General features: G+C 40.0%; 35 protein-coding genes and 10 long non-coding RNA genes across 111 annotated transcripts in view; 26 read left to right on the forward strand and 19 right to left on the reverse strand.

Moving 5' to 3' along the window:
- The first annotated feature begins 1,285 nt into the window (after nt 1–1,285).
- On the forward strand, nt 1,286–16,719 carry LOC135345050 (mucin-like protein). 2 transcript variants are annotated; one of them, XM_064542385.1, is made up of 21 exons: nt 1,286–1,445; nt 6,461–7,792; nt 7,906–8,063; nt 8,803–9,174; nt 9,341–9,849; nt 10,452–10,690; nt 11,029–11,237; nt 11,329–11,704; nt 11,773–12,036; nt 12,093–12,449; nt 12,508–12,663; nt 12,719–12,835; nt 14,673–14,792; nt 14,852–14,968; nt 15,084–15,203; nt 15,328–15,474; nt 15,536–15,636; nt 15,690–15,799; nt 15,921–16,068; nt 16,123–16,283; nt 16,405–16,719. In XM_064542385.1, the coding sequence occupies exons 1-21, from the start codon at nt 1,313–1,315 to the stop codon at nt 16,511–16,513; spliced, it is 5,355 nt and encodes a 1,784-aa protein (XP_064398455.1). In that variant the 5' UTR covers nt 1,286–1,312; the 3' UTR covers nt 16,514–16,719. The 2 variants fall into 2 exon arrangements, with proteins under 2 accessions (XP_064398455.1, XP_064398456.1); XM_064542386.1 differs by having other exon boundaries at nt 11,041–11,237.
- A 3,687-nt stretch (nt 16,720–20,406) lies between these two features.
- Nucleotides 20,407–22,525, reverse strand: LOC135345053 (von Willebrand factor-like). Its single transcript, XM_064542391.1, has 5 exons — nt 22,353–22,525; nt 21,760–21,939; nt 21,568–21,637; nt 21,460–21,515; nt 20,407–20,624 (listed from the first exon to the last, which is right to left on the reverse strand). Exons 1-5 carry the CDS (start codon nt 22,438–22,440, stop codon nt 20,614–20,616), a joined length of 405 nt encoding a protein of 134 aa, XP_064398461.1. The 5' UTR covers nt 22,441–22,525; the 3' UTR covers nt 20,407–20,613.
- Nucleotides 22,526–25,073: 2,548 nt separating this feature from the next.
- On the reverse strand, nt 25,074–25,639 carry LOC135345055 (uncharacterized). Its single transcript, XR_010397623.1, has 3 exons — nt 25,541–25,639; nt 25,364–25,473; nt 25,074–25,231 (listed from the first exon to the last, which is right to left on the reverse strand). It is a non-coding gene; the product is annotated as an uncharacterized LOC135345055 (long non-coding RNA).
- A 723-nt stretch (nt 25,640–26,362) lies between these two features.
- Nucleotides 26,363–31,753, forward strand: LOC135345051 (sushi domain-containing protein 2-like). 2 transcript variants are annotated; one of them, XM_064542387.1, is made up of 14 exons: nt 26,363–26,804; nt 26,971–27,084; nt 27,266–27,366; nt 27,427–27,681; nt 27,730–28,411; nt 28,477–28,721; nt 28,937–29,494; nt 29,547–29,804; nt 29,884–29,979; nt 30,034–30,150; nt 30,311–30,442; nt 30,497–30,610; nt 30,896–31,057; nt 31,508–31,753. In XM_064542387.1, the coding sequence occupies exons 1-14, from the start codon at nt 26,728–26,730 to the stop codon at nt 31,621–31,623; spliced, it is 3,027 nt and encodes a 1,008-aa protein (XP_064398457.1). In that variant the 5' UTR covers nt 26,363–26,727; the 3' UTR covers nt 31,624–31,753. The 2 variants fall into 2 exon arrangements, with proteins under 2 accessions (XP_064398457.1, XP_064398459.1); XM_064542389.1 differs by lacking the exons at nt 30,311–30,442; nt 30,497–30,610.
- Nucleotides 31,754–32,093: 340 nt separating this feature from the next.
- LOC135345054 (uncharacterized) lies at nt 32,094–32,845 on the reverse strand. Its single transcript, XR_010397622.1, has 3 exons — nt 32,776–32,845; nt 32,529–32,724; nt 32,094–32,313 (listed from the first exon to the last, which is right to left on the reverse strand). It is a non-coding gene; the product is annotated as an uncharacterized LOC135345054 (long non-coding RNA).
- Nucleotides 32,846–32,918: 73 nt separating this feature from the next.
- On the reverse strand, nt 32,919–33,707 carry LOC135345052 (salivary glue protein Sgs-3-like). The gene is made up of 2 exons (XM_064542390.1): nt 33,212–33,707; nt 32,919–33,127 (listed from the first exon to the last, which is right to left on the reverse strand). Exons 1-2 carry the CDS (start codon nt 33,705–33,707, stop codon nt 32,934–32,936), a joined length of 690 nt encoding a protein of 229 aa, XP_064398460.1. The 3' UTR covers nt 32,919–32,933.
- An 18,227-nt stretch (nt 33,708–51,934) lies between these two features.
- LOC135345056 (uncharacterized) lies at nt 51,935–54,424 on the reverse strand. Its single transcript, XR_010397624.1, has 4 exons — nt 54,246–54,424; nt 52,707–52,821; nt 52,145–52,259; nt 51,935–52,087 (listed from the first exon to the last, which is right to left on the reverse strand). It is a non-coding gene; the product is annotated as an uncharacterized LOC135345056 (long non-coding RNA).
- A 2,137-nt stretch (nt 54,425–56,561) lies between these two features.
- On the forward strand, nt 56,562–58,339 carry LOC135345057 (uncharacterized). Its single transcript, XM_064542392.1, has one exon. The coding sequence runs from the start codon at nt 56,758–56,760 to the stop codon at nt 57,919–57,921; it is 1,164 nt and encodes a 387-aa protein (XP_064398462.1). The 5' UTR covers nt 56,562–56,757; the 3' UTR covers nt 57,922–58,339.
- A 2,657-nt stretch (nt 58,340–60,996) lies between these two features.
- Nucleotides 60,997–71,160, reverse strand: LOC135345058 (sushi domain-containing protein 2-like). 6 transcript variants are annotated; one of them, XM_064542396.1, is made up of 17 exons: nt 70,925–71,160; nt 70,773–70,879; nt 70,544–70,690; nt 66,318–66,427; nt 66,061–66,174; nt 65,847–65,947; nt 65,520–65,771; nt 64,784–65,459; nt 64,458–64,702; nt 63,814–64,374; nt 63,501–63,758; nt 63,137–63,232; nt 62,833–62,949; nt 62,639–62,770; nt 62,323–62,436; nt 62,058–62,222; nt 60,997–61,193 (listed from the first exon to the last, which is right to left on the reverse strand). In XM_064542396.1, the coding sequence occupies exons 4-17, from the start codon at nt 66,389–66,391 to the stop codon at nt 61,078–61,080; spliced, it is 3,021 nt and encodes a 1,006-aa protein (XP_064398466.1). In that variant the 5' UTR covers nt 66,392–66,427; nt 70,544–70,690; nt 70,773–70,879; nt 70,925–71,160; the 3' UTR covers nt 60,997–61,077. The 6 variants fall into 6 exon arrangements, with proteins under 6 accessions (XP_064398466.1, XP_064398468.1, XP_064398463.1 ...); XM_064542398.1 differs by having other exon boundaries at nt 66,318–66,380; nt 70,777–71,160; XM_064542393.1 differs by having other exon boundaries at nt 70,777–71,160.
- Nucleotides 71,161–73,785: 2,625 nt separating this feature from the next.
- LOC135345174 (uncharacterized) lies at nt 73,786–75,229 on the reverse strand. The gene is made up of 3 exons (XR_010397644.1): nt 74,990–75,229; nt 74,786–74,890; nt 73,786–74,684 (listed from the first exon to the last, which is right to left on the reverse strand). It is a non-coding gene; the product is annotated as an uncharacterized LOC135345174 (long non-coding RNA).
- A 1,408-nt stretch (nt 75,230–76,637) lies between these two features.
- LOC135345180 (uncharacterized) lies at nt 76,638–101,997 on the forward strand. 10 transcript variants are annotated; one of them, XR_010397647.1, is made up of 11 exons: nt 76,638–76,699; nt 76,803–78,128; nt 78,450–78,555; nt 78,957–79,110; nt 79,505–79,935; nt 80,320–80,403; nt 82,954–83,035; nt 83,242–83,696; nt 83,913–84,005; nt 84,436–84,600; nt 85,076–85,320. XR_010397647.1 is itself a non-coding variant. In XM_064542544.1 (5 exons), exons 1-5 carry the CDS (start codon nt 79,780–79,782, stop codon nt 101,886–101,888), a joined length of 513 nt encoding a protein of 170 aa, XP_064398614.1. In that variant the 5' UTR covers nt 79,718–79,779; the 3' UTR covers nt 101,889–101,997. The 10 variants fall into 10 exon arrangements, 1 of the variants encoding a protein (XP_064398614.1); XR_010397649.1 differs by having other exon boundaries at nt 84,439–84,600; XR_010397648.1 differs by having other exon boundaries at nt 83,242–83,676.
- Nucleotides 83,770–85,191, reverse strand: LOC135345177 (uncharacterized). 3 transcript variants are annotated; one of them, XM_064542540.1, is made up of 6 exons: nt 85,058–85,191; nt 84,932–85,011; nt 84,394–84,877; nt 84,258–84,326; nt 84,042–84,192; nt 83,773–83,993 (listed from the first exon to the last, which is right to left on the reverse strand). In XM_064542540.1, exons 2-6 carry the CDS (start codon nt 84,994–84,996, stop codon nt 83,794–83,796), a joined length of 969 nt encoding a protein of 322 aa, XP_064398610.1. In that variant the 5' UTR covers nt 84,997–85,011; nt 85,058–85,191; the 3' UTR covers nt 83,773–83,793. The 3 variants fall into 3 exon arrangements, with proteins under 3 accessions (XP_064398609.1, XP_064398610.1, XP_064398611.1); XM_064542541.1 differs by lacking the exon at nt 84,932–85,011 and having other exon boundaries at nt 83,775–83,993; nt 85,058–85,180; XM_064542539.1 differs by lacking the exon at nt 85,058–85,191 and having other exon boundaries at nt 83,770–83,993; nt 84,394–85,011.
- Nucleotides 85,198–86,448, reverse strand: LOC135345176 (uncharacterized). Of its 2 annotated transcripts, none has more exons than XM_064542537.1 (2): nt 85,477–86,444; nt 85,198–85,428 (listed from the first exon to the last, which is right to left on the reverse strand). In XM_064542537.1, the coding sequence occupies exons 1-2, from the start codon at nt 86,371–86,373 to the stop codon at nt 85,198–85,200; spliced, it is 1,128 nt and encodes a 375-aa protein (XP_064398607.1). In that variant the 5' UTR covers nt 86,374–86,444. The 2 variants fall into 2 exon arrangements, with proteins under 2 accessions (XP_064398607.1, XP_064398608.1); XM_064542538.1 differs by having other exon boundaries at nt 85,291–85,418; nt 85,477–86,448.
- On the forward strand, nt 86,995–97,435 carry LOC135345175 (piggyBac transposable element-derived protein 3-like). 2 transcript variants are annotated; one of them, XR_010397645.1, is made up of 3 exons: nt 86,995–87,587; nt 90,115–92,953; nt 95,481–97,435. XR_010397645.1 is itself a non-coding variant. In XM_064542536.1 (2 exons), the coding sequence occupies exons 1-2, from the start codon at nt 92,815–92,817 to the stop codon at nt 96,629–96,631; spliced, it is 1,290 nt and encodes a 429-aa protein (XP_064398606.1). In that variant the 5' UTR covers nt 92,365–92,814; the 3' UTR covers nt 96,632–97,435. The 2 variants fall into 2 exon arrangements, 1 of the variants encoding a protein (XP_064398606.1); XM_064542536.1 differs by lacking the exon at nt 86,995–87,587 and having other exon boundaries at nt 92,365–92,953.
- Nucleotides 98,197–100,066, forward strand: LOC135345179 (uncharacterized). Its single transcript, XM_064542542.1, has 2 exons — nt 98,197–98,422; nt 98,467–100,066. Exons 1-2 carry the CDS (start codon nt 98,265–98,267, stop codon nt 99,389–99,391), a joined length of 1,083 nt encoding a protein of 360 aa, XP_064398612.1. The 5' UTR covers nt 98,197–98,264; the 3' UTR covers nt 99,392–100,066.
- LOC135345182 (uncharacterized) lies at nt 99,674–101,515 on the reverse strand. Of its 3 annotated transcripts, XR_010397657.1 has the most exons (5): nt 101,317–101,514; nt 100,725–100,781; nt 100,310–100,529; nt 100,167–100,258; nt 99,674–100,091 (listed from the first exon to the last, which is right to left on the reverse strand). It is a non-coding gene; the product is annotated as an uncharacterized LOC135345182 (long non-coding RNA). The 3 variants fall into 3 exon arrangements; XR_010397656.1 differs by having other exon boundaries at nt 100,310–100,781; nt 101,317–101,515; XR_010397655.1 differs by lacking the exon at nt 101,317–101,514 and having other exon boundaries at nt 100,310–101,208.
- Nucleotides 101,998–102,144: 147 nt separating the features above from the next.
- LOC135345183 (uncharacterized) lies at nt 102,145–103,096 on the forward strand. Its single transcript, XR_010397658.1, has 3 exons — nt 102,145–102,351; nt 102,693–102,748; nt 102,805–103,096. It is a non-coding gene; the product is annotated as an uncharacterized LOC135345183 (long non-coding RNA).
- A 599-nt stretch (nt 103,097–103,695) lies between these two features.
- On the forward strand, nt 103,696–106,503 carry LOC135345181 (uncharacterized). Of its 2 annotated transcripts, none has more exons than XM_064542546.1 (5): nt 103,696–103,862; nt 104,489–104,581; nt 104,647–104,731; nt 105,000–105,139; nt 106,271–106,503. In XM_064542546.1, the coding sequence occupies exons 1-5, from the start codon at nt 103,737–103,739 to the stop codon at nt 106,316–106,318; spliced, it is 492 nt and encodes a 163-aa protein (XP_064398616.1). In that variant the 5' UTR covers nt 103,696–103,736; the 3' UTR covers nt 106,319–106,503. The 2 variants fall into 2 exon arrangements, with proteins under 2 accessions (XP_064398616.1, XP_064398615.1); XM_064542545.1 differs by having other exon boundaries at nt 105,000–105,138; nt 106,267–106,503.
- A 222-nt stretch (nt 106,504–106,725) lies between these two features.
- LOC135345185 (uncharacterized) lies at nt 106,726–109,687 on the reverse strand. Its single transcript, XM_064542547.1, has 2 exons — nt 109,316–109,687; nt 106,726–108,483 (listed from the first exon to the last, which is right to left on the reverse strand). Exons 1-2 carry the CDS (start codon nt 109,629–109,631, stop codon nt 107,399–107,401), a joined length of 1,401 nt encoding a protein of 466 aa, XP_064398617.1. The 5' UTR covers nt 109,632–109,687; the 3' UTR covers nt 106,726–107,398.
- A 69-nt stretch (nt 109,688–109,756) lies between these two features.
- LOC135344840 (uncharacterized) lies at nt 109,757–112,076 on the forward strand. The gene is made up of 3 exons (XM_064542125.1): nt 109,757–110,368; nt 110,960–111,001; nt 111,932–112,076. The coding sequence occupies exons 1-3, from the start codon at nt 109,798–109,800 to the stop codon at nt 111,976–111,978; spliced, it is 660 nt and encodes a 219-aa protein (XP_064398195.1). The 5' UTR covers nt 109,757–109,797; the 3' UTR covers nt 111,979–112,076.
- Nucleotides 112,077–113,084: 1,008 nt separating this feature from the next.
- LOC135344973 (uncharacterized) lies at nt 113,085–114,058 on the reverse strand. The gene is made up of 2 exons (XR_010397599.1): nt 113,921–114,058; nt 113,085–113,376 (listed from the first exon to the last, which is right to left on the reverse strand). It is a non-coding gene; the product is annotated as an uncharacterized LOC135344973 (long non-coding RNA).
- A 33-nt stretch (nt 114,059–114,091) lies between these two features.
- On the forward strand, nt 114,092–119,128 carry LOC135344965 (uncharacterized). Of its 3 annotated transcripts, none has more exons than XM_064542263.1 (7): nt 114,092–114,257; nt 114,408–114,509; nt 114,802–115,370; nt 116,321–116,356; nt 116,496–116,534; nt 116,934–116,978; nt 117,255–119,128. In XM_064542263.1, exons 2-7 carry the CDS (start codon nt 114,409–114,411, stop codon nt 118,184–118,186), a joined length of 1,722 nt encoding a protein of 573 aa, XP_064398333.1. In that variant the 5' UTR covers nt 114,092–114,257; nt 114,408; the 3' UTR covers nt 118,187–119,128. The 3 variants fall into 3 exon arrangements, with proteins under 3 accessions (XP_064398333.1, XP_064398334.1, XP_064398335.1); XM_064542264.1 differs by having other exon boundaries at nt 116,324–116,356; XM_064542265.1 differs by having other exon boundaries at nt 116,496–116,559; nt 117,255–117,470.
- LOC135344971 (uncharacterized) lies at nt 118,608–120,195 on the forward strand. Its single transcript, XM_064542280.1, has 3 exons — nt 118,608–119,132; nt 119,253–119,479; nt 119,817–120,195. The coding sequence occupies exons 1-3, from the start codon at nt 118,743–118,745 to the stop codon at nt 119,929–119,931; spliced, it is 732 nt and encodes a 243-aa protein (XP_064398350.1). The 5' UTR covers nt 118,608–118,742; the 3' UTR covers nt 119,932–120,195.
- A 379-nt stretch (nt 120,196–120,574) lies between these two features.
- On the forward strand, nt 120,575–131,879 carry LOC135344963 (uncharacterized). 8 transcript variants are annotated; one of them, XR_010397593.1, is made up of 13 exons: nt 120,575–120,761; nt 120,822–121,170; nt 122,350–122,540; nt 122,623–122,725; nt 122,837–123,390; nt 124,292–124,351; nt 125,061–125,105; nt 126,196–126,237; nt 127,010–127,042; nt 127,170–127,235; nt 129,137–130,589; nt 131,244–131,488; nt 131,664–131,879. XR_010397593.1 is itself a non-coding variant. In XM_064542261.1 (12 exons), the coding sequence occupies exons 2-11, from the start codon at nt 120,824–120,826 to the stop codon at nt 127,347–127,349; spliced, it is 1,500 nt and encodes a 499-aa protein (XP_064398331.1). In that variant the 5' UTR covers nt 120,575–120,761; nt 120,822–120,823; the 3' UTR covers nt 127,350–127,365; nt 129,137–129,277. The 8 variants fall into 8 exon arrangements, 2 of the variants coding, with proteins under 2 accessions (XP_064398331.1, XP_064398332.1); XR_010397592.1 differs by having other exon boundaries at nt 120,576–120,761; nt 122,834–123,390; XR_010397596.1 differs by lacking the exon at nt 127,170–127,235 and having other exon boundaries at nt 122,834–123,390.
- Nucleotides 131,880–132,472: 593 nt separating this feature from the next.
- LOC135344972 (uncharacterized) lies at nt 132,473–134,051 on the forward strand. Its single transcript, XM_064542281.1, has 3 exons — nt 132,473–132,837; nt 133,152–133,507; nt 133,797–134,051. The coding sequence occupies exons 1-3, from the start codon at nt 132,652–132,654 to the stop codon at nt 133,942–133,944; spliced, it is 690 nt and encodes a 229-aa protein (XP_064398351.1). The 5' UTR covers nt 132,473–132,651; the 3' UTR covers nt 133,945–134,051.
- Nucleotides 133,945–136,912, reverse strand: LOC135344967 (uncharacterized). Its single transcript, XM_064542269.1, has 4 exons — nt 136,561–136,912; nt 136,154–136,252; nt 135,568–135,618; nt 133,945–135,026 (listed from the first exon to the last, which is right to left on the reverse strand). The coding sequence occupies exons 1-4, from the start codon at nt 136,796–136,798 to the stop codon at nt 134,065–134,067; spliced, it is 1,350 nt and encodes a 449-aa protein (XP_064398339.1). The 5' UTR covers nt 136,799–136,912; the 3' UTR covers nt 133,945–134,064.
- A 150-nt stretch (nt 136,913–137,062) lies between these two features.
- Nucleotides 137,063–150,819, forward strand: LOC135344961 (uncharacterized). Its single transcript, XM_064542255.1, has 13 exons — nt 137,063–137,080; nt 137,666–137,719; nt 137,789–137,881; nt 140,903–140,947; nt 141,010–141,090; nt 141,209–141,961; nt 142,837–143,220; nt 143,324–143,644; nt 143,755–144,210; nt 144,865–145,185; nt 145,323–145,778; nt 146,313–146,639; nt 149,753–150,819. Exons 2-13 carry the CDS (start codon nt 137,671–137,673, stop codon nt 150,730–150,732), a joined length of 4,266 nt encoding a protein of 1,421 aa, XP_064398325.1. The 5' UTR covers nt 137,063–137,080; nt 137,666–137,670; the 3' UTR covers nt 150,733–150,819.
- Nucleotides 150,820–154,313: 3,494 nt separating this feature from the next.
- On the reverse strand, nt 154,314–157,862 carry LOC135344966 (uncharacterized). Of its 2 annotated transcripts, XM_064542267.1 has the most exons (4): nt 157,589–157,862; nt 157,314–157,409; nt 155,989–156,021; nt 154,314–155,358 (listed from the first exon to the last, which is right to left on the reverse strand). In XM_064542267.1, the coding sequence occupies exons 1-4, from the start codon at nt 157,860–157,862 to the stop codon at nt 154,382–154,384; spliced, it is 1,380 nt and encodes a 459-aa protein (XP_064398337.1). In that variant the 3' UTR covers nt 154,314–154,381. The 2 variants fall into 2 exon arrangements, with proteins under 2 accessions (XP_064398337.1, XP_064398338.1); XM_064542268.1 differs by lacking the exon at nt 154,314–155,358 and having other exon boundaries at nt 155,990–156,152.
- A 552-nt stretch (nt 157,863–158,414) lies between these two features.
- On the forward strand, nt 158,415–160,048 carry LOC135344970 (uncharacterized). Its single transcript, XM_064542279.1, has 6 exons — nt 158,415–158,555; nt 158,644–158,833; nt 158,890–159,066; nt 159,120–159,405; nt 159,460–159,582; nt 159,633–160,048. Exons 2-6 carry the CDS (start codon nt 158,777–158,779, stop codon nt 159,845–159,847), a joined length of 858 nt encoding a protein of 285 aa, XP_064398349.1. The 5' UTR covers nt 158,415–158,555; nt 158,644–158,776; the 3' UTR covers nt 159,848–160,048.
- Nucleotides 160,049–160,473: 425 nt separating this feature from the next.
- On the forward strand, nt 160,474–167,126 carry LOC135344962 (uncharacterized). Of its 5 annotated transcripts, none has more exons than XM_064542259.1 (11): nt 160,474–161,045; nt 161,175–161,294; nt 162,064–162,180; nt 162,369–162,491; nt 162,752–162,874; nt 162,968–163,057; nt 163,368–164,105; nt 164,242–164,366; nt 165,026–165,386; nt 165,558–165,896; nt 166,031–167,126. In XM_064542259.1, exons 3-11 carry the CDS (start codon nt 162,129–162,131, stop codon nt 167,029–167,031), a joined length of 2,952 nt encoding a protein of 983 aa, XP_064398329.1. In that variant the 5' UTR covers nt 160,474–161,045; nt 161,175–161,294; nt 162,064–162,128; the 3' UTR covers nt 167,032–167,126. The 5 variants fall into 5 exon arrangements, with proteins under 5 accessions (XP_064398329.1, XP_064398328.1, XP_064398327.1 ...); XM_064542258.1 differs by having other exon boundaries at nt 161,193–161,294; XM_064542257.1 differs by having other exon boundaries at nt 160,475–161,045; nt 162,004–162,180.
- Nucleotides 167,110–168,242, forward strand: LOC135344969 (uncharacterized). The gene has a single exon (XM_064542278.1). The coding sequence runs from the start codon at nt 167,190–167,192 to the stop codon at nt 168,120–168,122; it is 933 nt and encodes a 310-aa protein (XP_064398348.1). The 5' UTR covers nt 167,110–167,189; the 3' UTR covers nt 168,123–168,242.
- Nucleotides 168,230–174,187, forward strand: LOC135344968 (transcription factor Adf-1-like). 7 transcript variants are annotated; one of them, XM_064542273.1, is made up of 6 exons: nt 168,230–168,412; nt 168,535–168,716; nt 172,157–172,234; nt 172,642–172,707; nt 172,812–173,003; nt 173,924–174,187. In XM_064542273.1, the coding sequence occupies exons 1-6, from the start codon at nt 168,287–168,289 to the stop codon at nt 174,063–174,065; spliced, it is 786 nt and encodes a 261-aa protein (XP_064398343.1). In that variant the 5' UTR covers nt 168,230–168,286; the 3' UTR covers nt 174,066–174,187. The 7 variants fall into 7 exon arrangements, with proteins under 7 accessions (XP_064398343.1, XP_064398346.1, XP_064398347.1 ...); XM_064542276.1 differs by lacking the exon at nt 172,642–172,707 and having other exon boundaries at nt 168,234–168,412; XM_064542270.1 differs by lacking the exons at nt 168,230–168,412; nt 168,535–168,716 and adding an exon at nt 168,775–171,201.
- Nucleotides 174,188–174,626: 439 nt separating this feature from the next.
- LOC135344974 (ubiquitin carboxyl-terminal hydrolase 15-like) lies at nt 174,627–183,908 on the forward strand. Of its 6 annotated transcripts, XM_064542285.1 has the most exons (23): nt 175,039–175,218; nt 175,290–175,597; nt 175,672–175,733; nt 176,165–176,295; nt 176,521–176,638; nt 176,697–176,827; nt 176,915–177,060; nt 177,190–177,300; nt 177,420–177,590; nt 177,663–177,824; nt 177,876–178,103; nt 179,460–179,624; nt 180,792–180,877; nt 181,341–181,466; nt 181,560–181,609; nt 181,656–181,763; nt 181,880–181,950; nt 182,168–182,268; nt 182,342–182,446; nt 183,244–183,383; nt 183,464–183,552; nt 183,624–183,712; nt 183,768–183,908. In XM_064542285.1, exons 1-22 carry the CDS (start codon nt 175,179–175,181, stop codon nt 183,684–183,686), a joined length of 2,712 nt encoding a protein of 903 aa, XP_064398355.1. In that variant the 5' UTR covers nt 175,039–175,178; the 3' UTR covers nt 183,687–183,712; nt 183,768–183,908. The 6 variants fall into 6 exon arrangements, 4 of the variants coding, with proteins under 4 accessions (XP_064398352.1, XP_064398354.1, XP_064398355.1 ...); XM_064542282.1 differs by having other exon boundaries at nt 174,628–175,597; XM_064542284.1 differs by having other exon boundaries at nt 174,628–175,597; nt 181,659–181,763.
- Nucleotides 183,909–186,721: 2,813 nt separating this feature from the next.
- LOC135345489 (phosphatidylinositol 3-kinase regulatory subunit beta-like) lies at nt 186,722–187,159 on the reverse strand. The gene has a single exon (XM_064542906.1). The coding sequence runs from the start codon at nt 187,157–187,159 to the stop codon at nt 186,722–186,724; it is 438 nt and encodes a 145-aa protein (XP_064398976.1).
- A 4,427-nt stretch (nt 187,160–191,586) lies between these two features.
- Nucleotides 191,587–219,495, reverse strand: LOC135344975 (serine/threonine-protein kinase B-raf-like). The gene is made up of 22 exons (XM_064542287.1): nt 219,305–219,495; nt 214,592–214,687; nt 213,815–213,954; nt 213,365–213,548; nt 212,691–212,849; nt 212,446–212,508; nt 212,154–212,221; nt 211,827–211,919; nt 211,395–211,562; nt 210,818–210,979; nt 199,123–199,197; nt 198,762–198,885; nt 198,387–198,547; nt 197,423–197,687; nt 197,165–197,276; nt 196,535–196,619; nt 195,240–195,416; nt 194,232–194,278; nt 193,828–193,949; nt 193,066–193,197; nt 192,679–192,813; nt 191,587–192,071 (listed from the first exon to the last, which is right to left on the reverse strand). Exons 1-22 carry the CDS (start codon nt 219,344–219,346, stop codon nt 191,880–191,882), a joined length of 2,802 nt encoding a protein of 933 aa, XP_064398357.1. The 5' UTR covers nt 219,347–219,495; the 3' UTR covers nt 191,587–191,879.
- LOC135344977 (uncharacterized) lies at nt 204,757–205,786 on the forward strand. The gene is made up of 2 exons (XR_010397602.1): nt 204,757–205,042; nt 205,220–205,786. It is a non-coding gene; the product is annotated as an uncharacterized LOC135344977 (long non-coding RNA).
- LOC135344978 (uncharacterized) lies at nt 205,854–210,737 on the forward strand. Its single transcript, XR_010397603.1, has 2 exons — nt 205,854–209,187; nt 210,225–210,737. It is a non-coding gene; the product is annotated as an uncharacterized LOC135344978 (long non-coding RNA).
- A 12-nt stretch (nt 219,496–219,507) lies between the features above and the next one.
- Nucleotides 219,508–224,612, forward strand: LOC135344976 (uncharacterized). 2 transcript variants are annotated; one of them, XM_064542288.1, is made up of 7 exons: nt 219,508–219,683; nt 219,963–220,111; nt 221,141–221,218; nt 221,871–222,172; nt 222,372–222,516; nt 223,467–223,666; nt 224,286–224,612. In XM_064542288.1, exons 1-7 carry the CDS (start codon nt 219,656–219,658, stop codon nt 224,458–224,460), a joined length of 1,077 nt encoding a protein of 358 aa, XP_064398358.1. In that variant the 5' UTR covers nt 219,508–219,655; the 3' UTR covers nt 224,461–224,612. The 2 variants fall into 2 exon arrangements, with proteins under 2 accessions (XP_064398358.1, XP_064398359.1); XM_064542289.1 differs by having other exon boundaries at nt 219,516–219,777.
- Nucleotides 224,613–228,628: 4,016 nt separating this feature from the next.
- LOC135345223 (receptor-type tyrosine-protein phosphatase alpha-like) lies at nt 228,629–233,746 on the forward strand. Its single transcript, XM_064542612.1, has 19 exons — nt 228,629–228,756; nt 228,809–229,168; nt 229,220–229,438; nt 229,493–229,946; nt 229,992–230,101; nt 230,178–230,335; nt 230,391–230,481; nt 230,558–230,631; nt 230,719–230,755; nt 231,110–231,324; nt 231,429–231,586; nt 231,652–231,787; nt 232,083–232,326; nt 232,424–232,488; nt 232,552–232,686; nt 232,801–232,926; nt 233,029–233,180; nt 233,349–233,484; nt 233,545–233,746. Exons 1-19 carry the CDS (start codon nt 228,699–228,701, stop codon nt 233,599–233,601), a joined length of 2,985 nt encoding a protein of 994 aa, XP_064398682.1. The 5' UTR covers nt 228,629–228,698; the 3' UTR covers nt 233,602–233,746.
- Nucleotides 233,747–235,215: 1,469 nt separating this feature from the next.
- On the reverse strand, nt 235,216–239,861 carry LOC135345289 (uncharacterized). Of its 12 annotated transcripts, none has more exons than XM_064542722.1 (8): nt 239,415–239,861; nt 237,994–238,059; nt 237,408–237,533; nt 237,310–237,354; nt 237,169–237,252; nt 237,050–237,106; nt 236,765–236,848; nt 235,216–235,530 (listed from the first exon to the last, which is right to left on the reverse strand). In XM_064542722.1, coding segments are annotated over exons 1-8 (510 nt in total). In that variant the 5' UTR covers nt 239,461–239,861; the 3' UTR covers nt 235,216–235,528. The 12 variants fall into 12 exon arrangements, 11 of the variants coding, with proteins under 11 accessions (XP_064398792.1, XP_064398787.1, XP_064398791.1 ...); XM_064542721.1 differs by lacking the exon at nt 235,216–235,530 and adding an exon at nt 235,539–236,581; XM_064542717.1 differs by having other exon boundaries at nt 235,245–235,530; nt 236,765–237,106; nt 239,415–239,848.
- Nucleotides 239,862–239,935: 74 nt separating this feature from the next.
- On the forward strand, nt 239,936–252,387 carry LOC135345249 (digestive cysteine proteinase 1-like). The gene is made up of 10 exons (XM_064542656.1): nt 239,936–240,391; nt 240,798–240,970; nt 243,039–243,149; nt 246,823–246,946; nt 248,548–248,761; nt 248,844–249,028; nt 249,107–249,198; nt 249,761–249,934; nt 251,082–251,271; nt 252,071–252,387. Exons 1-10 carry the CDS (start codon nt 240,211–240,213, stop codon nt 252,268–252,270), a joined length of 1,644 nt encoding a protein of 547 aa, XP_064398726.1. The 5' UTR covers nt 239,936–240,210; the 3' UTR covers nt 252,271–252,387.
- Nucleotides 252,388–255,614: 3,227 nt separating this feature from the next.
- LOC135344702 (uncharacterized) lies at nt 255,615–262,025 on the forward strand. Its single transcript, XM_064541938.1, has 4 exons — nt 255,615–255,783; nt 259,178–259,450; nt 259,757–259,822; nt 259,880–262,025. Exons 1-4 carry the CDS (start codon nt 255,738–255,740, stop codon nt 261,913–261,915), a joined length of 2,421 nt encoding a protein of 806 aa, XP_064398008.1. The 5' UTR covers nt 255,615–255,737; the 3' UTR covers nt 261,916–262,025.
- Nucleotides 262,026–265,815: 3,790 nt separating this feature from the next.
- LOC135345276 (uncharacterized) lies at nt 265,816–270,979 on the reverse strand. Of its 2 annotated transcripts, XM_064542697.1 has the most exons (9): nt 270,058–270,979; nt 269,812–269,971; nt 269,543–269,668; nt 269,103–269,488; nt 268,937–269,020; nt 267,812–268,457; nt 267,432–267,609; nt 266,966–267,206; nt 265,816–266,069 (listed from the first exon to the last, which is right to left on the reverse strand). In XM_064542697.1, coding segments are annotated over exons 6-9 (978 nt in total). In that variant the 5' UTR covers nt 268,370–268,457; nt 268,937–269,020; nt 269,103–269,488; nt 269,543–269,668; nt 269,812–269,971; nt 270,058–270,979; the 3' UTR covers nt 265,816–266,068. The 2 variants fall into 2 exon arrangements, with proteins under 2 accessions (XP_064398767.1, XP_064398766.1); XM_064542696.1 differs by lacking the exons at nt 265,816–266,069; nt 266,966–267,206; nt 267,432–267,609 and having other exon boundaries at nt 268,045–268,457; nt 270,058–270,330.
- Nucleotides 266,938–276,606, forward strand: LOC135345316 (uncharacterized). Of its 3 annotated transcripts, none has more exons than XR_010397684.1 (4): nt 266,938–266,993; nt 267,444–267,628; nt 270,450–270,487; nt 276,583–276,606. It is a non-coding gene; the product is annotated as an uncharacterized LOC135345316 (long non-coding RNA). The 3 variants fall into 3 exon arrangements; XR_010397683.1 differs by lacking the exon at nt 276,583–276,606 and adding an exon at nt 275,203–275,226; XR_010397682.1 differs by lacking the exon at nt 276,583–276,606 and adding an exon at nt 273,417–273,556.
- Nucleotides 272,374–277,546, reverse strand: part of LOC135345274 (uncharacterized) — a 5,334-nt gene continuing 161 nt past the window's right edge. Inside the window, exons 1-8 of one of the 4 annotated variants that reach the window (XM_064542693.1) lie at nt 277,530–277,546; nt 277,184–277,487; nt 274,559–274,624; nt 274,021–274,118; nt 273,924–273,968; nt 273,777–273,866; nt 273,368–273,709; nt 272,374–272,531 (exon numbers count right to left, since the gene is read on the reverse strand). The exon at nt 277,530–277,546 is cut by the window's right edge and continues 161 nt beyond it. In XM_064542693.1, coding sequence (XP_064398763.1) covers nt 273,381–273,709; nt 273,777–273,866; nt 273,924–273,968; nt 274,021–274,118; nt 274,559–274,624; nt 277,184–277,487; nt 277,530–277,546 — 949 coding nt within the window. In that variant the 3' untranslated portion in view covers nt 272,374–272,531; nt 273,368–273,380. Of the gene's footprint in view, nt 272,532–273,367; nt 273,710–273,776; nt 273,867–273,923; nt 273,969–274,017; nt 274,119–274,558; nt 274,625–277,183; nt 277,488–277,529 lie in introns of all 4 variants that reach the window. The other 3 variants (XM_064542692.1, XM_064542694.1, XM_064542695.1) reach the window with 3 other exon arrangements.

Below are 277,546 nucleotides of genomic sequence, written 5' to 3' on the forward strand. Positions count from 1 at the left end.
CAATACAGTCTTCTATGGTCTTCACAGTCTATGCATGCAGTGCCAGTTACTGAATGCAGCTCTCCTCACACACACACATTTCATGCATGTACAGTAGTACCACTGGTCTCACAGCCATCACACTGCACCATGTCATTCTATGACCTCATGCAGCACAAAGCACATGGGTGCCAACTGTCCCGAATTGGTCAGGACTGTCCAAGATTACCCTTGTCCCGAAAGGAAACTGCTATTCACCTCAGATATCCCAGATTTTAAGGTTGCTGCTTCTGAGCTGGGTTACTAAGCTCCAAAAGGCTTATCAAGCCTGAAACTACTGCATGCTATAATCTTCAAACAATGAACAAAAACAGCTTTACACAAGAAACTTAGTTTATATAGCAAGGGCATATGAGAGAAGCGCCCTTGTACTATGATACAGTCTAATAAGTGGGCGGGGCTCACTTGCTTGCATTCTTATTACATACATGTACTGTGATTCCACTATAGATACAACAGTTTCTCTCTTCTTCTATATCTATGATTCCACATTACTTGAGAGCTGAGCCAGTGATGCTATTGGAGCATCCCCACAACAATTTACATCTTCTATGTAGGAAAACATGGAGGAAGACATGTATTGTTGTCTTTGCACTGAAAATTGTGTGCTTTATACTTTATAATTATTGTGAATTCACAAAATTTTGCCTCCTTAGAGCAGACGCTTGGGGATAATGCCGCCATGTTTTGTCTTGAAATTTGGCTGAGAAAGTAAGCACAAAAAAGTTGCAAATATGGCGATAGCTATGGCACAACATCGATTGTCTTACAGGCAGATCCAACAATGCAGAGCTGCATCAAAGCATTTAACTCTTATAGGTATAAGCATGAGTAACTTGAAAGGTAAATCTTCCTTCACTTAGAATTCCATGATAGAATAACAGAACAACAACAAACAATTTTGCTAATTTGATACAGAGTCTTTGCATGCATGCAGTCTCTTTGATGCTTTTTAACTAATAGAGCTAACCTTACCATAATTCTTTGACTTCGTTCTATCATAGATAAAGATTTCTGTTCGTTTATCTATGGTTCTATCGTGCAGAAAAGAGGGGGGCCTAATCTCACAGTGGGAGGCCTAGAATTTTAACAGATTGGACCCCCTGGGGGGCCAAAAATTTTAAAATTCTAGGCCCGGGGGGGGCCTAAACATGGGGGGGCCCAAAATTTTATGACACCGGTAATCTCCATTAGGACATGGTGGGTGCGTGGCTGACCCCTGGGAATTACCCGCTATATAGATGCTATAAAGCAAGGCAGTTGAAGTCAGTCAATGAGAGTATATATGAAATCAAGAGTCAAGATGGTTGCTCAAGATCAGAGTCATTGGAACATGATGGCATTTTTGTTTCAAATAATCTTGATCTTTCATCAACTTGGAGATGCTTGTGCACAGGACAGTATTTGTGAGTAGAGTAAAAATTATGATAATTATTGCTGCATAATTAAGTCTTATAATAATATTAACAAGCTTAATGTTATAATTAATGTTGCAAGCTCCACTGTGCTAATGCCTCTCGGCATGTTTCATAGATGCCAAATTCCCCAGACAAATTTAGGGACAAAAAACATGGGGGCATTAGCCCTCGAGTGATTGCATGGCCATCAATGGAGTCAAATTTTAGGAAATTCAATATAATATTATTTTGAGCACATATATATATGACTATGATTTTCAGTGCAAAGATATAATAATTATTATTGTGTTTAGACCTTGACAAATTGCAGACAAATTTTGCTTTTTATTTTGCCTATTATTCTATTCTCAAAAAGTCGGCCTATTATTCCAGTTTAGTGTATATACCCATTTTTCCAGTTTAAAGCATCAATGAAAATTAAGACAATTTATTTGTAGTTGTATTGTAGCACTACCTGAGGTAGCATTACAGAAAGTGAAGTATAATCCTCTAGTGCTGAGTTTTGCAAAAGAGAAAAAGAATTATGCAAAAGAGAAAATACTCCTCCAAGCCTGCCTATAGCCACTAGTGCTTAAAGCACAGTAATAGATGTCTAGCTACATTATAAGATGTGAAATTAGGTCTACCATGACTCTGAGGGTACTAATTTATAGTGCCCTATATTATTTTCGTTGCTAGAAGTCTCCCTATAAAATAATTAGTATTCCAACAATTATGCTAGCATAATTTAATTGCTAAGCCTTAATTGGTTGTTTTGAGGAATGCTGCTCATGCAGCTTTCAATGTGGCTTTCAATAATAATATGTCATTATTAATTGCACAACAAGTGAGTGCCAATTATTGGTCAGGCGAGCCTGACCACCTACTATACACGCCTGCATGGAGCTGACTTTAATACTAAGCTCTAATAAAGCTTACTATAGCTAGCCTAGAAACGCTTGGAACTATAAATTAAATGCTAAAACATGCAATAGACAGAAACAGCTGTACACCAGTGGCGTAGGCAGAGGAGGGCTGACGGGGCTAGAGCCCCCCCCCCCCCCTTTTTGTGCTCATCAACTCCAACTCAGCTTGAATTACCTTGATCTGCCAATCTATTCTGCACTGTACAGCTACTAGAATGATGTCATTCAATGGAAATGTGGGCAGGGCCATGTACTGCGCATGCTTACTGCTGATGAAAAGTGATGACCTAGGTAAAATTCCAAGCTATTCAGCGCCTGCTTTGGTCCTGCTCAACAGATTTGAGCCCTGCCCTTCCCAAAATCCTGGCTACGCCACTGTACACAAGTTATAGCTATAGCTCAATCAGTTCCATAAATGGGCGGCCTAGAGGTTGATATCTGTATATACTTTAAAAAAACATGCAGGTGCTATAGTTAATACACATGGCTGCAGTAAGTGTATGTTAGTTCAATCCAATGTCATCAACCAAGAAAGTAAGCCGTTTCGCCTCCCAACACTGCCTAACTAAGCAAAATCTCACTCCTACGCCTCTGAGCTCAGGAGCAGCAACCTTGAAAATCCGGGATGTCTGAGGTGAATATCAGTTTTCTTTCGGGACAAGGGACAGGGTGCTATAAATCTGGGACAGTCCCAGCCAACTCGGGACAGTTGGCACCTATGATGTGTGAGGTCATTAGTTAGATAAACGAAAGAAAGGGATACGCACTGCACCAAAGACTTCCGTTGGATGAGGCTACATTAAATTCTCGTTAACTGGTCACTCTTGGGACAGTGCAGTTTGGCCGAAATAGCGAGGTGGCTGAAAACCAGGGCAGCCAGAACTGACCATGCAGTATAACGGAATAGCGAGTAGCGCATTTCAGGCAGCAGTAAACATCAATTAAGCTAACAATCTATTCCACACGAAACGACCGGTGACCGTTCTTCAGAGAGCCGGATTAGCAAAAGTCTGCTGTAGTTGCGTTTAATGAGCAAAAGGGGTGTGCATGTGCATTTGGATCTAGAAAAAGATTTATAGCTTACAGCATTAAGTCAAGTTTGTGGCCAGACAGTTCTAGCAGGTAGCATGCGGAGGGTGCTCAAGCATCCCCTGACCATACAGTGGTGGATCCATACACATAAGTGAGTGGGAGGCTTAAGCAGCTAGTTTTATAGCAAGTTTACATTCACTTACCACGTACGGTAAGCTTTGTTTGTGCATTTAGTTACTAACGCATGCATGCTGACTGTCTCAAGTGATGACCTTTTTTTTAGGTAAATGCGGAATTCTTGTCCCTGCCTTGCCACTGGAACCCCTTATAAGAATCCTAGATCTGCCACTGATACGAATCTTTTATGCTCCAAAGGGGATGTCAGTACTCATTATACAAGCCATAAGATATGTTTAAATGCCATCTCTTCAATCACGCAAGATACAGTTTCGTTCTATCAGTAGTGTCAGGAGTGTAGTGTATGTGTGCATAATTGTCTTGAATTTCTTCTATAGAGGCCTAAAGAGAACAAGAGACTAAGCAGATGTATTGGGAGCAGTACGCATTCTTGGAGGGTGTGACGTCACACTGCATGCGTTTACCATTATCACGTGAGGCGTTGCCTATCCGTTTATCTCTAATAATTGTACCATGGATATCTATAGGGTGTTGGACTTGTATACCCATGTATGCATGCAAGGGCAATTCTATTGCCAAGGGAATACATATACAGCTGCACAAGGGTAAAATCCAATACACACATGGTATACAGGTTGGCTAGGGATATTCCGTGGGGTGCTCCCTTGAGTATACACAATCGCTCCGTACGTGTAAAGTACTACATTTACAAATCAGTATAGCAACACTCTTTGAGTCAACACTCTTTGATCTCTATACCATGCACGTATTATACGTATTGTGTGCCATATATGGGTATGCATTATTCATTGAGATTTGGTTTCATATAATTATATGGTGTATATCCACACCTCTACACCATAGCACGATGTATATATACTGTTTGAAAGTACAACAGAGACCAACAGCACCAGTAACTCTGATCGAAGAAAGCTACATATCTCTTTTTAGTGTGAACCTGCATGCGGACCTCACTCTAAAAGAGAAATGTAGCTTTCGTCGGAGTTACTAATGTTGCGGGTCTCTACAATTATGGTACTTACCTTTAGTGTATATGTGTATAACACAGTGCCTCTACTGTACCATTTCTCATTTAGTGTGAGGTCAGCAGGTTCACACTATATAGAGTAGTGTAGTTTTACAGTTTGCTACTGATGCTGTTGGTCTCTTTCAAAGGGTGTGATAATGGTGGTGTAAATATATATTACAGTGCCAGAATATGCGGAACACCTATAGGACTCTTTTAGTGTGAGGTTCACACAATGATGTCGCAATCAAACACAAGAATAGGTATAAACATCCAGAAAAAAAATAGTGTAGCAGTGCCTTGTGGAGATGTTGTATAAAATCATGGCAGAATGATCCCCTCTACATTCCTTTCTCTCTGAAAGAATGAACAGATGGGTACATACAGTCATTGGTATCTTTGATTCATTTCCAGTCATCATGCACACACAATTCACAGCTTGTGCTAAGTAAAACCCGACTGGCACAGTGGTCTCCTTAATGAAAGCACCGCGGGTGCTGATGCCTCGGTGGAGGTGCCAAAGCTACATAACATAAAGCTACTAATAGTTAGCTTTTATACACACATTGATTATAATTATCATGATGAACATTTTTAATTTTGCTGCATGCAGAATCCAGAATCACAGGGAAACACAAAGAGTGGGAATGATCAATGATGATTGTTATTAAAAACGATCGATGCCAAAAGTTTAAGTCTAAAATTAATGGCGGCTGCAAGTCAGCAGAGCCTTGCAGCTCTCTTCTCACTCTTGCAGCTACCAATAGCTAGCGTTCTAGTGCAGAGCTAACTACTAAGTAGAGTTCCATTCCTTTTGCATCAGCACCTATACCTGCTTGTTTTTCTATCTTGCCACTGTACATGCGTACTATCAATAGATACCAGACCGTACTTTTTCATTCGTTTATATGCCTTGCCTGGGACCGAGGCTAAGATCTATACCGTAAATTTGATGGGTGTTTTAATTTGGTGATATGGCAGATTTTATAAAGATTGCCAAATATATAAAACCGTCAAATCACATTGTTGTAGTAGCCACGCCTGAGACGCCAAACTAAAAAAACGCCAACTCGGTTTAAATGGCTCATTCGCCTAATAAAATACCCGCCAACATTTCTGGTTGTATACACGGTATGATGATAGGAAGTTTAGTGCTGTTATGACATTGTGCCTGAGAGGAGGTTATACAGCTAGGTCTCATTAGATATCATTAGGTCGCTAATGAAGGTATCGTACAATTAAGGGTCTGAATTGCATTTTTCGCACATGATATCAGTATTTGCTCACGTATGACAGCCATGTGGCTCTATATGTTATAAGTTATTACAAGAAGTAAACAGTCTCCTGCGCATGACCTTCACTACTCGCGCTGCGCATTCGTTTGTTTGGAACCCTCTTCCTCTTTTCTGCATGGATCCGCCACTGAGTGCATTGAGAGATACCTGCACAGTGCTATAGCATAGTGCATGAACGGAATGTAACCCAATATTGCTCCCAATTTGTTGCATGTTGCTTCTGTGAGCAGGCTAAGCCTCAGCTGTATAAGTATGGGAGCTGTGACTTGCATAATTATACTTGCATAGAATTATACACTCTGTATCAGGGCCAGAGGAAGCCGACCTTTCAGCATGATATACTAGCTACTTACACTTACGGTCTTCTGACGTCAATGGTTGCCAATGGATGTAGTTACTAATACAAGTGATACCTTACAGATCGAGGGCTAGAAGCCGGATTTATTATTTGCATTTGCATTGCGACAGTGGAATACACTAGCTGTCTGGCTGTTGTATACAGCAGAAAAAAACAGATCAGCTTATGCTTTTAGTGCATGCGCTCACTAAAGCATAATTACAACCGGTTATACTATTAACTGTTCTGTGCAATATTGTCCTACACAGCTACATCAAATGGCAGGGATTTCTACATCGGTTACATGCGCAATTTTGCTGGTACAAGTTTCACAACTCTCAGGCTATGGATTGGTACCACTTCTACAGAGAATGTTGAGTATGTAATCGAGTCACGAGGTGAAATAATTCAACAACAAGGAACAGTAAACAGTACCTCACCTACTACGGTTGCAATTGATGCCAATTTCCAGGTTACTGATAGCAATTTTGAAAATCGAGAAAAAGGACTCCATATCTATATCACGATTGACACGGGATCGATTTATGTCATTGCGGACAATTCTGTCTCCCCACACAATCAAGGGGTCTTTCTGGCATATCCTTGCTTGACATTCAATGAAGATGAATATGAGTACTATGTAATCTCTACCGAAGTAGTTAGTACTCCCCAAAGTCAACTCTTACTTGTTGGGTGTGAAAATGATACAAAGATATCGATTATACCGTCTCAACCCATCACTCTTCCACGAGATTTACAGTCATCAAACACATCGGATTCAATTTCATTAGAGGCAGAAGATGTTCACAATGGTACTATTCATCAATTGCAAACAGTTCTGATCTCCAGTAACGGAGATTTAACTGGAACAAGAATTGTGTCAAGTAAACCACTGTCCGTTATTGCTGGGCATCAATGTGGAAACGTGCCTTCAAACACTACTGGTTGTGAACCGTTTGCAGTTCAGGTTCCCCCTTCTTTTACCTGGGGAAATAAGTTTCTTTTAGCAAGTTTTGGTGGTAGAGATGCTGATACTGTTTTCAAGTTTGTGTCTACCGTGCCAACAAACGTTGTTATCGCATGTGAGCAGACTTTGAGACTTACAAATATTACCGAATTTCAATTTGCAGTTTCAGCGAGCATGTATTGTTCTCTACATTCTTCAGAACCAATTCTTTTGGTTCAATTGGCAACATCAGGCAGCGGTGATGGTAGGGGCGACCCAGCTATAGCTCTTGTCTCACCAGTAGATCAATACGTTCACAACATTTCGTTTCTGGCACCCCCGGCAAACACTTTCTCTGGAGTATACATTAGTGTCACAGTTTCAACTGAATACTACAGTTCTGATAGTATCTTTTACGATGGTGAAGTTCTTGATTGTACTTGGAAGGAGATATATGGTGACAATAGCATGGTCACTGGATATGGGTGCAACTACACCATTACTAACCTTCGCACTGATTTACCTTCACAGCATGTAGTTTCACATTTGGAACCTAACGGTCTTATTTCTGTATTAGTGTATGCCTTCAGCACATCCAATATAGGCGTGGCCTATCTGACTGGCCAAGAAATAACAGCTGGATTCATAGGTGAAGGTGAGTTAATTGTATATAGCTGTATGTTTATTTAAGTGTATACATCCTATAGTACATGCTCAAAGACTGATTTCAATACAGCATTGCAATCACATGCGTGTACACAACTGCAGGTAATGACGGCAACATAGGTGATTTTGTAGAATTTTTTGATATCACTGAGTTTCCGGGAGTTGCTGAGTTAGACCGTGATGTGTTGGATGGTGCATCAGAAGCAATCATAATCCCAAACGGTTTATGGTTTGGACAAGATATTGTGACGGAAGCGTTTGTAAGTCCTATATAGCTGCATGTCGACCACTACCTCAGCATCCTATCAATATATCCTTATATATTTATGTAGTATGCCCATGATTTGATTTATATAATGTTGCCAGACAAGTAGCAAGCTGTATGTAGCAGCTTCCACCAAATGAATTCAATGAAATTCCACTTACTCCCACGAGGGGACTAGTTTGGAATGCAATTTGAAAGTTGCTAGTATATATATAAGCACCAAAAAAAAGCATGAAACGTGCCTTAATTGTCACAAGTAAGCGGAAGAGAGCTATATGTCAATCCCTCACAACGTCATGAATATAATTACCAAAGTGTGGTCCAATTAATTTTTAAGTGAAATCCATATTCGTTGCAGTCAATTACCTTCTATGGTAAACATGACACCCTCTATGCATGCCTGGTGTATAAACGGATTGATGTACAGATCAATCTCACTTGCTTGTTTTCCACGCTTTTGGTGCGGTGCTTCTCCCGGCCAATCTGCATGCAAATGTTTAGATTTATATCCCTATAAGTGTATGCACTCTAAATTGAGTTGGACTTGGAGTGTACAATACCTACAGATTTTCAAGCACTTATATAATGCTCCTATAATTATACTACAAGAGAATACACTGAGTCTATAATTATGATTAGGACCTTCAAACACAATGGCATTATAGGATTTATTGTTGGATCACCTTATGACCTGTTTTTGAAGCTCGATTAATAAAGGTATTGTTTTTGTATAGGTAAATGAAAATGGAGTCATTTCATTTGATAAACCATGGGGATTCTCCTATCCTGATCGATTTCCCACGGACTATTACTGGACACAACTTGGAAAAGCGATTGCACCATTTTGGAGTGACAATGACATTCGAAAAGAAGGCCATGTTAGGTATGCCACCTACTGCAACATTACAGACACAACTGGGTGTAGCTATCATGCTGAAGGTCAAGCTATCTTGGATGAAGTAAATCTGTTCATTCAAGCAAATCGTGGAGCAGATGCCGATTTCTTTGCTGGAGATTGGATGCTAATTGCACAGTGGGACCATGTCCATCCCTATCCGCATGGTTCAGATAATACGCAGGGTATTCGAGAAGAAGTCTTGAGCAAAGTATGTCAATTTAATAGTATCATTGGTGAGAGTTGTATCGATTGGTCGATGTATATATGTACCCCAGCCCATGGTTTTAAGAGTATATGTGTGCCTAGTGACCCTATACACACTTTATAGCAACAAAATTATGGTCAGTGTACGCTTATGTTTTTTTTTGCTATAGACCAATACCTACCAAGCAATCGTTGTGAGTGACACTATTCATACGTCGATGATTTTTACCTACATCTGTGGAGACTTGCAATGGAGTGCGTTTGGATCAAGTAGAAATGCTGCTGTTGTTGGTTATAATTCTGCTGGAAACATATATTTTAATCATCCATTATCAGGCTATACATCCATTGGAGAATCACTGTCATGTGCAATAAGGCTCGGCAAGAGAAGAAAGAGGCAGAGTGTAAGAGGGAGCTCTATTTTAGAAGATGTACAAACTGCTATTGCAGAATGCAGCAATATGTTGGGATTCGATGCTCATACTGATGTAGATAATTATGTATCAATGCTGGAGCCCTGTCCTTGCATTAAAAGCCAGGCTGATCTGGACACGGCACGATTTAGACCTCAAAGTGACAGTGTAAATTGCTATGTTTCGATGAAACCTCTTTCTACAACTCCCGATGTACTGACATCCATGAGAAGTATGATTGTTCAACAATGCTGCTACAATGATAAGTAAGTGGAAACTACCCTCCTGCACTCTGATAAAGCAGGTCCTCTTTTATAATACCATAGATTATGAAAATGGAGTCCGACAAGGTCACTCATTACCACTTCACATTTGATCACACGCAACATAGAGTTTCTAGGAACGTTCCTAACTGTTCCCCTTGTGTTTTATAACTATAAGCAGTGAAACTGTAGCTAGTTGTGAGTTGTTTCTAAATAACCCTCGAAGTACAAGCGTAAGCCGGAGAAGTTATGAAGAAATGTTGTGACCTTTGATGCTTTCAAAACGCATGAAGTGTAACAGTGCTAAAAAAAGTATTTTCCTCATATCGTGTTAGGTTCAAAGGCCAGGCATGCAGTATGCCAGTATAGACCTTTTGGACCTCCTCTGATGCTCTACATTAGCTCTTCCGTAACACTTTTTGACTGATTCAGAAAATGCCACGAGGCAGTACACAGTCCCAGTGTATCGCACAAGATTAATAATGCCATGCGCAGCATTATTGCCAATAATAGTTTAATTGCGTCATTTTCCAAATTTATCCGCTACACGGTATTGTATAATATACATCAGATGTGGTAATTATTTTTCTTTTTGCAATTGGCAGTGGAGCACTGATCACTATGGAAAGTGTTGATGCTGGATCGCTACTTTTTCAACATCCCTTACGAGAACCAACTAAATACAACAAAATAAGGAACCAGCTGAATAACGATGTGACTTTTGGCGATAAGACATTTAAAATGACTTGCTGCACTGGTTATGTACAAGGGAAAGATTTCTGTATGAAATTCTTTCAAAGAAGACCTAACAACAATTGCAGTGGATATAGACCACCTGTTGTAGGTAAATTTACATATTTGGTTATTTTGTCCTTAGAGAAATATCGATATCAGGAGCACATGAGGAGATGGAGTGTCTTACTAAGCGGATTCTGTATCGTCCTGCTATGTACAAACGTTGTTAAACCGCTAATTAAGTGCTGCTATCATTATTCATTGTATATTCACGTTATCAGCCGCACATGTACAGAACAATTACACATTACAAACAAGGAAAGACGACATTGAGTCTGTAATACTATGCATAGTAAAACGCTCCAGACCTGTGCTCCTGCATAACTAATGTCATGATTGCCAGTGCCTAATGTTCACTATAATTATTGAGGATGCATCATACTATAGTGATGTACGTAGGTGCTGGCTGGGGAGATCCACACTTCACTACATTTGATGGGTTAAAGTTTGACTTTCAAGGAATCGGAGACTTTACAGTGTTCAAAACGTTGTCTCCTTCAATTACTGTTCAAGGGAGAATGGAGAGAATCATCGATAATCATAGAGCTACGTGGCATACTGGCCTTGCCTTTGGAGACACTGATAAATCATTTGAAGTAAGACTATAATTATTCCTGCCAATTTATATGGTTGCATTGTCATGTATGCTTCGATTATGTTGTGAGTTAATTAATGTGTCATAATCAGGTGACTGGCACAAACAATGGGCCAACAGGATGGAGAATTGTGGAGTCCAATAATGAAATCACCGACCAACTTCCCCCGGTCAGTAGATGGCCAGATGATGACACTACTTTAGTACAGTTACGGAGAGATAGAAACAACAAACTTACTGCAGATTTTTTCAGAAGTGGAATATCACTAATTATTAATTTGCACTGGTACAAAAACTGTAATTTCTTTAGCTACAAACTTAAAGTCCCCACTTCATACATGCGTCAAGTACGAGGATTGCTTGGGAATTTTGATGGTAGTCTTAGTATTGATCGTGAGCTATTTACAAGAGAGAACCAGCCTGTACCCTACACATCGGATCAAGGAGTTTATTCCGCTATGACCTCATGTAAGCAAAATAATGTATAGAGATCTCTATAATTGTGCATTGAATAACTTAATTGTATTACAATGCAGGGATGGTGACAGAGTCACTTTTATTTCGTAATGCTTATGTACCTGTACCTAATGATGATGACCATGGTACAAGAAAGAGGCGTCAAGCACCAAATGCATATACTCCAACATTTTTTGATAACTTGAATTTTAATGACACACAAAGAACGCTTTGTGAAAACAATCGACAGTGTCTGTACGATTTGTTTATTACTGAAGACAATGATGTCGCACAGACTACATTGGACACAGAAAAAGAAACTAATATGACTATTGCAACTTTAAGTAAGATCAATATAAACAATGTGCACTGTTTATAACTTTCCCATGCATCTGTGCAGATAATTTTCCACCAAACATTTCAGCTGAAGCTACTTTAAGGGTCAACCTAGGGGAACAGTCTGTTCTCGCTCTAAGTTTGGTTGATTCGGATGATAATTTTACATTGAATATCCAAGATGGCCTACCTGACAGCCCCATATTGGAGAAGATCTCAGATGGGGAGTATTTCTTTATGTGGACTTTGCAACAAGTTACCAACAAGACTCTTGTGTTCATTGCTAACGATACGAGAGGTGCTGCCTCACTTTTCATTCCAACTGTGGAAATCTGTGCCTGTGTCAATGAAGGAGTTTGCACACTGGATGGTTTACTCACCAGCAATACCACTGTTGTGATGAACTGCTTGTGTAGTGAAGGTGAGTGTCACTCACAAGCTGGTTTAATTACTCCTCTATTATAAATATTCTGTAACAGCGTATGACGGGAGGTTCTGTCAGGAAGATCGCAATGGCTGTTCGGAGATCCAGTGTTTTGAGGGGGTGGAGTGCATGGACATTCCTGCTCCTGGGGTGGGGGCGGTGTGTGGAGATTGTCCCCTGGGTTACACAGGAGACTCACTCAAGTGTTACGGTATATAATGATAGTCAGTATAGTTTAGACTATAGCTAATGCTTACAATTTTCAGATATTGACGAGTGTTTCCTTGATGCTAATCTATGTGAACAAGTATGCACAAATACTGATGGAGGATTTGTGTGCTCTTGTGTGGAAGGCTATCAGCTTATGGCAAACCAGTGCGAAGGTATATATAACGTTTACGGTATAGAGCTACACCTAAAAACAATAAACAGCATTTCTGTTAATTGTTTGCAACTCACCTAACCAAGAGTAAGTGTGTGCCAAGTATGGGTTCGAGGATAACGTGGTGCACAAGGCGATCAAAGCTGAGTGAATTTTTACTAGAGCCCATCCAAGTGCACCAGCATTAAGACACATGATCTTGGCTCATAATTATGTGACGGGCTCTGACATTTGGAGCAGATGCATGTTAGTATTATTAAATATAATGGGCTGCAAGCGCAAATAAAATGTCTTGACTTGTAGGTAACTATAGCTACAGTTTTTTTACTACGTACCCGTTTGCAAAATCTTCTTTCCACCAAGTGCTTCGTCTAAACAGTCACTATAATATAATTATGACCTAATTGAGCAATATTTGAAGGTTTCTCAATCTATATACACATACATACTATATAATATACATTTCACAGCTTCGAGTTTCCAATGCCCATAACTTGGGAAGGTATATGTGCACGCAAAGCATGTTATATTGCATAGGCAATGCTTCGCTCTATCATCTGGTACATGCATGCATAGATCGCGAAAATCTTAGCTTTATAGTCAAATGTAATGCTTTCCCAGAGTCTGTCCATGGTCTTACTTGAAAGGGCTTAGATCAAATTCAAATCTGCCATAATTTATGTTTTATCACTTAGTAATACATCAATCATTATGCGTCGGTGCGCATGCGCAAGCGAGGTATACGGTATAGTGTGTTTGTGTGTGTGTGTGTGTGTGTGTGTGTGTGTGTGTGTGTGTGTGTGTGTGTGTGTGTGTGTGTGTGTGTGTGTGTGTGTGTGTGTGTGTGTGTGTGTGTGTGTGTGTGTGTGTGTGTGTGTGTGTGTGTGTGTGTGTGTGTGTGTGTGTGTGTGTGCGTGCGTGCGTGCGTGCGTGCGTGCGTGCGTGCGTGCGTGCGTGCGTGCGTGTGTGTGTAGCAAAACTTGTTCACCGAGTGTTGCTACTCTACTTAGTAGAGTACCACCTCTATCACCGGACACTTACTATTATCGGACACTGTCCGAACGCTGTCCAGACTTTAGCAAAATGAATGAAGTAGAGCTACTGTATTGAACATCTATCTATTGCCTGATATTTTTGCGTGAACACACCCACAAGGGGTTCTGCACATGCGTGTAATGTTACATTGAAGATTATGTCCGGTAATTAGTAGGTGTGGTTTTACATAGCCTAAACAACTTTGACCGGACACGATAATTGAGTGTCCGGTAGACTTGCTTCTACTTGACGCTGCTCCAAAACGAAAGAGAGACAAGCAATTCTACATTGCTTTCTATGCTAAGCAAGTACATAGATCCTATCTCATAGCCGTTTGCTTTGTGAAAGCTTATGCAACAGGAGCGGTTTACCTTCAAAGTTTTCATGTCCGGTTATTGAGGAAGCACTCTAGTTAGCTCTGCACTAGAACACTAGCTATTGGTAGCTGCAAGAGTGAGAAGAGAGCTGCAATTAGGCTCTGCTGACATGATGCAACCATTAATTGTAGACTTGAACTTTTGGCATCAATCGTACAATCATGGTCGATCATTACCCACTCTTTGAGTTTCCCTGTGATTGCAGCAAAATTAATTAATGCAAATGTGTTTATCATGATATTAGCTTTCCACCGAGGCATCAGCACCCGCGGTACTTTCATTCAATTTGTTTATTGTAGCATACTTTCGTACGGATTAAATACTTTCATGACATGTGACTACTCTTGGCTAAGCTGATTGACTAGATATAATAAACAACGTGCCTATACTCTCCTATTGTTCATTTACCATCATGCCTTTATACAGATATTAATGAGTGCCATACTATTAACGATTGTCAGCAGCTGTGTCTTAACACTGAGGGCTCGTACACCTGCAGCTGTAATGAAGGGTTTAACCTGTCAACCGATGGTAGAAATTGTACAGGTATATACCGATATATATTTTTGATATCACAAAGCCAAGCACACTGTTCCTGATCACAGCTGATTTTCCCTGTAATGGATCTTGTTCATTTGCGTGTGCTGTCATTGATGGACTAGAACAGTGCTATTGTCAAAATGGATTCCAACTGGACATCGTTAATGAAACCCTATGTATTGGTTAGTTCAACTAACACTTGAAAGATGCTGCATAATGCTGCTGTATATGTGTATAAACTGGCATTTACAACAAACAATACAGTCTTGTAACTATAAATATGCAATTTATGAACAGATCAAAATGAATGCCAGGAGAGCAATCCTTGCGAGCATGAGTGCACCAACAACAAGGGCTCGTTCAGCTGCTCCTGTAGCACTGGCTATCAGCTCCTCAGTGATGGCAAAAGATGTGAAGGTATACAATCTTAATATTGCGTGGGTGAAGCATCGTTTGCATGGTTGTCAGCCATGTAACCAAATGTTCTAGCAGCAAGGCTTTTGCGCATAAAAAATTATATCCGATGTGTTATTTTTGGCAGATATCGATGAATGCTTTCAAGCTGCTTTTATTTCAACTGACCTCTGTGAAAATGACCCAAACTCTCAATGTATAAATACCGAAGGATCTTTTGAGTGTACTTGTGCAGCTGGTTACAACAACCTAACAATAAATGGTTCCTGTCAACGTGAGTGACCACGAAAAAACTAAACCATGTGATAAATACTGCCTGTTGTATTTATATATAGGGGTGAGGAATGAGCCACCACCCAAAGTTGATGTGATTATTGATGAAACCAGCATTGAAAACAGTGTGAATTTCACCTCCTCAACATTGACACCTGACACAGTAAGCTGGCTCAGAATTATTACACTCATAAACTATTCAATACATCATTGCAGTTCACGCCAGATCGTCAGCAACTATTTAGAGAAACAACTGCAATTGCTGTCAATAACTATTGCACCTCAGTATCCTGCAAGTTGATACTTCCATCAGGAGAAATACAAAAGTAAACACTTTGTCTAGATGCCAGGAAAACTTAATAATTAAAAGTATACGCCACATGTGCTGTCACCCCAATGACAGTGACGGCATGACTCGTTCTATAAATTTTTCTATTTCCATTTCAGAGTCACCCAACTCGTTATCTTTTCAGCAAATGTTGCCATTCCGACTTCCCTCATCAAGAAAAAAGACGGAGAGAATATGATGTTTGTTGTGTTTGTTCAAGTTGACGAAGCTTATCTCTCAAAAGATAATTTAGAGTACGCAATAATGGTAAGTTACAGTAAGAAACAATTCTGTCACCACAATCTGTTAAAACGTGTGTAGAATGCTGCAGAACTCTACAAAATGAACGGATTCCTTCCCACTTTTGAGCTTACTCCTTCTACTCCAACTGTGTGGAGTGGTTCAGCACTGATCGGAGTGATAGTGGGAGTTATAGCAGTACCTATTGTTTTGGTGATACTAATTCTCCTAGCTGTTTTGTGGTAAGTTAAACATTCACAATGTATACGTAAGATTCAATGTAAGCTAGACGATGTCTATTCTAGAAAATGCTTTGATGCCACTATACCTGACTGTGTATACCTTAATCTTCCTTGCTTACAGTAAAAAATGCTGCTTCAATAAAAGTAAAATAAATCCGAGTCATCAGATTGAGTTGAGCACTGTTGTTGACAATCCTTTCCAAGATAAAGTCGATAAAGATCATCATTAATATTGTATGAACAGATAATTAGCTCGCCGCAGTATATATTATTATTATTGGTTTTTTATAGACACCCTAGCTATTAGCATATAAAAGTATGTACTTTATTATTATACAGGTTCCTTTAGTCAATGTACACGATAAAAATTATAGTAGATGTTCTGTGTATATAGTATCAACATCTTGTTCTTTTTCTGTTTGACTAAAATGATAAAGTGATCATGCGTTGCCGCCTATAGGGCAATCCAGTTAATATAGGCCCTGATAAATTATCCTCTTCTATTCTCATATTAAACTCCATGTATTAGAATGTACATGCATGCATGTAGACATAAACTTGTACGTAACCATGATGTGTATGATGTTTTGTACCATGATGTGCTCTGACACTAAGGAATATCCATTGAAACTCTCTGGATACTCCAGGGTACAAATCCCATGTGGCTTCTAGGGTGTACATTTATGTACCCTAGGGTACACAGCCTAAAGCCCTCCCTCCACCCTTAAAGGACCCTCTCTTTTAAAGAACACTACCCTGACAACAATTGTGGAAAGCACAAAAATGTGTACACCCACTTGAATCACATTGTGAAGATCTTAAAGCTACCCAACCCCATTGTAAATGTGCTTTGTCAAGTGCAAGCACACGCACACAAACCGTACACAGTGCATATAATCTTTACAACAATGGGTACGAATCGTCGCCCACCCTCTGGGTTGTTTTTCATGACTGACACTTGTAGCTTAGTAATATTTCATGTTTATAGTTGCAAAATAATGAGAGAAAAAACACTTGAAAACGACATGTACACAATTAATATTTATTAGCACGTTCACACCTAATCTATTTTACTACATCGATGTCCAATAATAGCATGTTCATGGCAGATCCTGATGGTACAGTTGGGGCAAGCCATTGCTGTGTGCTTTTGCTCCTTGCTAGGTATCCTGTCTTGCACACATATTTGACATCTACCTCTGCTCAGTCCCACTCTGCTGACACTCACATGGATGTCCTGCGAAGGAGGATTACCAAGGTTGAGACCAGACACACCTCTAGCACATGTACGTGACATACTCAAAGACTACCAATCACTTCCAAACGAAACCCTTTCAACACTTATAGGCTTTTCACCTACCCTCACACAATTGTGCTTGTACAGAATATACGCATTATTAACAGTAATATCCGCAAAATGAAACAAGATCCTGAACCAATACCGGCGACACTTTCTATCATATCCATACGTCTTCCTCATACGCCCTGTATTGTCAACCCCTCCCATGTACAAGTTATAGGCAGGGAGACAAGGGGGAACACTCTGTGCGCATAGAGTACCATCTGGCTGCAATCTGAACACAGCGTCTGGCATTGTCTCAGGAAATACATTAGTAGCAAAACACACCACCTTACGGTCATTGAACACAAAGTAACAGATGTCATCCACAGTCTTAGATACATATTCACCTTTATGAGGTACCACACCCTTTAGATCTGAGGGGAAACCAGCGGCTGACTTTTTTATTGTACCCACTACGAATACGTCATGCTTACGTAAGTATACAATCAACGGACCAGATGTATAAAAGTTGTCCATGTAGACCACATTTTTTTTTTCTTTATAAAATTTAATGCAGAGCAAAGGTGCTTACCAAATAGCAACTGAAAGCTAATATTAAGGTAGCCCTAACAAAAAACAGCAAAAGGCAAAACAAAAAACAACAAAAAAACGAAAACAAAAAAAAACAAACAAAAAACAAAAGTAACTAAAAGGTGCAGGCAGTGACAAGGACAGTGACATACAAATTAATTAACAGACACAAAACTGTAAGTAAGGGCAAGCAGGCAATTAGTTATAAGTAAGTAATTAATTGAAACATCCCGCACATGAGCCTTAAAACTAAGTAAACTACTTGCAGAGACAGCACTGCTTGGTAGGGAATTCCAGAGTGGAACCACATTTACAAAGAATGATGATTGATAAGACAGTGTTTTGGCAAAGGGGATAAGTAGAGGTTGGTCATGATGGTAATGCCGAGGGTTCGGTTTCGGATTGAGTGTGAACCTTGACGAGTGGAGAATTGATTCCCCCCTGATGATCCTGCGGCACAGAGTTACACATGATTCATTGTATGAAAAGGCTCAACTAATTGCTTCACTACCCTCATCAGAAGTCCCTTCTCTGACACCTTTTCCCCGGAAGAACCGGTGAGCCTACCATTATACACATCAAACGTACATAGATACCCACAACAAGAACAAGAGCAGCACCACACCTTGAAACCTAGCTTTACAGGCTTTGTGGGCATATGAATTTTACCCCCTTTTCTACCCTTGTACATTTCATCTACGGAAAGCTCTTGGCTAGGATGATATTTGGCCAAGTAGTTTGTACTGAGGGTTTCCAAAACTGTATGTATCTTGCTTGTTATCTTTCTGCTATCAACTATGCACGTATTGTCGTCACAATGGAGATAGCGCCGCAAAACTCAGCTCCACCCTATACACTGCAGTAAAACTGAGGGTTGAGTGTTTGGTGGGGTTGCAACAACCCAACCAACTGTTCTTGTAGCTATATTAAATTAAGTATAGTGAGACTGGAATACCTGGAAGTCAGTCTATAGGCCAGGATATTGTCATTTAGTGTTGCCATATAGACTATGTAGACAAGCAGGCAGAGTAGCATTTAATATTGCCAGAGGAAGCAGACCTTTCAGCATGATATAGCTAACACACCTATACTTGTGTGCGTGCTTAGCTAAATAAACATTCCTCTGATGCACAGTTGCTATCTGCATGCATGACGTCAATGCAATGGTTGTCAATGGGTGTATAGTTAATTAAGGAAGTGACACAAATTACATATTTCATGTGCCCGTGATAACTTATACAAAGTGGTACCTTGTAGGGCTACAAGGGAAATATAATTTTTCGGGTCCCAATTCAATCAGACTACAAGCGCTCATGCAGCCAATCCGGTGGAAGCTACTTTTACGGCACTACATTATTTTTGTAATTTGTATACATGAACGATGCATACACCCATGCATGCATGACTTGAGATTCATGGATTGCAAAATAGCTCCTTAATTTATTTCAGACTTGTGCGTTGCGTAGCAAATACTTTACTTTAGTAGTTGCATGCATGCATGGGTGCATGACGGGTCTGCATTAGAACGTTATATTGGTACTGTCTAGTGCTATACATATTAAAGTGTGACACCTTCAAAAAATCAGCCATTATAGCTATATAATTATATGCCTCGGTGCGCATTGCGCAAGCGAGGTATACGTCTATCTGTGTGTCTGCATGTGTAGACTGCTACAGCTGCTTATAGGATCGAGGAAGTGCAACTAAGAGTTTCTATAGGCTTATATATATATATAGTCATGTTTCTTGTATTTTAATTCGTGGATTTGCAAAATAATGCTTTGTTCGAGTTATGCCTAGTTTTGTTTACTTGGAATGTTATTATATTAGTAACTCAATCTATCGGCATTCCCACCTCCAGGTATACTAATCTTAATGGATGATGGTTTGATTCCCCCTTCCCCCTACTGCTTCACGATATCCACGTCACACTCCCGACCCTCCACAACCACACACACCCATTAAAGTCCAGGACGGATTTCTCATCCGCATGAGGGGAGGAGCTGTGTAATGAAGGTACTATTAACTCACCCAAGAATTAGTTAAGATGCTCATGCAGCTGCCAGAACATTCTATATAGAGCAAGATTAATTTTCTGGTTGAATTTTAGAGACTATAACAATGTTGTTGTGTTTTGTAAAACCATGCTTGTTGTAATACAAAACGGTGCACATCGACCTTGATTACCGTACCAGCTGTGGAAAAACTTATGCAAAACTCCGGCCCTGTATAATAATTATTATAATGACATGAAAACTCAAATGCTTTTGTTGTTGAAGCTACAAGGACAAAAATTATATAATCAGTAACAGAGGAGCTATAATTTTATAAGAGCTAACATGCACGGCTGGTCTCTATAAATTATGAGTAATAATCTGTCTATTAATATCTACAGTCCATGACCATTTGTGTCATTTCCAGTCAAAATCAGTCCTTCTCCAAGGTCTTGCTGCAACGTCAACCTATAGCTATAGTGCAGACATAATAAATATCATTGGCTTGACCATGGAAGTTGTATAATAATATAGTCAATGTGGTCAATGTGTGTAGTAACCTCGCACCAGGCTGACCAAGTTTCTCTCGAATGCACACATGCAGTACTTGGTCAACCTTAGGCTAGCGTAATTATTGTTCATTGGCCTGTAGCGTGACGAGGACATAGTCAAGCAATGCCAGAAAGGAACAAAAGCATTTAAATGAATCGTAAACTGCTTCTGATTGGGTTGCGTACAAGGAAATATACATACATAAATTATCCTATAATTATTCACATTTGTGTATAGATCATGGGAACAAAACATGTTATTAAAAGCAGAAACGGCTGTGTACATATTAATATGCCAATGTTTATCAGTCTCGCTTGTCATACAATTAAATTTAGGAAGCAAGTCAATTCCTTTCATATCATGCATATATAGTGCAAACATTTTTGAGGGGCTTAATTTTCGCTGTTTTCGTGGGTTAATAGCAATCCTACACAAAAATTATTATAATCTGCAATGATAAAAGACGTGGCCTTGGAATGTTACGAAATGCTTTTAGAGGCCATTCCACGAAACTTAAAATTTCGCGCTATACAGATATTACTTAGACACAGACACTCCCCAGTTAGTCAAGCTTACAACCTATATAACATACATGCAATTGCATGCGCATGAATGTACAATTGCTCATTGTGGAAACCATTACTAATAGTTATCACATGAATATACTCGTATATACTTTGTATAGCTGCTGCCATCTCATTCGGAGTAACTGTATAAATATTTGCTTGTTTAAATCATTAACATGCACTCAACGTACTGTTACTCCAGCAGGCCCTCTTGGTACAAATTGCCCTGCCACTGTTACCACACGTGCTGCAGGTATTAAAGTAGTGAGCTACAATATATTGTCTCTCACACACTATACCAGGAATTGCATCGGTCTTTGAAATAGTCTCCAACATTGTAAGTCACCCCATTTACGACGCATACATCTCCTTTATGGAAGATTAAATGGAATGCATGGTCATAGATGCAACAGAAGAATTAAGAGTGCTGTAAGTACATGAGCGCTAAATTTAGCAAACCGTAATGTAAAGTAATTGTAATATTTACTTACGTGGGCACTGATTTCGTGGAACACATTTATTCTTGTTCTTATCAATAACCTGTCCTGCAGGACACTCACATCTTTGTGTGCATTGATGTGTACAGAAACGGAAACGGAAGGGGGTGGTGCAGTAAGCAGTACAGGCCGACGCGCAAAACTTGAATATCTGGCCTTGGACGGGGCACACCACTGCATTAAAGGGCGGGGTGTAAATTACAGATCAGAGTTTTCGATAAGATAGCTGTAACTATATACACTTACGACACATACATACTCTGAAAAATTATTGCATAAAAATGTATGTGAAATTGTATGAACAATGTGTGGCCTCGTATGAAAGAAACTCAAAAATTGCAGAAAAATTAGCAGTATAAATAGTATGATAGCATTTCGATAGAGAGACACCTGCAATGGAGTCGAAAACAAATAGGGTTCGCATATGGCAGCCACGTGAGCAGGCTCATGCATGCAGTTATAAACAGCCAGACATGCAGACAAACAAACATCGACTACAGTAGGCAAGTATAGTCTCGCGGCCATGCACCTATGTGCCTCGGGTTATGAGCAACGTGCTATTATTGCATGCATGGGAAATAATTCACCTGTATTTTGGTGAGATTGAAAAATAGATCCAGCAGACGCTATGGTTCCCATAGCAACGACGGTGAACAGTAGAATTAAGTTCTTCATCTTTGTTGACAGTTTTATTTAAAATGTCTTGTATTGCTATATTAAAGATTCTGGAACTATGAGGTGCCGTTTGTGTCAAAACTATGTAAATGGAGACATTATATATATTACTAAGTGTATTACAAGTGAACTACACTTTCATGTAAGTGTATTACAAGGGAACTACACTTTCATGTAAGTGTATTACAAGTGAACTACACTTTCATGTAAGTGTATTACAAGGAAACTACACTTTCATGTAAGTGTATTACAAGTGAACTACACTTTCATGTAAGTGTATTACAAGGGAACCACACTTTCATGTAAGTGTATTACATCACGTCATTGAAGAGCCCGTGAAGTGCATTTGATTATGCATGCATGCAATAGCTATAGCTATATAGCTAGCTGTATATTAATACTATATCAGGTGCTCCTGCTAGTGTCTTGCATGCCATGGTTCCTAGCTGATGGTTTCTGCATCCCATGCATGGTTCCTGTATACTATATGGGTTCCTGCATGCATGCCATGGGTGCATGATATGGTTCTTGCATATAAACCCGAGGCTCGTGCTCAGTTATCCTACTTTTGTAGTGATTATAACTGACGAGGATAATGCAGACAACTGGAGTTTACACTGTTCTACTAGCAACATGCTTCTTAGCATTGTGTGCCGCTCTCAATACAAACGAAGCAAACAAGTATCGCCCCATCTACAAATTCGATGGTTCAGCTTCAAGCTATTGTTATCCTGATACCGCCACCAGCGGCAACGATGGCCGATGTATAACTTCTCTGAATCAACGATCCCCCGTGTACACTCAGCAGAAAACCTGCGGATCTTACACAGTCTTTACTTACTATCTCTGGTATGGAAAACAGAAAGGCTGCATTGCGTTGTTTGACAAAGGCCATGGAAATGACTGGGAGCGTGTGTCTGTGTTTGTCCAAGGTGGTCAAGTCAAGAAAGTTGTTTATCATCAACACAGTGGACACTACACTCGTAAGCGTGGGAAATTTGAGAGAGAAGGAGAGCGGCCAATTGTCTACATTGGCAAAGTTGCGCATGGTTCATATCACCACAAATGTGATGGGAAATGTTCTTTTGTTGAATTCTTTAAGTATGGATGCCTCGGCACTGTCAACTATTGTCAGGGTGGCTGTGGCTATTGGGACGACTTCAGACACCCCGGACCAACGCTCAGAGATGTCCAAGTCGTGGATCTTCAACCTGGAACAACTATCAGTGGAATAAGTCGTCCAGCTCGCGATGTCTGCTCTGTATCTGATTGTAAGGGTTCGGGCTCTCGTATCCTGACCACATCAGGCTGTTGGCAGAACAGCCCTTAGCTAATTGAGAGCTTAATAAAGGAGTTCATGCTGTGACTGAATTGTATATAGATAAAGCTATATAATTATAGATGATCAAACATTGAAAGCCTAACTTGTAGAATTTACACTCATGATTGTGTAGATGCTTGCACCCTGACAGCAGATGCTTGCTTGAAATATTAATGCTCTGTTGACTGAATTTACATGTGTGGACTGCATGTGCTTTGCATTCTGCCGCCTAGACTATGCAGAGCTTGACAAATTATGCTAGCATAATTTTTTGTAATAGGAAGGCTTCTAGGAGCTAGCTGTATATTATAGGGCACTTAGCTATAGTATAATTTTGCAGCATAAAATGTTTCTCAAATTAGGAGATCGACATCACTAAGTGCATGGTGGAAAGATCATCAGAATGAGCTACCAGGGGCTGAGGCATGTTGATGTTGCTGGCAACCTAGTCTATAGGGGCCATGCATGGCAGACCTAATATCTCGGGGGCAAAAAATCAAGTATATAGAAGTAGGATTTTCTCCCTTTGCCCCCTGAGAAACCATAATGTTATGGTTTGTTGTGTATACATAAGTTTAATTAACTAAAGTAAACATAAAACTTATCGTTACAAACTCGTAAATCAGTATGCTAGCTATCACCCCATGAACGAAGTTGACCAGTCGAAACAAATGTAACTGACACATGAGGACACATAATTATTATATACAAACTTGTAAATCAGTAACACCCCATGGACCTCTTGCATCTGCATGAGGAATGTTTCTGGACCCGTACAGCAATGCACTTGTTGGTCCTGGTTTCTGGCAGTATTCCTCAGTGTAATTGGAAGCTGTCTCTGTATTGTGTGTGAATAGCTTTGATACTCTACTATTTCTGAAAATTAAAATTAATGATAATTTTTATTGACTTTATCTTGGAAAGGATTGTAAACGACAGTGCTCAACTCAATTTGATGACTCTGACTTTTTTGAAGCAACATTTTTTACTGTATAAGCAAGGAAGATTGAGGTACACAGGTAAAGTGGTATATCCAGAAAAGACAGTGTCTTATACATCGATTGATCTTATACATACATTGTGTATAAAGTTTACCTTACCACACAACAGCTAGAATAATGAGTGTCACCAAAACAATAGTTACTGCTATAACTCCCACTATCACTCCGGTAAGTGCTGCACCACTCCGCACGGTTGGAGTAGAAGGAGTAAGCTCAAAAGTGGGAAGGAATCTGTTTATTTCGTAGACTTCTGCAGCATTCTATACACAAGTTTTAACAGACTCTGGTGACAAAATTACACTGTTAACTTAGATTAGTTACCATTATTGCGTGCTCCAAATTATCTTTTGAGAGATAAGCTTCATCAACTTGAACATACACAACAAACATCACATTTTCTCCATCTTTTTTCTTGATGAGGAAAGTCGGAATGGCAACATTTGCTGAAAAGATAACAAGTTGGGTGACTCTGGAATGGAAAAATTTATTATAGAACGAGTCTTTATGCTGTCACAATACATGTGGCATATATGCATCTATATAGTCAAAGCGTATACTTCGTTAAGTTTTCCTGGCATCTATAGACAAAGTGTTTATATACATTTGGATCTCTCCTGATGGAAGTATCAACTTGCAGGATACTGAGGTGCAATAGGTATTGACAGCAATTGCAGTTGTTTCTCTAAATAGTTGCTGACGATCTGGCCTGAACTGCAATGATGTATTGAACAGATTTATCGATAATAATTACAAGTGTAATAATTCTGAGCCAGCTTACTGTGTCAGGTGTCAATGTTGAAGAGGTGAAATCCACACTGTTTTCAATGCTGGTTTCATCAATAATCACATCAACTATGGGTGGTGGCTCATTCCTCACTCCTATATATATATAACAAGCAGTATTATTCGCATGGTTTAGTCTTTTCTTGATAATTACAGTCACTCACGTTGACAGGAACCATTTGTTAGGTTGCTGTAACCAGCTGCACAAGTACACTCAAAAGATCCTTTGGTATTTATACATTGAGAATTTGGGTCATTTTCACAGAGGTCAATCGAAATAAAAGCAGCTTGAAAACATTCATCGATATCTGCCAAAAATAACACATTGGATATAATTTTTAATGCGCAAAAGCCTTGCTGCTAGAACGTTTGGTTAAAGTTAATATGGCTGTATTACTGTTTTGGAGTGCTTTTGTAATTGCTACCATGTAGTGTAATTGTTATCGCTAAGATACATGTCCTTATCTCCCTGCATGTAGCTGCTATACTTTATTCATTCGCCTTCGTTCCGCTAGATTTAGATCTACTCATTTACACACCGGCTACTATTTTCTCCTTAATAAAGACGCAACAGGCAACTGACTATACTATCTCAATGAAGAATCCTGATTAAGACTATAATAATAATTATGGGCCGCCCTGAGTCATTAACATGTGCCAAAATACTAATATGCAAAACTTAATGAAACGATCTTTACCAAAAATTAACATTGCCGCCTACCTACAGTGTGTAATCAAGGGCGTATAATCTAGAGAGTAGAAATTATTGAGTATTTACATAAATAATTTAGACTTCAGTGTAGGTGCTTCAATATAATTGTTCCCCATGGCAACCTAAGGCGGTAGGTGTGTGATTGCTTTTACCCTTAGCATTGTAAAACACCAACCGATGTCCGCTAAGGTCTGGAGCTCTGTCACAACATCAGTGGATAGTTTATCTAACTTATTATGCATGCATGGTTTAACATAGTTTACATAAGTACACACGCTGTATCGTACTCTATTTTAGGGTGCTTTTTGGTTAGCGATGGAACTCGAGCAGCTAAGGTCTAATTGTCAATTACATTCCGTGGTAGATCTATTGTCATAATTATTATGTCGTGAATATAATTATGGCTTGCAGGCTATATGAAACAATGCAAGTAAAATTTTACTATTGTCTATAGCTATCAAGATTGTAAGATGAATTTCACCTCCATCCTTTGGCCTTTGCTCTTTTTTATTTGGATATCTGTTTCATTGTCTTCATCTCAAAGCGGGTAAGTCTGCGTAGCATATAGAATTAACAGAAGGCAGCACCCTCCATTTTAATATAGTCATCATGCATGCTGTAACTTAATTATCTTGCATGCACAACTCAGGTCAGATTGTCACAATGGATTTATGCATTGCTATTCAACTCAAACATTTATTTTGTTTTCGCAGTGTATGCTACACAATAACTTCTCAACAAAGGACGGTTGTTGCCTACAACACCAGGAGTCAGAAACATCATTATCAATGTGGCTCATGGCTACGTCGTCGCCGCCGCTGTGAAAGGTAAACAGATGTTGTGTTAATAGTTAAGCAAGATGGCCTCAACTGTGCTTTTGGTTCCGAGTTTAGTAGCAGAGATTGCTTATTAGTTTTCATGTGAGCTTAAGTAAAACTAATTTTTGTGTCATGCATTCAATTTGATGTACTGTAACATTTATATGCATCCTTTATATCTATCATGCAGTTACAGTACAGTCCAATTCAGTTTTGAGAGGCTCCAAACGTTTTACATGCAAAACAGTGTATGCTGTCGTGGTTTCACTGAAGTCCGAGGCAGATGTACACGTAGGTTCTTTTTACTACTACGTTGCATGCAACATATAATACACTTATTACTGAATACAGGGCCAATTATGCTGACTCCGAATTATGGTCACTTGTTTGGAGGGACTCCTGTTCTGGTCTCTGGTCCATACTTTACTACCACTGACAACATTACCTGCCAGTTTGGAGATGTTACCATGGCAGCTATGTATATCAATGAAGGAGAAGTTTTGTGCGTATCTCCGAGGCTTGAGAAAATTGGGGAAACACCGTTTATTGTGTACGTGGTTGCCAGTGATGGAGTCACCTCTCGGTTTGATTCCACCTTTAACACAAGTAAGTTTCCAATTTCCTCATACCAGTGACTCACTTTAAATTCTTTAGTCTCTCCCGATCGTGCTCATGTGGTGGACATTAGCTCTCCAACTGTTATGCTCCAGCCCATCAGTGCTGCCACCATAACATGGACTCCCGAGGACATCACCCCGAGCCATCTACCAGCAACCACAAATGTGAATATCGATATTACATTATACAAACAGGAGTACACACAGATTGAGAGAGAGTGGAAAGTTAACTGGGAAAGTGCTACTGTTTTGGCATTGAGTGTACCAGTTGAAGATCGTGAAGCTCAAGTATTCATTCCACCGCTGGCTCTGAACTGCAGACTACCATTACATGATAACACACGATATGTGGACGTTGGACTATGCCCTGTGATCGTGAAGGTATCAATTAGTGATAACAGCAACGTTAATAGTGATTCAATCTCACTCCCCGATTCTATTGGTACTTGGTCAGGAATGATGTACATGGAGTCAAGTTTTCCAGAACCTAATTTACGTGCCATATGTGATCGCTGGGGTGATTATGAAATGGATTCCAGTGTAACTGGTCCGAATTTACTTCAACAAGTAATTCCCTGTCCACCAACAGAGGCAGCTGCTAGAAACGATCGTGCTTTTGAAGAAGAAAAAATAACTTCTCTTTACAGAGCAACCAGTTACTCGCAAAAAACAATGGTATTCTTTCATCCTGGTGTTACATCTTGCTATCGACAATTTACGTAAGTAATTGGATGACTAATGCTTATAATTATAGGCCAAACTTGTTTGCCATGATTCTGTACAGACCAAACTCTGACGGTGTTGGACAGCAGTGCTGCTACAGACCAAGTGGTAGCCTACTCAGAGGGGAACCTTCAGGAGGAAGTATTGACATTATGTCTCCGAAAATTGACTACAACAGACATCTCTCCGATGACATCATCCCCTTCATTTATTGCTGCAAGGGCCAGAATGAGCGAACGAATTGCAACGAGTACTATCAATGGAGGCCTTCAGGCCTGGAGGCTCAGTATCGATTGCCAGTGCCAGGTACTTGATAATTATAATTATGGTCTATTATATACAGGGTTATGGGTTGATGTGACATTAGTGCATACTTTACCACAAACATATCATGTAGAGTGTATTACAGAAGGGAAGTGAAAGATGCCACAAATTGCTAATATCAAATACATGCAGGAAATAAAAGATACCACAGGTTTTTACTATTCAGAAATGCAAGAATTGTGCTCTTTTTTATGCAGCTTGTATCTATGGGGATCCACACATAATCACCTTGGATGGCCTCAAATACACATTTAATGGCAAGGGAGAGTTCACGATGATTGAGACAAGTGACAACTCCTTCACACTTCAAGGAAGAATGGACACTATTCTTAACTCTGACGGCACCCCCACTCCAGGAACTGTGTTCACTGCTCTTGTGGCAAGAGAAGAAAACCATAATACCACCGTGCAATTTAATCTCCAGGAGAATGTGATACGAATTCGAGTGAATCATAGGGTAGTTAATTTGGCTGGTATTTCAGAATTGATCAAGGACAATGTGACTGTCACAGAAAATGGGAACAGTACAATTAGTGCGTTTTTCAAAGGAGGAGCCAAGATGGAGATTAAGGTTGAGAATGGAATCATCTCAGTCATGTTGATCACTCTGCCAAGCTATCTGAAAGGGGAGACCCGAGGACTGATGGGCACTTTCAATGAAGATACGAGTGATGACTTGGTTCCAAAATCTGAAGAAAAGGCGATTCCTTCTAATTCTTCGCTAGAAAACATTCATTACATGTTTGGAATGACATGTGAGTACAGTTCAGGTACATGCAATTTCATCGTTTTATTCCTTTTTTCCAGGGATACTAAAGTCAGTAAATGAGAGCCTCTTCACTTACAATGCCCAAGAAAATTTCGCACATTTCTATGATCCAAATTTCAACCCAGTATTTGAAACCGCCTTCAAGAACGCAGATCTTGAAGACAAGGCGAGAGAAGTTTGTGGAAATGATGAGTACTGTCTCTTTGACATAGCGGCTACTAACAATGTGGAGATAGGAAAAGCCACAATGCGAGGAGTGGAGAGCTTTGACAATATTGTAGTAATGTCTGCTCCAGGTACATGGTTTTCTTGTCATTGAATTTGATCAAGTAGTATAAATTTCCCTTACTGTATTTATAATTAATATACCTTCAGTTGAGTGTGATCCTCCCTGTGTGAATGGAGCTTGCGTTCAGAATAACAATTGCAGTTGCAGTGAAGGATATGACGGAGACACATGTGATATTGCAGGTATCATAATGTGTTAATGGTTGCTCACAAATTAGTAGGTCTGGTACGTTGCAGTGATGTCAAGGTGCGATACAAATATCTGCCAAAACAATGGAAGTTGTGTGAAGCATGTACTAACAGTGACATGTGACTGTCCAGAAGGATTTATTGGATCCTTCTGCCAAGATAAAGGTGACCATGTTAAAATGTTTTTTCCCTTGTGTAAATATTATTGTAGTATGCATAATTATGGTTGTTTGAGTCCCCACTAGATCTACAGCGATTGACTGTATACACTATGGTGGTAACTGTACATGTGATTATCAGCTGAACCTGATTACTATTTCTGCAGAGCCACCATTCCATATTACGTTGGTGAATGGCAGTCCCAGAGTTAGTGATCAAACTCTTTATGCTGATTTTGTAGCAAGTATGCCCATTAAGTCTGCTGAGTGTCTTCTCATTGGTGGAAGAAAAATTGATTGTAAGATTTGGATAATTATTATGATTCCTCTTACATTTACTTGAAATGCTTCAGGTACCAATGGAAATGTGCAATACAACAACGTTCCTACTGGTTCCTTTGTTCTTCTTATTCAAGTTATATCGATGTCTGGGGAGCGAACCACAGTTAGAAGGACTGTGCATGTTGGTAAGCGCTTGCTTCGTGCTGTCTCAGCATGCATGTACAATATTTTGTTTGCTCTATAATAGTAACACTTGAATAAAATTGATGTAGACTGCTAGTATAGTAATTGTACGTATTAACAGAGGCCATTTGCTGATTTGATCTTTAGTTTTGTGAACTTAGTGTCTGAGTGCTGTCTTTCACGCTTCTATCAAGAATATCAGCGAATTAACTTCGATTGGCTGGCGCCAAATACTCATTTTGGCTTCCTATATATCATGCAGAATTATGTTAAAACTGTACATGCAGGAGAGAGTGGCGATGAACAGTTCTGTGCTGTCCACTTGATCAACGAGGGAGTGACTGTTGACCAAAGGTCTGCCTCTATCTTCTTTAGAGGAACCGAGGCGGTGAAATCCTACCTCTGTAGACTGAGTGATCCAGACATTACTAATTCTGACTTTACAACATGTGAGACATCAATAGAATGCTTGGATTATACATGCATGCACTGTTCTAAATGAACGTATATTCTGCATGATTGATCCACATGCACAAAGCTCAATGACAGATCTACCAGCTATATATTATGTGTAGCTATTAACACCATGCAGTACCAAAGCCACAGGAAAGCTTTGTGGTTTTCCTGTTGCAAGGCACACATACACTTATATATACCGTAAATATTCGTGGTTGAGCAATATTTAGTCACTTCGTGGATAATATTTTCGTAGTTGCTGCTTGCACTGCAGATAAAGGGCAGTATTAGGCAAGGTCGCTTCTTTCGTAGGTGTAAAATATTCGTAGTCTGATCTCCAACCACAAAAACCGCGAATATTTTATCCCCTGGAAATTAACAGCTACATGGCACACTCAGGCACTTTGACTCTAATATTCATTCGACTTTTTTGTTTTATTCAGGTCGAAGTCCGATTCGTTATCAAGACTTGAAAGTTGGTGAATATCGGTTTCAAGTGCTTCCTATTGGCTGTGGCACTCGACGAAAGAAACTCTCTCTGAAGTTTGAAGTTTACTAGAGATAATGTATACACAACCACAATTCATGCATACATAATACATTGAGACCGATACTTTTACTATCCTTTTATGTATTTATGATCGATCTTTAATTATTGTGCATGCACTGGTTCAAAATATTGTGCCTCACTATTATATTAAATGCAAACTAGTAAATTATTCTAGCTTGCACTAGAACTTACCAGAGAAAATCGAGAAAGAGTGTTGATGAAGAGTTTATAATTAGTGCTGCTGGATGTTACATTTTAATGGAAGAGTTGCCTCTGTCCTATTATATGCTGTGATATTACCTATAATTATACATAGATTAATGGTTCAGAAATAGCTCTATAGATTTGACTGACTGTGACAACCTTTGACCTTTGTGTAACTGTTGCAACAAAATTCGAATACCCAAATATCAATACTTAAACATAATTATAATTTGACTTGCCATAGACGTTCCTATAATTATAGAGACAACGGCTACTAATTGAGACAACTTTTGATAATTGAAATGATGGCATAGAAAAGGCCACAGGGGGAATTAAATCAATAGAGTTTTTAGCAGTATAAATGATTTACAGTACTATACATTAGTTTGTGCGACAGTTCATTTTTGTTTATAATTAGTTTAATTCTTTGCTCAGTTAGGCACAGGGGTGCTCGTAACACTTAAACGTTTCACTGGTCCTCTCCCGAGCACGCACCTAAAGCACACAAATAACCATAATTATTACATACACCATGGACAGCACAGGCTATACAACGCATCCCCATGCCCACTTTTGCTCCTCATAGGTTGCTGAATAGATAGATATCTATATCTGCATGTACAGGAGGCTAATGTTGTTTACTATTGATTATTTTGCTCAACTTGTATCTAAATCTAAAACTCTATAACGCCAGTTCAGAATTTAGTTACCTTGAGATAGACCTGTCCATCAGCTCGTCTCGTGCACACTGCCCATTTTCTGAAACACCTGGCCTCAAGCTCAATCTCAACACGAGAGCATGTTTTACAGCTTCTTGGCAGAGGGCGATACTCATCGTCATAGTAACAGGTGTGGCAGTAGGTTACACGGCACTTTGCATCACACCTGACACCCTCAGGTTCTCGCCTAATGGATTTAGACAACAATTAAAGGTATTGAGCATACATGTGAACTCACAAGGTACAAAGTGCTGTTCTGGTAGGCTTGGCTGAGCAATACTCAACAGTGCAATATGGTGGACAACCTGCATGAAGGTGATGATACGTACTTATCGTTAAACAGCCAGTTACTGTGGATACGTTACAATACATGCACACATGACTCTTTAAAACAAGTTAGTACACTATCTTAATCAACCCACCGTTAGGGTTGCATTGTTGGGTGCATTCCTGCAGAGTCTTATAGTTGTTGCCGTTTCCACCACAGCCACCGTAAGTGAACATCTCACACTTTCCAGTCTTTGTATTAAAGAAGTAGCGAGGGAGGAAAGCAAAGCATGGACCAGCGTCAGCGTCCATATCACAGTTAACTGCACCATAGATAGACAATATACGAATTACAATTACTAGTATGAATGTAGCTACAATTTATCAACACAGCAATACAATTATACCTTCTGGTGTTGGTTCCTCAGTAGTGGGTTTTGCTGTGGTTGGTTCCTCGGTGGTGGGCTCTTCAGTGGTTGGCTCCTCAGTAGTGGGTTCTGCTGTGGTTGGTTTCTCGGTGGTGGGCTCTTCAGTGGTTGGTTCCTCAGTAGTGGGTTCTGCTGTGGTTGGTTCCTCGGTAGTGGGCTCTTCAGTGGTTGGTTCCTCAGTGGTTGGTTCTGCCGTGGTTGGTTCCTCCGTGGTGGGCTTCTCGGTGGTTGGTTCCTCGGTAGTTGGTTCTTCGGTGGTTGGTTCCTCGGTGGTGGGCTCCTCAGTGGTGGGTTCCTCGGTGGTGGGTTCCTCGGTGGTTGGTTCCTCAGTGGTTGGTTCTTCGGTGGTTGGTTTTTCGGTGGTGGGCTCCGCAGTGGTGGGCTCCTCGGTGGTTGGTTCATCGGTGGTTGGTTCTTCAGTGGTGGGTTCCTCGGTGGTGGGGATTTGTGTTGTTGGTGGGGGTACAGTAGTCATTGTAGTTGGAAGTTGGGTTGTCGGGGGTGTTGTTGGAAGAGGAGCAAGAAAACCAGCATCTCTTAACTGTGATTCAGCTCTCTGTATGAGGTTTAGCCACAATCATGTATAATTTTAAATTTGCATACCAGTAATGCTGACTGAAGTTGTTCTTTTGAAAGAAACCCATCACCCATTTGAACATAGAATGTAAATACAAGCTGTCCTTCATCATCTTCAAAGATGAGTGAGGAAGGAAGAGCTACGTTTGTAGCGTCTATTTTGAGATCGCTCAACCTGCACGATTGAAATGTATGCCATTATGCAGGCTTATCAAAAGAACAGGTTACTCTATAAACTTACTGCAACTTTTTATCTTCATCGACTATAATTTCACAGACAAATTCAGAGCAATAGTTTGTCACAGCTTCTGCTAATAGTTGCCTAAACCTCTGTCGGCGTTCTGGTGTGAACTATATATTGTGCATATGCGTGAGTGCATAGAAACATATAGAAACAATAAATGCGAGCTAACAAATTAATCCATTCATACAGTTTCAGGTGTTAGAACTGGAGCTGTATAGTTGACACTGTTGTCTTCACTGGAAGCAGGCCTGATAACAGGAGGGGGCGGTGGTGGGGGCTCATTCTCGATTACTATGGAAAATAGATCAGTATAATTAATTATTGTCCAACAATCCGTATTATTCGGACTCGGTTATACTGAAAATGCATGATTTTTTATGTATACTATACAGTATAGCAATCTACATGCTTACTTTCACAATCTCCATCGTCATTTATAACATAGCCAGGTACACAGACACAGTTGAATGAACCCTGAGTGTTCACACATTGTGAGTTGCTGATATTGATGCATAAATCCCGTAGAGCAACAGCCGCTTCGAAACACTCGTTAATATCTGTGATAGAGATAATTTAATTTATTATAGGTTATCAATTCATTGTCACACATAAGGACCTTCACAAGATGTTCTATCTTCTTGTAGCTCATATCCAGTATTACATGAACAAGTGAATGATCCCTCATTATTAATGCATACTTGTTCGCACGGATCATTTTGGCACTCATCTCGATCTATATCACATCGATGGACATAAGAAAATTAGAGCAAAAATGTGCCAAAATTTTCTCACCAAGACACTGAGTTTCTCCTGACAGTTCAAATCCACTTTGACAGTAGCATTGTTCTTGCCCATCAATGACCGCACAACCAAACGAACAAGTTTCGTCACAGGGTACATCAGCTAGATAAAATATACTTATACACGCACTACTAAGGAAGGGACAGCTCTCTAATATGCAATCTAAGTACTTTTAACCATGCATAATTATGCATATAAGGCTTTCATTTATAGTTGTTGTATACCATAACTATACCTATGCAATTCCTTCCATCACTGTTAAGAGTGAACCCATCATTGCAGCTACAAGTATATGAGGCTTCAGTGTTATGACACTTTTGCTGACAGTCACTCACTCCCATACATTCATTGATATCTGTACAGAAAAATTATACCAGTATATTCAATTATATAAGCATGCAGTATACATACATACCTTCACATTGGTTTGTTCCCTCCACCAGTTGAAATCCACCATCACATGTGCAAAAATAACTTCCATCTGTGTTCACACATACTTGCCCACAGAGATCATCGTTCAATTCACACTCATCAATATCTAGAGAAAATGTTTCAGTGAATAGTAACAGTAACAAAATTCAAATGTATACCGTAACACTTGAGTGAGTCTCCAGTGTAGCCTGGCGGACATGCCCCACACACCGCCCCCACTCCAGGAGCAGGAACGTCCATACACTCCACCCCCTCAAAACACTGGATCTCTGAGCACCCATTGCGATCCTCCTCACAAAGAAATCCATCAAAAGCTATAAAAGAGACATGCTATAGTCCTCACAAGAACATCACAAAAATTATATAATAGTGTTAAGGGCCAATTATTTTTACCTTCAATACACTGACAGTTCAACAAAATTGTAGCATTGTTAGTTAGTATCCCAGCACGAGTGCACATTCCTCCATTGACGCAAGCACATATTTCAACAGTCGGTACGAATATTGATGCAGCACCTCTGCTGTCATTTGCTATGAATACAAGTGGCTCATACATCACTTGTTGAAGTGTCCATCGGAATATGAACTTTCCCTCGAACTCTTCGTCTAGCATTGAGCCGTCAGGTAAACCGCCTAATACACTCAGTGTGTACTCATCACCGGGGTCAGTAACAATCAGAATAAGCACTGCTTCTTCTGTCAAACTCACCCGCAATGTAGAAGCGGCAGTAACATTTGGTGGAAAGTTATCTATCAAGTCATAATCATTATCATTTTTTTCATATTATTGTTTCGAACTTACTCAGCACAGCTCTTGTTTCATTCGTTTCTTTTTGTTGGTTGAGTGTTGCAAGTGCCACATCCATTTCCCCAGTTTGTACTAAATCGTAAAGACATTCTTTATTGTCCTCGCATAATGTTCTTTGCATTTCTGTGAAGTTTAATTGCTCGAAATATACAGGAATGTAGTCATCTTCAGTCTGACGTTTACGGCGGAATTTTCCAGAAAAGAGAGTAAGTGCATCTGGAACTCTCCCTATAGGAAGTGAACCACTAATAAACTGCTTGTGGCAATCATTACCATGTAAAATTAACAAGCGGGTTATAATTATGTTTGCTTACATGATAACAATGGAGCTGATAGCTGTTGATCAGTGAAAGAATTGGATATCTGTATTAGGTCATCAACACTTTCTCTTATATTAGGAACAGCATATATTCTTTGAAAAAAATCATTACCACTATTTCCATCCAAATTTCCCATTAATCCACGTGTTTTCAGCTTGTATATTTTTGGAACTTTCACTTCGTAGTCCATGTAGTAGGTACCTCCGATATTGTTCACTGCTGCCCAGAAGTTCACTCCACTTTTAAAATGAGACACATACAAAATATTGTTGTGCCTAGTGAATATAATTTGACCTTTAAACAATTCATTCGGCACCCAATTTTGAAGTTCCCCTGTGATTTCTCTTAAAATAGGGTGAGTCTGATATAGTCTGAATTCATTCAATGGCATTCTTCCGAACTAAGTGGACAATTAGTTGGTTAGTATAACCGTTGATAAAAAATTATAAGAACTTACTTGAAATGCTAAATCTTTATCACCAAATGCAAGAGCCATATGTACAGTGTTTCCGGGCCATCTTGCTACATTATCCAATCTTCCCTGAAGGCTAAAAATTGGATCTCCTGTTGTAACAGTTACCATTTCATCCAATGGTATGACTTCCAACAAAATAAAGTCTCCTTGTCCTTGAAAATCGAAATATCGTCGATCCAAGGTGATATAGTGAGGATCTCCTGAACCGCTAGCTATACATGGATATTTTTACATGAGATCATTGCTGATATGATATATAACCTATCGAATCGACATAGCTACATACCTAAACCCATGCTTGAGTAGTCTTGACAGTCATTAGGAAGTCTTCTTTGAAAAAACTTATCACAATACAAACCAAACTTATTCTCAGCAAGGCAGCATTTGTCCCTAAAAGATTTGTCCCTCTCTAGGTACTTTTCTGTATCATAATGGGGGTGATGAAGAAGAAATGTCCCAGTGTACCCTTCACTTGTAGAAGTACTCAGAGCTCTGTACAAACACAATACATCAGTTATACAGATACTATTTAAGTTCACAATGCAAACTATTTAAACATAGCTATATAATTATCATTTCAGCTCACCCAGTGTTCAGATCAAAACAACACTGCTGTGTAAGGGAAAGTGTATCAATAAAAATAAAGACTTCTATTGGTACAGTTGAAACAAAGCAATGAGTCAAATTCTTCTGCCGCTGAAATCTGCCACTATCACCTAAGACTTGAGACAATGAGCAAGGGCATGTGTAGGACTCTTTGAGCATGGATGACAACCTTTCAAAACCACCCATAAGATGAACCGCAATCGTAGTTAAATCATCCCTATCAACTGCTTTCAAGCATGTATACACTGAGTCGTTCAGGACTTTATCCACAGGAAGCTCCATATTAATGTTTGTTGGATCAGCTTGTCGTTTACGCTTCCTTCCCAGCTGTCTTGTACATGAGACACCACGACCTACACCCGGAAATCCCGATAAGGGATGATTTTGAAAGAACAAGCCATTTGCATTAAAGCCAACAACAGCTGCTTTATTTTGTCCGACAGCACTCCATTGTATGTCATCACACATATAAGAAAAAACAACGTAGGTTTGTAGCACATCTGTTACAACAACAGCTTGATAATTATTTACCTGAAAATTGTTACAGAAATTACACTTAATTGTGAGCAAAATTCCTCCTTACCTTGTCCAAATCATCCTGCGGTATACCAGGCGGAGGGTTATTATCACCATGAGGACTCGGATGTACATTTTCCCAATGAGCAATCAACATCCACTTACCAAAAAATCTGTTGACATCGGGGCCTTTACCTGCATTGATATAAGTATTCACCAAGCCTAGTGCAGTTGCCCCTTCTTCTGAATCGGTGCAAAGATCTTCGTTCAGTGTAAAATCACAGTAAGTGGCATATCGTACATTTCCTTCCCTTCGAATATCGTTATCACTCCAGAAGGGTGCCACAGCAAGTGTATCTCTTGTGTAAAAGAATTTAGTTGGAAATCTATCTGGATACGAGTACTTCCATGGCTCATTGAAAGAAATGACTCCATTTTCATTCACCTAAATAAGAACATAATTTTATAATTATTATTTCTAAAATTAACTCACAAATGCAGAAGTAGCAATCTGACTTCCGAAAAGTAGTCCATCTGGAATCTGTATTCTTTCTGAGCTTGAATCGGGCACAGAACGCTCAAGCTGTTGCGAGTTTGGAAATGTTGTCAAATCAAAAAGTGTCAAAAAAGGAATTTCTTCAATAACCACCGGACCACCTCCACCTACAAATAATTTATAATTATAATAATGACATAATTCATTTTAACTAACCATCTCCAGCAGTAATGTCGAGTCCAGCAAGATAAGCATATCCAAGAGACTGTCGAGCATTGAATCCATAAACGAGCACCGAAATCTGCCCATCTTCATTATCATGAGTAACAGTGTGTTGAGTTGGTGAGGTTCCACTGCTAATGGCTTTAGAGCAACCATATCCAACAACTTCTTCATCTCTATTGTAAATATCCTTCCATTCACAGTCAAGCATTTCACCGTCAAGAAGTATCTGCCTAGTGTTAAAATGTTCTTCTGAAACTGTAACACTGATATAGTTTAAGGGAAAATCTGTAGATGACAAAGTGAGAAAAGATAACTCTTTTACATATTGACTAATTGGAGAAATCATTGCAACGGCGGGGTCTCCTTTATTGTCAATACTTCCACCCGTCGAGAACTGTGCAATTAAAACAGGTTCAGTCGATTCCAAGAAGCAAAATTTATCGGTGCTTATTTCAATGAATGTTTTTTCTTCGCTCTGAAATTTGTCTCCATCTTCAACACCACAGATATGGACCACATCAGTGTTCACAGCACTAATCACTCTGAAAATTTGTGGTCCAGTACGGCCAGTGAACGGAGCTAATAAGAACCTAGTTCCCCAATAAGCAAGAGGGGGCACATGAATAGCTAGAGGTTCACATCCAGATTCAGAAATTGGTACATTGGCACATTCGTGTCCGCTGATAACTGTGAGAGGTTTGTTTGATACAATTTTCGTTCTTGTGAGGTCGTTAGAGCTCCTAATTAAGAGGGTTTGATACCTATTAAGAGAGAAATCTTGGCTGGTCATTCCAGCATCAATAGTAACAGTTGTAGTTGTTGCCATTTGAGGGTCTTGGGGTATCATTATCGATTTAGTAGGCTCGATCGAGATCGTTGTATCATCTTCACAACCCACCAACAAGAATTGGCTGTTGAGAAGATTCGTGGCATCAGTGGAAACGACATAGTACTCATAGTTTCCCCCTGGAACAGTAATGCAAGGATAGGCCAGGAATACTCCAAAATTGAAAGGAGAGACGAAATTCTCAGCAACAACATAGATTTCTTCGTCTCCAGTTGCTTGAATGTTCACTCCTTTGTCTCTGTTACTAAATGTACCATCCGTTACTTGTAGATTCAGTCGGCGGGGGTTTGAAGGCACTTCAATAGTAACTGGATTCTGAGAAGTAACAGTTCCTCTTTGAATCATTTCTGTGCTTGTTTGGACGACATAATTAGCACTGTCAGCTGTTGTGCCAATCACTAGTCTCAGTGATACGAAAGGACTGCCACCAACATTGCGCATAAAACCAATATAGAAATCTCGACCATACGAAGTAGCTATATGTACAAAAAAAGAGTATCATAATTGTGAGTATACACTACACATGCAGGATGGCAATTAATTATTATTAAGGCTCCCACATGAAAAGAATCGTAATGAACGGCTTTTTCACCGACTTATAGCGTAGAAATATCCCAAGATGGGCCTGGTGAATACAAATGCATTCATATATCTGTCACAGCATGATTGTTGCTAGGCCTTGGTTAATTTTGCTAGATGGTTTACTTTTATATGACGTCATTTACTATCATACAATTATTTTATAGCGTTTTTAATCCATCTCTTCCTCTACTATACCTTAATTATTTTCACAGGTAGATTTGTCTGGTGTTTAGCTCATTTTGTTGGTATTAAATTCTGCTAAATTCTGTTCAAGGTGTGTGCATTTCTAATTACTCGCAAGTGCTTTTAATTATTCATTTATTCATTTTCCAATTATCTGCGAGTATATATTTGCGATTTTACTCTCATTCGCAGAAATGGCAGAAATTAATACTCGCGAAATTATGTCACCTTAAGGTTATCTATGAACACAGACACACACACTGCAGTGGTGGATCCAGGAAAAAATGAAGATGGGGTTCCAAACTAACAAGCGCGGGGTGATAATTTTTTGGGGTTAAGCCCACTTCCGGTCACTTGTTGTGCAATAAGACTAGCCCATTCTCAGCCAGGGGAAGTCCCATAATAGACTTGCATAGAGCTAGCTAGCTACATGTAGCTGCCACGAACAGTCAACTAGCTAACCATTAACTTTGAACACTCCTTTGGCAGTTGATACATATCAAAACAACAGCTGGTACAATCATTGAATCAAATTACAATAGCTACAAAAACTGATAAATAGCCAGCTGGTAGCTGTATAGTAAAGCCACAATAGCTAGACTGAAAGGGGGGATCCGTGGCACACTGGGATCTCCCCCTGGATCCGGCGCCACTGCACTGTACTGTGCTATTCTCATGAAGCAACCGCCGCATGCATCTTAAAGAAAGAGCACTTTAGAAATCAACTTTTTTGGCTAGGACAGAATTCTGTCCTGACTAATCTGATCAAGTATTGCCCATTTAATATCACTTCTTTTCCGGTTGTTTCGCAGTTCATTTTAGTGGAACTACATGCAGGCAGCTGATTTATGAGATACAGTAGAAACTGGATTATTAGCGCTTACTTGACTAGAAGCATATCAGCGCATGCTCAACTGCAGGCTTTTTATACTCGAATTGAAGCGCTTTTCAATTATGCGAAGGTTATTAGTGAAATTTTAGAGCTGTTTATCTATGAGCTTAGTTAGCTTGTACAGTGGATGAGGTCCTTTTATTCCAAGTTCCTGGTCAATATGAATGTTTTTAATGATGTAAATGAACTGTAACATAATCGTATGATATAGATCTAGTTAGGGTTGCCTGCTTGCTCACTTTCTAACCAGCTTGCGAGTCAGCTCTCAGTTACAGAGACATCCGGTTGCTGGGTGGGGCTCAAAATGACTGCATTATAGGCGCATTCTCGAATATAAGCGTATAGAGCTCTGATATTGACCCTAAAAGTGCATGCGCTAATAATCTATTTTCTATACGGTAGCACGTTGCATGGTACACGCGGCCTTTATTCGAGGTACATATTCACAGCTGAAGTGATCCCAGAGGAGGTACGACATCTTATACATGCAGCCCCACATTCCTTATTATATCAGGGGCGTAGGGAGGGGGAGGGCTTTGGGGGCTGGAGCCCCCCCTTTCTCTGCAAAAACTACACTAAGAGCCCCACCTTCTCTGATGAGTCTTCAGCCTGGGAATTACTGGTATAGATTAGTGGCAGACAAACAGCATGTCCAAGAGCTAGCTATACTATACTAGTAACTTTGATTCTTTAGTGCAACTAAGCTAGCTAGCTACGGCTAGCTAGCTAGCTTTAGCAGTATTATTAATTGAAGCAAGGTGTGGCTATTTCTTGCACATGCGCAATGAGTCATTAATTAGGGGGTGTGGCTCCTGGTCACCGGAATTTTCGGCGCTCCGCGCCAAGTAGTTTCTGGCGCGAACAGCTCAGCCCCCCCTTCCTCAAATTCCTGCCTACGCCCCTGTTATATCCAGGTCAAAGTTCAATAACACATCAAACGAAGTGATACTCAAAGCAACTCCAGGCAGTGCTTGTGTTTGGCAGGTAATACGCAATTGAGTTTTGCATGACCTAGAGATAATAAGGAATGTGCGTCTAAAACACTTCCTTTGACTCGCGGATGTCGTACCTCCTCTGAAGTGATTACGTATCAGGAAAAATGGAAAAGAGGGTCCCTAATTAAGTAGAAAGCTAAAAATCTAAAATTACAATTGTGGAGTTGTTGCTTATCTTAGCATCTTAGCTCCAGAACATACCCAGGAGCCATATATTAATCCAATACTCTACAGGCTTCTTTACGAAAATACTATAGTCCATAGTCATCAGTGCATGCACCATGCACAACTTTAAAATTCTGTTCTCAGCATGCCTCTAGTGTACTTTTCTCCTGTACGTTACTTGCTGCTTAGCCAGCTCCATGCTCATACCTATACTATACATACTGTATTTAGGCCAGGAAAACTAGTTTCTCATCAGCCCCCTCATCACTTTTAGCCTTCCCCCAAAAGTTTATTATTCATTCTTTTGGGGTATGGTCTAAATTAATAAACCACACCCATTGTATATCAGGGAGTGGTCTATAATTAATGAGTTACACCCAGTCACATGGAAAGATTATTACCAAGGGCATGTAAAAGAAGAGAGGGCATGCAACTCCAAATGAGCGGAGTTCAAACGTGGGCAGATGAATGTGCATGCATGACTGTGCATGAAATGCTAAAAATATAAATTTCTATTTTTAGCACTTCATGCAAATGCACACATTCCTCTGCCCACGTTTGAACTCTGCTAGCTACGTGTACTGATAGTGGAGTTGCATGCCCTCTCTTCTTTTATACGCCCTTGTTATTTACAGTATATAGAAACCAAAAAATTCAATTACTGATGATGTAATGTTTGTTTTTGTGTGAAATATTGCACTGTCAGCATAATGAATAATGAATAATGATCTCATGGCCTCATCAAGTTTCAAAAACCATGTGCTGAAAAACTACTAATCTACTTTCAAAAACCACGTGATGAAAAACTACTAATCTACTTTGCCTGGCCTATATTCATTGTATAACATGCACTCCTCTATTTTCTTCATGTCAACAGCCTAGGGTTAGCACTTAAGTACTCTATATATACAGTATAATTATACACATGCAGCAGCAGCTAGATATAGCACCAGTGGTTTAGAGAGACTTTATCACGGTAGAGTTTGAGTTTGTGCTGGTGAAAAGGACTTTTGATGCAATCTGAATGCAGTACATAGGTGCCAACCTCCGAAGAAAATTTTCAGGGACAAAAAATTAAATATTAGCAGTTGCTTTCTGCGCATGCTCAGTATGATCATCCTGGAGAGCCCCACCCACAAAAACTGCAAAACAGAGCAGCAGCCCCACCCCTCTTTTCTAACCAATGTTTTGATGCAGTGATAGACAGCATAGTGCAAGAAACTGAATTCTGTTCATGATTTAAGCTTTTAAGCCATAGCTCAATTTCTGGACGGGACACAGGACAGAGCCTCCAAATCCGGGACTGTCTCAGGAGTTTTCCGGGACAGTTGGCACCTATATGTAACTTTAATGTAAAATTCACACTCTAATTGAGAGAAAGCATGCATACTCGTTTGCATACATGAACAAAAGGAAAACAGAATCAACTGGTTTATAATTATTAAAAACCTAGTGTGATGCAGCTGGACGGGTCACGGAAATAGTGAGTGGCCGTGTTTCAGGGCAAGTTTTGTGCAGTAAACATCTATAGCTAGCAATCCGTGCCTCACCAAATGGCCTGTAGGTAAGACCTGCAGCAATGTTTCAGTAAGCTTATAAAGGTAAAGGATTATCTCTTCAATATTCGATATCAAGGTGGCCGTACTTCAGAGAGCTGAATAGTGAGAGTCTATTGTATCGGGTTTCAAATGCGATGTTATTTCGATAGCAAATTGCGAATTCGCATAAATCGCAATCACAATTATAATTATAGTGAGCGTTCACATACATGCAATTTCCCATATATATTTTGCATGCAATTCGCAATGGTTCAAAACGTAATCCGCCTTGTACAGTGTCATTTGCAATCGATTAACCTTGCATTCTAAATCGCAGAGCATGCGTGTGACTCTAATATTCTATTAGACATCCGCATTACTAAATAGATGTATAATAGTAATATACTCGCAACAAGCATCTTAATTCTTTAGCCAACCGAAATCTAGCCACTATATAGACTAATTATAGATCTATTATAGGCTATAGCTAGTTAACTTACATACTGCTGGCTGTGCACCAACATCCTGCAGAGTAGCAAGCCTTGCAAGACAAGACACCACAACAACCCAAAAGGGCACCAGCTGACAGCCTCCTGATCGACCTATGCTCCCCATCTGATCTCTTCAGGCAGATGTCGAGGAATATAGAATCTAAGGTTAATACGCAGAATATTATAATCTGCTGAGAGCCCAATGTGCGCGTGCGCATGCTAGATTTCAGAATAATTTTCACCCTCTGAATCCAATGAAAATACATGATAAGCAATAAGCTATACATCTATACTTTGTGTGTCAAACATGACTTTTCACCTGCATGTAGAGATCAAATCTAGTTGCTGAATAAGCTTTCTTGAACTTCAACTCTAATCATAGATGCATGATTAACTAAGTATGCATCAGTCTGGTGAAAAGCACTTTTTTTTCAATTGGGCAATTGCCAGGATAATCAGTGTATAGTGATGGGTGTAATTTATATATGCAGTAGAACTGTGGGCTGTATTTTTATACCTGTATGAGTCATGTAACTCTAGTTGAGCTTGGGCCGGAGTTATAAGCATAATCGTAACATGAGGATAATGAGCATGCATGCATGCTGGGTAATGTGCTGACCTGAAAAAATGAATAGCAAATTTACAATAATTATAGATAGACATGTATTATTACCACAGTGTGGTTAAACAGCAGCTCTCCACTTACCCATTTCTGTTACATATTATTATAAACTAACTGACTACAGGATTGAAGCAGAATTCCATCGAGCCACTTAGACAAAACTGTCATTCTTCAGCATGCATGTATTTGTGATCAAGGTCAAGTTTTTCAGCAGCTTCAGTTTGTTCCTAGAAACAGTAAGCTGTTAACATTTACATTATCTTTACATACTTTGTTTTTAGTGAATCCGATCCAAGTGCATGGTGGCTGCACATGCATATATATACCCACACATAATTATAGGCCTAAACCTAAACCATGCAGTTACCCTAACACAGCATATCAAACCCAACTTTACAACATTCATCCCGAAATATTTATCTCAAAGTTTCATCGGCTGTGTGGGGATAACCAGGGAAACCTTAAGAAATCTGCATGTGCATGCACATACATGCATGCATGCATGAATTATGTTAACCTTCTTCATTACATAATTGTATACATGCAATCATGCAAGCCATATACACAATGAGGTTATAAAGATCCACAATTAAGAGGTCACACAATTAAGAGGTCACCTTTCGGCAGCCACAAAGTTAACATTACTTGCTAATTTTTGTAAATTAAGACATGTTTCTAGAGTATATACAGTGGAACCCCTCTATAACGGACACCTTTGCATGGGGAACAATGTTTTGGCCTTTATACAGAGGTGGCCTTTTGTACACAAACTGTTCATTTGGGGCCTGGGTGCCTGGCCGTTATTCGGAGGTGGTTGTTAACAGAGGTTCCACTGTACTTCCACTGTATAATAACAGAACACCATCATGCTGAAAATTATATAATGTTGTGCATAACATAATTATGCATGCATTTTAATTTGTTGTAGCAACATTGCCGGGCCTTTTGAATCTGCTAGGTTTTGACAAGGATTCAAGGTCTCAGCCAATTCAGATGTATGGAGTGTTTGCAATTGGAGTTGTAGGAAAATTTCTACTTGGAGCAGAAATTCTAGTAGTCTGTGGGAGTTAAATGTAGAACGTTTCACATCTATATATAGCTATATATATCTGATTGGTCAACAAACATATAGCTCTCTCCATGATTGATCCTGTCCTACTCAAAGACCTTGCGATGTATACTGAGCCAAATTGTCAACTGATATAAGATATATACAAGTCATTACCACAGTTGTGACTGCTTCACTGCTGGACTCATATGAAGCAAAATTCTATCGAACCGCTTTGTTGGACAACAACTGTTGTCTTTCAAGGGCAAGCGTCCAAGTTTTTTAGCAGCTTCAGTTTGACTTAACTGTCAACATTGATCTTCATACTTTGTTTAATTTTTTGATCCAATTAAGTCTGCAGATGGCTGGCATGCATATATACCCAACACATGAACAAGTTACCCTTTATTTACACTTCACAACATTCGTCCCAAAAAGATTTATCTCGAAGTTTACAGATGAAAGAGCAATTTTATTAAAGGTGACTGACCTTATCTGGGGAAACCTGAAGAAATCTGTGTGCACATGCTGGCATGCAGGAATTATGTAATAGGTAACCTTCTTGAATACACTGCACAACCACACACATGATGAGGTAAATTAACTATATATACATTGTGTATACGCGGAATTAAGAGGTTACCTTAATTTCTGGCCAGCCATGCACAAGATTTCTTACCCTAAACTGAAGAATTTGGCAGATATTATATTTGGCGAATGAACCATTTGAATCGACTTGATTTAGCGTCTCAGACGTGGTTATACCAAGGGTGTATAAAAGAAGAGAGGGCATGCATGAAACAGCAAAAGAGAAGTATTTTTAGCATTTCATGCACATTCGTGCACATTTATCCGCCACGTTTGAATTCTGCTAGCTACGTGTACTAGATATAGTGAGTTGCATGCCCTCTCTTCTTTTACCAGAAACGACGTTGTGTCCACCAGAAAATTTTGATGAAATGCACATTAAAACACCCACCTATATATGTAAAGACATGATGTTTCTTGATCTATGGAAACTAGAAAAGTGTTGTACAATACGTAGTATGACTATGATGAGCATGGAAGCTGGCTATACAGCAATTAATTAACAGGAGTAATGAAATAAACGGTAGACTATAATTATAGAGACATGCTGAAAACTAATGCATGAGACATGCATGTGCACTGTGGACTTAGGATCATGCACAGCAAAGAAGAAGCCTGCACATAATATAGAATTTTATTATGTAGCTACACAGTGGATTGCAGTGCACCAGAAAATAAAAAGCAAAACCATGCACAATAAATTATTATAGTTTTCCAGATATGAATTTACCATCATATCTAAGCTTCTAAGCTTCTAAGTATATTGAGCGAAATTTTCGAGGCACTTACAATTATTTCCGTGGAATGCCTCTAAAAGCATTTCATTGCACAATGTTCGTAGAATGACTGCTTACCAGAAGGTACGCCTTTAATCTTTACACCAAATAACTCTAATTAAAGGTGGACTTTATTTTCGTGTAGGATTGCTAACCCACGAAATCAGCGAAAATTAAGCCCCTCGAAAATTTCGCGCTATACGGTAGCTTGCACTTTTATTACTGAACTGACTTTTTTTTAGCAGAATCTCATTGAATCTCTGCTTTCCGAACGTATGTAGGTATAACTATGAGCAAACCCACCAAAATTGAATCTTTACATGCAGGCTGGGGAATTTAAACCTTAGTCATACATAGTCTCACTCATGCATGAGATACCTACATACGGGAGTTGATACTTACGATATAGTATCTTGAAAAGCCTATACTAAGTAGTCTATATGTTACATCAGGAGTGTATTCATACACTCCTGATTACATGGCTATGAGACAAGCTGTTTAGTGGCCCGGAAGTAGATTGTGGTCAAGGGCCTTTAGGCCCGAGATCATTTCTACAAGTGCCAATAAACTGCTTGTGGCACGAATTGCCATGTAATAACTATAATTGGTCGCCTTGAATACCATTTGCTGCATATATAGAAACCATGCAGCATAGAAACCACTTGCTGCCTATAGATACGAAAAAAAATTTTGGTAGTTTCGTTCTGTTTTTGGTGGCTGGAATATATTACAGGAACTGCATCGAAACCCAGCATATGCTGTCTAGTACATTCTACCACAGGAACCACAAATGTCTCATTCAATGTGTTACACGTTGTTTTGTTTGATGAGGAGGGGGCATGCCAGGTTCAATGGGTGTCTGCTAAAATAGTGGTTTCAGTTTTTGGCCATATGCTTTCTAGTACCTGTAATAACTTTACCCTAATTATTACAACAACAAAGGAGCATGCTATCAACTTGTCAATATTGATCAATGTTGATATTGGATTGTGTGGTAGATTAGAAAGTGTCATGAATGCGATTATCGAAAATGGACTGGCTCTGGAAGCACTATTGACTTTGTACTTTTTATTTTCTGGTGATCTTAACTGCTTACCTACTGTATTCGTTTGTAAAGGGCCAAATTGAAGTTTATACCAGCTACAGCTTAGGCCACAAGGCAGCAGCAAGGCATATTAATCGGCTGGTTAGTGTACGCCTTGGGATTTTTACAGTCATGTAATGCGCATTATATTATATTGTGCGTAAGACACGCATTTATTGCTTTGGCTTTCTTTTAAAAAATCAATGCTGCTTGTTCCTTTGTCAAAGGCCACCTCTGTATAAAGGCCAAAATATTGTTCCCCAAAGGTGTTCGTTATAGAGGGGTTCCACTGACTGTATATATACACAATAATTATAACTATTGTCAGATATTATTTTGTTAACTGTATTAACAGCTCATTCTTTAGGATGCACTTTACCTCTATAGCTATATATACATGATGTAATCACCAGAATAATTATTTTGTTTCTATATTACTGCTGAACTAAAATGTGCAATTCATTAGTAACTTGTTTACTATTGTCTTAAAATCCGCCTGTAACCAGCTCATTAGTGATTACTTACATTATTAGGAGTGTAGGGGCTTATTTCTGAAAAAATAACTTATGGAAGGCGTTAAAATGGCACGAAAGGTTGTCCAAACGAATGTTAGGCCACGCCCACTCCTAAACTATGTAAGAACTCGTTCTCTGTACCATTTGCGCAAAATTTGTGAGCGTAACTTTTTTGTTCATCCACTTATAATGCTATATTATTATATATGAAGTAATGTCTGTACGTGTACAGTGATTGAGTAGAATCCATTTATGGGAAAAACCCCAAAAAGTGGCTTGTGGTCACTGCATTGACATTTCAAAATTCCCGAGTGTAGAATGGTTTGCAATTGAATGTAAGGCATGCATAACAATTTGGTGTTGTAAAATTGAGCAGGGGAGTTGAATCTTTTTGAAGCAAAGTCATTGTTCAAATCAATAATTAGTGAAGGTAATTAAGTGTAAAATGTAGGCCCACCACCTCTTAGTTGACCTGCATAGTAGAATAGTGGCTTTAGTGATTACTGAGTTATTATGTCTAATTGTAAAACAACATTTTGGAAGTTTATGCTGAATTGCACTATAGTATAATTCATCGTTCGTGCGCAGAAGGGGTAGAGTGATTGGTGTGTGTGTATGGACACAAAAATGAGCGAACTAGATAGACAATTTAATTTGTGGACTGCTTTTAACTGCTAATGAGACAGTGTTTAAACTTGTAGGCGATCTTCGTATACCAACCTAGCCTCGATTCCAGGCCGCTTGAACAAGCGGCCTGGAATCGAGGCTAATACCAAGGGTTCTAACTATAGTCAGTCGTATGCTAGCCTCGATTTAATTGTTATGCTCAGGTGCAAAGGTTACGACTAACCTGTTGTAATGGGGCAGGTTTGTACATAGTTCCAGGCCGCATTTATTGGCCTGGGATCGAGGCTAGTCGCATGCATGCCGCCCTTTCACGCCCTTCTTACCAACATTACGTTTACGCTACCTAATTCAAAAGTGGCAGAGAAAACATGTTTCAGAGTGCTTTGCTAGCCTTGTTCAAATGACCACACCCCTAGTGTAGAGAGGTCTTTTAACCGGAAGTAAAACCAATTTTCGAGGTGCGAGGTCAATTCACTTTCTTCTCGACAAAAAGCCATCACAAAAACTTTACTGCATTTATTGTACTTGCCATTATACCATCTATACCTCACAAAGCAAGTATATAGTGTTATATACACACATAATCATTTCAGGTTCAGGTTCAGTTCAGCTAATTATACGTCATGCATGCATGCGTATACATTTCAGTAAATGTTGAACTTGGTGGACAACTTATTCCCTTGTGGATTGCACCCAACAGGGAGAACTTGGACACGATAGTCACCAGTTTCCAAGTTCTGATAACGTACAGGACTACGACCTATACAGGGTGAAATATGCATGTTGTTTATTGACAAAACGACTGTGTATTTAAATCTGCATACAACTTTGTTTGATATACTCACATGGACTGGGATTAGCAATATCGGAGCTATCTAGACCACTCAGTTTTCAGAGGTACTAGACGAATTTGGAATGGAGGTTCTGTCAGGATTCTATGTAATGTTACCAATGTCTGTGGTTTTTTAACATTTGCAACTCTTAAGTTTTAATTGTCAGGCAAATTCCTGTTTGCATGGCGCTGAAATTGTAGCTTTCTGGCCGGGAGCATAGATAGAGTAGTCTATCATGGAGGGAGTTAGATAACCATCACTTATTGTATGATTACTCTACGATTGTAACATCTCACAGTGAGTATATCTATCTATAATTATAAGCCGGTCATTGCATTGTGTTCATTGCATGTGTACCTTTTTATTCGCATTTCGTGAAGGTCAACGTACATAACAAGAGAGTAACCATGGTAATAATGATGTTTACAATACATACTGGGCACCAACGCATGAACCTTGCAGGGACCCTCTCAGTATAAACTTTTACACAGGATATCAAAACCCACTTCACAACATTCATCCAGAAAAGATTTATTATAATTACATGCATGTAATCTATGTGTGCAGATGAAAGAAAAGGTATATACCAGAATAACCACTATCTGCATGCATGGGGAAACCTGAAGAAATCTGAATGTGCATGCATGCATGCATGCTATAGACATTGTACAAGGCGCTCATGATGAGGTTGATTATAAAGAATGCATGATAAAGAGGTCAGCCACAAAATTGTGATTGCATGCAATAATTATGTTGTACATGCATTAACATAATTATTATACCCTTTTGTACTGCATGTATAGCAACATTTGCTGTGTCAAGTTGATCTTTACATTGTAGGAATGCAGGCACACAGCATTGAAATCTGCTTCTTTGTTCAACATAATTATAATTATCGCTCAGGATCATGGAAAGCCTGCATGCTCTCTTGTATAGAAGGGCATGCATGCAGGGGTCGAGCTTTGCTGCCAAGCTGATGAAATGTTTGTCCCAACAAGGAGAACATTGTCAAAGTTTAAATTTATGCCACGCAGTTTTCCAGAGGAATGTTCTCCAGTCTGTTGTTCAAGTTAATTACATGTATTCATTGTTTCATTAATTGTTTTGTCTGTCAAAGTGGATAGAAAAATTTCAATTATATGATTCAAATGTTATCAAGAAAGCCATATTTTCCAGAAGCAAGAGACAGCACTGCATGGTACCCACTTACAAAAAACATCATGCATGCATGTGTCTCTCGCATTTATAATCACTTTCAAAATTTTCCAATGTTGTCTGAATCTGCTTAGTTTTTTGAACAAAAAACAAGTATTCAACATCTCAGATACATGGAGTGTTTGCAATGAGGTATAAAGGCATGCTGGCGCTGAAATTCTAGAGTTAGATAACCATCATGATTATTTATACGATTGTAGAATATCTCACAAGAATTATCAATCAATCAATCAATCAGAATTGATTCTTGTCAATAAGTGAATGATTGGTCAACAAACATTTCCATATTGGTGTGAGGATGATTGATCTTGTCCTTTTCCTCTGCACTGCATGCCGGTAATTTACACCCAAAGACCTGAAAAAAGGATGCTGAGCCAAACTGACAATACGATATATACATGCAAGTCATCACCACAGTATGTGGCTGCTTGACTGCTGGATATGAAGCAGAATTCCATCGAGCCACTTTGTTGGACAAATACTGTCATCTTTCAAGGGCAAGGGTCCAGCAGCTTCAGTTTAATTGACTATAGAAACAAGAAGCTGTGACTGTCAACAATTAATTTTCACACTTGATCAAGTCTGATGGCTGGCATGCATGCATGCCCAACACATGACAAGTTACCCTTTATTCACACTTCACATGCAACATTCGTCCCAAAAAGATTTAGATCACTGGAAGTTTACATTGATGTGCAGATAAAAGAGCAAATTTAAAGCCAATTGCAATATCTGGGGAAACCTGAATAAATCTGTGTGCACATGCTGGCATGCATGAATTATGTAATAGGTAACCTTCTTGAATACACTGTACAACCCACACATGATGAGGTTGATAACTATATATACATTGCAGAATCCATGATTAAGAGGTAATCACCTGCCGGTAATTTACACCCAAAGACCTGAAAAAAAGGATGCTAAGCCAAACTGACAATACAAGATAAAAGATATATATACATGCAAGTCATTACCACAGTATGTGGCTGCTTGACTGCTGGATATGAAGCAGAATTCCATCGAGCCACTTTGTTGGACAAATACTGTCATCTTTCAAGGGCAAGGGTCCAGCAGCTTCAGTTTAATTGCCTATAGAAACAAGAAGCTGTGACTGTCAACAATTAATTTTCACACTTGATCAAGTCTGATGGGTGGCATGCATGCATGCCCAACACATGACAAGTTACCCTTTATTTACACTTCACATGCAACATTCGTCCCAAAAAGATTTAGATCACTCGAAGTTTACATTGATGTGCAGATGAAACAGCAAATTTAAAGCCTGGGAAACCTGAATAAATCTGTGTGTACATGCTGGCATGCATGAATTATGTAATAGGTAACCTTCTTGAATACACTGTACAACCCACACATGATAAGGTTGCTAACATTGTGTGTATACAGAATCCATGATTAAGAGGTCATCACCTTTCTGGCCAGCCACAAAATTGTCTTACAGACAGCTATATTTATACCCTAAAACTGAAGAATTTGGCGGGTATTATAATATTTATTTGGCGAATGAACCATTTGAACTGACTTGGTGTCTCAGATGTGGTTACTTCAGAAATGACGTTGTGTCCACCGGTAAAACGCCAAATTAAAATACCCACCAAATTTTGCAATTATAAGATTAATTATAGACATGCATGTTTCTATCAACTATGATCTATAGAAACTAGAGTATAAATTATAATTACGCATTATAGTATGACTACATGTATAATAATTACGATGAGCATGGAAGCTGTGGATTGAGGTGCACTTGCAACAGAAAATTTCCAAACACAGCAACCACAATTAGATTTCCAGATATGAATTTCATTTACCCTTCATAGCTTGCACTTTTATTACTGAAATACTTTTTCAAGTTTAGCAGAATCTCATTCAATTTGTTGTACATGCAGTCAGTCGAAATACATTTAAATACATGTACATAGACATGCATGCATAGACTAATATACATACTGATAGGCTTATCATCATTAAGTATCCACTCCCGTAGGTACGCATATCTATGAGTGAGACTATTATGACTGAGCCTCTTCTTGGGCTTAGGGTTACTGATGAGTTTGTTCCTACCTATATAATTATATATACAGTGCATGCAGCCTAGAGAGTAAATACCACAATAGGGTGAGTAGTTGTACTTAAATGCATCCCAAGATTGGAAATTTCTGCTGAATGGATACCATTGTATAGGTGAATGAATAAGCTACAACATTATTCAAAAATATTTCCCCGTTGTAGTGGTTATAGGTGAAAATAGGGGTGATCGTAAAAAATGTGTGTAACATCAAATATCTCCGGAATTAAAGCATTTCTGGACACATTAATTTGTTTGTATCAAAAGATAGAAAATGTATTATGTGCTAGACCTTTAGCCGACACATTTGCTTGAGTTCCATCGCTATTAAGCGAAAAAAACTCGATATTGAGTTTGCGTATACATAATAATATTATGTAAACGTTACGAAACCATGCATTTGTCAAGCAAGTTTAGGCCAACTTACACTTAAAGGTCAAACTGTGTTTTTTTGTGTTTTGGAACTTTCACATACAGCGTGCTAGGTCATCAGTTTTCCTCATAATTATCAGCATGCGCATTTGTCACTCACAATATTGACAACCATTACCATTAAATCTTCACAGAATTTTTAAGAATGAGGACCATTACCTACTCAGCTACAAAAGTGGTCAATAGTAGAACCATAGATGGTAGAACACACCTAGCCAAGATTAAGTGTTTTAATCTGTGCCGAGGATGGCCTCGAGGTTAACGTGGTGCTCGAGGCGCAGCCGAGTGCATTACGTAACCGAGAGGCCATCCGAGTGCACCAGATTAAAACACGTGACTTGGCTAGGTGTGTTCGTGCTGTCACGTGAGCTCTAGCATCGTGGCAGCCAGATCTAGTTACATTTTAAATCAGTTGCTGGTGGCTAGCTAGCTAGCTAGCTAGACGTATAGCAAGTTTTAGTAGGTTTGTAGATCCAGTAACTGATGCAAAGGAGAAGGAGATACGATCTAAAGCTATCTGGACTGACTGGGCATGTTCTTGACTTATTTCTCCTGCTGACCAACAGTTCCGATCCCACTACTGGATATGCCTCCAGCTGATCTGGCTTACTGGATGGGAAACTTTGTGCGCAAACTATATGGCAATGAGTATCTGGTTTGCTCTTTTGGAAAGCTATGATATTCGAAGCACCTTTGATGAAACGATTATATGGATCTGGCTTAGGTACAGGTATGTACATCTTCGAAGCAAGTTGAGCCTATTTCTTCAGACGAAAAAACGATGCTATGATCAAGTCAGCAATTTGGTACACATGAAACAAGTCGAAACAATAACATTCAACTTTCTAATACTTTTCAGCTTTGCTTGTGTACATATTCAATCTGCTTGTATTATTATTATAATTATGATGACATTCAGATTCAATCTGCTTGTATTATGGTTGTTTGATAAAAAGTGTGCATTAACAAACCAACTACTTAATTAAGTGTGGATTAAGTTATTTAATCCATGGTCACCTGACTGCTTTCAGATAAGCTGATTGGCTGGAGATCATGTGATCAGCACTAATACATTTTGACTGACAACAAATTCAGTGGCGGATCCAGGAAAAATGAAAGGGGGGTTCCAAACTAACGAGCGCGCAGCGCGAGTAGTGAAATCCCGTACTGAGCCAGGGGAAGTCCCATAATAGACTTGTGTAGAGCTGTAACGCCGTATATGGTCCCCCGCCATAGAATGTCCCCCGGACCATCTACGGCAGCGATATTTGGTCCCCCCTTGCAATAAACAGTCCCCCCTGGAAACTAGCCAATGAGAGCATGCTGTAGCCCGCGCTATAGGCTATAGCTAGCCTGCTTGCATGCACATCATTCAAATGATATTGATCAAGATGGAAGAAGAGACTGAGATTAAACTAATAGAGAAGGCTTACATCAAGCTAACTCAAGGAACTTATCCTGAGGGTTCTACAAAGAATGAGAAGAGAGTGATCAGAAGGAAAGCAACTACACTGGATGTTGTTGATGGGGTTTTGCACTATAGAAGAATGGATGGAGGAAGAGTAAGGATAAATTACTGAATAACAAGCTAGCTGTTGTAATTGTGCAAAGAGGTGCATGGAAAATCGAGTTCCTCTTTCTTGGTCAACTCCTGTCAAGAGATTCTTACCACCTCTTCCATGCAGGTGCGGGTTGTCATGGATAAGAAGGAAAGGGAGCAGATTTTGCTCTCATGTCATGCAACACCAACATCTGGTCACTTGGGAACAAAAAAGACACTTGCCCGAGTCACTGAGAGGTTCATGTGGCCTGGTGTGACTAAAGAGGTTTATACTATGGTAGGTGCATAATTTATTATCTCGTAGATACTTATACGTACACGTAGGTACGTGACAGAGTTAAGTGGCAATCGTGTACTGGAACCTTTATCTGCCTGAACTTTGTTGATTAAAAGTATTATCTGTGTATATACATATATATGTAGATCGAGACCTGCGATGCCTGTCAGAGGACGGGTAGGAAGATCAGCACTGCAGCGCCAGAGCTCCACCCAGTTCCTGTGGTTTCACCTTGGCACCACCTCGGAATTGATTTTATTGGCCCTCTTATTTGCTCAACTCAAGGCAGTCGCTACATACTTACGATTTGTGACTACTTCACAAAGTTTGTACTCGCTATTCCGATGGAAAACAAGCTTGCTTCTGGTGTTGCTGCTTCTCTCTACAAAGTATTGAATTTCTTATTAAAGTTTATTAAATTATAAGTGCGTGCATGCATGCAGGTTTTCATGATGTTTAGAATACCAAGAGTCATCACTTCCGATCAGGGTGGAGAATTCCACAATGATCTAGATGATCGACTAATGGAAATGTTGGGTATTCAACATCGGCTTTCTACTCCTTACCACCCGCAGGTATAATTATGATATAATTTTATACATAGACATTGTTTACTAATCGCTGCAGGCAAATGGACTTGTTGAGCGGTTCAACCAAACAATCCAAACCATGCTCGTTAAGTTTGTCGATACGAAGAAGGACAGTTGGCAGGACTATCTTGAGTCGTGTGTATATGCCTACAACACATCGAAGCATGAATCCACCAAGCATTCTCCTTTTGAGGTTATGTTCTCCCGTAAGGGTGTGTTACCGGTGGACATGATTAATGTTCCAAACTGCTCTGACGAATTGCAGCTTTCTTACAGTGAAGATATATCTTTTTTTCAGTCTGAGCATGCTGAACATCGAAGGATACAACTGGAAGCAGTAAAAAAGAACATTCTCAAAGCTCAAGCCAAGCAAAAGGAACAATATGACAGAAAGCATCACAAGCCCGAAGTTTTCCAAGTAGGCTCTATTGTCTTGAAGAAAGATTTTCTAAAAAAAAAGCGAGTCCATGGCAAGTTGGATCCTAAATGGGTTGGTCCTTACAAAATAATCAGATCGATTGGCAGAGGACTGTATGGATTAGAACTTGTCGAAGACCCAACGAAGGTTGTGAGTCGAGTGAATGGTGTCCACCTCAAGCCATACCACATTCCTGAGAATCAAGCTCTAGATTCAAGCTCCCCTAAGACCATCTCAAACAACGAGACACCACTAGACCTCACCGCACCCTTGTCAAGTCAGTCTCTTGCTAGCGCTGTGAGCAATGAATTAAACACAACAAGTGTCCATGTTTCTGGAGTTACTTCAAGTACCCCAGTTAGAGAAGGAGGTTTTTTTGTTGACTTTAGCCTTGACGTGTCAGCAATTACAAACTCACCTCCTCCTGCTATTGCCAACTCCCCCACTTCTGCTACTGAAAACTCAACCATCCCCTCAGCTGCAAACTCTACGGCAAATTACATACCCAATCCTGCAATTGGCAACTCACCCCCTCCTGCTATTGCCAACTCCCCCACTTCTGCTACTGAAAACTCAACAATCCTCCCTCATGATACTGCAACCTCACCCCCTCCTGCTATTGCCAACTCACTCACTTCTGCTAACTCACCTACCCCTGCCATTTATTGTTTGTGCCGACAGAGATGTGCTACAAAACGTTGTCCATGCAAGGGAAACAGAATTCCATGTGGGTTGAATTGCCACCCAGGAAGAAGTTGCGCGAACAATGTCCGGATAAACACTGGAAATCCTCTATACTTATCGATCTTACTTGCAACAATGTAGATGATGGCGCTCAACTTGTGGAGTATTGGGCGACAATTGGTGATGTAAGAATGACCAGTGGGGACAAGGCAGATCTCGGCCCTCGATCTCACAGCTGGCTTAATGACAGACACATGACAGCTGCTCAGATTCTTCTCAAATGTGCTCATTCTGATGTCGCTGGTCTACAGGCACCAACACTACAGTGTACACGCACCTCTTTGAGGTCCATCAAGAGAGACAGTTCGTCCAAATCCTTAACTTATCAAAAAGTCACTGGATAACTATTTCTACTTTGAATTGCCAACCTGGCACCGTCCATGTCTACGACAGTATGCAGCTTGGATTGAACTCTTCGTTGAAACGCATAGTTGCTGACCTTATGTTCTACAAAGGAAAGAAAATTACTATTAAATATATGCATATTCAACAACAGAAGGGGGCCAGCGATTGTGGGCTGTTTGCTATTGCCACAGCAACAGCACTCTGTAACGGAATTGAGCCAAACAAACTGCAATTCGATCAAAAGCTCATGAGACAACATCTAAAGAGAGCTATTGAGCAACAAAACATTGGACAATTTTGTGGCTGGCCAGAAAGGTGATGACCTCTTAATCATGGATTCTGCAATGTATATATAGTTATCAACCTCATCATGTGTGGGTTGTACAGTGTATTCAAGAAGATTATCTATTACATAATTCATGCATGCCAGCATGTGCACACAGATTTATTCAGGTTTCCCCAGATATTGCAATTGGCTTTAAATTTGCTCTTTTATCTGCACATCAATGTAAACTTCGAGTGATCTAAATCTTTTTGGGACGAATGTTGCATGTGAAGTGTAAATAAAGGGTAACTTGTCATGTGTTGGGCATGCATGCCAGCCATCAGACTTGGATCAAAAATTAAGTGTGAAGATTAATTGTTGACAGCTTCTTGTTTCTATAGGCAATTAAACTGAAGCTGCTGGACCCTTGCCCTTGAAAGATGATAGTATTTGTCCAACAAAGTGGCTCGATGGAATTCTGCTTCATATCCAGCAGTCAAGCAGCCACATACTGTGGTAATGACTTGCATGTATATATCTTTTATCTTGTATTGTCAGTTTGGCTTAGCATCCTTTTTTTCAGGTATTTGGGTGTAAATTACCGGCATGCAGTGCACAGGAAAAGGACAAGATCAATCATCCTCACAATAATATGGAGATGTTTGTTGACCAATCATTCATTTATTGACAAGAATCAATTCTGAATGATTGATTGATTGATAATTCTTGTGAGATATTCTACAATCGTATAAATAATCATGATGGTTATCTAACTCTAGAATTTCAGCGCCAGCATGCCTTTATACCTCATTGCAAACACTTCATGTATCTGAGATGTTGAATACTTGTTTTGTTCAAAAAACCAAACAGATTCAGACAACATTGGAAAGTTTTGAAAGTGATTATAAATGCGAGAGACACATGCATGCATGATGTTTTTTGTAAGTGGGTACCATGCAGTGCTGTCTCTTGCTTCTGGAAAATATGGCTTTCTTGATAACATTTGAATCATATAATTGAATATACATTAATTTTTCTATCCACTTTGACAGCACTTCTTCTGTGAAGGAGGCGCGTCAAGAACTTAAGAAATCAACAAATTTGCTGGGTTTTAAAATCGGCGTAAAATGAAGTTGTGCATGCTTGTATCGTTTAACATACCCATTATATTGTGTTGTAGCAACATTGCTGTGTCAAGTATCCTTGATGTAACTATATACATGTAGGGGTTACTGTCTCTTTTCTCAATCGGCATATCGCTCAGAATAATGGAAAGTCTGCTCTCTTGTACAAGGACGGGGATCAAGCTTTGCCGCCAATGATGACATACTATGATGTTTGTCCTAACAAGGAGGAGTTGAATGTTTTCAACTTAACATTTATATTATAGCACAGTTCTCCAGCAAATTTACTCATTTCCATGCATGCAGTCTGTCATAGTGTACATATTAAAATTGCTGGACACCTGGTTGCTAGGTGCTGAATAAAAGTATGCAGTGATCTGATTAAACTGTTTATACTCGCAACCATTCAAGGGCAGTGATCTGATTCAGTAAAACACTGGCTGACAACTGGTTGCTATTATAGCAGCTGAATAAAAGTATGCAGTGCATGATCTGATAAAACATGATTATAATGTTAATTGTTTAACTGTTTTATAACCATTTATTGTCATAGACTCATAAGGCTATCTTGCAACTATTCAAGGGCGTAGATTATAATCATCGCATGGATTCTAAGTAAGTTGTCAGAACACACTATAACTTATAGATATAATTATACTCCAATAAGTATCCAACACTCGCCCCCCTATAGCTTCGATCCCAGCCGAACTTCTTCTGTGAAGGAGGCTACCCACCCTCCAATTGCTTCTCCATTCTCTATAATGGAGAATTGGAGAATGGAGATTTCTATTAAATATGGGAGAGTGCATGCATGCATGGAGGAGATCTCCCCCACTTTCTCCCATGCTTCGCTTCCCTACTCTCCCCCATGCACCCATGTGCATTCTCCCCCATATCAAAAGCTGTATATACCAACCCCTATCTGCATGCCAATCCAATAATGAATACAATCTACTGGTTATACTAAAGAACCACGTAATTCAGTGCTTATACATGATTGCTAAAAAAAATCTACATGCATGTATTATGATAATACAGTGGAACCTCTGTTAACAACCAACAACCACCTCCAAATAAAGGCCAGTTGCTATATAACGGCCAGGCACACAGGTCCCAAATGAACATCAGTTTGTGTACAAAACAACCTCTCAACAAAGGCCACCTCGGTATACAAAGGCCAAAACATTGTTCCCCAAAGGTGTCCTAAACAATGTCAGTAATTTTTATACGAGAGATGGAACCAGTGTGCTACATGCAACCTGTAGTGGTTTCACTTTAATTCATGCAAGAAAATATCTAGCAATAATAATTAATGTCTGCATATAATTATATGCATATAATTTTATAATCAGAATCTACTCAGTTGCTGCATAATTTATACTGCAGAACTCTATAATTGACAAAATCAATATTATCAATGGCTCACCTTCTATAAGTTTAATAGTTCAGTTTAGTTCAACTTATATATAGATACATGCATAATTATGCAAAACTAGTATACTGTCAGTAAATGTTGAACTTAGTGGACAACTTCTTCCCTTGCGAATCACACCCAACAGGGAGAACTTGGACACGATATTCACCAATCTCCAAATCCTGATAACGCACAGGACTGCGACCTACAAGGTAAATATACGTAAATTGGGAGAGGAGGCTAGGGCTAAAAGGCTGCATGTTATAATAGAGTAACTGGATTTTTTTAACTACATGAACATAATTATGCGAAGCGTGCAATCTACGTTTCTGCATCACGGGCATGCATTCACAGTTTTATATGGAGGGTCATTTTTATGAAAAAATGGGTATACATTTGAAACGTGAGTAGAGAAAGAAAAACATTAATTTTTTAGAGAACACAGAAAAGAAGTACCGTATATTATTCGATATAAAGCGACCCTCCAAATATGCGACACCCTCGATCTTTTCCAATTTTCTGACCTCTAAAAATAGCGACTGCAACGTTCATAATTATTTTTTATGTCGCGTCCTAAGTAGAGGTCAAACCACAGCCTCGATTTCAGGCCGCAAGAAACAATGTAATTTAAGCGGCCTATAATCGAGGATAGTAGAGTAACCTCCAATTAGATGCGACCCTCTAAATATTCGACACCAGGACTTCAACATAATTTTTCAACCTCCAAAAGAAACGACCTCTGGCTTCGTAATTATTTAAAAGTGTCGCTTTAAATCGAATAAGTACGGTAGGACAATGTGTATATATAAGGGAAAGTGCATGCATTCAGTAAACCATCTAGGAAACACGTTGTTTTACTGAACGCTTTTCCCATGTACTAAATGCATTTCTCGGCTAAATAATTATGTTTTTTAGACACATAGATTTTGTGCAAACTAAACCCTATACACGCGTTTCCTGTTCGTGTTCTCAGGTACTTTTTCTACTTCCGTTTTAATGAACGTGGCCCTACATAATAAATTGCATTATATATACACAAGACGAAAACTTGCAAAATTATGTAACTCACATGAACTGGGATTAGCATTATCAGAGCTATCCAGACTACTCAGTTTGCAGAGGTAAGAGTCTACAGCTTCGGTTCCTTTAAAGAAGATAGACGCAGTCCTTCCATCAACGATTACCCCCTCATTTATCAGGTGGACAGCACAAAACTGTTCATCACCACTCTCTCCTGAATATAATTATATAGATACAGTTAAAATAACTAAGGGGGCAAAGGCATGACCTACACGTTGGTTTAACTTAAAAAGCCAGGAAAAATTACTGCTCACCAATGTGAATAGTTCTTCTAACAGTAAATTTTTCTCCTAATTCTGATGTAGCGTGAATGAGAAATATGTGAGATCCAGCTGGAATGTTATCATATTGCACATGCCCCTCGGTACCTAGTAGATGTGTGCATATATATACTTACACTGTAAAAAATGATTGAAAAAAAGTGCGGTGGACACACTAAAACCGTCGCATATAGCACGCTTTTTTGAAAAAGTGTGCTATATGCGACGGTTTTAGTGTGCTCACCGCACTTTTTTTTTTACAGTGTATGATTGTATATATGCATGCATGCATGATGCCGCAACCACTTACAATCAGTTCCTCTTCCTCCTATCAAAAAGCACTCAGCAGATAAAAGTGGCATGGTAGGCTCGAAATCAACGATTACCCTCCCTTCACTCACCCTTGGACTGCTATTTATTAGACGAATTTGGAATGGAGGTTCTGTCAGAAAAACAAAATTAATTAACATATCAAAATAGATGCATGCATATATAGGTACCAACCTTTCTCTTCACAGTAATCTCCAATATATCCGTTGGGACAATTGCAAGTATATGTGAGGACATGCTTTACACACACTCCATTGTTTTCACAGATGTTGGTGTCACAAGCTGAGACAACTGAAAAGAATGCATGAGAATTAAAAGCTGAAAGGATTAATTTAGCAAAGGGTATTGCACTGAGTGGGCCGCGCAAAAAACAACAACAGCTTAGCTCAAATCAAATTTAACGTATATCATGAACAAGAAGCAAACTCAAAAAAGTGGTAATGGCGTGGTGTGTGACAGCAATATAATACCCACTAACCAGAAACATCACAAGTGTCTCCCTCATATCCTTCATTGCAGCTGCAATTGTTGTTCTGAACACAAGCTCCGTTCACACAGGGAGGGTCACACACAACTGAAAACAATATTTGTGAACTGAAGGCAGAGCACGCAAAATTGAAGGACACAACTATATGGTTGTGGAGTACATGTACAAGAAGCTGACACCTGTTGTTGTTTTATAATAGCCACAACCCAAAACACAATTATCTTATCAAGATATACCAGCTTATAATTACCCATGCATGCATAGGCCATAATAGGTTAGCACACGATCATCAGACATTATAGGTATTCAATAACCATGCAGATATTAATTTTAGTGCCACACATGTAAAACCCACTAGGAACAGCCATCTCAACCATCTCATCAAAGCTCTCCACTCCACGCATTGTGGCCATTCCTATCTTCACATTGTTAGTAGTGGCTATGTCAAAGAGACAGTACTCATCATTTCCACAAACTTCTCTCGCCTTGTCTTCAAGATCCGCATTCTTGAAGGTGGTTTCAAAAACAGGGTTGAAATTTGGATCATAGGAAAGTATGAAGCTCTCTCCTGCATTATAAGTGAAGAGGCTCTCACTTGCTGACTTCAGTATCCCTGGAAAATTTAAGGAATGAATAGTTATTGCATATTGTACCTGAACTATACTCACATGTCATTCCAAACATGTAATGAATGTCTTCTAGTGAAGAGTTCGATGGAATTGCTTTTTCTTCAGATTTTGGAACCAAGTCATCACTCGTATCTTCATTGAAAGTGCCCATCAGTCCTCGGGTCTTCCCTTTCAGAGAGTTTGGCAGAGTGATCAACATGACTGAGATGATTCCATTCTCAACCTTAATCTCCATCTTGGCTCCCAGCTTAAAAACAGCACTAAATGATTTAGCTGCATTGCTGGCAACAGTCACATTTTCCTTAATGATCTCAGAATTAACATCATCAAAATTGATGATTCTATGATTGACATGAACTTGAGCACCATTACCCTGGAGATTAAATTGCACAGTTGTGTTAGTGCTTTCTTCTCTTGCCACAAGAGCAGTGAACACAGTTCCTAAAGTGGGAGTGCCGTCAGAGTTAAGAATAGTCTCCATTCTTCCTTGAAGTGTGAAGGAGTTGTCACTTGTCTCAATCATCGTGAACTCTCCCTTGCCATTAAATGTGTACTTGAGGCCATCAAGGGTGATGATGTGTGGATCCCCGAAGATGCAAGCTATACATACAAATGTATGCATGGGGAAAAAACAGGATACATTATCACGATCTTGTTATTCTCTCATAATTATGCATGATTACCTGGTAGGGGTAAACGATATTGAATCTCTTGGCCTGAAGGCCTCCATTTGTAGTACTCATTACATTTAGTCGAACCAGTCTCGCCTTTGCAGCAATAAATGTACGGTAGAACGTCATCGGATAAATGTCTGTTGTAATTAAACTTCGGGGACATGGTGTCGACACTTCCTCCTGATGTCTCTCCTTTCATGAGGTTACCAATAGGTCCATAACAGCATTGCTGTCCAACACCATCAAAATTAGGCCTAAACATTAGGTAATTAGTTTGTTAATAGAATCTATAGGTGTATATTAAATTATACTTATCATGAATTTGAGTTACTTACGTAAATTGTCGATAGCAAGACGTTACACCAGAATGGAAAAAAACCATTGCTTTTTGAGAGTAGCTAGTTGCTCTGAATAATGATGTCATTCTCTCCTCCTCAAACGATCTATCATTTCTAGCTAATGCTTGAGTTGGTGGACAGGGAATAACTCTTTGAAGCAAGCTTTGACCAGTCACACCAGAATCCATTTCGTAACCACTCCATCTTGTGCACACATCACGAAAATTATCGAATGAAAAACTCGATTTCATAAACATTACCCCAGACCACAAACCAACAGAATTTGGCAAAGAAAGTTCTCCTTCATTATCGCTAACTGATACCTTTATTATCACAGGGCATAATCCAACGTCTACAGATCGTGTGTTATCATGTAATGGCAGTCTGCAGTTCAGAGCCAGCGGTGGAATGAATACTTGAACTTCACGATCTTCAACTGGTACACTCAAAGCCAAAACAGTAGCACTTTCCCAGTTAACTTTCCACTCTCCTTCATTTTGTGTGTACTCCTGTTTGTATGATGTAATATCGATATTCACATTTGTGGTTGCTGGTAGGTAGCTGGGGGTGACGTCCTCGGGAGTCCATGTTATGGTGGCAGACTTGACGGGCTCGAGCATAAGAGTTGGAGACTCTGAGTTAATGTCCACCACATGAGCACGATCGGGAGAGACTGAAAGAATTTGAAGTGAGTCACTGGACAGGTATGAGGATATTTGAAATTGAAACTTACTTGTGTTAAAGGTGGAATCATATCGGGTTACTCCATCAGTGGCAACCACATACACAATTAACGGTGTCTCTCCGATTTTCTCAAGCATTGGGGATACACACAAAATACTGCCTTCGTTGATATACATGGCTGTCAAGGTAACATCTCCAAACTGGCAGGTGACGGTATCAGTAGGAGAGAAGTACGGACCTGATACAAGAACAGGAGTCCCTCCAAAAAGGTGACCGTAACTTGGCCTGATGGCCAGCGGAACTGAAATGAATTATTCAATGAACATTATAATTTTTATGATCATAATTATTGCTATACAAATATAATTATACTTACGTGTACACCTTCCTCGAACTTCAGTGTAACCAGGGCAGCAAAATTGCCTCCTCATGTACACAGTGTAGAATGCTTGGGAACTGTAAACTTCATTTCTATACCTGGATATTATCAATGTATGTGTTATACGGAGCATCAATGGACGCTACCATAATCAAGAGTACAACTCTACACAGTAATGACTGTGTATTGTTTGAACATTCATAGCACTCACCTGTTGCAGGAGTGCCAACCCCACCCCCACCAGCTACAGTCATAGGTCTCCTTGTGAGTTCTACTGTGGTAGATCGTATAGTACCTCACAGCGGACGTTTGCTCATAGCAAACACTGCACAATTCACGGAAAATAATTATTAGGGCAGTATTATAGGCTCACAATCTTACAGTAAATGCCATGCAGATGTTGATTCAATTATATCTCCTTCTTAGCTATATATAGTGGTTGCTGGCAAAACTATTGAATTGCCTTACCCTCTTTGAGCTGCAGTACGAGGTAGCATCAACCATGTCCCAATCAAACAGATTAGAAGGTACCTGGGATTCATTTTAGCCAAGTCACTCACAGCATGCAGTTACACAGTCTGTAGAAAAGTTTGCAAAACATGGCACCACCATATGCAAGTCACATTTTTGTGGTAAAGTATAAATCTTCCTCAGTTTTTGTGGTATAATGTTAATTGTGCTATCTGGATTAGTCTCAGGTTAACTAAGTTAATTGGCCTGCATGGGACCGAGAGGTTAGACTACGATGATCGAGTGCATGCATGTAAATTCTCCATGAATACCCTATATATAGAGTCTACCTCAAGCCTCTTATTGGCTTTTCATTCCAATTTCTACAGCGTCATGCTATAGTTGCCTAGGCCTATATGCCAAAAATCATTCATCAGCCTATTATTTAACTTAAGGACACCTATTTCTGATATATTGCACCTGTGCTACTAAAGTGGAACTTCTGAATAACGGACAAGTTGGTCCAGGAGGTTTTGTCCGTTATTCAGAGGTGTCCCTTTATTGGGAGGTTTTACCATATAAGGTTATGTCACCCCAAACGTGTTTCATAAGGTATGTAGAGACAATAATGACTTCAAGTGCATAAAATGAATTAGGTTTACAAGCCATGGTCTTTGGGAACAGATTATAACACACATTTGTACGTAGAATTATAGAGGATGCCATTCTTGCAGATCGATAATAAACTATATATCTTTCGTCCGTTATACATACGTATATATATATTGTGCAAGGCGACTTGCCTGTTGTGCGGAGTTTAGAGGTGTCCACCATTTAGGGTACTACTATATACAGAGCTACCACTGCAGAGCCATATAGGGGTTGGCTATTTAGAGACTTGGCCTTTACCAGGAAGGAGTCATAGCTATACCAGCAACTTATAGCTCCACGGCTAATGAATAAGCAATTATAAACAATCATGCAATTATATAATTATACAAAATTAAAAAGCGCTTTCTTCCATTGCTGAGCTGCATGGTTTATTCCTCAGAGTACAGAAATAATTGGCGGTTGTATATTATATCGTCTCACAACCAATTGTCGCACCCAGCAGAGCCTATATAGTCGTGTGAGCGAGCATGACGTTGCTGTGAAATGAATCAAATGATTTGTGCAACATGCACTCTGGTTGTGAGACGATAATTGTATATTATAGTTTCATCATTCTATTGAGGAAGGAACCAGCAATGGAAGAAAGCACTTTTAATTTTTGTATAATTATATAGGCCTATATACAGAAAAATGATCGTGTTTATCAGCAGGATGATATGTATACAACGTGCATGGAGTCTGTAAGCGGGCCTTAGCCCACTAATAACTCAGGGCCTTATTTGTAACACTCCAGGGTGAGGCCTCTAGCTTAGTCTCGTGAGCAAGACTTTGATTGAGAACACGATAATTTTCCTGTATATATAGGCCTATACAAAAATTAACCATTGCAAGTTATAACCCTCGTTTCCTTCCTCACTATAATGCTGAAACTAAACCCTTGCATGGCGGTTGTATATTATAATTTTTTTTATCATCTCACAACCAGAGTGCATGTTGCACAGCAACGTCGTAACGTCGTGCTGCTGTGAAATAATTAGTGCAACAATCATCTTATTGTTCAAGGTATTATTATATTATGTGTGAATGTCATATGCCTTCACTGACAGAATTACTGCATTAGGCTCTGATAAATAATTATGCTCAGAATAATTTTAGCATAATAGGTGTCTAAAGGAATAATAGGCATCAATGTCCATTTTGGTAAAGATCATTACATTAAGTTTTGCATAATAACGTTGTCACGGCAAATTAATGCTCATGGATCCAGCAGTCAGTAAGATAACACTGAATCATGATTATTAACCCGAGGTGCGTGGGCGGCCACGGGTTATAGTAGTCGTCTATGGAACGCCGTTTGCGACAAAATTCAGGCAGAATCTGATAGGCGTGTGCATCCAATATAAAATCGATTTTTGAAGATCGATTTTTAATAATCGATTTTTTACAGTTGATTTTCGATTTACACGTGAACGATTTTTGACAATCGATCTGATAATCAATTTTTGAAATTCGATTTTTGATAATCGATTTTTGATAAGGCCAATGTTAATCAATGTCTTGTTTCTGGTTACCTCCCTCCTCAAATTTCACTGCCTCATCAAAAAACTTATTATTATGACATCACTCCATTATTTTCATTAGCCACACCTACTTGTGGGTGTGTCACATGATAAATAGCATAGATTGCAGCATAGATTAGGTAAGATTTTGCTTTTTCATATTTGTGGTTTTATTGTATATCCAGTGTGGTTATTTTAATTAACAGGAAATGGGGTTTTACAGGAAGTGATGTCACAATAATGAATAATGATAACCTCCCTCCCTCACTAGTGGTAAGGTGATTTCCAAACCAGAAAACAAGACATTGACGAACACTGGCCTAATCGATTATTGAAATTCGATTTTTGATAATCGATTTTAGAACTGCTCTGAAGGTGGGCTGGGGGGGCCCCTGTCTAAAGCTGTATCACGTGATACTATCCTTAGAGAAATTTTGCATTGAAGAAGCCACTATTCATGACTTCTATTCTATCTGGAATCACCAAACTCTTTCTCAGCTCTTTCTTTAAGCACACACAAGATGGCCAAATAAAACAGTGCTGGCGAGAAAGCATACAAAAATGGGTGCACGAAGAAACTAAATAAGATAGCACCAACTGAACAGTTCTAAAATTAATGATGTGACTTATGGCCCTCCTTTTTAATGGTTCCAAAAAACAATAATGTTTCGCTTTTGCGTTATAGTCTATCATGTGAGATAGCTAACCAAGCCAAGCTTTGATTCCAGGCCGCGGAGAAGGAGTTTGTGCATGTTCTGAGTTTCAAGGGCGGCCTAACTGAAGCCTTGAATCCATTTTAATCGGCCTGGATTCGAGGCTAGTATCAATCAATTGCGATTTTTGTAATCGATTTTTAAAAATTGATTATCAAAAATCGAATTTCAAAAATCGATTATCAAAAATCGATTATCAAAAATCGAATTTCAAAAATCGATTATCAAAAATCGAATTTCAAAAATTGATTATCAGATCGATTGTCAAAGATCGTTTACGTGTAAATCGAAAATCAACTGTAAAAAATCGATTATTAAAAATCGATCTTCAAAAATCGATTTTATATTGGATGCACACGCCTATCAGATTCTGCCGGAATTTTGTCGCAAACGGCGTTCCATAGTCGTCTGGTTTGTTTGTGACAGGTGAATCTACTCACCTGGATACCACAGTACTGCGTTTACAGCATGGATAGCCTTCACACAACAAGTTATTAGTTTTAATAGTGGCAGAATTTGATGTTAAACCTTCGTTGTCAAATAAAAACGAGCAAAAGCTAAGAAGCTTGTGACTGCCTCTGCTTACCTGGATGCTCTAGCGCTGCGTTTTACAGCATGGGTAGCCTCCACACAACAAGTTAGTACTTCTAATAGTGGCAGCTTTCGGTGTTAAAGCTTTATTGTCTAATAAAAGCGAGCAAAATGTAGCTTGAACAGAACTTGGCACCATGTGTTACTTATAACTGAAGTGATTCTGTACCAGGAACAATGGAACAGGGTCACTAAAGTAGAAAGCTGTATATACCATGAACAATGGAACAGGGTCACTAAAGTAGAAAGCTTGAATTATAGCTCCTGCTGCTTTAGCATGGGATCCTACTCCATGCAGGACCTGGAGCCATACTTCTCTGAGACTCCAGGCTTCTTTGCTGTGATCCTAATCCACAGTGCATATAATTATCTATAGTACCACTACCTGTTCTCAAATGTTTCAGCATGCCTCAAGTCTGGTTTAGTTTTATTGCTCCTGAGTTGCTGGCAAGTCATACATGATAACAACATCATGCACTGCATTATATCACTCTTCTCTGGTTTCTTTCTAATCATGTCACCAGCCGAGGGTTTGCACTTTAGTGCTCTAGTATTAATTATGTCGTGTGTCAGTTTTGTGCTTGTGTTTATGTCTATAATTAATTTATAATTATGTTTTTATTTTGTCTATAGTAAAATCGGATTTTTATGAGAACAATCGGATTTTTTATGAGAATAATAGGCACATTTTTCAAGAATTAATAATGGGTGGGAAAAAAGTATAATTTATCAGGGCCTACATGACTGCATGCATAATCAGATCACACACTTTTCCTTTATGAGAATGGGTCTGCCTCAGGTCATTCTATCAGATCAAGGACGTGTATTCAACAATGATTTACACGTACACTAGTCTCTGTTCTCTCCTGGGGATCCAGTGTCGTCTTACAACGCTTTACCACCCTCAGGTGATGCACTACAGTGGAATTATCTATAATTTTACTTTCTAAACAAACGGCTTGGACGAGCGTTTCAATCAGACGCTGCAAATAATTCACCTACTTGCGATTCTGGATCAATTGCAGACTCTGCTCACTCTCCTCCTGAGGACACTGCTCACATGACCTCCGCTCACCTGGAATCCCTTTTTGAGGACTCCACTCACCTGGAACCCACTCTTTAGGACTCTGCTCACATGACTTCCGCTCACCTGGAATCCCCTTTGAGGACTCCGCTCACCTGGAACCCCCCTCTTGAGGATTCCGCTCACATAACTTCCACTCACCTGGAATCCCCTTTGAGGACTCCGCTCACCTGGAACCCCCCTCTTTAGGACTCTGCTCACATAACTTCCACTCACCTGGAATCCCCTTTTGAGGACTCCGCTCACCTGGAACCCCCTCTTGAGGACTCTGCTCACATAACTTCCACTCACCTGGACCCCTTTTGAGGACTCCGCTTACCTGGAATTCTCTCTTGAGGACTTTGCTCACCTGGAATCTGCTTATTTGGACTTTGCTCAATTACACCCTCCATGATAATCGAGGACTCCCCTGACTTTGCTCAACTGGACACCACTTGTGTGAACTCTCATCATGACGAAAGACGACCCAGATCTCGAAACTACAACAGTTCTGCATGAAATCAAGAAGAAGCATATTCTCTCTCTGGCAACTCATCAGATGACTTCTCGTCTGTCCTCTCGTGTCCCACTCCTGAAATCAATTAAGATCCCCCCCGTGTCGCACGCTTGAATCGATTGAGACCCCTCCCCTGAAATCGAGTGAGACCCCTCGTGTCGCACCCTTGAAATCGATTAAGACCCCTCATGTCGTCATACCCCTGAAATCAATTAAAACTTCTCGTGTTACACCCTCCTTCAAGCCGACCCCTCAGAACATAAGTAACTCAGAGGATGCATGTTTAATCGTAGGCAGGCCAAAATACCTCAAGCGGTCATTGAGCAATCAAGGAAGAACGTCATTGAAGTGGACACTTGTACACCAAAAGCCTGTATTAGATACCTGAGCTTCGTCTAAAACTGTCTATGTATGACAGGGAAGTTCTACTATGGATGGTTAATTGACAGACAATCTCGGTACAACGGCTTGAGCTTTTCCAGCAGTAATTCCTGCATAGCCTGCAGAAGGGTGTTGTCTTTTTATACGAGGTTGAAGTGGGGATTTCGTACTGGTCGTAAACAATCACCATGGCCATTGGATCGGCACTCTTAAATTCATCCAGTGATTAACGTGTATGACAATACACATTGTATGTACAACATGTAGGTCTGTAAATATGGGAGTCAAAGCTCAGATTGCATACGGAGGCCAAAGAAATCACTCATAAACGTAAACATTCAGGCAGGAGGATGTGACTGTGGCTTGTTTGCTATAGCCAATGCAACAGCTCTTGCTTTTGGCCACTCACCTGGAAGCTTCCAGTACAATCAATATAAAATGAGGCAGTATGCTTTCAAAAGCAACGAACTACCAATTAATTGTTGTGCTCCAGATTCAATTGTGTCAATTGATACATACCCCCGCACTGTCTATGCAGAATGCCAGAGATGGCAACTATGGAAAACTGGGTGGAATGCAGCCAATGCAAAGAATGGTATCATTACGACACCTGCATGTGTAAACGTTCGTGCTGCTGCTCTCACAAAATCAGCTGTTTGGCACTGTATGCAGTGTCTTGAACTAAGGAAACCGTCCATAATCTATGAACACAGTCACGCGTCTAATACTAATCTTTGTGCATCCATAATTCTATTCCCGGATAGAACTTCGGTACATTATACCTAGTAACTGTGCTGTAAAAAGTCAATCGTTAAGGTACTTCCAACTACTTCGGCATTTCTTAACGTCATTATGAAATTAAGGGGGTCTTGGGCTGTGACGTTAGTATTGACCACAAGTTTAGGCATAGAACAGTGACTATTTAGATGGGTGTGGTCCGTCATCAGGCCACGTCCCTACTTGTGACATTTAGAGGGGGGAGGTTCAAAATTAAAATGCACAAGTCTAGTTTGGAAGTTCCCCTTAATCTGACATGCATTTATGATGAACTGAGTCTTAAAATGTGGTCTCAATTAAGGTTCACATGCAGCTCTATACACACTGATAGCTATAGCCTCGAGACCAGTCCGTTCGTTGTCTGAAAGAATGAACGGCCTGGTCTCGAGGTTAGACAAGCTTCCCGCGCATGAACATGATATTTTGTGACTGCCTGTGCGTATCTATATTCTATATGATGTGGAGAGGATTGAGTCAGAACCCTAGGTTGCCCTACTTAAGCTCCTGGTCCAGAGACGTCATTTTATACAGTAACTACATGTAATTGGTAGTAGTGCAACAACAAATTGTCTAGCCGGACTGACTTTTCAGGGGGGGGGACCGACATGTAAAAACCGCTGGTTAAAAATCCATTTCACTGCATTGCCTCTCGATTTACTAAACCAATCTCCCAAACCGGCCTTCCACTATATACTAAACCGGTCTCATGCTTTACTACTAAATCGTTGTCCAGATAAATATCCCAGCGCTGCATGTTACTGGATGTTACTGCAGCCTAGCTTGTATGACTTTAATTTGGGTATGCTGAATGACAGATTGCCAGTGATTGTCTCCACTCTAGTTGTTGCTGGTGCTCGACTTTAAGTCTGCAATGAACTCATAAACACCATTAATTTTCGGCTCGATATCATGTGGGTGGGGACACTAATCTGGACAACGATTACGTAACTCAACTAGGACACCGATATGTATACAGTGAAGTGGATTTTAAACATGTACACAGTTTACACAATCATGGTGTTTTGATACAAACAGCACCCCATAATAATTATTATGTATAAATCATATAGTAGTGCACAATTATAACTGCATGGGGGCCATGCATTAATAAAAAAATTATGCACAACACAATACATGCTGTGTAAAAAGTTAGAAAATGAACATAGCCTCTAAGAGAGCTTTAAGTGTAACTGCGATGCTTAAAACAGTACTTCTTCTTCTTCCAAGCACACAATACAGATTAAAATTGAAAGTACAACAACAATAGATAATGTAGCTGTTGCTATAAACACTGGAGTGTGTGAGTTATGAAATACAGTCACATCCATGTCAGTGAATTGAGGAGTGTCAACAGCTGGGGCAGCATACACAAGAAAGCAGCCTTGAGTTCCATTGGAATCCAGTGAACAGTTTTTCCAGTCTCTCTCCTCGCTGATCATACACATCTGGTCTGCTCGAGGGTGATAGTCGTTAAGATCATAGAATTGATATAAAAGCTCGTACGAGTGTTGAATCTCAACTTTTGTCGTTGAAAGAAGGATGATGAAGAAGTACTTGGATTCTTGGAAAATGTATTCTAGTGTGAAATTCGCATCACTATTCACAGGAAATGTGTACTTTTCTCTGTTCAAGCAGTCTTGGATATTACCTTGGTGATCTTTGTAATGTTGGTAGGAGTTTCTGTTATCAAGGATACAAAACGTTATTTGTTCATTGCCTTCAGGTTTTTTTCGGCTATTTGTTAAGTGCAGCGTGAAGTTCAGATTTAATTTAGCTCCTCGAGTCAGGTATTGGTCGATTATGACATTGACTGGAGCTAAGGCAGGGTCCACTAGAATGAAAGACGATTCGAAACGTTTTCGTTTTTTGTTGCTAGGCAATGGATCACATGCCTTCTCACCATCCACGTAAATAATGGTTACAGGATACGCAGGTTTTGATATTCCAATTGTAATAGCACTATACCAGTTTAGATAGTATAGGCATCAGGGAGTATACCTTTCGAATAAAGGTCAAGCACTACAGTATTATTATTCAACACGCTTTGTTGGGAAACTATTGTTGGGAAAACCAATAGATTAAAACAGCTGAGTATTATCGACATCACAACAATAAGAAAAAGGCAAGGCAAGAAGCAGCTTACTGAACGCCACATATTTGCCCAATTGCAATCTGTAGAGGTAATCATTCATGTATAATAGTGGCACTATAATTATAATTATAATTATACCATGCAGCAGCAAATCATGAATTATAAGTTATTTAACTCTTACTTGATTTACTGCTGGACATAGCTATTGCCCTCTCTTGTACTGAAGTTTGAATGTCCTCCTGACCAGTTACCATTGCAGCTTGCATTGTTCCATACAACCCATGCACTGCATGCATGTCGAATATTAATAAAATTACAAGCGCTATATATATATTAATTATATATAGCTAATAGTGCATGTATATGCCAGCTATCATTGGCTTACCAGAGTTTTCTTGTTGAGGATTTTCATACCCAGTGTCATCGTAAGAGCCTGTGAACGGTTTATAAGACATCCTCGGTCAGTCAGTTTCCCTATAATTATGTCAGCTGACATTCAATATAACGAAATAGTAGCAATGACAATTGCATAAGCAATATAACATGCATGCTTCAGAAATCGTGATTTAGACGATATTTTTACATAGAGCTACATTGCAACTTGTCATTTTCATATCAGACGGATCTTTTTCTTGCCATATTTAATCCTTAGAATGCGGTAGATCTAGTCTATATACTCAATGACATCATTTTCATGCAAGTAGAGACCTATAGACTCGACTATAATAATTATAGCAACACCTTAGGCTCAGTTGTTGCCTTAATTAATTAATTCATTATTGACTGCATCCTAGATCTAGACTAGCTATAGATTTAGCTATAGATTTAGCTAGACTCCATAGATCTAGTCTAGATCTAGATCTATGTGCTTGGGATTTCTATACTCACACTTCACTTCGTTTAGATCTAGATCTAGATCTAAATGAAAGGTAGTCTCTATATTCGTTTTACTAATCTAGATTCTAGATCAAACTAGCTATATGGAATGAGTAGATTTACTGAGTTCCTATAGATTTATACCTTAGTGGTGTTTTCTTGTTGGACTGGGATTAGGGATCGCGGGACTCAAGTCTATGCCGGAATCTATAATAATATTGTAGCAAAATGTGGATTCTATATATGGAAACACACCCACAGCTAACTTCGTTATTTTATGCCTAATTTGGCTAGATATATATCTATGGACTAGATTCGCTCTTTAGTTATGCTCAACTGGTTTGTCGATGAAGAAGTCACTGAACGAGCAGTGATATAGGTGGTGACCTTATATTGAAGAATATGAAGTGGAATGTTGCCCAGAGAAAATACTCAGAAAGTGCTTGGATGACAATGTTTGCATTGCTCAAATCAAAAAATACTTCACTTTTGACGGCTGGAGTTTACTTCAAAATAGCATAGATACTTTGCTTGTTCATGGGAATTGGACTTGCTCAATATGCTGCATTGATTTATCTACAAGTGAAAGCATTGGCTGTGATAGTTGTCTTGGATGGTTTCACTTGAAGTGTGTTGGATTAAAGAACGCTCCTAAAAGCAAGCACTGGTTTTGTAGATCCTGTCATATTTAATTTTTATGTGTATTGATTATTAACTCATCTATTATAGCGCATGCGCATAAATTATTCGCAATGGTCAGAGGTGAAAGTTCACCAAGCCGTAAGAATAGCAAGAATATATCCTATTGACTATAGAAATAATAATTTGTGAGGTGAGTTGGAGTGATACTAGAATGACAGTGCTACATATATATATATACTAGATGTATCTAGATCTATATAGGCCTACATATCTAGATTATATGTAGTCTAGCTGTACTAGATAGTTAGCTAATGATCAGTTTTAATGTTTTGTTTGTTTTGTCGACCACCAAGTTTTCTGCATGAAAGTGAAAGTATGTTTAGAGATCTATTCTACACATTGAATTAGTTTGTATATAATGTATCACGCTTCCATATTTGTGTAGATCTAGGAATACAACTGTTGCATTTGACGATGTGTGTAACATGCTATTTCATGACAGGAAGTGTCTGCCTGATACAAGGAGCTACCCCAATGTGGCAAACACAGAAAAAATCACTAAGTGAACATCAGGATAGTAAGTTGCTAAGTAACGTTTCATATTTTATGGGTGTAACTTATATCTCCTGCATGTTCTCGTATTCATATTCATAACCATAATTTAATTCATGTATGTATAGGGGGACATCAAGAATTGTGCCGAAAATGTTCGTTAGGAGTAACCATTTTTCTCCTGGCATCTGTTGCAGTGGGTTGCATCATTTTTTCAGTGTTGCTGGCATTTCAGCATGAGATCTCTTCTGGTCCACAGCTTAGTCATCGTGGTGATACGGTTTTTCTCCAGAGTATAAGTCGATTCTATCATTCTTCCATTACCACCTCCACATGTGACCAAAGAGGTGACTCTCCTCACATTGATAGAATCTTTATCGTTCCTGAAAATAATCTCACCATGCACCACACAAATCACTCTTTAAACTCTGCTCAGATCGATCAACAATTCTCATCCGCTGTAAGTGGTCTCATAGACAACTTGTATCTGCTAGAAGGAAGTGATCTTAGCTACAAAATATGCGTAGGAAGTATAGACAGTGGTAGTCTACAAGGTGATCTATTCGTGTTCACCAATGACTTCAATTTCATTGAATACAAAGAATCTCCCGAACTTGGTGAACAATTATCGATTATTTCAAAAAGTTTCGAAATTGGAAGGGACAACAGTACCAACTGTGTTCAATTGGTATTCAAAGCACCTAAATCTTCGTACTATTTTGTGGCTACAAGGACACCTGCTTCAATATTCTACACTTTCCAATACACACTGCACATTAACTATTATGATCACAGCGACTATCAAGTAGCATGCTCCATCTATGAGGAAGAGCCTTGTGAGATTACACTACCAGGATCTATATTTTCAACTGAAAAATATGTTCTTCTTGCATATGTAAGACCGAATGTCGAGCTATCATCTTCCACAAATCATCTGTGTGTTACTGCTAACCGCTCGGACAGTGTCTACCTTATCATTGGTATGGCTACATCAATTGCAGCATTGGCACTGCTTGGAACTGTTGTGATAATTATTGTGGTGGTAGTTGGCATAAGGCGTAGGAATAGAAGAGGATACGCTATCATACAAAGCTCTCCACCGTCCTACAACTCTCACTATGGAAAATTGTATGGCTGAATACGGCACGTATATAAAACTTTTATAGAACAAATTTATTCATTGATTTTGTGTATGGATACTAGATTGAAACTGCGGCTAAGGTTTCAGTATGCCCTTGTTATACATGTTATTGTAAGTGCACGATGGCAAAGGTCAAGGTTGTGGCATAATATGGATTCTATTCCATTCCATTGGATGCAAAATGGCCTCCCCTGCTCATGAGTTAGCTGACTTTACAAGCCCGAGAGTGCTCATCACTGTCAGAGGATGGCCTGAGCAAGTGTGCCCAGTGACCAATGAGCATCTGAGCACACTCCTCACTGCATTGCAGCAGGTAGGATGCTATAGCTAGTATATCAGTAGAATATTTGACCTCATTTTTATGACCTCCCTTGTACATGTACAATTTTTATATCATAGATAGAACAGTATGCTTCTTATCCCAATTAGTTGCTTAATTGGCAATAAAAAATTGCTCGTAATTTATATGGCAAATTAACATTCCTTGTGATTCCGGCTGTATACTGTAGATTCTTTGTTTCACTTTGACCATAAATGGCCATAATTAATGATTGCTACGCCCAGTTACCATAGCAGTGGGAGTTTATATAATATTATATTTCCTGTTTACCCAATGTCGTTATTTTCCCTTAAGAGTTTGCCCAACAACGTTGTCACTCTACAAGCAAGTGTTAGCAACAGCACTAAATCTGCCACTGAGAATTACTTCTGTGTGTCTGCACCATGTCTGGCTAACACAAGTACGTTCCACCGACAAACTTCAGATTTAACTTCACCACTGTATAATAACCAATTCGACCGTATATAGCGGGTAATTTGGTAAATTTGGCAAATCAAAGTGAGGGTCGCTAAAAAAACGCCAAAAGTTTTAGCTTGCAGTATCATTATATTGCATGTGATAAATATTGACATATGCAGCATGCTCGTTAAATTAAACATTTCCAATAGTAGTTCAATTGGCTAGCTCTTTTGGGCTCGCTAAATTTACCCGCTATATAATTATGGTAATAGGCAATAGGCTATTAATTTGTGCAAACAATTGAAGGTGTTTTTATTACTATGTCAGCTCCCGAAAATACCCCAGCTATCATTAATCTTATCACAACCATCAATGTATTCATGACACTGTTATTGCAAACAGACAAGAGTGACATTGGTGTGAGGCGCCCCTCCATTGTAATGGATGTGACCGTGTGGGCCGAGGTGAACAATAGCAATAGACCACTGTTCATACAGAGCATCAAGAATGCTTGGACTACGTTCCTTAATAGCGAGTCTGAAACAATGGATTTTCTGTAAGTTGTGCAGCATGGTATGCATGACGTCCTTGAAATTAGTATAGTTATGCATGTACGTATCTGTATATATAATGGGTCAAATTGATACATGCATGTGTACGTATTAGATCTGTATACTTATATTCATGCATGGGAACAATATCAAAGCGCTGTTGCTGAGGGATTTTCCATGTTTATTGTTAGTGAATAATTAAAACCACACACGTATGCATGTGTGTATCTCAATGATATCACTAATTTAACTCTTTGTATATAATTATATATAATAATTATTATGGTAAACTGTGGACGTAACGATATAATTATTGGCCAAAAAATTAATTAACTAGCCAGTTTTGTTAAACGTGTGCAAATGTAACAAGTTGTCTCATCACCACACCCACACCCATAGCATTCAAGTACAGCAAGCTGCGATAGTTCGAGACAGTACACAAAGTCATACCAATCCAACTGTTTCCTTGCCAACCACAATGAACAGTTATATAGTTAATCGATCGAAGTCAACCGAGGTGTAATAAATAGATCTATATATAAAATTATTTATGTACATTATTTTTGCTTCCTTTTATGAAAATCAATGATTATCAGTATTGAATCTAACTTCCTGTGTTTATACAGTGATATTTTTATTGTCAGGCTTTAGACTTTGGCAATAGTTCAAGGATCATGGCTTCCAAACCACCCGGTTCACCTCCCAAACTGACGGACGGAAACCTGCTCAATAGTGGAAAGAATGAGTTGCTTATAAAGGTCAGCTACTCTGAGGAGTTTGGAACAGTGGCTGCCTGTAAACTGGACGAGTTTCTATTGGCAGTGCAAAGTGTGAGGCACCAATTAATAATTCTACTGGAGATGTCCATAGAGCATGTTCAGTTGATCAGCTGTCTCATGCTAGATGTAATTTTATGTAGAAAGCTACCTTGTACTATCACTTTCTTGTTTTCATGTAATTATAGATCTACATGTAACTCAGATTATTATAGCAAGGCCGTTTATATGACCGAATTCTTTGTTGTAAAAAGATTGAGGTAGATTGACGTTTATTGTTGACTGCTTAGTCCTTGTTCTGGGACAATTTTACAGCGGCATACCTTCTATACACGGCTTGACACATTTATAGAGCTGTTTAATGGAAAATAGCACTCACTCACCTAGATGCACAGCAATGCAGCTCTATAGTTATTGCGTATCTTTTACAACAATCAGATTCAAGAACTCTGGGATGTTCGTTGCACTGTGGGGTCTCGGATTCTGGAAAAGCCACAGTCAGAGGGTACAGACAGTGTGCAGGTGAGTTGTGACTAATTGAATTTACAAAACTGTGCATAAAGTTGTAATTTTTGTATGGGAAAACAGAAAAAACGAGTGTTGCAAGCGTGCGCTTGCTAATGCATCTCGCCATGTTTTTGCTTTCGCTCAAAAGTATTAGAGTGTTATAGAAGATTTGCAATGTGATTTGACGAAATAAGTGTTAGCAATGGAATGAACGGATCAATAACGGTACTCGCCTCCAACTTTTAATTGCTTCCGGAAGCGGGGGCGTATCCTCATTGCATGCTCTATTAACCGTAGTAGCTAATTGATCTTAGACCTTGATAAAATTGTTTTTTAATATCATAAAACACTGTATTTTATTAGGGTGTACATGGTATAGGCGACCTATAGGAGTGACTTGCGGGTGTTTGGATTGGCTGACACATCAACAAACCCTGCCACTGCATGGCGTTGTCCAGCTCTTGCCTATATGAATCCAGGCACATTGATACATTCTGACTGTCGGGCTGCTTACAATAGCCCGAGTGTAGCATTGTTTGTAATAATAATAATAATAATATTTGCTTCCCATGGCACAGTCAACTACAGCATTGAGTTTGTGAACAGCATCACAGGTGCAAAACATTGAGAGCTACTGGAATAGAATTAAGATCAAGCTCAAGATGAATGCGGGGGGGGGGGGGGGAGAGCGACTGTTAACTCCTCTATCGAAGCAAGCTGCCTTGGGTAATGGTTGACATCGCCACACAGTATCCGGTCTAAGCAGAATCAACCAAATCATCTATTCATCCATCCATCAAGTATTATTCACTCGATCATTGTTTTCATCCATCCAGTGTCATCACAGTATATAGCTATAGTATCACTTTCTCATCCAGTATCATAACTGCTTCAGTTGTGTTCATCCAGTTTTCTTATCATCAGTATTATCAGTTTTCTTCAGCCAGTAATTGTATCTTTCCATGCTTCGCTTCAGCCAGTATCATTTCTTCCTGGTCCTACTGTCAAACAAAATAATAAGCGCAGGTCAAAGGTCATTTAGCTACTACGGTTAGTAGAGCATGCAATGAGGCTACGCCCCCGCTTCCGGAAGCAATTAAAAGTTGGAGGCGAGTACCGTTATTGATCCTCTATGGTTACCAGACTTGTGTACATGCATCTATTGTTATCTATTCTATGGTATCATAGCGCTTTAGTGCAAGGCTAACTCATAATTATGTTGAATAGAAAGTTTGCGTGAACAGATGATGCTATGAAAGATTCTGAAGAGACTGAAACAGCCTTCAATGTGAGTCAAACTAGCCATAACTCGAGAAAGAAGCTTTAGTTTGCTAATCCACGAATCAAATCCAAGAGAACGTGGCTAGAAGCCAATAGAAACTGTTAGTTTTCGTCACATTGCAACCGTTGATCAGTTACAACTGGAACACACACACACACATGCAGTCAGCTTTACCTTTACCGTATCCCTCGTACGGCTACGCCTTGAGGCATAATTAATCTGGTACCGTATATAGAAGGTAATTTTCGTCGGATAAAAGGTTTGTGCTCTACGCAAATTTTCTCTATGAAAAGCTCTCTACACAAATTTTCTCCATGAAAAGCTTTAAGCGTGGTTTACCGGAACGCAAGTAATGCAGTGCACGTGATGAAATCACAATCAGCAAACAAATTAAGAAAATCACCACTCTGAAACTATTCTTTACCCGACAAACGCCACATAATAATTATAATGATGTCAACTCAAAATTGAAGCATTCCGGCACTCGCAATTAATGTTTCTAGCAGTATAATCTAGTACAGTAGCTAGCAAATAATTGTTTCAATAGTGTACGTCTCTTAGAGATTTTCATAGAAACTTACTATGTTAAATTGATGGTGACCAGCATTAATTCGAGCACTGCGTCATAATTATGACCATTACATTCAGTCTATGGAAACTACAGTAGACTCTCATTAATCCGATCACCCTTGGGACAGTGCAGCTTGGCTGGGCTGGAATAGCATTTCAGAAAATAGCCGCGGCTAAAAAACGACCTTACCTCGAACCTAATGACTAATTTTGCGGTTTTGTCTCGAGGATAATGAATCATTATGCTCTCTATTCCAATTTTATCTGCTAAACCACACCTAAAAAATGTCATCCGGTCTAATAAACGTACAAATTACATTAAAAACCTTGGGGAAGCCGGTACTGGCCAGTATACAGAATAGCGAGTGGCTGCATTTCAGGGTGAGTTTTGTGCTGTAAACATCTAGCTAGCAATCTGTGCCAAGCCAAATGACTGGGTGAGGTGGCCATACTTCAGAGAGCCAGGATAGCGAGAGTCTGCTGTACTACTGCGTATGTATAGTGCGAAATTTTCGAGGCACTTAGATTTCGTGGAAGTATACTTCTTCTTTGGCGGTATGTCAATGCACCGCCGTTGGCTATATTCGTGGAACAAGTTTCGTGAAGGATTGCTTACCCTTGAAAACAGTAAATTTCTGCCTATAAAATTATATTATGATATCAACTCAGCAGCAAGTGAATGATGTTCATGTGATCTTATTAATTTGTTGCAGGCTGAGAGCAGTACTGGTACTGCAGTGGCCAACGACCTTGAGGTAACCAGGTACTACTGCAAGACTGCACTCTCTTATAATGGTATGGACCTCATTCAAGTTTTTTAGTTTCGTTGTAAACACTTTCTCGTTACAGTGACAGTTATTTATCGAAATGCATTGCCAGCAATGACTGGACACCAATTAAAATATGTCAGTAAATCAGTTAGTAATTTTCTGTATATTACGGTATGATTTTATATGTGTTCTTATGAGACCAAAGGCTATGCTTCCCTTTTTCCCTTGTAGGGAGCTACTTTCAGTTGATTTGCCGATACAAAGAAGAAGAAATACACCTTAGCTAACCTTGGAATCCCACAAGAAGCTAGCCAGCCAGCTTGTATAAGTTCCCTAACTGCTTTTGTTGATCAATGTTTCAGCGCTTGTCTCGTGTATTGTATTGTAAAATTTGATTATTTTGTATTTTTGTGTTTGATTTGCGGCATTCTTACACATATATTTTCATTTTTGCCGATTGCCAGCAAAAATATACGGCCTACTCTGCTGCTTAAAGCGGCTGCTGCTCGATATAAAGTGGACTAAGCGGTTCCAAAATGTGTCCAGTTTTGTCAAAAAATCCACAATTATCAATGACGTATCGCATTATCTACACATACCCAAGAGCTGCGTAGAGCCACTAATTTGGGGAATTCCCCATTAATCGCAATGTACCAGCAATGTAAAGTGAGTGTATATGGCTGCAAGTAAGTATAGGCTAGCAGTCATTTACTTGAAGATAGTAAATGTGTACAATCTATCAGGATATATAGTATACTATATTATTATGTTGGGTAGAATTAATCATGATTCAGAGTCAAGTCGTGGCTGTTTGTTCATGTCTACTAAATCTAATGGAGTTTTTCGTATGTACTTTCGTTTCTTTCGCTTAAATTGTGATGTCTCGTCTATTCTCGCTTCAGCTTTCAGAACCTCCCCCACTGGGTCATGCAGATTACTGGAGAAGTAGTGTCTCTTGGCGTCATCATTATTTTTCTCCACCCCTAGAGAAAAAGGTGATTAAAATGTTATCTCTTTACACTCGAACTCACCTTGTCCACTAAACATCTTGACATTTCCGTATTTTGAAATAAAGTAAGGGAAGTGAAAGACCAGTGTGTGCATATAGGGCGTAATATTCTTTTCCTGAAACCCTTGACACTTGTGCTTCAAGCTCAAGAAAAGCCTTATCCAGTCTTTCGCCTATCATGATAGATTATAGTAAATTAGATACAATGGTTCTCCCTACTAGTAAACTAACACTATACCTTTTGCTCAACCACTTCACTGGGAGGTGGAGTCCAGCTAGAAACCATCTTATACAAAGAGAGAAATTCCTATAGAGCCAGACCATATAAATAATTATGTTTGTAAAATGCGAAGGGAAATTTAATTAGTACTCACTGTCCAAAGTTGGGCCATTTTAGCTTGAATTTCTTCCTTCAGTAGGTCAGCAAACCTCACTGGGAGACGTTCCAGAAACTTCTTGGTGTCGTTCCCCTGCAGTGATGTCCATTCGTAATGTCCAGAAGCTTTGCCATCTGGACCCCTTGCTTCCCATACCCTGAACGTGATACCACAGTCTTTAACGATCGTCTGTAGTGTTTGTAGGTGAGTGAGTATATGTGCGTTTCCTTGTCTGTCTTGTTTAGCAGATGCCACTATCTCTAGAATGAGATTTCTTGTTAAAACGTCAGCTATACGTAGGAGTAGGTGTAGCTCATCGGGTATTATATGGTCTGGCTCTATGTTCAGTAGTGGTGTTGTAATTGATCCTAGTCGTACACTTGCTGGTTTACTGCTGGGAAGTGCGCCTTTTGCTTGTAGGGAACTCAATGTTCTTGCATTTGTTACGGTGTAGTCAGCCCTATCCTTTGACATATCCCACCTATAGCGGCAAATGGGGAAGCTAGGTTTAAGCATATAATAATTATAGATATACCTTTCATCCTTCTTGATGGTACACCAGACACAAGCGTACATAGAGGTTGCTTTGTTGAGGCCCATACTCAGTAAAAGAAACTAATAATGCAATTTTTATAGTCAGTAATTAACTATACATTCTCACCTTGTAATCACTACCCAGGAAAAACTCAAGGCGGTACTCTGTTTCATCAACAGTGAGTAGTGGGTGTGAAATGATGTCGTTCAACTCCTTCAATACCTCAGATAGTCCTGAACTAATTGTTTCATACGACTCTTCGGCTTTTAGGCCAGCAAAAGTATGATTGCCTGTATGAATGTCAATATAAAAATATTTTCACCACTTTCTCGTTTAATATTTTTATTGTTAAGCTTACCCATGCCTGATAAAACATTGTCTTGAATTTCTGGAAATGCAAATGAGAGAAGTATGATATTGGATGATCTTGTGAATCTGGCTCCGTCACCACTGAGTTTTACTTTTACTGGTTGGGTGATAGCTTTCCCTGAATGAACCTAAAATAATAATCCATAATAATAATGTATAATTTCTTCTTTACTTACGATCTTAGCTAGCTCTTCCTGGATTGCAGCTTTCGGTGGTCTATAAGCACCAGGATAAGGACCTTCGAGATGTCGGATGTCGAGAGAGTTGTTAATTGAGAGGCGAGCATCCTTGATTCGGTACAGTGGTGGTAAATCAGATGCGACGCTCAATTCATGATAAGCTTCGTCACTCACAGCAAACCTGTCAAGTACATAAAGAGCTTGCTGTACCCTCGCAGAATCGTTTGGTGAAAGAGCTGGCGTTTGATGTTGTGGCTTGTGAGATGGGCTAGATAAAAAATTGAATTTGATGGGAGATCCTGTCTGTTTGCGTAGCTCTAAAGATTCTGGCTGAAGACCGAATGATTCACAAAACCAAAGCGCTTGCTCTGCAGAGCTCTTACAGTGTGCTAGCTTTCGTTTTACCTGTCGTGGTGATACCTCGTGAACTTTTTTGCCTTTGTTGATGTGTGCTGTGGTAGGTCTACTTGTTTCGGGGATTGTTGTTGGCTGTGGAGATTCAGTGGATAGTTGCTGCTCAATTTCAGAATACGATTCTGCTTCTCCATCAAGCACGAAGAGGTTGTATTCTCCAGCAAGTACGGCATACCTCCTTCTTCCTTTTAGCCCCCGTATCCTTCTTGCTACCTTGCTAGCTTGTTCTGCAAGCCTTTTCTCCAGACGATCGCTTTGTGCTAGTTTAACTATTGTTACCATGCTATTAACTAAGCTAATGAATGTCTCTTCTGCCTTCTTGTTCATGTACCAATGATGCAGCAACTCGATAGGAATAGAGAGAGAGAAGTTTGGCTGTACTTGTGGTTCTGTGTGGCTGAAGTCAGAGTACTTCTTTGCTGAATTTGAGATGGTGATGGACAGGCTCTCTGCTCTTCTGGACTGCTTGTTTACTGCCATAGCTAGGAGGCCCGGGATAATGGAACAAAAGGTCCCTTGAGCTGTTATGTAACAAAATTAATTAGCCATGTCAATATGAGTGGGCGGGTGAATAGGCTGCGGTGTTATCTCTTTCCTTGGCAATCTGTTGTAGAAATTACAACAATGGGTAAGGAATCGTTATGATGAATTAGATGAAGTTGTATGTGAGCTCCTCCCTGACAAACAAACTGTAGTCTAGGTAACCGCCTTATCAGTCAAGTAGGCTAAAAATCTGTGTCCTTTGATGTAAGCTTTGATGTCTCTTTGTGCATATGTAGTTATAAAAAAAAAAAAAAAAAAAAAAGAAACCTTTGACTAGCTAGGAAGAGTAGCAGCAGTAGGCAGCAGTAGTAGTAGCAGTGCAAGCAGGACTAGACTAGATTAAAAAGTTGGTGGAAAGAATAACTGACCGTTTGGACGTCACCTGGCTGCCAGACTTTCATCTGGACTCTTCCCCCTGAGTAGCTGGCCTTTCTCTAAGCCACAAAACTGAGCAAGAAGCTGAAGAAGCAGCTAGACAGAGACATGTACCTAGCCTTGAGAATTGGGAGGCGTGGCTCAACTAGTTAGCCCAGCCCAGAGGAATTGTTACCGTGGGTACTGAACAACCGTAGAAGTAGGGCTACCCCTGGCTTTACTGAATTAACTAGCTGTGTCTGCTGTCTAGTTGGACCAGATTTAGCTAGATAATGGGGTAGAGAATAGTTGAGCGGTGCTGTGTGTAGCTTGAACTGTACTGGCTGGCAAGAATCTAGTAAGCACCCTATGCACTGATAACTCGTCAGAATGGAGGGTATGTTCTAGGGATCTGGACAGCTGTACATCCAAAGGAGCCAGGGAGTGCCAATCATCTTCTCCCAGTCTCTGACACGCTAAACAAAAGGAGCTAGAACTGGGAGTCCCAGCTAGAATTGCTAGCCGGATCTAGACTAATAGAATGACTTGGAGGCGTGGTGAGGCCGGATCCACACTAATTGATCGACCTAAAGACGCTCCTGTTCCAGATTTCACGAATGGCAAGGAAAGGGTTATTTTTCAAAACTTTTGAATCCAAATGGAGCTGATTGGACTCCTTGACACTGTCAGCGAGCTTGAGCACACTGTCAGAGAGCTTGAGGAGGACCAGGAAGTCTGTTATGACCATGACGAGCCCAGTGATGACGATTTTGAGACAGATCTGGAGAGTGATTCAGGTTTGTGTCATTGCACCATTAAATAGTGGTTGGGGAGGCAGCATTGTGATGCCCTAACGATATGTGGCCTCTTTTTGGCGGAGGCGTCATGTGCATGCCTTTTGTGGCTCCTCCTACATTGTGTGAGCCTCTTTTTGGCGTCGCCTTGACTGCAGTACTGTACTGTACCCTAACCCCCAGTTGTTAATGATATTCATAGCACCACACGCGTGCATTACGCCCACATATTGATATTCATGGTTGTTGTGGTTTGTTGGGCTCCTCCCACGAGCCTTTGATGTGGACGAGCCTTTTCCTCTGCTGTACTGTACCTATGTGCCCTAACCCCCCCCCCCCAGTAGTTAATGATATTCATAGCACCACTAGCGTGTGGTACGCCCACGTAATGACATTCATGGTTGTTGTGGTTTGTTAGGCTCCTCCCACGAGCCTTTGATGTGGACGAGCCTTTTCCTCTGCTGTACTGTACCTATGTGCCCTAACCCCCCCCCCAGTAGTTAATGATATTCATAGCACCACTAGCGTGTGGTACGCCCACGTAATGACATTCATGGTTGTTGTGGTTTGTTGGGCTCCTCCCACGAGCCTTTGATGGGGACGAGCCTTTTCCTCTGCTGTACTGTACCTATGTGCCCTAACCCCCCCCCCCCCAGTAGTTAATGATATTCATAGCACCACTAGCGTGTGGTACGCCCACGTAATGACATTCATGGTTGTTGTGGTTTGTTGGGCTCCTCCCACGAGCCTTTGATGGGGACGAGCCTTTTCCTCTGCTGTACTGTACCTATGTGCCCTAACCCCCTCCCCCCAGTAGTTAATGATATTCATAGCACCACTAGCGTGCGGTACGCCCACGTAATGACATTCATGGTTGTTGTGGTTTGTTGGGCTCCTCCCACGAGCCTTTGATGGGGACGAGCCTTTTCCTCTGCTGTACTGTACCTATGTGCCCTAACCCCCCCCCCCCAGTAGTTAATGATATTCATAGCACCACTAGCGTGTGGTACGCCCACGTAATGACATTCATGGTTGTTGTGGTTTGTTGGGCTCCTCCCACGAGCCTTTGATGGGGACGAGCCTTTTCCTCTGCTGTACTGTACCTATGTGCCCTAACCCCCTCCCCCCCAGTAGTTAATGATATTCATAGCACCACTAGCGTGCGGTACGCCCACGTAATGACATTCATGGTTGTTGTGGTTTGTTGGGCTCCTCCCACGAGCCTTTGATGGGGACGAGCCTTTTCCTCTGCTGTACTGTACCTATGTGCCCTAACCCCCCCCAGTAGTTAATGATATTCATAGCACCACTAGCGTGCGGTACGCCCACGTAATGACATTCATGGTTGTTGTGGTTTGTTGGGCTCCTCCCACGAGCCTTTGATGTGGACGAGCCTTTTCCTCTGCTGTACTGTACCTATGTGCCCTAACCCCCCCCCCCCCCCCCAGTAGTTAATGATATTCATAGCACCACTAGCGTGTGGTACGCCCACATAATGACATTCATGGTTGTTGTGGTTTGTTGGGCTCCTCCCACGAGCCTTTGATGGGGACGAGCCTTTTCCTCTGCTGTACTGTACCTATGTGCCCTAACCCCCCCCCCCCCCCCAGTAGTTAATGATATTCATAGCACCACTAGCGTGTGGTACGCCCACATAATGACATTCATGGTTGTTGTGGTTTGTTGGGCTCCTCCCACGAGCCTTTGATGGGGACGAGCCTTTTCCTCTGCTGTACTGTACCTATGTGCCCTAACCCCCCCCCCCCCCCAGTAGTTAATGATATTCATAGCACCACTAGCGTGTGGTACGCCCACGTAATGACATTCATGGTTGTTGTGGTTTGTTGGGCTCCTCCCACGAGCCTTTGATGTGGACGAGCCTTTTCCTCTGCTGTACTGTACCTATGTGCCCTAACCCCCCCCCCAGTAGTTAATGATATTCATAGCACCACTAGCGTGCGGTACGCCCACATAATGACATTCATGGTTGTTGTGGTTTGTTGGGCTCCTCCCACGAGCCTTTGATGTGGACGAGCCTTTTCCTCTGCTGTACTGTACCTATGTGCCCTAAACCCCCCCCCCCCAGTAGTTAATGATATTCATAGCACCACTAGCGTGCGGTACGCCCACATAATGACATTCATGGTTGTTGTGGTTTGTTGGGATCCTCCCACGAGCCTTTGATGGGGACGAGCCTTTTCCTCTGCTGTACTGTACCTATGCGCCCTAACCCCCCCCCCCCCCAGTAGTTAATGATATTCATAGCACCACTAGCGTGTGGTACGCCCACTAATGACATTCATGGTTGTTGTGGTTTGTTGGGCTCCTCCCACGAGCCTTTGATGTGGACGAGCCTTTTCCTCTGCTGTACTGTACCTATGCGCCCTAACCCCCCCCAGTAGTTAATGATATTCATAGCAACACTAGCGTGTGGTACGCCCACATAATGACATTCATAGCCTGTCCCCCACCTGCACTGGCGAGCACTCTTGTGGTACTCTAATGATATTCATGCTTTGTTTCCGTGCAGATGCTGCAGTGGAGGATGATGACGAAATGGTCGATGGCATGGCTCCGACTCCCAAACGGAGGAAGCTGGCGAGGGACAATGGACTCCAAAAAGCTAAGTCCACAGGAAGATACCCCGTCTTTGGCGGTGTGGTCGGTCCTGTCGATCAACTTGATCCGTCTGTAACTCCATGCCTAGATTTTGTTAAGTTACTTTGGCCCGATAGTTTGTGTGAGTACATAGCCGAACAGACCAACCTGTACGCTAGGCAGTGTGGTGCTAAGGGTTGGTCAGCTACAAACAGTGCCGAATTGTGGGTGTTTTTGGGGATTGTACTAGAGATGGGCATTCATAGGCTCCCTGAAATTACGGACTACTGGTCCAAGGATCCCCTTTTAGGTGTACAATGTGTGAGCAATGTAATGTCGCTCAAAAGGTTCCAAAGTTTATGGCGGTATCTGCACTGTGAGGACAATACGTCCATCACTGATGCACGTAAGGTAACTAGCAAGCTAAAAACTGTTTTAGAGACTCTTAAAGCCAACTACTTCATGAGGTATAATCCCAGTCAGGAGCTTTCCGTTGATGAGATGATGATAAAGTACAAGGGTCGTAAAAGCGGGAAAATTCATATGCCCAAGAAGCCTGTTAAACTGGGGTTCAAGGTATGGTGCTGCTCATGTTCATGCTGTGGGTATCTCTGTGTGTTTGATGTATACAGTGGTAAGCTCACCGATTCCTCTGGGAAAAAGATAGCTGTGAAAGGGCTTGTGAAAAATGTAGTCCATCGTTTACTCACTCCTTTTTATGGTCATCAGCATGTTGTGTACATGGACAACTTTTACACGTCCGGTCCATTGATAGAAGAGTTGGCTAAGCAAAATGTGTTTACTGTCGGCACAATTTTGAAGAATGCTGCTGGTTTCCCAGCAAGTCTTAAGGATGTGGTACTCGACAAAGGTGACTATACGTCCATGACTGTTGGTGATATTTCTTACTCTATGTTTAACGACCGTAGAGTTGTGTCCTTTGCAACAAATGTGTTCCCTGACCATATGCCCCACACTGTAATGCGAATGCACAAAGACGGTACCCTACGCTCTCAGAGTGTCCCCCCTGTCTCCCTGCATATAACATGTACATGGGAGGAGTTGACAATACAGGGCGTATGAGGAAAACCTATGGGTACGATAGAAAGTGTCGGCGGTATTGGTTCAGGATTTTCTTTCAATTCCTTGACGTTAGTGTGAATAATGCATACATTCTATACAGGCACAACTGTGTCAGGGTGGGTTCAAAGGCCATGCCTTTGAAAGGGTTTCGATTGGAACTAATTCATAGTCTATTGGGTGTGCCACGTACTCGTAGCAGTGCCTCAGGTCTGGCCAGTCTAAATATCGTTTTCCCCCCATCACAGGGCGCACGTGTGAGTGCAAATAGTGTCGGAGTGTCTCGTGGGCGCTGTCAAGTGTGTGTTCGGGAGAAGATCCCTAGCAGAGAGCAGCAACACACTGCAATGGCATGTCCCCACTGTCGCATAAGAATATGCAAAGGACACTCTGTTATCGGACACACATGTGCTAGCTAATGTGCTGTGTGACTGATTTTTGTTAGATGGTACTCTCCTGGTCTAAATTGGCCTTGGAGAGGGGAGGAAAGGGGTATTATTTCAATGATTAATAAAATTGTGATAAAGAATTCAGTTGTATATGATAGGCCCTAACCCACTCTGTTGTAAATTCTGTTGTAATTATCTCTTTCCTTGGCAATCTGTTGTAGAAATTACAACAATGGGTAAGGAATCGTTATGATGAATTAGATGAAGTTGTATGTGAGCTCCTCCCTGACAAACAAACTGTAGTCTAGGTAACCGCCTTATCAGTCAAGTAGGCTAAAAATCTGTGTCCTTTGATGTAAGCTTTGATGTCTCTTTGTGCATATGTAGTTATAAAAAAAAAAAAAAAAAAAAAAGAAACCTTTGACTAGCTAGGAAGAGTAGCAGCAGTAGGCAGCAGTAGTAGTAGCAGTGCAAGCAGGACTAGACTAGATTAAAAAGTTGGTGGAAAGAATAACTGACCGTTTGGACGTCACCTGGCTGCCAGACTTTCATCTGGACTCTTCCCCCTGAGTAGCTGGCCTTTCTCTAAGCCACAAAACTGAGCAAGAAGCTGAAGAAGCAGCTAGACAGAGACATGTACCTAGCCTTGAGAATTGGGAGGCGTGGCTCAACTAGTTAGCCCAGCCCAGAGGAATTGTTACCGTGGGTACTGAACAACCGTAGAAGTAGGGCTACCCCTGGCTTTACTGAATTAACTAGCTGTGTCTGCTGTCTAGTTGGACCAGATTTAGCTAGATAATGGGGTAGAGAATAGTTGAGCGGTGCTGTGTGTAGCTTGAACTGTACTGGCTGGCAAGAATCTAGTAAGCACCCTATGCACTGATAACTCGTCAGAATGGAGGGTATGTTCTAGGGATCTGGACAGCTGTACATCCAAAGGAGCCAGGGAGTGCCAATCATCTTCTCCCAGTCTCTGACACGCTAAACAAAAGGAGCTAGAACTGGGAGTCCCAGCTAGAATTGCTAGCCGGATCTAGACTAATAGAATGACTTGGAGGCGTGGTGAGGCCGGATCCACACTAATTGATCGACCTAAAGACGCTCCTGTTCCAGATTTCACGAATGGCAAGGAAAGGGTTATTTTTCAAAACTTTTGAATCCAAATGGAGCTGATTGGACTCCTTGACACTGTCAGCGAGCTTGAGCACACTGTCAGAGAGCTTGAGGAGGACCAGGAAGTCTGTTATGACCATGACGAGCCCAGTGATGACGATTTTGAGACAGATCTGGAGAGTGATTCAGGTTTGTGTCATTGCACCATTAAATAGTGGTTGGGGAGGCAGCATTGTGATGCCCTAACGATATGTGGCCTCTTTTTGGCGGAGGCGTCATGTGCATGCCTTTTGTGGCTCCTCCTACATTGTGTGAGCCTCTTTTTGGCGTCGCCTTGACTGCAGTACTGTACTGTACCCTAACCCCCAGTTGTTAATGATATTCATAGCACCACACGCGTGCATTACGCCCACATATTGATATTCATGGTTGTTGTGGTTTGTTGGGCTCCTCCCACGAGCCTTTGATGTGGACGAGCCTTTTCCTCTGCTGTACTGTACCTATGTGCCCTAACCCCCCCCCCCCAGTAGTTAATGATATTCATAGCACCACTAGCGTGTGGTACGCCCACGTAATGACATTCATGGTTGTTGTGGTTTGTTAGGCTCCTCCCACGAGCCTTTGATGTGGACGAGCCTTTTCCTCTGCTGTACTGTACCTATGTGCCCTAACCCCCCCCCCAGTAGTTAATGATATTCATAGCACCACTAGCGTGTGGTACGCCCACGTAATGACATTCATGGTTGTTGTGGTTTGTTGGGCTCCTCCCACGAGCCTTTGATGGGGACGAGCCTTTTCCTCTGCTGTACTGTACCTATGTGCCCTAACCCCCCCCCCCCCAGTAGTTAATGATATTCATAGCACCACTAGCGTGTGGTACGCCCACGTAATGACATTCATGGTTGTTGTGGTTTGTTGGGCTCCTCCCACGAGCCTTTGATGGGGACGAGCCTTTTCCTCTGCTGTACTGTACCTATGTGCCCTAACCCCCTCCCCCCAGTAGTTAATGATATTCATAGCACCACTAGCGTGCGGTACGCCCACGTAATGACATTCATGGTTGTTGTGGTTTGTTGGGCTCCTCCCACGAGCCTTTGATGGGGACGAGCCTTTTCCTCTGCTGTACTGTACCTATGTGCCCTAACCCCCCCCCCCCAGTAGTTAATGATATTCATAGCACCACTAGCGTGTGGTACGCCCACGTAATGACATTCATGGTTGTTGTGGTTTGTTGGGCTCCTCCCACGAGCCTTTGATGGGGACGAGCCTTTTCCTCTGCTGTACTGTACCTATGTGCCCTAACCCCCTCCCCCCCAGTAGTTAATGATATTCATAGCACCACTAGCGTGCGGTACGCCCACGTAATGACATTCATGGTTGTTGTGGTTTGTTGGGCTCCTCCCACGAGCCTTTGATGGGGACGAGCCTTTTCCTCTGCTGTACTGTACCTATGTGCCCTAACCCCCCCCAGTAGTTAATGATATTCATAGCACCACTAGCGTGCGGTACGCCCACGTAATGACATTCATGGTTGTTGTGGTTTGTTGGGCTCCTCCCACGAGCCTTTGATGTGGACGAGCCTTTTCCTCTGCTGTACTGTACCTATGTGCCCTAACCCCCCCCCCCCCCCCCAGTAGTTAATGATATTCATAGCACCACTAGCGTGTGGTACGCCCACATAATGACATTCATGGTTGTTGTGGTTTGTTGGGCTCCTCCCACGAGCCTTTGATGGGGACGAGCCTTTTCCTCTGCTGTACTGTACCTATGTGCCCTAACCCCCCCCCCCCCCCCAGTAGTTAATGATATTCATAGCACCACTAGCGTGTGGTACGCCCACATAATGACATTCATGGTTGTTGTGGTTTGTTGGGCTCCTCCCACGAGCCTTTGATGGGGACGAGCCTTTTCCTCTGCTGTACTGTACCTATGTGCCCTAACCCCCCCCCCCCCCCAGTAGTTAATGATATTCATAGCACCACTAGCGTGTGGTACGCCCACGTAATGACATTCATGGTTGTTGTGGTTTGTTGGGCTCCTCCCACGAGCCTTTGATGTGGACGAGCCTTTTCCTCTGCTGTACTGTACCTATGTGCCCTAACCCCCCCCCCAGTAGTTAATGATATTCATAGCACCACTAGCGTGCGGTACGCCCACATAATGACATTCATGGTTGTTGTGGTTTGTTGGGCTCCTCCCACGAGCCTTTGATGTGGACGAGCCTTTTCCTCTGCTGTACTGTACCTATGTGCCCTAAACCCCCCCCCCCCAGTAGTTAATGATATTCATAGCACCACTAGCGTGCGGTACGCCCACATAATGACATTCATGGTTGTTGTGGTTTGTTGGGATCCTCCCACGAGCCTTTGATGGGGACGAGCCTTTTCCTCTGCTGTACTGTACCTATGCGCCCTAACCCCCCCCCCCCCCAGTAGTTAATGATATTCATAGCACCACTAGCGTGTGGTACGCCCACTAATGACATTCATGGTTGTTGTGGTTTGTTGGGCTCCTCCCACGAGCCTTTGATGTGGACGAGCCTTTTCCTCTGCTGTACTGTACCTATGCGCCCTAACCCCCCCCAGTAGTTAATGATATTCATAGCAACACTAGCGTGTGGTACGCCCACATAATGACATTCATAGCCTGTCCCCCACCTGCACTGGCGAGCACTCTTGTGGTACTCTAATGATATTCATGCTTTGTTTCCGTGCAGATGCTGCAGTGGAGGATGATGACGAAATGGTCGATGGCATGGCTCCGACTCCCAAACGGAGGAAGCTGGCGAGGGACAATGGACTCCAAAAAGCTAAGTCCACAGGAAGATACCCCGTCTTTGGCGGTGTGGTCGGTCCTGTCGATCAACTTGATCCGTCTGTAACTCCATGCCTAGATTTTGTTAAGTTACTTTGGCCCGATAGTTTGTGTGAGTACATAGCCGAACAGACCAACCTGTACGCTAGGCAGTGTGGTGCTAAGGGTTGGTCAGCTACAAACAGTGCCGAATTGTGGGTGTTTTTGGGGATTGTACTAGAGATGGGCATTCATAGGCTCCCTGAAATTACGGACTACTGGTCCAAGGATCCCCTTTTAGGTGTACAATGTGTGAGCAATGTAATGTCGCTCAAAAGGTTCCAAAGTTTATGGCGGTATCTGCACTGTGAGGACAATACGTCCATCACTGATGCACGTAAGGTAACTAGCAAGCTAAAAACTGTTTTAGAGACTCTTAAAGCCAACTACTTCATGAGGTATAATCCCAGTCAGGAGCTTTCCGTTGATGAGATGATGATAAAGTACAAGGGTCGTAAAAGCGGGAAAATTCATATGCCCAAGAAGCCTGTTAAACTGGGGTTCAAGGTATGGTGCTGCTCATGTTCATGCTGTGGGTATCTCTGTGTGTTTGATGTATACAGTGGTAAGCTCACCGATTCCTCTGGGAAAAAGATAGCTGTGAAAGGGCTTGTGAAAAATGTAGTCCATCGTTTACTCACTCCTTTTTATGGTCATCAGCATGTTGTGTACATGGACAACTTTTACACGTCCGGTCCATTGATAGAAGAGTTGGCTAAGCAAAATGTGTTTACTGTCGGCACAATTTTGAAGAATGCTGCTGGTTTCCCAGCAAGTCTTAAGGATGTGGTACTCGACAAAGGTGACTATACGTCCATGACTGTTGGTGATATTTCTTACTCTATGTTTAACGACCGTAGAGTTGTGTCCTTTGCAACAAATGTGTTCCCTGACCATATGCCCCACACTGTAATGCGAATGCACAAAGACGGTACCCTACGCTCTCAGAGTGTCCCCCCTGTCTCCCTGCATATAACATGTACATGGGAGGAGTTGACAATACAGGGCGTATGAGGAAAACCTATGGGTACGATAGAAAGTGTCGGCGGTATTGGTTCAGGATTTTCTTTCAATTCCTTGACGTTAGTGTGAATAATGCATACATTCTATACAGGCACAACTGTGTCAGGGTGGGTTCAAAGGCCATGCCTTTGAAAGGGTTTCGATTGGAACTAATTCATAGTCTATTGGGTGTGCCACGTACTCGTAGCAGTGCCTCAGGTCTGGCCAGTCTAAATATCGTTTTCCCCCCATCACAGGGCGCACGTGTGAGTGCAAATAGTGTCGGAGTGTCTCGTGGGCGCTGTCAAGTGTGTGTTCGGGAGAAGATCCCTAGCAGAGAGCAGCAACACACTGCAATGGCATGTCCCCACTGTCGCATAAGAATATGCAAAGGACACTCTGTTATCGGACACACATGTGCTAGCTAATGTGCTGTGTGACTGATTTTTGTTAGATGGTACTCTCCTGGTCTAAATTGGCCTTGGAGAGGGGAGGAAAGGGGTATTATTTCAATGATTAATAAAATTGTGATAAAGAATTCAGTTGTATATGAGAGGCCCTAACCCACTCTGTTGTAAATTCTGTTGTAATTATCTCTTTCCTTGGCAATCTGTTGTAGAAATTACAACAATGGGTAAGGAATCGTTATGATGAATTAGATGAAGTTGTATGTGAGCTCCTCCCTGACAAACAAACTGTAGTCTAGGTAACCGCCTTATCAGTCAAGTAGGCTAAAAATCTGTGTCCTTTGATGTAAGCTTTGATGTCTCTTTGTGCATATGTAGTTATAAAAAAAAAAAAAAAAAAAAAAGAAACCTTTGACTAGCTAGGAAGAGTAGCAGCAGTAGGCAGCAGTAGTAGTAGCAGTGCAAGCAGGACTAGACTAGATTAAAAAGTTGGTGGAAAGAATAACTGACCGTTTGGACGTCACCTGGCTGCCAGACTTTCATCTGGACTCTTCCCCCTGAGTAGCTGGCCTTTCTCTAAGCCACAAAACTGAGCAAGAAGCTGAAGAAGCAGCTAGACAGAGACATGTACCTAGCCTTGAGAATTGGGAGGCGTGGCTCAACTAGTTAGCCCAGCCCAGAGGAATTGTTACCGTGGGTACTGAACAACCGTAGAAGTAGGGCTACCCCTGGCTTTACTGAATTAACTAGCTGTGTCTGCTGTCTAGTTGGACCAGATTTAGCTAGATAATGGGGTAGAGAATAGTTGAGCGGTGCTGTGTGTAGCTTGAACTGTACTGGCTGGCAAGAATCTAGTAAGCACCCTATGCACTGATAACTCGTCAGAATGGAGGGTATGTTCTAGGGATCTGGACAGCTGTACATCCAAAGGAGCCAGGGAGTGCCAATCATCTTCTCCCAGTCTCTGACACGCTAAACAAAAGGAGCTAGAACTGGGAGTCCCAGCTAGAATTGCTAGCCGGATCTAGACTAATAGAATGACTTGGAGGCGTGGTGAGGCCGGATCCACACTAATTGATCGACCTAAAGACGCTCCTGTTCCAGATTTCACGAATGGCAAGGAAAGGGTTATCACCCACTAAATTAACCACAGTACTCATTCAATAGCATGATAACACTTCTCAGATGCATTATGGCGGGTATTTTGCGACCTCTGGTTCTCTTAGACTTATTACAAAATGGCTGACCAGACATTCTCAAGATCCAAGCTCAAGAGGCTCAATCGAAAAGCTAGAGTTGACAAAATTGGCAAGCAGCTGTGTATGGAGAAGAAGAGCCTTGAATGTGCCGAGAAAAATGTTCAGAATTGGAAGAAGAAGGCAATAGATTATAAACTGTAAGTTGCTGATTAACAGCCAGTAAATAATATTGTTCATACAGGGAACTCAACGTGTATCGAGCTAAGCAATTACGGACAGGAACTCTGGGAACATCCTGCAGTCACCAACGACCACTAAAGTTACTAACAGCAGCCATGAAGACGAGTGCAATCAGTCTACCCAAGGCAACTCCAAGAATGTGTACGAATGCTGATATTATGCGAGGAGTTACTGTAGTTCCAGAGATAAGTGAGAAATGTTTAGCAGATGGGGGTGGTGATGTTCATATAGGAAATGGTCGGTTTGGAACATGCTCTCGTATGATTTTTAAAGAGTGTTTTGACGTCTGTGTCAAAACATTTACTTCCGACTCCTCAATCGAATCGATTAGGCATGAAGCCAGTATATTACTTACATTAAATTCCAGCCCTTATATACCACACTGTTTTGGTATTTGTTCCACCAGGAGAGCTTTAGTAATGTCTAATGTAAGCGTGAAGCAGCAACAAGTTTCATTATATTCTGCCTTGTATTCGACTAACGAAATTAAATTAAGCCCTAAGACATGGATGCAAATACTGATCCAAATTTGTGATGGTCTATCATACATGCACAAGCTGAGTATTCTTCACAATGATCTTAAAGTAGACAACGTAGTATTAGGGACTACTTTGTTAGAATGTATCCGGCCATGTATTGTGGATTTTGGAAAGGCATGTAAAGAAAAGCATGCTAAGAAGTACTGCCTGACCGAGGAACAGAAAGTTATTTACATAAAAGAACACACTCAAGTAGCTCCAGACCTCCGCGATGGGCTTGTTTTACAGAGCACACAGAGCGATATATACTCATTAGGTAGAATAATGAAGAAGATGAACTCCATTGTAATTAAGTCAACTGAACTTGCCCATGTAATTAAGGAATGTCTTTCTTATCATGCTCATGACCGTCCTAGCTTAGAAACCATTTCTCTTAATGTTGAATGACTATGTGACTAATTATGTCTTACATTCATTCGTTCATGTTTAAATCTGGTGCTAGCTTTAACTATGACATAGTCTATGTATAATTGTAGGCAAATCCGTGCTCTCTAATGGAAGGCTGACAAGGTTAGCTGTAAGTCGGGATGCGTGTTGACCCAGCCATTTGTTTGAGAGTCATTAAAAGCATTATGGTAGAGAATTGGCCTGAAGCAGTTAGTTATGAGTCACATAGTGCGTATTGGCTGCTCAGGTTGGGCCATGCATGCATTAACAATTAACAATTAACAATGATCAACAACGTTTTTTCACCAGATTTACACATACAATTTCAGATAGTAGTCTAGGTGACTCTAACATTTCACCATTGCTATTTCTATATGTTTTCGGTCCATACTTAATTCTAGGACATACTACAATAGGAAAATCTACTGTGCAGCCATTGCCATATCTATCATACAAAATATACCAACTACCTATAAAATATTCATCGTTAAAATCAGTTTGTTGAAGTTGGAGCTTTCCGCGGGTCATTTGGGTTCCTCGATCTTTAAATAGGTAACGAAATACATCTAGCCGGAAATCTATAGTTAAATTACAGGATTTTACAGTACCTAAATTTAAACTACATTGAATGGACAGAACAAATCTTCTTGTTGCGTCGCTTATAAGCTCGGTATGTGGTGCTTGTGGTGTATTGTATGATCTGAAAGGGGGGAAATGTGCAGATATAATTATAGTAATACACAGTGCACTGCCATGCCATACTTAATAATCTTACTGGATAGTAGAGATAGTCACATCTTCCTTAGCGACCCATGAAGACTGTTCCAATGAGTAACCAGCCCACTTTACCAAATACTCCGTTTTCCCCTAGAAATAGAATCAATCGTATAGGGCTATATATCATAAAATGTTACGTACCTTAGTTAGTCGATGATGAATTATCCTCTCAACAAGGAAGACCCCTTCTGGCAGACTGTCATCAGACTTACAGCTCAGAGTGGTTCTCACATCTCGTGCTTCCCGCATGCTAGATAAGTCCATGTCAGCCGAGCTTATATTATGGAGGTAGGAATAGTATCCTTTCTCAGGTCGTTGCCTCTTTGACGAGTCCATAACAGGTCGATCTGCATGAACAGGTCTGCTGGAAGATTAATAATTAGTGACCATAAAGATTTTATCTCTATTCATTTGACACACTTTACTACCATTGATTGCATGCTATTACTGTCATGTGAATCAGTAAATTACTATACAAAAAAGAACAGAGAAAGAATTGAGATGGGAAATTGCTGCCACTTCCACCCGTACCCGTACTACATCGACTCCGACTTACGAGAGATCAGGCACCACAGGAACTCCTTTCCTATTGGGTCGCTAGTAAAGATGGGAACTGAGGGAAAACAATTTTATTTTACAACAGCAGATGATACTGGAACACATTATTTTCCGATGGGGTCTCAGAAAAAGGCCCAGAACTATTTAAAGAAAGTTGTGAGGCTCAGCCAAACATACGATGTCCAGGTGTCAGAAGTTTTAAATCCAGACTACACGTTGCTAGGATTTAGAGCCAAAAAAACAAAAGAAGAAAGCACAAAAGAAGCGGACAACAAAGAGCCAAGAAAGAAAGTTAAATTTAATTTAGTAAAAGTGTTGTAACTAGAACAGGACTGAGAAGAATATGACTGAGAACTGACTACTATACTGTACTGTTCTATATAATTATTTACTGTGGTAGATCTCTCTAGTCACTGTTACAGGCCGGTAAAAGTAATAACAAAATACTGAGCTGGCAGTACTGCATGCTCAGTATTTTGTTATTACTTGTACCGGCCTGTAACAGTGACTAGAGAGATCTGCCACAGGATAGAATCTACCACAGAAGTCTACATGAGCTCAACCAACAGGTAAACAATAATATTACTCACCAGCACCAGTGCAGTGAACGTAGCTAGTTCAGCGAAGATCTTGCGCACGCACTACAATAGTCTATAGTAGCATTTATTTCCGCAGTAGTTAAAATGATTGAGTAATATTTGAATTTTCATATAAATAGAACAAATATTTAGACAGGATGCTAGAACAATAGTGTCCAAAATACAATGGCAATTGCTGGCAATGGAGTATTTACTCAGCCTACTATGCTTATGTAGAAATTCACGAAGGGGCAAGCTGTACTAACAAACTGTTACCCTCGGTTCTGCTGGAGTTGTTCTTCACCTACGATCCTCGGCATGCACGAGATATCATCGCTCAAAAGCTGAAAAATATATTAGGGACAACCATTTCGGGTGCCAAGTGAGTTCTGGTTCACTAATGGTATGAGCTGTGCATAATTATATTATTTAGCCAGTAATTTTCGATTGCTCAATGCCAGTAAACATAGTTAGTCTGATGTACGAGTTAATTTGTTATACTGACTGGCAACAATTAATCAAAATATTCGTTCTGCAGTGCAACACAGGTAAAGATTGTGAGCTTCCTGCTAACTAAAGACTGAGTCCGAGTCCGTCCTGCCCAGTGAGACTATATACTTTGAATTTGTTAGATCACTTTTTGTGTAGCTTTTATTTTTATACACTTGACACCAATAATTTTATTTCACTGAATGTACTGGTAAAGGGTCGTTCGAGAATAACAAGCACATCTGCACACACTTTGTAGTGAAGTTCATTCCAAACTCTTTACCTACTTGTAGTCTCTGGAATCAACCACACCTTCTAGACATGTATAAACAAAACAAAGGACTGCAGTTTATACCATAGATAGAAGAGGGAGGGATTGGAAACGAACGACAATTTCAATGATATCCGTTGAAACACTCCTTGTCTTGTTACGTAATCACGTTCTGGCGGGATTGTAACAAAGATTTTCTCTGACTCAGTTCTTGCAGACGTTGTTAGAGTCTAACTTAGACTTCTGGGTTAGGCCAGATGTCCGTGGCTTAACTGTATTCATACCTGGTAAGTTAGAAACTTACTTCAGTAGAGTTGAAGCAGAATAATAGGCCAGTTTTGTAGGGTAAGGTGATAGTCAAAATTATGTCTCCCTCTAGCACATATGTAAAGCTGATTTGCAGTTTGTACCTGTGTCAAACTGTATACTTGGGTCCTAGTGCTTTGCGTAAGTATTACTTTTTGAATGATACAAGTGAAACTTTTGTACTATATCAATAAATAAAGTATTTCAGGAGTGTTTTTTGTCTCCTTTTTTCATCTCTAAAAAGGGCTAGTTGAATATATTCTGCTAATATACTGTTAGAGGAGTATTTGAAGTTTTGCATTGTCTTTGTTTGCACTTACAGAAATGCCGTGAAAATTTTGAATCGTCATTCACAAAAGAATGAATTTAGGATTACTGGTAAGCATGCTATACTGATTATTGCCCACACTATACTTTTATAACAATACCTGCAGTGAGGTCATTTGTGGAGATGGTTAGATATCTGTTCACAATACCTGGAGTCATCAGCAACAGGTTGTGCCAGGACCCCGTTAAATTGGCCAACAAAGACAGAGGGGTAAATCCAACGAGAACCCGAATGTTAGTGAATTTGCTAAGAACACAGGCTCTTCGGGTGATCAACAGCACATGTGCAACAATTAGAGGCAACTGCTGAAAGACAATAGAAGACGACCATTGCAGCTAGGTGATGAGAATAACCCCTTCCCAAAAGAAGGCAGCATAATGTATAGAGAAATCAATTGTTCACATGTTAATTCAATCACATTCACATGTTCAATTCTTAACTGATAAATAATTGTTCAATTCTATAAATTTAACTGTGCATGATAATTAAATGATGCTGCAGAGTGTCACGACTTCAATTCTGAGTAGAATTTCAGCCCGAACCATCACACTATGTTCAGAACCCTCCAACGAAATTAACTATCAACGCAGAAGCTGTGTTGAGGGCAACTGCTTCCTCTGGTGATGAAGCTTTGAATCTATGTACTCTCTGTCAAAACAGTCATAAAAGCTTCCTTAAACCTACCTGCATTTACATGAAAAGGAAAGAAAGTAAATGGAAAGTAATTAATTATTATTTATTATTAACAAACAGTTCAACATCACTTACTCTGAAATGGAGCCGGAGCACTACTTTCCATTGTACAGTGCAAATGTAGACCTGAGCTAGAAAGCCATTCTTGAGAACTAGAAAGCCATATACTCGAAATCAGCTGGCTGGAACACAATTTTTATTTTGAGGAAGTATAAGTAGTGATCACTTCCCTCTTTGATCTATGCTTCCGGCAGACAAGGAGTGTTCGGCACACGTGATTCGTTTCCAATCCCTCCCTTTTCTATCTATGTTTATACTGAAAGCAGTGCCGCAGGTTGCTGTAAGATGTCAGGCCAGGATAGTTTGCAAGCTAATACTAACAGTAACCTCATGATCAAGGTATGCTTTCCTGAGGAGATGGGACCAGTCAAACCAGATGACCTGGATGTCTTTCTCAGGGCAGTGCAGGAGGTATCTGATCTGAATGAGGCCGGGTATAGACTGCAGTCTAGCATCTAGTTATCTTATATCTAGTGTACTATGTATTATTTAGCCTTTGCATGTATTATAGCCTTTGCTTGCAGATATTTCATAGCTAGATCTTAATACAATGTATATGTTAGCATCTATACCAGTGCATGCGTATTGAGGTGTTCGATGGTATATCTGTGCCTCCCGGCCTGAGGCTGCAACAAATTGCATTAATTAAAAATTGTGGTAAATATTTATAGTTGTAATCATTGGGTCTGGGTAAGCCTATTATTATGATACACATGCATGGGACTGGTGCCATATTTTGGAGCCTGTGTCTACTTTAGTTGGTGCTTTTAGCTAGCTGTATATATATCTCTATCTCTTTACACTTGGTATGCGTATATGCAACTATTTGTGTTTCCAACAAAGCTGCCCCTAGGCCTTTGTTGCATTAGACTAACCACATCCTTCAGCTAGTGCATGGTATCTGCATGTACATCAACATTGGCATTCTACTATAAGTCCCAGGCCATATTCTTATACTGAGAACCTTATTAGTTCACATTTTTCAAGTCTCTAATGGTACGACAAGCTTTATTACAATGTCATGCATGTCACTGCAGATCAAGATATTGAATTGTATTCAGTGCACGTTGGGAGCTAGAGTTCTTGGTGCACCTACTACAGGACAAGTAGATCAACCAGATAGTGCAGTGGTGAGTATAATATATCGAAACTAGCCTGTCCTAATGGACACTCTCTCTCACATGCACATGGACAGTCCCCCTCCTCTAACTCATCAGCTGTTTCTGTGAGTGCTGCTTTTGATCCACCCGGATACTACTGCAGAACTGCCGCTCCTTATCGTAAGTATAGTCAACATTAATATAGGTACTTCTGAGGTAGTAGAATTTGGCCACAGTTGACCCTCTTTGAGTTTTGCTTTGGGGCTTTTTCACTTATACGTATATACTATACAAGCCGGCAGTGGCGTAGGAAGGGGGGGCTTCAGGGGCCAGAGCCCCCTCCCCCCATTGATAAATTGCTTCCTATACGCCACTGAGTCAAGTCAGTATCTTTTCTAGCTGCAATGTTATTACAACACTCTCACAATTACTTTCTCACTGCATACAGACAGTACTGAAGGCAAAGACTCACTAAAACCCACAGTTATTGTTGAACTATTCTTTTCCTATGAAGTGAAACTACCCGATAAAGAGGTAACAGTGAGGGAAGTTACACAGACGCTGAAGAATACACTGCTACGTGGAAAGTAAGTTGTGCAATTCTCTATAATTATGCCTGCATGCTCGATCTGTTACACCCCAATACTACGTATAATATAGCACACCATGCAGTAACGTATATAATGTACTTCTGTACCATCAATAATAATAATTATTACTACAATTACATGTCATTGTGAAAGGATCGTGATCATTCACTAGCTGATGTCATAATTATAATTACGTACAAGTTACAAGTATACAGCTATAGACTCTCGCTATTCCGGCTCTCTGAAGTACGGCCACCTCGATACACCGGCCATTTAGTTTGTCACAGATTGCTAGCTAGATGTTTACAGCACAAAACTCACCCTGAAATGCGGCCACTCGCTATTCCGTATACTGGCCAGTTACTGACTGCCCCAAACTAGGTTTCAATGTACGTTTATTACAGACGGATATGACGTTTTGAGTGTGGTTTGGCAGATAAAATTGGTTCATTATCCATTCATTATCCTCGAGACAGAACCGCAAAATTAGTTATTAGATTCGAGGTAAGGTCGTTTTTTAGCCGCGGCTATATATTTTCTGAAATACAGCCACCTATACCGGCTATAAAACGATCTTACCTTGAATCTATTGACTAGTCTGTCTCAACGATAATTAAATAGAGAGCAGAATGATTCATAATGAATCATTCTGCTCTCTATTTAAGTGTAATACAATTTTATCTGCCAAACGACACACAAAACGCCATATCCGGCCATAATAAATTACATTGAAACCTAGTTTGCAAATTCGTTGACGTTGTAGCCACGCCTGACACGACAAATTAAAACGGCCAATTCGTTAAAAATAATAATGGCCTATACATGCATGTATATATTAGCCAAACAAAATAATACTCGCCAAATTTCCCGTTATACGTATATGCTATAGTCGTTATTAGCCTTGTAAATACCAGCATGTATACGGCATGCATGTGCAGCTCCACTGGTTAGGTGTCAGGCAAAATAGATCTTAATTATTTGCTCATGCAGGGGCTGAGTCTCCGTCAATTTATTGATACGTTAATTGATTCACCTTGAAACTAGTCCTGTATGAGTCTGCATTTTTACCCCTAAAAAACTAACTGTTTCTGAGACGTTACAAGATTTGTATTTCACATTCTGCAGGGCTGATGTGCAGGTCAATGCTGTCAGCTTTCTCATGTTTAAAAATAACTGAAGCTATGTGTCTACCATGCAATTCAAACAGCATAGTCGATTCTAGCTTGCTTTTATGTTGTACGTTGCTTTTAATAGCACAACAACTTTAACATAGCTTCAATTGTTTTATAGAATTTGTAGTTCTGTTTCCACCCGTCAATTCCGTATGTATAGTTTTAGTTATATAGATTGCGTATCATGTGAGGGAATCTATATATATACGTACAAGTCAGTTAGCCTCAATTAGTAGCTCAATTTAATTGCGAGGTTGGTCCAACTATTGTGGACTTAGCTATAGATCTAGCTACAAGCACATGGTTGAATTCATGGTCATCAAATGAAAACATTTGCAAGACATGCCCAAAATTAATGTCGATCATATAATTATAACAACCTGATTGCTATAGACTACAAAATATGCACCCATAACATAAATTAATTGTAGATCGGAGTAGACTCATAAATATACAAAATAAATAATGTAATCCAACAAACATAATCATAATTCAGTCCCAACGATGAGTGCATGTACAAAATAATAGTCATAATTATAAAACATATTGATAAGTGAGGGCAGAAACATTTGGTTACCGTATTAGTAGAATATTTTGCTGGTGAAAAACCTTTGCGAATGAGCCAAATCAGCAGAAAATTTGACTCTTTGCGATCTAACTATTGCATTCTGGCAAGAATCGTGTGTAATAATTTAGGTTTTGCGGATTTTATTGTTGCGAATTGATCAATCATCGCAAAGTTCGTATGTTTTATGCTCGCAAAACATTCTAGTAATACGGTAAAAAGTAACACTGAAACCAAAAAAATTATGTGTTATGCAGACATAAACATACAACACACTCACAAAGACTATACAAAAGTTAAACAGTTATGGTGATCAATTGCAACATACATAAAAAAAAAGATATGAGAATGAAAATGGTACAGCGATGAGAGCTCTAGTAAGGGTAAATCGTAAAAGCTCTATGAGTGGAGCATAATTACACAGAATTAATTACAAGAGTAAAACATAAAACGTGTGGAAGTGATCACTCAGTTTAAATTTACAGACGTGAGAAACACTAAACAAACACACATAAAACACTCACTGAGACTTTGACAACTTCCATAAACACAAAACGGATATTACTGTCAACGCAACACTAACAATCACGATAACAGTCGCAGGTATCCCAATCGTAACACCTGCATGAGCAACACTCATAGCAGCACCTGATGTTACTTGGAGACCAGAGAAACCATGTGTGCCTTCCGACGGAGGTACAGCCTGGGCCAACACACACGGGAAGCCACCTGTGTTCAACATAGGCAGGTGACAGGGGGGGTCAGAAATAGTTCGTAGAGTGCAATTGACCCTCGTGAGATTAACTGTATCATATCGATATCGGTCCCCACGAACAAATACATCGAGATACGATATCAAATCGTAGGAGCCAAGCCCTATAGAGTAGTAGGCGTCTGCTTTAAAGTTGAAATCGAAAACACTTGCCAATGTAGGTGTATCTGTACTGACCATTGTACTGTTGCAGTACACAGCATACTGAATGTGCTTCTTCCAGTGCTCCTCATCAGTTATGAAGTCTTGAAAATGTGTTTGGTTATCAAAAATACATACAATCACTTCACTACTCCTACCAAGAGGTGTCGACGCATTAATGGAAACAGATACATTTGAGTTTTGAGAAAAATACTGTTTCTCGTAGACACCAAACGACCGAGTGACGTTTGTGTAGCCATACCGCGAATCACTGACAGTTTCCCGATGCTTACGGACATCTTCACATTTTCCAGTATATAATCGAAGTTCCTGCACGGTAGAGTCATCTTGAGTCGAGCTAAATTCTTGTGCAAATAAATCCGAGTGACAAGAAGTGCCAATGTTGGGAACAAACAGGATACTATCGTTACTGAAGATATCCAGGCTAGTTGAGTAGTCCCTACATGGAGCTATGACAACAGGAACAGCAACACAGACAATAATGATCAAGAGTCCAACAAGAGTGCACAAAGAACATGTCGTACACAATTGGGGATGTGATTTGAGCCGATTTTGGAGTCTCTGAAACACAGACAGCTGTGGCACCGGACGTTGAAGCAATCTAGTATGTTCAGAAGGTTGGCAGAAAGGCACACCATTATTCTCCTCAGTGCACTGACCATGTGGATTACCTGCAAAGAGAATATTGAAATACAAATACTACAGGCCACTCATTACGACAAGGTACCAGTTAGGGATCTGTGTTAGTAGTTAAGTACACAAAATACATAAAGGTATTAAGTGACATACTATTACTAAGTTTGTATGATTATAGCACTCCTATTCCAATTACTTAGCAGAAGCCTTCTGCTATCAGATCGTAATTATTATATCATCAAAAAAAAGATTGCACAATCATGGCAAGGGCGTATAAAGAGAAGAGGGCATGTAACTACAATCTATCGTATTATAAATGGACGGGGCGTATTAGTAAAAATAGACAAGAATTTATTGCACGTGCATGCACTTCATACTCTAGACTAGCCTTTTTTTTAACTCTATTCCCTAGTGGGCGGTTGGCTAAACTATGGCATATCCTGCTGACTTATCGATAATATGACACATACATTATACATTGTGAGTTGCATGCCCTCTTCTCTTTATACGCCCTTGGTCATGGTATCTAAGAACATGTATACACACATGTAATAACTACAATAATCGTATGATGTACTATTAGTGACTGGAGAGTGTACAACAATTAATCCCGTATCACATCCGGTCCAGTAATTGCATGTTGTCATTGACAATTACCTGTTAAGTAATTGCATGCTGTCAATGACAACGTATTGTTTTTGAATAACGACCGCGGCTAAAGAAAACTGCAGAGAACTTCATCATACACGATCAGAAATCAATAGTCTGGTTACTCGTGCAATAAGAGTGCACCCTTAACTTTTTAGAGGGATATCTAGTATCACAATCCCATGGTACAAAAAGATACACTGAAGTATTTTCACTTACCCTCTGCCCCGGCCCCACTACGAGGCTCTGAGTTAGAATCCCGTTGTCCTGCACTCAGAAAATCTGGATGAGATGGCTGAGCTGTAGCTTGTGGTGTAGCCTCATTGATATGTAAAGTTGCTGGTGCTACCAATTGGGACTTCGTACAATCTGTTGTAGACAACTGCACACTTGCAGCCACTGATGCTGTTAGGTGAGGGGACTCTTCCTCAGATTCCAAGTAGGGAGAGTCATCAGTGGATGAATAGGATCTACCAGAAGGTGTATGTGTTAGTGATTTGAGCTCCTTTGGATCTTTTCCGTTCCTGGCAGCCATGACATGAGCAGCTTGAATATAATACCTCTTTAACAAAAAGTTGTTAATTATTAATTTTATTGCTGATTGGACACAATTTGGTAGGGACTTTCCCAGGGAAACCCTTGACCTCTGATATAGGCGTGGTGCCGCGTGCATGCACAAACTAGCTAGCTAGCTAGCCACAATGGCCAGCGATCTAGATCTAAATGGAATTCTCAACAAGATAGACCAGAATGCCTCTACTGATCAACTAGAGAAGCTGAAACTACTGGCAGCAGCTGTGGTCTCATTCAAGATCATTGAAGACCCATCGAAGATTACTGGTGATATCTATAGGGCTGTGTTCGATGTGTTTGTAGAGGAACCTAACGCAGTTACAGTGTTCAAGAGGCTACTAACAGGAGCTGGCTATGCTAGGAGACTTATTGAAGAACTAACACAATTCACTGTTGCATCCCAGCCGTCCCCAGACCTAGAAAAGCTTTATTTCTACGAACTTCTTGTCAAAGTTTCAGATCAAGTCGGAAATGGCGAGTACTTTCGGTATCTGAGGAACCGCATACCACGGAAATTGCTCGACATAAACCGTGATCGAATTTCAACTTGTGTACGATTGTTTCAAATCTTAGAGCAGAAGAGAATATTAGACCCATTAAAGGCGACAAGCTCTCTCACACAATTGGAGGGATGGCTCAAGGACATCAATAGAGATGATGTCGCTGAGATTGTGAGGAAGAGGATCGATGAAATTAGAGGTGAATGTTAATTTTAATGTTGTGCATTTTGAGGCCACATGTACTTATAAAACCTATATAGATCTACATGTATAATTATACCGTATAGCAGGTTATTTTCGTATGGTGAAAATTTTCGTATTTTGTATTGTAGGGTCGTTTCTAGTACTTGAAGCAGGGGGTGCTCGAAATTCCTAAAAAAGAAAGTCAACTGTTTTTTTGAGACCCTGTCGGTGTGTAACTGGCCAATGCTGATTGCGCGTACTCAATAGGGCGTGGTCATGACTAGTAACATTTGCGTAAGAGAATTCAAGACAACTGCTCAGTTAGCTAGACCAGTACTTATAGCTAGATTACTCTCATGGTTGTCTGGAAGGCCAGGGGGTGCTCAAGCCTCCAAAGCCCCTCGTTAGGCAGGCCACTGGTAGAGCATCATACGAAAATGAATTATATTCTGCCGCGATACGTTCAATGTCACTATCCTGAGCTGTACGAATATTTAAAATACGAAATTGGGCAGTTTATACAAAAATGTGCACCAATAAAACTTACCTGCTATACGATATGCATTATTACGTGTAATTCTAATCACGCATAAATTGTTCTCTGCAGAAAGGGAGCAACCGCAACAGGGTGGAATTCAACCTCTTAATGGTAAGTTCTACACTGCATGATGCATCGATCGGTGAATTATCGGTGGATTATATCCTGATTCCGCTGCGGTAGCTAATCTCAAAATCTTGAGGCTGGATACTCGGGACTGAGGAAGTGAAATCATTCTGTAGCTAAGCCTAAAGCATTACTGTATACTGTGTACATTTTTGCAATGTCGGCAGTGCGTGAGACAAAACTAAAGCACCGCGGGTGCTGATGCCTCGGTGGTGGCACCAAACATGAAGCAAAAAGTGGGAAATGATCGACTATAATCGTTGATGTCAAACGTTCAAAGTCTATGGCTGCATGAAACAGCTAAGCCCAGCTTTGCAGCTCTTCTGTCACTCTTGCAGCTACCAAATAGCTAGTACAGAGCTAGCTGCTAAGTAGAGTATAGAAACACTCTATGGACAAGTTTTGCTACGCACTGTTCTGAAAAGGCTACAATGGCATTCCAAGTAAGCAATCCTACCTATAATATAATAACTCGAGAACGAAACGCATTATTTTGCAAATCCACAAATTTCGATCCAAGAAAACGTAGCTAGAAGCCTATAGAAACTCTTACTTGCACTTCATTGATCCTTGAACAGCTGTAACACTCCACACACACACACACACACACACACACACACACACACACACACACACAACACACTACCGTATACCTCGCTTGCGCATGCGCACACCAAGGCATAAAAACTCATCATGAACAATTAAATATGCGGTTTGATCTTACTCAATAAAAAACACCCTTGTGATATTTTCTTATAGTCTTCAGCTAACATCATGCGATGGCAAAAGTGGTTAACAAACCATACACTAATAAGTGAAGCTGCTGCGAGCATAATTTACGTAGATTTATACGAAGATAGCAGTCTAAATGAAATCCTCAATCCTTACCTCTGTCTTTTTCCTTTTTTTTATCAGATGGAGATAGAGTCATACAACCAGTACAAGAAACAGAGACCATATAGGGCTATTTTGGTGTTATTGTGTGTTTTATGTTCATTAGTTATTGTTTAATATCTTACATATATTAATTGTCATACATTTTTTATTTTAGTCGATTCTCTGCCGTCCAAAGAGATAGTTCATTATACCCGACCCGTAGGTGTAATTGCAGATAACTCCATAGACGAAAATTAATGTATGGTGCTTCTGTGTCTCACAATGGTAAATAGTACACCAACATTCATGCAGCTATAGATCTACCACATATGATATTCATCGACTCAGAGCTAGGTCACCACGCCTATAATTATAGCCTAAGTGCTTGCATAGATCTATAAATTACATGGATATGAAACGCCTCCGTAAACAGACGTTTGGGCTGGGATGATGATAGCCTCGACCCCCGGCCGATCCGTCTCCAATTGAACGCTAGGTCGCCTACTAGGCCTGGTATTGATTGTATTTGGGCGTGATCTGGGCGTGGTTTTTTAATACATAAAACAAATTGACTCGTGGTACAACAAAAAATGAATCCTCCAACAGTGGTCTTCAACAACAGCCTCTGGGGCAGTATACAGCAGGAAATACTTCCCAGAAGACACTTCTTTGGCAGTGGTAACCAAATCTTTGTCGATTCCTTTATTGCTACTGAGGATGGCAGCAGAAACACCTCTATTGTTTAGACTCTTGATCTGGTCAATCATGAGTCTCATGATGAGAGATACAAGGGGAGAGACAATTAACAAGAACAACACTTTTGTCAACAGGAGGAGCCTTGGTCCTACCAGAGATACAAAAGAAACATGACACGGAGCTAAATTACTGTAACTTTTACGGGAGTAAAATGCCTCTACGTACACCTTTAGTATTACAGAAAAAAAGCAGGAAACAAAATGTAAAGAATCACTGCTTTTGTTTCCTGTTCCTGCCACGCCCAGATACAATCAATACCAGGCCGTATTTTTCAACTTCGTTCTATTAAAAAAAAATCGGCCTGGGACCGAGGCTAGGATGATGATTGCCTCGGATGTAACGGTCTAGTATACGAATTTTTCCAAATAAAAATGGCTACTGAAAGTGTGTCTCTAGTTGTTCCAGCTCTGAGAGCGTCTCAGACGACTTTTGAAAATTTCTGACAGAGAATGATGATGATGGAGGCTTTACAATAACAAGGATACACTTTACATGTGCATTCTGGGATTTAATATAGCACAAAATATTATTATTATTTAATTAATAACAAAAACTATGTGTCTAGATAGATTGGAAATGAATGAATCATGATAATGCTTGGCTATAATAGCTGATGTGGAGTAGAGGCTTTGACATAGACATGTGGACGTCACATTCTTGTGTCATTCTTTCGCCAGTCAATGAATGGTTCCTTCTTCTCGCGAGGCATTGTCTGAGGTGTAGTCTGGCTGCAAAAAATAAGCAAACAGTCAAGTATGACATTGTAACTACTATAATAATGAATAATAATTATGTAGCTATATTTCATAATCGAAAAATAATAAATAATCAACAACAATTCATTGAGAGCGTGAATTTTTAGTACATTTGAACTTGCTTTTTAGCCAAACTAAGACATGTGCATCAATAAAACTTAGTGGACCCGGTGAACATGCCCTTACTCTACGAAATAAAACTTAGTACAGACATTCAACAAATGTGGTTCAAGAAATCAACTGACACAAAGAAGGACACTTGAAAACACCTTCAACTGTTTGTAACCAGATAGTTAAAAGCATACACAAGGTCAAAAGTAAGTGGACCCAGTACCTATACCTACTGGCTAACTACTACACAAAAAATAAACACAGTAATTCTTTTCAAACAGCAGATCAACTAACACAAAGTTATTAAAAGAGTGAATATAGCCATTTTCAGCTCCACAAATCAGCTACAACGCTCTAACTGGAACAATCATAACTAAAACTTAGAACAATCATAACTAAAACTTACTTTACAGACCTAGTTAAAGCCAATCATAGTGGTATCACTTCAGCTTTCAATCGTAGACTCTTGTGACAACAGATTCTTTGCTTGCCAGTAGCTCTTCATTTTCTGGTACATGTACATGTAGCTGTGAGACAATCCTCCTCCCAGCAAAACTCCGGATACTATCTGGAATCACTGTAATCTAGAGGCGTTTCATATCCATGTAATTTATAGTATATATCTATGGTGCTTGTCTTCTAACTTTAGTGCAAAAAGCCACGGCACCCACTAGTACAGTACAGTCGAGTCAGTCTCTGGGTACGGGTGAAAAGCTGGCTACATCAGGCTGGGAGTGACTCAGGTTAGCTACCCGCGTATACCCTCATGGTGTTTGATTTTAGTATTATTAAATTGTCTTCAAAGTTGTAAATATAGTCTAGCTTATAGCTACACCATGTACAGCTTTAGTTAAGTTGCTGATCATCATGCCTTTTTTCCTTGAAATACACAGAATGTCTATAAATAAAATCCTCTCAACAACAGATGAGGTCCGAACATTTGACAACACATCTATATCTGATATCGTCAACACTAGCACTGCATCCAATGGCAGGTATTTAATAGGATGACTCTATAATTTATACCGGGACGGTCTCATACTCGCACATTAGTGTGTATTGGGGGTTTCGGATCAGTGCTTTTTGTATGCTTAGACCACTGATTGGGTTTCGTATCAGCGGTGTAAGTGTTACGTATAGTTCAGTGACCTTTCTAGTAAGCATACTAACTGAGTTTTCTGATGTAATAGTTTGTTTGGATCTCTGCCAAGAAGTGCATTACCCGTGAGAACCCATTAATATCTGTATTATCGATCAGATTCTATACGTATTGCTCTCTTGCTACAGAATTGCTGAGCAACCCAAGGAAAGGATACAAGTAGTCGGAAACATCAGTCAGTTCTCAAGCGCTCAGGAGAAAGAAAATTTGAGATTTATTGTTGGAGGTATACTCCTACATCTAGAGGAAGAAACCCCTGAGGAGATTTTCAATCTCTTACTTGACAAGTACGAGACTTCTACACCGTCTGAAGAAGAACCGACAATTTCAACTGAACTTTTTCGCGAGGCATTAGAGTGTGCCATATCTAATTGTACTAGTGATAGTGCGAGTGAGACTGCGTCCCGTCTTAAAAGTCTCGAGCCATTCTGTGTCTCGGGAAGTTTTGAAAATAAAGAAAACATAACAGCACAATTCTGTTTTCGAAAGCAACTCCTTAAAATAGGATGTCAAATAACTACTGATGATGAACTTAAGAAGATTGTTGACAAGTTTGAGGAAAAGGAGTTGGGTAAAAATAAAGATGATGTCAAAACTCCAATGGAATTGTTCAGATGCCTACTGCGTAAGGGAGTCATTTCACCGGATGATCCTTCATCAATTGTTTCTTTTGAGCAGAAGCTAGGAATTTTTAAAGGTATAATGCATACTTGTATGAAATGTATTTTTGTGTTTACTGTTACAGCAGTATAAGGTCGTGCATGTACGTGACAGTAATAACCTATGTGCCTTCGGTCAACCTGCATGAATTGAATAGCGTATTATGTGTGCAAGTCATGTGTGTATGATTTGGACACACATAATTTTATATTGTTTGTTATTGTTGGCTTTTGTAAAGGTCACCTCAGTAGCATTACTATAAATGAAGTTGTACTTTTGCAAGTACATGTAGTTGCTGAATTAAGCGCTCCCAGATTATAATTGATTATCTGTTATTATCATACAGTGGAACCTCCATAAAATGGACACCATTAGGGAACAGCCTTTTGGTCATTATAGAAAGGTGGTCTTATTTGAGAGGTTTGATTGCCATCCGCATGCAAGCAGGCCGGATGTGCCCACACTGCATGGTCGGGGTGGTCGGTATAATACTAACCACCTCCATAATGTTTGCTGATTCAGGGTGTGATCTGGGAGGTTATTTTCAATAGCTAAAGCTGATATTGGGGACTAGAAAGTTGCTCGTTGACGGAGTAGAGAGCTGCGTGGCTGTTCCTAAGAGGTTGCTTTACAAAATTATTGTATAGTTTCAATCCTGACCCGAGTTTCTTGGCCGTTTTATAGTGGGTAGTTGCTCTTTGAAGGTGGTCATTAGTAGCTAGAGGTTCCACTGTAAATTATTTTCTGTTCTCAGTAGTTGTGTTGACCAAGCGACCTACTGAACAATATAGATTTATACGTATTACTAATTGTGTACGTAAATGGTCACCATTACCGTACAATGCTCCAGAGTAATTGTGTATGTGTATAGCACATACATAGATTTGAGTGCTGTAATATTCTATGTATACGTCGTATCTAATAACATTGATTTCGTTTCTCCTAATTAGTACATAAAATCATGTATACTTTTCTACTGACATGCAGCAGCAGGTGTTACAACTTCGGCAAAAAGCTTCCAAGGTAACAATATCCACATAGATACCATGCATGTACAATCATACTGTATAGTACGAACACCTGCATAGTACGAACACCTGCACAGTTTTTATTTTGGGATTGTCATTGTATTATGCTGTATGCTGTGTTTTGTATTGTGCAGCTCTAAGCAGCGAAGGACATGCAGTTGATGGAGGGTGTGGTGAGTCTCACGCAAGGCTTTATGGGTAACTCGTAATATAATTTATGGTGGGCTATGCCAGGGACAAAGAATCATGAAATTAAGGAGTCCTAACGGAGTGTTATGGTTCTGTAATAATTATAGGCTGGGGATGCCTATTGTTTGGAGTGTATAATTCAATAGATTTAGTCCCCCATACATTATAGAGATTTCGTTTGTGTTCATGGAGCTCCCAATGAGCTGCTAGTTTCTTTTTGTGCTCCTAGTAAACATTATGATCGAGTTATTCGTGAAATCCATTTTCTTTGGTAAGTATTCGTGAAATCCATTTTCTTTGGTAAGGAGAGTTATTTGTTGTTGGTATATAGATTTATGGATACATGGATGAGTAATTATTGAATTAACTTCTTTTTTTCACAGGTATGCATACACAGAAAGGATCGTACAGCTTCAAAAGTATTTCGTGTAAGTTATTACTATAGTCATACATAGGCGTGCATTATTAAGCAAGGGCGCCTATAATCCCACATGAGGAAGGATATGTGCGCTTATAAGTTGAAGAGCGCCTAATAAGAAAACTTTTAGTGTATGTCATTTAGAAAACGAGTGAAAGCAGAACTTGTGCTCAATGGCTGTGTATATGAGTGTCTAAATTCAAGCAAATTTTAAAATATTTTAGCGTATACCTTGTCACAAAATTTATGTTTTAGGTTATTATGCTTTCATCTTTTCCACTTACAGGTCTATTCGTTATTGTATTCTACGTGTTTGTAGCCGTGGCCCTGGTCGGATTCAGCCTCTACTGCGTCTGGCTCAGTAGCACCCAATCCCACACACAAGACGTGCTGTTCTACAGAAACAACACTATACTTGTAGCAAGAGAACCACTGAGTAGCGCTTTCACTGAAAGAGTGAACTTCACTCTAAATTCAAATCATCAGTCTGACCTTCAAGTTTGCTACTACGACTGTACGAATATCTCGCCGCAAACACGCTCCGTCTCAGTCAATGTGTCGAGAAGTAGCAGCCATGACCAAAAAAAGCCAAGCAGTAGCCAACGGAGATTGGTGATGTTTTCAAATAGTGTTGAAGTTACATTTGCTAGTGTCTTCATGCTAGGTGGTTCAAGTGTTGTCTTTTCGGTAACTGGCTTGAACCAACAGATAGAACTCTATATCCTGACTACCTTTGAACAGTGTAAATCCTTTTTGAGAGGATTTGACAACTCAAGCTTTGAACGTTTCGAATTAAACGCATCCAATGACTACAGAGTGAATTTTGTGGTCCCACAAAGTCCACACAATAATTATTGTGGTGCTTGGGTGATCCCACCAGAAATAATGAATGCAACATTTCAGTACATGATCAAAGGATTTCGAAATATTTATAATCTTGAGAGCTCTGTCAGCTCGAATGTAACATGTGTGTCACCTTTCACATCACCCTCCTATAATTTATATATCCCCATATCGTACACCTTGAGACGCATGTGTGTGTTTTTAGCACAAATGGACCACAATAGTTTTACTACTGGAACAATACAGACTTTTCCTACTCTTAAAAATCCTCTGTTTGGAGTTCCTATGAGTATTGGTAGTTTTTTATTTTTTATATTACCAATAATTATTTGTTTTGTGATCAAATGGGCTTACAAACAGTGCAATACTTCGTAATTTTTTTGTTTTTTATGCTTGTCTTTATAATTTGTTTGTCAATCAGCACTTTTATTTTGATATAATTATAGAATGATGTTCTTGGAGGTGTACTGTACGCAAATTGATACATTAATTATTGGTTTCATAACAAACTTGTCAGTTTGCATGGCCGGCAGGCTATACGTAGTTAGATCAACATTATAATTTAGTTACCGATCCCGAAGAAGTCTTCAATTTTCATATCATGCATGAAGAGCCCATGCATGTGCCTTACCACGATGTAGAACAATGTATGTGTTTACTTAGCATTATGCACATGCAATAATATTGTTATTGCCACTGGGGAGTGTTGAGTCATACATGTACTACAATGCATGGTAATCTACCTGGGATTTCCCCTAACCTGGGTTTACAACTGCATGTTACATAGTCCCTGGGAATTTTTCCATATCTTATCACTTAAAACAGCTCCAAGTCTTGCACCTATATAAGTTTCCCTAGTCAGGCTAGCTAGTGCAGTATAAGAAAATCAAGTTCTTGATGATCTGAAATAACAGTGTCTCTACTTCTAACAATGCTTTCTTCATTCGAAGTGATTTACTCGTTCCTTCAAACTGGTTTCCTTGCTTTTGCTGTGTATCTTTCAGCAATCATTCTTAAAACATTGCTGCCAGGAAAATCTCTGCTTTGGTTTTGGTTCAATCATACACAGTCTGAGTGTCATGATGCAGATGAATGTATTGATGGTGGAGGAATTGATGGCACTGATGATGCCGGGGATCCTGACAAGATCGTATCCATTGTGCTTCAAGTCCCTCGTATTTTGCCAACCACTTCCCCCACGACATCAATAAGTAGTGTGATCGACAGCTTACTGGAGCCCATTGATGAAGTTGTCGATAACATGCTGTTTACTTCAAGCAAGTTTATTTCTCTTAATAATAGTGTTCAAGAATGTGTCGAGGTGAGTTCCTCTATTATATGCATGCATGTTTATAGTGCACAATACTTAGTGTAATGCATGTGTTAGTGCTTGTATATACACTTCATTTTACTATATATACCGTATAAATTCTGTTGGTAGGAAGTGATGGAGAGAAACAACGAATATAATTGGAACTCTATTGTGGATGTGCAAGACTGTTATTATTCCAGTGGCATCATTCAGGACACACTCAAACCAGTCGTAACTATTAAAGATATCTACTACACTGGGTCTCCACGTCTGGAAAACGATGAGGCTATTTTTAAAGAACTTTTTTGTGCATTGACTGAGACTCTTTGTTCCAAAGTTTGGAATGGGAAAATCCAGTAAGTTATAATAATTATAAGTGCATGCATGTAGAAACTTGCAAGCATAGATTGATAATTAATAGTGTGGCTATAAGAGTGCAATAGCACATCCGGTCTAGTAATTGCACATCGTCATTGACAGCATGCAATTACCTGTCAAGTAATTGCACGCTGTCAATGACAACGTATTGTTTTCGAATAATGACCGCGGTCGAAAATATTAATAAAACTGCAGAGAACTTAATCATGCATTCACTATTAGCTAATAGCTTCAAGTTGGTTTGCTTTATAGATCTTACATTAATAATTATACATGCATGCACCCCTCAACATTTATTGACTTTTTTCACTACAGTGTGACTAGTACAAAGAACAAACAAAGCCCTCGGCTTTCGACTAGATTTTCTTACGCGTCCACTTTTCAAAAGCCTCATCTCAGGAAGGTGGATACCATAACACTACGTAACTAATGCTGCCAGCTGATACAGACTTTATAATTATAAATTATATACCATGCATGCATGTATATATTATATATATACTATTATTTTGTAATGTCACAGCTAGTGCAAGCAGATTAATAGCGCTGTTTGATCTTTGTACGTATTATTATAGCTATACTGCATTTTACACACTGTATATGTGACATGTATATCTCAGTGACAATGTTTTTTGGCTTCTGGAAAAATTCTGCGGTAACAATTTGATGAATTTATCAGTGTCCATCATGCAAATCCTCACTCTGGTATAGATCTATGACATAGACTATGTATATATAATGGACTGAACTGCTCTGTTTCGAAACCCATCATTCTGCCACTCAGATAGAATCAGGTCGAGATGGCTTTGTAGCTCGTGGACTAGCATTTATACCTCGGACGTATTCCATACGGACGAGGTATGCATGACGACTGAATACTTGAAGCCACTGGTGTAGGCCGTGTGAATAAGTTGGTGTCACCTCACTGTACAAGGAGAGAACCATACACTAAGCTATGGGGGAATTGATCTCAGTGAGAAGATTATTCACAGTGACTCAGCAGACTTGAGTAGCCCCACCCCTCTTTTCGTGTGGTCACCAGATGATGGGCGTCGCCCTACAGCTAGCTAGCGTGATGATTATGATAGAGTATAGTACCATAGTGAGACCTAGACCTTAGTACCTGAGTGATGAGACTAGCTAGCCGGCTCTCGATCATTGGCACCTGTACCCTGGATCTACTACTATCTCTGCTACCCGATACCCAGCGCTAGATCTCTCTGGACTCGGGATCGAGCTTTATCAGTATTAAAAGCAACGGTAATGAAGATTTGTGACCTAGATTTTGTCCACTAGCTATACCATTATATCTTTGCACAGATATGTCATTCACTCTGAATGGTGTGTATACTAAAACGTACGAAGCTCGGAACAAATGGCGAAACATCCTTCTGGCTCTGAAAGTGGACCATGCTACCATTGACAGCATTGGTGCGAAATGGCGAGACAATCCTGACGACTGCTATCGTGAAGGACTGGGCGTGTGGCTGAGAGGTGAGGAGAAAAGCTGGAAAGATGTGGTGGAGGCTTTGTCCAGCCATACCGTTGGTTACAGTGGCATTGCCCGGGCCTTAGAGGAAAGCTACGTACACCAAGAGGAGAAGAGGGGTGGGACAGGAGATCAAACAACAGCATCAAATGTTGTCCAACATGACTCACCCCATGACAGGTGAGACCTTGTTTAACTTTTGTGGTAAATTGTTAGGGAAGTTTATAACCACACCAAGTGGCAATTTAGTTTCAAGCTCTATATATAATATGCCGCCCGCATTCAAATTTGCAACTACTTCCCTGATTTGAGGATACCATATAGCAGGTATATTTCGAGGGTATAAATTTTCGCGGATGTGCCTTTAGAAAGTTTTTTGCAGATTTAATTTTCGTGGAATAGCGCCTTTTTTGCAGCATGCATGCATGAAATATTCAATTCGCGGTTATAAATGTTCACGGTTCATGCCTAATCTGCGAAAACCACGAACATTTATACCCTCGAAATATACCCTCTATACGGTAATCATTGCATACGTAGTAACATAAAATGTCATTTGCGTGCCGGCAAGATGTCATGTTAAAGTTGTTAGTGTGAGCATAGATTGAAGAGAAAGGGATTGGCAACGAAGTGCACTTCCGGTACCATCCGTGTTTCACCTTGAGGCTTACTTCTAACGTGGGAGCCTAAACATGATAAGAATTGTTTTTGTCGTCTGTAAAAAAGTCTACGAGCAGTTCTGCTGCTAAACATCAACTTCACCTCATTTGTGTGGCCATTTGGGACATAGCACACTACTTAGTAACACAACCTTAGCTCTATCATAGGTGCTATAGGAATTACACAAGCATGAAAAAGCCTCTGACAGAGGCTCTGTGTACCTCTAGCTACTTCACGAAAATCAAAAAATTATGTTTTATTTATTTCTGTGATACCTACCATCAGGGGGCATGTGTTTAAGTGCTGGAGGGCTTTGAGAAGTAGGCATTAGACACAATAAGTTTCCCGGGTTTTCGCGGGAGTTTTAGGGCGAAATACGGATGGTTTCAGGCCCATCTGTGTACATTCAATGTAAAAGCATCACGTGAACTGCTTCCGTTGCCAATTCCTTTCTCTTCAATCTATGGTGTGAGCTTGTTTTGAAGCCACACAAGCTAATTTTATGATAAATTATGACATCATAATATCCTATATATCCTCCCCCGTATCTATATCTGCAAGGAAGGGAAGCTGAAACTAATTTACCTAGGAGCTTTGAGTGGCCTAAGCTCAATTCACCAAAAGTATACAAGTGCATGGTGAAGTAACGACCAATGTAGTATAACTGGATTGTCACTGTGTTCTCTGCTCGTATCACAGCTCTACACCTGTATCCAGTTCTACAAGTGAGGAAAGTGGAATGGATGTAGGTCAAACCACACCCAATCCTTTACTAACAGCCACTGAGGCCGTTGAGGAGAGTGGAGGTCAAGCCAAAGTTATTGCAGCTTTAGCGACCGCGGATGGAGATCAACTTTATTGCCAAATCCCGAAGCAACAATTCCAACCAGGTGTGTAGCACATTTTTACCTCAAGGTGTTTATATAGTGCTTATTTATTGCATTTTTCTGCACCACATACATAATTATATAGTGTCTACTGTTAGTGCCACTGACGCCACCCAGAGTAGTCATGACGAGAGTGGTAACGAAAATCAGGACGAACCTTTAGCTTCAGCACGTCCAAGACGTCCAAGGTATGTGTGTAATCAGTAACTGTAATGTACGTTGGTTACCTACATTACAGCTTTTTAGTGTACATGCACGGTACTGGTATTGCTGTCACAATTTCCAACCCCTTGCAGCAGTGCTTTTGACAAACAGGTTAACTCGGACATTGAAGGTGTCGTGACAAGAATAAGTCCACTGATTAGTGATGTAAACACAGAGAGGTTGCAATTAGTTGCTGAAAGTATTCTGGATGAAATTCTCGATGGCAAGAACGCTCTTGAGATTTATCTAAAAATTTCGAATAAGTATGAGTCTCGTGGACAAGCAAGTTTTGCAGCAACTCTCTTTCGGGAAGCCCTTATATATGCAACCAATACGAAAGAAGTGAAAACCCGTTTCAGTCACCTCAACGACCTTTGTGACCCTGAATGCCTAACGAAACAGATTGCGTTACTAGAGATGTTGAAATCACGGCAAAGTCTTTTGGAGTTTGGGGACAATGAATTAGGTGGAATGCAACTAAACGCTTTCGTTGAAGAGTTTAAAGACACTGAATTGGGTACGTCAAGAGACAACATTACAACACCGACAAAATTGTTCAAGTGCTTGCTTCGTAAGAACGTGCTACCATCACAGTCACCTTCAGAATGGATTACAATATTGAAGACAAAGCTGTCTAATGCAAAAACAGGTATAATACTGAATGTGTCGATATTGTTTGGGATACAATCACATTCATACTACTAAATTAATATTATGTGGCTGAGAAGATGTGTATATATACACCTGGGATTTGCTAATCACATGCCCCAACTTGGTATTGTATCATACTAACCTACGACACGTGTATCTCGATTAGTAAAATTGAGGTATTTGGTCACATGCAACAATGGCTTTACTGTTGCATTTTACACATTACTAGGCCTATAATTGAGGTATACTCGTAACTCTCGGTCTGTCTGTTTATGCTCTATGCATACTACGATTATATGCTCTTAACTCGTAAATACTACATTATGTGGAGCTGCATGTATAGTCTAACTATACACATTGTTACAGATTTGTTGTCACACCCAGAATATTACCAATTACAATTGTCAAGACACAATGGAAGCAATAATGATTATTATACATGCTATGCTGTACGTGGTCCTTATAGATTGTTGGGAATGAAAGATCACTGTACATATATAGCATACATTGTATAAGATGACATATTCGTGGCTTGGTTCAAAGCATGTGATTCACCAATAATTGTGTTGTGGTATAGATCAATAACAACAACAGATGTCCACCCATCCATTATTATGCCTCAGTGCATTTGCGCAAGCGAGGTATACGGTAGTGTGTTTGTGTGTGCATGTGTGTCCTGCTCAAGGATTAATGAAGTGAAACTGAGAGTTTCTATAGGCTTCTAGGCACATTCACTGACACATCAGCATGCATGCACCCGCGGTGCTTCCATATACTTATACAGAAATCACATTAGATCTACATGTACTATATATACGTACATCAGTACTACTACATCACTTCACCTATATATAGTCAGCTTGTCTCTATAATAACTTGTTTTTTTTCTCCTAATACAGAAACCTCTCCTACAGAAACCTCTCCTACACAGGGTCTTGGGATAGAAGAGCACTATGCTGGTAAATCACCATTATCAATTGTCTGTAATATATCATGTACACGCAGAACCTCGATTATACGGCCCTCGATTATCCGGCTTGACAATCGCGTGTCCCTATATACCTGGACACAGGCATTTTATCTTCTGCGCATCCACATAGACTAAATTTGCCCTGCTGTTTATCAATTATGTGGGTGGATCAAGGTGTGGTTTATCTATTCGATTGCATGTCCGGTATATTCACTTATCCGGCCTCTCTGAAACCAAAGTGTCCGGATAATCGAGGTTCTATACTTTACCATATATAGCGGGTATATTTCTAGGGTATAAACTTTTGCAGAAAGACTGTTAGAAAGTTTAATTTCCGTGCAAAGGCTCCTTTGATTGATGAAAATTCTAGTTAAGTGTGACCTGCGCATGCTGCAGGCGTGCCTGTATGACATCAGAAGTGTTATCTGAGCCGGCTATATATTTGCTTTGTTACCTTTTTTATTGCCCTGGGAACTAGGCTATAGGTATATCAGCCGTATGCACAATGTCATAGAGATGTACATAGCAGCTAGCTTATTGTAAAGGAGCACGAGTCCCCAAAAAAATAGCCGGTTCATGGCATACATGAATATATATATATACATACAGACAAAATTGCAGCGTTGAGCAGTACTACGCTCTCCCCAATTACCAATTATATGATTGAACGTTATTCATCTCAAATTTTTTTTTAATAGGAGATGGCGCTGGAGCAAAAGTCATGAACCCACTCAAATGTGAAGGTAAAATTTATACCTCAGATATGCACCGTCACTGTTTGGATTCCAAGTGTTGTTATGTTTACGTACCTTCATTGTATGGCATACGATTTGTTTTAAAAGTATGCACCACAAATTGAGCGATAAGCTAAAGAAGTGGCGCTAAACTTTGTGTTTGTGTAGCGACAAGCTAAAAGAGTGGCGCTAAACTTTGTGTTTGTGTAGCGACAAGCTAAAAGAGTAGCGCTAAACTTTGTGTTTGTGTAGCGACAAGCTAAAAGAGTAGCGCTAAACTTTGTGTTTGTGTAGCGACAAGCTAAAAGAGTAGCGCTAAACTTCGTGTGCTACTAGACTTTGTTTGTGTGGCGATAAACGTGGTGCTTGTTTGGTGGGCTAAATTTAGTGGTGCTAATTGTGTGATAGCATGTATAAGCTAAAACAGGGCGCTAATTTTGTGCAATTTGATTTGTGATAAGCTAAAAATAGTGGCGCTGTTGTTTTTTTGTTCTGGGGGTGGCATGACGAAAGGAGGTTTAGGTTTGAAGCCTCTTTGGCTAAATCTTAGAATACTTCTAGACAATTCAGCAACACACTGTTACAGTATCAAAAAAGCATTGAAAGTTGTGCTTGATCTATATGTGCCTCTGCCTAGAGATCAGCATTTCTTCTAGTAGTTGTCCAATTAAGTTCAGTTAGGCAACATCTTAAACTTAATTACAGAAAGTCTGTATGTCTATAGTTGAGGAACATATCCTCAGTGTTAAAGTGTCAAGGCACTCTGATATTACAGATAATGATATTACAGATGAAACGTGACTGACCAACCACTTCAATTATTTTCTTATTGGGCGTGGCCAGACCTACACCTAACCTCCTTTTGTCATGCCACGCCCAGACAAAATTATATCGACCAGCTTCAGTGTCGCTATACAAACACAAAGTTTAGCACCACAAAGTTAGTGCCACTCTTTTAGCTTGTCACCCACACAAGCACAAAGTTTAGCGCCACTCTTTTAGATTATCGCCCATTTTTGTGGTGCATACTTTTGTATGCCATAACCTTGTCAGTAGTACACATGCATAATTATACCCATGCATCTTTGTTATAATGTAGATGTTGATAGTACGTCACAAGACAAATTACTGAGTGATGAAGGTGAGTAACATATACCAATCTTTAATTACCACATTGTGTAGAAATTCAATTATAGAGTGGTGTTTAGGCGAGATTCATTTTATTTTGTAGTACTTGCACTATATAGTTTGTACCTTAATTGATCTAGAGGGAGAGACAGTGAAGGAGCAGCTTTTATGAAAAATGTGGAAAATTGGATTGGTGTATCTTTGGCTAAATCTTAGAAGTCTACTTCCATAATAATTAGACAATTTAGCAAACACATTGTATCAAAAAGGCATTGAAAGTTGTGCTTGATCTATGTGCCTCTGCCTAGAGATCAGCATTTTAAACATAAATTTAATAATACAGAAATTCTTTGTCTATAGTTGAGGAACATATCCTCAGTGTTAAAAGTGTCAAGGCACTCTGATATTACAGACCGACCAACAACTTTATTCACTACTAGTTGGGCGTGGCCAGACCTACACCTAGCTAACCTCTTTTTGTCATGCCACGCCCAGACAAAATTATCTAAAAAAGATGCACATGGCTCATATCACAAAATTACATTTAGCGCCGCTGTTTTAAGCTGCTTGTCACTACACAAACACTAAGTTTGGCGCCCCTCTTTTAGCTTATTGCCACACAAACACAAAGTTTAGCGCTACTCTTTTAGATTATCGCCACACAAACACTAAGTTTAGCGCCGCTTTTTAGCTTATCGCCCATTTTTGTGGTACATACTTTTGTATGCCATAACCTTGTCAGTAGTATACACATGCATAGTTATTATACCCATGCATCTTTGTAGGTCCGTCACAAGACAAATTACCGAGTCATGAAGGTGAGTAACATACCAATCTTTAATTAACACATTGTGTAGAAATTCAATTATAGAGTGGTGTTTAGACGATTCTTAATTAGTAGTAGTACTTGCACTGTAATTATAGTTTGTACCTTAATTGATCTAGAGGGAGAGACAGTGAAGGAGCAGCTTTTACCAAAAACGTGGAAAATTGGATTGGCAGTAGTAATAGGTGTGTTTATATTAATAAGGACAAGCAAAGTGAGTTATTTGGTTCTCAACCTTTTCAGCAAAATTTGATGTAAGGGGAAGCAACTTTTTTATCAAGAAAGGTCACAAAGTTTAAGTCAGGCATATCAAAGGTCAATTTTTAAGCCATTAAATTTTGTTTTGACGATCTTTACAGCCTATCGCAATAAAAAGGAGATATAGTGGTGTAAAGAAAGTGGGAACCAAGTAATTTACTTTGTCTGGCCTAATACTTTGCACTTGCAGCTATATAAGGAACGAGTGGTGCAAGCTGCGCTATGCTAATGCCTCTCGCCATGTTTTGCTTTCGCTCTAGAGTGATATAGAAGAGGTAACTAGTTATGCCTCGAGGCGTAGCCGCACGAGGAATACGGTAAAGCTGACTGTGTGTGTGTGTGTGTCTGTCTGTCTGCGTGTCTGTTCCAGCTGTAACTGCTCAACGGTTGCAATGCAACAAAAACTAACAACTTCTATAGGCTTTTAGCCATGTTCACTGGGATTTTGATTCGTGGATTAGCTAACTAAAGCTTTTTTCTCTAGTTTGACTCACATTGAAGGCTATTGCAGTCTCTTCAGAATCTTTCATAGCATCATCCGTTCGCACAAACTTTCTATTCAACATAATAATGAGTTAACCTTGCACTAAAGCGCTAGCTTTTTGTTAGCTACAAGAGTCAGAAAAGATCTGTTAAGCATCTACCTATAGTAGTCACTTGTGAACTTGATCTCTTTGCAGACACACCCTTTAATAATTATTCCTGGATGTAATGCGCATGCGTGCTCACCCTGGCAATTAAGTGACTCTGATGAGGTTTCCACAAGGTTGAACGAACTTACTTATTTTTCTTGAGGTCCTGATATACCAGTAAGCCACAATGATATACCATATAGAATAGATAGCATGTACACAAGTCTGGTAACAATAGATACATGTACACAAGTATTTTCTCTGCTTGTTTAGATATACTGTGCTCTGTGCCTATGACAAAGGTTTGCTCCCACTATTTGGCTACAGACCATTATTTTGCGTTGTTTCAGTATCGTTGAAGATTATTCATCAAGCCATCAGATATAGGCTTCTGCCATTCAGCTCCTCTCCTATAATATGACTGTCTGTAATTCAATTCTGTCAACAATTGCAATCAACAATAATAACATATAATTATACCTCTTCACCTCTTCTAATGAGTGAAAGCAAAACAACAGCGAGAGGCATTAGCACAGCGCAGCTTGCAACACTCGTTTACTTTGCAGTGGCATAGGCAGAGAGGGGCTGATAAAGCTGGAGCCTCCCCCCCCCCTTTTAGGCTCCAGAAACTCCAACTCATTGGATCTGTCATCTAATCCTAGTAGATGGAAAAACTGTTTACCTTAGTAAAATATCTTTTTTACGCTTTATTTGTCCTGCTCACGCAATAACGTTTTATGGTAACAAGAACCCCAGTTGAGCACTGCCCACCAAAAATCCTGGCTACCCCATTGCAATGTTAATGTAATGTTTAGTAGGATATACCACACCTACAAAAGGATATGCACTCATTTATCCTTCGCTACCGTGGTTACTTCGAGGCGTAGGTATGTAACCACGATACCAGGTCACCCCTTCCATCTTTGCACATTAAAGCAGATAATTTTAATTAACGAATAATTTTCTTTTCGTGTAGGGATGCAAATTACCCACAAAAACAGAGAAAATTAAGCCCTTCAAAAATTTAGCGGTAGATCAGGGTGCCTCATTGTTTTTGCTTGGTGATGAAGTTGCACATATTTTCATTTTTAAAGGAGCTATAGCTAACTGCATGTAACTTTACATTTCCCATAACTTTATACCGAACGTTTTCTACAGAAAAATAACTGCATGCCATTGTTTGTTTTTCTTCGCAGGTGTTCTGCTGGCAGCCATCTTTGTATCCCTACTCGCTTTCAGCTCTACATCTGGCCTATCTAGTCAAGGGTCCCACTTTGAAAACACAAGCCTCTGTAGAAACACGACTATATTGGTATCAAAACGTCTCAACACTCAATACTACGAGAGAATCATGTTTACACTCAAGCACGATATTGCAGAATTTCCAAACATAACAACATGTGTGTTTGACTGCACCTATTCTGAACCACAGCTTTTTACTGCATTTGGGACCCACAACTTAACAAGTACCCACTCTGCTGTTTTTGATCCCCTCCCAACTCGTAGATACGCTCACATTCGTGAGAGTCATAATGTTCCAGAGCTAATATACATGTTGGAAGGTTCTACACTTCTGTTTTCTCTTAATAATGATATTCCAGTGCCTCTACAACTTCACATACTAACATCGGCTGAGCAGTGTAGAGACTTTTACGCTGGGAAAATAAACTTGAGTGCTAGAAATTTCTCACTAAATGAGGCCAATAACTATACTGCTAATTTCACTGTACTCCCTGGTGAGCCCCCCTCATACTACTGTGGTGTATGGGTGATCGATTCGAATGTTACATTTAATTTCGCTGTTGAAGCATCTGTTGTAGCATACAACGTAAACTTTTACCAGCAGAGAGGATTTTGTCAACCAATATCGACACCATCATGCACCTTAACCTTTCCTTTATCTATTTTAGAGAGATATACATGTGTTCTGCTTTCTCAGCTTAACCCTTCAGCAACTGTATATAGTGCAAAAGTAGACGTTCAAACAACTTTTCCAAACCCAATTTTCAGTCTGTTTATTTCTCTTTGTGCTGTAGTTTTTACAATTATCATTGTTTTAGGTTTAAGTTGTGTTGTTCGGAAAGTTTGTAAAAGAAACCTTCCGACTCGACAATCATGTAGATTTAAGTAGCTTAATATTTTTTTTTAATTTTTAATAATAATTATGCTTGATACGCTAATTATTTTATTGTCCAGCATGCAATTAATGAGATGACGTAATTTGTATGCGTTGGGTAAAAGAAGGGGAAATCCCAGGTAATTTGTTAATAAGGGAAAGTCCCAGGTAATTTCTTAGCAATCTGCAGCGCACACTATACATGTGTATAGTGTGCGCTTTCTTTTATGTACGTGTGAACATAAAAGAAAGGCGCACAGCTTCAATTCAGAACGAATAATTATACAGTTGTTAACACTTAACGTGCCAAGAAACAAATTTGACCAGAAACGATGACCAGCTCTCCAGAAATTCTAGCCATTGATGGAAACCATGTGGACTCTCCGTACCAAATACTGACCATCTCCATCTCAATCCCCTCAACTCTGCCTCCAGTTACATGTAGCTCAATGAAGGAAGCTGAAGAAGAGTTGGACCTCTTCACTGCAGACAAACTATATGATCTTGTGAAATGCATGCAGAAAGTTGTCCAAGTAAGTCTGCATGTGAGAATCGATCGTGGCATCAGCACTAAGGTTTAGTTACACGTTTACTTTTGAGACTAGTGTACAGGAGAACAAAAAACCGAATAAACTGGTGCTAGATCATAAGGGTGAAATGTCCAATTGAGGGTTTACTAGTCTTTTACTTTTTATGGCTCTAGAAATATAACATGGCCTGCAATCAAGCACAATGAGTTGATCCCCATTATAGTCTCGTGGAAATCGCATAATATAATACCTTTCCTAATTTTTGCTACGTGACACTGAAGTGCCAAACTGGAATAACATTTTTGCTTGTGCATGCATTGAATTGCTATAAGCTATAATTTGAAAAAGACAGCAGCCAGCCCATTAGCCTCGAGACCAGCCGTTCGTTATCTGAAAGAACGCCTGGTCAAGTTCCAATGTACAACTCGTCTAGCTGAGCCAGCGTTTTACAGCATCATAATGATATTCATGCATGGGTAATACACCTTGTGTGGGCAATTATCGGTTCAAGAAATTCCTGGACCAATTAGACAAGTTGTACATTGGAATTGACCAGGCGTTCTTTCAGATATCGAATGGCTGGTCTCGAGGCTATACCAGCCCATCATGCATTTCATGAGGGGGTGGATTCCTATACTAAATTGCTTTCCTATCCAGGATTTTGAGGTAAATGATGCTCCTCACTACTATGGTTGGAGGGTGGCTGTGAAGGCTATTAGTACAGCAGAGTTTCATGCTGGGTATGCTGATGACTGTATAAAACCAATCGTTGAGCTCACTAGCTTGAGCTGTAATCCTCCTGCTGACCAAATAATGGATACTGTGACTCAAAAGAAGTATTTTCCAAAGTTGATCGAATGTCTGCTTGGAGGTCTCAGTTTATGTTGGCAAGACAAAGTCAAGTGAGTCGCTGCTTATGTTTTTTCTCATTATCAGCATTTTTGAGGGGGAATTCCTGGTAAAAAATCTGCATACATGCATGGTTAAACATTTGCTATTGTGCAAAGTGGGGTTGTACAGTTATAAAAAAGTAGAGACAAAGACATAACTCATCCCATTCCGTTATCTCCCATGCAGTGTGACCTTTGCTGGTTACAGCAAACAAGTTATTGGCTTTTCTAAGAGCCCAAGTGTATCGAGAACTAATTCACTCTTTGCCTTCTGGCAACAACAGTCTTTAACCATGAATCATAATTATGAAACATAAAGTTTTAAGTTCTATAGCCTTTTTTCTATAAAGTTATATAATTATATACAATGTGTAATTTTCCAAATATGTAAATGGAGAAGTGATTGGTTGATCAGAATGAAAACAATCAAAATTCCATATATACAGAGTTCTACTCCAGATTCTGGAGTAATTGTTATTCAGAGTCTACAATGGAGGGGAGTGTATACTTAGGGAATTCACATGCACTGTTTGCCTGTAAGAATAGGTCATTGTCCAACCTGAAAGTGCGTGGTGTATGATAGTGGTATACTAATATGGCTGGCTATAGTCGGCTTAATAAGATCATGCATGGTATATAGTATAGTTCAGTATAATTATAGCTCTCACAATGTCCTTAATATACAGTTCATGATCATAATCTCTCGACTGCGGCTACATTAGGTCTCCTAAACAAGCCAAAAAATTAATTATGACTTTATAACAAATTCAAGATAATTACCCCCTATGCATATACGTATATTTGAAGGAAAATAGGCACCTCTGAGTGCAGCTCCTTATTAGTATACCCACTAACTGTGCATGCATATTAATAATCTCCCTGAAAGTGAATTTGAGGGTATAGTGCAGGTGGGGATGGGGAGTTGCAACCCATGCAAGGACAATGGCCCATTCAGGATGTGGATTGGGTTCCACCCCATTACTAGAATAACAGACAATAGGTGCATGGTCTACTTTAACATCTCTATAATTATGTATATATAGGTGCTTGTGCAAGCAAACTGATGCTAGTAGATCTATAATTATAGTTATATATAGCTGAGACTATAATTATACTTATAGCTGAGTATATACTATAGACTTATATATACTAGACTAAGTATAATTATATGCAATATGAGTTTGGATCTAAAAGCTTTGGAGACAGAGGTTCTTCCCAGGCTGAGGGGAATTTCAGATAGGACTAATAGTGATGATCCAGATAAGATATGGGTGGTGCTGCAGTATCCTGACTCTCTGAAAGTGACAGCTAGTAAGCTGCATGATCTCCTGGAAGCCTTGAGAACTCACCCAGATGACCGGGTGAGTGTATATATTATAATGCTGCCTGAATTACTTTATAGCTAGATTTCACTTCCTATAATAAATGTTATATACATAATTATAATACAGAGCTGTGAGAATCACATTAGACAATTTGATGTTTAGACTTTAGCTATATTATACAATGTCATGCAGTTGACTAAACATTAGTGAAAACCTTAATTAATACAAGTCTAGAGCAGAACTGTTGGCCCACAAAACTAATAGATATTTGTGGTTAATTGTACAGCATAATTATTTTACATTTTACCACACATAATAATTACAACACACTATACCACAATGATTAACAGCTAGCAATGGATCAATTTGAGTGGACTCTTTCTGGGAGAGTGAACTGCAAGGAAGACCAACAGTCCAGTGCTGAAGAAACAGATGAAGCTCTCACTGTACCAATGGTGGAAATAGAGCCGGCTATCACAAGTTACTACAGCGTGACGGCTCCAGTTTGCAGAACAGTTGTTCCACCCAACGATAAACACAGCGTGGCGTGTCACACCGAAACAGTTATTGTTGACATGCGTTATAAGTTTCTTTCTAAGCAACTACATGGTGTCGATACATGCGTCATACTCAATGACGTTGCTGACAAAGTTCGAGACATAATCACAAAGTACCTGATTTCTTCCTCTGACCTTGACAAGTACAGGTAGGTAGCAAACATATTAATTTTAGGAAGTAAGCTAATTATAGAAGGCCTTGGCTTATAATTATATCAGGGGTTGTGTTTTTGCTTTTCGTTAGGACCGGGGTGTATCACAGTGACTCACAAGGCCTTTCAGCCATTATAATTTATGACAATGCATAATTATATCCAGGCTGTATAATAACGAATTTCCTTCCTAAAATAACTCTGCACACAGTGTAAGTGCATGGATAATCCAATGTTGCTAGGGTTCACAAAGAAGTGACTGTATGCATACATTTTGTTACTGTAGGGTGTATGTACTGAAACCACAACACCAGACTTCGTTTGGCATCTCTCCAAGAAGAAGTATGGAAATAACGGAATCATTAGGATTCCCAGCTATGGGAGATTTCATAGGCTCTCCTCCCCCTGAGAAAAAACTAAAGCTAGAAATGTAGTTATCTTTTTATATAGTGTGTATTGTACGAATAATTATAATTATAATCATATAAAATATAGCTAGTTGATGTGATGAAGCTGTTAAGATTGGAAAAAATTACAAAAATTGTCAAAACTGCCTAAAATTTTCTTTTGTGAGCCCGTGCGCAGTTACATAGACAAAAAATGTAGTAACAGCACAGAACTGACACACAAAGGGAAGATACGCCAATACCTGATACTAGACCAATTGACCAAGTGTTCCAGAATCCACGATACACATTGTACTCTAAACTGACGTAATATGACTTGGGGAAATTAGGCGGTGGAATAGAATAAACAAAAATACATGTTTTGAGTGTGTCCGTATATTCGTCAGTATGACTCACAGTAAATCGTATTGTGCAAGATTTTGTCGATTCTAGTAGACACGTTAGAGATGGAAAATCTTTTCTCGAATAGTAGATCTGTTGAACAGTTATTTGGAACCCGAATGTAACTGGCGAATCTGATGGTCTGATTCCAAGAAAAAAGTAACCAGTGTTGGCAACCACTATCACTATTGAGAAAGTTTTTTCTTTTTCGTTAACTTGAACAGGATATATTTGATAAGGGTTAGGTTTTTCTCCTCTTTGAAACGGCTCGTACAACTCTAGATCATTGAAGAGCAGAAATTCGACCGTGGTGTTTTGGTCCTTTTGCGGATAGAATGTCACAGATACTTTGATTTTAGAATTAGATATGAAGTAATTCGGTGATAACAAAATGTCATCATGTGTAGTAGTCAAACTATCGGCTGAAATGTTGTAGTAATTATCATCAACAATTATATCGTCGGGATAAAACGAATATATTTCCACTTTGCAATCAGGACAATGACTATCCTCAGCTTTAGAAATTTCGATTTCTTTATAGAGAAACGTGTCAAAGAAGTCAACCAGAACAGTATCCTCGTTGTCGACATCAACTCCTTTAAATATCGGCTCTGGTTTTGTTGATTTTACCCAAATCATCGAGCCAAAAATGCTAATCAGTAATATTCCTATTATTATGAGTAAGCCAGTGGTTAGACAGCTCTTAAGAGAGGATTGTCTGCATATACCTGTGGGTGAATACGAAGAAGTGAATGATTCAACTCATGTGTATAGTACGTTTTAAATACAGCTTATAATTATGAGCTAGAGAAGCAGTTAGCAGCGCTTCAAGATTCACTTGTAACAGGAATTGGCTCATGCATAGAGCATAGTATACGTGTGGATGGCAATCGATATCTCTCCGAATACCACCTATATATATATATATATATATATATATACTGTTCCCCAACGGTGACCATTAATTTTTATGAACTGTATATTACCCAAACCTTCAAACCGATATAACATATTCAACCACACTCATATAAACTATTAGGATCAGTGTACTGCAGATAATATTTACATGCTGTGCATGCCATGCAGTGGGAGAACTATAATAATTATAGGCACATGAAATGTCAACTGACAGTATTATGCAACTACATGAACTGCCTACACAGCGTGCAGGAAATACTATATAAGGTAATTACATGAAGCAACCACAAGTTCAGAGTCTGGGTGTTAGGTTCATATACATGCAGAGAAAATAAACTGTACTTCACTCACCTATATTTCTTGGTCGTCTTAGCAGTGTACTTAATAGCGGCGTCTCCTCATCTGAATGTACGTACAAATACAAAAGACAATGTAGTAATAGCCAACTATACCAGTACGTGAGTTATCAATTAAATCCCTAATGGTAGTGCATGGTTACTTTGTACTTTCCCCAGGGCAGTCCCTTTTAATTATGACTCATAAATAGTCACAACTGTACTTGGTAACCACAATACTTAATTAGGAAATGTGCTGTGCGTTTGACAAATTATACACACTGTATGCTTTGGCATGAAAACAAAAAATTTAATGAATCGCTAACGATATATAATTATATAGAAATGGGTAATTTCGGTTGAAGGAAGTGATGCAACTATAGACTTAGTATGCGTTTAATTATGAGGAATGAGGTAATACACATCAGCACACAGCTAATACCTATACTTTGTTGAAGTGATTTCGTGATGTCAAAAGAAGTTGCAATGTTATGGCTTAGTATTGCTTAAGTTCTGTCTCACAATACAATTATTGTACACAAACAAATGCAGTTCAAAGCATTACATATACCCTCTCTTCTATAGCGTAAAATGCAGCTTACCACTTGATGAGGTACTACGAGACCTTTCTGCCTGTATAGAGTAGACTGGAATGGATTGATGGTCGCCATGACGCTCCATTTCTTGAACGGGGGTTCCACCTGCAAAGAAATTGTTCCACTATTAATACAGCTGCATTATTGACTAATGAATATCCACGATCGAGATCGAGTGCACCACACCTCCTTTACAAATCTGAACTTATATAACAAACATTTTAAACACAGTAATTATAGCTAATGCCAATACTTATAGTCACTTTGGTTTAACAAACATGTGCCCAAGGTTTGTTGAGCTCAAACTGACTAAGTTATACGACAATAATTATGTGGTTTAACTGAATAGTTGTAAACCACAAAGACAACTACTGTCCGGTTTTACGTAGCTATATCTGAAATATCTATAGTACCTTTTGCCACCATACTACTTGTAGTGCGCGTAGATTTTGGTATTTCGACTTCAGTTTCAAAACATGGTGTCTTGTAATTCGTAAATGGTCTTGACGAGCTCTCGACAGGAGGTTTGGTAGCAGTCACTCCTGGCACTAGTGCTGACTGGCCTTCCCTGTCAGTTACCTCAAAAGACTTACCATTCATTTTTATATCATACTCAAAAGCTGAATCAGTACTATCACTGTCTGTGTTCATATCTGTCAGACTTCAAAACAGATCAAGCTGGAAGCAACATGACATAGACCATAGATGTAACTCTTCAATCTATGCATAACCTAGAGTCTATACGACGTCCGGTAACGTTCAGTTGTGGTCGATGATACAGGAACTTAGGAAGTACACATGATTATGTCATAGAACATCTAGATATCTACCAGAACTCTATGCCTGGCTAGGTAGCTGCCGTCTTACAAAAGTTCAGTGAGTAGTACTATAGTAGATCTAGTTTTGTGTAGAACAACCATTTTACAAGCATACGTACGTACATGTAGCTGTAGATCTACTGTATAGACAATCCTAGCAATTTTTCACATTGCAAATGTTTTTCTAGTCGGATAGATATAGGTCTAGCTGTGTTTAATTTGTGTCTAGATCTACCAAAGAGTGTGTCACCGGTTTGATTTGTGACTGTGCTATATAAAAAGACATGTCTATATATAGATTGTTTTGGTGATAATTTTCATTATAAGTGCATGCTGCTAGATATGGGTCTTGTACTTCAAAAAGATGCATTTACTGTGTGTTGGTATAATCATTATGTATATAGTCTAGATCTCAAGGTAATCAGTGCAGTAATAATTATATACGCATAGATTGATCTAGCTGTGATCATTGCTTGATGATGCACTCTGACTGTGGTATAATTATAATCAACGCTAAATTTAGATAGGGATACGCATAGATTGATCTAGCTGTGATCATTGCTTGATGATGCACTCTGACTGTGGTATAATTATAATCAACGCTAAATTTAGATAGGGATATTCCCCGTTATTCTCTTGTGAGTTTGCGGAAATGAATGCATATTAATTGTTATTAATCAATCTGTGCATAATTATACAGAAATAATGGAAAATAATGGCAATGAAAATCCTGAGTCATACAAAAAGCAATCAGGTAAGCATATAAACTCATGTAATTTTTGACAGGGTTATCTATAACCATGCATGCATACATTTGAATTAGGCTTCCCTCCTGGGCAGAATGAATTAGGATGTGATAGTCCAAAAGATAAATTACAGAGGAGTCAAGTGGAGAAAGCAAGCGACCATAGCCCAGGTATATATAATTATAGCATGCTGTTAATGTATGTGTTCACCGAGTGGTATAATTATGTGCTTCAAAGATCTTCTGCGAGGCCATTAATTACGAGCATAAACAGTGCGTTTTCTGGTTTGTATATAGTCAGCTGATTTTATCTCACTCTTATACAGCTACCAATAGCTATATAACGCTCTAAAGTATTTGTGACCTTCATAATGTTGTCATGCATAACCTTACTGGTCATGTGCTTCACTGACATTTAATTTGTGTTAAAACTATATCTATGTATATATGATGTTTGACCTCGCCCATCTTATATGAGCATGTGCTCTCAGCTCACTACAGGTCTGCCTTTGCTATACCAGCTATCTGAGTAAAACTCCACACCCAACCCTCCCTTGGTTTCTATAATCTTCTCTGTCGTTACGACATGACTGAGCCGAGGCTATGACTGGTGGCTATAGGCCACATCTTTACCCCCAAGTACTTAATTAGGGGAGCAATATAATTATTAGAAATGCCTAATTATTATTTAACCAGCAGGGTTGCATTCCTCTAATTAATTAGAGGGGATGCCTGACCCTATAATTAACAGTCATCAGTCATGGTCCGGCTCACCCTCCAAAGAGCGTTGCGGTAATGGGTATATATGTTGTTGCTATAGCAAGAGTATAGCATCATTATACGTTTCTCGGAGTACCGAGATTAAGCTGCATGTAGAGTTGATAAGCTAAAAGCTAAGTAAAAGTCCCTGGCATACTTGTACATGCAATGTAAAGTTAATATTCAACCTTTACAGTCACTGCAATGTGAAGTGATGATATAAAAGAAGGGGGTGGCTTAACAAAGTGTGACTGACAGCAGGCATCATTAATATGGTGCCCCTAAGTGTAAAATACATAATCTTATTAACACTATAGTTATATGCAGTTCCCGATACATCTGTTACAAGGACATATAGATATAGTGAAAAGTACACGGTATTTCAAGATCGAAGTGTCTTTCAAAGTGTTCTGTGAAATGACGAGTTAGATATATATACAAAGTAGGTAGGCCTAGATTAATAGTGGGCAGCGCATTCCAAAGCCTTACTATACGGCAGTAACGGGTGGTATTCATTGTAGTGAGATACATTGTGTACAAGCTTGTTGGAAGTTATTGAATGAGTTATTCTGCTTGAAGTATTCTTGGTGGCAAACTTGATGTACTGGGTTATGTCGAAGTTGTCAGCTGGCTGTTGTATGCATTTCACAAAGAACATGATTTCTAGTAATTTGAGCCAGAGTACATTAAGGGTAGCAATTTGAGCATGATTAAGTCTATCTTTGTACTTCATATCCCAGTTTTGTAGTATAATATTATATTTGGTGGCCTTTTGCTGGGTTTTTCCAGGCAAGTTATGTCTTGCATGTATATAGTAGGTTTGGATGCCACATGCACTTGAGAACAGAATGTGAATAACCAATGTTATAGGTAGAGAAGTCTTTTGGTGGGGACAGGTGTAAGCGTTGAAACAGCACGTTTTGAGAATAGTATGCTTTGGAACAGATTGCATTGTAATGGTGGTTGGTCCATTGAGAGTTTAGTTGTCAAAACAATTCCTATAGGTCTCTTTGTTGGGTCACTGGTTGAAGTTGGTGGCCATTAACAACGTAATTTATGGTGTTTTTGCAGGGTTGGGCTAGTGAGATGTTGCACATTTGTCATGGTTAAGAGTGAGTTTCCATTGGTTACCAGGTTGAGATATCGTTAAGTGCAGTTTCAGATGAGTCCATACGCTGTAGTATCTTAGTGTCATCAGCGAAAAGGTATATAATTATACCGTATTTACTTGATTAGACGCCCAATAAACACCCAGGGTAAAAGCTCTGTCTTTGTCAATAAACGCCCATCTTAATTATGGGGCGTGGCACTGTGGATGGAGCTGAAATAGCACATGAACCCAGTTGCAAGCATGCATGGCAGCATAGACTTTTTATGATGCATCAATGGCAGCGAGAGAGTTACCGACACAGAGGGCACTCCTGACTTAAATTTAAGCTGAGAAAGAAATAGACATAACAATAAACGCCCTCCTGGATTAAACGCCCTCCTCGTTTAAACGCCCCCTCTAAAGACTTCGATCTGAAATAAACACCTGGGCGTTTAATCAAGTAAATACGGTACTTGCATGGGTTAGCTATAATATACATAATATTATTGGTAGGTCATTTACATAGATCACAAAAGCAGGGTGTCGTACAGGGGAGGGGGGAAAGAGGGGATACCCCCCCTAAACTTTGCATTCATGTACATGTACTATAGTTGGGGTCCATTATAATTATAGCTGGCAATATATAGTCTGCATGGGATTTAAAAAAATGTAACTTGGAGAAATCAGGATACAACGTACTGCGGACTAATGCCAATACTTTGTGTATGCACGTCATTATTATAGCACTGCATGTGGCTATATCACAACATGGGCATACATAGGTTTTCCTTAATCTCTATGGTTTCCACTATACAAACTGTTATACCTCGACACGCATGCGCAAGCGAGGTATACGGTAGTGTGTCTGTGTGTCTGCGTAGACTGCTCAAGGATCAATCATAAAGTTCAAGTAAGAGTTTCTATAGGCTTCTATATAGTCATGTTTTCTTTGTGGATTTGCAAAATGATGCTGCTTACTTGGAATGCCTTTTCAGAAGAGTACGTATAGAAAAAATTATCCATGGACTGTTGCTACTCTACTTAATAGTTAGCTCTGCACTAGAACGCTAGCTATTGGTAGCTGCTGCAAGGCTCTGCTGATGCAGCCATTACTTGGACATTTGGCATCGATCGTTTTTAACAACAATCATGGTCGATCATTACCCACTCTTTGAGTTTCCTTGTGATTCTGCCTGCATGTGGCAAAGTTAATTAATGCAAACATTTTCGTCTTGATATAATGTGTGTATAAAAGCTAATAGTAGCTTTATGTTATGGCACCTCCTCCGAGGTATCAGTACCCACTGTGCTTTCATTATTATTGTTTTCATCATACCCAACAGGCTGTGATGCTCTAACATATTTTCACAAGGAGAAGGATTTTGAAGGTATAAGTGTATACGTTGACTCATACAATGTACTTTATATTATTGTTTTCGATTCTATATAGAAAAGCACAGCTTGATTGAGATGCGACAGAAGAAAGTATCTATAGTTTTGGCCCCTATATCTGATGATGCAAAAAAATACAGTAAGTTTCTGTTTCCGTATACAGGTACATTTATAGGGGAAGAGCAAAGGAGGGCGGCCTCTACTCTAACCCATTCAAATCAATTAGATTTGCGAATTAAACTATATTCTCCCTGCAGTTCATTCCACTATTGATACTGTCATCCAGCACAAGCATAACAAACACTGCCTCGGTGTTCTACTCCTCATTCACAATGACACTGCTCCACCGGCAATGACCAATTTTAAGGTATTAGATGGAATGGGCAAGGGTGTGGAAAAACTGAAGATTGAATTCGAAAAACTTGGCTTTGCTGTTGTTTGGCTCAAAAACCCAACATCTGCAGAGGTGAAAGCTTCAATGGATTATCTTTCATCAGAAGAAGTCATCACAACAATCCCAGAGTCGTTTAAATTCTTTGGAGTGTACGTCACATGCCATGGAAACAATCGTACCTTCTTCACAAAGGATGGATCTATGTCCTACGACTCAATTGCCAGTGTGGCAAAAAGGGACAATCTTCAGAAAAAGCTCCAACTTTTTCTCTTCATATTTGATTGTTGCAGAAGTAGTCCCGCAACTGATGTCGCTGCATACCCTGACGGTAAAATAAGTGAAGGTGAACCTAGCCTGCCGGAGAGCAACATGGATCCGAACACGATGATCCTGTATGCGCAGTCGGGGGGAGGTACTACTTGGGGTCCAGGAGATGGAATTACGTACATGGCTCATGACCTGCTGGACCTCATTGGTACTGACATCCATCTGGTGTCTCTGCCAACTAAGCTTCGAAAGAGGAATAATAAAAGGCCCTTGCCATTGACGATGATTTTGCCTTCTCATGACACTCTATGTAAAGAATTCATTCTTGTCAAAGAGAGAGATGACAAAAGTAAGTTCTGCACATGCATGGCACATTAATTTATTAGCGTCTGGGAGAGATTTCACAACTGTACAATCGCCATGAAAACGCTGATGCAATGAATTTTGTGCAGCGATGCATGCATCTCATGCATGCATGGGGTACATATTAGCTATCGTAAGGCGAAGCTCACATTTGGGCATTTTAAAATATAATAATTACTGTATAATTATATAGGTTGGTGTGCATAATTATAGGATTGGCACTGTAGTTTTTACACGAGGCTGTGCATGTGTGTGTCTGCATGTGTCTATTCCAGCTGTAACTGCTGAACGATTGCAATGCAACGAAAACTTATATACTATACTTATAATTATATGTATATATATATAATATATAGGTTTCTAGCCATGTTCTCTTGGATTTGAGTAGTGGATTTGCAAAATAAAGATTCGTTCTCAAGTTATTTTTAGTTTTTACTTACAGTAAAGGGTGTTGCAGTCTCTTCATAACCGTTTGTAGCTCCCTTCTATTCGAGTTAGCCTTGCACTATAGCTATATTTACAATGAATGTATGAGAGTCAGAATCTCATATAATTATTATTATAGAAAACTTCTATCATCATAATAATTGTGCTTCTATCTATAGCTATATCCTGATCATCTTTAGCCATCAAACTTCTGTTATACATTAAGCTCCTCTTCCTAAGACATTGGAGCGAAGCAAAACATGCCGAGAGGCATTAGCACAGCGGGAGTTTGAAACATTTATGACCGTTTTCATGTAACTTAAGTTGATCGTAAAATAGGCGTAGTAAAGACCAGCAGGGTCTATAATATTGTTTGTGTGCATGCAGACAAGTATATATATTATACTAATTTTTTTATATCTATACCGTCAACAGTGGCCCCTCGTCTGAAGGAACTAGTGGTTTTCTCTGGCGATGGTGCTGTAGCTGAGCTGCATGTCAACCCTCGTCCATCTGTCAACTCGGCACACTTTGAACACGAGGAATTTGACGTACAGATGAGGCCAGGCAGCACTGAAAACTGGCTTTCTCTGAAGATATACGGAGAGACCTCCAGAAAATATATGAGCAGCTCATGTAGCGCAGCATCAATTGGTTCCTCACCATCCTCTAGCACCGATGGCAAAGTTATCCTTACGGCTGTGCTGCCAGTTGATCACCGAACTAGAGTCTCGAATGCTGAGTTCAGAGTTATTTCCAAGATGTCTGGGGGGCTATGCTTGCCTTCCAATGTTGCAGTGGTTGCTCTACCTGAAATCTGTAAGTATATACTATTATTGGGCTATATATAACTTGCAGAAATTATTTTTAGCACAACAAGAAATAATTATGCATCTATTTTGTTTTCATGCACCTCTTATAGCACAGCCAAAGATAACCAAGACGATCGTTTGTCTAAAGGATTGCCACCCTCTGGAGCTCCAAACAGCATGGCGTCTGGAAAACAAACTCTCACTCCAGCTATCTAAATTCTTGGTGCATGTCTTCAAAAATGGTACTGAAGTGCACACAACCGAAATACTTGCTGAACGCAACAAAGCGGAGTACTCCGTAACATTTGTTGTTCCAGAAGTGATTAAAAGTGAGACCGGTGATACATACGAGGTGTGTGTGGAGGCAGAACGTGAGCATGACAAGAAGAGAATCCCCAGCATTTGTATGAAGGCTCCCAGGCCGGAAAAACGTAAGCCAATTAATGCGATAAAATAGCATCTGTCTAACACTCTAGTGCATTCTTTTTATAATATCCAGCTTTCTTTCAAGGTTCTCCTCTTTAATCCCATGATTTGTTAGATTTTCCTAGCCTGAAAGAAGTTCAAATTTCTGAAGATGGTGCCACAGCGACTGCAACAGTTTCGTTCGAGTCTGTTCTAGATGATGAGACGCTCAATGAACAGCAGTATAACCTTGAAATGAAGGTCGAAAACGAACAAGAGTGGAAAACGCTAACAAAATTTCAAAATTCCACTCTGAGTGAACCGGTTCCGATTAATATTGGACGTCAATCTCCGATTGCTCTCCAAGAGTCCGCATCTTTTGCCCTTAGGCAACCAGCCACACCCGATCTCTGCCCTCCCGTGGCACGCAGCACTTCGATTGACAGCACCGATGCTCACAGAATGACTCTCACTGCACTGCTTCCATTGGATCGAAAGAAATGCGGAGTAAAATTTCGGGTTATCTCTGAACGACACAACAGTCTATCGATTCCCTCGAGCTCAAGTCCTATTATAGATTTGGAGGAGATTGGTAAGTAAATAAACTGTGTTTTATATGCACTCCAGGGTTTCATACAGGATTTTTAGCTGGGAGGGGGAAACATTTAATTGAGTGGGGTATGGGGGTCCTCTCCCGGAAAAATTTTGAGAAATGGTTAATCTGAGGTGCAATTTGGGTTTTTTGTGTGCTTCAAACCATACATTTACTGATCGTGAGCAGACTTAAATGCAGTATAGGCATTTCATGGCTCGAATATACATTTTTACTAGATAGCTTAGGTACAGTCTACTATAGCTGTAGCTTCACTATATGCAGGGCAATTCGAAGAGATATTTCGCTACTGAAAGCTCACAAGAGGCTGTTTTCCTTGGCTCTGACCACCATTTTAAGTGGTGTTAGTCTACATATATTTTGTGAGAGTTTCTTGGCCTGAAAAGAAAAAACGCTTCGAGTTGCCCTCTAGAATGGTAAGAAGCATCGTATAAGAGCAAGAACACAGAGCTAGAAGTGTTTTTGGAAGCTACTAGTTTGTGTTGTTTCTAGTAAACTTGATGATCGCTCAGAGCTTCCATGCACTGAAAGATGTTTTGAAGATCAATGATACTTCTCATACAGAGTGATACACCAATAATTATATTTATCATGTACAGTATTATAAAGTGTGCATGTTTTCACCTCTTACAGCACAGCCAAAGATAACCGAGACAACCGTTTGTCTCAAGGATTGCCACCCTCTGGAGCTCGAAACAGTATGGCGTCTGGAAAACAAACTATCACTCCAGCTATCTAAATTCTTGGTGCATGTCTTCAAAAATGGTACTGAAGTGCACACAACCGAAATACCTGCTGAACGCAACAAAGCGGAGTACTCTGCAACATTTTTTGTTTCAGAAGTGATTAAAAGTGAGACCGATGATACGTACGAGGTGTGTGTGGAGGCAGAACGTGAGCATGACAAGAAGAGAATCCCCAGCATTCGTATGAAGGCTCCCAGGCCGGAAAAACGTAAGCCAATTAATGCGATAAAATAGCATCTGTCTAACACTCTAGTACATTCTTTTTATAAACAAAATTAGTATGCAGCTTTCTTTCAAGGTTCTCCTCTTTAATTCCATGATTTGTTTGTTTGTTTTGCATTCCAGATTTTCCTAGCCTAAAAGAAGTTCGAATTTCTGAAGATGGTGCCACAGCGACTGCAACAGTTTCGTTCGAGTCTGTTCTAGATGATGAGACGCTCAATGAACAGCAGTATAACCTTGAAATGAAGGTCGAAAACGAACAAGAGTGGAAAACGCTAACAAAACTTCAAAATTCCATTCTGAGTGAGCCGGTTCCAATTAATATTGGACGTCAATCTCCGATTGCTCTCAAAGAGTCCGCATCTTTTGCCCTTAGGCAACCAGCCACACCCAATCTCTGCTCTCCCGTGGCACGCAGCACTTCGATTGACAGCACCGATGCTCACAGAATGACTCTCACTGCACTGCTTCCATTGGATCGAAAGAAATGCGGAGTAAAATTTCGGGTTATCTCTGAACGACACAACAGTCTATCGATTCCCTCGAGCTCAAGTCCTATTATAGATTTGGAGGAGATTGGTAAGTAAATGAACTGTGTTTTATATGCACTCCAGGGTTTCATGCAGGATTTTTAGCTGGGAGGGGGAAACGTTTAATGGAGGGGGGTCTGGGGGTCCTCTCCCGGAAAATTTTTTGAGAAATGAGGTGCAATTTGGGTTTTTTGTGTGCTTCAAGCCATACATTTTACTAGTTTATAGTTTTATTGATGAGATTGTAGACATTTTTAAGGAGAAAAGTCATAAACATTTTATTATTACATCATTAAATTTTAGATTTCTAGGGGGAGGGAATTTTGGCTGGGGGTGGGAAATCCCAGGGCGCCCCCCTCTGTATGAAACCCTGCACTCGATACAAGTATACATTCCTATATGGTGCAAAATGTTCGCTGTTTTCGAGGGTTAACAATCCTCCAGAAAAATAGGTCCACGAAACATTATTAACGAAAAAAACACAGACCAAATTTAGACTAGAGGCCATTACACGAAATTTAAATGCCTCAAAATTGCGCGCTATACGGTACTTATAAAATAATTTTATATATCACACGCACAGCCAAACCACAGGTTCAGGAGGATGGCCATGTTCGTTTCTACAATTGCCGCTCACCGATGGCCACTGGTAAATGGAAAATTCAAACACCATTGAGCGTTCAACTTTCAAAGTTCACCGTTCGCATTTACAGAGGGGATGAAGAAGTGGCATTGTGTTTCGAAGATGTTCCATACAAACGTGACGAAGTTGACTACTGTTTTGAAATCCCTATTGCTGAATTAACCCAGAAAGTGGATCGAGTAAACCAATATGCTGTCTGCATTGAAGCAACTCGTACAGATGATAGTGTGATTAAGAGTGATAAAGTTGATTTGACTACAAAACCAGGTATTTGAACGTATAGTTGGTGTTTTGTAGCACGTATGTAATTCATTCACACGCGCACATGTTATTACATACTGAATCTACCAAGGGCGTATAAAAGAGAAGAGTGAGCAAAAACTTAAGTGGTTTGTGGAAAGTACTAAAAATAGATATCTATTAATAGATTTTTGTGTATAGCGGTAATTTTCGTATGGACTAACCATTTATAATTATTCGTACGACTCAGGATAGTAACGTTGAATCTATTGCGGTAGCCTTTTCATATATGATGCTCTTCAATACGAAATATACGAAAATTTCCACCATACGAAAATAACCATGGTATATATTAGCAGGTAGCTATAAATAGATAAAGTTCATACTCACACCAAGTGGATTATTGTGAGTATTGTGAGTTGCATGCCCTCTTCTCTTTTATAACCGTATTACTAGGAATGTTTGCGAACATCAAACATATGCGAACTGACAACAATAAAATCGCAAAACCTAAATTATTACTAGTAAGTATTATGATTATACACACGATCCTTGCCAGAACGCAATAGTTAGATTGCAAATTAAGGGTCAAATTTTTGATTTGGCTGATTCACAAAGGTTTTTCACCAGCAAAATATTCTAGTAATCTGATATGCCCTTGATGTTACTTTGTATACCGTATAGCGCGAAATTTTCGAGGGGCTTAATTTTCGTGGATTTCGTGGGTTAGCAATCCTACACGAAAATTAAGTCCACGAAAATCGTTCTTTACCTGCTATAACGTGCAAGATTTAAAGGCGTGGCTTCCGGTAAGCAGTCATTCCGCGAACATTGTGCAACGAAATGGCTTTTAGAGGCCAATCCACGAAATATAAGTGCCTCGAAAATTTCGCGCTATACGGTATATATATACCGTATATAGCCGGTAATTTTGGGGAGGGCAAACATTCGTGGTTGAGCAATTAGTCACTTGCTGCTGCACTGCAGGTAAAGGTAGGCAAGGTTGCTTCATTTGTCAGTAAAATAATTATTCGCGGTCAGAGCTTCAACCACAAAGACCACAAACATTTTGCCCCCCCCCGAAAATTACCAGCTATAATTAGATGGTATACCGTAATTGATGTAATTACAGATTACAGCACCACGTCAGCATTAGCATAATTCTTGAGGTCCTAAAAGAAGAGCCTACCTTTTTTTCTGGTACTTGTTTGAGACATCATCTTGCATCTTTGACTTCCATCATACTATACTGGATAGTTGTCTGACCCATAAGCTACAGTCATGAATGCTGTTTACGAGTAAGCTCTTATCGGTACAGCTAGCTAGCAAGTGAAACTGACCACGCCCATTTTCACTAAAGTGTCTATGTGTATACTAGCTATAGAGCATAAACGCCCAGGGTGTCATATACAGGGGGGGAAGGGGGGATATCTCTCCTAGCTCCAATTCCCTCCCCCCCCCCCCTAAAATTTGCATTCAGGTACTAGTTGGGGTCCATATAGCTATCAATTTTAACTTTTTTTTAGTAGTTACTTTTCTTAATTCCTGATGAGAATATGCAGTGCAATATTATCTATCTTGCTAGCAGGTGAGAGATCACTGACAGTTTTGATAACAACTTTAATACAACAAGACAGAACCAGCACAAATTAAGACAAAGAACTAAGAACAAAAAGACATAACAGACACTAATAAGAAAACAGGGCGCAGGGCCCTATAAACAACACAAAAGACTATTGTTACAACTGCTCTCTATTAACAATAATTAACTAATTAACATTCTTAACAAAAACCATGGAAACTAAAACTAATTACTCTAATTAAGTCATAAAGTCATAAGTGTACAGTACTATTCCAACAATTCCCCCCTCTACTTCAAAATCCTGTATGACACCCTGACGCCACCATAATTTATGCCCAGGGGGGTCGGACAAGGGTGAACTGTTACGTAAAATTTAGTTTGTACTCCTATAATTATGACGATTTGTTAGCTGAAATTGCGCCATAAGAATCAATCTACGGCCCAACATTTTAAGGGGGAGCATATACTCCCAGACCCCCAGTTTGGCATGTACCTTCAGTGTACGTATAATTATGCTGCAGGGGGCTTTTCCCCTAAATTAAATTTTTTAATTTTCCTAATTTGTCCTCTGACCCAAAATCATGGATACATGCAGCCTAGGCCGATTAAAATACGGCCTGGTACCTATTGCAGGGGTGATAGTGCGCATGCGCTTCAAATTACCCAGAATATGGGTAATCGTACCACGAACGTAAAACCTTAGTAAATTATACTGGAAATTAGTCAGTTTACTAAGAATATGTTCCGTAACACTTTATCTCTATGACTGAGTTCTGTGAAGCTGTGGCTTATGCTGTCTGTTGCGTTGGTCTAGAAGGCTTGAACACTAGTTTTAAGACAAAAGAGGCTCTCATCTACGTCTAGGATGGTCCTATATAGCTGGGTTGTCTTCGCGAGTAGCAGTTTGAGGCACCATACACTTCCCATAGCCTGTACAGATCCAAGGTAAGACATCCTGACCATACAACCGTCATAGAGGTAGATGAGAGCCTCTTCTGGTTTCAGACTAGTGTGAAAGCCTTAAATGGAACAACCCAGAGAGCTAAGCTGATGTACAAAGATAGAAAATAAGATGAGAGAAAGAAAAAAGGGGATTCCCCAGATTCTGGTGAATAAACTAACGCATGCGCACTATCACCATGCAATAGGTGGTACCAGGCCGTATTTTAATTGGCCTGGAATCGAGGCTACATGCAGCCCTGCAATGATCCTTAATACCGTTGTCATATTTGCTCTATAGACTGTAAAACCACATTGTGTCTATATACCGTATAGCGTGTAATTTTCGTGGGGTAAAATATTCGTGGTTTTCGTGGTTAGAGGTCTGACCACGAATATTTTACCCACGAATGAAGCGACCTTGCCTACCTTTGCCTGCAGTGCAAGCAGCAACCACGAAAATATTACCCACGAAATGTCTCAATATTGCTGAACCACGAATATTTTGTCTCCCGAAAATTACCCGCTATACGGTACATAATACTCGTGTCATAATGATAGAGCCAGCAACATGTGGCTTATTAATTGGCTGTAATTATGTACATATATACCTCTGCAGAATTGTGCTACAATATATGGACTCGCAAGTGTGTCTGCTACGTGGCAGCCATCTTTGCTCTCATTATTGGGGTTACGCTTGCAACAATACTGATAATTGACATTAACCCACATTATCTCAAATCTGACATCCCCTGGGCCCCGGCTAATCTAGTCTCGGAAATCCCCAAGCCCCCTAGAGATTCCCTGAGCTCGCCGTTTAGGACAACTGATTTTACCCAAGAGATTGTTGAGAGAAAAAAAAATGATGAATTGACGATTTACTGTGCAGAAATTGAGATCAAACGTTTGAATAACCATCAAAAAGTGAAGTACAAATTGTCATTCAATCAATTCAATCAAAACCTCACCGAAACCACAGCGCTTTTACCTCTGTCTCTAGCTAATCCCACAGCGTATTACGTCCTCTCACAGTCAAAGTTGTCTGTTTATCTTTGCCTTTCAGACGGAGAGGTGCATCCTCTATCAGTCAAGCTTCTTCTTTACAAAAGAATAGACCAAAGTTGGGAACCAGAAAATAATGTGGTCGTAGCTAGTCAAAATGTTACCTTTAATAGCAGTTCATGTGCCAACACTACAGTGATTGCCCCTGAAAGTACAGTTGTGTACCTGGCCCTGTCATCGCCCGATAGTGTGAGCTTTAAAAGCATTACAGGTAATGTGAAACAATTCTACTATGATGAAACATCACTAGATATCGTGAACGTTTCCAATATTGTGTCAGAAGAACATCCAAAGATAATTTCCGGCTCTTCGAGTAAGAAACTTGTTTGTTATGTGTGGGGAGGATTCGACGACGATTCGAACATTTTCTATGAAATAATTTTTTTACGTGTCCCTGTCGTGTGGAAGAATTGGACACCTTCAGTTTTTATTCTGGTTTGTATTTGTCTACTATTTTCACTGTGTGTTTGTATTGTTTTTAGTTGTAGCTTTGCAGCTCGTAGGAGACATGTAACTCATAATTATACACTAGTCTAGCTAGATCTAGTGTTTTAATAATTATAATTATATAGTTTCTGGAATTGATTTTGCATACAACTATCATGCATGCATGGGTTCTACTAGGATATGGTTTTGGGGAGGAAAGAAGACGAATGAAGTAATGGACAATTTGAATGCTACTGATAATTATGGTAAACCCTCCTTAGTTTTAGATTAAGAATTTGTGGACTGTGGTCAGTTAGTGTGGTGCATGGATCAGGATTGCATGTGAGAAAGATGCTCCCACTATTATGGCTGCATGAAAATTTGCCACAGACTTATTTTGGAGGATTACAAAACCAATTAATGAACTGAAGTTTGGTGTGGCTGCATATATAATTATATAGCAATATCAAGTGAGTCATTGTTTCTTTTTTGTATTATATACAATTTTCCTTTTTTGATTATATACAGTCCAGGGGAGTTTCAGTGGTTTCCAATGAAACCCTCTTTTAAGTTTTATATGTGATCTGATCAACAACTCATATACGTAGTGCAGCAAACAGCTATTTGAAAGTTGAAAGTCCCTTTCCAATTTCCTGGATTCGCCAGTGATATAATTATACTAGGCTATAATTATACCGGGGTAGCTCATTAATTAATTGGTAAACAGCTATATAGCTATATAGCTTTAGGATACATAGAAGAATTACAGCCCTGAGGGTGTTTTTCAGAAGAGCTTGCAACTGTCACAAAGGACGTCGAATGCACAACGCTTGGATTAGGAATGCTCCTGAGCATCTGTATTAAAGAGACGACGTGTTGCTTAAGTATAGCTTTTTGATGGTGGCTGTAAAATCCGGCATAGTCTCGCTCTGTTTGCATGCATCGTGCAATGAATTAATTGTTGCTATTGGAGTTCCTATAATGCTGCGGTCACGTGGTATAAGTCAGATATACACTTACTCAGAGGATAATGCACCCCCATATATCCTCCTCGTAGGTGGTATATATCCTATATACATACGAGTCAACATTAATTTTATGCAATAATTGCATGCGCTGTCCAATCCTAAGTTGTAGTCTACTAGTGTCATCCCGTTGTTGCCAGTGACCTCTGCTGTGTCATCTTTCAGCCTGTATAGAAGTCACTCTAACCAACCAAAATCCAGAAGTTCGCTTAAAAAGAGGGCGTTTCTAAAAATAGAAATCCCTCATTGTCCGTTTATTGCCTCTACTTTTCAGGCTGCGCTCATTAATATTTTCAAAGGAGAACACTCACTTTCGCTGTTTTTGCTGTGGTTGCAAGTGATGTTTTAGATTTATACATTTGTGAAGTAAAGTAAAATAGTTAGCTTTTAGTGTCTAGTAGCTTAAGTGCCTGCTAATACCCTCGGCCAGTGCTCTATAGATATAGTGTACAATGGTGGAATCACATTGTTGCCTACATTGTCTCCAATTTGAAAGTGTAAAACCACTAGTTGTGATAGCTTTCTCTATATGGTCAGCTTGAGATCAATGAGTGATAGCTTTATATGGTTTGTGTAGCCCTCTTTTGGGCCCACATTTGATTTGAGTATTCACCTTTTTAGACTAGTGTAGTAACCTTTCTGTAGCTAGATCTACCTGTTGTAATAGCAATGGACACTCAGTCTGATAGAGCTAGCTGTGTTATACAGCAGAAAGATGATTTTGATAGGCTAGCTTTGCCTTCTGTCTGTCCCAGTTGCAAAAGAGATAAAGTATCATGTGTTTGTACTGAGAGGTTGGATCCAAATGACCCAGAGAAGATATGGGCGATTTTGTACTATCCCGATGCTGTTAAAGTCAGTCACAAGAAGCTCTGCACCTTGCTGAAGAAATTGAAAACTTACAACGATAATCAAGTGAGATTCTTGAGCCTAAATGCACCTATCAATGTGTTGCCCCACTATTTATATTCCCCCCCCCCACCCCCGGGACATACGGGGAATTTAACTATAATTTAACTATTGGCCCCATACTGGGGGATTTGACCTGGCTTTGCGTAGTAAAACTGCTTTTATAACCTGTTTTGATGTTTGCAACTGTTTGGCAGAATCCTCCCCCACCATGGAGGGGGAATTTGACTTAGGTATGGTCAAATCCCCCATATAAGCCCGTTGGGCAACACATTGATAGGTGCATAAAACACAGCATATATAATTACGCATACCTATAATTATAAGGCATGCACCACGTCCGTGCAGTTGTGTCCTATATACTGCATATACGTGATTCTTAAGTATAATTAGGCTAGTATAATTAATAGTATGGCTAAGAGTGCAATATGGGATTAATAGCACGAGTAACAAGCAATGGCAAGGCTACATTGTACGAGGCGCAGCTGAGTGCTATTAACCTTGCCAGTGCTTGTTATGAGTGCTATTGATCCCTTATTGCACGAGTATAACCATACTATTGATTTCTAATCGTGAATGATAAAGTTCTCTGCAGTTTTTATTAACATTTTCGGACGCGGCTGTAATTCGAAAAAATACGTTGTCATTGACAGCGTGCAACTATTTGACAGGTAATTGCACGCTGTCAATGACGACGTGCAATTACTGGTAATACGGGATTAATTGCTGTACACTCTCCAGTCGCTAATAGCACATCATACGATTTTATATAGCTAATTAAGTAACGGAGGGTAAAATTAGTTGCAATATACCTTTACACAACTATATAACATGTATTGCAGCTTGCTATGAACAAATTTGAATGGACACTTTCAGCGAGAGTGAATTGTAAAGATGACGACCCCTCTCAAGGCGTGCAAGCATCAATAAACAACCCTCCTTGCTCCGACTGTGAGGCCTTACGTGTGCCATGTGATTCTAGCGATCCCGTTTCAGACGACACTCCATCAAATAATGTTAACGGATACTTCTGTGTGACTGCACCAGTGGATGATCCTCCTAACGTGCAAAGCCCTGGAAATCTACATTATGTTTGTGACTACACGCACACGGTCATTGTTGATCTTCGGTACAGCTTCCAGCCAATTATAAGCGTGCCAATCTGTGGAAATGTGTGCTCCGTTTCTTCGATCTGTTATTTGAACGACATTGCTGATAAGGTGCGAGAGATTGTTATTGAGCAGCTCAGCCTCCAGGATCACAACAAGTACAGGTATAATTAATTATATGAAGTGTATGCATGTGAAAAGTGAGTATTCGAAATCGATAATGATTGTATATACAATAATTATACTGATGCTATAATTATGAGTGACTATACAATGAAACCGCCCCTTGCTCGATCATCAATAGTGTCATAATTATACATGCTCTCGCCCCCAATTCTATATACTTATACCAGCTAGTATGTTGCTGTATATATGTAAATACGTACTTGTTCATTATAGGGTCTACGTACTCAAGCCACAAAACCAGACATACTTAGGAATATCTCCAAGGTGAACACCCCCACGCTTGGACATATGCGATGAAATGGGCGTAGAGTCCCCAGCAGAAGATTAAACTATATAATATTATAACTATGCATGCGTTTAGTTATATATAGTTACATGCAGTATATTATATATATAGCATTGTTTGCTATACCGAACAGTTTTGAGTTGTATACATAAATACATTACTAAACTATATATACGGTTTTTCATTTTTCAGCAAAATTCATTGAACAACACCCACACAAAAAAACACAGAAATGGAGCCAAAAATTAGTTGATAGTAAGATAGTTATAGTTTTTCTTGTTTCTAGCTTTCACACCACTACATACACACGAGCAAGCACAATAGAAGCATAGCAAAAGTACACACAAAGCAGATAGACACACGAGTGACAGTAGTATAATAGTATACATGTTCCAGAACCCACGGTATACGTTGTACTCTAAAGTCACATAGTACGATTCAGCCACTTCGTGGGGAGGAATGGAATAAACTAAAACACAAGTTTTCAGCGTGTCAGTGTAAGTATCAGTTGAGCTCGGTGTGAAAGGTACGGTGCAGGAATCAGTAGATGTTAGTACACATACAGGGGGTGGGAAATTGTCTCTTGAGTAGTGGATTTGATGGACGATAACTGTAAATTGTAAGTTGACAGGAGAATCAGGCCTGAGTCCAATAAAGTAGTAACCAGTGTTAACAATTGTTAAAGAAAGTGAATATGTTTTTTCTTTTTCGTTAACTTGTATTGGGTACGTTTCATAAGCATCAGGTTTATCACCTCTTTGGAAAGCTTCATACTGTTGCAGATTGTTGTACAGAACAAATTCTATTGTTGTGTTTTGGGTTCTAGTCGGGAAAAAAATTGCTGTTAATTTCACTTTGGAGCCGGATATGAAATAATAAGGTGATAAAATCACGTCATCGCGTGTAGCCGTTACGTTACCTGATGAGATGTTAAAATAATTATCGTCCACGATTAAATTTTCAGGGTAGAATGAATATACCTCAACTGTACACGCAGGACAACGATTGTGTTTCGATTCTTCAATAGTGATTTTATTATAGTAATATGTATCGAAATAATCCAACAACACCATATTTTGATTTTCGACTTCGATTATTTGAGAAATTGTACCTGGAACAGTCGATATACGTATCAATATTGAGCCAAATGTTATTAGAGCAGCTGCATTTCCAAAGAAAACCACCAGAACGATAAGTTTCCAACACTTTAGTCCACTTTTTACTGTAGGGGAGCAAAATACACAGTTGAGATACAATTATGGATTATATACCCCACTTGGGGTCTGTATCATAGCAACTGGGTGGGGTTTAACTACCATTAACCCCCGCATTCCTCATAAACTTCCTTGCCTTGAGGGCAAACTGATTCTATACTAGATCTACACAGCTAAAAAAAAGCTAACATTTGTTGACAAGGGCAGGACAGATGGGTGGGGCTCACCGCTTGGACTAGTACAAAGGCTTATAGCGCTGGCTACAAGCTGTACGGACAAGCTTTTTGCTCGTGTTTTCAATAGTTTTTAAGACTGTTAGCTAGTTGTATCCAAGGTGAGATAGAAAAAATCATTCCAGTGGGTATATAACACTTATTGTCCACTACATCAGAATTTATGGCAGTAAACCTCCGAGGACGAGGGTAGTTTTGTAGGTTGTATATACACAGTTGAGATACAATTATGGATTTTAGAATAATTATATCCAACAAGTGCGTCTTCCTACGTATGCGTTGACAAATTGACTTAATATGCATGCAATCTGGCTTCTCATTAAATGCCTAGAGCCAACAATCTTCCTAACAACAATAATTATGAAGATAACAACAATATGAAGCAACATCTTAAAACTCACGTACATTTGTTATTTTTCTTCAGCAATGGTTCCAGTTCTGTACAAAGTAAACAAACATTGGTAGTAGCTAGTCCATATTTCAATTAAAGTGGTCATTTTAGGGTTTGTGGTGTATGTAACTAGAAGAGGAATTTCCCTGGGAAGGTCCCCTTATTGTGAGATAGCCAGCTACAAACGAGGTATACAGGAACGAAACTGATACATACATGTACACTGTACATAATAGGAACAAACACTAGAATACAATCATAGAGCTATAATAATTACAATGTATATATGGAATGTGGAATGCACTTTGTGTATTTAGAGGCTTTTATTTTATTTTATAGAGAATAACAACTAACTATTAGACTGAAATCCTTACAGTCATAAGAAAAGCACATACGAGCTAGAGTATAAATAGGAAGTAGAGACTAACTATTGATGGCATAATAATTAAGTCATATCCTACTATAGCCTCGGTCCCAGGCCGATTTTTTTTTAATAGAACGAAGTTGAAAAATACGGCCTGGTATTGATTGTATCTGGGCGTGGCAGGAACAGGAAACAAAAGCAGAGATTCTTTACATTTTGTTTCCTGCTTTTTTTCTGTAATACTAAAGGTGTACGTAGAGGCATTTTACTCCCGTAAAAGTTACAGTAATTTAGCTCCGTGTCATGTTCTCAATTTATAGCTAGCTAGCTATGGCATGCAACGCGTTGTCTTGTTTGAAGCAAGATGGCCTCACTCTCATGGCAGAACAGGCCCAGGCTCTCAAGCTCCTGTTTGAGGGAAGGGACGTGTTTATCTGGTTCCCAACGGGGTATGGCAAGTCTCTCTGCTATATCAGTTGCTACCCTTTTTAATGGACTACAAGCTAGGTAGGACCAAGGCTCCTCCTGTTGACAAAAGTGTTGTTCTTGTTAATTGTCTCTCCCCTTGTATCTCTCATCATGAGACTCATGATTGACCAGATCAGGAGTCTAAACAATAGAGGTGTTTCTGCTGCCATCCTCAGTAGCAATAAAGGAATCGACAAAGATTTGGTTGCCACTCCCAAAGAAGTGTCTTCTGGGAAGTATTTCCTGCTGTATACTGCCCCAGAGGCTGTTGTTGAAGACCACTGTTGGAGGATTCATTTTTTGTTGTACCACGAGTCAATTTGTTTTATGTATTAAAAAACCACGCCCAGATCACGCCCAAATACAATCAATACCAGGCCTAGTAGGCGACCTAGCGTTCAATTGGAGACGGATCGGCCTGGGGTCGAGGCTAATCCTACTACATATAAACGCACAAACATAATAATATGCATGATCTCACTGTTTTAGTTTGTCTGGAAGACTCACCAGTTTCTGTTGTACCTACACTGTGTAAGTTCTCAGATTGAGAGGGGTACACTCTGACTGAGTTATGAGGTCGAGTCACCTCTTGTACTGGAAAAACTGAGAGAAAGCACAAAAATGTGAACACTATATAATTTATACTAGCACACTGTATATATTAATACTGTGGAAGTAGTGATTTGCTTGTGGATAAATATCCTAATCGTCATGCACACTTCACTAGCTGAATCAGATAAAAACATTGTAACATTATAATAAGACTTCAATCCTTTATATACCGTCTCCAGCTTTTATAGGTCCAGTTGTTGTGTGATTTTTAGCTTCAAACTCGACATTATGCGATACTTTGTAGGAAGTGAATGGTTTAACTTTGGCCACGTCTTCACCAGGAGTTGTTACAGCAGATCGGCCAGGCACAAGTGCTGATTGTCCTTGTCTGGTGTCAGTAACTTCTAGGGACTTAGTTCTCAGTCTGATGTCATCTGATTCAAACAATGCCGAGTCACTGTCCAGGAGTCCAACACTAGTGCTTTCATCATCTTTGTAATCCATTATTGTTCTCTTGTTCAGAGATATATATATAGATCTAAACAACTCCCTTATGGAACGCCAAATAGGTCAAAAATACATCCCACTTCAAGGGGGTGTCTCACACATCTATCGGTTGCTTTGCACACATCGATCTTTACCCACTTGTACACTTTTGACATCTATTGACTACTTGACATTTATCGACTACTTGACATTTATCGACTAATTGACATCTATCGACTACTTGACATCTACTGCTACGTATACTTACATCTATCAGCTAGTTGCTACTTGACATCTATCAGCTACTTGACATCTATCGACTACTTGACATCTTCTGCTACGTATACTTACATCTACCAGCTAGGTGACATCTATCCACTACTTGATATCTACCATCACACGTCCACCACTCACCATGTACGTCGCGTCTAGGTCTAGGTGTATTTATATACGAGCAAGATCAAGAGTACATACTTAGATAGTGTCCTTAGTTGGGTGTGGCCTAACTTCAGGTGAACCCCCTTAATTAAGTCACGTGATACGCTTGCTTGGCCCCACGTGGAATAAAAGACAAAATGTCGATTTCAGAAGAGCAAGTCAAGAAACTGGAGGAAGGAATAACTATTTTGAACACCATCCTTGCTAATCAAGCTCCTAGCTAACAGAGAGATGCTCGTAGTCAACAACCTGCAAGACACTCATCAGGTGTAGGTAAGCAAGCTGTACTTCGTTTAGGCCACTCCAACTTACAAATTAGTTTCCCGTCCACCTCCTGATAATTGATTTGTGTACATTGCAGGTGTGGGTGTGGGTGATGTAGGCTCAAGCTCATCTGCTTGTGGTCGTGCTATCGATACGCTGAGATCTGTGAGACAAAGTTTCAGTAGTGAAGCAAGGCTCGAGCAAAGAAAAAATTTTTCTCAGCTCAGTCCATGTTTGAGGGCCATGAGAACAGTAAGGTTGTGCGGTACGATTTATTGGCTTTGCAGGTATTTTGATGTAAAAGTGTGTATGCGTAGTCGCTGACATACACTTTTTTATACAGGGTGAGACGTTTCTTCTCGTAGGAAAATTGATGACCATGGGAATCACTCAGGGTGGTAGTGGTTTCTCCTTTTTTGGAAGTAGTCTCTACGCATACTTGTGTGGTGTTAAAATCTGTGATATTGACATACCTGATGAAGAAGTACCAAATACTAACGTCCGGATCCTTATTCAGAAGGTATATAATATTATCTATATAATTATGTGTATAATTCAACACTGTACCTGCAGATCAATGATGCTGCTGATGACAAAGACCTAAAAGATTGTATCTTTGATGAATGTGACACCATTGTGAATGCCGGGTACAGCAAGCCACTTTTTACCTCGACGCAAGCAGACAAAGTTGAGATAGTGAAGACACTAAAACTCTACTACACTCTTCTCGAGTCTTTAGCAGAGATTAACCAGCTCAAGGAGGGATTGCAAGTGAACGGTGTGGGAGAAGCACTTGTGAAGTACCCTGAACTAATGAGGCCTCTATTTGTGCACAATAACACACAAGTTCTGACTGCTGGTAAGTGTCGTGTGTAACTGGTAACCATAATTAGTTTTGTTGTAATTATTGCAGAGACCATGAAGGCCATGTTCAAAATCACCCACTTTTCACCTAAGGGCTCAAATGATCTTGCTAAAGAAGAGGCTACTTACATGCTGTTTGTAGATTTTCTGTACGATTGTGAATGTGTTGAAGGTATGAACTATAATTACAGTGTGCCTGTTATCATTAGGCTAATACTGTAGGTGACTCGGAGGATTCTGTCAGTCTTAAGACCATTCTTTCTTTTACTACTGGTTCAGAGTCTGTTCCACCGATGGGATTTGATAACTCTTTGGGTCTGAGATTTAACGATACCAATGTGTTTCCCACGTCGTCCACTTGTGCGTTGGAGCTAACCCTGCCCTCCAAGTATTATAACAATCCAGAGGAGTTTAAAAAGAAATGGTATATGGTATGAAAAACCATGGAGGATTTGGTTGCCTATAAGCACTGCAATAAAATGAACATATACTTTTTTTGTGTTTGACAAAACCTATTAACCCTGTATCACTTTCATACTTTATCATGATTCTTTCGAACATATTATACTCTTTTTGTGTTCTATTCACCCTGTATCACTTTCATACTTTATCATGATTCTTTCAATATCATTATGTTACATCATTCTAAATAGACAGACATCTAGCTAAGTCTTTGGTGCGACCAAACAACGATATGCCATAGTCATCACAAACAGCAAGTGGGTTCACCTCTTCTTTAAGCATACTAAACTGTGCATCAGACAGTGGGCAATTAGTGCTTGGGACTCGATACAAGGGAGGCCAGGCCGTTCCAATCTATTCCATAATCTCCCTGTAATAATAGTTAGGAAATAATTAAACACAATGCTTATACTCTGATCCACCAGTTTCAAATACATTTTGTACATTGTACTACATGCACAGACTTCGGTAAACTAATGAAGGTAAACACATCACTAATACTTACAATTGATGAATCATCCAATACTCCTTGTAATGCTGCTCCATCTGTTGTTAGTGAGGTCATTCCCTGTACTCTGACCTAAAATTGGACCATGCCCTGTGGGGTGGGGCTACAATGGGTGGGGCCACGCCCAACTAGATCATGTACATGGATAGTGTCAAGTATAGTTGGGCGGATTCCAACTAGTGTCAAGTAGTATCATATCAGATAGATGTCAAGTAGTTGATAGATGTAAGTATACGTAGCAGTAGATGTCAAGTAGTCGATAGATGTCAAGTAGTCGATAGATGTCAAGTAGTCTATAGATGTCAAAAGTGTACAAGTGGGTAAAGATCGATGTGTGCAAAGCAACCGATAGATGTGTGAGACACCCCTATGAAGTGGGATGTATTTTTGACCTATTTGGCGTTCCATACTCCCTACCCTGGAATTCGAGACTAACAACTCCCCTCACATCGATTGCCAATTAAAATACGATTTTTCTCCTGTTAAAAGTTAAACATTCAAGAGAAAAATCGGCCTGGACTGTGGAAACATCTGCATTGTCATGTCCAGCTCAGCATTTTGTATCTAGCTCGGTTTGGGACGTACTTGACTAGACGCGATCTGATCTGAAAGTTGCTAAAAGACTTGCTGTCGAAAGAGCGATAGCTAGAAGATAGCCTTGGAAGGTAAGTCTATGCTCTAGTTAACCAGTAGACTGACTATTAAATGTACCCACTGGTAGCTCTGTCTAGTCTGTGAGTGATTCCTACTATACTATTTTTATATCTGTGATATATCTATAATTTATGCTAAAGGCCCGCGCTACTATTCAGCTACAGTGCAGTGAACTATTTGATGGAAAGTCAGTGGAATATAAACAGTGTATTCAAATACTCCAGTGCCTGGTGCCATCTCCCAGATTGAACAAATTTCAGGTAAACTCACTGTAATTATTGTGTGTGCGTGTCTGTGGCCGTGGATCAATGTAAGAGTTTCTATAATTAGTAACGTTTTCTTGGATCTAGATTCGTGGATTTGCAAAATAATGCTTCGTTCTCGAGTTATGCCTATAGTTTTTTGCTTAGAATTACAGGCTTTTTAGAAGAGTCGGAGTAGGAAACTTATCCATGGAGTGTTGCTACTCTACTTAGTAGTTAGCTCTACATATGCACTAGAACGCTAGCTATTGGCAGCTGCAAGAGTGAGAAGAGAGCTGCTCGATGCCATTTGGACTTTGGACTTTTGACCAATCATGATTGATAATTTTCCACTCTGCAAAAATATTCATCATGATAATTATCATTCCCAAGAGTATATAATAGAGAGAGAGTATCGAACGTAGGCATACTGTGATCAGATGTATGCGGAGAGTAACATGACTTCCTGTATCTGTCACAAGCTTGGAATTTGCACACTGAGCAATCCAAGTGTCGGTTAAAAACCATTGTTCCTCTACGTTCGATACTCTCTTCTCTCTATTATATACTCTTGGTATTAATAGTAGCTTTATGTTATGTAGCTTCGCCTCTACCAAGCTTTCATTTTGTGTATAGGTTAATACTAGCTAGTTTTTCTTATACATACTCATATTTAACAACACTGGTAATCAGGGCGTTATTCGTGTTGTTGTTAATTATCACACAGAATCTATCCTGAGCCACGTCTCATCTTTTTACCTAACACCTCCTGCCCTCTAATTGGCAGATCTCCCTTCATACACACCCCAAACACTTTCCTGGTTGGCTTGCTCTCCCCTCCCTCCAAAAGCAATGAGTGGTGATAGTCAACCCAATAATATTTGGGCTCAAGGCAATTTTAATGGTACGTTTTCCACATAACTTTATTTTTCTGCACTCATTATTAATATACGGTTGGTGTGCCGTATAGCCGGTAATTTTCGGCAACTACAAAAATATTATCCACGAAATACTGAACCACGAATATTTTGTCCCCCATAATTACCGGCTATACAGTACGTAGAATGACAATAACTTTTGGGTTTATTACAGCCGGTATAACAGTTGTGACTGATCCCACTCCTGGTACTTCCCCGGAAGATGGAACCCTTAACTCTCAAGATGTTGCTGGTGATGGTGGACACTCTAGAGGCACTTTAGACACTGCTCAACCAGGTGTGTGGCTTAGTACGTCATCCTATTCTTATATACATAACATGTGTACTATCTTAGTGATGGATGTGATGCGCCCGCATGTTGTTGTATCTAAATACGAGTGGTCGATAACAACCTGTTGACATAAGGATCGAGGCATGTGACAATGCATGCCTATGAATATTAAAGTGTTGTAACTACTAGCCTAGCGCACATCCATTTATAGGCAAAAATGGATGCTGGCTTGCATTATGTCAACATAACTGTATTTTCACTACAAGGGGCTGTTCACCATTCCCCAGGGGCTTGTGTCTTTGAACAGACCTCATTTCATGGACAGGCCTCAGAGGATGTGGGTTATGAAGTTGATGATGAAAATCGACCTGTGGAGAAGTTGGAAACAGGTATAATTATTGTCATCAAGCGTTGTTTTTATCCTGTTTGCTCTTAGTTTTTCAATGTATTTTATTAGTGTTTGTTTTTCATTGTACATGTAGGTAAACAGGCTTTATTGTATGGCCTGACTTTAAGTGCTCAAGAAAGTCATGTACCAGCTTATGAGGTTACACCTGAAGAAACTCAAACAGGTACATGCTTATACAATACTGTGCATGATGTATCGTATAGCTGGTAATTTTCATGGGGCCAAATATTCGTGGATGAAGCTCTGAACCATGAATATTATACTCACGAATGAAGCAACCTTGCCTACTTTACCTGCAGAAGCAGCAACCACAAAAATATTATCCACAAAGTTGACTAAATATTGCTCAATGTTTTACCCCCCGAAAATTACCTCCTATATATATGGTATGTATACAGTGAGGCATAAATTATTATAATACTATGTTTTGGGGCTGAAGAAAGGATTTTGTTGACTGAATGTTACTGTCACAGGTCTCCAAGTGATTCGGTCATGTGTGAAAGCAAGTCCGAATGCCCTTGGGATGGCTCTGGTTGTCAGCCATCAAGATGTCCACTCATCACAACGTCTCGATTCTCTCGCAGGGATCGATTGTGGAGCCCAGCAACTAGAAGAGGCATTCACAATGTGCGGTTTGGCTGTTGTACGTCTTGTGAATCCAACAAAAAGGGAGTTGCTCGCAGTTATAAGAGCAATGATTTTGGACAGGGCGGACCCCATGGCTATCGAGTATCCCGCGTCGTATAAATACTTCTTCTTCTACACGACAGGCCATGGAGCAAACAAAGTGTTCTTCACCAAAGACGGGTCCATTTCGTACCAGGATGTGTATGACCTGTACCAGGGTTTTCTTTGTCAAAGATATTTCTTCTTTGACTGCTGTCGCTCTATCAGGATAGACTCGATGAGTTTGTACCCAAATGGAGATCGTGTCCTCCCTCCCTGTCTTGAATTCTCAATTGATCCCTACAATTGTGTTATCTATGCAACCGTTAGTGGGCAGCAAGCATTTGGACCAGGAGATGGTGTCTCCTTTATGACAAAAAAAATGGTGGGTCTTCTAAAGAAGCAGATACCCATGAACAAAGTGCTGTATCGTCTTCAGGAAGAGGTAAATGATGCAACTGGGGAAATGAAGCAAGTGGTGGTGGTTCTGAATGCTACTCCTATATATAGCAAAATTCATCTTTGGAAGGAACAGGAGCAAGCCAGTGAGTTCTGTATAGTTTTGTAGTATCTAGATATGAAGCTTGTGTTTTTACATGTATTGTAAACTTCTTGTCTTTTCGTGTGCATGGTCTATAATTTGTTTCACACAGCTAACTTACTGCAGTTCAATCCTTTCAGTGAATCCAAAACTTCAAGTTGTGCCCCATGTTTCTCGAGACAGTGCTGTGGTGTACCTTTCTGCCGAATTCCCTGCACCAACTACCACCTCCAAATTCCATCATCGAAAGAGCCTTCAATTTCAGGTACATAATTATTGTCGATTTGGCTGTTATTGGCTAATTACATAATGTATGTAACGTACCGTTATAGCGGGTTATTTTCTTCGTATGGTGGAAATGTTAGTATAATTATTTCGAATATATATATATCGTACGAAAATAAAATTATTCTACCGCAATATAGGTTCAGCGTTACTATTCTGAGCTGTACGAATATTTAAAATACTTAATTGGGTAGTTCATATGAAAATTTGCACCAACAAAAATAACCCGCTACAGTAGAACCTCGATTATCTGGCCCTCCATTATCTGGAACCTCAATTATCTGGCTTGGCAATTTCTTTTAATAATTCAGAAAATGGGCCTGCCCTTAAATGCGCATGCGCGTTGCAGCTGTTACTATGAAGACAGGCCTACTTATCTTCTGTGCATGCGCACACAACCATGTGGTTCTTCAATAAAGTGGGTGGATCAAGGCGTGGTTTGTCTATTCGACTATCCGTTATCTGGCCAGCTGTCTCTGGAACCAAGGTGTCCAGATAATCGAGGTTGTACTGTTTACGGTAGTCTGCTATCATGTACTTAGATCCGTGATTACTATTGCAGCAAATCTTTTGTTGAATGAACAGTTGCACACCTACAATCGTTTTATGTAGACCTGTTTTTTCTTCTTTTATATATAGATGAAATCCCAGACTGGAACTTGGATAACTTTGTCTGATGAGTATCAGGAATCTTCTGACCCTGTTAGTATACCCCAGCCTGCAAGACGTAGGGCCAGCACTGCCACGACTGCGTCTCAGCCCTCATATGTACCTCTTCAAGAAATTGCTTCGTACGAGAGAGGCCGTGATCTAGTGAGTCCTATAAGGCCAAGTCACTACAACAGTAACCAACAAGCCCCGAATGTGTCCCAAGTTACCCGTGCTCTGAAGATTCCTGTGACTGAAGTAGGGAAGAGAATGACCGAGTTCAGAGTGGTATCAAAGCTAAACGGAGGATTGGAGCTAGAGTCAAACACTGTGTTTGGGATTGTTGATCTAGGTATGATATCTTCACATTGATAAACCAAGCAAGCTAGGTGCATTGCATTGTTATTTTGATTTCTATACACGCTGAATCAATATAGCTCTAGTGCGTTAAGCAGACTAAGGCTCCATAGCCTTTACATTAGTTCACCCCCCCCCCCCACACACACAACACACACACACACAGTTCAACCAGTGATTTGTAAACATGACTCGGTAATCGAATTCGAGGGCAGCCAAGAGCCACGAGTCTCCATATGCTGGACTATCCGTCAAGTACCATTCACGATCTCCTACCAGCAATTCAGCATTCGCGTTTTCAAGAAGGGCAAGCAGGGCAATCTTCAATCAGTTTTCTCAAAGAAAATTGATTTCGACCCCCAAAAAGAGCATCATAAAGAGTCTTTTGATGTGCCTGATTTGAGTGATGAAACTGATGGGGATACTTATTTGGTTGTTGTGGAGGCCAAGCGAGTGGATGGTCAGACTGTTTGCAGTGAAAAGACCTCTTTGAAAACCTCTAAAAGTATGTGGAGTATCAGTATGGCTTCTGTTTTGATGTTCTTTATTCTTGTACATGTATATAAAACAGCATGGCGTATAAGTACTTATCTTGTTTTCACTGCATACATGTGAATAATTGAAGATTTTGTGTTGCAGGTTTCTGTCTCAACTGGCAACGCTTGGTTGAATTTGTGGCCTTTGTTCTTTTTTTAACTGCTATAATTGCTCTCCTATCAAGTATGATTGGCATCAACACTTCAGAAATGAATGAGTACAGGTACAATGCGTCTGCAATGTTGTCGTATACAACGCTTGGAATTCCAACGGCTCAAAGGAATGCCAGTTTCTTTGATTGTCTCCTGCACTTCGACTACAAAAACCAACAAGTGATCAAACATAAAGACATAGATCTCTACTGCGGTCAATTTACTAAGTTACAGCTGGCCAATAGTCGGGCACCAAAGTTCTGTGGACCCAATGATATCGAGATCAATCAGCGAAACAAGAAGCTTGAGGTGCCTGTGGATTTCCTCCCAATTGGTAGTAGCATTCCAAGTGCTATAAATCTACTACCACGATCGATATTCTCCGTATATCTTTGTCTATCAGCACCTGTAGATGGAACGATTGTATTCGAGCTTTATCGGTACGAACACTTTACAACCTGTGAGCCTCTACAAAGGAAAGCCGTGACTTTTAATTACTCAACTTCTTGTAGCAACACCTCTCTCAATGTTTTGGAACCCAACCTGGTCATTGGTGCACTGTCGACAAATAGTACCATCCATCCGGAATTCACAATGATCCAAGGATATGTCCAGCAGTATTATTATGATGAGAAACATCTTGGGCTGATTAACGACACTTACCTTGTAGGAGACCAGCCAAAAACCATTCCCGGGAGCATCGAGACAGAGCTAGTGTGTTATGCGAATGGAGATCGTAGCCGTACTGTTTTCTTGCATCTCTTCAGTGTACTTGTTCCGACTGCCTTGACACTTTGGAAGGTGATTGTGATTGCGACTACTGCCCTCGTGCTTGTTGTTGCGTTTATTTTCTGTGTTTTTCGCCGTACCCTAGTCAGATTCGTGTGCAACCAGTATAGACAGTGTAGAAAAAGGTGTGGACACAACTCATACATTAAACTTAATAACTAAATACAATTATACATGCACCGTTCATCTTTTCTTTTGTGTGATTGTAAACCGTATGTGACTTTTTGTAAAAAAAATTAATGGCGAAATACTTGCAATATTGTCTGCGCATGCGCACAATTATATAATACACTACTATAATTATAATAAGTCCGACTGTCATGGCTTCTAAAGAACTGATCCTCGGCCTCAGAGAGTATGAACTCAAAGACATTGTGAGTAGTGGCAAAGTATTGGGAATTGGCACCTACTGCTGTGTTTCTGAGGTACTGCTAGGAGAGACTGTTTGTGTGGCTAAAACCATGCACCCTGAGCTAGTGGACTTCAATGTGGGAGTTGATGCTTTCATAGAAGAGTGCAGAATCATTAGTAAGCTTCAGCATCCAAATATTGTTACGTTTATTGGCTTGCATTGGCCTGCTAAAACTGGTGACGATGATAAAGTGGAGACTCCATGGATAATTTTGGAATACCTGTCAACAGACTTGAGCCATTTCTTAAACAGAGCTGTTATCAAGCCTACTTCTGTGAAAGTCTCAATTTTGCTAGATGTAAGCAAAGGTCTGCTGTATCTGCATAACTATCCTGGCCATTTTTGTGAGTATATAGTTCACTGTGATCTCTCCTCTTTCAATGTATTGCTAAACGATTCTTTGACAGCAAAGATTTGTGATTTTGGTAAATCGTTGGTGGTCACCTCAACTAAAACTGAACAGGTTGTAGATTGTGGTGCTTATTTTTTTATGCCACCTGAAGCTAATGTTTTTGGAAGCAGCGTGTTGTGTAGTCCAACGCTTGATGTGTTTTCATATGGTGTGATAATACTTCACACCATCACTGAGACGCTTCCAGGTAGTCTGGCATTGCATACATTCCAAGACAGTAATGGAAAGACTCAAACAAATACGTCTATCGAGCAGAGAGCAAAGTATTATGGAATGGTTGATCAATCTTTGGATCCTTCCATTAGGTTATTGAATGACCTCTCCAAACATTGCTTGAATGATGACCCTAAGCAACGACCTACTACAAATGAGCTAGTTTGTGTGTTGGAAAAGCTAAAAGATTCTTTGGAAATGGACGAACTTAATTGATGACAGGTCCTTCTATGTTATATCATGCATATAATTTGTGGCTATAAATGCATATTTGAGTCTCTATCTGTTTTAGGTAAAGGTCCTTAACTCAACAAAACTTAATAATGCAAATCGCTGACGTGCGCAAATATTTATTTAAACGCACAGCTTGAAAAAGTGAAATGGAAATCGACAAAAGAAAACTTATAGAGGCTATAGAAGGGATCCCATGTCTTTGGGCGTTGAAAGACAAAGATTACAAGGATGCAAAAGCAAGAGAAGAGGCCTGGAAAGAAGTGGCTTCCCAGGTAAAATTGCTTTTTATTTGAATACGAATGACTCGGTAATGGTAGTTAAATAAAAAAATTAAAATTAAGCTTGCAGCAACTTCACTCCACCAGAGATTATAGTCTCTAACTCCACATTTCAGATGGGTAATGCAGAAGCAGTTGAAAGGTTTATAACAAAATGGAAAAGTCTGCGAGACAGATTTGTTCGTGAGATCAAGAGGCTAAGGCTGGAGCAAGCAAAAGACCCAAACACCACCTACCAATCACAGTGGTTGCTCTTCGATAACATGCTCTTTTTGCAACATTGCATCAGACACAGAGAGTAAGTGAGGGGTGGCTTTAATAGTTGCATCTCAAAAAAAATTAATAGTGCGAAATAGTGCGAGTATGTCTGGGCGAAATATTCCGGAATTTTTGTTTTGAGAATAGGCAAGTCGTTTTCACAATTAAGAAATGAGTCCACATTTTTGTGCTATAATAATTATGTCGATTTGTGTAGAGTTGCTGTATGTATCAAGTTACTGTATGCATCTGAAGTAGTAGGTACCATTTAGAGACCTGAGAACAATTCTTTGCCCAGGCCTGATGTTACTGTGTAAAATTGCACACTCTGTGTCATGGTAAAATAATGTTTATGTCTAAAAATAGTCTGGTGGACTACTGCTGCAGGTCCATCTCACTCTAATTATATCGTTGCGGTGTGCACAAAATTAATATTAACCCGTTATACTGATTGACACTCTAAAGCATCATGAACTGCGACCATCACAAATACCACAGAGAGCACACAAAGTTGCTAAATCAAAGTATATTGTAAAAAGTTTTCGCCTGTGTTTGAGAGTGCTACCCTTATAAAATGTGTGATTTTGAAGTAGAGGGGGGAAATAAAGCATGCTTTTAAAAGAACTAAAAAACCGTCAACTGTTATTTCTAGGTATGGACACTCAGTCATACAACTAGCACCTGAATGCAACTTTTAGGGAGGGAAATTGAAGCCAGAGGGGGATATCCCCCTTTTTTCCCCTGCCCCCTTATTTGGGGTTCGAGTGAGCTGTGCCCCACGCCTGTTTTCAGCATTTTAAGGTTTGAGTATCTCGAGACGTTATTTGCGGGGAGCCGACGACAAGGGTGTACGCTACAGTTTGGTACCAACCTCATCATGTATTGATTATACTGTACTTCTTCTAAAAGAGGCGCCGTTTTTACGATATCAGCTAGGGCTATAATTAGAGACAGATTTGGTTCAAACAGGCGCATAATTTGAAGGGCACCTTATAAATAGAGGTTATTTGAGCAAGTGGTATCCTCGATTTCAAGCAGCCCTATGGAACTCGAGGTTCAGGTATGTAAAATGATCCTGAAGTGTATCCTTGGCCTTCCAACTGGCCTTTTTGTGGCAACTACAGGTGGAGGATAATGCTTCTTAAGTGGAGGAGGTGTCTCACACATCCTCAAGCTTCCTGAAAAAAAGAAGTGATACTGGCCTCCATTTAGCAAGGCGCCACCAAAAAATAATCTCTGTAGCCACGTGGAGCTCTATATGGAGACCTCATTGAGTCAAATTACTTTTCAGTCTAGGTGGCGCATAATTAGAAGGGTGCCTAGTTTTAGAAGAAGTACGGTAGTGTCGTCCTACAGTTCCATGAGCTTTTGAGGCCGAAAACATCAAGCACATTCCTACCATTATTTGCAAACGGGGTTTCACTACGGTATTTGGTGTGGCTGGATTGGGTTACAAATGGGGGAAGGGGGGAAAGGGCCAAAATCGATGAAAGCTTGGTGCAGAAATCTGCACGTGATTGGGTAGCCTCGAGACCAGCCGTTCGTTATCTGAAAGAACGCCTGGTCAAGTTCCAATGTAGCACTCGTCCAGCGGTCCAGGAATTTCTTGGACCGGTAATTGCCCGCAAAGGTCCGCCCAAGGTGTATTACCCATGAATATCATTATGATGCTATAAAACGCTGACTCAGCTAGAACCAGTGCTACATTGGAACTTGACCAGGCGTTCTTTCAGATAACGAACGGCTGGTCTCGAGGCTAGTGATTGGGTGAAGTTGCCATTTTAGCATGACATTTTTGTGTGAATCAGCAGCAAGACAAATTAATAAATGTGATACTTACAGTATGCATCATGTATTACATGTATAGATGTCGGCAGCGCACAGTGTAGTATTACACATGCAGCCCTAGATCCTTCATGTAGTCCTTGTTAAAAAGTGGGTGTGTCAGCTGTGGTGTTGTCACGGAATAAGACCGCGTCTCTTTTCCGAGACAACACAATTGATTTTTTAACAAGCCAAGAAAGCTCTTACTGCGTTCGCGAAATGTCTACTAGTCTACATCGCATTCTTAACGACCCAGGCTGTATAGACATTGATATTGAGGCAGCCTTGCTGACCAATCAAGAATCTAATACCGGTAGCCTATCAGAGAATGGAACAGTTACACTAGAGAATGGAAAGCCGCAGAATGAAACACCCCAGAATGAAACACCACCGCTGAGTGATGATACCCCCAGCACAAAGAGACGTCGCTACACTACCAGTTACTCTGATGTGTTTAGAGCTGAAGTCGCAAAATATGCTCTGGAGCATGGAAACTCAGCTGCTATTCGACACTTCAAGAATCGACTGGACCTACCAGAGAGCACTGTGAGGTCATTCAAGAAGAAGTACCTGACTGTTATGGAGGAGCAACGTCAAACTGGGGAAGTTGGGACCATTGTTTCTGTGCCTGCAAAGACAAAGGGACGAAAACCGGGCACCCCGAATAGAAAGCCGAAGATACCCAAGTCTATTTTGCCATGGTTAGCAATGCAAGTGTGTTTATTAGTCATATAACGTTTGAATATGCTTGCGAGAGGTGCTATATGTACGTACATATGTATAAATACGGGCAAAATGTCCGATTGGCGCTTTATTCAGATGTTTAGTACATCATCCTTCAGTGTAGGTCTGCCCGTAAGCTTACAGACTATGCTAACTTTTAAACTCAACATGACAATTGAACACTCGGGTAAAGGTCCTCTGAAGTAAAAGCTTAATGTTAAACAATAACCACAATTATGTCATGTGTTTTTTTGATAGCTTCTAATATTAGCACATTAGCTAGAAAAGTTTTAGGCTCAGGTGCTTTAGTAAATAATTTAGGCTCAGGTGCTTTATATAATCATGGCCACTGAAGTTTTGGAGGGTTTTTTACCTACCAGAAGGAAAAACTACACTAGGGAAGAGAAGATGCTGGTCATATCTTGGCATCATGAAAATGGCAGAAAAATTTATCAGACTGCGAAACACTTTTTGATAAATACCAAGTCAATCATTAGATGGCTCAAAAATGAAGCTAAGATCCGAAGTAGCAAGGAGGGCAGTATGCGGGTTACGTTCACAAAGGCTAACGGCACTAGGTCTAGCCCTCGGAAAAAGACACCACAGAATTCCGACATCAAATTGAGGGAGCAGGACAGTGTGGTGTTAGGGCGGTACTCTAACAGGTAGCTATGGCTATCGGCTTGATCGTGTAGATAGGGATATCAGAAGTCTTCACATTATGGTGTACCTACCTAAGAATTATAGCGTAAATTTGTCGAATTTACGATAATGTTACAAGTTTTCTCGTATGTATAATTATACACTTAATTCACCTCTATTATAGGAGGACCACTATTAAACAGTGAGGTTTAGATATGTATTGCATAAGTATGTGTGCTTAATAACTATATAGTACATGTAGATCTATAGCTACATGTATGTTTATTGCAGGTCCACCACTGGTCTAGAAGAGTCGATGAGAGTGCAACCATTCGATGCTGATAGGTCCTCTACTGTCAGCTTGACCGGGTAAGTGACTGTGGTGATAAGTTAATTTGAGCAATATCGAATCTTTCACCCTTGTGTATATGCAAGTAGTTTTAAGTGATGCTTTTTTGGCTTTCTTGGGATCAGCAAATTGCTTATTTGTTTGCTCAAAGTATTATAATATAATAATTATGTGTACAGTAGACTCTCGCTAATCCGGCTCTATGTACGGTCACCTCAATATGCCGTCGTTTCCTGTGGCACAGATTGCTAGCTTAATCATTACTGCATAAATCTTGCCCTGTAGTACAGCCACATCGCTATTCCGTATATTGGTCAGTTCTGGCTGCCCTAATGTAATTTTATACGTTTATTACGGCAACTGCAAAGTGAGTTATTAGATTCGAAGCATGACCGTTATTTAGCTGTGGCTATTTTCTGAAATGCAGCCACCTCGCTATTCCGGCCAAACTGCGCTGTTCCAAGGGCAACCGGACTAACGAGACTCTTATACTGTACAGAATTTGTAATTTGTATTCCTGTAAGACAATTATGCGTATTAACTCCCTATATAATTATGACCCCCAAAATGTACGGCAATATCTATTCTCTCCCCCAGATTGCAAGTCGCAGAACCCCCTATGCTTGCCCCCTCGCTACTATCGTCCATAACCGACCCCCCGTCCCCCTCACACAGCCACTCCTCTGATGACAGCTCCAGCAGCTCCCCACCCACCAAGCGCAAGAGGAGGCCTGAAGCTAACAAAACCTCAGAAATACTGCTCAAGATTCTCTCGGAAGTTAGCAACAAGTAGGTTTTCAATCTTAATGTACAGTGACAAAGTGGGTTTTTCAAACATTTTTATGCGGGTGGCTTTAGACCTTAGGATGCTTGGCCATAATGTAGCATTCGTGTACTGTATATACATGTACCAGGGATCTGCCTAAAAGTGACTATTTTTCAGTCGATTGTTTTTAATTACAGCCTGACCGTGTACTATTTTGTCTAGAAGGGTTAACCGACCACATGCACCATGACCGGTGTGGGCAGATACCTGCACTTAAATCTTGCTAGCATTCAGTGTCCCCATAACTTTAGTCTAAGATTGTAATAATGGAATCGGTCATAGGGAGTCAAGATTTTTTTGCTTGTTAATTATTGCTCTCTAGTCAAAATACAAATTACCGTATATGCTTGATCAGAGGCCGTGGCTACTAAAGGTTTCATTTTGCTGGCAGAGGAGGCTACAATTCGAGAGAGGCGTTTATTACCGTCCCATCCCAGCTATAGTTCCACAACAACCTTTAGTTTGTCATCAAAAGTTTTTTCACCTGCACTTTGCCACAAATGAAAAAGTCTTCAAAAGCACTAACAAGCTGCTACCTAACTAGCTGCTACTGTATAGATACCAGTATCAATATATGGCTGATACGTGCAGAGACATAGCATTAAAGTTCACTGAGGGTACTATTTGAGAGCGGCTTCTATGATGGGTTGTAAGGGAGGCTACTATTTGAATGTGGCCTCTGATCAAGCATACATGTATTATAATTATACGGTATATCTATATCATGCAAGTTGCGTCGTTTTTTCTTTCCATTATAAAATTAAAATGTAGGTAGCTGTAGGTATGGAGCTATTGCAAATGTAGTGTATAATTATTAGATCGATTTTTTGTATAAATCTACAAATGTAACTTCGTTTATACTGCCACCCCCTCCCCTCCCTAGGGAGAAGGAATTGGACGAGGAGGCTTTGTTTGCACTACAAGTCGCTGCTAACTTGAGGAGACTCTCCAGTAGACAGAAGGCCACTGCAAAGATCAAGATACAGCAAGTTCTACTTGAGATAGAATTCCCTACAGAGACGTAGCTCATAATTATTGCAACTCACTTATAATAATTATAGCTATAAAATAAAGTGTAACCTCATATTTCAGCTCATAATTATTTGTCTCTTTGTTTATCATTACATTAATGTCAGTTGCTTGCTTGTCATATAACGTGTCTGGTGTCTGGAAATACATGTACATGTAGCATAGCAACATGCACAGACTTATCGTATTGGTGAGAAATTAATTGTCATGTTAGCAAATATTTCAAGGATATAAGCAAGGATACACCCTTGATATGAGTATTTATACTAAAAATGTTCTAACGGTCATTCCGCGATAGTTTATAAACTATCGCGGAATGACCGTTAGAACATTTTTGCGGAATAGCAGCCTTTCTGCAGCATGCATGTATGCATGCGATATAAAATTTGTGGGTATAATCATAGATGATACAGTATGGTATAATCATTGTTGCTGACTTTGCACTGCACTGTTCCTAGCCTCGATCCCAGGCCGCACTTCCTCGCTTAAAGGCCGATGAAGGAGGCTACACTGTTCCTTGATCAAGGGTCATCTACACATACAATAATTATGTCAATAAGTGCGGCCTGGGATCGAGGATAATCTCTGGTTTGCTCAGCGATCGTCAGAGACATGACAGGAGATGGCGACTATTTCTAGGGAAACAGACTTGGATAAACTAGTAGTACAAGTGAAGAAGCTTAACCTAGACGCTCAGGGAAGTTCAGGAGCTTATGGAGTTGTCTACAGAGTGACTGTGGAGGGGAGAAAATGTATTGCCAAGAAGCTCCACAGCATCTTGCTCAAAGTTGGTGACTACTATCCAGTGGACCAGAGAGATTCCATTATTGAAAAGTTCCGCAATGAGTGTCGCATTCTGAGCGGCTTAGATCATCCAAACGTTATAGCGTTTGTTGGAGTCCACTACGGTCGAGACAAGAATGACATCAGTCTGATAATGGAGAGGCTTCAATGGGATGTGGCCGACTTTATCGAGAAGAATCCTGGCACAAGTCTCGTAACTAGAATTAACATCCTATACGATGTATCCAAGGGCCTTCAATATCTCCACTCGCTGACTCCTCCCCTCATACACCGTGACCTCACTGCTCCCAACATCTTGCTCACTGATGACCTCACTGCCAAGATTGGAGACCTGGGCGTATCCAGGTACGTTGATCCCACTGCAATGTCACAAACCCTAACAAAGGCGCCTGGAAACGTATACTACATGTCCCCAGAAGCAAGAGACGAGAATCCGCAATACACTGTCAAGCTGGACATTTTCTCCTTCGGTGCTCTCATTATCCACACATTCATTGGGAAAGTGCCAGATGTACATGATGTCCCATATGATCAAACTGCTGTACAGCTCAGTCAAGAGGGGAAAATCGAGTTGACAAGACGAAAAAAGGCTATTCAGCAGATGACCACAGACCACTGCATGTATCCTCTCATTGTCCGCTGTCTCCATGACAAACCCGCTTCACGTCCCACTACAGACGAATTATGTGGCTCTCTGGTTGATCTAATCCAAAAAAATGATGCTGTAAGTGAAATATAATTATATGAAGTTGATCAGTTACGTCGATACACACTCGTCATGTACATATATAATTATAGGCTGTTCAAAAGACTGAGATTCAAGCCGCTCTTAAGCAACAGTTCAGAAAAGGGGATGTCTGGTAATTAAACATGTCTTCAAATTGATCATGTATTATAGTATGCATGGTTAAGAGTGCAATATGGGGCGAGTAACAAGCAATGGCAAGGCTACTAATTGCACGAGGCGTCTAGCCGAGTGCTATTAACCTTGCCAGTGCTTGTTATGAGTGCTATTAATCCCTTATTGCACGAGTAGCCATACTATTGATTTCTAATTGTGTATGATGGAGTTCTCTGCAGTTTTTCTTAATATTTTCGGCCACGGCCATTATTCGAAAACAATACGTTGTCATTGACAGCGTGCAATTACTTGACAGGTAATTGACGGCGCGCAATTACTGGACCGGATGTGATACGGGATTAATTGCTGTACACTCTCCAGTCACTAATAGCACATCATACGATTAATACATGTATGTGTATAATTATGATGGGTGTTTTTATTCCTTAGGTTCTTGGTCGACATTCGCTGGATAAAACAGTGGATGAAGTTCATAGGCTATAAGCCTGATGACCAGTCATCAGTTGGCAAGAAGTCCGCTAACCCAGGACCACTGGACAATTCAAACCTTTCCAACACCCGTAAGTTGTGAGTTGCACTTAATTCTGTTGCCCAAATCAACACTTATAGGAGAAGTAAGGGTTGGTGTTTTAAATTGTTATTTCAATCGCACTATGACACAGCAACCTTTTTTAATCAGTATGTGTAGCTACTTGTATATCCGTTTGAATTTATCTATGGTATCTGAAGTTTTCGTCTCTGTATCTGCTGTATCTGCATTTACGTTGATCATAATTATTTTATAGACGGTCATCTTCGTGAGCGCTTGGTGGATGAGATGGACTACTTTCTTATTCCAGAGTCAGCTTGGAACAAACTTGCATCCTGGTATGGCCTCAGTCCGAGTTCAAAGGTCATCTCAAGGTATTTTGGCGAAAATTCATGCATGCACTAAAAGACATGTGGAATATGCTTTTTGCAGGAGAGTGATTGAGTACGGACTGTGCGAAAAACACCTTAAGGTGGAGGTGTATCTGCTAGAGTTCCAGCTATGTGCACAGCCCTACCTTAACGACGTGAAGACGAGGGAGTTCAGCAGAGCAGACACTGTTTGTGAGTAGTTATAACACCACTTTGATGATTAGAGTGACGATTGTATACATGTACATGGTAGCTGATATATTAGCATCCATTTCACAGCTGATTTGGAGTCTGCTATTAGGGAGGAGTTTGGTATCCCCCTAACCAGAGAGTGCAGGGTGTGGCATCGCTACATGGCAAATACCTATGAGCTATTGTCAAAAGCTGACCAATCTCTGCACGATGTTGGACTCTACAATGAAGAGGTGAGCAACTTATTTTCATCTGTTAGCTACGTATAATTATACGTTAAATCACTCCAGGTAAACAATGTAGTACGAGTTACGTACGTAACTTAGTGCAATAAAGATTTGATTTGACTTCTATGCATGCAGACTGTTATGCTGGAGAAGAAGAACGATGATGGGTCATGGCCACACCGTAACACTGTACCATGTGGACTGAGTAACCCTGGCAACACTTCATTTATGAACTCAGTTCTCCATGTAAATGCCAATTAATAATTGTGATGTTCAACTCACACAGAAATGTGCAATTTACATCTAGAATATTGCCATGTTTTGTTGTCACATAATGTCGTATCTCTTTCTTGTCCTTCATGTAGTGCCTAAGCAACACTGTCTCCCTCACTAACTACTTCCTGGAAGACTACAAGAAGCACATCGATACGACCAGCACTCTGGGAACGGGCGGGGCCATTGCCGAGGCTTATGCGGCCCTAATAGAGGAATTGTGGTGTGGGAAAGGCAGCGTTATTGCCCCAAAGCACTTCCTCGTGAGTACATATACATGTAGCTGTTTTCACATCATAATCAACTTGTCACACGTTTTTGCTGGTAACATGCAGGTCCAGGTTCGTCGCTATGCCTCACAGTTAACAGACCTTGTTGAGCATGACGCTAATGAGCTTCTGGCTATCCTATTGGACAGCCTACACGAAGACCTCAACCTGGTGAAAACAAAACTTTCCATTGACATGACTGTGCCTACCAAAGGCAGGGAGGAACAGGTTAGTGTAATTTGTTCCCAATAACAATAATTATTATTATATTTGGAGCAGGACATTGCTGAAGAGTGGTGGCACAAGCACCTACAACGAAACCAGTCTATGATCGTCAAGTTATTCCAAGGTCAGCTGCGAACAACATTGGAATGCTCAAAGTGTAAACAGACATCAAAGACCTTTGATCCCTTTACAACGTTGTCACTACAACTCCCACCCTTCAAAGGGACAAGAAACATCTATGTCTGTTTGGTCCGTAGCAATCCCTTTCAATCAGTCATGAAGGTGAGATTCAATTTACAGAATGCAGATGACTACATGTATATACCGTATAGCGGGTAATTTTTGTGGGGTACAAAATTCGTTTATCTCGAAAAAGGTGATTGTCGTGAGTAACAATTTTGTTTAGTCTCATTGCCTGCACTGCATTTATACGTTGGAGGTCAGCTTGCCCATGAAAATAAAAAATATTTACCCCCAAAATTTACCCGCTATACGGCAGTAAAAAATTCAATAATTAGCTCTGTACATTAATTTGGATAGAGCACTGATTTGTACCATGGGCTCTCGCTAATCCGGCTCTCTGCATTATTGTCACTTCGTTATACCGGCCATTGCGTTTGGCACAAAATTAATTGCTAGCAATATTGTACAAAACTCGCCCTGAAATACAGCCCATCTCGCTATACTGTACTGTAATACTGGTCAGTTTTGACAGCCTAAAACCATGAATGCACTTTTATTACTTTAATACGTACGACCCGTAATTGATTACACTCTAATAGAGAGCATGATGACTCATCATACGTGAGGCAGAACCGCTAGCCTCGATTCCAGGTCGCTTTTCAATTGAGAAAGATGGCCTGGTATACACTGTCTGCGCATGCGTCAATTACTCCAAGATTCTTGGGGATCGAGATATCTTAGTAAATTAGTCAGTATATTGTATATTTTACAATGATGTCATTGCACAAATCACAGCAGAATAACACAGCTACTTACAACATTTATGACCTAGACTACATGTATATAGTGACTAGTTTTGTTGTGATGGCTTCTACTTCTGTTCTGCTCTTGCTCAAGCTCTCTCCAGTGTTGAAAAGTCAGGTTTTGTCTTCTTTTGTACTGTGGTAGAGTGGTGGGCGTTTTTCTGTCAGTACCTACCGGCTCTGGCAAGTCTACTTGCTTCCAGACGCTTGTTTGATGCCATCTCAGTAAGATCAGTGTTCCTTGTATGAGCCTGGAGTTGTGATGGCGATTTCTCTCTCATAGTTTAATCAACTACGTGGGTGACCATAGTACAAAAGGTTAATTGATAAATTACGAAGAGTTTTACTAACAAATTTACTATTGAATCCACCCACGCGTAAACGGTGGTTACCAGGCCCTCTAGTGATAGGGGCTGGGGTCGAGGCTACAGAACCGCTAAAGTATAACCATTGGATTTGAGTCATGCTGGGCTGCGAATTAGCCCCAGTCACTTTATGAATTGCGGCCACCTCGCTAATACGGACAAACTGTACTGTCCCAAGAGTGACCAGATTAACGAGTCCACTGTATTTGCACAATATGCTCTACATTTACATTTATTCCAGTACTATAATTATATACTCAATATCATTTCCGCATGTTACAACATAGTATAAGCTGAAGCTTCTCAAAAACGGTCGTATAATGGACTTAAAGACGAAGCTGGGCTCACTGTGTGACATAGAGGCCAGCCACTTGGCAGTGACAGATGTGTACAACGGTCGATTCCACAGGATCTACGCTGACAAGGACCCTCTCTCACACATTGTGGACAAGGTACGTATTCACTATGCTGTACCAAAAGTAGATAGAGAAAAGTGTTGAACTGCTGTACGTAGTAAACGCGGAAGTCCATTTACCAAACTCTATGTCATCATTGTTCAATTTAAGTGTTGTTAAGTACCGTACATTGTATTTACTTGATTAAACGCCCTCCTTGAATAAACGCCCATCTCGTTTAAACGCCCAGGGTAAAAGCTCTGTCTTTGTCAATAAACACCCATCTTAAATAATCGCCCATATATGGGGCGTGGCACTGTGGGTGGAGCTGAAATAGCACATGGAACCCAGTTGCAAGCAGGGCAGCATAGAATATAATAATACTTTTTATTATGCATCGATGGCAGAGAGAGAGATACCGACACAGAGGGCACTCCTATGACTTAAAATTAAGCTGAGAAATAGATTTAAGCTGAGACAGCAGCCCAAGAAGAGCACAATAACTGCTGCTGTGCAAAAGTTTTGGAGTAGACATAACAATAAACGCCCCCTCTAAAGACTTCGATCTGAAATAAACGCCCGGGCGTTTAATCAAGTAAATATGGTATGTGCATGTGGTTTCTATAGCACTGCCCTAGCTCTGCGTGTGTGGTTTCTGGGAAGTATTGCTAAAATTAATATTAGTGATGAGCAGAGTTGGCCAAATTTTACTAATCAGTGCATCGTTCTTACTCTTATCTACTCTTGACTGCATATACGCAGAGGAGGAACGCTAGGGTCAAAAGGTTATTAATTAAAACACCATGTGGCCCTAGCCTATGTCTGAGTTTACCCTCGCACCCTTGAGTTTATACACCACCACTAGCTTGATCCTCTTTATAATCACAACAGAAATCGGTTGAGCTATCGCGCCCCAGAGGAATCAGCGTGAGAGAGGAGATCCAGGATTTAATTGCAACCTTTGACCTTTTATTGCATTCTTCGAAACCACACGATTGGAAAATTAGCCTTCTGTGGCTAGGATATAAATTTTGATGTGCTGGCTTGATGCACTGGATCTAGATCTAGGTTTAAGCTTCCCATGCAAGCAGGCAAATAAAGAACAGAAACGCTATAAGCTGTTATATGCAGGAACCCAAATTTCATTAAATGTGACCCTATTGACCCTGGCGTTCCTCCTGGCATGTACCTATTATGAAATGTCAAGATTAATATGGCTTGCAGGATGACATCTATTGCTACCAACTCCAAAAAGAGCACATTGGCAACAGAAAGATGGTTCACGTACCAGTTTACATGAGGGCAGAAACGTTCGTATAATTATTTTTTGTACATGTACAAGACACTATACCAGTGTAGCCTCATTTCCAGGCTGCAAAAAAGAGGGAAAACAGCCTGCATAATACTCTGTTAGCGTATGCGTCGGTACCCCCAAGACTCTTAGGGTTTGCAATACTTTTATTAGTAAATTTGTCACCGTATACTGAGTTTCAATTGCAATACGTCTATTTGGATTGCAAAATGCGAGTTTTCGCGTACAATAGACCAAGCAGACCAGTGTGTATATAAAAAATTAGTTGCCGTAGATCGCAAACGAAAGACATGCATTCTAGAAACACAATAGGGCTTGTACATTTTTTACCCCACAACAATTACCCGCTATACGGTGATTGATATATATATATCCACCCACGCGCTAACATTGAATACCAGGCCCTAGCTAATACAAGTGGCTGGAATCAAGGCTAACAATACACCTGTACGTACTTACAGTGAGCCACAGTACTCACCAAACAAATCGTCGAGGTACTTCATTCTGTTTGGGTTTCCAATTATTGTGTACGTACCAGCAGACGCCACCTATAGGACTCTGTATACTGCCGTTGTCATCACAATGAGGTGAGGGATAACATGCAAGCTGTGTGTGCATGCGTCCATTGTTAGTGTATGTGTGTCCATTATAAGGATGTGTACATAATTATTATCCTATAGGAGGTATGTGAAGCTTTTGTCTGAAGTCCAAGAACATGTATCTGTTGAAAGTAAGAAAGATGATTGTTTTCAGATTCAATACATTATCTCCTTTAGCAGGAGAGACCGAGAAGGACTTGTTCCAATTGACGGTTGTCAATTGCTATGGCTCTCAGGATATCAAGAAACTTGTTGATGACCCGCAAACACCTCTGCAACTGTCAGGTGTGTAGAAGGAGTCAGTTGGTATGCAGCCTTACTGCGATCGAATATTGGATCCCACTTGTTTAGCTACATGTACCATTCCTTTTATTATGGTGTATGCATGTGTGTGCTTGTAGGCTCTACTTACATTGCCTGTGACTGGGACCAGGAAGTAAAGGAACAGTGCTATAACGAGGAAAAGAGCAAGGTGCACATGCATGCAGTGTAATTTGTTTGCCAGTACGTACACTATAACTAATTCAATGACTGAGGTAGAAATCGACTCTGCGCTAATTTAAATGGTGGAGCACATGCGAAGAATGAAGTTCATAAATCAGACATAATGCCTCAACAGTATAATATACCGGTACATGTACATGTACATGTAGCGTGCAACACCTGTTGTAATGTATGCTTATATATAGGAGTTTGTGGAGCACCAATCAGTGGGCAAGAGTGAGAGCGATGTACAATTGATGGATTGCTTGGATATGTTCACCGTCCTGGAGACAGTTGACGACAATTGGTAAGCCATTCATCTTAAATAAATAATTATTTTGGTGTTAGTATTTTTGTGATTCTCTATACTTATTCAAAAGGCATTGTCCAAAGTGTAAAGAGGACACCTCGGTAACAAAGAAGAACGAGGTTTGGACTTTGCCAGACGTATTGACGCTGCACCTCATGAGATTATCAAAAGACAGGTAAAGTAAATAATGCTGGGTTCAAGTTTGAATTCTGGATATACAATAGACTCTCGCTATAGTATTCTGGCGCTCTGCAGTAGTACGGCCACCTCGATATACCGGCCATTTGGTTTGCTAGCTAGATGTTTACTGCACAAAACTCCGTATACCGGCCAGTACATTTATTACTGCCGGATATGTTGTTTTGGGTGTGGTTTAGCAGATAAAAATTAGACAGAACCATAAAATTTGTCATTTGATCCGTTTTTTAACCGCGGCTATTTTCTGAAATGCAGCCACCTCGCTATTCCGGCCTGTAGCTGCACTGTCCCAAAGATGGTCGGATTAACGAGAGTCTACTATAATTTTATGTAATCACAGTGCCACGTCAGCATCAGCATAATTTTTGAGGCCCTAAAACAAGCGTCTACCGTTGCTGTAATTATTTTTTCTGTCGCTTATAAACTTGTTTGAGACATCAAGACAATCATCCTGCATCTTCACGTTTTAAACAGTTGTCTGACCATGCATAGCTACAGTTCATGAATGTTGTTCACGAGTCAGCTCCAACGTTGCAGCTAGCTAGCAAGTGAAACTGAGTTAGACCACGCCCATTTTCTCTAAAATGTCTATACTAGCTGTAGAACACCACCATAATTTTGGCACCAGCTGGGCTGAACACTACTTTTGTGCTAAAAGATGCGCCACTCAGAAGTAGTTTTCTGGCGCTGTAATTACATCAATTAACGGTTATGCAATAACTTTTTTGTTTACGGCCAAGTGTGACAGACTTTAATCATTCAACAACCCTACAGTGACAAGCTGAACGTTATGGTGGACTTCCCTGTATCTGGATTGGATCTCTCCTCTCTAGTACGGTGTCCCAATGTGGTAGAAACTGTCTACGACCTCTATGCTGTTTGCAACCGTGTTGGAGGAGCAAAGGATGGGCATTGTGGGTATACAAGTATTCTTTTGTGTTTGTTCCGTTTTCATCCAAATATTTTGTGCCCATAATTAATTTCAATTTCTCAGATACTGCCAGTGCTAAGAAAATGGACGATAAACAGTGGTACCAATTCGATGACAGCATCGTCTCAGAGACTAGAGAAGATAGACTTGTGGTGAGCTCTCTAAACACAACATCATGCAAGCTAGCACACAGATATTCATGACCTATACCTAATACCCACAGACGGCAGCTGCATATATACTGTTCTATCGTCGTCGTGGCTGGGTCTCACCACCTAGTATCTAGGAGCAATCGAAAAGGAGATTCATGAGGTAAACAGATGGTCCCCCAATATTATTATAATCATAGCAGTAATTAATTCTGCAGGTATTTGCTGAACCAGACTATAAACTGTTGTGTAGGTTAGTTGTTATATTTACGGATTTTTGTTGTTGTGTAAAAAATTATTTTTGTTACGGTAGATTATTGTCTGTCTCATCCCCATGCACCCTTCTCATCATAAAACGATTCATTCGGTTCAAATGGGGGAAAACGGAAGGAGCAAATGTACATTTACAGCTGTTGTCTATCAAATATGCGCATTGCCAATCCCATGTATGCATGTAAATATGTATCCTTTGTTGCAGATTACATAAGCCAATTAATTGACAAAACAAAGCTTAATTAAGCCCCCCTCCGTGAAGAATAAGAAAGCTAAGATAATAAATTATACATATCGCCTTTGTTTCTCAAAATGTACGGATGAAACCTTGAAATTTAATTGTTTTAGCCTCGGTCCCCCAGCCCGACTTGTAACACGTATATACTTGGTCAAAAACCTGCACCCTTTCTCTTTCGGTTATAATTTTTTTTTATTAACGGCCAGGGAACGAGGTTAGAAATGTTTTAGCAACGTGCATATTATGTATTCACAGCACTATATACAATTGAGTAGAGTCGTACGTATAATTTTTATATGTCACAGTTTTACCATTTACGATTCCAGGCCTCAGTGTGCAATCTGATTGGTTCAGGCTCTACTGCAAGATTTTTGCAGTGAGTATACAAATCCAGATATAGGCTTGAAACCTGATGTCCTCCCTTCTTTGGGTGGATGGGTCACACCCATCTATAGAGCACTCTTTAATTTTCAATTGTTACTGTATCAATTCTTACCCAATTCCAAAATCCATGATGGGAGACCAGGAGCATGTGTTCATCAAACTGTTCTATCCAGCTTCTGTGGGTACTGTGAGTGAGGCTGACTTGGACCAACTGCTGGGTGCTTTGAAAAAAGTTAGTTCTATATACTTTGTTGCGGTAATCCCTAGGCCCTGTAGATATGTATGCTATGTAGATCTATGGGTGCATGTGTGGGTGGGTACCAGCATAGATAAACAAAAGAAAGGGATAGGCAACGCCCCACGTGATGCTAGGTAAATGCAGTGTGTGACGTCACACCCTCTGGTTGGAGGCGAGTTGCGCTCAAGAAAGTACACAATGATCACTATATCTGCTTATTTTTCTCGTAGGGGGCCTAAAAGAGAAATTCAAAGCAATCAGGCATCATGCACACATACACCCAGCACTACTGATAGATACAGCTGCTATGTTAGTGCCGAGATTTCTTTTATTCAGCTTGATTTGTGTGAAAAAACACCAAATTGTCAGTTTGTGTACCTCTATCTCCAATATGAAATAATTTTATAAACATGTACAGAATTAAAGTGTGTTTATAACTGCATGGAACAAAGCATATTTTCCAGCTCTCAATGCAGTGAAGTAGTGGCAGCACCATGAAACGTTTGTCCGAAGTCCAGAAAGTTTGCGTACCTCTCCTGCTCTTACTGTACATGGAAATCTAGTTTGAAGTGCTCTAAGACACAGTTTAGGTATTAGAAAGTGGAACACAAGTATCTTTATCTGTATTGTGTGATCGAAGAGATGGCATTTGAAGGACTTGGGAACAGACCTGTTATGGTTTGTAGAGAGTATATACTGACACCCCCTTTGGAGCTCACTTCCTCATCACTTTGCATAAGCAGCTCTAAAAGATGAATAGCCTATGTCTAAGTGTATCTGGTGTCTCCTCAAGAGCACAGCTTGCTATAATACTACAAACTATAAAATATTTACTGACATTTTGAGTGCACACACCCCTTTTTGCTCATTACACGCTCCTTTTTAGCAATTTCTTTCGTTTATCTATGGTACCGGGTGTCACTGGTGATGGAAATGAAAGCATACGAATGACTTTAAGCTATAATACGAGCATTCTTAGTTTTGTAAACGTCCAAATTACAGCGACACTTGCGTTGACAATTATTTTTAATGCTGCGTGCGCGTCCTAAATGGAGGTAAATGTATAGCTACACCCTAGCCTCGATTCTAACCTACTGGAAAATACAAATCGAGGCAAGTAGTCTGAGTATATAGAGCTAGATGCGACCCTCTAGCGACAGGTGGTACCAGACAGCAAGGAAATCAAGGTAGCAATAAGCAAGCAAGAGTTAATCAATCAAGAATTGTGACTATTTAGATGGGTGTGGCCCCTCTCCAGGCCATTGAATTTTTGTGACGTTTAGAGGGGGGAGGGGGGTCAAAAAATGCAAAAGTACATGTATAGTTTAAAGTGCCCCCTAAAAAGGTATAATTATAAAATTTTGCCGTTTATACACAATAATTATAACATTTATTATGACAAGCATTGTGAGAATAGGTCTTGTCTACGTAATACATTGTGAGGGTAGAGGGTATATGGTGTACTTTAGTGCACCTATCAAAATACTAGCTACAGCTCTATAGCTATGGACAGTCACTATGCATGCCTAAGGTCGACAATATGATATGGAGTGTGTTATAACAGGAGCCCATAAAGAGAAGGAGCGGCTAACTTCAACGTATACTCGGGGATCGCGTTTCGTAATTGCCGGTGAAACCGCACTTCCTTGTATGGAAGCGACTAAGTGCTTGCAAACCGCATCCCTGCATTGCGTATAACACGTGTAGGGATTCAACCACTTAGTGACTCTGCATATATGGAAATGCGGTCATAACCACTTACGAAACGGGATCCCCGTAGTCAGTCGCTCCTTCTCTTTATGGGCTTCTGGTTATAATTATACTGAGCAATGGTGTTCGTTTACCATGGTATATCATTCTGGGCTGCTATAGAGAGTCCCGGTTTATTTCACATAATGTTACACATATGCACGTACACAGACTGGAATCAAAGTTCCAAAATACAAACACAAAATGAAAATGACATAATCGTATATAAAACCAGTGACTGTACATTTCACATGCAAACATGCTAAATATAGATGTCAGTATACATGTAGCTAGTCGAGAAAGTACTTGAGCTTGGTTCGACCACCACCCTCCAAATCGAGAGGCTTGTTTCGATAGTGTTTGATTAGTTTCTTGATAGACTTGAATTCCTTAGCATTTGCGACATTTGCCAATGCGTACTTGCCATTAGATAGCTTGATAACCTCAACATGATGAGTTTCTCCATTCAGCAACACTGAGATCATGTAGACAGGCTCTCTACGAACTGATAAAGCATCACTCTCTCGAACAAGAAATGTACCATCGAATCTTGCAGACTTTGATAGCTTATCTTCAGCTATAGAGCGATTCATTCTCCCTCCATACCATGGCAAGTCTTTGTCTCTGATATCAGGGTTTTCAGTACCCTCTGGCCTGTCTTCAGTGATGACTAACCAGTCTTCATAACTCTCTTCAGAATATACTTTGGGACACTTTATAGAAGCCATGATACTTGGCTATAATTTATAGCTATATAGTTTATAGTGCACTATAATATATTGAGACTCTGCTTTGTTTAGCTAGCTAGAGTGACCTTTGTTATGAGGTGGCTGTGTTAATTGTATTCATGATGCACTGTGTGTTGTTCCTTACTTACTGTACATAACTGGTAATTATTATACAGAATGAAGCCTTGTGGCCTGTGGCTTGCACCATGGTAGCCCCAGTAATGCTACAAGGTAATGCAGCTGCTGTGTCTGGTACTGTTCCTATTACCACCACTGTCAGTGAGATTTACTGCAAGACTGTCTCTTCCACAGTTGGATGTACAGGTATAATAATACATTCCAGTTAGTGATAATTATATATACATAACCCCACTTGGCCTCTGTATTCCATAAACTCGCAGCCCTGGAGCACATTCCTCATAAACTTCCTTAATCTTGATTGACTCGTGACCACACTCAATGATGTGTAGCTAAAAGATGGGTGTGGGGCTCACTGTGTGAACGTTAACACTGGCTGGATCATATGCACAAGCTCATTTGTTTTCTCTGATATAGATAGTTTTATCCAAAGTGAGGTGGCTACATATATATAGTTATTTTCACTCTCGTAATGAGAATTTATGGCGACATAACCCATCTTTTGCCATTCACGGGGATTTGCAAAGGTTTGCTATCGTGTGTAGTGGACAATCCAGGTCTACTCTTAGTATGCATGCTATAGAGCTTTTCATTATATACAGCTTATAATAGCCAGGTTATATCCTATAGTGCCATTTCAGTAGCACATTCTTGATCCTGTGGTATTTTGCGAGCATCAAAAATATGCGAACTTTGCAAGGGTTGATCAATTCGCAACAATAAAAAATCGCAAAACCTAAAATTACTAATAATACACGATCCTTGCCAGAACGCAATAGTTAGATCGCAAAGGGTCAAATTTTCTGCTGATTTGGCTCATTTGCAAAGGTTTTTCACCAGCAAAATATTCTATTATAATTATTAGGCCACTGCACTTTTATTACGGTACACATGCATAACCTATCCCCTCTGTGCTGCAACTTAATTGAGATCAACTCTTTTGACACCTGTTGTACATACACAGGTGGTCCTGGCTCCAATGTCCCAAGTATTCTCCTTGAGCTGATGTGCAACATCACAGACAAAACTATTGTCGACAAAATTGTCACCGCTCTCAAGGACACTATCACTCAGCATCTCATTAAAAATCGAGGGCTCCCTTCAACTACAAAGTGAGCTCACGACTGTACAAGCATGTTTGTATGTTAATGGAGAAAATTATTGTACTTCCTAAAAGTGATCCCAACGTACCTGGATATGGGTAGTTACCAGTAAAAGGAGGTCTACCTGACAGAATAATAGGTTACTGTGGGACTGTACACCAATCGCCCTAAGCTATAAGCTAGTGTTCTAGTGTTCGCTATAAGCTAGTGTTCTATAGTGTTTGCTATAAGCTAGTGTTCTATAGTATAACTTAATGTTCTAGTGTTCGCTATAAGCTATAGTGTTCGCTATAAGCTAGTGTTTGCTATAAGCTAGGGTTCTAGTGTTCGCTATAAGCTAGTGTTCTAGTGTTCGCTATAAGCTATAGTGTTCGCTATAAGCTAGTGTTCGCTATAAGCTAGGGTTCTAGTGTTCACTATAAGCTAGTGTTCTAGTGTTTTAGTGTTCGCTATAAGCTAGTGTTCTAGTGTTCTAGTGTTTGCTATAAGCTAGTGTTCTAGTGTTCGCTATAAGCTAGTGTTCTAGTGTTCGCTATAAGCTATAGTGTTCGCTATAAGCTAGGGTTCTAGTGTTCACTATAAGCTAGTGTTCTAGTGTTTTAGTGTTCGCTATAAGCTAGTGTTCTAGTGTTCTAGTGTTTGCTATAAGCTAGTGTTCTAGTGTTCGCTATAAGCTAGTGTTTTAGTGTTCGCTATAAGCTAGTGTTTTAGTGTTTGCTATAAGCTAGTGTTCTAGTGTTCTTGCACCTTTTCACGTGACAAAAATAATTATGCCAGCTTTGACTACCACCCTGCGTGTAGTCATCTGTGTAAATGCTTGTTAATCCCTCTAGTACACGATCAGCTAGTGCATGTTATAAAAAGTGTTAATAATACATGTGAAAAGTGCTTCGATCACAGGGAGATATTAAATAACCATAGAGCAGGTAAATTTCATTGGTGCAAACATAGATAATAGAGCACAGAAAGGGATTGGAAACGTAATGATATTCATAGCATTCTTGGTTCATATGCGTGTCTCCATCACGTGACCAATTAATGGTGGGGATTTAATACAGTTACATGACAGGTGGCAATGGTTTAATATTCCTAGATCCTATGGCAAGCAGCAAGCTAGTCTCCAGGCGCAGGCTAGGCAGAAACAGTCACTGGTAGTACTGCAGCAAGTGAGCTTGATTACCAATATCTGTGGAAAAAAATTGTGGCAGTGCTTGCTCAGGGCCAGGGAGACTTAAATCTCAAACTGTGATCGATGTTTCAAGGTGCAGCTCAGGAGTTGGCCAAGATTGAAATAAATGAGAAGAACACCATTACTACTTTGTTCGATGTATGACGGCACTAATAAATATCTAGACTGGATGTCAGCAAGAGATGGAACCTGTGAACAATAGCAATAACAAAATTGTTACCATTAAGTTTACCTTTTCTGATACGGAATCATTGTGATCATTGTGTATGTGTGCACTGTTGGGCTGGTTTTGAGCCTTCAAGACCCTAGTCGGTGCCTTTCAGCATTATTACATTTAATTTACCAAACGTAAACTGTCTATGTTCCATCAGTATTACCTACACATACATACGTACATGTACATGCAGGACATTTTATTGTTGTGATCTCTCAGAGTATTTAAATGTTAATCTTTATTAACCATGCATTTCTACAACCACTTCTTAGCAAATGAGACTCCTTAACACTTGTTCTTAATCATTTGCAAGGTCAGGAAAACTCCACACAGCAACCAATGATTCTGCACTGATTTACTGTTACAACTGGTCCTTAAACATGTATTTGGACTAATCAACAGGACAGTGCAACACAGTGCTGTCAAATGAACCTACTCTTGTTTCTAAAAATGTACAGAAAACTTTAATAAAGTTCTAAAAACTCCACAAGTATATTGTAACACTTTGACTCTCTACTAACCTTTCTTCATAGAGGTTTTCCTGCAGAAAACAGAGATTTAACACTGGTATAGCACACATAAGATGATTGCGGGGGTGGCTACACAGTTTTGTGGTCTAAAGCAGATTCATAGCCATCCAATTGTCAAAAGAGTAGAATAGTAAACAAACAATTAACACTTGTAACCGCGAGACACGCATATGACACAGCTGCAAGATGTCACTACGTGGGTTGTATACTGGGTCACGTGAACGTTTCCAATCCCTGTCTCTATTATCTATGGTGCAAATTTTCATATAAACTACTCATAGTTAAATAGTTTGTACCGGGTTAATAATTGTTCGAGCATTAAGACTACGAAATTATTTAATGTGCCAGAGTTCTACGTCACAATTCTGAGCTGTATGAATTTTAGAGTAAGAAATGTTAAACTTGGTTCATCCGCGAAAATTTGTACCAACAAAATTGTTATACTGTACATATAGCGGGAAATTTTCGTGAGGTGTAAAATTTCGGGTTTTTTGAGCTAGGGCTGAGCTGGGAGAAACTCCCACGCACTGGTATTTCACATGCAAAGCTCTTGGTGGGTGTGGTTTGCTGGCATTGAACGTGAATACAGTAGACTCTTGGGACAGTGCAGCTTGGCCGGAATAGCGAGGTGCCCGCATTTCAGAAAATAGCCGCGGTTAAAAAACGACCCTACCTCGATTTTTAATGTCTAATTTTGCGGTTCTGTCTTTCGAGGATAAGGAATCATTTTGCTCTCTATATTAAGTGTAATCCAATTTTTATCTGCCAAACCACACCCAAAACGTCATATCCAGCCATAATAAATGTATAATAAAACCTAGTTTGGGCCGGGGCAGCCACTGGCCATGCATCTATAGCTAATTAACAATCCATGACAACCCAAATTAATGGCCGGTATATGAAGGTAGCCATACTTTAGAGAGCCAGAATAGCGACCGCGAAAATTTCTTCAGTATCTCGTATGTCGTTAAAATTGTATTATATAGATGGCTATCAGAACCACGCACTATCTATAACTTTGTTTTTGTTATTGTTTCTACCACAGGTTATACATCCTGAAAATGCCCCTTGCTTGAGATAACTACAAAGCTTAAGCTATAATTATATAGATACATGTACCTATACTTTTTTATAATAATTTTTATATTATAGCTGAGACGAACCAGCTATAAACACGATTGCTACATGTGCGTACTACCCTGGCCTGGAACTACAATAATAATTTTTATATTTTGTGCATTACAATTTAAATGTTGTTGACAATAATAATTATTCATAACAGTCGCTATTATAATTTATAATTCTGTACAATTGACAAAAATTAGCAGTCCTGATAAATAAACATCTCTCTCTGAATAAAAAAAAATTATATCTAGATGGACCACAGTGCGTATATAACACAGACAAGAAATAATTACACGTAAAGCACAAACCTATGACATCAATATTACAGAATGTACGCACACGTGTACGTATAATTCGATCGATTGGGTCTCTATAATTATAGATTGCTAAAAAAGCATATCCACTGTTCAATATATAGGCCCTATGTTTCCGAGTTGAAGTGATGAAGCAATTGACCAGCATCTGTTGTAGTTTGTACGGGGGGCGGTGTGTGTGGTGAGTTCAAATAGTTATCCTCGAGAGGGTTGTGGGTATAGTGCAAACTGTAGGGTTCCGAATTGCTTCGCTTGATTTTGGGCATGTTGTCGGCGAGATCCATTAGATCCACCATTATCTGTGGAGTGTGGGGGATGCATATAAGTATGTACATGATTATAATTATGCATGTACGTATGGTGGGTCATAAAAAAAAAAGTTCGGTATCATTATGTGGAGAGCACAAACTCTATAAACATTATTAGGTACACTGACTTGTACATCTTATTATAATTATATGTTACTATAGTGATAGAAAGTAGAAAAAGTGACACTCTGAAATTATTATAATTATGCACGTACGTATCTAGACACGTGTTTTTATAACTCGGCCCATGCAACACATAACTTGTATAAGCTAGCAATAATTTATAATGTATATACTGTACGTATAGCGGGAAATTTCACGTGGTGCAAAATTCGCATTTTTCGAGGGCAGAGCAGTTATCGTGTAAACTGGGAGAAACTCCCACGCACCGGTATTTTATACACATGCAAATCTTGTAGGTGGCTGTGGTTTTCCAGCATTGAAACACGAATTACAACGGCAAAATTTCTTCTGAGAGCTCTCGAGCCAAATAGCGAAAATTTCACCCTCGAAAATGCCTTGCTATGCTATACAGTAAGTCAATGGATATTACGTTCTTTAGGACCAGAAAACATATACACCAGAATGTATTGTGTACCTGTGGGAATAGCGGTCTTTCCTCTTTCTTAAACTGACAGCATTTTATCATCAGTTGTTTGAATGATTTCGGAGTGTCTTTTCTAGCATCGTTGGGTTCAGGTTTGACGAACCCACAGCCAACCATGAACAAAATCTGCAGTTGGTGAGTACATTATAATTGAGTGATTTCATACCATAAACAGCTCTCAAAAATCAAAAATCAAACTCTTTGCAGAGAGACAATCCAAACTATAGTAATGGCCGCTCAAAAGCTATAGCTAAAATGAAAACTTCAAAATGAAAGTCTATAATCTAGTTTATATCTTGGGACGCAAAAATTAACCGTAGCAGGGAAACAGAAAACAAGTATTATTGTTATTAAGCATGCACATGTCGCTAAATATACCTGGTCTCTGAGAGGCATGTGTGAGTAGGGGAGCAGCCCCGATATCAGCTCGTAGATGACAACTCCAAATGAGTACACGTCACAGTATGCACTGTACGGGTCAGGCTCCTGCATCCGAATCACCTCAGGGGCCTGCATGGGAAATGGAGTTACACGTTAAACATTAACTTAATATGCTGTGTTAGGATGCATGTGGAAAACAAACTTGGATACTATATTGTTTTCCCTCCAGACCCGTCACGTGGCCAAACATTTGCATGGTTTTTAATGCTATATAATTATAGGCAACCACTAATAATATGATGTAATCAATGAAAGTTAAAGCTATTATAAGCCCACTGCCATAATGTTCTAAACAATAGTGTAAACAGGATGACGTGTAATCAGCTAAAAAGTGGGTGGGGCTGGAAAGCAGGGAGAAAACCGTTTTTAAAGAGACCTCACTTGTATAGTAAGTACTATAATTACACCAACTTTTTGTGGACAGAAATTCTTGTCAGTGCTACGTACCATAATTATTGCAAGCAATTTTCAATGGCAAATATTTCACAGATTTTCAACAAGCCACAATAATTGCAAAAAATAGATGGTGATGTCATACAAGTATACAGGGCCCCTGCAAAATTATACGAAACTCACAAAAATACTCTATTTGTGAAAAGGAAAAGTATCTGTTCTATGGTATCAAGTACTAAACAGATGTACATTTCTATGAAAGTTATGCAAATCACCACTCCAATGCATGCACGTATAGTTACTCACCATCCAAAGAATGCTTCCAGTGGGCTGTCTCATTTTCTCCCCTCTATCGTTCCAATGGGTCTTCACAGTGGCCAGACCAAAGTCTCCGATCTTAACCGTGTAATCGTCGTGCAGGAAAATGTCTTAAGAGAATAGTTAAAGATTATCTGTACTATAATGACTAGTATAATTATTATGGGTATAAAACTGCTGATATTTTACTGTTTAGGCAGACAAACAGCGGCTGTTATAATTAAAAGGTGGCCTGCTAACACATGCTATGGGAGGTTTTTAGGGCTTTGTAATTCGATAGTATCACAGGGGTGACCCCAATAGACGGTTTCACTGTTCATAATTATAGTAAATGAACCGGTGAATACAAAGAGGCATAGTACGTACACGCACACACAGTTGTGAGGGGATACTGTTTGATTTGAGGTCTCTGTGGATGATCTTCTTAGCATGGAGGTAACTGCAAGTAAAGAGAAGTATAATTTACTTTTTGAACAATTCGAGTAATGGAGAAACTTAATTCATAGGAATTTGGGGGTAATAGAACAGAAAATACTTACACAAACAAAAAAATAATCGGCACCAGAGTGAAACTAGAGCACTAAAGTGCAAACCCTCGGCTGGTAACATGATTATAAAGAAACCAGAAGACTGATATAATGCAGTGCATATAGTGATGTTGTTATCATCATCATGCATGACTTGCACAGCAACTCAGGAGCAATAAAACTAAACCAGACTGGAGGCATGCTGAAACATTTGAGAACAGGTAGTAGTACTATAGATATATGCACTGTGGATTAGGATCACAGCAAAGAATCCTGGAGTCTCAGAGAAGTATGGCTCCAGGTCCTGCATGGATCCCAGTCAGCTAAAACAAGCTTTCTACTTTAGTGACCCTGTTCCATTGTTCCTGGTATATACAGCTTTCTACTTTAGTGACCCTGTTCCATTGTTTCTGGACCTGGTACAGGATCACTTCAGTTATAAGTAACGCATGTGCAAGTTCTGTTCAAGCTACATTTTGCTCGCTTTTATTAGACAACGAAGCTTTAACACCGAAAGCTGCCACTATTAGAAGTACTGACTTGTTGTGTGGAGGCTACCCATGCTGTAAACGCAGTGCTAGAGCATCCAGGTAAGCAGACCCAGTCACAAGCTTCTTAGCTTTTGCTCGTTTTTATTTGACAACGAAGGTTTAACATGAAATTCTGCCACTATTAAAATTAATAACTTGTTGTATGAAGGCTATCTATGCTGTAAACGCAGTGCTGTGGCATCCAGGTGAGTAGATTCACCTGTCACAAACAAACCAAACGACTACTATAACCCATGGCCGCCCACGCGCCTCGGGTTAATAATGCATTTATATATTATATTATTATTATATGCAAAACTATGCATATGATCCTCGCACTTACTCGACTCCCTGTGCTGTCTGTCGTGCAATGTCCACCAGCTGGTACATTTCAAACTTGGTCTCCGCAACGTGCAAATGTCTGTATAGTGTAGACCCATCACACCACTGTGTTACTATGGTGATCTCAGGCATTGACGTCCAACCCATGAACAAGAGCACATTGGCATGACGAGTTTTTCTGGTGTGTGTGTGTGTGTGTGAGGGAGGGGATGCCAAATAAACTCGAGTATTAATATATATACGTATACGTACGCTGGCAACACTGTCAGTTGTAAGCTAATGCATATTGACCTTTAGGATGTGAAAATACGTTGTACACATACATTTTGTACATTTACCGTTTCAAAGTGAAAGTAAACGATAATCAATCAGCAAACTCTACATAACCACAGATACCGAATCAAAACATAGCCATAAGTATAGAGACACAGATGAAGTATTCCATGAACACACACAAGTACGTACCGCGTCACGAGGCATAGGCAGTTTAGCATTAGGGTACACACACAAGTACATACCATGTCACGAGGCATACACTATAGGCAGTTTAGCATTAGGGTGCACACACCAGTACGTACCACGTCACGAGGCATACACTATAGGCAGTTTAGCATTAGGGTACACACACCAGTACGTACCACGTGACAAGGCATACACTATAGGCACAGTTTAGCATTAGGGTACACACACCAGTACGTACCACGTGACAAGGCATACACTATAGGCACAGTTTAGCATTAGGGTACACACACCAGTACGTACTGCGTCACGAGGCATACACTATAGGCAGTTTAGCATTAGGGTGCACACACCAGTACGTACCGCGTCACGAGGCATACACTATAGGCACAGTTTAGCATTAGGGTACACACACCAGTACGTACCGCGTCACGAGGCATACACTATAGGCAGTTTAGCATTAGGGTACACACACAAGTACGTACCGCGTCACGAGGCATACACTATAGGCAGTTTAGCATTAGGGTACACACACCAGTACGTACCGCGTCACGAGGCATACACTATAGGCAGTTTAGCATTAGGGTACACACACAAGTACGTATCACGTTACGAGGCATACACTTTAGGCAGTTTAGCATTAGGGTGCACACACAAGTACGTACCGCGTCACGAGGCATACACTATAGGCAGTTTAGCATTAGGGTACACACACAAGTACGTATCACGTTACGAGGCATACGCTTTAGGCAGTTTAGCATTAGGGTGCACACACAAGTACGTACCGCGTCACGAGGCATACACTATAGGCACAGTTTAGCATTAGGGTACACACACCTTAGCACTCCCACTTCGTTTTTGAACGCCTGCAACTGTTGCTCTGTGGGGTTAGTCACGTTGAGCTTCTTCACTGCCACATGACCTGGTTTGGAAGGGGGAGACTATTCATTCAGTACAATTATAGGAAACACTATTCGATGAGAAAGTAAATTATGAAATTGTTACCCACAAGGTAGGGATGGAAACAAGAAATCTGCTGACTACAATGTACACGTGCATGCATGACCATGTGTACACTGTACATAATGACACTGTGAAGAATCACGTGGTATAGCTGGCCTATTTTAAGCAGTCATGCCTCATTTTTGGGAAAAACGCTAGCTTAGGCCATACAAATTAACTTACACGTTACTTTTTTCTCGGGCCTTTCTCCTAAGCATTTTATGTGGGGATGCAGGTTTTTATATTAAAACAGTTAGTCCTATTGTCATGTACATAAAAGGTCAAAGGCCGTGTGATAGACCTCTTTTGAGCTACAAAATACACGTCTTTTTTACTGATCCAACTATAAGCAGATGTGAAGATTGAAATAGTTGCGATGAAATATATAATTACAGCAGTGTGTTACACTATATTCCGCCCCACAAGGTCTTCATTCACAGGCTGTATAATCTCAACTCCACTCACCATGCCATTTCCCCTTGTAGACAGTCCCAAAGGACCCTGAGCCGATCTTGTCTCCTATCTCTATTTCTTGGAAGGGGATCTCCCACACATCAGTACTGTCTCGATTGTTTTTCTGTATCATTTTGTTTGGGGAGGGGAAGGGGGCAGTGTTATTACAGGTTACCAGCTAGTGAAAGACGGGCAAACCTTCAGTATAAGCCCACTTAAACACCAGTTCAATCTTAACTAACAAAAGAAAAATCAGAATCGTTTGCTTACCTTTTTGGTTTTGTCCTCCATAGACACTCTGTTCCGTGATCTCCGTAATGGTAGCGTACTGCTATCGTAACTAGTGGCCCCATTGACCCGTCGTCCTCCCTTGTGTCTACCCGTGGTGGTGACGTCCATACTAGAGGCTGCGTATGGTTGAAGATGAGTCTTCAATAGACTCGGGCTACTGGCTACACCCGAGCTACTGGCTACACCAGGGCTCGAAATAACGTTGTCAGGGGTGATGGAGAGGCGGTCACCAGATGAACTGCGCCTGTGTGTGTGTGTGTGAGGGGGAGTGGTTATTTAACGTGTGTATTCTATGGGTCCAGGGCATGCAAGACTTGTACATTCTGTTTCAAAGGAAGCTGTGTGTGTATTCAACAAGCACAGAGGGTGGACTTGTACATGTACCGTAGTGCTAGAAATTTATGCGTAATACAAACTAATTGCTATTAATTTATGTGAGTGCATTTCATATTAATTTAACTGAGCCATTAAACGAACATCCAGACAACAGCCTTAGGCTATATGTATAACTAGAGCACTGAAGTGCTAAACTTTCAGTTTGAATAGCATGCATGCCTCAGTCACAATCAGAGGAATGTTGTAAAAGCATGCAGCAGTATGGCGATGAAATAAGTATGGTGCGGTAAAGCTACATAACATACTACTATAATAGCACGATGAACATTTTGGTTGTTTAATTGCTGCATGCAGAATCACAGGACTGTGGTGGAAGCCACTGGCCACTAAAAGAAAAGTGCTAAATATTGAGCCAGAATACACAAACTGACAAACAGACATACAAACAAAAACACTAACTAACGGACTACCCTAACAGCTTCCTATCATTGCTTCGGGTTAATTATTTCCCATTGCATGAGGGAAATCTGTTGGAATGTACAAACATGTAAAACATGGGTACTGCATGCATTGTGATCACCAACATTAATTAATTACACCTACGTACCTCTCTAGAGAGGAACGCTTTGCCTTGTCCAGGCACTTCTCAGCATTGCCAGATCCTTTCCTCTCTATCCTCTGATGGCGTCCCTCCACTGAGCTCCTTCTCTCAGCACGCTCATCAGTACAGCTCAGGGCTTTCAGGTGGTCCAGACTACCACTACTAGCCTGGGGGGTCGGGACATTAGGATAGAATAGCATCATTTAGTAAGATAATAAGCTGTACATCTTAATAACAATTAACTCGTACACATACGTAGCGACGGTTCCTAATTATAAGCAAAGGATTCATAAGAATGCTTCAGAAGCATGATACAAAATTATCACTCCACACAGTTTCTGCCTTAGCACAGTTACCCTCCCCCCCCACACACACACTCACCCCCCTCTTGTGTCGGCGTGGTCTCCCTCCCTCAACGGTGAGTACAGAGTTATGGTCGAGAGACGTGGAGGAAGTGGACGCATACTTGACCATACCACGAGAGCCCAAGGAATGAACACGATTACTGTAGGGTGCATGGGAGGAACGCATCATGAAAAGCAATCAGTCAAATTAAAAGTCAACTTATACGGGCACTTAAAAACAGACAGTAACTCTAAGCTTCAGTCAATCTTCAAAAATGGATATCCCATCAAATGCATACAACAAGTACACATACATGTAAAAGCCTATCACTACAGAAAGGGAAGTTAAGAAGAACGCCTTTTTGATGCTAAATTATGTGTACATTATTTACATATACCTGGTGTGTATGTGGTGGGTGTCTCCAGTACTCTCCACCGAGTATACTCCAGAGTCTGGACTCAACACCGACACTCTGTAAGGGACAAAATAATAATAATTAACAAACTGAGTACACAATTAACACAACAAGGTACGTAACTCCCTGTATGGAAGGAAACACAATAACACACTCTAGCTTTCAAACATACAGTAACAGTTGCTGAGTAGGTTAATGTACGCTCAAGCCATTTAGACAAAAGTTTATGAAAGATGAAGCAAATAGGTACACCTCTTGTAAACACCCTCTCAAACATATACATGTATATTGCTGAGTATAGAAATCTCACAGGTTATAATCCATCTAAGGTATAGTATGCATTACAGTGTTTCCCCCATGCAGTGTTAAGTTAAGGTGGCCGGACTAATTTCCCAGATCAACGAACCAAAAGAAATGACAACTGGTGGTCAAAATGGATTAAGAGTTGTCAACACAGCTATAAGGGCGTACACCAATTAATGTACATTATGAATAAACACCTGGTGGTAATTGAACCTAGATCTATGACTTGTACTTTCCCATAGACCAAAGCATACACAAGTGAAGCCTGAACCCAACTGCATGTCATTTGGTCAACTGTACTTAGATTGAAACATATACATGCAGCCAGAAGCCTGAAAAAGTCCATCAATCCCTTGTACACAAGTATAGTAATCAGAAGCCTACATCAATCTGGTCCAATTAATCTCCAACTGCATGTGATTTGGTCAACTGTACTTTAGACTGAAGCATATACATGCAGCCAGAAGCCTGAAAAAGCTGTCAATCCCCTACTGTAACAATAATTTGGTCAAATGTACTTTAGACTAAAGCATGCACAAAATAATACCGTATAGCGCGAAATTTTCGAGGGGCTTAATTTTCGCGGATTTCGTGGGTTGGAATTCTACACGAAAATTAAGTCCACGAAAAGTGTTCGTTAATAAGAATTACCTGCTATCATGCAAATATTTAAAGGCGTGGCTTCCGGTAAGCAGTCATTCCGCGAACATTGTGCAACGAAATGGCTTTTAGAGGCCAATCCACGAAATATAAGTGCCTCGAAAATTTCGCGCTATACGGTAATCAGAATCCTGAATCGATATATCTGGTCCCTGAGAAGGTCCGACACCACTTGACCTTTCTGCTAATAATAATGACCTTGTTAAAATTTCTAATTCCTTTTTACTACCCACACATCCTCCCAACGGCCATGGCAACACTCGAAGCAATACTACAGTGTGTAGATCTAGACTCTGCATGGAAACAACCGCAGCCTAGCCTATAGCTAGCTAACCTCTCGATCTTACAGCTAGCTCTGTCAGTTCCTGTTACTTTGGTCCTCACTAGTCAACAGTCAGAATATAGCATTAGAAACATACAGAGAAATAAACAGACAGGAAATAAACTCTGGTTTGGAAAGTACCAAGGAACAGAGACTCCGAGACTCTAAAGCTAGGATCGAGAGGCCAGGCTACTATGGTAGTCTCCAGAGTTTAGATCTATATAGTGTTGCCTCGAGTGTTGCCATGGCTGCGGATCTAGCAGAGTGTGGGTAGTAAAAGAAATGTCATAATTAGCAGAAAGGTCAAGTGGTGTCCGACCTCCTCTGATCAGATCCAATCTCCTAATGCATGTAATTTGGTCAACTGACTCTAATAGGGTCAAGCATATACACATGCACCATGCATACAGCCAGAAGAAAAGCAATCAATCTCTTATACAGTTAGTACTGTAACAGTAAGTTGTACTTTAGACCAAGGCATACACAGCCAGACTGCTGTTCCTTATTAAGGGGCAGAACCAGCTCGAAAAGTTTCCCCAAGAGAGTATGTTGCAACAAAGATATACGGCACTGAGTTATATAATTATAGCTGTCCTTAATTTGCAGGCTAATAATTATGGCGACTGTAGAATAGTGATGGGGATATATTTACTGCTGTACATAAGGTATCCATGAGCATAATTTCTTTGAATCGCCCTCTATAGTAAGTCGTCAGGGGTCGAATACTGGTCAAAAAGACTATCTGGAAGCTACGCAGTCAACAAACAAAATAAATCTTTATATAGTGTTTTCCAGCTGACCTTAGCACCTCTTCATTGGATTACAAGACATGCAAACTCTGAGCTTTCATTGTTTCATCTGTAATCATTGGAAGTTACAAATATTGTTGTGACGAGAAACCCAAAATTTAAATTATTCACGAGCAATTACTACACTGCGACCTTAATACCCTCCCATATATGGCAACGTGCGCATGGCAGAGGAAAGGTATAAAAGAGGAGTAACAGTTAACCGTATGGCACATTAGAATCTTTCTTTCAGTGACGAATGATGATGAAGAATCTTGTCCTTTTCTTGGTCTCACTGATGCTTGTGAGTGCTCAGTCAGTGCCAACAGAAATTGATGAATCAAAAGGTAAATCTTAGAGTGTATGGTATGCCGTGAGAGTTTCCATTGTACATTAATATGTTTTCTTGGAGTGCAGATGAAGTTATCAGTTTGGCGAAAGACGAAGTTTGGATCAAGATTTCCGCCTTCAAGCCAATTTTGACCCAACCGGAGATAGTACAAGAGTGCCTAAGCCACTTCTACCTAATGGCATTCACAAGTGATGTCCTAAACGGAGGAGCAGATGATACACATGCAATCGAGATAACAGCCAAAGGAAACACTCGCAGACAAATCTTAACGAACCTCCCAGGAGATGACTACCTTTCAAACAAGGGAGATCTATGGACATACCCAATGAGCAGTTTCAATTTCCCAGATCAATGCATCAAGAAGAATGACATTACCAACATTGCAATCGTCCAAAACAATAATGATGGGTGGCACATCAGCTCTGTTACAAGTTTCTTCACGGACATTACAGGCAAGAGGGAAATAGGATCGATTGATATCGCTGCAAACCGTTGGATCGATGGAGATTCATCTCAAGATCGCATGAGATTTGATCTGACTCTCGTCAACTGAAAAGTGACCACACTGAACAATAACATTTAGTTAATTTATATACTAGCATGTGGAGTGTAGAGTTAGCCATGTAGTATGTAGTAGATCAAGTTAGCCCGGGCATAGCTTTTGATTTACGAACTAGCCAATTACATACATGCAGTGCCTTCAGCCTAGAGAGTAATTTTTTTTCTCACGCAAATTGATGATATTTCAACTTACTTTGCATGCATAAGCCCAGCCAGTAGTGTCAAACACTAGCTAAGCGCTACTTTCCCTATCTACTGTGTGTGGAGCGGCCATCTTTGAGTGACGTTTCACTGACGTCTGAGAAATGGCTTTGTCAACGTTGCGGAACGTTGCGGTAGGTACTGGTTTTTGTAAGGAAATTCATAGATTACAAGCCTGTATATAACGTCATTCTATCGCGGTTTCTTTGACGTCACAGATCTAGACTAAATATCTCAGAATATAAAAAGTTTTAATGAAGTTGCTGCTACCAGAAGAGACAATTCAACATTCTTTATGTTAGATCTTAGCCGACAAATTTACTTTACTTGATTTCCATCGCTAAGCGAAAGGGCACTCAAAAAACTCGACATTTGGGTAGTAATCAGTGTGTATACTTATGTAAGCTAAACGAAATCTTGCATATGTTAGATAAACTATTCAGAAATGTTGTGCCAGAGTTCCAGACCTCAGCCGACGACGATTGGTCTTTTCCAGATTGTCCACTATAGAAATATTTTGGCGTCAATCAAAACAAATCAGTGAAGGTGCATGCACTGAAAGCAACATGCATTATAAGACATCAGGTGTGAGAGTGAACTTCCATAATCTACATGGTGTTAATCAGTGGATTGCTACAACGTATGAGCAATTGCAAGATCAAGATGCTTGCCATTAACCTTGCCAGTGCTTGTTATGAGTGCTATTAATCCCATATTGCACGAGTAGCCATAATATTGATTGTTGGATGCAGTTTTAAGGACATTTTTAGCTGCAGTTTCAGTAAAAAAATTAGCCGCGGCCGTTATTCGAACGTGCGGTCGTCGTCGTCAAGGCAATAATTGCAGTGAATAATACGATTATAGTTATAATTATAGTCACACCTCAGTAAATAACAATACAACAGCTATATATTGTGCACATTTACTGCACGAAAGGTGTGGTTCTGAAAGGGAGGGTGGGAGGCTCGAAAGTTGAGCAGTCAGTTAGAGCAGTCAGTCAGAGCTGTACTTTGCACGTGTAACAGAATAGGTCACACATGCGCGATATATGGGGCCATGCCCGTGCGCCTCTATAACCGAGGTAAGGCCGCAGTTAAGATGCTTCCTCATTAACTATACATTAAACTGCAAGAGTAAGTGTGTCATATCCGAAGCGTGGATATTATTACATTTTGGCAGTATACCGGGTCTAAGCTGGAGTCACGTGCCCTTCGTACCCTGTCGGGCTAGAGATCGGGGGTCATGAGACTGTGGTTAGGTTTTGGGGGAGTGCTGAGAGAGGGGCCCCCGTGGTCAAGAGTGAGATAATGCATAAACTAGAGGCGAGTGCATTATGTGATGCCTTTCATGCAGTAATTGACGTAACAACAACTACACGTATTAAGCAGTGTACACACAAGCCTTGTCAAAAAGAAGGAAATGCAATTTTGGGTGGGAACAACTGTGAGGATGATAATGACATGTTGTTGCCTTTTGACCTCTGAGATCAAAGGAATAGCTGTGCCAATATATAGCATATTGTAGGGCCAATAATTATATGTACTGGGTCAAAGTCATTGAATAGGGAGAGGGATTGGAAACGGAAGTTACCTCGAATTATATCCGCGTTACGCCGGGGTTTAATCGAGGCTGCATGTGTATCTAACGTTGGTAAAATCTAGTACCTTGACTTGTCTGCTAGATTATACTACATTTGTACTAAAACTTGCACTTCCAACTGACACTTGAGACCAAATAGGACACAGTACACCGATGAGTTGCACAGTCTTAGCTATATTAGAAGCATTCTAGGTACATAAAGATCTCATAGCGTGACAATTAAAGAACGTTTTGTACCTCTAGCTCTCTTCACAAAAGGCAAAAATGTATTTTTTCTTTTCTAACTGGTGCTCACCATTAGGGGGCATGAGAATGACGTTTTAGGGGGGCTCTGAATATCTTGTAGTGATCATAATTCATGAAACATTGTTTCCTGCGTGTTGAGCAACCGTAACACGGATTGACATCAAAGGCTCTCTGGTGCCATGCTGCAAATTCAATGTAAAATGTCACGTGACGCTACTTCCGTTTCCAATCCCTCTTCCTATTCAATCTATGGTCAAAGTGACCTTTTTGAGACCAGAGCCCACCCAATACTTCAAATCATTGCTTTTATAAGTGATACATGACTGAGACATTTACGGTTCCTGTGGTAAATTTTTACTAGACATGCAGCTTATGCATGGTTTCGATGCACTTACTATATATAATATTGTAAATCCAGCCACCAAAAACAGAACAAATTATACCTTCACATCTATGCAGCAAGTGGTTTCTAACTGGTTTCTATAATTATGCAGAAAATGGTTTTCAAGGCTAGTTACAGTTTATTGGCCCTTGTATAGTAGATAATGATCTTTAGGCCTTTAACCACAATCTACTACCAGGCCAATAAACAGCTTGTGGCACTCATAGTCATGTAATAACTATTACCTAATGAAATTGTATTTAAGGCATACTGTATTATCAGATAAGACAGCAGAAGAAAACCCAACAGCAAAAAAGCGCCTCAAAATCTTCATAAAATGAGCATGATTACAATCATCATTTTGTGCTCACTGCTGGGAGTTCACTCCCTACCAACAGATACAGCTAGTGATGATCATGCTGCTACGGACACTCTTAAAGAGAGCGACGCACATCTGGTTAAACGAAATGCTCCAACCTGCCCAAACAGTGAGTAGCCAAATTGCTGTGTGTGTGTTGGTATAGGAGAGATCCACGTAGAGAGAACAAGACTTCGTATAATTATAACTGCAAACTATAAGGAGAGGTTTCTATAAGCAAACACAGCAGACATTCATATTGCAGCTGCACGATTGTAACTATAGTATATGATTCATTTCTATGCAGACTGTTCCCTGAAGAGCTTTGAGCTTTTTGTTGCAACAAGCTATCAACCGGGTGCACAATCAGGCAATCAACATGAATTTTGGATACGTGCAGAGGGCAAAAACCACTACTATGTACTGCCAGTTCCACCTGGACAAGGGGGGCACATCACATGGGAGTTGGAAATATCAGATTTCAGACCAGAGGTCAGTGAATGCCTTAAAGAAGAGGACATAGAAGAAATGTTCTTCAAAGAGCGCGGAAATGATGGTTGGATAATTCAGGTAGTCACGATTCACTACGTCTACTGGTGTGACAAGAAGACCATCGGTCCTGACTTCCATCATTTTAATCGAATTGTGGACGGCGATGGCTCTCCAAGTAACGTTATACTGGAACTAATTCCATAGCTTCATACTCTCATAACTTCAGCTGCCGTTGAATGTTACGGTGTTATTACGCATGCAATTAGTTGTATGTAAGAGCTATATGTATAGTATATGAGACTGAGCATTGTACATGAAATATACATTTCCTGCTTTTGAAACACTATATCAACAAAAATTAATGGTCAATTTATGTGACAAATCTAAGTCCTCTATTCTGCTGAATGCAAATAATTATGCGAAGTAGACCATTATTATAACCAGTTCATATTACAATTCGCGTGCAATAGCAGGATGCAAAAACTTGCAAGAAATCAAGGCAAGCAGAACTTTATCAACTGGTGGTCACAATAGTTGTCAACACAGCTAAGAGGAAGTACACCAAATCTACAATAACATGTGAATAAGCACCAGGTGGTACTTGAACCTATGTACTTTCCCACAGCCACCAGTTGTTATAAGTAAACAATCAGCTTGTATTGTACGACTAGAAAAACATTTGCAATGTGAAAAATTGCTAGGATTGGCCAGGGGAATCATCAGAAAGCATGAAAACAAGAAATCAGATGAGAGCATAACTCCAATCCGTTACTGTGTTCTGCATCACAATGTTTAATCTCGAGATGTACGTTTGGCCGAACGAGCATCGAGGCATAAAAGTAGTGTGGAAATCGATGTAGAGCTCACAATTAAAACTGAAAATCGACGAAAGAAGAAGATTAGCATACGTATACAAGGTCACTTTTCCTTTACCTCGTGAAAACTGTATCAGAATTAAGGACATCTGCAAAATCACAGCTGTACACCCGTCTGGATCTGATACGACTTCATATGGACATTTGGAACAGGGGGAGGGTCCATATTGACTAATTACTACCTACTAGAAAGTGAGAGTTGACCGGGAAATTTGTGTAATTAATTGGTGATAACTTTGTTTAAAGGTATGCATGTTCATTGCATAATTGAGGCATAATTATCATTGTACGCACATTTACACCCTACCAAAAGATACAGCTAGTGATGGAGAAGGTGCTCACTTTTGGAGGCCACCATTGTCTAACGGCTTGCAGTCAGACCTTGAAACCAGAGCTGTACATAGTTTACTAGTTGTAGATTACGGTCATGCATTGTAGCGAGCCTTCTGTTGATAGAGAGAGAGAGTTCGAAGAATCGTGGCTATGTTCGAGCTAAATCTGTTCCAATAGTTAGTGTTTGGCCTTGTCACTCCGCCGAGGAAGCTTTTTGTTGGCCGTGAGTTCGGACTTGAATAGAGCCTTACCTAGTCTATACCTAGGTACTATCAGCTTAGTGCTCTGAGCCGCTGTCCTCGAGAACAAGCGTTCGAAAATAGAACATGTTTGATAATCAGTTGTTTACTCTAGCTAAGGCTGTGTAACTAAATAGTGTTCTGTGTCCCAAATGGCCTCAAGTATGAGATGATTGATGTTTAGCAGCAGAACTGCTCGTGGACTTCTTACAGACAGCAAAACAATTCTCATGAATTATTCATGTTTAGCCCTCGTGTTAAAAAGTAAGCCTCGATTAACACCGCGGAGATACACGGATGGTACTTCGAGGGTACTTCAGTTTCTCCTACTCTTATCTATGGTGTAGCTAGCCAGTTGTGGCCCAAGAGTGTCTGTGTCTTGTGTCTTGTTTGAGCTAGACAGTGTGCCCATGCGCATTAATTCACGTAAAACTTGGTAAAGGGTCACGAGTACAAAAAACGAATATCGTGCCAGTCCATGACAGACAGACAGACAGACAAAATCTCAATGTTGCACACTAGGTAAGGGGCTCGCTTCACTGCCCCAATAATTTCATAGCTTTTATACACTCAGAGCTCTAGCTACATTTAGATATAGCTGACTCCAATGAATGCATTCATCATAATTATGAATAAACACCTATATTACTTTCCCACAAGTATAATAATTATAAGCAAGTATATAACGGTAGGCAATCTGGATCATCAGAAATGCAACAAGCCTCGAGCATCAATCAAACAAACATTTGGCCCCGTAACCTGCCGAAATTTGGTCAATGTGTAATCTTGAGGCATTAACACGCAATACCTTAAAAGGAAACTTTTATGACATACATAGTTAACACCGGATGAAGAATCCTTATTAAAGCATCAAAATGGTCCAATCCCCTCCAGTAACGGTTAACTGTACTTTAGACCAAAGCACACACACGCAGCGCCAGAAGCCTGGCGCACCAATAAAAATGGTCCAATCCCTTCTCGTAATTTGATTAAATGTAGACTAGGTCATAGTATTAGCAGCCAGAAGCCTGAGGCATCAATTAAAATGGTCCAATCCCTTATTGTAATTTAGTTAGTGCTGCTGATCACATGATCTCCAGCAAATTAAAAGTAATCGGGTGACCATGTTTGAAGCATGTGAAATAATCCACATGCACACTTAAGTGTGACTTTTTTCATGAAAATGAAAAATAGATGGATTCAAATGTATAGCTGGGTACAAAACTGGTTCAACAGGTCAAGCTGTACAAATGGCAGGCTGTACATGCACAAGGCTAGAGATCACCTGACAGCACTAACCTTTAGAACACATTTAGCCAAAATCACGTGTTTTAATGCTGGTGCCCTCGAATGGACTCTCGGTTACGTAGTGCACTCGGCGCACCACGTTAACCTTGAGTCCATCCTCGGCACACATGCAGATTAAAACACTTAATCTTGGCTAGGTGTTTTCTACTTAAATGTACACTAGGCCATGGATAGCAATAGCAGCCAGAAGCCTGAGGCATCAATTATTATGGTCCCTCAAAAATGTACACTAGGCGCCATAGCAATAGCAGCCAGAAGCCTAAGGCATCAAGTATTATGGTCCCTCCCTTCTCGTATTTGGTTAAAAATGTACACTATAGGCGCCATAGCAATAGCAGCCAGAAATCTAAGGCATCAATTACAATGGCCCAATCTTTCTTGTTAAATGCACACTAAGCCATAACATTTGCAGCCAGAAGCCTGAGGTATGCATCAATGGTCCAATCCCCTCCAATAATGTATACAGAAACCTCAGGTATCAATCAAAATGGTTCTTTTCTCTAGCAATAATTATTATTTGTTCAACTGCATGGCTTATAATGTAGTCTAGGACAAGCCAGAAGCCTGAAGCATCAATCAATGGTCCAATCACTTGTTGTAATTCAGTAAACTCCACACATTCAGCCACCCACACACAGCAAACGTGTATATAAACAAAAAAACAAGCAATCTAAATCAACAAGTGCTAAAAAGCCTCAGCCCTACATGTACATCTGCATCAATCATCATAAAAAAAAAAAAACACTCTCAAGCAACTACAATTGCAGCATACGACATGAAGAGGCTTGGCTGTTTGCTACTGTTCTGCCTTGTACTTGGAGGCTACTCCCTCCAACCGAAAAAGGATGATCAATTTGAGATGAACGAGGAGGGTCCAGCTATCGTGAAAAGAGATGCAGCAGTAGACACCGTCACCATGGTCATGGAATGCAATAAAGTGACAGTTGACAATATCACAAGCATACAGTGCACAGAAGATAGTGGAACAACATTGGGGGCTGAGAATGATTTCTGCAATAACACCAATGGTACGTACATGTGAAAGTTGTAAACTATACAACGGTACGTAACTTGTCATTACTTGCACTCCAGAGTATACATGTACGTGTGTAATTTACCAGTAATGGTTATACTAGAGCACTAAAGTGCAAACCCTCGGCTGTTGACGTGATAATAAAGAAACCAGAAGAGTGATAATGCAGTGCATGTAGCATGTATGAATAGCAGAGCACAGCAACTCAAGAGCAATAAAACTAAACTAACAACGTACATGCATGAGACATGCACTATGGACTGGGATCACAGCAAAGAAGCCTAGAGTCTTCTAGACTAAGAGAAGTATGGCTCCTTCCAGGCTGGAGTACGTATAGGATCCAGAGTCAGTCAACAACCAGTCACAATTCTACTTCTTGACAATTGTTCCTGGTACGGGATCACTTCAGTTGAAAATACATAATCAAGCCTTGACTACGTATTTTCAGCTGAAGTGATCCCGTACCTTGACTCAAGGCCACGTGGCAAGTTTAAGCTTCTTAGCTTTTGCTCGCTTTTACTCGACAAAGAAGCTTTAACATCAAAATCTGCCACTATTTAAACCAAGATATTGTTGTGTGAAGACTACCTATGCTGCAAACGCAGTGCTATGGCATCCAGGTGAGTAGATATACTCGTTACAAACAAACAAACAAACAAACAGACAAACAGACAGACTACTATAACCCGTGGCCGCCCACGCGCCTCGGGTTAACAATGTCTTCTATTATACAGTCAAGCATAACTATACCACCCCTCAGAGTTTATCCTAAAAAGGAATAGGGGAAACATTTTTTACAGCTACTATAATATTCAACCAATATAAAAAGGAGATTTGGAAGCCAATTAAAAGAATTCTGTACAAAAACGTACAGCGCAGTATCTCTGGCGTTTTATTTGTAACAATTAAGCATACGAATTTGATTTTGATTTTTTAAGGGGTGTATAATTATAAACAATGTGAAGTGAATCCATTTATTTGTCAAGCTATACACAGCATTAATTTCCATACATTCCATTTTTATTCTTGCAGGAACCATAAAAGTTGTATGGAATTTGTAGTCTGCACTGAGATTTTAAGAGAGAAAGTGGTACCCATAGTTGCAGAAGTTAAAATCGAAATTGAGATTACTTTTCCGAGTGGAATAAAAATAAAAATAATTATTTGTTTCAAAGTCATACCAAAATGCTACACGAAAGTGAAATTTCGATTTCTCTCAGGTGTCTCAGATATCAAACCTGAATATATCGGCAATTCGGTCTTAAAACATGTTAGTGGGTCTGTTATAGTTGAGAGTGCCACGCTGAAAAGTTTCGCTTGCGTCAACAACATGTTAAAAATGTTTGAGCATGAAAAGGAACCAAGTTCGTTTAGGCTGACCCCAAACCAGAAAGAATACTGCTTTTGAGTAAAATCTACTACAGAACATATTGTAGCTATTGAATAGTTTAATAATGAACTCTACTATACATGTGTGTATTTGTACTGCTGAAATTTTCTAGAAACTATACTTGTACATGTATTGTAAAAACATTTTGAAAGCAATCGAGTAAAGGCAAATTGCACTCACAATAAATATCCATACACCCACATGCCTCCCACCTCACACACCCTCACACTCTCACCCGGTAGCATCTAGAAGGGCGGAGTTGGGTGTAACGGAGCCAGTGTTCCGCGAGTGGGGTGATTGACTGCGTGAGAATCGAGCATCCTCGCTCTGAGATCGTCCAACTGAGATAGGGTTTATGGCTGAGGGGGTGGAGGTCGAACGCTCTCTAGATACTCGCCTATGGGGAGGGGGGAGGGGGTCTTTTAACAATGTGCAAATCACTATACTCATCATTATAAGCAATAAATTATAGACACTCAATTAAGCATTTCAAGCCAAAATCAATGGTGTAGATGCTCACAAAACATTCTAGTAATAGAGTATGTATTCTGTCGCATGTGCGTGCATGCATGTACCACTGTAGCAAACAAATGAATTTATAAAGCAGGCTGTCCTTACCAGCAACACACTGGTGTAGCAAGGTGTCATATAGGGGGATATCTCCCCTCTGGCTCAAATTCCTCCTCCCAACATTTTCATTCAGGTACTAGTTGTATGACGGCTATGCAAAGATCCCCCTCTACTTTAAAATCCTAATGTAGAACACCCTGTGTAGTATTAACTACAATGACAGACTAGTACTGTACCCATACCTCAAAGGTCCCAGTGGTGCTGGTGTGAAAGTGGTGTCAGGGGGGCTATCGGATCGTAGTGGCTCCATTGTCCCAGATAACAGGGCAGAGTAGGGCGAGGCTAATAAAGGAGTGTGGGGAACGGACGAGGGGAGCACTGCTGCCGGGGGATTCTGACCAGATAGGATACTGGAGAGAGGGGGGGGGGAAGTTATGAATTCGAAACATGCAGTAAATATCTAAGCTACATGTACAATATCAATGTCAGATGCATGTATAGAAGGAGGATTCGAAATTGGTTTATACACTCCTTTACGTGCATGTACATACATGTAGATACCTCACGGATGAATTCATTCACACAATATTTCTAAACTACAAGTAATGCATTAGCTCTGAATGAATGAAGAGTAAAGACAAAAATTTCAATTTCATGCACCCATGTCGTCTCACCGTAGATAGAGTAGGTCATCGTCGACATAGGTACACCTGATGGGCACTTTGGGACTGCATCGCTGGTGGTAGCGAAACCCACACACATCACACCTGAGGGGGGGGGGTTAGACCGGCTTACTCAGTACTTGGAAATGAAATTTAATATTGCACCATTGAAAAGCATACACTAGGATACGTTGTGATGAGGTTGTGTTTTCATCAAAACTCGATTGTACAGTTGTGCCAGTTCGGAGGCCAGATTTACATGTAGCAGACAAGTTCTCATGGTGTGGGGCTTTAACCACGTATATATCTACACCTATACAGTGATGTATAGCAGCTTACTTGAACCCCTGGAAGAGGTGCTTCTTGCACACGTCACAGTACTGCCAGGCCAGGAATGTCCGTCTTACCTGAGGAAAAAGGAACAAAGATATTTGTAAAATGGGGGTTTAGTATAAGGTAACAGCATGTACAATGTACATGTACATTAGACTATGTTATGAAAGCAGTAAAAGTGTTGGTGCTGCAAGCTACTAAAGTAATACACAAGTGCATGCATAAATTCTGCAATGTTTTCAAACTAAAGATCTCGCTCATACATTGTATACAAATTGGGCATAGCTGCAGCACTCACAAATTTGTGATGGTTGGTAGCCATGGTGCTCTGTTTCAGGTTGTTCTTGTACGCAACCTGAATCTGGGAGTGGGTAAAGATCATTAGATGAAAAACCACAAAACATTTGTATTATATGTACATGTACCTCCCACCCACCTTTCCCTCTAACAACCCACACACCTTTCCCTCTAACAACCCACACCATCACACTCATTCACACCCACCTACCCACACACCACACACACATCCACCCCCGCACACACCTCTTGCCCTCCCAGTACAGTAGTAGGCGCTGCCCAATCAATGAGCAGCTTGCCGTCTTTTTGGAGAACATAGACCACACACTGAGCAGTGGAGAGGAATCGAGTTTTCATAGCTTTCATGAGAGCCTGTCGGATATTTTGGTCTGGCTTTACGTTCACCTAAAGTGGGTGGGGTAGGAGGACTGAAACACATGTGCACTGTAAAATGACAGACTAAGTGTACTATACAGTGTATGATGTGGGTTGAGACATGGCTGAAATTGATACATGTACCTTGGAACAGTGAGGTACTAAACATCAAGCTAAACAGCAGCTTCATTGTGATTATAGTGCACTGTGTAACTTACATGTATGTTGTTGCAAGGCTCAGATACATATACTATAGCTACCCTTTGAGTTAGGCTTTAAAAGTGTACATGCAGTGAAACCTGTCTGTTGGGCAAACCAACACAACTTATTGCATAACTTATAGCTAACATACATGCAGTACAAACTTACACACGCAGGCTACACATACACATAGGGCTCTTTAACCGAGCTGTATTGTGGAGGTTGACCTAAGTGACCACAGCAGACAATTTTCACTGTGTGTACATGCGATACCTCGACACTTTCATAGGTCAGACAATAATTATCACACTCAAGACGTGTGGAAGTGAATACACCACACTCACCATGGTTCTCTGTTTGTCAGGAAGGTTGACCTTTATCAAACTCTTAGATATGCCCTGAGAGTCTTCAATCGAGTGGGGGTCAAAGGTCGGGGGTGGGGCGTAAGATTGGGACGCTGTGAGGAGTCTGTGGTCAGGAGGTTGGTCTACAGGCAGGTGGAGAGAGTATCTGCTCCCAGGCGGACTCCTACATACATTTGTGTGTACATGAAACCTACTGTACAGGTACATTGTATACTGTATTACTAGCTAGTGAAAATCTTTACGAATAGCAGAAAATTGGTCACTTTGCGATCTAAGTTTTTTCGTTCTGCACCGATGTAGGCTCTTGCGATTATGTTTTTGTGAAGCAAACAACACTCATAAAATTAATGATGTTCGATGCTCGCAAAACATTCTAGTAATACGGTACGTACGATTCTCTTAGGGCAATAGACAACAAGATACGCTTACTTGACAGTTGGAGATGGTGTGAGAAGCTCTGGAGAGTGGTCTAGCCCCTCCCCATTGTTGACACGCCCCTCGTTGACGGCTAGCAGGTATTTCTCCTTCAGATGATACTCTTCTAACTGTGCGTACAGCTCATTCTCCTCCTGGACGGAAAGATGTGGTGCAGTCAAACTCCATTATATATGCTTACACGTAATTATTAGCATGCATGCATACAGCTTCACTAGACATCCTTACACTAGTTATTGGCGTTAATTTATTTCATTACTAGCACTAGGTCATTCGGTTTATACGTTCAGGGACAACGCACCTATCACAAGTATGCCCAGAGAAAAGTTCTAGTACAAAGTTAGACAGGTGTCTTGAGAAATGAGCATTAATTAACCAGCTAATTAGTATCAATTAATGCAAACATATCATTTCCAGCTATATCAAAACATTCAGCCAGACAATAACAAAGACCACCATTCCTTGAATACTCAAATACCACACATAACCACGAGCCACACTACAGGCAATAACGACTACTAACGATGGAGTACAATTATAAAAGGGCACTAAAGTGAAATCTATTTACACCTTGGTCAGAGCAACAGTGGTACTAAAGAGGTGGCCTGCTAACACATGCACAGGTTAAACACATGCTCTGTGGACTCGACTGCATTATAGAGGTCGGCCAGGTAGTGAGGTGACCACAATAGACAGGTTCAACTTGGTTACTATTATCATAAATTAATATACACCCACCATTCATGCTAGCGATTTCTCTTATACACTTACCTCGACAACTATTGATGGTCTATTCTCGGGGAACATGGTTCCTATCTCATCCAGCTGTGTCTGAGTGCTGCGAATCATCTCACGGATATCCAGAATCTGCACGAACAAAGGCTATGTAAGCAACGTATACCGTATACCGTATAGCTGGTAATTTTCGTGGGACAAAATATTCGTGGTTTTCGTGGTTGGAGGTCTGACCACGAATATTTTACCCACGAATGAAGCGACCTTGCAATTGCCTACCTTTACCTACAATTCAAGCAGCAACCACGAAAATATTATCCACGAAATGTCTCAATATTGCTGAACCACGAATATTTTGTCCCCCGAAAATTACCCGCTATACGGTAGTACGTACAGTGTCAATTTTGGGGCCGTTTAGATAAAAATCGAAGAGAGTTAAAAGTTGGCACAGTGAGTTCAACACATCACCTGAAGAGCTCACTTCAAGCTTGCAGAAAATAATAAACCACTGCATGAACATGGACGTGAGGTATGGCCGATAAAAACATTAAAAACTTACATCACGATGATGACAAACGAATTGTACAGTCATGAGCACATGCTAGGACAGCATCAACACACAGCACAGCTAGTAGGTGATGACTAATGCATGCACTTGTGGAGTCCCCCACACACCACAATAAAGGCACAGGAAGGCAGTGAAGCGAGCTTTTAAAAGTAGTGACTATACTGACTAATGGACTAATGGGCATCCACTGAATAAGGTTGCTAATGACATCGACACTTTCACTATATACAGACACATCGTCACATCACGTAAACAGTTGCCTACAGCTAAACTTGTTTACCCCTTACAACACAAACAGTTACATGTAAGCAACTATAGGGTATGCTGGGTTCCATTAACTAGAGTAAATGTCACACGCCATATTACATAGATGGGTAGAGAGTGAGAGAGACTTAGAGGTTGGGAACAAAACTACTCGACACTAAAAGCATATTCGAACTCTCGTGCATACCGGAAGATGCCAAAGTTTTAAGTGTTTTGACTAAATTTGTTTCCTTTGATAACACTTTCTCGTGGTGTGAAAACTGCTCCTTTCTATTTAGAAAATGTTGTTTGTTTGTATTTCTCTATCTAAACAAATTGCCCACCAACACAAATATTTAAGAATATGTCACAGAAATACTACTATAGTGAAACCTGTCTATTGTGGTCACCCTGAAGTCTCTCTCTCAGGTTAATGGGTCCCAAAGTCTCCGTTTAACATGTGTTTCAACCTGCCTTAGTAGACTATCTCTTTATTACTACCCAAGTATGCATGAGCACTATAGACAATCGACTAAAAACAATGTGAAACGTTGCTAGGACAATAGCACTGCCAATCCTATGTACAACCAGTATCACAGTTCACAATATCACGCGTGTAGTTACAATACAAGGCTTACAATTACAAACGCGATGTTTACAGTCGATCGTACAGTTCCCAGTAAATTGTCAGACAGGATTGATTTCATGTACACGCACTTATTGGAGTGTTGGTGACAGATTAAATTAAGAGTGACTACATTCTAAACTCCTGTGAATCATGGGGAGGGATCACATGACAGGGGGTAATACCCCCCACAAAGAATGAACGCATATGCATAAAAAACAAGCCCAAAATACAAAAATGCTTTGACGATACTAAATCCTACACTGACAAGTACTATTTATAGCAACCATGCACGATCTAAATGGAACGTATTTACTCATTGTGTGGGAGGGGAGTTTCCCAATTCATAGCCAACAGGTCTCAATTAATTAGCTATCTAACAATGCACGGCAATAACTAATTACATTACCACAACATCAGAAGCAGTGTGAAGCTTTTAACAGGAACTATTAGCGGTGCCTTTGTATGTAGTTCACAGGCTAGCAATCTCACACAGCTAGTAGCAGACTTGTAATCTAATTAAACAACACATCTTATAATTATCGACAATAGCCTCAAAGGGTTGGTTACCCATGGCAACGCCCACAGAGGCTGGCAATCAGCTGTGAATTACAAGCACCCACCACCTAAAATGCACCAGGGAACGTTGTACATGTCAAACTCAATATAATTAATGGTCAACAATGTTTAGGAGGTGCCTCGTATAGCAGATAATTTCGGGGGGGGGGGGGCAAATATTTGTGGTTGAACAATATTTAGTCTGTTCGTGTATCTTACTTTCGTGGCTGCTGCTTGCACCGCAGGTGAAGGTTGTCAAGGTCGCTTCATTCGTGGGTAAAGTATTTGTGCTGGGATTCAACCACGAAAACCACGAATTGTTTACCCCCAAATATTAACTGCTATACGGTACATAATGCAATTGATAATTATGAGTGACTCACTATACATAATATGCGGCTGTGTTTGTACAATCATGTCACCAGTAGCAGTACACATAAACCAATGAGGTAGTAGCTATTTTTAGAAGAAGATGTGAACATGCACACACCTACGTGACCATGACACGTTGTTTGTGCTCTCAATAGCTGTTATTGCAAACACAAACACCATATTCCACAGCAGCACTGAATGCATACCACACTACAACAATACATTGGCCACTTCCAATCATAGCAACAGCTACAAGCGTAGCTAGCGTGCGTGCCCTCAATTACCATAGCTACACTTACAACCACCTGACACTCGATCACATATATACACTGTGTACACATAATACATACCACTCCAGTCCTAATGCACATTCCAAGTTGCATTTTTTCCATTCCAATAATCACTAATGACTTGTTTGCACAGGATGACATGACCCACACACTAAACCTGAGATACCGTTAGTGATCTAATCAGACATTCAGGCTTCATAACATTTTCTTTATAACATTATTTTGCATAGAGTTTATAATAACAAAAGTTTACTAGCTGGCACTGGAATAAACGCATGTGACGTATGCGCTGTAGCTACAAAGTGCACCACCCCCTCAAAAAATCACCGTCATGCAATGACATCACATCTGTTATTTGTTCAACACTTGCTTGAAATACACTCACTACAGCAAAAGATACGTAACTAATAATTAGTAGATATAAACACAAGATGTCAACAGTATCCACCTATTGCGTCATTTGGGAACTAACTAAGACACCCCCAAACTCTTAAAAACATTACACTGACTCTGGATAACCCCTTACCATTGCAAAGGTATAACAATATTAACATCCTGTTTACAGCATCTTATTATAGGTTGCAATTGCATAACAACATCCTGAGGCATAAGGCAATGAGATGTCAGGTAGATGATGTTGCAGCTGAAGTGGAATGTTCAAATATGGCTAAGTTTTGGCTGAGGTTGACACAATGTGTGTACATGCATTTTTCTACATTGAGTCTCTGCTCACTAAGCAACCATTTGCACAGCTGGAAGAAAGTTTTAAATCACACTTAAAGAGCAGAAAGAAATGAGGGAGAAATAATTTCCCCTACTATAATCATTTCCGTAACATATGCAGAAAGATTATCAGTTAGTCAAAAAGGGGTGTATTAAACATAATATCCTTTGATGTGGTGGAGCTTATACAGATTCAACCAGTGACAAGAAGTTATAGGGAAGCTTTGATAGTCTCAGCTATACAAGCATTATAAATCAGTTTCTTTCACAGTGAAAAAACACAGCTCATACACAGCTCATAAACGCCCAGTTTTTAAAGCTTTGATGAAAGGGTCGATCAATGTCTTCATGAGAGCATACATGTAGGAAGTTGGTCAATGATCTGGCAACCAATCTGATGGAACAAAGAGCCACCAAGCGAAATCATGCACCACCATTAGCCACCCCTATAAGAAGTCTCCACAACAAGGCAGTTAGGGTGTATAACTATAGTACACAGCTAGTACATCGCTTTGTATGCGGCACAACTTCATTTATGCTAGCACACAGTGAGTGAGTGACACTACAATACATAGTTCAATACTCAACTGCAACTGTCAGTGATCATATATCATTTGGAACAACTTTTAACTTTTAACTGCACGTGGGGACAACTGTCGTTAGTAACATTATCAAGAGAGGGAGGATCAAGTTACTGACAATAGATGGAGAGCAATTAGTGACAAAGCTGTAAAACAGAAATGGACACCAAATTCAGGCGATAACATCCTAACAACAATGGACACAGAGAAATGCTCTCCTAGCTTAATTACACACAGTCTGTCACTGGTTTAGTGGTTGATTAATTAATCGATGCTCAAAAAGGACATCACCTATAGCTATAAAAGCATCATTAATTTATTTGAGAAGCATGACATGATTTATTACGTGTGCTGCACTGCTGGTTTGCTTTGTAATTCATTAAAACTCCCAACACCTGGGAGAATAACTATTGTAGGCTTGTTAGCCAGAGGGTCGTTAATTTGATGGGCTATATTTAGAGCAATGTTTATCAGCGTCTGAAAAACAACAGTCCAACAGTTCCAAGGCCAGACAATGAAAGGTATAGCTTGGTGCTGTATGTGGCAACATGAATCTACATGTTTTATACAAGCTAATGTATGCATTTACTACAAAAACTACACAAAAACAACAAGAAATTTACAAGATCTTGTAGTTAAAATAACAACAACAAAAAGCCACAAATTGGCTTTAGGTTAAGGTTGTAGACTGTTTAGTAGTTCACAATATGTCCTATAGAGCTAAGGGCAACAGTTATTAAAGCTAGCTGCAAAGCTGTATTAAAATCATATTTCTGTGGTTGCACTTACCTCCTGCGTTGGAGAGCATGGAGGGCCAGGACTGTCAGCCATTTTACGATGCTGTTTAATAGGGTGCTTTCATCGAATAGCAAAGCAGCAGACTGGCGATAAATCTAGCTTGACCTCTATGCTTTGGCTGTCTTGTTGTCTGACATGACACTCAGTTGTACATAGTGTGGGTGGGTCTTCACAAAAATAGTGCTACTGCAATGTCGTCACAATCCGTAAAGTTCACATTTTTAAAATTTTGAAGCCATAGATTATTACTCAGTCTAGTCTAGTCACCTCACCATAGAGTAGTCTATCTATGTCCTCACCACTTGCCTTGTGTCTCAGTGCAACCTACTGAGATAAGATTTGATGGCCACTACTGATCCCTCCAGAGCTGGTACATCTATAATTAAAGATCACCGGCCATCAGCCTGAATTAAACTCGCCACAGAAAAGCACAAGTGGTTGCGGGCACAAGTGTGGCATACCAAGTGTGTCATAAGTGGAATCCCCAACTGGCGTTATATCTTATTGATTGTGGTTGACTATGAGTGCCCGTATCTAGTGGATTGTCCGATTATAAAATCTAGGAAAGATAAATATAATGATTGAATACTATACAACAATAGTGTGTATAACTTCTCCTCTCATGCAGTAATACATATAAAACCCATAGGTGAAGTCGCTGATTCAGAAGTAGAACAACTGATAGATGGATCAGACTATTTGGACCTGGACCTTGTTGATCTGAACCGGGAAGACTACAATGACATAGTGACTATCCTCAAACTGAATGATGTGCTCAGAGACAAACTGGCATTCACTGTGAGTTAGGGCCTAGAGGAAGCATGCATGTAGCAGGTCCGGGTAAACGTTATATTTGCAGAAGAGGCTAATTGATTTGGGCCTATAATACATAGTTACTTTATATAGGACTACATCATTAGCCACCCTATAGGCAATGATTTCAAGGGGAGAATTGAAAACAATCCGGTATATAGTAGAAGAGATGGCCAAGACTCCTCTAATTATTTAGGCTATACTAATCATGTTCCCAGCATTATAGTTCCCTACATCATAGATAAAAGAGAGAAATGGATAGGAAACACTTAGCGCCTTGAAAACTATCCGCGTTTCCCCCGGGATTCATTCGAGGCCGCCTACTGTACATGGAAAAAAATGGCCAAAAACACAAAAAGAGACAAATGATTGTCTTACTGTCAGTGTGAGAACCCTGCTGCTAAACTTTTACTTCTGTTTAATACTTGAGGCTATATGACACACAGTACACTACTTATGTAGGTTGTTCTAGCTGTATTATAGGTGTTATTGGTACAAGAAACATCCTAAGTAGTGAAAGCAATGTTTCTGTACCTCTAGCTACTTCTTAGCAATCCCAAAAAAGTTTCTATTATTTCCAAATGATACCTAGTATAAAGGGACATTAAATTGAAGTGGTAGGGAGACTTGGAAAGGTCTGAATTTTTCAAAACAGCCATAGAAGTAGTTTTCATGGGGGTTTGGGAGCGAAACACGGCTGTATCTTAGCTCAGTGTATGTATTTTATATGCAGCTTATGGGATCACGTGATCCGTTTCCTATCCATTTCTCTCTTTTATCTATGCCTACATCATGATTATAGTAATAGTACTAGGTCATTAATTTTGAAGATTTCTCCAGTGATGGTGATCCAAGCAAATAATTAGTAATTAATTAGTGTGAGGTTTTATAGATACTTCCAAGAGTTCATGATACTTCTTATTGACAGAACTGCAATTGTAATTATAAGCTGTACATTTACAATAATTATGGGCGTAACTTTAATTTCTTTGTTTTTCCTTCTCTCTATAATAGGTATTCTCAATGAACATTTTCTTCACCTGTTTTCTGGTTGGCTATGTTCCAAACTATTTCTACATCTGGTACACTGGGGTAAGTCACCACGCCAAAATAATGATCATCATTATACTAGCTGCCAGCAATAAACGAACAGGGTGTCATACAGGGGGGGAGGGCCGGGGGATATTCCCCTCCATAAAATTTGCATTCAGGTACTAGTTGGGGGCAATTTTACATACTAACAGGGTATTGAAATAACAGTTGACCTTTTTTTTAGCGAAATTTTCTCTTATTTCCCCCCTCTACTTCAAAATCCTGTATGACACCCTGACAAATGTACTGTAAAAATGGCTATTAAAACAGCAATAGAACCAATAGCCAGTTACTGTATACCAGTTATAGACGGGTAGTAATTTTGCTTTTAGAGTACTAATTTTGGCGGATTTGCAGTAAGCACAATAATTTATTTGTCAAAAGATGAGTTTTTAAGGTTGAATGTAAGTTTGGGAGTCAGATACAGATGAAACAATGCTACATATCTGGCTTGCTTAGCATGCTCTCAAAAGTACATTTTCATGTTGATTCATAATGCATTTAGCGCGGTTTAGCATTAATTACAAATTCACTAAAATTAGTACCAGTTTATAATAGGTAGTCTCTATTTCCCATATAACTGTCGTATGTTTGAAAACTATGCCTGCCAGCCACATATACGACCTCCCGCCCACCTCCCACCCACCCATAGAAAGCAGTGGTCCTCCTCTCCTATCGATGGTACACATACAAACAACTCGGATTCCACTATTTCCTCTTTGATTTTTGCTACTTTACAAACGTCCTCATCCTTATCTACCTGTGGCTACCCTCCAGCCTCCTGGGAGACTACTGGCGGGGGGCATTGTTTGTTGGTATTTTCAGCTTCTCGTTTGGTCCCCTCCTAAGCGGTATATTGCTGTGGAGGAATTCCCTGGTGCCCCACTCGACTGACAAGATGACCTCACTCTTCATACACATTTCACCTGTCATGGCTCTTTGGGGAATTAGATGGTGAGCTACGTATATAGTTAATTCGGGTTTCATAAATTTTGTGACATGATTTCAAGGATCCTGCTTTCGTTTTTGTTTCCAAATAGTACTGGCCCACCCTTTTTCCAAATAGTACTTGATACTTGGTGTGTGTCATATAGGATCTAGCCAACACATGCATGTCTCTCACGTTGTAGCTTGAAAGGTTTCTTATCTCCAGGTTTTCGACGGAGGAGCAGGGTTTTCCCCTTTGCTCTGAGCCCACCGTCCCAGGTCCGAGAGGTTGTGATCATGTGACCATGACTGACGCTGTCTATGTGCCTATTTTCCTGTACGCCATGTGGCAAATCATGTACATCGTAGTGGTGAGGTTTAGAAAATGACGCATGACCTTTTTTGGGCCTCGAAAAAATGCAATTGCAAGTGTACAATATAATTATGATAACGTGCATTGTGCAAAAGCCTTTCTGGTGTACAACTAGCTAACAGTCTCAAAAACGATTATACTGTATACATGTATTAAAATCGAACAACAAACTTGTGCGTATAGCTTGTAGCCAGTGCTAAGCGTAGCTCTACGTACTTAACTTGTTCATGTCCAATCAGTGAGCCCCACCCTTTTTCCCAGAGGAGGTACTACAGGAAGTGATGTGAATTATGTCATAAAGAGTATCTAGCTTCGAATCTAAGTCGCCCTTGCTGTTCTGTATATCCAGTACTGTAGTTAATATTTATGGTATCTGTGCAATACAGAAGGAAACAAGAGTTTTTTGCACTACAGACAATCATAACAAGTAGCAAGATGTAAAGTTTTTGTAGCTTCTCTGCATGTGTTCTAAACGACTGAACACAGTGACAAAAGTCAAATAATAGTGAATATCTCGTCAGTTCACCCCGATACTTATCAATACCTATCGATTATATGAAAGGTAGAGCCAAATTATTATATCTCCAAGTAATTTTTTAGCGTAATTTCATTCTGATAAGCTCTTATCAAGGAACATAATTATGTACATGGGAAAATGAATGTAAATAATACATGTAACTGGAATGTAATTAAAAACTGGATCCCGTGATTGTGTCGGACCCTCCTCTGCCTTTTTCCAGCCTTCCTGGTGTTTAGTGAGCCCCACCCATTCGTCCTGCTTACCAACAAATGTCTACTTTTTGGCTGTGTAGATCTATTTTAAAATCATTGCGCCCTCAGAGTTTATGAGTTTATGGTAGTTAAACCCCACCCATGCAGTTTCTATGATACAGATCCGAAGTGAGGTATATTAGGTAGAATCATGATATCCTCTGTACCTGCATGTAGATATTCATATGGAGGAAGGAGAAAGTATCGAAGAAAAAGTACTCCACTAGCTACACTTGGATGGTTGAGCGATCTAAATTAGGATTTATGAACAAGATCTATCGAATATTTGGAGAAAAGTACCAGAAGCCGATGTTTGTATTCTGGCAGCTCATCTACACCATTGTGTCAATGCTCCCCGTCAAGTTTTACTTCCACAAGTGAGTTTTGCTGCATGCATGAGTTCCTACAGTATATGACTGCTATTTTGTTTTTGTTTTCACTGAATCTGTTGAGTTGATTGTACACATTCATAAACTCTATCAGGAGTACTCCTGACTCTATACATGTGTGATCCTCAAATCCATATCAATCCAGTGGGGCCATAATGGAGGAAGCTTCTCCCCAAACACTTCAGCTTCCTTTAACTAGGAAGGTCTACCATCTACTATACTATAAATGGCATTCTGAGAACCTAAAAGAAAATATTTGGGGGGGAGGTTAACCCCTGCCCCCCATTAGATGAAACCCTGTTTACTAATTGCTCTTCACCCCAGTCCTATAGCAAGGGCATATATAAAAGAAGAGAGGGCATGCAGTCAAAATTAAAAGCGTGGGCGGATGAATGTGGATTTGCATGAAGCCAAAAACAGAAATTTCTATTTTTAGCACTATAAAATTATGCACATTCATCTGCTCATGCTTTGAATTGTAGTATTTCGCTAATTTTTCGTTTTAGACACCAACTGCGTGATTAACGGTATTAGCATTATAGCTATAATTATATATAGCCATGTGAATATTAATTTTGGGTCAACTACACACACACACACATTATAGTACTCTCCTTGGTGTGTTCGTGGGTTCTGTGGTAATGACGTTTGCCTGCTACAATGGAGCCAGCTTCTACATCGATGTGTTCAGTCAGCGCTACTACTTTGAGAAAGTACTTAAGATTCCTGCTTCTCAGAAACCAACTGGACAAACAGAAATGTATGCGCACAAGAAAAACTGAAACACAAAAAGACAATACCATGCATGTCTCGGCCCCTTCATGTTCTATACATATAGCTACCGGTATATGTATTTCATGTAATTATACCATTGCTTAAAGATACATGAGTGCATATTTCGTCAATGTTCATTATTTTTGAGCTGTAACTGTAACCACTCAAAACGTTGTAAGCATGCAGCATGTGCTTCAGCCTGTCTGAGAATTTTCCATTGAGCATGAGGTTAAAGTCTTATTCTTAATTGTCCTGCATGTATAGATAGCACGATGTAGGATGCATGTCGTGCTTGGAATAATTTTAGCATATTAGGTGTCTAAAAAATAATTAGCATCGTAAATTTTTAGGTAAATATCATTACATTAAGTTTTAATAACAACGTTCTCATGGCAAAAAATGGCTATATATATCAGTTCAAGTCAGCAAGATAACACTGAGAATTACGTGTATGATTATTAATACATGTGTTATTATGTCTTGTGTCAGTTGTGTGCTGTGTTTATGTCTAATAGCTACGTCTTTTGTCTTACGTCTTTTCACATAATCAGGTTCAAGAAATTAAGAATAGAGAAAAAAAGCATTAATTTATCAAGGCCTAGCCGCCACTACCTATTTGGTTGGACAGTGCTATTAGCTATAGTGCATGGCTATATAGAGAGTAGAATACCAAAAATGTGTGAAGTAGATCTAGTTGTACTGAAATGTAAATATCTTATGATTGGGGAACATTTCTAAGAAAATCTGCTGATACTATTGTATGTGAATGAATAAGCTACAACATATCCAAAAAAATGCATGTTTCCATGACAACATAAGGTGGTGGGTTTGTGGTGATTAATAAAACAGTATACAATTGGGTATAATCGGTTGGGAGAGAAAAGGCCAACGGTTTAATTCCGGTTAAGATTTGGAACTTTGTCACAACATCTATAGTGCTGGAGGAGTCACTATCACCAGCTAGATATATAACACTGGGAAGAGTAGGTGAGTCACATCATTATAATATTGCATCGGTGCAAATGGCTGCATGTGTTTGCAGTGAACTACATTGATCTCCCTGCGATCAGCAATGGTCAAATCACGTACTCACCTCCTCGTCATGTGTCAGTTTTTCTCAGAAACACCACGTACTAACAGATACTCAGGAACCATAGCAGTGTACAGTTGTTCATCTTGGTACCACCTGGTGAGGGGATCATCAATGAGAGTTTGTGAAGAAGGGGCCGGTGTGGAATGAAACACAACCATCAGCATGTGAACTAGGTGGTGAGCATTTTATTGACTTGGTGTATATATTATACTTCTGCATGAGCAGCATCTCCAAACACTGGTTCAGAAGTTTCAACACCAAATGGTGAGACAACAATATTTCCCACTGATGCAGTTCAAGTTTCTCTTTCTCCCACAACTGCCTTTGTGGGCACTTGTGGTAGCTCTTCAACAGAAACAACTGATTCAGAAGCAGTGACAACTAGCTTTGTGTCTAGTTCCACTAATACTTTCAGTAAGTTATTATCTTGGTCTGTTTTTGCTTCACACATTAGTTTGGACGCTTAATTCAGTCATTGATTGTGGTTTACCTGCTGATCCTACCGATGGACAAGTAGATACATCATCTGGTACTACCTTTGGGAGTGTTGATCAGCATTTTCAAAGCTGGTATATAGATCATATAATTATTGTGAACTGCTTTAGGGTACGTCTCTAAGATTTTTTATCTGTGGAGTGCAGTCATAATTATAGTAACAACTATTGTCCACCCATGCAGGTTCATGGTTGATGAGACGACGTTTGCCCTCATTATTGAGTCAGTGAGTCTATCTGATGCGGGTAACTACCAGTGTGTGCTCGGTGTGAGGGACCCGGCCGGTCTGCCTCTTATCTATCCCCAAACTGAGACACTCAACCTGACACTCGTCGTCTATCGTAAGTCTGAGGGATTATTCACAGAGGGATCTCCTCCAGATTCACTTGGTCCTTTTCTTATATTTGGTATAAGTCATACTTGTAATAATTATTGTAGATGGACTTGAATAATAAAGAACTCTGATTCATGATAAACAACACAGGTATTGAAGTGAACTAACTAGAATATGTATAAATATAGAAGACAGACGTTACATCATAAGTACAGTAGACACAGTTTACAACTAACACCTGATATAGTCTATTCAAGTTATGTCCTGCAAAGGCATGAATGTTCAAGACATCACAATACTCTAGCCCTGTTTCTCCTGCCTGCATGAGGCCGCTAATTCTATAACTACCGTATAGCGGGTAATTTCGGGGGACAAAATATTCGTGGTTCAGCAATATTGAGACATCATGCAGCTACTTATTGGTGCAATACACTATCACGCAACTGTGGTGCTGACGGAAAGTGGACATCAATTAACAGAACCTAACCTGTCACCAAGGTGACCGTCACTTTTGTCTATTGGCATGTACAGTGTATAATTATGATTCATACTTGCAGGTACTCCAGCCTCCACTGAAACCAGTACCACTATTGGGATCGTAATTAGAGCAATAGCAGGAATGTGGTTCCTTGTCTCCATGACGATCATTGCTTTACTTTTGATCTGATTGGGCTGCAATATATCTGGTATATCACATTTTTGTCTGTATACGTATATACACTTGTTCTTCTCATCGGCTACCGTATAGCGGGTATATATTTTGAGGGTATAAATGTTCGCGGTTTTCGCGGATTGAGCCTGTACCGCGAAAATTTATACCCACGAAAATTTATGAATAGTAGGCGTGTTCAGTATTATGGATTCGAGGCTAACGGTGTGGAGGTATAGCTGCATGTTGATGTGCGCATGCGCCAAAAGGCTGGAACTCAGACCACGAAAATAAAATCCGCGAAATCCTTTGTAATGGTCCATCCACGAAAGTTTATAACCTCGAAATATACCCGCTATTACGGTATGTTAAGTCCTTTCCTTTGGAACGAATGTAGCTATACTTTGAATTTGTGTTGCGGTATATCAGTACGAATTTTCAGTCCCATAAGTCAGCTGGACTAAACCCACGTACAAGAAGGGTTGCTCTGTAGCTTCCTTGCATGTATCTGGAAAGTTCTTAAGAGTTGTTTAACTTTCTTGACAGACTTTTCTGCTAGACCGTTGGACTGTGGGTGGTCAGTATAAAAGGCTGCTGGTGATATGTGCAGGCTCATTAATTTCTTTGCAGTTACATTGAGGGCCATTGTGCTCAGTGACGGTGAGTCGGTAAACTGATCATGAAAGTATTCCATGCTGTGTGAATATGGCTTTCAGCGCTGTAATCACCTTGGATGCTGTTGTGTTCGAGAGCTACTGTACTTCGATGATCAATTTTAACACACTGTCTGAAACCTCTTCGTAGATTTCAGCTGATATCAGACCATTTTGAAAGTTATGGCGTTCAAAGACCAGTGAATGTGAAAAAGCTAATGTGGACTGCCCCCATGGCGACACCTGCGCCTATGCCAATGTTTATGCGCTCTAACTGTTGATCATGGGGTGTAACTGTTGAAATGCTCCAACCCAACAAAGGCATTTCACAAGGCGGCCAGGCAGTGGCGTAGGAAGGGGGGCTCCAGGGGCTGGAGTCCCCCATATTTCTAGGGTATATAAAGTAGACATGACTTATCAAGCTGCACTATATATACAGATAGCCTCTCTTTTTCCATTCAAAAAACCAGAGCCCCCCCCCCCCCCATTGAGAAATTGCTTCCTACGCCACTGCCAGGTATAATTGTCTTGTCAATTTCAAACAAATCTCCTCCTTTTCTCCCAAGAGTGTAATATTGTAGTTTTGATATAGGAGTGATTCTCTGAGAGGAGTTGTGTCCTTTGGCATTCTGGAAAATGTGTTGACAATGTCTTTTGGGCACCTGGCCACCATACTGATTGGGCAACTCGCATCTGCAACGGACGATTACTGGACGGTCACTATGGAATTTTCTCATTTTCAACTTCTCTGCGATTACCCATAAAAGTAACAAATGTCATGTGTTAGTGTCAAGTTTTGTGGATAATGTTTGTTCTCTGTTCCTAGATCTAGTAACTTTTATTCTACTTCCTTCCTGTATTTTATATAGTTGTGTCCATGAAGATATACAATTTTGATATGTTAATAACAGGAAATAGTTTGGATCTATAGACACTTTGCTGTAAAGTTTAAGAGCAACATTAATTTTGTAAAAGAAGTTCACTATAAGTACTTTTGTAGCAAGATCTATGCTGCATGCAGAATGAATTTTGTGACAGTGGTTCGATTTCTTAGCATACCAATGGTACTATCGCTGAAAGGTAATGCCTTACTGTATGTGATCATATAATGTTGTGTAAGTAATTGCTCCAGAGTTTTCCTTGGCTAGATACAGTGACACAGCAGTGTATGCCAACAAAAGTGTTCTTGACATCAACCTGCTTGGAGAGGGTTTTGTCACTGATGGAGGTGCTCTGGAGTGTCACACTGACAACACTACTTGCTGTAGGAGAGATGATGGAACAGCTGCGGGAGAGTGGTACTATCCTGATGGAACTGTCATTGAAGGAGGTGGTACCTTTAATGACAGTACTGGGTTCTACAGAACAAGAGGTCACATGTTTATTCGACTAAATCGGCTGAGGATACAGGATCCAACTGGAAAGTATCGATGTGTGGTACCTGGTGCTGGAGGAGTTGATATCACTAGATATGTAACACTGGAAAGAGGAGGTGAGACACATAATTATAATGCTGCATGGGTGCAAATGACTGTGTTTGCAGTGAAATGCACTGATCTCCCTGCAATCAGCAATGGTCAAATTAACTACTCACCTCCTCGTCATTTATCAGTTCTTCTCAGGAACACCACTTACAGATACTCAGGAACCATAGCAGTGTACAATTGTTTATCTTGGTACCAACTGGTGAGAGGATCATTAATAAGAGTATGTGGTCCAGAAGGGGTGTGGAATGGAACACAACCAGCATGTGAACTAGGTGGTAAGCATTTGATTAATTAACTTGGTGTGCACCATAAATCCTGAATATATTCAGTGTCTCCAAGTACTGTTTCAGAATTTTCAACACCACCTCTAATTACAAATACCATGAGAACAATCCGAGACTTTGTATCAAGTACCACTAACAGTATTCTAGACACATTCAGTCAGGCTTCCCCTACAACTGACTCTGTGGATACTCCCACAACTTTGAAAACGTTGGCAACTGTCGTTGTATCCAATAGCAGCATTAATGTAGCCACTACTCAAAGTGGATCTACTTCTATACCAATGAACAACTCAGGGGATACTCCTGGCAGTTCTTCACCCACAACTTCGAAAACGTTGGCAACTGGTGTTGCACCCAATAGCAGTAGTGTAGCCACCACTCAAGGTGGATCTACTCCTATACCGATGAACGGCTCTGTTGTTCCTGCAATATTTGTGGTGATTTTGTTAATAATTCTGGTTTCTGTAGGAGCTATCACTGTTTTACTAGTGTACAAGAGGTAAGAAAGTTCATTGTTAAACTCATGCATAACCAAGTCACCCAGGCACAAGAAAAACAAAACAAATAAGCAAAATAGAAGGGATGAAATTCAATTACATTCCCAATATCAGCTAACTGCTACTGAGTGTTCGACAGGAGAATGCAGATTGAAAGGTATATCATAGATGTGAACTGGGAAGGTGATCGAATTATGCCTGCATATTCATTCTGATAAATCTCTATAATGTAGATGCTGATCATTGTGAGGATATTACTATTGTTAAGGAAGAACATGGCAGTGGTGTCAAACATGTTGAGGCCATTCGATCAGTTCCAGTCTCACAGTTTGGGGAGTTTGTCTCTCAGCATCATGCTCAAAGAAACAAGAAATTCAATGACAACTTTGAGGTCAGAGTAAAAATTAATGTGACTTTAAAATACAATGCTTTAACTATATAACTAGACTCTTGACAAGGGTGAACAGGGTCACACTGTGAATGTTTCGTGCAGTGAAGCAAACATCAAAGCTAACAGATACAAGAACATCACTGTCTGTAAGTGCATGGCCACCCATGCATGCATGCATGCCTCTGTTTCTAAATCATTATCATGGCATGCCCTTCAATTCAGATGATGACAACCGTATTGTACTGCAACCTTTGCCTAACTCACAGAGTGGCTACATCAATGCTTGCTATGTAAACGTGAGTGTTTTCAACAACATTGCATGTGTCGTATAATTGTATATGACAATTATGCATAATTTATGGCTATAATACTTGCTTATATAGGGTTACTGTTGCCAATCAAAGTTCATTGCTACACAAGGTAAGTTATTGTAGACAAGTGTTTGTAAACGTGTAGGATACTGGTATGAATGTTATGTTTATGTGATGATGTGTTTGTTGCATCTGAGAACAAAAAAAGCAAACAATTTCACATTAAACATTAAATTGATTCTATTGTCGTGACTCTCAGTTTGTATCGAGTTTAAAGTTGACAAATGCAGCCTACCAGCTATTGCATCATCTATGTTTTGTTTTCTCATTGGATGTAGCTTTCAAAAAAACATAACTATTTCAGAGTTATAGGCCACATTTCCTCCAACTTTGGTCAATGAAACTGTTCCGAGCATTTAAATGCATAATATCCTAGACGTCTATTGTATACATACAATCCCAGGTCCGCTGTTGAGCACTGTGTTGGACTTTTGGCGGCTGGTGTGGCAGGAGAGACCCTCTGCAATAGTCATGCTCACCAACACTGTCGAGATAGGGAGAGTCAAGTGTGAGGAATACTGGCCAGAGTCGGGGAGCATGAGTTTTGTACCATTCCATGTAGTCATAACTGACAAGCAGATTCTTGCTGACTACACAGTCAGAAGCTTTGTTATAAATGTGAGTGAATTGTCCACTTTACAATGATGACTGCATGGAAAATGTTAACAAAATGTTAACGAATTTGTATGTAGATTTGATTTTCATGTACCTCCTCCTTACAGAATACTTCTGATGGTCTCTCCCTCGAATTGACTCAGTTCCACTTCACTACCTGGCCTGACCACGGTGTGCCGGGCTCTGCCACACCCCTACTAGTTTTTCTCCATAGAATTCGAGCATTTGCCGCTACTAAGACAGGACCCTTGCTTCTACACTGCAGGTACAAGAGTCGCATGTGAAAATTATAGGCCTACAATTGTTTTTCTCTTTTTCTCTCTCTCTCAGTGCTGGGGTTGGTCGTACTGGTACTTACCTCACCCTGGACAATGTCCTGGACCAGATTAAGATAGAGGGTGTGGTTGACATTGATGGGGTGATTGTCAAGGCTCGCAATCAGAGAATGAAAATGGTTCAAACCAAGGTACCTTCCTATTAACAATTAGATCTAACCATTGTTAAATAATACAGCGGCATAAAAATAGTTTTATTACATAATTATAGATACTTCTGACGGTTACCTTCCGAGGTATGCCTTTATTTTTTATGGAGTATATACCATCACTTGAATGTTAGCAGCATTATATTAAAAAAAAAAACAGAACAAAGAAAATTCCTAGTTTACACTGATCTTTGTACATATCAAGTTGAATACGACTGCATGCACAAAAGTGATAAAAAGGTAACATTGTAAAATTTCATTATAACATTGAATATAGGAACAGTACATTTTCATCCATGATGCTATCCTTGAGTTCTTGACGTGTGGGGATACTCAAATCTCCTCCACAAACTTCCGTGCTGCCATGGATAAACTAAGTCGAATGGACCCCAGCCACCTGCTCACTGGCTACCAACAGCAGTTCAAAGTCCTGGATCAGGTGAGCCCCAGTCCCTCTCAGGTAAACTGCTTCACTGCTCTCAAACATAAAGACAAGAACAGAGGAAACAAGTACCTTCCTAGTGAGCATTATGTGTTCTTCCGTCAATCAAAAAGACCATGCAGTATATAGTTGATATCGATCAATATAGGACGGTGCATTCATTCGCTTCACTGTAGGTGAAAGGTATCGAATCATATTGTTTGGGGAACATCCTGATTACATCAATGCTGTCACTGCCAGTGTAAGCCATGCATCAGTCAAGTGCAGTTAAATTCAGGTGAACATGTACTCATGTCACATGCAGGGATACAAGCAACAGAAGGCCTTCATCATTGCTCAAAATCCTCTCGAATCAACAATCAGAAACTTTTGGAAACTCGTCACGGATCAGAAGTGTGGAGCTGTGGTGATGCTGTCTCAGCTAGTGGAAACTGGAGAGGTATTATGAGCAAATTTGGCTACCTGCATGTCTGTATAATGTGTAAATTGTGATGGTACAGATGAGTGCATGTAATATAAGGTATAAACAAACACTGCATGTCACATTATACAGAATGTGTGTGCCATGTACTGGCCCGAAGAAGGCACTGAGTGCTATGGGGAGTTTGAAGTAGAGTTGGTGGGGATGGAGAAATGCTCAGGGTTCACCATCAGGAACATCACTGTCAACGATAGAAGAGTGAGGGAAAGGAAAATTATAATAATTGTTACACCTCTCACATTATAGAAATGTCCACTCCTATACCTTCTGCTGTTTTCTTTCATGCATCTTGCATTCTAGCGTGGCCTGTCCCAACAAGTGGCTCAGTTTCATGTGACCAGCTGGTCTCCCAACGGCTCCTGCTCCAACCTCAAGGCAGTCATTGATGTCATTGAGGAGGTTACAAAGGTGCAAAGGAGAACTGAAAACAAACCAGTACTGGTCCATTGCAGGTACATACACTGTCACTGCATGCATTCATGTCCGTAGAAAATCAATCTTTGAACCAAGCTAGCTGGTAACAGATTCCATTCTTATAATAGTATAGAGCTAGATCTAGTGCATGCATTCTACCTAGTTTCCTAGAGTATTCAATCCGACAAAACTATGTTCATTTCCAGTGACACAGTGAGTCGCAGTGGCATGTTCTGTGCACTAGCTACCGTCATTGACTGTTGCAAGGTGGAGGGAGTGGTGGATGTGTTCCAGGTGGTCAAGGTTCTCAGAGTCCGCAAACCAGGAGCAATACTTACTGTGGTGAGGACAAATTAGTCAATACATAATGCATAATTGGTTTATGTTACATTAAATCTGCAGGAGCAGTACAAACTGGTCTATGAAGCTGTGCTGGTGTTTCTGCATGGAGGAATTTGACACTTACTACTGTAACACCTGCTTGACTACATAATTACAATTTAAAACTTCGCTGTGGTAAATATCATTAACTGAATAGTTTTCCTGTAGAATAATGTCCTACATGTACCTGCATGACTTTTACATTGATGACTTCACTGTATATCACCCACCTCTGTCCTGGCATGGCGTTGGCTGACCCCCGATGGAAGTCATCTGCCGAGCACTGTATTGGGCAGGTGGTGGCTCCATTGTGGGTCATTCTCGTGACAGCTCTTCACCATAAATACACTGTCAGAACAACTTAACGTAGTCTATATCTATTGTTGAGGATACTGATGATATAGACTATTACACTTTAACTTGCTATACACATGCACTGTCAGCTTATTATAGTCAGTGATGAGGACTTTTAAATCAGGGATCCAGAGTATAGGCCTTGGCTTTTATTTTGCCTATTATTCAAAAAGTCAGCCAGTTTGGTGTAGTACCCATGCATTATTCATTTGTAGTTGTATTGATAGCACTACCTGAGGTATAGCGTCGTTGTCTATAGCTAGTATTTTTCAACTTCGTCGTATTAATACAAAAATCGGCCTGGGACCGAGGCTATAGCTACATCTACCTGAGTACAGATAGTAAAATAATTATAATCCTCTAGTGGTTGTGCTGAAAGAGAAAATACTCCTCCATGCCTGCCTAGTGGCTAGTGCTTACTAGCTATAGATCTAATTAAGTAAGTAGGCCTGCTCGGAACAATTTTGGCATAATAGGTGTCAAAAGAATAATTGGGCAACAATGTCCATTTTTGGTAAAGATCATTACATTTAAGTTTTGCATATAACGATGTCTCATGGCAAAAATGGCTGATCACTTCAAGCCAACAAGATAACAATGAGAATCGTGACATATTAATTTTGTCGTTGTGTGTAGCCTCGATCCCTATAGTTGTTCACCTAACCATTATAAAAGCGAAAACTCGGCCTGGGATGAGGCTACGTCATGTGGCTATAGCTAATATAAGGCCCTGGCAAATTATGCCCGCATAATTATTTTGGGGTTAGTTCATTATGCAGCATAATTGGGGCATAAAGTATAGGATATATACTAGGTTAAATTTGTGAAATTGGATTTGGAAATTAGTCAAATCCATGGTCCTCTGCTGCCGCTGCTAAACGTGTTTCAGTTTTTCTTTTAAAAAACCGTAATTCTTACACCATTACAGTGATTACGGTGAATATAATATATTTGCTCTTCCTGTTAGTAGGGGTTGGTAGATTATGCTGCATGGCATAATTTTGAGCATAATAGGTACATTTTTGGGTGAGAATTCTGGCATAATAGGCACATTTTTAACAATATGAGCAGGTTTTACAGAAATACATGTCAGTAAGAGTCATAGCATAAACATTTGGAAGTATACTGCATGGTACATGGTTAATTATCTCCTATATCATAATAGTGTATAGATATAGAGTCACACAATAATAAGCTCCAACCTGCTAAAAGTTAGCATTTTACATGCGGCATACTTGTCAACCACATAATATCTAAATGAAGTCGAAATTATATATAGACATGACTGTCACAGCAGTATAATTATATAGTGACTATAATTATTAGGCCATGCCCTCAGCATCAAATTTGGCAGTTTGCCAAAACAGTTAAATATCACGTGACCACAATTAATATAAACAGGAGTCAAAATTTGTGCAATAATTGAAAACACACACACTGAACTGTACTGTCAATCCTATGTACAATCTGTACTGAATAATTATACATAAGCAAAATATACAGCAATAATAATTAAATAATGTATAAAAGTCATACATTTCATACATTTTAAACACGTATCATAATTGTTCACAGCATACAGAGTGTACGTATTATTATTATATGGCCAGACTCAAGTTCCACAAAAGTTCTATATAGTGGACCTTGTTGTCTCTGCATGGAAACACAGTGAAAACAATTAAAATATGAACTTGTATGTTTTACGTGACATGGAATTCTATATCCATTGCCGCCATTCCGCTTGCTTATATACACGAGCTCCATATAATTATAGATATATCATCATCAGTTTAATATAGCTAATTTTAAAAGCAACACTTTTATGAACAGTTTTATGCATATTGTTATGTTAGGCTGTTGTCTGTGGAGAATATTGAAAAAAGCTGTTCCTTTTGATTATAGGCTAAAGATGAGTCACATGCATGCAACAATGACTTTACTGTTGAATTTCGCACCTGATCAAGCCTAATCGAGGTATACTTGCGTCGTACTTCTTTTGACTGTGTCATGTTGACCATTTGCAGAAATGATCGACGCTGCTAAAAAGGATGCTAAAAGTTTGAAGTCATTAATTGCATGGCTAAACAGCTTTGCAGCTTTTTTTCACTCTAACAGCTACCAATATAGCTCTACAGATTACATTGTATAAGGATTCTTATTATGCCTCGGTGCGCATGCGCAAGCGAGGTATACGGTAGTGTGTGTGTGTGTGTGTGTGTGTGTGTGTGTGTAGACTGCTACAGCTGCTCAAGGATGAATCAAGTGCAAGTAAGAGTTTCTATAGGCTTCTAGTCATGTTTACTTGGATTTTAATTTGGGGATTTGCAAAATAATGCTTCGTTCTTGAGTTATGCTTAGTTTTTCAGAAGAGCACGTAGCCAAACGTGTTTACCGAATGTTGCTACTCTACTTAGTAGTTAGCTATGCACTAGAACGCTAGCTATTGGTAGCTGCAAGAGTGAGAAGAGAGCTGCAAGGCTCTGCAGACGGCAGCCTGACTATTTTAGACTTGAACTTTTGGCATCGATCGTTTTTAACAACAATCATGGTTGATCATTACCAACTCCTTGAGTTTGCATCATGATTGGACTGAATAAAAGCAGCTTTATGTTATGTAGCTTTGGCATCTCCACCAAGGTATCAGCACCTGCGGTGCTTTCATTACTAACTGCAGCTCTAGCTGTCTGTGGAAGGCCTCATTGAACTGCAATGTGCAAGGTATAACATATAATTAATTATGCATGCTTCCTAGTTTGAAAACAAAACAAGAACCTGGCTGAGCTAGGGTTTCCAGATGAGCAGACATAGAATATGCACACATACGAACAAACCAACTAAAGTGTCACGAGCTTAATAAAATGTGTGGTATTTATATAATTGTACGTACATTGAGTGAAATGCTGACAGATTTCATCAGCTATCTTCTCTTTTCTCAGTTTCAGTAACAACTCCAGCAGAGCTCTGTAAGTTGCTGCATAAGGATTGTGCGTTTTCCAGAAAGTAAAGCATTTTATCATGGCTACTTGAGTTCCTTCTCTATAGAACAACATATTCACATCAGCTTGTTCAGCAGGAGTTAATCCCATGGATTTAGAATAGATCATCACACCATCAAAATATTCGGTCAGGTAGGGAAATTCAGAATCACTTATTTCACTGCTGAGTTGCTCACCAGTCAGATTGTATAGTCTTATTAGTTTTTGGAGAGTAACTCGATGTGCGGATGGTCCTATATAGAGGAAGCAAACAATTGAATCCAGCAAAAAAACATACAATTAAAACGACTGTTACCAGCAAATGATGAGGTTGGAATTCCAACTTTCTGGACTCGAGCGGTTGGGTATTGGAGCCTTTCCGATGACAGTGACCCCGTATCTACATAAAATATTCAGTAAACAACAGCTAGTGTTACAGTTTGTTGAACAATCAAACCTGATGATGGCGTCTTCACAATGGATTTAGAGCCAGATTCATTATCTGCATGTCAATTAGCAGACACTGAAATATACACTGACGTTAAAACAACTTACCTGCATCGTAAATTTTGTAAAAACACCATTCTTTATGTCCAGTTGGTGTTGTTCCGTGGTGAGGGCATATCCCACTGAGTTCACCTTTGTGGGTGATGATCCTAACCAAAGTTATAATAAGGCTCCCTATAATTTGTACAATGCTAAGAGTGCAATCTATGTACAATAAAATAATCGTATGATGTGGTATTACCGACTGCCATGGAGAGTGTACAGCAATTAATCCTCATATCACATCCGGTCCAGTAATTGCACATCGCCACTAACAGCGTGCAATTACCTGTCCAGTAATTGCACGCTGTCAATGACAACATATATTGTTTTCGAATAACGGCCACAGCCGAAAATATTACAGGAATCATGATTAGAAATCAATAGTACGGCTACTCGTGCAATAAGGGATTAATAGCACTCATAACAAGCACTGGCAAGGTTAATAGCACTCGGCTGCGCCTCGTGCAATTATAGTATATAATTATAGCCTTGCCATTGCTTGTTACTCGCGCTATTAAATAAATCCTAATAAATAAATAAAGTATGTTATTATATCCAAAGTACGCATTCTAGTGCACGTGCTATCACTTACAACTTGATGAGCTTGAATGACATATGACTCTTGCTACATTTGGGATACTCAGCTTCTGTAGATTCTCTATATACACAACAGTAGAAAATGGATTTACCGATCCCAGGACGAGTTTTCGCTTTTATATCGGATAGGCCTGGTACTAGTTGTCTGTACATGCGTCAATCGTTCATCAGATTCTATACTCTCGTTCACTTTCGTGACATTTATATTGATGTACTATCGTCAAGGGCGTATAAAGAGAAGAGGGCATGCAACTACAATATAAATGGGCGGGGGCTTATGTTAAAGGATTTATTGCACGCACTGACTAGCCTTGTTTTTACTCTATCTAGTGGGGAGTTGGCTAAATATAGCATATCCTACATGTTGCATGACTCATCAATAATACGCATACACAGTATATATATACATGCCCTCTTCTCTTTATACGCCCTTGCTATCGTGTACTAGCAGTCACAATCCCATTTAGAATCAATTGGAACCCTGAAGCTTAGGAAACATTATTCTGAAGACAGAACAACAAGTGAAGGCTATTATATAAAGCATGCAAGCTTGTCAAAGTCAGAATTGCTTATGCTATCAAGTCATTTTTGTTTGGCAAGATTTAACCATTTATCCATCTTATGGTGGATCAAGTGAGCTAGATGACTTGGTGCTGCCATCATCAGCTCGAACAGAGGGATTGACAATGACACTAACCTGTTTAATACGAGAAATTTAAGATGTACACGTGTTTTAGAATGTCTACTTCTCTGCACAGGAGCAATAGCTGATCCAGCTATCCCAACAGTGCTCCTCTTGGCTATACTAATGGTCCAGTGTGAGGTAAGGGTTTAAATGACCAATAAACGCCCATTTCAAATAAGCACCCATCTCGTTTAAATGCCCCCTTTACAGACTTCGATATCAAATAAACGCCCGGGCGTTTAATCATAAATACGGTCTATATAAATTTCGGTTTAATAAAGTTTTTACCGACAATGAAAATTTAACGCATGCACAGACAACTACCAGGCCTATCCGATATAAAATCGGCCTGGGATCGAAGCTAAAGCCTATATACATACAGATAAAAGCTTACTCTGAGAAACGTTCGAGCTTCCTCTTCGTGGGGTCATCCGGGAATAGATCAACAACGCTCTTCATATTTGGTCGATATCTTCCTTGCCTAATGCGGACCCATTCATTTATCAAAAATGCAGCTAATCTATGCTGGTTGCTGGTTTTTTTTTTCTGCTGACTTCAGGGAAGACTTTGTTTTAAATATTTTGCTTAGATTTTCTGGTGTGTGCCCTAGTTTCAATAATTCTCCAGCTAATTTCCATTGGAAAATAGGGAACACTAGCGGGTTTAAGTGAGCTGAATAAAAATAATTGCTATATTCACAATTCACACACTGAACAAAATGCACAATTTACCTTGGCTAGAAGGTTTTTGTCTGCGGGGTCTTTCAGTATCTTCCATCGGTATAGTCTTTATGGCCTTTTTTAGTTCTATGTATAAATATAGCTCTTGGGCATCCTCAGTCAAAAGGGAAGACACCTGCTCTGCCCCCCCATGCCCAATATATGAGACTTTTGGAATGGGAGTTCACATGATGCCAGGAACAGAAGTTATATTTAACCACAACACACCCCGCGAATTATTTACATATTATGCCTTGGTGCACATGCGCAAGCAATAGGCTGTGTACAGCTAGCTACTCAAGGAGATCGTGCAAGTAAGAGTTTCTATAGGCTTCTAGTCGTGTATTTTAATTCGTGGATTTGCAAAATAATGCTTGATTCTCCAGTTATGCCTACTAGACTACTAGTACTTGGAATGCCATTGCTGCCTTTTCAGAAGAGTAGTGCGTAGCAAATCTTGCCATGAATATCATTATGATGCTATAAAACGCTGACTCAGCTAGAACGAGTGCTACATTGGAACTTGACCAGGCGTTCTTTCAGATAACGAACGGCTGGTCTCGAGGCTAAATCTTGCCCATGGAGTGTTGCTACTCTACTTAGTAGTTATAGCTCTGCACTAGAACGCTAGCTATTAGTAGCTGCAAGAGTGAGCTAGAAGAGAGCTGCAGTGCAAGGCTCTGCCAGGAGCCCATAAATAAGAGAAGGAGTGGCCTAACAAGCGCATGCTCGTTATATGAGATAGTTTGCATAACTGTCAATTTAATTTGTGACCTCCATTTTCCTAACGGGGAGACTACTTGCAAAGATGTTGAGAGCTCTTTCCCTTCTCCTGGTAGTCCAGCTGTGTGTTGCACAGCAGCTAGAGTGGCCCAAACAGTACACTGCCAAGGGTCACATCATCCTGCCTTACGGAGAAATTGTGGAGCCCTTCACTGCCTATGTGGACATGAGTGGCAAGGGAAGGAGCAGGATAGACTATTATGGAGGTAACTTGAGCTGCAGCTGAATAAACACGGTCATTAAGCTTAGATCTACCAGCTTAGATCTAACGTTATTTTGTTCACATTGACACTCAGAATTGATACTGAGGGCTACATTGTTAAAGTGGCTAGCTACATTGTTTGAGTGTGCATGCATGCATGCATGTGAGAATGTTTAGTATTTCAATGTCAAACAGTATATACAACCCTTAATTCTCACCTCACTTGAAATGCAAACCTTAGAGAAAACATATCCTACACACTTGAGGTCAATTGGAGGAGCATTTCTGCTTTTTGCTTTTAAAATCACATTTTTAGAGTGAGGTGAAAGGGTTGTATATCAGGTAAGACAAATCTCATCCTTCTTCAGGGGCATTCCATCAATTTAAGCGCCCATTAATTTTTCTTGTAGGGTCGGCTATCGACCTCAACCTCGGAGACCAAGGCCAGCATGGAACAATCTTCAAGATTGCCTACGAGACCACTCAAGAGTTTGCCAATGTCATGACTTGTTTTGGAGTGCCTGGAGTAGTAGGAGCCCCTGTGACCCCGCAGGGCGTACTGCCAGATATTTCCATGTATAAGGTACGGTATGATTGTGGACACAGATGAACTGTATGGAAGTACCGTTGTTGAGATGTAGACAGGCTGAGGGTGCATGTGCTTTTAAATATGACATGATGTCTCTTTATGCAGCATGGTGGGAGAGGCTGCTGGCAGATGGTATAGAGTGCGCATGCGTAGGACTAGATAGTTTAATGTTTCAAATCGAATCAAAGCAGCAACATGTCCAACGTCAATTTTAAGCTTCCTAGCTTTTGGAACAAAGCTTTATTGAGAAAATCTGCCAATTTTTTTGTTGTGTTGAAGGCTATCCATAGTACAAACACAAAGCTATGGTAGCCAGGTGCAGACTCAGATTACACAGAACGCCAGACTGACCAACTACTAAGCCTTAAGGAATCCATAATTGACCACAAATTATCCCCCACTCACCACGCTAATTGAACCGAGGCGCTGTGGCACGCCTCGGATTACAGCAGTCTTTCTGTGTGTCTGTTTGTTTGTTTGTGATTACATGCAGTAGACTGTCATTAATCCGGCCACCCTTGGGACAGTGTAACTTGGCCGGAATAGTGAGATGGCCATAATTTCAGAAAATAGCCACGGCTAAAAAGCGATCCCTATTTTGCGGTTCTGTCTCGAGGATAATGATCATTTTGCTCTCTATTTAAGTATAATCCGATTTTATCTGCCAAACCACACCCAAAACGTCGTATCCGGCCGTAATAAACGTATAAAATTACATAAAAAACCTAGTTTGGGGCAGTAAACATCTAGCTAGCAATCCGTGCTAAACTAAATGGCCGGTATATCGAGATGGCCATACTTAGAGAGCCAGAATAGCGAGAGTCTACTCTGTGAGTCTTCTCACCTGGGCAGTGCCATTGCATGCGCTGCATTTACAGGATCGAGTAACACATTAGATTTACAGTAGGCTCAGGGGCGTAGCTAGGGAGTTGCTAGGGGTGCTCGAGCACCCCCATCCATGCAACCTAAGTCAAGTACAAAACACAAAGAAATGTATATCTAGTTGAGCACCCCTTCTCGTCAGATCTTTCTGCAGTTTGCTAGCTAACAATTATAGGCAAGCAAAATGATTCAGTCTCTAAACTGTGAGCTATTCTGGCCTAATCTATAAACTATAGTTCTCTTTCGTATAGCTAATAGGCTTCTCTATGCAAATAGAAGATTGGGCCACGCCCCACTAGTTAATCATGACACCATTAATAAGAGGTGTGGCTTCCTGTCAACCAAATTTCGGCGCTTCGGGCCCTCTTTCATCTATGATAGCATCCCCTTCCGATCAAAATTTTGGCTACGCCCCTGAGGCTCTCACCCGCTATTCCGGCTCTCTGAAGTATGTCCACCTATATATATTGGCTATTTGGTGCTATTATGTTTACTCACAAAACTCGCCCTGAAATGCGGCTACTCGCTATTCCGTATACTGGCCGGTGCTGGCTGCCCCAAACTATATTGTTTATACGTTTATTACGGCCGTATATGACGTTTTGGGTGTGGTTTTGCAGATAAAATTGGTAGAGGAACATAATAATTCATATCCTCGAGACAGAACCGCAGTCATTACATTCGAGGTAGGGTCGTTTTTAAGCCGCGGCTATTTTAACCAACTCGCTATTCCGACCAAGCTGCACTGTCACAAGGGTGGCCGGATTAGCTAACTGTAATTGTGCCAGATTTTCTCATAAAAGCTTTGTTGTCGAATAAAAGCTAAGAAGCTTGAAGGTTTGCACGTATATCACACTAGCTTGAACCATTTGTACTGGAAAGGCTCAGGTCTGCATGTAACTGTACAATTGCCTCTTGCACTGGAAAGCACTAGCACTCATAGCACCAGGTGACACACGATACTACCTACCACTAGTTAAAGAGTTGATCAGCTTCGATCTACATCAAGCCTGGCTATAAAATGTATCGTGTCTGGCTTGTAACAGCTGCACAACCTCTTGTACTGGAAAGCCTCTAGCTAGCTAGCTCAGGTCTGCATCTAGCTATACAATCCCTTGTACTGGGAAAACCCCTAGCTGAAATAATATATATTGTTCAATGTGCACTCCCCCCTGTACAGTATGCGACTGACTTGATGTACAACGGTGTGATGTCAGAGGTCTACATGTCCAGTAACACTGAGGAAGAGAAGAACAACAACTACACTCTCATTGTCAGGAAGGATAGTAAGGTGAGAGGGTTTGATCGCAAACCTTAAATTTAAAAAGTGTCCAATTCTACTATCAAGGTTTCATATAAGATTTTTAGCTAGGGAGGAAATGACGACGGTCATAGGCTACCGAAAATTTGGGGGGTCCGGGGAGCAAGTTGGCGGAATAATTGTCTAAGATGCATGCAATTTTGGGGGTTTTTGTGCTTAAAACTATTAATATAGTTCTTAACTGTTTTTACAGCATTGTACACACCTTCACATCGCCTTAAAAAATGTTTTAAGCAAGAAGCAGAACAGCTACTCAAATTGACCTCAAGTGTGTGTACAGAGCCTATGGTCCCACTATATGTACACTGCTAACGTTTTATTGTATACCGTTTAAATGCCCATCATCTCGTTTAAATGCCCATGGTAAAAGCTCTGTCTTTGCCAATAAACGCCCATCTTAAATAATCGCCCATGTGTGGGCATGACACTGTGGGTGGAGCTGAACTAGCACGTGGAACCAGTTGCAAGCGTGGCAGCATAGAATAATAGATACTTTTTATGATGGCAGAGAGAGAGAGAGAGATATCAACGCAGAGGGAGAAACACCATTCCTATGAGCTGTGGCAGCAGCCAAAAAGAGCATAACTAGAGCACTAAAGTGCAAACCCTCGGCTGGTGACATGATTATAAAGAAACCATATAATGCAGTGCATTGCCATAATTATAGTGATGTTGTTATCATCATCATGCATGCATGACTTGCACAGCAACTCAGGAGCAATAAAACTAAACCAGACTGGAGGCATGCTGAAACATTTGAGAACAGGTAGTAGTACTATATAGATATATGCACTGTGGATTAGGATCACAGCAAAGAGAAGCCTGGAGTCTCAGAGAAGTATGGCTCCAGGTCCTGCTGGATCCCAGTCAGCTAAAGCAAGCTTTCTACTTTAGTGACCCTGTTCCATTGTTCCTGGTATATACAGCTTTCTACTTTAGTGACCCTGTTCCATTGTTTCTGGACCTGGTACAGGATCACTTCAGTTATAAGTAACACATGTGCAAGTTCTGTTCAAGCTATATTTTGCTCGCTTTTATTAGACAACGAAGCTTTAACACCGAAAGCTGCCACTATTAGAAGTACTGACTTGTTGTGTGGAGGCTACCCATGCTGTAAACACAGTGGTAGAGCATCCAGGTAAGCAGACCCAGTCACAAGCTTCTTAGCTTTTGCTCGTTTTTATTTGACAACGAAGGTTTAACATGAAATTCTGCCACTATTAAAACTAATAACTTGTTGTATGAAGGCTATCCATGCTGTAAACGCAGTGCTGTGGCATCCAGGTGAGTAGATTCACCTGTCACAAACAAACAAACAAACAAACCAAACGACTACTATAACCCGTGGCCGCCCACGCGCCTCGGGTTAATAACTGCTGCTGTGCAAGAGTTTGGAGTAGACATGACCAATAAACGCCCATTTCAAATAAGCGCCCATCTCGTTTAAACGCCCCCTTTACAGATTTCGATATGAAATAAACGCCCGGGCGTTTAATCAAGTACATACATTTTATGTATCTGATATAATTATGTACTCTCTTGTCTGAACTTTTGAACTGTACCATGGGCTAGATCAAAATGGATATAAGAGGCTTTTTCTCAGATTTGACTGATAGCTACATGTAGAATTACATGTAGATTATAATTATTTCTTCACTGTACCACAATTTAGTATGACATCATTAATTTTTCATATTTCCAGGGGAAATCCCAGGGCTTCCACCTCTGTATGAAACCCTGACCATAGATACAAGAGAGAGGGATTGGAAACGAGGCTACCTCGCGGTACAATCCATGTTTCCTCGCGGTTTTATCTAGGCTGTGTTCTAGGCACAAAGAAAATCTATATAGAACAAGTACAGTACAGCTCTCACTATTCAACTCTATTGGAGGCAGTTTCTTCGTAGGAAGCTTATAGTGTCTGTGACAGTGAGAGCGAGAAGTGTTGTTGGAAGTGCTGTATATAGTTAGCTATAGAGTGCCAGTCAGAGCAAAACTCCCAAATAACAAAATAAACTGTGTCTTGTGTCTTAGGTGAGATCAAGGGCTTATAAAGAGAAGAGGGCCGGCATGCAACTCAACTATCTACCCTATGTAATCATCATAATTATATACTTTATATCAGAGGCAAGATATACTACAGTGGTGTAGGGAGCAATTTCTCAATGGAGGGGCTCTAGTGTTTTGAATGGCAAAAAGTACGACTATCTACATGATTATGTCATCTCTAGCCTAGAAAGATGGGGGGCTCCAGCCCCTGGAGCCCCCCTCCCTTTCTACGCCACTGTACTATAAATAGAATCCATTAGTGTACAAAAGTCAAGCATTCCACTCACGTGTAATGTCTAAAAATAGTAACAGATGAAGTGTTTGATGAGTCTGAAAATAGCCTGAGTGAGTTGCATGCCCTCTTCTCTTTATAAGCCCTTGGTGAGATCCAGAGGGGGCCTTTTTCTGCCAGCCAATCCAATTGCCAGTCCATGTTTAATAAGCAGGAAAAGATTTAGTGCTAATGAAAGCGCATTACGGTAACAGAGTGGCTGTTATAAAGTAGGAAATCAAGAAAAAAAACTGTAAGAGGTGGCTTACCTCGAGTGTCCCCCAATAACAGCACAAGGCACTGGTAAAGACTGTTTATAAACGATACCTGCCTGAATGGTCGTTTTTTATAGCAGAGATTTCGAGCAGCTAAGTTAAACGCTATCATAGCCACCACATTAAAAATGAAACGGGGATTGAGATCAAAGGACTTCTAACCATAAGCATCAAGTCTATATATGTACATTGAGCACGTGATCTGCTGCCGTTTCCAATCTCTTTTCCTTAATCATATATACTAGCCAATGTTGAGTGCCCATAATTATTTTAAGTTTGCATGGAAGGTCCAATTTTAGAGCTGATGTATATTGTGCATTTAATTTGTAGCTCTATGTGTGTAGACTCGCAGTTGAGATACTCCTGTATTATTTTATAGTGATTCATATTATAATGAAAGCACCACGGGTGCTGATGCCTCGGTGGAGGTGCCAAAGCTACAACTACTAATAGCTAGCTTTTATACACACATTGATTATAATTATCATGATGAACAATAATTTTGCTGCATGCAATCAACCGAATAGTGGGTAATGTGATCAACCATGATTGTTGTTAAAAACAATCGATGCCAAAAGTTCAAGTCTAAAATTAACGGCTGCAAGTCAGCAGGGCCTTGCAGCTCTCTGCTCACTCTTGCAGCTACTAATAGCTAGCGTTCTAGTGCAGAGCTAACCACTAAGTAGAGTAGTAACACTCGGTGAACAAGTTTTGCTACGGACTCTTCTGAAAAGGCTGCAATGGCGTTCCAAGTAAGCAAAACTAGGCATAACTCGAGAACGAAGCATTATTTTGTAAATCCACGAATTAAATCCAAGTAAACATGACTAGAAGCCTATAGAAACTCTTCCTTGCACTTGATTTATCCTTGAGCAGCTGTAGCGGTCTACACACACACACACACACACACACACAAACACACTACCGTATACCTCGCTTGCGCATGCGCACCGAGGCATAATAACTGTAGCTTGATTACATTTAAATGTGCAGTAGCAGACAATCATTAAAATTCCCTTTTCATTATTAGCACATTGTGTTTCTGCAGAATCCTATAACGCTTCGATTTGTTGGCTTTGATCGGCTCTTTAACTCCTACTACGATGAGTACGTGATCGAATATTCTGACTTTGAGACCACCTTGGACGCTACTGTGTTTGACTATGCCAGCAGTGAGTTTGTCTAAATATGTAGTGGAATACTTGCAGCACTATAAGATTATAAGACTCACAAAAACATTTGCAATGTGAAAAATTGCTAGGATTGGCTGGAGGAAACACCAAAAAGCGTAGAAACAAGAAAGCGGCGAGAGCATAACTACAACGTCATTCACATGTAGATCCATGTTAAATTTTTGGCTGGTAGTTTTTCCCGCTAATATAATGTACCTCATGAACACTATAGCTGTACATGTTCATGACGTTGTAACGGATTAGAGTTATGCTCTCGCCCGCTTTCTTGTTTCTATGCTTTTTGGTGTTTCCTCCGGCGGCAATCCTAGCAATTTTTCACATTATGGGTCTTGTTCCCATGCTTTTTTGGTCAGATCGTCGCAGTGTGGATTATAAGAAATCTGACAGGAACTGACTTATGTCAGACCATAACCAAAATGCTCTGTCATTGTAGTTTCTTGTTCTGCCATGACTGTCGCAAGGCCCGACTAATGAGGAAAGTCTAGGGTCTGAGACATGGATCTACCATGCATTATTATTTATAGCTCATTGACGTTCATTCTGATAAAATATGATATGACAGTCTAATTATTAATATGCACAAGTGAAAGTTTAGTCATTGAACCATCCTATAAGTATTCAGCCAGTGAAATGGTTGACTCATCTTGACCAGGACTGGTTGTAGAGCTGGATGTGCTTGTCTTGCTCAGATTCACAACACAGTCATGGTATAGTGTTTAGTGATCTTTCTCCAGTTTAATGGACTTGCCTCTTCCTACATATAAACTTGTCTCTCAGGCTGTTTGACAGCTAAATGCTGAGAAGAGTGACGGTTAGAGGGCATAGCTAGCTAGCTATTTTACAATCTATTCTTAATTTCGCACGTGGCTATTTAGCTTGCTGAATCAGCATCCAATAGCAACTAATTAGCTTGCTGAATCAGCATGCATAGGGTGGGCGCATGCGCAACTAGATCTCGAGTACAGAGCTAAACTGACCGGTTATTCAGGTTCTTGGGTCGGTAAATAGCCGAATGCCGACCGTTATAATCCACACTGCGTCAAATAGAGATGTTAGAGTTAGTGGCAGCATGTTTTCGTAAGTTTGCAGTTATTCAGGTGTTATTAGTGATGTTTGCAGATTTTCAAAGGACCAGAGACTATTTATCAACCATGGCTGCATACAACTTCTCAATCCTAAATTGTAAAAAAAAAGCTGCAAAAGTAGTCAATGGCGTAGGAAGTAATTTCTCAATGGGGGGGCTCTAGTTTTTTTAATGGTAAAAAGTACGGCTATCTACACAGTTTAGCTTGAAAAGTCATCTCTACTTAATATAGCCTAGAAAGATGGGGGGGCTCCAGCTCGGGCTGGAGCCCCCCCCCCTTCCTACGCCACTGGTATAGTGCCAATCCAAGTTAAAGCAGCTTATTGGCTTTGACAATTATGTTACTGTATATAGTCGTGTTAGGACACAGTTATGGTTTGCCTTCTGTTACCAACAGATACAGCTAGCATCCGTTTCATGTGCAGCACACAAAATATAGCTACATGTAAAAGCAATATTGTGTTACTGTGAACTTTGTCCCCCCCCCCCACATAAGAATTCACTTGCAAGGGTTTCCCTGGTCCCGGTGTAACTCTCCCTATGATCGAGAACCCGATGTTTGAGTTTGTGGGGGCAAGTGGCTATGAGGAGAAGCATCGTAGCTACAAGGTGGACTCGGATTTTGAAGAGTTCAAAGGTCACCACAGCCGTAAGTATGAGAGTGAGGGGGAGGAAGTAAAGAGGAAGACTCACTTTAGACACAACCACAGGTGCGCACCTTATTGTGGCAAGATTCTCATATCTAACTATTTTGTTACTATTTCCCCCGCCCACACACCACACCCTTTGCAGGTATATCCACTCGATGAATCGTCGTGACCTCCCCTACAAGCTGGGGGTGAACCACCTGACTGACCTGGCTGACGGGGAGATCTCTCGTATGAGGGGCTACAGACACACCCCTAACTCCCCTCGGGGCACACTCTACAAGCCCTCCATCAGTGACGTCCCACAGAACTACAACTGGAGACTCAGAGGTACAACTACTGGGTGTAATTATTATAGTTTTGTTCTATTGGTTACGTGTCTCCCCTCCCCCGCCCACCTCATTCTAGGAGCGGTGACCCCGGTCAAGGAACAGGGTCTCTGTGGCAGCTGTTGGAGTTTTGGGACTACCGGTACACTAGAGGGGTCTCAATTCATCAAGGTCCGAGGGTTAAAGTACTTTATTGTAATTGTAGCTAATGCATGCATGGGCTTAACTACGTATTGCATACCGTATAGCAGGTATATTTCGAGGGTATAAATTTCGCGGAATGACCGTTAGAAAGGTTTTTGCGGATTTAATTTGCGCGGAATAGCAGCCTTTTTGCATCATGCATGGATGCGATATTAAATTCGTGGGTATAAATGTTCGCAGTTTTAATCAGGGAAAAATGCGAACATCGAATTATACCCGTTATACGGTAGCTAGAAATGAGCAATCAAAGTTCTGTAATTGCAATGAAGTGATAAGGTTTTCTAGCCAATTCAAATAATTATAGCCTTATATATAATTGTGAACTCTTTCATATGGTGTATTAAATAAAGTCAAAGGTTCATTCATTTTTTCGAGGATTTTTTACGGAGGCTAGATGGGGGAAAGCGTGAGCAATACCATCTGATAGAACTATTTCTAGAAACCTGCAATTTACTTTGCTCCCTTTACTGTGTACACTAAGTATTTCACTTATTATTAGCATGATCATCTTTTCCCAATCCCCCTACAGAACGGTATGAAAAATCTGAAGGCGTTCAGTGAGCAATCTCTCATAGATTGTTCCTGGGGCTATGGCAACAACGGTTGTAACGGGGGAGAGAGTGAGAGGGCGTACAAATGGATTATCGAAAACGGGTGCATCCCAACAGAAGAGTCCTATGGGGGAGGGAAATTCCTCATGCAGGTGGGTGGAGTTTACCAAATTCTACATAACAGTTGTACTAAGCATCTTCAGCAATAATTACATGCAAAGCATGTAAGTGTGACAATAAAACCGTAAGTTACAGCTCTGTATGTGAGATTTTAGGTGTGATGCATGTATGCTACAAATCTTGTAATAGTACTATAGTACTAGTGTGTATATCTTTAGTCAGTGCACTCCAGCCATGGCTTGTAGTCAGGTACTTCCACGAATGCAATATTGAAAACTAGAGTGTTGTCTTTGAGGTACTGAGTGTTCTTGTCAGCATTGTAGTCGAAGTCAGCGTGGGAGATGAACGTATGGTAGCCATATCCTCTTTGTGCCCATCCACCACTTTGTGACTGCCATCACTGTCTGCTGGGAATGTGCTTGTGTAATTGTTCTTGTCCTCCAGTTGATTAAGTAGCCCAAATGTCACTGCCCCAGTGAACGAAAGTCTATACACATGATTATTCCTTGGCTTTACAATGGGGGGGGGGGGGGGTGGTGGTAGTAAGACAATCGTTTGTCTCCTCAACTGTTTCCAGCCTGGATTTTCTTTCCACGTTGGAGTAGACAGCCTCTAGTAAAACCGAGCAACACAGATAGTTATTCGAGGTCACTTCCGTTTCCAATCCCTCTCTTCCTTAATCTATGATTAGGTAGGATGCCATGCCTTTTACATGTACCTGTGGGAAGGGACTGGGAGGGAAGGTGACTATCGACTACTTGTCTTCACTACCTCGAATCGAGGCCTCTTTTCTCAAGAGACTGGATTCGAGGCTATCACTGTGTTCACTGTGGGGTTCAAAGAAACGTATTTAACACTGGAGACCACACCCTTTTTCTTTTCATGGTTGTGTAGTCTCACTCAAGATTTCATTTCAGATTTCATGCTTGATTTCAAGTTGCATGGGCTCTACGATATTTTCAGCCCCTCGGCTTAATTTGATTAATTTGAAGCTATACTGCCATTTTTGTCATGTAATCCTATGTGCTTTCCCCTGCATGCTTACTGCATGTACCCTTATAACAATGGAGTGCAACCTAGGATCTAGTTGAATATTATTAATTTTGCTGGTGATAGGTGAGATTGTTCTGAAGGTTTGATGTGCACATACCGTTTCCCCCACCATACACACGAGTGCAGGATGGCTTCTGCAAGGTGAACGAGAGTGAGTGTGGTGCTAGGATCTCCATGTACGTGAACACTGCCCCTGGAAACGAGACTTCCCTGATGATGGCTATCGCTGAGAGAGGACCCATCAGTGTCGCCATTGACGCTAGTCACAAGTCCTTTAATTTCTATTCTCATGGAGTCTACTATGAACCAGCGTGTGGTGAGTGTGGTTGGTTGGTATCTAATCTTACGCTTTTGCTTCTATGTATTTTCAGTGAATTCAATTGTTACTATTAGTCATGCAGTGGCGGATCCAGGAAAAAGGAAATGGGTTCTAAACAAACGAGTATGCAGCATAACATTTTTGGGGGGTTATAAACGCCAACTTCTGGTCACACATTGTGCAGTAAGAATAGGGAAATCACATTCTCAGCCAGGGGAAGTCCCATATTAGACTGGCGTAGAGCTGCTACAAACAGTAACTAGCTAGCCTAGGCTAATGATTGACTTTGAACACTCTTTTGTCAGTTGAGGTACAATCATTGAACCAAAATTAATTACAATAGCTATAAATTGATAAATAGCTAGCTATAGTATAGCTGTACTAAAGCGTAATAGATAGACGGCATGAAAACTGGGTTTCATGGCACACTGGGATCTCCCTTTGGATCTGCCACTGTATCTATTCCCACATATACATTGATGCCTACGAACGTAATGAGTGAATATGGATTCGAAACGTGTCACATTACTGCAAATTTTTGTATAGAGAGACTGAGTGTTTTATTACGGAAATCAAATTTCGGGAATATTGCGCAGATTTGAAATTTTCATGGTCATGAGACTCATAGCAAGCTTGCTATTCGTTTAATAGACCTGCAAAATCGATTATTATAACGTTTGCAACAGTTAAATCCTAATTCAATTAACCTATAATTATAATTACATGTTATGTTTCATAAACTGCTGAGCCCACCCAATCTTGCCAATTTTATTAATTTTTTGATTCCCTTCTACAGGTAATGGAGTGGATAACCTCGATCACCAGGTCTTGGCCGTGGGTTACGGGACGCTGACCCCTGGTGATCCGGACAGTGATTACTGGTACATCAAGAACTCGTGGTCCACTCACTGGGGCAACGATGGCTACGTGCTCATGAGCAGGAAGAACAACAACTGTGGAGTCACCACTGACGCTTCTTTTGCTATACTGAACTAACTCTTAACCTGTTTTTGAGTTGACTGAGTACATACTTTTATTTTCGTATGTGTCCCCCTTCCCAATTGCTTTGCTGCTACTATTGAATAAACCTTGGGATACATTAAGTTTGGTACAGCTCTTGTTGAATTTATGGCTGCATGCTTGTGCTGATGCTCAATATTTGAAAAGCGTTACGTGTGGTAGAGAATAACTCTTGACACAGCACATGACTCGCAAGTCATCACTGTTACACAGCGAACAGCTTGTGAGTCTACACTGTACAGTACATGCATAATTATTATATCGAGTAACACGTTGACCATATAGATATTGACAATTAATGCAGTTTAGACATGCATGGTGTCTCCTTGGAATATACCCCTCGAAAGATAGGAAATTATCGTGTTGACTACATCTTCATACTAACGAATGCTACTATACACGCATTCCTTAACATCTAACTGCTGATGGAATTGTAGAATGTTCGAAATTAGATTGTGAGCAACGGAATCTAGAAATGATATAAGTGGCGAATCATTTGATTTAGCATGTTCTACAATTTAAAAATATGCTCCATGATGCCTCTTATACATTATAGAGGCAAACCAATTATAGCTGTAAGATAGAATGTCACCCATGAGGGCCCTTGAGGGGGGAATTACCCCATTATTAATATTGGTGGACACTATAGGTGTACATGTAGATTGTCCCCCTGAACAGCCTATAATTATACTCTAGGGTATAGGGGATCGCCAACACTAAACTAAAAATGTTAACCTCTTAAACTAGTTTGTAGAGACTTGTATTATATGGCCTTGCGATAGAAAAGCTATAGGACACGTACAGAAAAGAATATGGTATAGGCTCAGACGTTTACGATAGCCCTACGCATGCAGGCAATGTGAATGTACGTGTTATTTGTTGTTACTTGTTGTTCATGTTGTTGTGAGTGCATTCACATTTAAGCACTTTTTTGGTGGTCAATATTTACCAGATCTGTACCATAATTATATACATAACATGCATAATCGGAATAAATTGGGAGAGGACCGACATAAAACAGCATGCAGCTAAAATTAATATGTATGCTAGAATCTATACCACTTATCAGTTCATTTGTCAGTTCATTACTGTGTTCGATAAAATAATGCTTGATGCATGGGCGGTAACGCACAACTTAGCTTGGAGGGGTTTGTCCACCAGATATATATAAGTAAGGGGCTACCGGGTGAGACGCATACGCGGTGGCCAGATTTGAGTGTTGTTGGTCTTTGGTCCATGGATTGCATAGGTAGGCTGTATTTATGATTACGGATGTCCTAGGTGATTGGAACTTGAGGCAACAACATTTGGTGCGTGCATGTTCAAGCCATAGGAACACATGATAATCACAACAGTTACTATATTACAAGGTGTAAACTAACCCTTCTGGCCTTGTGTATGATAATAATGCTAGTATATAGCAGTCATGACAAGGCTGAGTGATATGTTGGAGGAAGTGGATACTGCATAAATATACAGTATGTATAAGCATCGATGAGCATGCATGTAAAATTATATTATTGCTCCCTCAATTAAGGCAAGGGACCCCAGTTGCTATGATACAGACCCCAAGTGGGGTATAGGTTATAGTTATGCCTCAGATTCTGAAAACACACCTTCATAAGATCAGCAATGATCACCCTCACTGGCAGAAAATATACCCTCATAAGATTAGCAAGCATGCACCATTGCTGGCAGAAAGTACACCTTCATTATACAGGGTTTTGCAGAATTCTTGCAACAGGGCTAAACAGACACAGCAATGACTTCCATATATGGAAGTCAAGTCAACTGCTGACTTAAAATATTGTGTGTACTATGCAGGGTGTCATACTGCTCATACAGAGGAGGGATATGATTATATCCTTCCTCTGGCTCCAATCTCCCCCCCCCCTAAAATGTGCATTTAGGTACTCAGTTGTATTTGAGTGCCCATAGCGGTATAGGGTATCGAAATAACTGTTGACCTTTTTTTTTTATGTTCTGGTGATGTTTCAAATGGTAATGTTTGAAAGTCCCCTCTCTAATTGCAATTGTATGACACTCTGGTATGTGTATAATTATTTGAATGGCTTGAATTGAAAGTTGTCCTGTGAGCCTAAAAGAGAGCATCATGCACAAGATCAGGAGGACATCCTGACAAGATTTAAGGTGGTGCATGGACGGTGTACCAGGTGGAAATGTCGTAAAGTTGGTGACAAGACAATTTGCTTCAACTGTGTGCAGAACTGTTGCTCTTTTCAATGACACCCTGATAAGCATTTCCATGGTGCACCACCCACCACCTTAATTAAATCTTGTGAATAAGCTGATGCTCTCTTAATTAAGGCCCCAGGACATCTTTTAATTCAAAATACAGATACCTGCACATGTACAATAATAAAAGTAATAACAAAATTAATAGTAAAAGTCAGCAGTTGACTTCCATATATGGAAGTCATTGCTGTGTCTGCTTAGCCCTGTTACAAGAACTCTGCAAAACCCTGTACCCAAAATATTATAGTCAGCAGTTGACTTCCATATATGGAAGTCTTTGCAGTGTCTGTTTAGCCCTGTTGCAAGGATTTTGCAAAACCCTGTATTAGCAAGCACCCTCACTGGCAGAAAAGACACCCTCGAAAGCACGCTCAATGATGTATGAAAACACGCCCTCATTGAAATTTTGCAGTCACCCTAATTTTAATACTAATATATATAATATCACACCATACTAACTTGCTCTGCCATTTTGTTATGAAGCAGCTATAGAGTGGTTTTTCCCTGGGAATATCCCTACTGCATGTCTAACAATAATTATGGTTGCACTTTTGGTATTAATTTTGTGCATGTGCATACCATTACATATAGAGAATTTCGTCAGATGTCAATAATCGTCAGCTAAAAATGCGCAAACAAAACAAGAGATTCTAACTAACTGCACACACTAATAGGTAGCTATGGGGACTATGGTTTCACCACAACAACCCTACACCACTCAGAATAATTGTCACAGGTATACAGCTGGCACAGGGAAGTCGTATCGTATCTACATCAGACTACTCGGTTATTCACAATCATAATAAATAATTAATACTAAATTCATTTCATAAATAAACAAAATTACGACATTGTACCTGTACAATGATGCTAATCACTGTACAACAAATACAAAATTGCTCGCTCGCCCCAAACATGCTTTGCATGCTCCTAGTTATGGATCTATATTATAACTATACTGTAGTTCCTCTAGTGGATCAGCCAGACCTGAAGGACGTGATCCATGAGACTATACTTCCCCGTTTATTTTTCATAATTATGCATGTATGGGCGTGGCAGTGGTGGCGCATATGCACAAAGCCCCACTGCACTATATAAGGCCACTATCTTCAATACTGCATGTTGGGCTTGGACACTCGAGTAGAATCTACCTACAGACACTCTCACTCTGAAAGACCAGCTGCCCAATGGCTACTTGTGGACATGAGAGTGGACAGTCATCGCCACTAGTTAGTGAGTTCGAGTATAGACAAACTAATTGAAGAATTCTACATGGTCTAGTAGATCTTACGGTGGCCCTGAAGGTCGCTCAGCAGTTGTGTTCTCTCAACTTGGTGTTCTGCACTTGAGCTTCGCTAGTTGAGCCTTCGCTAGTTGAGTGATCGCTAGTTGAGTAATCGCTAGTTGAGCCTTCGCTAGTTGAGTGATCGCTAGTTGAGCCTTCGCTAGTTGAGTGATCGCTAGTTGAGTGATCGCTAGTTGAGCCTTCGCTAGTTGAGTCTTCGCTAGTTGAGTCTTCACTAGTTGAGCCTTCGCTAGTTGAGTGATCGTAGTCTCGAATACCCGCCTCAACCTAAAAGCTTGAGTCTGGTCAAACTCACATATGAACTTTGTTCTGCACAGTCAACAAAGTCAAGTGGGCTACACGCCCACAAGCATAGTGATAAAGCCACAAGCCACCGCATGTTAGGGACAGAACATACACAGAGGGCTATATCAGACAGTGTATCAATTAAGGCTAGGAGTTGAAAGCCTACGAGAAAAACACTGAGCTTGAAGCCATCATTGCACAGAGCTAGAGGGCTATGAAACCATGGTCGACGGTCACATTCACTTAATTAAATGAGCATTTAGGCTGTTAATTTCGACAAGGTGTTCCAAAGGTCCTGTTGCTAGTCTGGAGAGTTCTAGTATCACATCCTTACAACTCTCTCCATGAATGTTCCTACGTCGCCTTCTGTCAGGGGCTAATTCTTTCTACTAGTAACAATCCATGCTGCCGTGGCGGTTAGCTATAATGATATTCATGTAGACTATAATTTTATTCATGTTTCACACCCACTTGTGGTCAATTAAATGTCCAAGAAATTCCTGGACACACTTGAACCAAACCTCAATGTGAGTTTGACCAGACTCAAGCTTTTAGGTTGAGGCGGGTATTCGAGACTAGAGTGATCGCTAGTTGAGTCTTCGATAGTTGACGACCTTTGACCTATGGGTGTGGTTTGATGCACTAAATTTAGGTACATGCAGGCAAGTACGTGCAGCAAGTGGCAAGATCCAAGCTGTACAATGGCAGTATACAGCACTACCTGCAGTATATTTATCAAGAGATATAGATATAGACAACAACTAGAGCTACAAGACAAGTTGTACAGAAATATATACAGGCCATAATTTATGGCCTGGGCATAATACTATTGTTATTTCATGTTCTGTTTTGTGAAGTTAGTGAAAAAATAATTATTACTCAAAGAAGAATATTATTCAAAGATGCTCATGACAATGTACGTGGGGGCAACTCAATAACTAGTCAATAAACAAAAGAGCGAGTGATTTGACTGATGAAGATGTGTATCAGGTTGCACAATGAATACCAGATGAGATAGATCTACAGGTTCACTACAGTTAAACTCTTCTTACTTCACTTCAGTGGCTAGCCAGCTAGCTATTCTTTATCTTGCAAGCTGCTTCTCATTATGGTCTCGCTAGCTAGACTAGGTAGCTGCGGTTACCAACAAACCACACCCATAGCCTTATAGGTCAAAGGTCGTCAACTATCGAAGACTCAACTAGCGAAGCTCAACTAGCGATCACTCAACTAGCGAAGGCTCAACTAGCGATCACTCAACTAGCGAAGGCTCAACTAGCGAAGCTCAACTAGCGATCACTCAACTAGCGATCACTCAACTAGCGAAAGCTCAACTAGCGAAGCTCAAGTGCAGAACACCAAGTTGAGAACACAACTGCTGAGTGACCTTCAGGGCCACCGTAAGATCTATACTAATTTCAGCCTGAATAGCCACGGTGATACCTCTAATTAAGGCAACCCTCCAAATATGCAACATCCTCGAGCTCAGGCAATTTTCTGACCTCTAAAAGTAGCGGACTGCTGCAGTGACAACATTCTAAATGGCGCGAATGTAACCACACCCTAGCCTTGATTCTAGCCCACTGGAAAATACACGTTTAGAAATCGAGGCAAGTAGACTGAGTAGAGCTACCTCCAATTAGATGCAAACTATGCGACACCAAGTCTTTGACATCATTTTTACCTCTAAAAAAGCAACCTCTGGCTTCCTAATTATTAAAAAGTGTCGCCTTAATTAGTTATAGTAGCTAGCTCTACACAAGTCTGACTTCCCCTGGCTGAGAATGGGATTTTCCCTAGTCTTACTGCACAACGTGTGACCGGAAGTAGGCGTAACCCCAAAAATGTTCGCACGCTTGTTAGTTTGGAACCCCCTTTTCTGGATCTGCAGTCTATTGATAATCATTAATGATGAAGTTCACTGCATTATTAGCCGCGGCCGTTATTATATATACGATATACACCTATATACGCCTATATACGATTACAGTGGAACCTCTCATAATGGACCCTCCCACTAGAGGACAACCTCTTTATAAAGGACACTAGCTAGATTAAAATCAATATATAATTACACAGAAAAAACCTCCCACAAGCGGATGTTCTTGATTCCGGACAGAGGACAAGCTTCGTTCTCCCAACTGACTAACTCTTGTGTAAAATTGCCTCTTATAAACGGACAAACAGGAAACCACACCCACATTTTATGTCCAATATGGTAGTAGAGGTCGTTTATAATGTTATTGCTAATACTGCAGATCTACGTAGATCAATCGGTGAGCGACTTCATTTGAGAACAAAAGTTTTGTTTGATTCAATTGTCAATGAGCGAAAGAGTTCTATTGACCCGTCGTACAATACACATATATAGTATAGCACAAACTTTTTGAGGCATCACTTAAATTTCGTAGAATTGCCTCTAAAAAGCAATTCGTTGAATAAATAAGCCCCTTAAAAATGTCACGCTATGCGGTATACCTGCACTCCTGCGTACAACATAAACGACAGAAAAATCCACGCATAACTCGCTAACATACTATAGCTTTGCTCGCCCTATTATAGCTATATATAGATCAGTAAGCTATATTAAAGCAATATACTTATGGGATTGTTATCCTCCTAGTGATTGAAGCACTGCATGTCCTTTTGTAGAGTTTCAGTGTCTTTATTTCATGTCCTTTTTCAAGTTTGAATTAGAGAGTCTATATAGCTATTGAAGCCAGCCGTTGTATAAACTTAATAAGATGCTCATAGAGCACAGCGGCAAACATAATGATTAACGGAATAAGAGACCTGACAGCCAACTTACTCAATGAAATCTGCAGTGACGTCTGTATAGAGCTAGAACTACAACTGTATAAGTGGTGAACACATGGGGTAACAATGCTATTTATCATGACTGTAATAACTTGTGTGCATGTCACATAAAGCTTACAGCCATGCATGAGTGGTATTAGAGACATTCAAGTGTACGGATTGTTTTTTTAGGGCATGAATTTACCCTACACATGCACATGCACACGCACACACATACAGAGAAGTGTGGTGACCTGTCTACACTGTATGTAAAACTATTTCCTGCTTGTGCTAAATGGTACAATATTGGATTGAACCTGATGCTCAGTAATGACGTACTGGAAAAGATAGGGATTGCACAACATGACAATACTGAGAACTGTCTACGTGAAATGCTGGCTAAACGACTGCAGGCAGTTGGTCCCCTCTCGTGGAAGGAGGTGTGCAACTGTCTCCGATCTTCAACCGTGACTCGTAACGATGTGGCAGAAGAGATTGAAGATTGGAGAAAAGGTATAACAAAAAGCTATAGTTTTGCAAATAGCAATTAAAGTGGTCAGGCCAACTTGTAAACTGTTGTTGGAACTTTTCATACAGTGATGAATTTTACCTAAAAAAAGGTCAGCGTACGCATTTTGCTATCACGATGGCTCAATAATCACTCACAATATTCACGACTATTTAATACCAGGAAATAATAATTATTATACAATTTTCAATACTGACGACCATTACCTACCCAGCTATAAGTGGTCAGGCTACGGCCTTAATATTCAGCAACTATATTATATATAATTGTAACATTTTTACATTCCATAGAAACGGCGGGTAACGCGCACTCTCAATCGTTTGTAACTGTTTCTCCTTTTTCAAAATCAGCGACTGGTAAGTTTTGGTAATTGTTCAGAATCTATGTATTTAGTTATTGTAATCTCAACCTAGGTTCCGTAACTGATTTCTCCAGCCTTGAAGACCAAGTTAAACACCTGGAGTCAAAGTTTCAATTGCTGACAAATGAAGCTTACCGATTGCTCAAGCAATCTGGTGTCAGTATAGACGATTTCTACGCTACTATATCAAGCATGAAACTCTCACTAAAGCACCTTGCGGGAAAATATGTCAGAGAATGTTTTATGAAAACAAGCAACTTTTCGATGATTTGGGGTGATTTAAATCAATTCTGGGATTTCTTCAACTGTGAGCTTTTCCAACACGTGGTTCGAGTCATGTTCACTGAAGATGACAATCCTTTGCCGAGCAAACTAGCCGAGTACGAGAATGAACTGGAAATATTTCTTCATGGAACAAAGCTTTGTGATTTCGTTGAGTATTGGCCATTTACAATCACAAAACCAAAGCAAACATCGATAAAAAAGCTTAAAAGAGTAATCGTTACTGTATACAAGAAATGGGAAGATTGCACCTTGCACGATGTAAAGAAAACTAGAAGAATTTTTTCGAAAGAGTTTTCGCTACCTAAAGAGTTTATGGTTCTGGCAGGTGTTAGTGAGAGCAGTGTGTGCATCCTCTGGTACGTTCCTCCTTCTCTGGCTAGCTCAATAGAGCAACAGATGAAACAAGGAAAGAGTGGCTTTTTAGCAGACAATAGCTTTTTATCCATCAATATCGATGGTGTCCAACTCGACCTCTTAACTCCAGGCCAAAAGAGAATGTGCACATCTATGCTAAATTCATTGGAAGACAAAGACCAGCTGACCGTATTTCACTGGCTGTTTAAAAGAGGTTACAAAGTTTATATTGCTGATATCCTTAAAGAAAGGAAAATGAGAATTCATGTAAATAACTCCTGGTCTGATCGCGACTTCTTTGTGGCTAGCTACTGCATTGCTCGGTCAAACTGTGCATGGGTTATTGATTTTAGTGGCTCATCCATAGAAGATAAGAAGATGACTTTGTTCCTTCAAGCACTATGTAGTGCCAATAGAGGAGAGCAGGGAAATGCTTTCATCACATCAATAGACTTCAGGTCTAATGATCTCACCTCACAAAGTCTCCGATACATGCAAGACATTCCTGCTCACTTCCTACACCACCTGAAGACGCTTGATGTTTCCCATAACAATCTTGACGGTACTGCTATGGCCCACATTGCTAAAGCCATACCCCACATGCCTTCACTAAATAGCCTTGATCTGAGCTGGAATCCTATCATTATCCAGAGAGGAGGTGCATGTCTTTTATCAGCCCTATGTGATCACAACGCCTTGAAAAAACTAAATTTGTCAGGGACTAATATCGCCCATGCGGACTGTGAACAATTAGCTCGACTCTTGTGTTCTAGTCAGTGCCTTGAATCGTTGGATGTCAGTGGCAACTTTCTCTCCTCTAACAGTGTCCACACTTTGCTTAGAGGACTTCAGCTAAACAGCTCTCTGACACAACTGGACGTATCACACAATAGCATTTCCCTGGAGGCCATGATGACTCTATGTACTTATCTTGGAGACGATGACAAATGCAAACTGGAGACATTGGATCTGTGGGGCAGTAACATTTCTCCAGAATCAGCTATTGAGCTAGCACACGGACTCAGTCGAAACTGTTCAGTGAAGGAGCTGAGCGTGTCGTACAATCCACTTGGAGACAGTGGAGTGGCTGCCCTCGGTACTGCACTAGAAACAAACAAAACAATCACTGAACTCGAGTTATTTGACTGTTCCATCACTACCGTTGGAGGAGCAGCACTGGCATCATCTCTGATGGCCAACTCAACAATAGAGGAGCTGAACATTAGCCACAATTCGTTAGGAGGAGAAGCCATTCAACGATTTGCTGATCTAATACAACACAACGACACATTAAAGAGGCTAGATACTAGCGAGGATGACTCATTAACTCAATCTGATATTGATATCCTCTTCAAGAGTTTAGCAAACAATCTATCACTCGAAGAGCTGAGACTGCCATATTATCTTAAATTAGTTGAGGACACTGACCAGAGAGTGGTGTGGTGGTAGTATATAGTCTATAAATTAAAGGTGAAAGCACCCGGGTGCTGATGCCTCTGTGGAGGCACCAAAGCTATACGACATGAAGCTTGGCTATTTATTTGTGCAAAAAGTGGGAAATGATCAACCATGATTGTTGCTAAAAGGATACCAAAGTCCATAGTTTTATGAATTACATCTGCATAATTTTTGCTGTGGCAAAGGTCATTAACCATTACCGTATAGCAGGTAATTTTCGTGGGGTAAAATATTCGTTATTTTCGTGGGCAAGCTGACCTCCACAAAATTTTAACATATAGGCATGGCTTACCGGAACGTAGGAATGCAGTGCAGGCAATGAGACTCACGAAAACCACCGTTTCTCGAGTTGAACGAATTTTTTACCCCACGAAACTTACCCGGTATACATTTAATCATAATTTTACCTATGATAATTTATTAAACATGCATGTGTCTAGAGTAGTGTATAGAGCATCTTATTTGTCCTACATGAATGTAATGCAGTGCGGATGAATTCACTTACATCCACCTGCATGCATGGCTAGTTGGCTACCCTCTGGATGGAAGCTAGTCATCTCAGACTGTCCCATGCAGAGATAGTCATCCACTGCACCCATGCATGCATGTACTTGCAATTGTGAGACTGAACACCTTCTATTTTGAACTCGGATCACCTTGAAGTGATACACACATTTATAATTATGGTATCGCTTGTCATGAACATTTTGGTCAATAGCTCAACCTGTTACCTAAAATCCATAATTTTTATATAATTTAAAATGATACTATAATTATAGTGTGAATTTTGTGAAAATTTGAAAATGTAGCTAGTTTCTGGGTAGTGAAAAAATTAATCAACAATTGTATAGACAACAATTTATGCTTCCAAATAACGCTTAATTGTGCAATGGCACTTTCTTCATTCAGAATAGCGGATGCATGGAAGACACCTATATACCTGCATGGGAGTATACATGTATATGGATGTGAGATAGAGAACAGTTAGAGAAGAGTAATCACACATGACATTATAATTCGAAGCTCACACATAATTATTAGTGCACTGTCTGTGTTAACCCAAACAATTTCAGGGGTAATAATTTGAATTCCTTGAAATTTCAAGCCAAGTACTAACTGTAATGTTTCAAAGTATTTGCATGTATTGGTGTTTTTTATAGGCCCCCTTCCTCACTTTTGTCAACCTTTGATGAGTTATTTCATGTTTTAAGTAGTCTAAATAGTTGTTCAATTTCAAATCTTATTTTACTAGGTGACTTTAATGTGAATGTTCTGTCAGCAAATAGTTCTTTGTGCAATCACCTTGCAAATATTACTGACTGCTTCTCTCTAACTCAGGTGGTGAAACAACCCACACGCATTGCAGCTGATGGCACATCAACTCTTATTGACCTCGTTCTTATGTCATCTCCAAGAACTCTAAAGTACTGTGAAACGGTGCCTCCACTAGCCAACTCTGATCATCTTGGCATCAGTCTACAAGTGAAAGTTCGTGCAAACTCTCACACTCGTACGCACACAAACAAAGTATGGAGATATGATTATGCTGACTTTGACAAAGCAAGATATATGTTGGCTACATTTGATCTTACCAGCTTCATACACCCAAGTTCTGTTGAGTCATCCTGGAAAGAGTGGAAGAATGTATTCATGACTACTATGAGAAATTGTATTCCCACAGCAGAAATCGCAACCCGAAAGAATCTTCCTTGGCTAACGAAAAATATAATAAGAGATATCAAAAAGAGAAACTATTACAACAGACTTGCCAGAAAATACAACAAACCCTCTGATTTTGCAACCTACAAACAGATCAGAAATAAGGTTGTGACCACTCTCAGACGGAGTAAACAAGATTTCTTTAGCACCCTCAAGCCTCAGTCAAAAAAAAAAAATTTTGGACAGCTCTGAAATACCTGAGAAAATCAGATAGCTCTATCCCATGTCTTGTAGTAAATGGCTGCAAAATCGAACAGGATGAAGAAAAGGCCCAGGTCCTTAACAAACAGTTTTATGCAAATTTCAACCATTCACTTCCTCCTCTTGACCCAGATTCCTTTAAACAACCAACAAGAGACTTACCTGAGAACTTACGCTGCACAGAAGATGAAGTATTCAACCTGTTATCAAATCTAGACACCACAAAAGCAAATGGTCCTGACGGAATCTCCGCCAAAATGCTGAAGGCTACTGCTGAAACGATCACCCCAAGTATAACAATGCTTTTCAATATATCGATAAAAAACTGTGAACTGCCATACGACTGGAAATTGGCTCATGTCACTCCAATACCCAAATCAAACGACAAGTCTGATCCCTTAAACTATCGCCCTATATCGCTACTCTCCATCCTTGTAAAGCTCCTGGAAAAACATATGTATAGTAAAATCTTAGAACATCTAAAAGATATATCTTTCCTCTCGAATAAACAATGGGGTTTCACTAAAGGAAAATCCACCACAGGTGCGCTGCTTACGGCAGTGCACAATTGGCACAAACTGCTTGAAGATGGTCAGAGTGTATGTGCAGTCTTTTTTGATTTCAAAAAAGCATTTGACAAGGTTCCTCACTCGATATTGATGAGTAAGCTAACCAATCTGAACCTAGATCTCCATCTGGTATCTTGGGTAGCAAGCTACCTCAGGAATAGATCACAATATGTCATAATAAATGGAAAGTCATCAAATATCTCGGAGGTTGTGTCAGGAGTTCCCCAGGGTTCGGTGCTGGGACCTCTTCTTTTCCTAATCTATATAAATGACATCGATCTACATCAAAATGAAGGAAGTCTCTTGCTCTATGCTGATGATCTTCTTCTTTACCATCCTATTCAATCTCCTGAAGATTATCTAAAATTGCAAGGAGATATTGATCAACTCCAAGCATGGTCTGAAAGAAATGTACTCTTGTTTAACCAAAGCAAGTGTAAATACATGACTATATCAAGAAAATTCAGCCCACCACTTCCCAACATGTTTCTCAATATCAGTGGACGTCCCCTACTTAAAGTTGACCACTACAAGTACCTTGGAGTGTGGATCTCTCACGACCTCTCATGGTCAAAACACATAGAAGGAATGTGCATGCAGAAATGCCTGCAAGCAGGTTGCCGACAGTTCTATGGCCACTCGTCACTAGAATGTTTAAGACAACTCTACATCTCACTTGTGAGATCAAAACTGGAATATGCTGCCCCTGTTTGGGATCCACACCAAAAAACAAATTCTCACAAAATAGAAAAAGTACAAAAGTTTGCCCTTAAAATCTGCACAAAACTTTGGAATAGGGACTACGACTCCCTATTAGATACTGTGGACCTACCGTCCCTTTCCACAAGAAGATTGTACCTGAAACTATCATACCTTTACCAGGTAATAAATGGTAACTTTAAATTCCCTGATCCACCACTGGAAAGAAGAGTATGCCCTCTCAATCTAAGAAGCACAAAAAATATACAGTTTAAAGACCAATTTGCAGAACAAATGCATATGCGAACTCTTTTTTCCCAAAAGCAATATCTGTATGGAATGAATTACCACTGGAGCTGCAGGAAAGTACATCGATTTTGTCATTTAAGAGAAATGTACTCTGTCACTTGCATTAGTATAATATTAGTCTTTATTTTTAATTTGTACTCGCTATTGTAAGTAATATATACAGGGCACACATTAGGTTAGCATAATATGCTACTAGTGTATCCATGCATTTTGCAGAATTATTATAAAAAAAAAAAAAAAAGATCATTGCTATACTAAAATACTTGGCTTGAAATTTCAATTAGGCAAACTGTAGATGTTCAATAATTATTGCAGTACTCTATAATCTCATAATTCTCAAGCTAAGTGATAATAAAAATTATATATAATTATAATACACAAATTTTTCAAAGATCAAAGCTATAATTATAGTTCTCAAAGTGCTTGGCTTGAAATTCAAGGTTTTTAACACTGTATAGCAGTCAAGTAATTATGTATTTTGTTGGAATTATTGTAACTATAAGTATGTACTATCAAAAAGTAATCTTAACATCCATTAATTAACAGTTTTCTCAATTGAGGATAGTTGCTTCAATAGAGCTTGTGTTTCGTTGTTTTCCAGTGCAAGGGCACTCCGTCCATTCTTGACAGCAGATGAAGATACTTTCCCTGGGGATGAGTGTATGCACGTGAGATGTTGCACAGTAATCCAGGCATTACATGTACATGCACATGAATCTTTTGAACATCAAGTTAACTTCCTAACCATGCAAACCATACACATGTCTTGAAATTTCAAGCCTGATACATCATAACTATAAACGCAAATTCCCAAAGTGCTTGAAATGTCAATGACTATTGTACGTATAATTATCCTGTCTGCAAAGAACTAGCTGTGCAGTTGTGGCTTGAAATTTCAAGGATGTACCTTGCCTCGAACCCAGGCCGCAGGGAGGCCTGGTTCGAGGCAAGGATGTACCGTATATGCTTTATCAGGAGCCGCGGCTACTAAATGTTTCGAAGAGGAGGCTACAATTAGAGAGAGGCCACTGTTCAAGAGCGGCCTTTATTAGCTCCAGCTAATTCAACTTGTTATCAAAAGTTATTTTCACCTGCATAAACTTAAACTCTGCCATGAGAAAGTCTTTGTGAAGCACTAAGAAGCAGTTACCTGTACCTAGTAGCTACGTACATCTAGCTAGCTGCTAGTATTGACCTGTACCTAGTAGCTACATACATCTAGCTAGCTGGTAGTTGTTTTGGCTGCCACGTGCAGAAATGCTAGAGTCAAAGTTCACTGAGGCTACTATTTGAGAGCGGCTACTAAAATTAGTTTCATTTTGCTAGCAAGGGAGGCTACTATTTGAGTGCGGGCCTTTATACAAGAGCGGCCTCTGATCGAGCATAATGCGGTAATTATTGTACAGAGATTCATTACACGATCTTTACCATACTAAGGATGACCTTTTTTGCAAATTCTCTTTAAAGGATCTTTACCATAATGCAGGATGACCTTTTTGCAAATTATCCTTAAAGGATCTTTACCAGATGTTAACAGTACTTACTATTCCCACTCGAAGACCCATTGCCCAGGTGATGTTAGTAGTTTAATGAGTTCCTGATAAAGCATTGGTTTTGGTCTTGCCCTGCCTTGAGGTGTATTGATAGGCTCATCCATAGCTACTGTTAGAAGGTTGCCCACAAACTCTGTTTTCTTAGCAAAGAAAGGGTACTCATTGCAAGAAGACCATTGCCCAATCACCATTGGTGTTATAGTGTTTTGAAGATCACACCCTGTGTACGTATCTGTATATGTAAACAAAATGTAGTGGCTTTTTGTGTTTAAATGTAGTATAGGTGTACTCATACAATATAAATTTATTGTAAGTACATACTATAATTATATCACCTTTGCTTGCAGCGCTGGTGTCTTGCATGTATGCTGTTAGTACATACTATAATTATATCACCTTTGCTTGCAGCGCTGGTGTCTTGCATGTATGCTGTTAGTACATACTATAATTATATCACCTTTGCTTGCAGCGCTGGTGTCTTGCATGTATGCTGTTTGTGCTTTGCAATCTTGCTGCTGCAACTCCAGGTCTTGTGGTGGGGAAATTACAACTACTGCAAAGGACGATAGGCCCAGGGCAATGTTGGTAGATCTCACTAGGCGTACAATTGTCGTTACTTCTGTGCACGACCAGTCCTGTATGAGATTTACACAGGTGAACGTGGTACATCATTGTATAATCATGTATGTATACGTACGTAACCTACATTGTGTAGATGCTTGCATACCATTGATTCTGTAAAGCTATAATAATACGTACATACCCCAACGAATGTTGCCTTTTATATGTTATTCTAATGATGTGCTGTAATATAAAATTAGCAAACTAATTACTTACCTCTGGTGTGTCGAGGATGGTGAGGTGCAGACCACTGCACTGCAGACTCCCAAAGCCATCCAGTAACTCTCTCGTACTGACCGTGATCACGTTCGCATTTATAATAACCGCGAAACTGTTGTCATAACTGACATGTAGGCCGTCTGTGACGCTAGTTGGTTGTTCTATGGATTTGTTTAGTATAGCTTGCTTTGCTTGGGTACAGAAGGAGCAAAACGTTTGGGGAACATTGCTCTTTTTGAAATAGAGGGAAGTAAACTGTGCCAAGTTTTCGTCAGATGTGTGCGTAGGGTAAAGCTGCAGTGCTTCCTCCCAAGAGCCGATGTCGAGTTGCGTTATGAAGGCCAATTTAATCTCTTTCATTTTTTTTATGACTTTGCACTTTTGGCTTAGGTCTTTAAGCGACAACTCTCCACATTGAACTTCCTGTAAGAGGTTTCGTCTTTCTTCCTCTTCCAACCCTCGAAGCGGCTTAAAATTAACGCCTTTGCAGCTAATTTTTGAGTACTTGTCTCTGCCCTCGTGACAGCTTTTGGTTTTTGAGGTCGCACAATTCATATTGAGCAAAAATCTCTAAAACACAATCATACTCAACGTCGGGTAACGAAGCCAGGAAGAAGACCATTGAGTATTCGAGCTGTTGCACCTGTATACAAACGTTATGAACTAGTTAACCCGAGATACGTACGTACATACATTATGCAAATGCATAATTATTATGTATGACAAAGGTATGACAATGTACCGTATTTACTTGATTAAACGCCCAGGGTAAAAGTTCTGTCTTTGTCAATAAACTCACATCTTAAATAATCTCCTATGTATGGGGTGTAGCACTGTGGGTGGAGCTAGATACTATTTACGATGGCAGCGCAGAGAGAGAGATATCAACACAGAGGGAAAACAATACTCCTATTATGACTTTTAAGCTAAGAAATAGATTTAAGCTGAGACAGCAGTCAAGAAGAGCACAATAACTGCTGCTGCGCAAGAGTTTGGAGTAGACATGACAATAAACGCCCGTTTCGAATAAACGCCCTCTCTACAGACGTTGCTAGGAGATAAACGCCCGGGCGTTTAATCAAGTAAATACAGTACGTGTGTAAGCACGAGTTTGTCACTCACCTGCAGGCTGAGTAGACTAGCACATGCCTTTCGCCACTCTGTCTTGCTACTCCTCCCAGCATACCTGCTTCTGCATATCATTACCTACATAACGAAAATAGTTTCCTTTTACTAACTACTAGTTTAGGTGTTGCTATGTATCCGTACATCATAAATGCGCGCTTACCTGATCTTGTGTCGTCATTTTGTGAGTAAGATCGGTTGCCCTGTTGTGTTTCGAAGCTATCATTAAGGCCACGTCGTCATCGACACCTGTATAAACTGCTACTAGCCTTGTCTGAAGGCTTTCTCTTGGGTTTTCGACAGCCAGCTCCTGAAGTGCAATTCTGCTATGATTGCCCCCAATCGTTTCATACTTGTATAGTGCTGGATGTTTTTTATCGAATTCTTGACCGTCATCGAGGCATGGTATACCAATAATGGGTGACACCGTAGAAATTTGGTTCGCCATTATTTCGTCTTTCAGAGTGTTGATAAAAACTCTATCTGGGGGTCTCAAACATCTGCTCATTCTAGGCTCCATTAGACAGGAAATGGGAATCTCATAGCACCCTATAACATTGACCGATTGCAATTTGCATAAACTTAATTACTTATTGAGCTCACCAGTATAGTACTGTATGATGTCATTGTCACTGTCTTCATCAATTTTTTTCTTCTTTGATGGTCCAAGACCTGTGCTTGGTGAAGTATGCTTACCAAGCTGCACTAGTGGCTCATCCTGGTACTTGCCTATAACGATACATGGAAAAAAAGCTCTCAGTTTAGTGTAATTAATTTATAGTTATTTACGTAAGCTGTCAAACTCCGAAAATTATAAAACCTGCATGCATGCATGCACTAGGTGATTCATGAAAACCATGTCACGCGCTTACCAGTGTTGCTGTCAATTCTTGGAAGAACTAGCCGAGTCCATTCTTCATGGAACTGCGTGGCGCTCTTTGCATTCTTAAACTGTCTTGAAAATGGTGATTTCTCCCATGTAAAGTCTACCAGTGACTTCTCTCTTGCTGCTTCTTGGTCCAGTAACTTGATCTGCATACATTAGTCTAATACTTGCATGTGCCATGCATGCAGTGTATCTGTATCTACCGATAAACATTTATATAGAAAAAGCTTACCCTGATCTTGTCGTTGCTAGCTTTAACTGCAAACACAGGACCATTAGTTTCCTGTGTCGCATTCTTCACGATATGAATGTAGCTGTCTTTGACATCAAAATACCACTCCTTGTTTGCTGGCATTTTCAACTCAATAATAATGAAAGATCACTGTTAGTGAACAATAATGTTGTACGGTATCATTTATCAACAGAAAACTCGTACTCTTGTACTGTACGTTTTATCGTATCGTTCTTTTATCAGCAATAGACACATGTAACAGTACATCATGTCATGTATCATCAATATCTTGATACATGACAACATGTAGTATGGTGTTTGTTTAATGTCCGAGCATAATTGTTGTGTCTGTTAAACATTATGGTACTTACATACATAATATATTTATGCAGACTCTTATACCAACTTGAGGAAATGAGGTGCCAGCAACGTAAGTTATTATTTGCTGAAAATGTTTGTCCACTCAATAATAACCATTGGGTGTACACATTCATACGTAGTGCGAGTATTTTTTTAACTACTACATTACATGCAGTAGCAAATAATTATTTAACTTAATCGACCACCTTTATTGCTCACATACGTACTTTGCCTAATACATTACAGGGAGCCCTTACTTATCACCCTCTAGTAGAATCTGAAAACCTGTCGGTCAATTAGCTAAGCTAGTGTATACACATGTGCACCGGATTTGCTATTGTGACAACTTAATCGACCACCTTTATTGCTCACATACGTACTTTGCCTAATACATTACAAGGAGCCCTTACTTATCACCCTCTAGTAGAATCTGTAAACCTGTGGGTCAATTTTTTATTCTTAGCTAAGCTAGTGTATACACATATGCACCTTACAGAGGATTTCAGGTTGGTTGGCAGAAGTTAAAAGTTGAAGTGCACTCAACCACGACCACACACTGTGTGTTTCTTCTACTAATGTAATTAGTGGTCATGGTTGACTGCACTTCAACTTTTAATTCTGCCAACCAGCCTGAAATCCTCTGTATCATTTGCTATTGTGACTGTAGCAAATAATTATTCAACTTAATCGACCACCTTTATTGCTCACATACGTACTTTGCCTAATACATTACAGGGAGCCCTTACTTATCACCCTCTAGTAGAATCTGTAAACCTGTGGGTCAATTAGCTAAGCTAGTGTATACACATGTGCACCGGATTTGCTATTGTCTGTAGCAAATAATTATTCAACTTAATCGACCACCTTTATTGCTCACATACGTACTTTGCCTAATACATTACAAGGAGCCCTTACTTATCACTCTCTAGTAGAATCTGTAAACCTGTTGGTCAATTAGCTAAGCTAGTGTATACACATGTGCACTGGATTTGCTATTGTCTGTAGCAAATAATTATTCACTTAATCGACCACCTTTATTGCTCACATACGTACTTTGCCTAATACATTACAGGGAGCCCTTACTTATCACTCTCTAGTAGAATCTGTAAACCTGTGGGTCAATTAGCTAAGCTAGTGTATACACATGTGCACCGGATTTGCTATTGTCTGTAGCAAATAATTATTCAACTTAATCGACCACTTTTATTGCTCACATACGTACTTTGCCTAATACATTACAAGGAGCCCTTACTTATCACTCTCTAGTAGAATCTGTAAACCTGTTGGTCAATTAGCTAAGCTAGTGTATACACATGTGCACCGGATTTGCTATTGTCTGTAGCAAATAATTATTCACTTAATCGACCACCTTTATTGCTAACATACGTACTTTGCCTAATACATTACAAGGAGCCCTTACTTATCACCCTCTAGTAGAATCTGTAAACCTGTGGGTCAATTAGCTAAGCTAGTGTATACACATGTGCACCGGATTTGCTATTGTCTGTAGCAAATAATTATTCACTTAATCGACCACCTTTATTGCTCACATACGTACTTTGCCTAATACATTACAGGGAGCCCTTACTTATCACTCTCTAGTAGAATCTGTAAACCTGTTGGTCAATTAGCTAAGCTAGTGTATACACATGTGCAACGGATTTGCTATTGTGAATAGCAAATAATTATTCAACTTAATCGACCACCTTTATTGCTCACATACGTACTTTGCCTAATACATTACAAGGAGCCCTTACTTATCACTCTCTAGTAGAATCTGTAAACCTGTTGGTCAATTAGCTAAGCTAGTGTATACACATGTGCAACGGATTTGCTATTGTGAATAGCAAATAATTATTCAACTTAATCGACCACCTTTATTGCTCACATACGTACTTTACCTAATACATTACAAGGAGCCCTTACTTATCACCCTCTATACAATCTGTACCCATAAGGATGATACAAAATATACAGCAATTAAATATAATGATATAAAAGTCATACATTTTAAATACGTATCATAATTGTTCACAGTATACGAGTGTATTATTATATGGCTATAGACTCAATAAGTTCCACAAAAGTTCTATATATAGTGGACCTTGTTGTCTCTGTATGGAAACACAGTGAAAACAATTAAAATATGAACTTGTATATGTTTTACGTGACATGCAATTCTATATCCATTACCGCCATTCCGCTTGCTATTATAATTATATATACATGAGCTCCATATAATTATAGATATATCATCATCAGTTTAATATAGCTAAAGCAACACTTTTTATGAACAGTTTAAGCATATTTTTTTTTATGTTAGGTTGTCTGTGGGAATATTGAAAAAAGCTGTCCCTTTTGATTATAGGCTAAAGATGAGTCACATGCAACAATGACTTTACTGTTGAATTTCGCACGTGATCAAGCCTAATCGAGGTATACTTGCGTCGTACTTCTTTTGACTGTGTCATGTTGACCATTTACAGAAATGATTGACGCTGCTAAAAAGGATGCTAAAAATTCGAAGTCCATAATAATATTAGGCTAAACAGCTTTGCAGCTTTTTTCACTCACAGCTACCAATATATCACAGCTACCAATATAATCACTCAAACTCTATAATTATACAGATGTATAAGGAGAGTCTTATTACTAACTGGCAGAGCTCTAGCTGTCTGGAAGGCCTCATTGAACTGCAATGTGCATGCATGCAGGGTCACATGATACATAATTATAATTATGCATGCTTCCTAGTTTGAAAAAACAAAGCAAAATCTGCCACTGGCCGAGCTATAGGGCTTCCATGCAGATGAGCAGACATAGAATATGTACACATATATACAAACAAACCAACGGACTACTAAGGTGTCACGAGCTTAATAAAATGTGTGGTATTTATATGTACTAAGGGAGTTAATAAAATGTGAGGTATTTATATGATTGTACGTACATTGAGTGACATGCTAACAGATTTCATCAGCTATCTTCTCTTTTTTCAGTTTCAGTAACAACTCCAGTAGAGCTCTGTAAGTTGCTGCATAAGGATTGTGCGTTTTCCAGAGAGTAAAGCATTTTGTCATGGCTACTTGAGTTCCTTCTCTATGGTACAACACATTCACATCGGCTTGTTCAGCAGGAGTTAATCCCATGGATTTAGAATAGATCGCCACACCATCGAAATATTCGGTCAGGTAGGGAAAATCAGAATTGCTTATTTCACTGCTGAGTTGCCCACCAGTCAGATTGTACTGTCTTATTAGTTTTTGGAGAGTAACTCGACTTGTGGATGGTCCTGTATATAGAGGAAGCGAACAATGGAGTGAATCCAGAAAAAAACATACAATTAAAACGACTGTTACCAGCAAATGATGAGCCTGAGGTTGAAATTCCAACTTTCTGGACTCGAGCGGTTGGGCATTGGAGCCTTTCCGATGACAGTGACCCCGTACCTACATAAAATATTCACTGAACAACAGCTAGTGTTACAGTTTGTTGAACAATCAAACCTGATGATGGCGTCTTCACAATGGATTTAGAGCCAGATTTATTATCTGCATATCAACAGACACTGAAATATGCACTGACGTTAAAACAACTTACCACCCTCATCGTAAATTTTGTAAAAACACCATTTTTTATGCTCAGTTGGTGTTCTGTGGTAAGAGCATATCCCACTGAGTTCACCTTTGTGGGTGATGATCCTAACCAAAAGTTATAATAATTATATACTGGCTCCCTATAATTAGTATTATGGCTAAGAGTGCAATCTATGTACAATAATGATAATCTGTTTCACATCCGGTCCAGTAATTGCATGCACGTCATCATTGACAGCGTTCAATTACCTGTCAAGTAATTGCACACTGTCAATGACAACGTACAATTTTCGAATAACGGAAACTGCTATTAAAACTGCAGACAACTTTATCATACACGATGAGTATGCATGGTTACATGTGCAATAAGGGATTAATAGCACTCATAATAAGCACTGGCATGCAAGGTTAATAGCACTCGGCCATGCCTCATGCAATTAGTAGCCTTGCCATTGCTTGTTACTCATGCTATTAAACCCATTTTAGCTATAATTATATCTAAGAGTACGCATTCTCATCCTGCAAGCGCACGTGTTATCACTTACAACTCGATGTGCTTGAATGACTTACGACTCTTGCTACATTCGGTATACTCAGTTTCTGTAGATTCCCTAGATATATATACAACAGTAGAAAATGGATTTACCTTATATATAATTATACTATAATAGTCGATCCCATGCAGGACGAGTTTTCGCTTTCATATCGGATAGGCCTGGTACTAGTTGTCTGCACATGCGTCAATCGTTCGTCAGATTCTATATATATATACTCCCGTTCACTTTTGACATTTATATTGATGTACTATCGTCAAGGGCGTATAAAGAGAAGAGGGCATGCAACTACAATATAAATGGACGGGGGCTTATGTTTATTGCACGTGCACTGACTAGCCTTGTTTTTACTCTATCTATAGTGGGCAGTTGGCTAAATATAGCATATCCTGCATGCTGACTCATCAATAATACGCATATACACTGTATATACATTGTGAGTTGCATGCCCTCTTCTCTTTATATGCCCGTACTAGCGGTCACTATCCCATTTAGAATCGATTGGCTTAGAAAACATTATTCTGATTACAGAACAACAAGTGAAGGCTATAAAGCTTTGCATGCATTTCAGATATTTTTTGGTGGTTCCTATATGCTATCAAGTCATTTTTGTTTGGCAAGATTTCACCATTTAGATCTATCTATCTTATGGTGGATCAAGTGAAGAGTGTGAGCTAGATGACTTGGTGCTGCCATCACAGCTCGAACAGAGGGATTGACAATGACACTAACCTGTTTAAAATTAATACGAGAAATTCACGTGTTACAGAATGTCTACAGTTCATTTAGTCTAGAGAGTAGATTACCACAAATGTGTGAGTAGTTGTACTTAAATGTAAAATTATTAATATCTTTTGATTGGAGCATTTCTAAGAAATGGTGTTGATACCCGTGTGTAGATGAATGACTGAACTACAACATATCCAAAAATGTTTCATAAGGTGGTGGGTTTGTGGTGATTAATAGAACAACAGCAAATTGTTATAGTGGGTAATCGGTTAGAGTAATAAAACACTAACCTTAAACAGCTAAGGTCTTAGACTTTTATCACACAATAGTTTAATGGTTTAGATATCCTGGCCATCCCTTTATGGGTCTTACATATGCTCACAGTGTCTATAATTCATGATTTACCGGTTTTTAGGTACACTTTTAGTTAGAGTAATATCTTCTGAACATTTTATAGCTTAGCTTTAAAAGTTATCTGGTAAGTTTACAAATAAATGGGCTACATTTTGATACCAAGAACATCCTCTATGCTTATTCCATTGTTGAGATATCACTGAAAAACTACATATTCTACTATTTTCTACCGTTTTGATGACATCACAAGCTGCTAACCACAAATCGATGACACTTTAATTAACCACGTAAGTGGGCGTACAATAACTGTACGCCCACTCTTAATTACATTTGTGGTTGATTAAAGCATCATTGGTTTGTGGTTGGCAGCTGTTGATGTCATCAAAACAGTAGAAATTATGTAGCTTTTCCAGTGTTATCTCAGCAATGGAATAAGCATATAGGATGTTCTTGGTATCAAAATGTAGCCCTTTTATCTGTAAACTTACTACAGAAATTTGAAAGCTAAGCTATTAATTTTCAAAAGTTATTACTCTAACCAAAAGTGTACCTGAAAGCCAGTAAATCATGAATTATAAACACTGTGAACATTTGTAACACCCATAAAGGGATGGCCAGGATACCTAAACCATTGAACAATTATGTGATGAAGTCTAGGACCTTAGCTGTACAAGATTACTGTTTTATTACTCTAACAGATTACCCACTATAACAATTTGCTGTTGTTCTATTAATCACCACAAACCCACCACCTTATGTTTCCATGGAAACATTTTTGGATACGTTGTAGTTCAGTCATTCATCTACACATAGGTATCAACAAAATTTCTTAGAAATGCTCCAATCAAAAGATATTTACATTTAAGTACAACTACTCACACATTTGTGGTAATCTACTCTCTAGACTAAATGAACTGTACTTCTCTGCATAGGAGATGATGGCTAATATCCAGCTATCCCAACAGTACTCCTCTTGGCTATATATACTATAACGGTCCAGTGTGAGGCAAGCGTTTAAACGTGCACTCTTTTTGTCCTTTGGTTTTCTATTTAATCTTGTCGGCCTACTCACATGCAGGACTGGACTGTATATATCTGCTCGTCGAGCGTAATTGTTTCCGGCAGCTCAGAAGCAGCAAGAGAATCTACGTTTCTCAAGCAAGGTTTGCCTGAGTTACGAATAGGGACCTCTATTCTATTCAGAGAGGTACAGCAGCCTGCTAAACTGTAATTTTGAGGCATTTTGAGGCATTCAATCATCCTGAAGTTGCCCTGGGTCACTATAAATCGTGCTGCAGCACAACCGGCAACTCCCTTTGTGAAGCAGCTTCCTATGTTCATCTTTTATATACCCACTGAATTTTCTATGTATATATGAATTTCAATTATATATTGGTTTAATAAAGTTTTTTACCGACAATGAAAATTTAACGCATGCACAGACAACTCTAGTATAATTACCATATCCGATATAAAATCGGCCTGGGATCGAGGCTATAAAGCCTATATATAATTATATACATAAAGGCTTACTCTGAGAAATGTTCGAGCCTCCTCTTTGTGGGGTCATCCGGGAATAGATCAACAACGCTCTTCATATTTGGTCGATATCTTCCTCGCCTGATGCGGACCCATTCATTTATCAAAAATGCAGCTAATATATGCTGGTTGCTGGTTTTTTTCTCTGCTGACTTCAGGGACTCGGAAGACTTTGTTTTAAATATTTTGCTTAGCTTTTCTGGTGTGTGCCCTAGTTTCAATAATTCTCCAGCTAATTTCAATTGGAAAATAGGGAACACTAGCGGGTTTGAGTGTGCTGAATAAAAATAATTCAGTGCTAAATTCACAATTCACACACTGAACAAAATGCACAATTTACCAATTTGGCTGCGGGGT

This window comes from Halichondria panicea, chromosome 12 (genome assembly GCF_963675165.1).
Source record: "Halichondria panicea chromosome 12, odHalPani1.1, whole genome shotgun sequence".
In the NCBI taxonomy this organism is placed as follows: domain Eukaryota; kingdom Metazoa; phylum Porifera; class Demospongiae; order Suberitida; family Halichondriidae; genus Halichondria; species Halichondria panicea.

Coding starts and splice junctions, on each gene's coding strand:
- LOC135345058 (XM_064542396.1), bottom strand. CDS start 66,391: ATGAATCCCAGGTACCTTCTAATCTGTTTGATTGGGACATGGTTGATG. Junction 63,233..63,500: donor GGTTGAGATGGCTGTTCCTA/GTGGGTTTTACA, acceptor TATTGTTTTCAG/TTGTGTGTGACCCTCCCTGT. Junction 62,950..63,136: donor AGACACTTGTGATGTTTCTG/GTTAGTGGGTAT, acceptor CATTCTTTTCAG/TTGTCTCAGCTTGTGACACC.
- LOC135345180 (XM_064542544.1), top strand. CDS start 79,780: ATGGCTTCCAAACCACCCGGTTCACCTCCCAAACTGACGGACGGAAAC. Junction 80,404..82,953: donor AGGGTACAGACAGTGTGCAG/GTGAGTTGTGAC, acceptor AATTTGTTGCAG/GCTGAGAGCAGTACTGGTAC. Junction 101,687..101,842: donor ACAACCATTTCGGGTGCCAA/GTGAGTTCTGGT, acceptor TTCGTTCTGCAG/TGCAACACAGGTAAAGATTG.
- LOC135345176 (XM_064542537.1), bottom strand. CDS start 86,373: ATGGCAGTAAACAAGCAGTCCAGAAGAGCAGAGAGCCTGTCCATCACC. Junction 85,429..85,476: donor AGGAAGAGCTAGCTAAGATC/GTAAGTAAAGAA, acceptor TTATTATTTTAG/GTTCATTCAGGGAAAGCTAT.
- LOC135344974 (XM_064542282.1), top strand. CDS start 174,692: ATGGCGACTATTTCTAGGGAAACAGACTTGGATAAACTAGTAGTACAA. Junction 180,878..181,340: donor GTTTACATGAGGGCAGAAAC/GTTCGTATAATT, acceptor ACGTACTTACAG/TGAGCCACAGTACTCACCAA. Junction 181,951..182,167: donor ATAACGAGGAAAAGAGCAAG/GTGCACATGCAT, acceptor GCTTATATATAG/GAGTTTGTGGAGCACCAATC.
- LOC135345177 (XM_064542539.1), bottom strand. CDS start 84,996: ATGGGCCTCAACAAAGCAACCTCTATGTACGCTTGTGTCTGGTGTACC. Junction 84,327..84,393: donor AAATGGCCCAACTTTGGACA/GTGAGTACTAAT, acceptor CTGGCTCTATAG/GAATTTCTCTCTTTGTATAA. Junction 84,193..84,257: donor GTGAAGTGGTTGAGCAAAAG/GTATAGTGTTAG, acceptor CTATCATGATAG/GCGAAAGACTGGATAAGGCT.
- LOC135344971 (XM_064542280.1), top strand. CDS start 118,743: ATGCTTTCTTCATTCGAAGTGATTTACTCGTTCCTTCAAACTGGTTTC. Junction 119,133..119,252: donor GTGTTCAAGAATGTGTCGAG/GTGAGTTCCTCT, acceptor TTCTGTTGGTAG/GAAGTGATGGAGAGAAACAA. Junction 119,480..119,816: donor GTTTGGAATGGGAAAATCCA/GTAAGTTATAAT, acceptor TTTTCACTACAG/TGTGACTAGTACAAAGAACA.
- LOC135345276 (XM_064542696.1), bottom strand. CDS start 270,180: ATGCCAGCAAACAAGGAGTGGTATTTTGATGTCAAAGACAGCTACATT. Junction 269,972..270,057: donor CTAGCAACGACAAGATCAGG/GTAAGCTTTTTC, acceptor TAATGTATGCAG/ATCAAGTTACTGGACCAAGA. Junction 268,458..268,936: donor CTAGTCTACTCAGCCTGCAG/GTGAGTGACAAA, acceptor GTTTGTATACAG/GTGCAACAGCTCGAATACTC.
- LOC135344702 (XM_064541938.1), top strand. CDS start 255,738: ATGGCTACTTGTGGACATGAGAGTGGACAGTCATCGCCACTAGTTA. Junction 255,784..259,177: donor ACAGTCATCGCCACTAGTTA/GTGAGTTCGAGT, acceptor ACACACATACAG/AGAAGTGTGGTGACCTGTCT. Junction 259,451..259,756: donor GATTGAAGATTGGAGAAAAG/GTATAACAAAAA, acceptor TACATTCCATAG/AAACGGCGGGTAACGCGCAC.
- LOC135344969 (XM_064542278.1), top strand. CDS start 167,190: ATGGCTTCTAAAGAACTGATCCTCGGCCTCAGAGAGTATGAACTCAAA.
- LOC135345223 (XM_064542612.1), top strand. CDS start 228,699: ATGAATTTTGTGACAGTGGTTCGATTTCTTAGCATACCAATGGTACTA. Junction 232,327..232,423: donor AGGAAACAAGTACCTTCCTA/GTGAGCATTATG, acceptor GCTTCACTGTAG/GTGAAAGGTATCGAATCATA. Junction 233,181..233,348: donor CCAGTACTGGTCCATTGCAG/GTACATACACTG, acceptor GTTCATTTCCAG/TGACACAGTGAGTCGCAGTG.
- LOC135345053 (XM_064542391.1), bottom strand. CDS start 22,440: ATGAAGAACTTAATTCTACTGTTCACCGTCGTTGCTATGGGAACCATA. Junction 21,940..22,352: donor TCAATCTCACCAAAATACAG/GTGAATTATTTC, acceptor CCTTTAATGCAG/TGGTGTGCCCCGTCCAAGGC. Junction 21,638..21,759: donor TCCACGAAATCAGTGCCCAC/GTAAGTAAATAT, acceptor TCTTCCATAAAG/GAGATGTATGCGTCGTAAAT.
- LOC135344968 (XM_064542270.1), top strand. CDS start 170,720: ATGTCTACTAGTCTACATCGCATTCTTAACGACCCAGGCTGTATAGAC. Junction 171,202..172,156: donor CCCAAGTCTATTTTGCCATG/GTTAGCAATGCA, acceptor TGTTTATTGCAG/GTCCACCACTGGTCTAGAAG. Junction 172,235..172,641: donor TCTACTGTCAGCTTGACCGG/GTAAGTGACTGT, acceptor TCTGAAATGCAG/CCACCTCGCTATTCCGGCCA.
- LOC135344966 (XM_064542267.1), bottom strand. CDS start 157,862: ATGGATTACAAAGATGATGAAAGCACTAGTGTTGGACTCCTGGACAGT. Junction 157,410..157,588: donor ACCTATAAAAGCTGGAGACG/GTATATAAAGGA, acceptor GCTTTCTCTCAG/TTTTTCCAGTACAAGAGGTG. Junction 155,359..155,988: donor GCTGAAGAAAAATAACAAAT/GTACGTGAGTTT, acceptor GCTCCCCTACAG/TAAAAAGTGGACTAAAGTGT.
- LOC135345179 (XM_064542542.1), top strand. CDS start 98,265: ATGGCTGACCAGACATTCTCAAGATCCAAGCTCAAGAGGCTCAATCGA. Junction 98,423..98,466: donor AAGGCAATAGATTATAAACT/GTAAGTTGCTGA, acceptor TTGTTCATACAG/GGAACTCAACGTGTATCGAG.
- LOC135344975 (XM_064542287.1), bottom strand. CDS start 219,346: ATGGCTGACAGTCCTGGCCCTCCATGCTCTCCAACGCAGGAG. Junction 214,688..219,304: donor CATGCTCTCCAACGCAGGAG/GTAAGTGCAACC, acceptor TTGTTCGTGCAG/ATTCTGGATATCCGTGAGAT. Junction 198,886..199,122: donor ACCCACCACATACACACCAG/GTATATGTAAAT, acceptor TGCACCCTACAG/TAATCGTGTTCATTCCTTGG.
- LOC135345051 (XM_064542387.1), top strand. CDS start 26,728: ATGAATTTCACCTCCATCCTTTGGCCTTTGCTCTTTTTTATTTGGATA. Junction 26,805..26,970: donor TTGTCTTCATCTCAAAGCGG/GTAAGTCTGCGT, acceptor TTGTTTTCGCAG/TGTATGCTACACAATAACTT. Junction 27,367..27,426: donor AGTCCGAGGCAGATGTACAC/GTAGGTTCTTTT, acceptor TACTGAATACAG/GGCCAATTATGCTGACTCCG.
- LOC135344962 (XM_064542259.1), top strand. CDS start 162,129: ATGAGTGGTGATAGTCAACCCAATAATATTTGGGCTCAAGGCAATTTT. Junction 162,492..162,751: donor TTTAGACACTGCTCAACCAG/GTGTGTGGCTTA, acceptor TTTCACTACAAG/GGGCTGTTCACCATTCCCCA. Junction 164,367..165,025: donor GAAAGAGCCTTCAATTTCAG/GTACATAATTAT, acceptor TTTTATATATAG/ATGAAATCCCAGACTGGAAC.
- LOC135344967 (XM_064542269.1), bottom strand. CDS start 136,798: ATGAACACAGACAGTGATAGTACTGATTCAGCTTTTGAGTATGATATA. Junction 136,253..136,560: donor AAGTAGTATGGTGGCAAAAG/GTACTATAGATA, acceptor ATTTCTTTGCAG/GTGGAACCCCCGTTCAAGAA. Junction 135,619..136,153: donor TCGTAGTACCTCATCAAGTG/GTAAGCTGCATT, acceptor ACGTACATTCAG/ATGAGGAGACGCCGCTATTA.
- LOC135344965 (XM_064542263.1), top strand. CDS start 114,409: ATGTCTATAAATAAAATCCTCTCAACAACAGATGAGGTCCGAACATTT. Junction 114,510..114,801: donor AGCACTGCATCCAATGGCAG/GTATTTAATAGG, acceptor CTCTTGCTACAG/AATTGCTGAGCAACCCAAGG. Junction 116,979..117,254: donor CAGCTTCAAAAGTATTTCGT/GTAAGTTATTAC, acceptor TTCCACTTACAG/GTCTATTCGTTATTGTATTC.
- LOC135344840 (XM_064542125.1), top strand. CDS start 109,798: ATGGCCAGCGATCTAGATCTAAATGGAATTCTCAACAAGATAGACCAG. Junction 110,369..110,959: donor GAGGATCGATGAAATTAGAG/GTGAATGTTAAT, acceptor TGTTCTCTGCAG/AAAGGGAGCAACCGCAACAG. Junction 111,002..111,931: donor TGGAATTCAACCTCTTAATG/GTAAGTTCTACA, acceptor TTTTTTTATCAG/ATGGAGATAGAGTCATACAA.
- LOC135344963 (XM_064542261.1), top strand. CDS start 120,824: ATGTCATTCACTCTGAATGGTGTGTATACTAAAACGTACGAAGCTCGG. Junction 125,106..126,195: donor GAACCCACTCAAATGTGAAG/GTAAAATTTATA, acceptor GTTATAATGTAG/ATGTTGATAGTACGTCACAA. Junction 126,238..127,009: donor CAAATTACTGAGTGATGAAG/GTGAGTAACATA, acceptor GCATCTTTGTAG/GTCCGTCACAAGACAAATTA.
- LOC135345175 (XM_064542536.1), top strand. CDS start 92,815: ATGGAGCTGATTGGACTCCTTGACACTGTCAGCGAGCTTGAGCACACT. Junction 92,954..95,480: donor AGATCTGGAGAGTGATTCAG/GTTTGTGTCATT, acceptor GTTTCCGTGCAG/ATGCTGCAGTGGAGGATGAT.
- LOC135344976 (XM_064542288.1), top strand. CDS start 219,656: ATGGCCACTACTGATCCCTCCAGAGCTG. Junction 220,112..221,140: donor GAGACAAACTGGCATTCACT/GTGAGTTAGGGC, acceptor TCTCTATAATAG/GTATTCTCAATGAACATTTT. Junction 223,667..224,285: donor GTCAAGTTTTACTTCCACAA/GTGAGTTTTGCT, acceptor CACACATTATAG/TACTCTCCTTGGTGTGTTCG.
- LOC135345052 (XM_064542390.1), bottom strand. CDS start 33,707: ATGACTACTGTACCCCCACCAACAACACAAATCCCCACCACCGAGGAA. Junction 33,128..33,211: donor TGAGGAACCAACACCAGAAG/GTATAATTGTAT, acceptor TCTATGGTGCAG/TTAACTGTGATATGGACGCT.
- LOC135345185 (XM_064542547.1), bottom strand. CDS start 109,631: ATGGCTGCCAGGAACGGAAAAGATCCAAAGGAGCTCAAATCACTAACA. Junction 108,484..109,315: donor TAGTGGGGCCGGGGCAGAGG/GTAAGTGAAAAT, acceptor TTCTCTTTGCAG/GTAATCCACATGGTCAGTGC.
- LOC135344961 (XM_064542255.1), top strand. CDS start 137,671: ATGGAAAATAATGGCAATGAAAATCCTGAGTCATACAAAAAGCAATCA. Junction 137,882..140,902: donor AGCAAGCGACCATAGCCCAG/GTATATATAATT, acceptor CATACCCAACAG/GCTGTGATGCTCTAACATAT. Junction 146,640..149,752: donor TGATTTGACTACAAAACCAG/GTATTTGAACGT, acceptor ATACCTCTGCAG/AATTGTGCTACAATATATGG.
- LOC135345249 (XM_064542656.1), top strand. CDS start 240,211: ATGTTGAGAGCTCTTTCCCTTCTCCTGGTAGTCCAGCTGTGTGTTGCA. Junction 243,150..246,822: donor TTGTCAGGAAGGATAGTAAG/GTGAGAGGGTTT, acceptor GTGTTTCTGCAG/AATCCTATAACGCTTCGATT. Junction 249,935..251,081: donor GAGGGAAATTCCTCATGCAG/GTGGGTGGAGTT, acceptor ACACGAGTGCAG/GATGGCTTCTGCAAGGTGAA.
- LOC135345057 (XM_064542392.1), top strand. CDS start 56,758: ATGCTCGTTAAGTTTGTCGATACGAAGAAGGACAGTTGGCAGGACTAT.
- LOC135344972 (XM_064542281.1), top strand. CDS start 132,652: ATGAGTTTGGATCTAAAAGCTTTGGAGACAGAGGTTCTTCCCAGGCTG. Junction 132,838..133,151: donor GAACTCACCCAGATGACCGG/GTGAGTGTATAT, acceptor AATGATTAACAG/CTAGCAATGGATCAATTTGA. Junction 133,508..133,796: donor TCTGACCTTGACAAGTACAG/GTAGGTAGCAAA, acceptor TTGTTACTGTAG/GGTGTATGTACTGAAACCAC.
- LOC135344970 (XM_064542279.1), top strand. CDS start 158,777: ATGTTTGAGGGCCATGAGAACAGTAAGGTTGTGCGGTACGATTTATTG. Junction 158,834..158,889: donor ACGATTTATTGGCTTTGCAG/GTATTTTGATGT, acceptor TTTTTTATACAG/GGTGAGACGTTTCTTCTCGT. Junction 159,583..159,632: donor CGATTGTGAATGTGTTGAAG/GTATGAACTATA, acceptor CTAATACTGTAG/GTGACTCGGAGGATTCTGTC.
- LOC135345050 (XM_064542385.1), top strand. CDS start 1,313: ATGAGAGTATATATGAAATCAAGAGTCAAGATGGTTGCTCAAGATCAG. Junction 9,175..9,340: donor GAGAAGAAGTCTTGAGCAAA/GTATGTCAATTT, acceptor TTTTTGCTATAG/ACCAATACCTACCAAGCAAT. Junction 16,069..16,122: donor ATTTAGAGTACGCAATAATG/GTAAGTTACAGT, acceptor AAACGTGTGTAG/AATGCTGCAGAACTCTACAA.
- LOC135345289 (XM_064542712.1), bottom strand. CDS start 239,460: ATGGAAGATACTGAAAGACCCCGCAGACAAAAACCTTCTAGCCAAG. Junction 237,534..237,993: donor TCATTCAAGCTCATCAAGTT/GTAAGTGATAGC, acceptor TACAAATTATAG/GGAGCCTTATTATAACTTTG. Junction 237,253..237,309: donor TGTGAAGACGCCATCATCAG/GTTTGATTGTTC, acceptor TATTTTATGTAG/ATACGGGGTCACTGTCATCG.
- LOC135345489 (XM_064542906.1), bottom strand. CDS start 187,159: ATGGCTTCTATAAAGTGTCCCAAAGTATATTCTGAAGAGAGTTATGAA.
- LOC135345181 (XM_064542545.1), top strand. CDS start 103,737: ATGTCAGGCCAGGATAGTTTGCAAGCTAATACTAACAGTAACCTCATG. Junction 104,732..104,999: donor CAGAACTGCCGCTCCTTATC/GTAAGTATAGTC, acceptor CACTGCATACAG/ACAGTACTGAAGGCAAAGAC. Junction 105,139..106,266: donor AATACACTGCTACGTGGAAA/GTAAGTTGTGCA, acceptor CACATTCTGCAG/GGCTGATGTGCAGGTCAATG.